This window comes from Rhinolophus sinicus, linkage group LG03, assembly GCF_036562045.2.
Source record: "Rhinolophus sinicus isolate RSC01 linkage group LG03, ASM3656204v1, whole genome shotgun sequence".
Classification (NCBI taxonomy): Eukaryota; Metazoa; Chordata; class Mammalia; order Chiroptera; family Rhinolophidae; genus Rhinolophus; species Rhinolophus sinicus.
Genome location: NC_133753.1, coordinates 1,765,601 through 2,007,818, shown reverse-complemented (window position 1 = coordinate 2,007,818; position 242,218 = coordinate 1,765,601). Strand labels below are relative to the sequence as shown.

General features: G+C 50.9%; 6 protein-coding genes, 1 long non-coding RNA gene, 1 other non-coding gene and 1 pseudogene across 67 annotated transcripts; 6 read left to right on the top strand and 3 right to left on the bottom strand.

Moving 5' to 3' along the window:
- Positions 1-17,640: 17,640 nt before the first annotated feature.
- BAG5 (BAG cochaperone 5) lies at positions 17,641-23,568 on the bottom strand. 2 transcript variants are annotated; one of them, XM_074326864.1, is made up of 2 exons: positions 23,237-23,568; positions 17,641-21,779 (listed from the first exon to the last, which is right to left on the bottom strand). In XM_074326864.1, exon 2 carries the CDS (start codon positions 21,749-21,751, stop codon positions 20,408-20,410), a length of 1,344 nt encoding a protein of 447 aa, XP_074182965.1. In that variant the 5' UTR covers positions 21,752-21,779; positions 23,237-23,568; the 3' UTR covers positions 17,641-20,407. The 2 variants fall into 2 exon arrangements, with proteins under 2 accessions (XP_074182965.1, XP_019602804.2); XM_019747245.2 differs by lacking the exon at positions 23,237-23,568 and adding an exon at positions 22,732-23,022.
- On the top strand, positions 23,556-42,272 carry COA8 (cytochrome c oxidase assembly factor 8). Of its 6 annotated transcripts, none has more exons than XR_012494491.1 (6): positions 23,556-23,723; positions 31,815-32,012; positions 33,425-33,488; positions 36,043-36,133; positions 38,814-39,040; positions 39,832-42,272. XR_012494491.1 is itself a non-coding variant. In XM_074326870.1 (5 exons), exons 1-5 carry the CDS (start codon positions 23,601-23,603, stop codon positions 38,923-38,925), a joined length of 585 nt encoding a protein of 194 aa, XP_074182971.1. In that variant the 5' UTR covers positions 23,556-23,600; the 3' UTR covers positions 38,926-39,296. The 6 variants fall into 6 exon arrangements, 3 of the variants coding, with proteins under 3 accessions (XP_074182971.1, XP_074182970.1, XP_019602805.2); XR_012494493.1 differs by lacking the exon at positions 39,832-42,272 and adding an exon at positions 33,995-34,068 and having other exon boundaries at positions 23,557-23,723; positions 38,849-39,296; XR_012494492.1 differs by having other exon boundaries at positions 23,558-23,723; positions 38,849-39,040.
- Positions 42,273-47,557: 5,285 nt separating this feature from the next.
- On the top strand, positions 47,558-49,589 carry LOC141570491 (uncharacterized). The gene is made up of 3 exons (XR_012494494.1): positions 47,558-47,885; positions 49,142-49,303; positions 49,422-49,589. It is a non-coding gene; the product is annotated as an uncharacterized LOC141570491 (long non-coding RNA).
- A 5,087-nt stretch (positions 49,590-54,676) lies between these two features.
- KLC1 (kinesin light chain 1) lies at positions 54,677-110,908 on the top strand. 50 transcript variants are annotated; one of them, XM_074326817.1, is made up of 18 exons: positions 54,764-54,890; positions 65,026-65,214; positions 72,156-72,254; positions 72,660-72,921; positions 75,072-75,302; positions 77,829-77,907; positions 78,352-78,577; positions 82,957-83,044; positions 83,640-83,741; positions 85,734-85,907; positions 86,044-86,143; positions 88,723-88,772; positions 88,862-88,929; positions 90,149-90,284; positions 93,135-93,296; positions 99,505-99,635; positions 110,120-110,239; positions 110,452-110,908. In XM_074326817.1, the coding sequence occupies exons 4-18, from the start codon at positions 72,661-72,663 to the stop codon at positions 110,510-110,512; spliced, it is 1,989 nt and encodes a 662-aa protein (XP_074182918.1). In that variant the 5' UTR covers positions 54,764-54,890; positions 65,026-65,214; positions 72,156-72,254; position 72,660; the 3' UTR covers positions 110,513-110,908. The 50 variants fall into 50 exon arrangements, 49 of the variants coding, with proteins under 49 accessions (XP_074182945.1, XP_019602736.1, XP_074182953.1 ...); XM_074326818.1 differs by lacking the exon at positions 54,764-54,890 and adding an exon at positions 55,302-55,557; XR_012494490.1 differs by lacking the exons at positions 54,764-54,890; positions 65,026-65,214 and adding exons at positions 55,303-55,557; positions 103,370-103,436.
- On the bottom strand, positions 107,465-120,296 carry XRCC3 (X-ray repair cross complementing 3). 4 transcript variants are annotated; one of them, XM_019747179.2, is made up of 10 exons: positions 120,205-120,296; positions 119,517-119,698; positions 119,001-119,116; positions 118,570-118,737; positions 116,690-116,827; positions 116,166-116,378; positions 111,608-111,762; positions 109,328-109,540; positions 109,186-109,232; positions 107,465-109,109 (listed from the first exon to the last, which is right to left on the bottom strand). In XM_019747179.2, exons 4-10 carry the CDS (start codon positions 118,622-118,624, stop codon positions 108,884-108,886), a joined length of 1,047 nt encoding a protein of 348 aa, XP_019602738.2. In that variant the 5' UTR covers positions 118,625-118,737; positions 119,001-119,116; positions 119,517-119,698; positions 120,205-120,296; the 3' UTR covers positions 107,465-108,883. The 4 variants fall into 4 exon arrangements, with proteins under 4 accessions (XP_019602738.2, XP_074182966.1, XP_019602737.2 ...); XM_074326865.1 differs by having other exon boundaries at positions 120,174-120,218; XM_019747178.2 differs by lacking the exon at positions 120,205-120,296 and adding an exon at positions 119,884-120,114.
- A 243-nt stretch (positions 120,297-120,539) lies between these two features.
- ZFYVE21 (zinc finger FYVE-type containing 21) lies at positions 120,540-132,504 on the top strand. Of its 2 annotated transcripts, XM_074326867.1 has the most exons (8): positions 120,540-120,739; positions 128,826-128,876; positions 129,106-129,274; positions 129,355-129,430; positions 129,515-129,606; positions 130,110-130,163; positions 131,736-131,878; positions 131,963-132,504. In XM_074326867.1, the coding sequence occupies exons 1-8, from the start codon at positions 120,602-120,604 to the stop codon at positions 131,996-131,998; spliced, it is 759 nt and encodes a 252-aa protein (XP_074182968.1). In that variant the 5' UTR covers positions 120,540-120,601; the 3' UTR covers positions 131,999-132,504. The 2 variants fall into 2 exon arrangements, with proteins under 2 accessions (XP_074182968.1, XP_074182969.1); XM_074326868.1 differs by lacking the exon at positions 130,110-130,163 and having other exon boundaries at positions 120,541-120,739.
- A 71-nt stretch (positions 132,505-132,575) lies between these two features.
- Positions 132,576-207,257, bottom strand: PPP1R13B (protein phosphatase 1 regulatory subunit 13B). Its single transcript, XM_074326816.1, has 17 exons — positions 206,975-207,257; positions 177,848-177,995; positions 174,260-174,379; positions 169,511-169,587; positions 150,991-151,092; positions 148,337-148,511; positions 147,359-147,555; positions 145,401-145,541; positions 143,017-143,197; positions 139,945-140,114; positions 139,058-139,559; positions 137,089-137,861; positions 136,410-136,547; positions 136,190-136,323; positions 135,585-135,751; positions 134,349-134,548; positions 132,576-133,758 (listed from the first exon to the last, which is right to left on the bottom strand). Exons 1-17 carry the CDS (start codon positions 206,981-206,983, stop codon positions 133,717-133,719), a joined length of 3,276 nt encoding a protein of 1,091 aa, XP_074182917.1. The 5' UTR covers positions 206,984-207,257; the 3' UTR covers positions 132,576-133,716.
- Positions 161,821-162,596, top strand: LOC109455590 (dCTP pyrophosphatase 1; annotated as a pseudogene).
- Positions 176,638-176,744, top strand: LOC141570978 (U6 spliceosomal RNA). The gene has a single exon (XR_012495403.1). It is a non-coding gene; the product is annotated as a U6 spliceosomal RNA (small nuclear RNA).
- Positions 207,258-242,218: the final 34,961 nt, after the last annotated feature.

The following is a 242,218-nucleotide window of genomic DNA, read 5'->3' as shown; positions in this document are numbered from 1 at the left end:
CTGTGCCCTCCCCCACAACCCCACCTGCCCTCATATTCACACTGCAGGGCCTTGATGCCTCATGCTCCCTGAAGGGCCCAAAACTCAAGAACCCTTGAGACCTGCCATCCCTGCTTGAGGCCACCCCCCAGGTTTTGTGGGTCCTTGGAGGGATGCCAACGAGGTGGGCCTATGGGAGGACCCCTGGGTGGCCTCTCCTCCATGTCCTCCTGTGCAGCCTCCTGGCAAGACCTGTGTCCCCTCAGAGTCCCTCAGGGTCCTGACCTCTGACCAAATGCCCCGCCTGGGGGTGGGAGGAGGGACGAGAGCCTTGCCCTGGCCTTGGGGAAACGCCGGTGGGGTGTCTGATACTCACATGCTGGGCCCAGACCATGGCCTGCGCTTGGGTCTGTGTGAGCTGGAGGGCAGTGGCAGAGCCCAGCCCAGGATAGATGACCAGGGTGGGGGGCCCCCAGGTTAGAGGCCAGGGACCAGGATTGCTGTCCCTGATGACAGTGCACCTGGCACAGAGCTGCTCTGGCGTTTGGGCGGCCCCGTAGGCCCTGGGCATCCACCCCACCCCACGTGGCCATCCAGGCCCAGGTCAGCTCTGGGCCAGCAGTGACTTCCTGTGCATCTTTCAAGGCCCGTCTCACATGTGTCTTCTCCATGCCTCCCCCAGCGCCCGGCAGGAGCGTCCTGCTCTATGTCCTCTGCTCCCCCACGTGATCACCCCTCAGAGCTGTCCCCAGCCTGCGAGCCCCTGCAGGCAGAAAAGCAGGAGCCCAGCGGTGCCCCAATTCTGCAGATGGGGAGCCTGATGCTCAGGGAGGCAGGGTCAGGGCCCAGGGTGAGTGAATGACCAATCCCCTGGTCAGTGATGGTCACCTCCTTGAGTCAGCAGCCTGGGGCTGGTCACAGGGCAAGGATTCACCCGGAAACCCCCATCCGAGCCCCAGACACTCACCTCTGGCACTCAGTTTTCCCTTGGAAATTCCTGCACCCTGCCCGGCTGCCCCGCCGCACCCCTGCTGAACAAGATGGGGCACCTCCAAGCCCTCCGTGGCCCCCACTCCCGCATCAGCCCCAGAAGGCCTAGAGACCAACTGCCTCAGACCCTGGCTCCCCAGCTCCGAGGGCCCCAGGCAGGATCCCACCCGAGGGCCAGACTGAGAGGCTCCCCAGGAAGTGCCCCAGGGGCCTTGCCCTCCTTGTGAGCTGCTTCTGGCCTCACTGTGATCGACTTGCCGGTCTGTCCTCCCAGTGCCACCTGCACACCTGACTCCAGGCTGAGGGTGGGCGGGCTGCAAGGGGCCCAGGCCCAGAAGACCCTGCCTCTCCTACCCATCCCATCCCACTGCACAGGTGGGGGGACAGGCCCAGAGGAGATGTGACTCCGGGCCCCAGGCCTCTTGCCTGTGCCCACCCAATGAGACCCCACATCACATACTCTGCCATCCTGCGTGGGCCCTAGGCTGTGAGCACAGAGGCCACAGGGGAGAGATTTCCCCTGTAGCCGGAGCAGGTGCAGGACAGGTGACAACCATGCAGGACCTGGAAGGGTTACAGGAAATTGGAGGATGAACAGGAGGCCTTCACAGGCAGAATGGACAGGACCGGGCAGGAGACTCTCCAGCAGTCCCTGTAACCATCCTCCTAGACTGACAACCGCCTGCCCTGTTTGCACAGGCCGGTCACCCAAGCCCGTCCCCCACTCTGCCCAGGCTCTGTGAGACTCACATGCCAGCCTGGGGATGTCCCTGCCTCCTGGCGGGGCCTGGGTGGAGAGGGTCCCAGGCTGCCCTTGCTCCCAATTCCCCCAGGTGGGAGCATGCAGGTGGGGGCTGGTTGTGCCCTGTCACCCAGCACGTGAGCTGAGCAGCCGCTGTGAGAGCCGCACACTTCTGGTGCCGAGGACCCAGGTGTTCTGGACAGCCTGCCCTGCTCTGGAGGGGCTCCCGGGAACCGGCACAGAGTGCAGGGGAGACACACATGGTGGGAGCAAAGCCAGGAAAAGGGGCTGGACCGTGTGCTGGGAGGAGAGGTGGGGCGTCAGGAATGCCTCGCCAGGAGGTGGCCCCTGCCATCACAGAAAGACAAGGAGTTTGGACTTGATCCTGCAGGTAGCCCACCCTTGACAGATGCCACTCTGCCCTCGGGGGTCACATCCTCTGGCACTGTGGTGAGAAGCCACTTCCCTCCCTCCTACAGAGAGAAGTATGAGCACAGTGCCTACAGGAGCGGGGAGGGGGCCTGCCTGAGATTATCGCGTCAACGTTTGCACAGTCGGTGGTCACAGAATGTCTCTGATTATTATTTGTGCTGCCACCGCCTCCAGGAAGCCCCCCATTCTCTCAGAATCAAAGGCCAGAATTTTGGGGCCACTTCTGGGTCCATCTGAGAATGTCCTTTGTGCTTTGAGGTACTTGAATAGCTTTTTGTTACAGGGGCCCTTGAATTGTTTATCAGGAAATCAGGAGAGAGGATTTGACATTGAAACTTTTCTGACAAATACAGGTCATCCAGTCACTGCTTGTAGTTAGTTGTGTGGTAAAACTGAAAATTATGAGAACCTTTGGCTGGGCATGGACAGATGGCACTTCAGTTAACCGCCACAACTTTCGAGGCAGGTGTATTAGTTAGTTGTCACCACAGACATACTGCATAACAAATTCCCCCCCTGCCCCCCCCAAAAAAAAACAACTCAGGCTTAAAGAAACAGTCAGGTCCTCTCAGATCTGTGGCTTGGCTGCTCTCAGCCAGGCTCATTCACACGTGGGGGCTGAGCTGACTGAAGGTCCCCTTCCTTCAGGACGTGGACTGGTCTGCACACGCTCTTCTCATGTCCACGGCTCACAAGCATCAAGGGCAAGCCCAGTCGGGGGTTACTTTTCAAGCCTATGGTCCCATGGCCTAACCTCGAGAGAGACCCTGCAGGTTTAAGGGAGGAGCTGTGGCCGCAGGCACAAGGGCAGGACCCAGTGGGGCCTTTCCTGCCCTAGTGGGTGCCTTGCACAGTAGGTCCTCAGTGAGCAGGGAAGGGACTGCAGGACCCTGCCAGCCCGGCCATCCTCCCTGTGCAGTGTCTCTGTCCCAGCTGAGGGCATTTCAAAGTCAGACTGCCTGCGAAGCACAGCATCGGCGGGAGGGAATTACTCAGCTCCCACCAGGCTGAGAATAGCTCGGAATTGGGTCACGCTAACCGAGAGTTCCGGTCACAGCCTCCAGCCTTTGATGATAATCAGCTTTCTCCCCGACATCTGTCCCTTTAAAGAGGGGCCAGGCCAAGTGTGGGCACATTTTTGGAAGATGGGGACAGGGAAGGGAGTCTGTTAATGGTTGGCCCTCCTTCCCTCCCACTTCCTTTGCTCTCCGCACTCCATTTACACTCCTGCCCCCACCCACAGGCACCTCCATCCTGACTGCCCACCCTGCAGCTGCCCCCACTCCCCAGGACCCATCAGCCCCCATGCATGGGCCAGGGGGTATGACACAGCCCCAGGCACAGTTGGACTCAGCTGCCATCACAGAAAGACAAGGAGTTTGGACTTGATCCTGAGGTAGCCCACCCTTGACAGATGCCACTCTGCCCTCGGGGGTCACGTCCTCTGGCACTGTGGTGCTACCTACCCCAGCCCTCCTGCCCGCCCCTGCTGACCTTGCACTTGACCTTCTGAGTGGGGTGGCTCCTATGCAATGGCCCAAAGTCCCCTCTAACTCCCTCTTGGGCTCTTCTTCCTTTGATGGCTGATAAAAGTGGGGAGCGGGCCCCCCACCTCTCCCAGGATTCTGGGCACGCATGTCTCTGGCCCCTCAGGCCTGAAGTCCTCTCCTCAGCCGCCCCTCCCCTCCCCACTCGGATCACACAGGGAAAGCGGCCGCTTCGCCCCCCCACCCCGCACTCCCCCTCCTACAAAGCCTCTGTGTGCGCCAGCCCCCAGCACTTGGCACTGGCAGACCCTCTCAGTCCCCACCCTCGGGTCCTTCCCTGGGCTCCCAGACCCTCCTTCCAGCCAGCCCAGCACCGCCAACCAGCTGCCCCAGGGATGGACAGACAAACCACTGTGTCCTGGGACACGATGTAGAGCCAGGGCCCTCACTGTCTGAGCTCAAACACGGCGTCTGGGGAAGAAGAGGTGCTTGGGTGGACTTTTCTCAACAGGATCGAAAGCTCAGCACCCCCTCCACTTCCTGTCTCCATAGCAATGTCGGAGTGTATCCTCCCAGTGTGAATTCTACCAAGCTGCCCTTCCCCCAGAGGTAGAAGTGTCCTCTCGCAGCCTGGCCTTCGGTCCTCTCTGCTGGCCACCTGGTGGCAAAGGCTGAAGCACCCAGAGGTGACTCCGGCAGAGAGAGGCAGAGCTCCTGGGCTGGTGCACCGCCGAGCCTCACGACTTCCTGTCCGGTCAGCCGGGCGTCTGGTGCCTGCAGTCACGGAGCTGCTCACCTGGAGGCTTTCCGCCCAGGGGCACTGAGCCGTACTCAGACTTGGTCCCTGGGCCACAGCACCTGCACGTCCAGGGCTCTTGTAGGGACAGAATCTCCATCTCCCCGACCCCTCGTCTGAAGGTGCGCTGTACGCGGCTTCCCCACGTGACAAACACTGATGTCTGAGAAGCACCAGTTTGGCTTCGTGTTGGTCCCTTTTTGCCCCTAGAAAGCTCACAGCTAGATTTGCCGCCCGCCTGGCAAGAATGTGCAGGGCATCCCCATGGCCGTCTCATTTCCCGTCTGCTTCTTCCTGGTGTCTTACCATCCTCCCAGGGGGGCCTGAGAGGACCGAGATGGGTGACGTCACAGGTCCTCGGAGCCCACAGAATGTAGTCACCTAGGTACTCAGTGGAAATGCAGATTCCCGGCCCCACCCCAGACCTGCTGAATCAGGAACCCTGGGGGTGGGGGCCCAGCCGTCACTGCCAGGGGCTCTGGAGTCGTTCAAACTGTTCTTCTTTCCTTTTCCTCGAAACAAAACACAACTTTATTAACACAGGCAGCTCGGTCGCAGCTCTATGGAAGCTTCCGGCGTGGTCTACCTCGCTCTTTTCGAGGCTGCGCCGTCGTCCTTTAGCACTTAATTCCACCTCAGTTGGGTTGGAATGGTTGCGTCAGGTCCCCAGGTCCTTCTCTCCAGGTTACTGTGTCTCCAGGGGACTCCACCTGGCAGAGGCCGGGGTCGGAGCAGCAGAGGACCCTGAGTGAGTGGTATGTTGGGGTTTGCTAATGATGCTGCGAAGTGATGGGGGGGGTCTGCCTCAAAATCCCTGGGGGGGATGGAGGTGAGACCCTGGGAGTGGCTGCTTTGTGTGAGCCCCCTGTACTTCCTCGACATTTTCCAGAATAAAAACTTGTTAGTTTAATTTTTTTTAAAGGAAAAATGCCCCAGGCTGTTTTAACCACTTGTTCTAGGCTCTGGGACGGGAAGAAGTCCCTACCCTTTGGGTGCCCCATAATTGTTCCCTGCCTCTTCTCCCAGGGCCACCAGGCTCCCCTCAAGTCGGGGCCGGGTCACCCTCTGGTTCTCCAGCATTGGGAGGACAGCACGTTCTGGGGTGGCCAGGCAGCCAGCAGGTCACGTGCTGTGGTTCAGGTGGGAGAGAGAGAAGGCCGGTCCTCGCCAGCGCAACAGGAAGCCATCCATTCTCAGCTCCTCTCAGGGTGGATCCATGGCCACAGACCCAGGAGCTGTCATTAAAGATGGGCCTCTAGGACGGCCCCTAGCATCCCAGGGCAGGAGAGGAGCAGGGAGCTGTGGGGCTGCAGGGCCCCCTTCCTCCAGCCCCAGAGGAGGCGTTGTCCCTGGTTTCTGGGAGGCAGCGCCTCTTCTGGCCTCCCCAACTCCAGACAACCATCTTGTCTTCTCCTTCCAGGTCCTCCCCACACCCGTCCCCTCTGCCCCATGCCCCACTGCCACCCACAGACCTGAACTCATCCAGTGCCCCCAGAAAATAGCTTAGAAATCCATCTTTTTTTAAAATTGGGAAATATGGGGAACAGTGTGTTTTTCCAGGACCCATCAGCTCCATGTCAAGTCATTTTTTTTTTCAATCTAGTTGTGGAGGGCGCAGCTCAGCTCCAAGTCAAGTCATTTTATTATTATTATTTTTAATCTAGCTGTAGAGGGCGCAGCTCACTGGCCCGTGTGGGAATCAAACCAGCGACCTTGGTGGCTCAGGTGGTTGGAGCGCAGAGCTGGTGTTATGAGCTGGTGTAATGAGCTCTGCGCTCCAACCACCTGAGCCACCGGGCCGGCCAGAAATCTACCTCATTGCAATAGACTTACTTATGATGGACGACACCCATTTAACTGCCTGGCACCAGGAGTCCTGGACCAATGCATATGCAATGGGTGCCCCACTCTGCCCTTTTTCAGTCTTTCCCTCTCGACCCCAGTGGGCCACTTGTCTGCTTTTGGTCACTATCGTTGCCTTAGTTTGCCAAGAAAGTGACTGTACATGGGTGGGAAGCAGGGAAGGAGGTGGTCTGAAAGGAGGCCGTGTGGATTCAGACAGCACCCACAGGCTGGCATTCTCAGTCACTCAGGCTGCGGCGCTCGCAGGACGCTGCAGCTTCCCAGCCGCTGGACACGGCTGATGAGGCTGACCTGTGGAGGCGCAGGCACTGCCCAGGAATGCGGGGCAGCCGTGCAGGGCAGTGGGCGACACAGGCTTGTTGCTTAGCTACCGGCACAATGGACATTCCAGGCACCAGGCAACGGGAAGGAGACGCTTCTCATGGAGAGGGGAGGATGGGACCCAGGCCACCCCATCCCCCAACTCTGCTGCCCCCCACCCGTAGAACACAAGGCGCACTGGTGGCTTGGACCCTAGGGGTCCAGTACAGGCTCCTCCCTTGCATCTGTCCCACGCCTGCCCTGGTGTCCTCTGAGACCTGGGCCCACCTGCTAGGCATCCAGTCAGAGGGTGGTCAGAGAGAGGCTCCTGCAACTGTGGCTGACCCACACTTCCTGAGCAAGCTTCCTGGCGGGTCCCCCAGGTCCAAGGGCAGGGCTCTCACAGGGGCCTGGGCAGAGCTTGGAGGTTAGCTGGGGGAGGTTTGTTGCCTGGCCCCAGGCTCAGCCACCAGGCTCAGCTCCCCTCCCCCCACCTGGAGCCTAGACTGGCCAGGGTTGGCTCTGCCTGCAGCTCCGCCCTGCAGGGCTCCGGGCCCCTGCCGTCCCTTGTCCAGCCTGGCCTCTGTTTGTCTGGGACAAGATGAAGGGTTTTGTTCTGTTCTCTTCAGGCCCCACTTCCTCCCTCCGTGGAGAGACTGCTAAGGAGCTCTGGGCTGAGTGCCGCCAGCTGGTGGGAGGAGGGGCTCGGCGGGTGGCCCTTTCCATCCCACAGCCGGTCACTGAGCTCCTAGATCTGGTCAGCAGGCTTTGCCCTCCCAGGGCCCCATGCAGCGCCTTCAGCCCTGGCCAGGCCTCCTCCACTGGGGCGTCCAAAGCCCCCAGCACCCCCACAACCCTGAGAGACCCACATTGCACCCACCCAGGCCTGTGTGATGTCACTGTGGTGCCCAGGGACCTGCTAAACTCCATGCTCCTTGTGTGCCAGGAACGTGACCAAATTTCCTTGGTGCTCTGTCAATACACTCAGTACAGCAGTGGAGTCCCCAGGCCATGCGGCCACCCTTTCACGTTGGGATTCCCAGTGGTTTTCACAGCTTTGGTGGCTCTGCCCCCCACTGGGCTGGCTCCCTGGCCACTGCAGTCTGTAGGGAGGTGATGGGTCATGATCATCTTCACTGCACAGTGGGGGAAGCAGGAAGGGAGAAGAGGTGCGGGTTTCTCAGCACATCGCCCCGACTGGGTGGCTTTGGGCAAAGGACTTGCCCTCTCTGAGCCTCAGCCCCTCACCCCACCACACACGGACATGCACACATGGACACACATGCACACGTGTGTGCACACATACACAGACATGTGCACACACATGTATGCAGTGCACACGTGTGCACATACACACAGACGAATGTACAGATGCACGTGCCGGGTGTCCTGGAATCCAGGGAGACACTGGTTTCAGCACCGAGATGAAACACCTACCCCCCCCCAGAGCCCCTCCCCATGACTTAGCTCACCCTCCCCTGCCTGTAGCCGCCCCACCAAGCTTGCCTGCCTGTCTTGCGGACCCAGACAGACAGCTGGACACAGACCCCCCCCCCCCACGGAACTGGCCTGAGACCCGCATAGCAGCCCTGGGCCCAGCATGGCATCTGGAGTGGGGTCTGCCCCTCCCCAGGTTCTGTCACTCATCAGGAGCAAAGCCAGGGGAGGGGCTGCTCCTGTCCCCTCCCCCACTCTTCCCCCTTCCCAGGAGGAAGGCCAGGCCTAGCTAAGGCCAAGCTGGAGCCCCTGGGGTCTCTCCTAGGCTGAGATCTGAGGACAAAGAGGCAGCTGCCAGGAGGGGGGGTGGGCCTCGGCCTTTGTGTGCACCCAGCAGCGAAGGGTGACCTCATCACCGGCCAGAGAAGGGCCCTTTCTTCCCAAAGGCGGCCGCTGGGAATCGGCCTGGGGACAAAGCCTCTGCCAGACGGGGCACCAGCAAGTGGCCTGCCCCCCTTACGGCATAAATTAAGGGGGGCTGAGGTGGGGGAAGGAGGGCGGCTGCAGCTGGTGTCTGGGGGGCACATACATGTGAGTGTGCACGTGCACCATCAACCCCAACCCCCATCCAAATACGGGTGCAGGGGGCTGCTCCCCTCCAAGTGTCAGTTATTCACCCTACTCCTTCATTCATTCCACAGATGGCCCTGGGGGTGCAGAAGAACATCTGGTGGATGAAGGGGTGACCCGACAGCTGGGTGATGGCTGGGGGCTCCCAGTCTGGAGGGGAATGGGGACAGAGGGGTCACAGCAGCCTGTAGGCCTCAGGGCGGGGGCAGAGCGGGACACACTCAGCCTGAGCTTGCTCTCCGACACCCATAGTCTGTCCCTGTGGGGAAACTGTGACCCAGCAGGAGCCTGGGCCTGAGGTCACACAGCAGGCTGGCTGGCTCCCCAGGTGAGGTCAGGAAAACATTTGTTTTTCGAAGCATGGTGTCGGGTGACATCCACCCCTGTGGGGCCAAGGGCTTCCTGTCCCCAGGGCCTAGGTGCTCCACAAAGCGTCCTCACAGCCTTGCTGGCCAGCAGCCCGCCCTCCTCCTGGAGCTGCATGAGACCCTGATGGTTGAGGTATCACAGGGTGGCCAATGGCAGCAGGGCCATGTGGATGTCACAGGTCACCCAGAATCCCTCAGGCTGCCCCATATATGCTCTGTTCTCCTCCGGTGGCTTGCTCAGCCTCCCTGGGCACTAGAGACACTTGTTCCATCCCCGAAGCTCTGAGCACACCAGGGCTCCAGGCTAGGCAGGCTTCCTGCAGGAGGAGGCAATGGGTATACAGCAGGACCTGAAAGTCAGGCTGAGTGCAGAAAGCAGTCACAGGTGAGCCGATGCTGTCAGCAGAGCTTAGTGTCAGGCCCAGAGGTCTCTTTCCTCCTTACCTGCCCTCCCTCCTTACCTGTCCTGGCCACCTGGATGACAGAGGCTGAAAGGGTGTCAGCAAGTGAAGGGCATTGGCCTGCCTGCCGTGAGCCTGTTCCATCGGGCGTGTGCGGGTGGCTACAGCTCTGTCCTGTGTCCGCGCCACCCACTCCCACTTGGCGGCCTTGGCCTGAGGCCTTTGCTTGGGGGTGTAGGGACTTCCAGGGCTTGCAGTCACCCCAGCAGCCCAACATTTCCAGGCTGGACAACTCCAAGCCCTTTTACAACCACTGGGTCCACAGCCCACCAGGAGACGGGGAGGGAACTTACATGGCTGAGCACCCACCTACTGGGTGCCGGACATTTCTACACTCCCCACCCCCATTTATGGAAGAGGAAACAGTTTCCATGTGCTTGGCCTAGCATCCATGGTTAAGGGGGAGACCAGGTGGAGGCCCAAGGCTTCCAGGGCCCTGAGCCCCAAAGGCTGGGCACGCGGCCCCCCAGGAGCCCTGAAGGCCCTGCCCCCCCCAAGCAGAGAGCGAGGGGGTGGGGTGTAAGTAGGCCAGTGCTTTGTGCACTGTTGCCATGGCACCACCATCGCTGCTGCGCAGGCTTCCTTCTGGGCCCAGTTCCCAGGACACCTTGAGCCAGACTCCAGGCATCCCTCCCCAGCCCTGCCCAGCCCCCAGTCCTCCTCTACCTTCGGCCCCTTGCCCACCTGCAGGCTAGTAGGGGCCTCGGCAGAGTGTGTGTTCCACACTGTCACACATGCACACATGCACAGCACACGAGGTGCTCCGTGAGGCTGCAGGAGCCACATTCAAGTCCCCAAGGGCGTCACACTCACCCGCAGGCAGGGTAGAGGAGGCTGCAGTACAGAGCTTCTGCTCCGAGACCCACTGGGCTCCCAGAGGCTGTGAAGCCCAGAGCCAGGCCTGGAGGCCCTGGCAAGGGACCCACCGCACTTCATCTGCTTGCTGATGGAGGGGGGAGGGGTGGGGACTGTTGGCCTAGGACTTAGGGGTCACGCTGGCTGAAACTGGCAGACATGAGCCTTGAGTTCAGCCCGCCTCCCCTGGGAGGCGGTGGGAACTGCGGGGCTCCTTTCCACACAGTGTCTGCCCCCCCCCCCCCCCCCCGCTCTGTGTGCACCTCACTGAACTCAACACCATGACGAAGCAGTGTCACTGCCCACTTCACAGACAGTGGCCCAGACACCTGGCCAAGGCCTCAGCATCTCTGGTGTCTGGAGGAGTGCAGAGGGGCTGGCCCTGGGGCCCTGGGGCCCAGTCTGACTCCCTCATTTGACGGCAAAGGGTGGAGTCTGGGTATCTGGGAGGGAGCAGACCCCAGGATCCCTGAACAGGGACCCACCGCAGGTGGGCGGGGAGAGGGGTTGAGTGTGATGGGTTCTCTGGGGAGGGGCCAACTGGGAGGGGCTGGGGCCGTTCTTGGAAGGCGAATCCCCAGGCACCCTTTGGGGGTCACAGCTGGGCCCCTTGATCCATGCCTCAGCCTCTCTGTCTGAAAACACAGGGCTAGCCAGGGGTCCCCAAGCCCACCCTGTACAGGAGCTGGCTTCTGAGGAGCAGGAGGGGCGTGGGGAAAAGGTGGGCCACAGTAGCTGGGACCCCTATGAGTGCCACTTTTGGGGGAAGCTGTTGTGTGCTAGAATCCCAAGGCCTCTGGGAAAGGCCCTGAGCTCTTAGCAGCATGGCCCTTCAGTACAAACGCCTGAGCCCATGCCCAGATGTGCGAGGCTTACAGGCAGGCCCTACTAGGCAGTTTACCTCTGAGCCCCCAGCACTCCCAGCTCAGCACCCAGGCAGCTCACAGCCTCTCTGTGGCATGAAGTTGTGTGGGGCACGCTTAGAGGGTGCCCGTAGGGCTGAGCTCAGGGCAGGGGGAGAGTGGTGGTGAGAGCCCCCCCCAAACTTCCTTGGGCAGGGGCACAGTAGAGGGGGAGGGAGCTTCATGGAGGGGCAGGTGGGTTGGCTGGCACTGGGGTGTGCTGGGGATCCTGAGAGAAAGGGCAAGGCAGGAGGCTATGGCCTTGCTCCTGAGATTGAAGTGACAGTGGCACCAAGGCTTGCCTTGGGCAGAGGCTGTTGCCACCAAGAGGCCAGAATGGAGGCCAGGAGTTTCCCCCCCCATCCCCGCAAGCTGTGCCCTGGGGCACCCTGCCAAGCGAACGAGGCTGGTGGAGCCTATGCCATCGCCCCTCACAGCCTGTCCTGCTTGGCTGCTGTGGGCAGCATGGAGTCAGCCTCCAGAGACTGGCCTTACATGGTATCAGCTGCATTGTTACCTGGGCTGTGCTGGTTGCTGCCGACCCCACAGGGCAGTGTGGGGACCCCGTGGCCCTGGGAGGCTGATGGACAGGGCCTCAAAGGGCGCCTTGAGCCCCAGGAACACCGGGGGAGGCCCAGCCCTCCCTTCCCACTGCCCACAGCAGCCTTTCCTGGCCCCGGGGGGCCCAGACCCCGGCCCTGGCTCGCCCGCATGCTGTAGGTCTTCCAGCACCTTCCTTCCCTCCAGCTTCCACAGACTTTCTCAGTCCTCCTGGCCTAGACTCCCAAACACAGGAACCCCAGTGGGGCCCGGAGGCAGAGGAGGGGATGGGCATTGCCCAGCTCCAGAGGGTCTGTCCAAGGCCAGAGAATCACAGAGCGCATGGGCCCACCGTGGCATTTGCAGTAACTGCCGTTGGGCTTACATGTAAAGGCTGAGGTCTAATTACGCAGGAAGGAGGGAGGGACCAGCCTGCATGGAGACGAGGCCGACAGCAGGGACAGCCCTCTGCCTGCCAGGCTGCCCAGCCTCCACCCTGATGGTCTGGGGCCACGTGGGATGTTGGTGGGTCAGCGGGCCAGGGCCTGAGAAGGTCCCACTAGATCCCCAGCTCCGAAGGGGAGATCCACAAGCTGTGAGATGCACAGGGCTCCATGGGGACCCTAGATTGTGGTGCGCGGTGGCGGCGTGATGGGTCACGGAGCCCAGCACGAGCCCCACTCACCGCTCAGGGGCAGAAGCCGCAGCCAGGTGGCGCCGCGGCCACCTGTCCACCATCTCGAAGGCAGGTGCGCCCGGCAGTGGCCCAAACGCGACAGCTGCGCGGCGGGCCGCCCCCGCCCCTTCCGGCCGCTCCCTCCGCCTGGGAGGTCCTGGACTCCGCGAAGTTGGACCGCGGGCGCCCCCGGGCGGTCGCACAGAAACATAAAACATGCGGGCGGGGCTCAGAGGGGAGGTCCGCCCCGCACTTCGGAGACTTCAAGGTCAGGAAGGTGCTGCGGTGCAGGCGGGTCTGTGCGGAGGACAGGGTGTTGGGGCGGGTCCGTCTGGGGTCCTCTTTCTCCATCCGGCCTCGCCGCCCGCCCCCGCCCAATGCAGTGGGGTCAGACAAGCCTCTTGGGATCTTACCTGGAAGGACGCCCTGGGATCCCCTCCTAAGCCTGTCAGGGGACAAGCCTAGCACCTCAAAGGACATCCATGGCCAAAGTCACCAGGCCAGGCTTGGTGGAGCTGTTGTGGTCTGGTCCTGGAGGGGGTCCCCCCCAGTAGTGCCCAGTCCCAGAGAGCTGCCTGTACCTGGCTCTCTGTTTTGGGAGCCTCTGGTCTAGGATGCAATTCTGCGTCCCCAGGTACCCAGGGCTTCCCCGACAACCAGCAATTCCCCATGGGATCCAGGCCTGCAGCTTCACCTGACTTCCCACCTGACGCCACCAGAGGCTACTGTACCGCAGTGCCTTTGCACTTGGCTGTTGGTCTGCCTGCACACTTGTCCCCAGACCACATGGCCCCTAACCACAGCGCCCTTCACCACAGGGGCACGCTACTAGCCATGTTGGTCCTAGGACACCTGCCCTTCCTTTGAGCTGCTGGTTGGGGGTGAGGGCAGGCAAATGAAACCTGGGCCTCCCAGAGAAAGTACGGCATATGGAGCCAGGAGCTGAGGGCCACTGAGCGTGCCCTGGGCCTGCCAAGTCAGCCTTTGGGGTGGGCAGCATGGTGAGTTCAGCAGACAGTGTGGGCAGACGGGCAGACGGTGCTGAGACAAGACCTCAGGCCCAAGAGCCAGCGGCCAGACGCCTCGCTGCCCTGGACCCATGGGACATGGCTGGCCTCCATGCCCCTTTCATACCAGCTCCTTTTGTTATTCAGCTAGATCCAGGGGGTTCTGTCACTTGCATTGTTATGTGACCCTGTCCCTATGGCTAGTCCCTCCTGCTCAGAAGTCCCCCATCCCTGGTGCCTTCCTCAGTGCTCCCCAAATCCTCTCCCCTGGATCCCACACTCTGCCTGCTTCTCTTGCCCCACCCTCCCTCCTGGCTCCCCTGCCCTAGCCCCATTGCTCCCAGTTCAGCCCCCACTGCTGCCACCAGGGTGAAATTCAACAAAGCCCCTAATCCTAAAAGACCCAAATGTGCCCATGGCCCTGCCATCCAGCCCCTGACACCCCTGCTCCTGAGCGGGTTCTTCCTGGCACCGGGCCCTGGGCATGCGGGGCACATGCACACCTCTCTCCTGGCGTACCACTCACCATGCCGAGGCTGTGGTTCACCAGCCACGCCTGCCTTTTTCCTGGGACACAGGACGCATCTGGGGACACATGCCAACCCCTCATGACCCAAGGACAGGAGTTCATGGAGGTTTGTGAATGAACACAGGAGGCCTCCCTGACCTTGGAGGCGATCCCATCCCCCTCGGCTGCCTGTCTGCCAACTCCCATGGTGCTGTCTTCGTTCACTCATTCATTCATTCACTCATTCATTCATTCACAATATCTATTGGTTGAGCCAGGTGCTGTTCTAGGTGCTGAGGGTACAGCCAGGACGCAGTTTCATGTCCTCAGGGTCTGGATGGAGACAAGAATGAATGGCTGCATGTTGCGGGATCTGGCTGTGCTCCCCTGTAGGTGGCAGGGCAGCCCTCTGGCTTCATCTGGCTCAGTCTGAAGCCAGCGGTGTCTGCTGGCCACTCAGGTCAGCCTGGACAGGCTAAGGACCCATGACAGCAGCACAGGAGCCAGTCCCTTTGTGCAGGGAGGGCCATCAGGTGGCAGCAGGTCAGCCTGTGACTGGACAAGTCAGTTCCATTCTCTGCCCTCCTTGGGGGACCAGAGTGACCTGAGATGGCGATAGAGGGGCCTATGCTGGGACCTCGGGGACCTGGCTGGACCTCTACCCTCATTTCCACCCTGTGAGCAGTACACCCCATGGGGGCTCCCATGTGGGGGCTGCCTGTGTCCCTCAGCTTATCACCCAGCTGGGCGCTTAGCCAAGGGTGGTTGGTCAGAGGCGGTGGCAACATGCCAGCCCAGCACGTGGGCCTTGGTACGGCGCTTTGATCCACCCATGGGGATGAGGTGGCAGAAGGTGAGTTCCCGACAGTGATGCAGGTTCCTGGCTGCAGGTGCAGTAGGACCAAGGCTCTCTGCATCCTGGTGAGCACAGGCAGCTGATCTGAAACACTGTATGAGGCTGTGCAAAGATCTGAGGTTTCCATTCATCTCGGCAGTAAATGGTCTTGCAGTTATTCTGTATCAGGAGCTGGGGACACGTTTCTAAAGAAGAGTTCATCCAAAGGGTATCTGCTTCCCATTATCGCCAGGCCCGAGGCCACTGTGATGAAGATGAAGAGACGGTGCTCTCTCCAAGGGCACCGCAGCCTGGCCTGGAAGCGGCAGATAAGCCAGTCAGCCCAGAGTCACCAGGAGGAAGGCGGCAGGTACGGAGGCCGCGGCCACTGTCTCGGGGACAGCGGGAAGGCTTCCGGGTGAAGGCACCAGAGCCCACAGTCTAAGCCCAGCTGGGCTGCCCCTTCCACCAGTGCTCAGGACCACTCAGCCCCACCCCGAGACTCCTAAGGGACAAGGTGGGACCATCCCGGCAGAGAGGACCAGTAACAACAGGGAAGGAAGCAACCAAGTAACCTGCTCGAGAGTTGAAAGGGTTCCTACACAAATCAGAGAAGCCATTCCCTGTGACGATGGCTTGACAAGAAAGACACAAGAAAGACACAGTTCGTGTTTCTTAGCCTGGGGGTTGGGGGCCTGGGGACTCAGGAAGGTCTGAGTCCTGAGGGGAGAGACCAATCTCATCAACATAACTTATTATTTCTTACCCAAGGGAAGAGAAGCTGGAAGGGTACATTTCCCAGTTAAAACTCCCAACTGAAAGACATGGGGACAGGAAGATGCTGGGTAAGGCAGTGTTTCTTACATTTCTGATTAAAAGGTTTCCTGCTGTTTGGAGCTCTTGGTGGTATTAAGTCCTTGAGTCCTCGGACCCCGTGACAGAAGACACTGAAGCTGACCCCGTCTGGAAGCGGCTGAGCTGACATTTCCGTGCAAGCAGTGGGGTTCCCGCCTGAGCTCTGGACCTCCTGCCAGTGACTGGTCCTACATGGGGAGCTTCTAGAATCCTAGAGGCCTGGCAGCCACACTGCGCCCCCAAGGGTGGCCCCGCCTGTGGAGAGCTCCACTGTGGGCGAGTGTGGGGACAGAGCCCCAGAGAGTAGTTTACAGGCTCTCGGCCTCACGTGGAGGGGTGCTGGCTCGGGTGGTGGATGGCCGTCGGCTGTGGCTGATTGGCCGTCGGCTGTGGCTGGTTAGCCGATTGGCCGCCGGTATAACTGCTGTGGCTACGAAGGATTGCCGAGGATTGCCGAGGAGCCGAGCAGAACCGAGGAGAGCCGAGGAGAGCGGAAGAGGAGAGTCGAGAGAGTGGAGGAGAGTCGTCGGTCGGTTGGCGGAAAGGTGGATGGCAGGTCACGCGTCCGGTGGGCCCAGCCTCCAGTGAGACCGTGGTGGTATGACTCCCCTACCTATGGCTCCGTGGGTGTTCCTTTTCGGCCTCACCATATCCTGCGTTCTTATGTGGGGAGCGGGAGCAGAGACCCCGCAGGCCGCCCCGCACGACAAATGGCGGAGCGAGCAGGGTCTCCCGCACGACAGCGAGGCTGGAAGGTCCAGTTAGCCCAGCCACCTCAGGCAGTTCCTTGGGCAGGTGACCACCCGCGTAGGTGATCACCAAAGTGGCATTAAACACACGTCAGATGCTTCGCACAGGGCAGCACATACACGGCTTCCATGGATGACAGCTTGAAGAGTGAAGCGTTGCAAGTACAGCAGCAGCAGCTGTAAGACCAGCAGACATACCACTAGCCTGGGTAACCCCAGCCCCGTCCTCAGGGCCCGGATCTGGGCCTAGCCTGCACTCCAGCTGGCACTTCCACATTCCAGAAGCAGAAGCCAAGCCTGTCAGGCCACTGTCCCTTAGTCCCTGCATGGCACTGCTGCCCAGCCCTCTGGGGTGTCTGTCCCTTTCTAACCAGCCTTCCAGCCCCGAGCCCCTCCTTGGCCTGTGGTCCCCACTGGCCTTGGCACCCGCCCTGCTCTCATGACGTCAGGTTGGGGCAGCGGGTTCGTGTCCCTTGGAGCCTCGCCCAGGCTGTTTTCTTAGGGGAGACACATGTGATGGGTGCTCTTAGCACAGCACTACAGCACTACGTGCACTTAGGTGCTTGGTTACATTGTTTTTACTGCCCGTAAGTGATCCAAGTTCGTCTGTGGAAAGGATTCCTTTTAACCTGTCCAACTTGCTTTTCAGTTCTGGGCCTATGTACGTGCCTGGCTCAGGAGGCTGCTTCTACCTCTCTATTTGATCACCTAGAAGACAGCAGCAGGCAGGAGAGGCCACAGAAAAGTCGACGCAGGAAAAGGCTAGGAAAAAAACCACTGACTGCTGTGGTGATGGGTTTTCAAAAGACAGAGGCAAATGCCCACAGTGAAGGTGACCCGTCCTCAAGGGCAGGGAGCGCTGGGGGTGGAGCATTGCAGAAACTCTGGAAAGACTCAGGCATACTCATCTCCTCATGGAGAGTGGGGGCACCTTCCTGGAGAGGCAGGGCCTGAGGCCACATCCTGCGGGGTGGCGGCAGCCCTTCTCTGGCCCCCACATTCCTGGGTTGTTTAAATAGGAAGTTAACCCTTCACGGAAGACTAGCCCCTGGCCTGTGCTGTGTTGCCACCTCCTTAGACAACTGCCACCAACTGGAGCTATGGAGCCCACCCTCAGTGTGTGTGGCCAATGTGTAATGTCATTCCTTAGCCAAGTCGTCAGGTAGTCAAGGTGAAAACCTAAGAAAAGAGCTCACACCTCAAGATTCACACCCTCCACTGCAAAGACAAGCTAAGGCTTTTTTCTTTTTTATTTCATTCATAATTAAGGGTCAACTACTATGTATATCTCAAAATCATACTGAATATTTAAGATATACTATTACAAGAATCATACAGTAAATAAATAGGCAGGAACCAACACACTGGAATGCCACACCTGTATTATACATCAAAATCAACGGCCAGTATTTCTCCTGTTCTTCTCCTAAGTACCAGATGAGTTAAAAGCTGAAAACCTTTGCTTAGAAAAATTATGTACAGGATAAGCTCAGACCCTGAAAAACCAGATACAAATTGGCAAAATAAAACAAACGAGAAAAACTGGTTCAACTTCTCAAATATACTACATCATATCAAATACACCAAGCCATTTAAGGAAAAGAAAGCATTGAACTGTACTTAGTGGACATACTGATTCCATGTATTTTCGTGATTCCTTCATTACAGGTTGACTTCAGTCTGTCTGGATGCAGTGTGTCTGAAGCGGTGCTGACTGCAGGTAAAGAAAACAAACGTTCCCAGCAGTTTTTGCGCGAACATGGACCACACCGTTTAATGCAGACCCAAGGCCAGACATTCTTAGGGGTAGCTTTTGCTTCCATTACAGATTCTCTTCATGTCAGATCATAAAAATACAATACGATGTGCTGAGCCTCATCTAAACATTACACGCGGCAGCCCACATTAACACAGACCGCCCTGGACGAGGGACAAGAAGAGCTAAATCCAGTGTCACTGGGGCTCATTTCAGATTAAGCAGCTACAAGAGCTGGAACAGCCTGAACACAGGAAACACCGTCTCACCAGGCAGTCAAGGTTGATTTGATGGTTTTGATGTCAGAATAACCCAAGTGAGCAATCCAAAATGACCATGGCCACGTTCAGCATCCTGTATATACACACGCTGCTCAAAGCTCTGGAACATGAAATGAACACAGCCTTAGAGCTGTTTTCAAAGAACAATGGATACTTTGAAAGGAAATGCTGAGGGTTAACTTTCAGACCTGAAATTCACAATGAAGCACAGGCATCTGAGGTGCACGGAGTAAAGCCTGGACTTCGGGTGCTGGAACCAGACACCACCTGCATTTAGTCTTTGATTTTCTGAGGACCCCAAAGTTATGCTACAGAATAGCAATCCTGAAGTAAAACTTGCACTGACCCCTCAGTTGCCAGGAGCTGGGTGTGCGTTGGGAGGGACTCGCTGCCCTTTGACCCTACTATTCAATGTACGTTTCTAGTAGGGAGGCCGTATCACAGGCTTCTCATTACTGGGCAATACTGAGACAAAGGGAAACTTGTCTAGGGTTACACTTTTACCATCTTGTGTGTATTTAGGGCTATTCCTTTATCTATCTTTTTTCTAGCTGTTTACATAAAGTTACCAAATGAGTATCTCAGAAAGATGGTAATAGATTACTATAGAGTTCAAGAGATGTGCTGGACCATTACTTGTGAAAGGTGACTAGAGAAAGAGCAGTCTGGTAGTTGTAATGCTGGGACCAACTCATTGTCAAGGCATGTCACAACTCTAATTTTTGTTCACATTAACAGGCAACCGTAAAATTGGGTCCTCAGAAAGTATACAGAAATATGGATACCCTTTCGCAGAAAAAACCCCGTGCCCCGACAGACCCTACTGGCTCTGGCACTAGGGAAACACCCCGGGCTAGTGACGTCAGCAGGGGAACACAGCTGGTGCTCACAGCAGCTTTTACTACTTGGTCCCCTTGTGCCAAGTTCAAGATGCCAGTAGCCGATGGCTGACTTCCTCAGACAAGCTGTAAAGATTTGGTCCCGCGGGGAGGGCTGTGACCGTTCCCGCTCCCATGCATTGTCCAGTGGCACTGAATATGTTTACCACGTCTGCCCAGTGTGCAGCCCCGCCAGGCTCATCAGCCTTACACTCACACGTCTGCTTGGTTTTGCATCTCCTCACATTGACAACTGAGCTCCAGGTCCCACGATCCTCCCACAGGTCTGGGTTGTTTCCCTTTTTTTTCCCTAAAGGTCCATTAACTTCATTTAATGCTCCCATCTTCCTAAGCAAAACTGCAAGTTCAGATTTTACAAAACAACCTGGAGGCATTAGCTGGTGTTTTATCCCTTTTCCAACAGTCTCACAGGTTTCTTTGCTATCAATTTTCATAATTTTCTTACATCACAAAAGTAAGATTCCTCTCTCTCAATGCAGAGTATGGGGGGGGGGGGAATACATTGTTTTTCAAACAAAAAGTTTATGAAAGAACAGACCATCCAAAAGGAGAAAACCCAACCCCACCTATAAATTGGGTGGGACCGATCAGGCTTCACAAAGGACAAAGTCCTCCTGCTTTATTCAGCATAATAAAACAGTACTGCTCTGCGCTTGGGCTCTCCTCCAACTTAACCAACACCGTTCCCTTCTCATGATTGTTCTACTAGTATGCAAGGCTGTCTAGTGCTAGATTCTGAAATATCTGCATTTTAATGCTTGTACAACCCAGTTAAAAATTACAAAAGCTGCCCTTATTCCATTTTGATTTTTAAAAAACCACACAACATACAGATAACGATCCAATGGAAAAGTTAATGTGCTGTAATGATATTTGTTTTGCGATATCAAAAGCAGCAGAGATACCGAATATAATTTGCTTAAATCATAAATACTGAGATTGAAATATGCACGTATAAATCACAGGGAGGCTCAGAGAACGGAAAGCTCTGTAAATACATGGACGTGTGTGTGACGTGCGGGACAGCAAGTGCGGCGGGAGCCCCGGAGCCCCTTGGCCTCAGTACTCCCACTCGTCGGACTTGAGGTCCAGGTAGCTGAGGATGTTCTGCGCCAGCCGCACCGCCTGCCTCCTGGCGGCCTTGCACTTCTCCTCCCCCTGCGGGTCCACTGCGTCCAGGGCCAGCAGCTGCTTGGTGAGCAGCTCTTCCAGCCGGATGTAGTTCTTATCAGCTCGGTTTCCGTCAAATGAGAGGACGTCCTCCTGGATCTCGGACAAGTGTCCCAGGACGGCCCAGACGGCTTTGTGTGACGGGTGCTCCTCACACACGATCAGCTTTCTTTTCTCCAGGGCTTCCTTCAGGTCAATGTAAGTGATGAGGGTCTGTACTTCAATCACGGCTCTCCTCCTGGCTTCCCGGATGCAGGGGTTCTTTTCAAGACTCACCTCGTCCAGCTGTCCAATCAAACCCTGCAATTCTGTTTTGGCGCTCAGGTACAGTTCAGAAGGATTCTGGGCTTGAAGGAGTTCGGTTTTTATTTCTCTCATTCTCTGGAGGACCTTTTCTATTTTTAAAATGGAATGATTCTGTCCTAGGTCAAACGCGTGGGTCCTGTCAGCTTCCTCTTCTAAATCCAAATACTTCAGTAATTTGTTGATGTCTTCCACAACCTCCCTTCGGTAATTCCGGATCTCGGGATGCCCGCACACGTCTAACGCGTCCAGGTCGGCGGTCAGCCCCGAGAGCACACATGATAAGTGCCTGCACGTCTCATTGCTGGTCACGCCCATGAGCAATGTGATGAGGGTGCCCCTGGCCTTGTTCACCTCACACATCACGGAGTTAATCTTAGCTACGGAAGGATGCACGTCCTCGGACAGCGGCAGGGACGGCTGCCTTTTCATGCAGTCCTCGACAATCTCTTGCACGGCACAGATTTTGGTTAAAGTGTGATACCGTGCTTTCCGCAGGGAGATCTTGCCTCCCGTTTTCACGTGCGTCAGCCTCAGAATGATATCCTGGATGCCTTCTTCACACTCAACAGGCACGCAGTTGCCGCCACTGTAAAATGGCACGATCTTCTCCTTCACCAGCGACTGGGCTTCTGTGAAAATGCTCTGGATCTCCAGCCGGTGCGGGTGGTTGGCGTTCTGTTCCAGCTCCTTGAGCAGACGCTCGGTCTCCTGGGCGGCCCTCTTCCTGGCCTGCTGAATATCTCCTTTCCCTTCCGTGTCTACAGAGTCGATTTCAAAAAGCTGTTTCGTTAGCATCCTCTCCAGGTTCTTGTAATTCTTGTCATCTGACAGACCACTGAAGCCAATGACTTGCTGTTCTATACTCTTCACTTCCTTCTGGATTTCCTGAAGCCTGCGAATGGAAGGATGTTGGTTTCCCATATCCATACTTTGGTTGTGTTCCGTTTCACAAGCACTAAGAGAGGACAAGAATGGTAACATTACACCACAGTCTGCAGGATGGTAACCGTATATTAATTTATTCTCAAATTCTCATTTTGAAAAGATATATTCAAGAAGAAGGGCTTGTCATTACTACAGTCCACTGAAGTCATACTCAAGTACAGAAAGAAGTGACTAATCAACTCCCGCTCCTGAAAATAACCTAAACACCACAGTGATTAAGAACAGACGGGGGTGATTGCAGCGTCCAGTGAGTGGAAGCTATGGGCCCAGGGAATGTCAAGTTTCTTCAACTGTAAAAGGGAGCAGGTGTACCTTCACACGCATGGCACGAAGTTGGAAAGGGCATAAGTAGCTCTTAACACCAAAAGCCGGTTTGCTGGCACCAGCAGGGCCCCTCTATGTAACAACATGAGCCAGCAGCTCTTCTAGCCTCCAAAGATTAACGGTACTCTCTGAGCACCCCACCTTGCCCAAGAGCTCCTCTCCACAGACCCTAAGTGAAACACACCACCTGGGGTTCTCAAGACACCCCGGAAGTCCTCACTTCTACATTTCTCTCCAGCCTTTATGCACCTGTACAAAGCTACCTTGTTTCTCCGCCCACCTTTTTAGTACCTCACAAGTCTTCCCTGCAGAGGCATAAAATTCCACAGGGAAGGAAAGGGGACTGGGGTTCCGCTGACAGCTTGGGCTTTGGGGGCCTAGTACCTCCCTAGACCCTTTTATGCTCCCCACCCCCCGCCAAGTACACCCCACAAAATGTGACAACTATGAATAACTCATTCACTAGTTTCCCATTAGGAAACTTAATGCATTTTTTTTCATATTCTTGGATTTCTATGAAACAGATGGAATCAACCCCTTGTGGGTGTCCGAGCCAGGAACACGCCTCTGGAGGGAACGAACTGCAGGCGGCCTCACGTTTTCCCTCCCCTGCTCGCCTTTGCCTCCCATCACTTTACCCAGAAGAGGTCTAAGCTGATTCGGTCTTGGCTTCCCGTAGGTGAGGTGGCGAGGTGGAAGGTCAGCCCTTCACGGGGTGCGGTACCGGAGCTGGGCCCCAAGCTGCATCTCTCTCACCCCTCCCGGCTAGGTCTGAACACGGCAGCCGGTGAAGGGGCCGACGGTGGCGGCGGCAGCTACTGGCCACAGCGGCCGCTGCGGGCGTCTCTCCCGGCCCCCAACGCGCCCGCCGGCCCTGACCTCACAATGGCCCGCGGGGGGAGGGGGCGGCCGCGCTCGGCCGGGCCGGGGTAGCCGGAGGGAGGAGGGGGAACCCAGGATGGGGGGGGAGACCGACCCGCCCGGAGGCCCGGCCCCGCCTGGCCCGCGTCGGACCCGGGGGCCGGAGCAGCGCCGGGTCCCGCGCGGCCAGCGTGGGCACGGGGCGCCGGGGCCGGGGTCCGCGCGATGGCGGCGGCCGTACGCCCCCGCGGCGGGAGGAGGCCCGCGCCGCGCCGCGCTCACCTGTGCCGCCCGCGCCATCGCGCGCCCGCCGCCGACGCCGCGCGACTCCGCGGCTCCCGAGGTCGCCGGCTCCGCAGCCCCGCCCCGGGCCGACCGGCCGCCGCCCTGGAAAAATGTCCCAGGCGTCCGCGCCGCCCCCGACCCGCGTCCAGCCCGCCGCTGGCCGCCGTGCGCAGCAGCTGGGATGCCGCGGCCAAGGAGCGAGCGCCGGCACCCGCCGCGCCGTCCTGCCGCCCGTCCCACGCGAGGGGAGCGCACGGTCGGCCCGTCGCTCCCCGGCCGCTGGCTTTGCGACCGGCCGTAAGGCAGCCCCGTGCGCCGTCGCGACTCTGCCGTGCGCCGCGGGAGCGCGGGGACGTGGGCCATGGCGCCCGGGCGGACCGTGCGGGGGACGCTCGTCCCTCCTCTCTGCCGCGCCGTCACTGGCCGCGGCCGTCAGCTCGCCCCCGAGCGCGGCGCTGAGTGCGGGGAGGCGGCGCCCAGCCGGGTGAGCGGGGTCCCGGAGAGGCCGGGCCGAGAGGGGTCCGCAAGGGCGCAGTGCGGGCCGCGTCCTTCAGACGCCTGCGCCCCGCACACCTGCGTCAGCTGGGCTCCCCGGGAGCAGGGCCCGCGCCCGCGCGGCCTGACGGACAGGCGGTGGGGCGTGGGGACGCGCTCCTGGCCGTGGGGACGCGCTCCTGGCCGTGGGGACGCGCTCCTGGCCGTGGAGCCCCCCGAGTGTCCTGTCTCGACCGCCTGGGTCTCATGCGACTGGGGAGCTGCCGCCGCGCCGGGCGCTGCGGACAGAATTGGTGCTAACACAGCAGAGTCAGCTAGTAGCACCTTGTTTCTTCCCGAGGATAATTAATTCCTCCGTTTAAAGAGCTCTTGCTGTGCTCAGCCTGTATTTTTCTGTTTGTTTTTGTCTGTGTTTTGGCTTCGTTAAGGTTATTAGTGCTTTTCTTCAAGCGATGGCAAAGTTTGTCACCGTATTTTGTAGAACTTCAGGATGAATGCACTTCTTGGGAAACGGTGTGTGCGTATGTGCGTGTTACTGGCTAAAGAGCCACAAAGATTTAGTGTTAAAGGACACAATGATTTAGCAGCAAAGAGTGGCAAGCAGTCTTTATAAGTGGTACCTTTTTGGGGAAGGATGTTTTGTTTAAGTGCGTCGTAGGCCTTTATTCCAACTGTGACATGAAAATGTGTGTGTGGAATGGGCTGCTGATAAAGTACTTAAACAGAGCATGCAAATACTAACACTAGATTTGCTAACAGGCTAAAGAGGGAGGCTGGAAAGCCTGGGTTAAACAATAAAGAAGGATAAAAAAGCAGCCAATGAAGAATTCCAAAATGCACCTGCCTGTACACTTTCATTTCTTTTGGTCTGTTGTTATGAACATTGGTTTACAAATGTGGCTTTGAAGTTCTGTCTGACTTAGTTTAGACAAGAAGTTTCCAGGGCACCTGGTCCCCCCAATGCTGGGCCTTCAGCTCAGTTCCCTGGTACAGTCGTGGCAGCTCCCACCTATATTCCTAGAGCATAGAAACCTATCCACACCTCAGCCTTTGGGCAGAAAGATACTGAACAGCTATGTGAAAATGCTCTGGGAGGGCAAATGACTTCAGTCTTACCGTGCGTGGGTCTGGTGGTGAAGAAGAGCCTTCTGTGGTCCCCGGGCGAGGAAGCCAGTGCCGCACACCTGTTGCCCTGCCTGCCGCACCTGTGGAGGTGATGATTGTGATGCTGCGAAGAGTGGAGCCAGACCTTGCCCAGTTTTCTAGCATTGTGACTTGTGTTGTTTTTTCAGGATGTGTGCCCCATTATTCTAGATACTACATGGATGTAAAAGGACAGCTCTTACCTCAGGGCACTCTGTGTTTACTCTGTGTGGGGCCCCATCTTTGTACTTCCTGAGCCAGGGCTTGTTCTCCAGGTAATTACATTCCTGCAGCACAGAGAGATGATTGTCTTTCCAACTCTGATCTTAAATATTAGCTCTTCTTAAAAGGGACAGGTTGTAAACCTTTTGTTTTCTCTTATCGAAACAGATATATTTTAATCCTGGATGTCTAGTTCATTCATCCTGTATATTTTTCATTAATTCTTTGCCCTCCACCTGAGGGAGACCTGCTTTCAGGACCTACACAGTTTATTCCCTTCTCTGATCACTGGGCACCAATTTTTAATAGAAAAATATTATAGAACATAGAATTAGGGACCACTTTCCTTCCAAACCCAACTTAAAAACTCAGCACTGAAGTTCAGTGTTCTCTTGCTACTTCTTACCTGCTTATTCCGTAATTATGTGGTTTACATCATTGGTTTTCAAACGTGTCTGCACATTTTGAATCATCTGGAAGACTTTTAAAAACCCGGGGGCCCAGCCCTGGGATTCTGATGTGATTGCGCTGGAATGCTGCCTGGGCGCCAGGATATTTATTTATTTATTTTCTTGGTTTGTCTTTTTTTTTTTTCCCCTCCTAGGTTTATTGAGGTGTAACATCAGGAGGTTAAGGGCGAATCTAGTAAGTTAGAGAACCGCTGATTACATTATACGCATTACTATTTGCTTGTCCTGAATTTCACTAACATTTATGATAATAGTTAACATTTATTGAGCACTTACACACACTGTTCTAAGTGCTGTTCACATGTTCACTTATTTGATCCTCTGAATTCTATGAAGTCCGTGCCTTTATTGTCCCCATTTTATAGAGGAGAAAACTTAGGCACAGGAAGATTGAATGATTTTCTCAAGCGCATAATGCTTGTATATAAGGAATATACATGTTACAGGCACTACATCCAGAGGGTAATGAATTAAAATTTTTCTTTTAGTAATTCTTGAATCAAAGAAACAGGCCCTCAGCATGGATAGGTAGTATTTACAAATAACAAATAATGGAGCTACTGATCTCATATTTTGCGTACATTTTTATTTAGGAGAATGCTCTTCAAACCCCCAACTGTAGAGTCAAACTAAACATAATAAGGAGGAAGTTGAAACTCAAGATAAATGAGAAGCTGGTAAGAGGACTAGTCATAGGATTGAGAGGTAACATGGATGTTCCTAGTGTTTAAAAGGCTTGCTTACAATAAGTAAGAAATTAAAGCTGGGGCAGAAGGACTTTAAAAGCCGTTTTTAACTCCATTATCAATTATAAAGATGAGGACATCAGAACCCAGAGAGGTAAAGTGACTTAGTTGGTGTTACGCAGCAGATTGAGGCCTGATGCGGAAGTTTCCCCAGTGCTCTAATGTCACCAAATGCCTTTTCTTCATCTAGTAAAATGAGTACGTGTTTTCCCTTTATTCTGTTACTGGGGAGAATTACATTAACTTATCGTTACTTATGGTAAATTTAAAACGTACAAAGATAGAACATAGAATAGTATAAAGAATTGCTGTGTATCTAACAGCCGGCTTCTACAGTTACCTACTCATGGCTGTGTATTTCACCTTTACTCTCATCCCGTTTCTCTTCCCAGATAACTTTCTGGCAAATATCAGACATTGTATTCCATCTGTAAATATTTCAGTAGGTATCTTAGAAAGGTAAGGACTTTAAAAAGGTATGTAAACATAATACCATTGTCATACCTAAAATATTATAATTTCTTAATTCCAACAACTGTCCAATGTTTAGATTGCTTCCATTGTCTTAGAAAGGTCATCAACGTTTTCTTTTACAGTTTGTTTTATCAGGATCCAAAGAAGGTCTACACATTATTTCTCTTTTAATCTGTATGTTTTGACTCCATTCTCTTCCTTTTTTTTTAAAGCAGTTTATTTGGGGTCGGGGGAATGGATGTGCCCTTTAGAAATTCCCACTGTCTGGATTTTACTGATTGTATTCCCAAGGTGTAATTTAACATGTTCCCTGGCCTGTGTGTTTCCTGCACATTGACAACTGCATTCTAGACAGAGCCTTGAACACACTCGTATTTAACTTTTTTTTAAATTTTTATTGGGGAACAGTGTGTTTCTCCAGGGCCCATCAGCTCCAAGTCATTGTCCTTCAATCTAGTTGTGGGGGGCGCAGCTCAGCTCCAAGTCTAGTCGCCGTTTTCAATCTTTAGTTGCAGGGGGCACAGCCCACCATCCCATGCGGGAATTGAACCAGCAACTTTGTTGAGAGCTCGCGCTCTAACCAACTGAGCCGTCTGGCTGCCCCATCATATTTGACTTTTTTGAGACAGCTGCCTCCTTGGTGGTGTGTTCCTCCATGGGGACTGATTTTCTGATGTTGAACCAACCTTGCACTCCTGGTATAAAGCCAGCTTGGTTCTGATGAATGGGAGGCTGGGGACCCCAGCCCTCCAGGAGGTAAAGGCTTTCGGTTCTCATCTCAGAGGAGTCAGGACTGTAGGCCTGGAGACACCAGCACAAACACTAAATCTCTCCAACTTTTGTTTCTCTCATCATTGCCTGTCAGTTTCCCCAGCAGCTGGCAGTAAGAAACCTTAACTCAGAGAAGAGCTTTGTGTTATGTACAGGCACTTCTGGGAAGGGGGGGCGCTGGGGAAAGGTCTCCTGCTACAAATCCTGGCTTGTAGAAGGAGAGGCCCCCGGGAGGAGTGTGCTGGGCAAGCTCAGGAGCCTGTGGGAAAGCAGAAGGGATGGGAGCCAGGCTGGGCCGCAGAGCTGGACTCAGTGTGGGGCTGCCCTGTCTGGCAGTTTGCAGTTAACGAGAAGAAAGGGGGTTAGCTCCCACCAGACACAGTAATGAAAGCTCAGTCGGACGAGTAGGAACAGGCATGGTCCTCGCATGAACAGGGGAGAACTGTCAGGCTGCTTGCCCACGGCCTGTTGGGTTCTAGCATGTCTTCCCGCCTGCAAGTCTGCCTGCCCCGGACGCCTCCCCGCCACCCCCTGTCTAAGCATTAGCTGTGTCTGCTCTAAGAAACATACCTGTCGGTGATTATTCGCATCTCAAAGGGACTCTTCCTTTTGCAGAAGGACTTTTCCCTCCCGCAAGTCCCTTCTCCTCCCTTTTTAGCATGGCATTTCTTGGGTGAACAGTGACAGTGCACGTTTATAGTGAGTGCGGAGGAGCTGTGTCTGCCGCCGCTGAGAGAAGGTCTCTGCCATTTTAATGGGAACTGAGGGTGATGGGTGGGGTTGGTTTACAGAACTCACCCGGAAAGCGGTTTATGTCAGCAGGAACTAAGACGTGGAAAAGAGCCGAGCCCCCGGCGCCTCTCTGAGCTTGCTTTGTGATGTGTGGGTAGCTCGAAAAAGCCATGAATTGTTGGTCTGGCTCCTGTTCTGGTAGGGAACCTGTCAGAAGAGAAAACGGGCACGGCTCCAGAACGTGGTCACGGGTAAACGTGCATATTGAGGATGGAACCTGCCCTTGTCCCTTGCTGCTGGCAGAGCTGGCACCTGGAAGGGCTGTTCTGCTGGGAGGAGGGACGGAGCCTTATCTTGTTCGGAAGGTCCGCAGCGGCTCTGCACCCACTGGCTTCTTTGTGTGACGCACCTTCAGTTTCAAAGAATATCTAAATATCACAGATGCAGAGGCTGTGGGGAGAAGTCCAGAAATATTTGCAGGAAAGAAGGATTCTTAAAAGTGCTTTTGTTAACAAGCAAACAAACAGGAAGATGTGGTGATCGGATATTATTCTTAGAATAGAAGGACGGATAAAATGTTAAAGGTCTGTGGATTACGGTCCTGCCTTTACTTCCGAAAAAGGATTCTTACGTCAGTCTAGTTAGAAATCAGTAGATTTCATGAGTAGCAGTTTCAGGTCTTAAGTAGCAGACGGGATGTCTACCTGTCTGCCAGCGGGGCCCTATCATTTTCACGCAGGAAGGAAGACTTCAATCCCTTTTGTGCAAGTTGCTGGCCTCTCATCTGGAACTTTCCACTTTGGCTGTGCCTCTTCCAGCCCAACTTGACTTCCCAATGACACTGAGAGGCACTTTAGAAGTACAGACAAAAGTAAAGATGATTCAATACAAAGGTGTTTGGGGCCGGCCCGGTGGCTCAGGCGGTTGGAGCTCCATGCTCCTAACTCCGAAGGCTGCCGGTTCGATTCCCACATGGGCCAGTGGGCTCTCAACCACAAGGTTGCCAGTTCAACTCCTCGAGTCCCACAAGGGATGGAGGGCAGCGCCCTGTGCAACTAAAAATTGAACACGGCACCTTGAGCTGAGCTCCCGCAGAGCTCCCGGATGGCTCAGTTACAAGGTTGCTGGTTTGGTTCCCGCAAGGGATGGTGGGCTGCGCCCTCCACAACTAAGACTGAAAGGACAACAACTTGAGGCTGAACGGCACCCTCCACAACTAAGATTGAAAGGACAACAACTTGACTTGGAAAAAAGTCCTGGAAGTACACACTGTTCCCCAATAAAGTCCTGTTCCCCTTCAAAAAACAACAACAAAGGTGTTTGATTCTGCAAGAATGAAATAGTCATACTGAACTAGTCAGCGGGGTGCAGTAGTCCAGAGGGGTGTGAACTGTGTCATCTGCAACCTGCAGCAGCGGAGGCCATGCAGGTGACAGCTGTGTCTAGACTTCTCCCCCTCTCCCTGCCGTCCGTTTCTGCAGTCGGTCAGCCTGGCTCCCCACTTCCCCTGCAGCTCTGACCTGCCCACCTGCCCCAATGCCTCCCTGTTCTCCCACCACGTGGAAGGAAGGCATGGTTCTGAGAAACCTGTCATGGGCTAGCAGTTACGTAAAGACACTTGAGGGCAGTGACTTCTGCTGGCCCAGAACTCCTGAACTTTCTGATGATACTTCATCAAGAATTGCCGTATCTCGTTCAACTTTGGTGGGTGTCTCCACCAAACGTTCATATAAACCCAGCTTTTTGAAGGTGAAGTGGATTTTAATTGACTATCGAGCTGTACTTCATTTGTAGTAAAATGAATCCACCCATGTTACGTGTACTTCTAATGAATTTTGACAAATGTATAAATCTTTGCAGTCCCTGCCCCAGTAAGATCGAGGCTGTCACTCCAGCCCCCTCACCCCGGCAACTGTTGACCTGGTTATTTTCTCCAGCAGTGGAATCACGTGGTCTGTCCTGTTGGTCCCTGGCTCTCTGCTCTGTGTGTTGTTTTGCGTTCCATCGTGTGGCATGGCATGAATCAGTGGCCCACCCTGTCTGGTCCTGGGCAGTGTTGTACTTGTTCTGGGAGGGAGGGCTCGTGGGAGGAACTCCCGTTCTTGGAGGTGGAGGTCACGTTCAGTAGAGCTTGCTTTTTAAAAAATAAGTATAAGAGACTTGAACTGTATTTTTCCTCCGTGAGTTTTGGTGACATCGATACTTTAAAAGGCAAATGGAAACCTGGTCTTTTGATTACTCAATTGATCTTCTAAATTTAATATCAGGTTTATTGAAGTCCAATTTACATTCAGTAAAATTCACTCCTGACAAACTTGCCCACACCACAGTTCAAGACAGAGCGCATTTTCATCACCCCAGAGAATTCCTTTGTAGCCCGCCCAGCACCTGCCTTTCCCACCGGGTCTTACAAACAGCCATGCATACGCTTGAGTGTGGCTTTTTGATTACCATGATGCATTTGCGGTCCATCCGTGTTATCTGTAGTCCCTATGGCTGAGTAGTATCAGTGTGGATGCACCATACTTTGGTTTTCCAGTCACCGGTGGGAGAACATTTGGGCTGTTTCCAGACTTCGGTGGTATAAAAACAAAGCCACTTTAAACAGTTACATGCAGGTTTTTGTGTGAACATACATATTGGTTCGTCTTGGCTAAGTAACCTATAAAATGTTTCATTTTGTAATGACTGCCAACCTTTTTTCCAAAGTGGCTGTAGCATTCTGCATTTCCATGGGCCATGTATAAGAGCTCGATTGTTTCACGTCCTTGACAGCACTTGGTATTGTCAGATATTTCTGTTTTGTGTTTTCAGCCATATGAGTAGGTGTGTGGTGGTATCTCACTGTGGTTTTGATTTGCATTTCCCAAATGACTAATGATGTTGAGCATGTATTTATGTGCTTATTTGCATCTGTATATCTTTGGAGAAACTTTTATTTAGATATTTTGCCCATTTTTCAATTGGATTGTCTGTTTTCTTATCGAGCTTTGAGAAATCTATATAGTCTGGAAACACGTCCTTCTCCAGATTTGCATGTAGTTTCTCCCAGGCTACGACTGTCTTTTCACTTTCTTAATAGTGTCTGTGGGAGATCAGATGGTTTTAATTTTGGTGAACTCACATTCATCTATTTTCTGTTTTATGGATTGTGTTTTTGGTTTTGTATTAAAGAAATATTTGCCTAACCTAAGGTCGTACAATTTTCTACTGTATTTTAGAAATTTTATAGTTTTAGATTCAGGTCTTTGATCCATTTTGAGTTAATTTTTGTACATGGTGCAAAATAGGGATTCTTGTTTTGCATTAGGGTGTCGAATTGCCCCAGCAGCAGCGTTGAATGTGTTAGGTAGCCTGGTAATGTCAATAGTGTTTATTACAGTTCTTTTGACCTGGACGTTGCTGGCACAGAGTCTTCCAAAGAGGGTGCTAACGAGGAGGGCCTCTCATAAATCTGGACTGTTCATTTTTAACACTGGAGATTCGTTTAGTTGTATGTTAACCCCATGCGTTTTGTTGAAGGTCTCAAGATTCTGCCCTCCACGGAAATCTTGCCACGACTGGATAGGACCCCCAGATAAATACTCAAACCTTCGACCTGTTCACTTTTACATCCCTGAAGACGAATCACCATCAGAGCAAAAGCTGAGAGAATTAAGACAAGAAACACAAGAATGGAACCAGCAGTTCTGGGCAAACCAGAACTTGACTTTTCGTAAGGTAACTTTCTGTTCCGATCCGAATGAGGAATGATACCGTTGGCCACCTGGGGGTGCTTAGCCTTAGCATTTGCTTTGCCTTTCAGTTACAGCAGGTTTTGTTCAGTGTCTTTTCCTTGTAACACTGATGAGTGAGATGCCGCAGGAACTTAACTCTTATTTCTGTCAATTAGCTGATGGTAACGTTGGTTTAGTTATGTATACATCCTTTCACCAAAGTCCAAGAACCTATGGACAACTTCCTGTGTTTGGTGGTATCTCATCCATCCCTCCCCTCCCCATACATGTGCATGTATGCGGTGTGACAATTAAGTTTGCAAACTTGTTGCAACGATGTTGCTAACCTTTTTTGTTATCAGAGGGATTATTCATTATGAATTTTTACCAACTGGACAAACAGGTAACCAAGTTTACTATTTGGAAGTGCTGAAAAGGCTGCGTGAAAAAGTTAGATGAAAATGGCCTGAATTTTTTGCCAACAATTCATGGCTCTTGCGTCACGAGAAAACACCAGCTCACAGCACTGTCTGTGCGGGAGTTTTTAGCCAGTAAACAAATAACTGTATTGGCACACCCTCCCTACTCACCTGATCTGGCCCCCAGTGCCTTCTTTCTTTACCTGAAGATAAAGGAAATATTGAAAGGAAGACATTTTGATGACATTCAGGACATCAAGGGTAATACAACGACAGCTTTGATGGCCATTCCAGAAAAAGTTCCAAAACTGCTTTGAAGGGTGGACTAGGCGCTGGCGTCGGTGCACAGCTTCCCAAGGGGAGAACTTCAAAGGTGACCGTAGTGATATTCAGCAGTGAGGGATGGAGCACTTTTTCTAGGATGAGTTCGCGAACTTCTTTGTCCAACCTCCTATGTACTATGTGTATAACTTTAAAATTGATCATTCATAGAATCACAAATCTTGAGACTTTCCTGGAAGTGAAGGGCATATAGAGCCAGAGCCAGAGCTGTGTGTTGTATGTGTATAGAAGAGTGTGTGTTTGTGGAAATGGGGCTCTCTGTGACGTGTTGTCATTCTTTCCGAGGGTTTAGAATTCTTAACAGCACACTCATAAATAAATTATATGAGAAAGAAGTATAAATATTCTAATCGAGAAGAAAAGCATTTACGTTCTGTGTTCATCCATTTGCGCAGGCTAAGTCAAATGGAGTGTATTTATCTTATTCTGGGCATTTATAAACAAACAGTGCCTCCCAAAGTTTAGTACCCATCTCTTTTCAAATCCTATTTCAAGCATGAAACTTTTAACTGAATTCAAATGGTTTGAAACAGGCTTTGAGAGGGCCCTTCTCAGGAAGCCCACACCCAGACTTCCGCAGAGCAGTGAGAGCTGTGGCCTAATCAGGCAGGAACGGGAGGGCGGAGAGACTTGTCTGATAGGTATCTTCTTTCAGGAAAAAGAGGAATTTATTCATTCAAGACTACAAGCGAAAGGCCTGGGACTAAGAGCTGAGACAGGTTAGTTCATTTGTTCTTTTTCTGCTAACATGTTTTTGTTTGAGTAACTAGCTACATGAGGCCATAAAAAGAAAGGATGTTGCCACAGGTGCTCTGAGGGCGCGCTCATCACGGCCCCTTTGCCACAGGTGCTCTGAGGGCGCGCTCATCACGGTCCCTTTGCCACAGGTGCTCTGAGGGTGTGCTTAATGGCACATCATCTGCCTTCCCCCTGCTCCCTCCTCTCTTTTGGGTGAAGTGAGGCTTCGGTGTTTCTAGTCATTCTGATTGACGACCTCCCTTGACCTTTGGACTTGTGTCCCAGGGTCCCATGGCTCCTGCCACCGCTCTCCCACACCAGCTCCTCTGGCTGTTTTCCTGACCTCAGTTCATGGCTCCCATGAGCCTGGGGCATCACCCTTAGGGGCTCTCTCCCACCGTCATGTCTCCTGCATGAAACACCGCTCAGCTGTGCTGCCCTTTAAACATGGCGTTAGTTCAGCCCTGTTCATTCTTGTCTGTTACAGTAACTTCCTAATTGGTTCTTTGGTCTCCAGCCTGTAAATCGGGTCAGCTAGCTCTTTCTGTACAGGGCTACATGGTAAGTACTTTAGTCCTTGTGGGTCCTCAGGGTCCCTGTTTGACCAGCTCAGCTCTGCTGTTGTGGTGTGAAAGCAGCCACAGAAAATAGGAATGTCTGGGAGGGGATGTGTCCCGATAAAGCGCTATTTGCAGTGCAGGTGGCGGCCTGCTTGGGCCTCAGGCGTAGTCTGTCAGCCCCTCTGTGAGTCTGTCCATTTATGCTGCTCCGCCAAACCCAAATCTGACAGTTGCCACCGGCTTACGTTTTAGCCCACCCCCTCCCAACGCTCTGTTATAGGGTGACAGCTGCGCCCCCTCCCTGCCCAGCTCCCCTCTTTCATGTCTTGGTCCCCATGCCGTCCACTAGATATGCCAGAGACGCCGCACTGTGTTCCCTTCCCTCTGCCTTCCGTGCTGGCCTTTCTCCTGGACAAAATACCCGTAATCGTTTTCTCTCAGTGTCGCTGTGTGCCTCAGTAACATTCCGTACTGTTTGTGAAATGATGTCTGCGGTCAGAACACTGTTCAGACGGAAAATCCGAAGCCAGGTCTGCATTGGGCTAACGCACAGGCGTGGAGTCACAGCTCACAAGTTCATGTCCTGCTGGGTGCTGGGTGCTGTGATTAGTCCGTCTCCCATGCCATCTGTTTTATTTCCCACAGTGACCAATGGCACAAAGACATTTACAGATGAGGGCAAGTCATTTCAGCAAAACTGCCCAGTGAGTGGAGGGGCCTAGCTTCTGACCGGGAGAGTTGGGTTCCAAGGGCCTTTAAGTTAGCTGGCGCTTCTGAAACTCCCGCCGGCGGCCAGCACTGTGTAAGGAGTTAGAGTGGTCTGCCTGGATGTCTTTACTCACTCAGGAGGCTCGGGCAGCGTGGGAGGGAGGCCACGCTCTGGGTGCTTCCGCCTTATGCCCAGCGTCGGCCTGGGGGCGTGGGGGGAAGACCCAAAGCTGGACCAGGAGCTGCCGATGGCACGGCCTGTCCTTATGATAACTCTGGGGCTTCTGCTCTTCTGCCGGCAGTGTTAGCAAGTGGGCGCTTCTGTGCCAGGCCGCGTGCCAGCCACCGCGCTGGCTAGACCTCACATCGTCTCAGAGCGGCTTGTGAGGTGCGCTGCTGTGCCCCACGTTCTCGACAGGAGAGAAGCCGCAGCACCGTCCAAGTGGAGCCGCTTAGCGCTGTGCTGGGAGGACACCTTGCCCTTCAGTTCCTCACGCTGTGCTGAGGCTGGAGATGGGGGCCAGGAAGCTTACTGGGGTGCACACAGCCCCCCGCATGACTGCCCCAAACCCTGCGCGCTGCCCAGAGGCGCTGATACTCTCGTGGCCTGAAGCCGGGGCTTCCTTCCTCGGTGCCCTCACCTCGCTCTAGCCCCCCCTCCCGCCCTCTGATCGGCCACATCTGCTGCCTCCTGGCCTGTGACGACTTTATCCCCTTTCTCTGCCCTGAGGGATCCTGTTCACCCTTCCACACCTTCCCTGGGGTTCCCTCCTCGGGGCAGCTAGTTGTCCCTTTCTTGTCCCACTTGACGTCCATTCATTCATTCATCTGAGGTATTTACAAACATCTGCCACACACCTGCAGCGGCGGTGCCCCAGGCGACAGGCCAGGGGCCGTGAGGAGCTGGCACTCTGATGTGGGGCGGGAGTGTGGCTAGCAGACGGGTCAGAACCAGGAACATGGCGCATCTTCCCCTTGTAGGTTTTCTTTCCTTTCTTTCAACTACGTTTTGTAGTTTTCAGTGTACAAGTCTTCCACTTCCTCTCTTCTTTATTCCTAAGTCTTTTATTCTCTTTGATGTTATTATACATGGAATTTTTTTTTAAATTTCATTTTCAGATTGTTTATTGCTGGTGTATAGAAATACAGTTGACGTGTATATTGATCCTGTATCCTGCAGACTCGCTAAACTTGTTTCTTAGCTCAATAGTTGTTTGTGAATTCCTTTCCCTTAAGTATTAATGTTTAAGTTGAAATTTATTTTCAGGCCAAAAAGCAACATTGAACGCAGAAGAAATGGCTGACTTTTACAAGGAATTTTTAAGTAAAAATTTTCAGAAGCACATGCATTATAACAGGTAGGTGTTTTCTTTTCACCTCAAAATTTGAATATCACATCCTTATTGGGTAGGATTATTTTCTTACCTGAATTTAATGACATCCGTGTTCACATGAAAGGTAGAGGTTGCTGTAAACTTAGTATTTGCACTTTTCAATAAGATTGGCAGCCTCAAGTTATTTGTGTGGCAGCCCCAGAGCAGGTGGCACCCATAATGCTTGGACAGTGGGTTCCAGAGAGCACCTCCCACTGAACTGGGCTCCTTGGAGAATTGTGGTTGGGGAGGAACAGCACAGGATGAGCTGACGTCGCGTGTCTGAGAGCAGGGAGGCTCGGCGGCCAGCAGTGTCCTGTGAAGGCAGCCTGGGAGCCAGTGGAGGGTTCCGTGGGCCAGGGACTAAGTCATGTCCGCCACACAAAGAAAATGACCGCAGTGGACGAAAATGCATGAGGTACATGAATGTCTTTGCCATCATAACGATCCTGACAGGCTTGTCGTCACCTCTGGTTTGCTGGGCAGCCACTCGTTATTCTGAGAATTGGCAAATGAAGGAGACTCCAAAGAGTGCCCTCCTGCCCTGCCTCCGCTGTCCTGACTGCACTTCTGGGTGCCCACGTGAAGGGGCGCTGGTCGCTGTAGATGACAGCCAGTGCAGGCCTGAGGGAGTGGGAGGACGTCCCTTCCCTATGAGCCATGGGTCTTGGCAGGAAAGCTGAAGGGGACCTTACGGTGGATGCACCAGGCCGGCCGCAGCTGACCGGCCTGTGTCTTCACACCGCACAAGGTGGGGCGGCTGCCATTGGGCCTGACGTGGAGGCGGAAGCGCGGAGCAGCGCCTGGGAGGCGCTCTCACCACACAGTAGGACTGTGTGTGGTCAGCACCGCCAATCTAACGACAGTTTACAGGGAAAGGGCAAAGGGTGCGTGTGGGCGGCGAGGGGTCCATGGGAGCCCATGTTTAAAATGATGGCCTGAGGATACAATCCCGAATGTTGGAAAGTCTGTAGAACAAGTGATCCAGTTTCAACAAGGAACTGGAATTTTTAAAAAATATATATACGGGAAACTATTACAGATGAAGAGAGACCTTCTTGCAATGTGTAGACCTTGTTTGGATCCTGATTCAGACAAACCACCTGTACAAAGGCATTTTTGACAGAGGAAACGGAAAAGTGACTGTAGATTAGGTTGTCTTGGTAAGTTATTCATTGTATCAGATGCAATGATGGTGTTTTTTAAAAAAAGTTTGAACGATCCTGGTATGTATCTCCAGGTGAAATGATAGAATGTGATATTTGAGATTTGCTTTTCCATGTGACAGTGATGATGTCGGACCCAGCAGGTGAGGCAGGAGCTAGAGCTTGGTGGCAATGGCCGAGGCTGGATGGACCCCAGAGGGTAACAGAATGCTGGTGCTGCCATGTGTCACTCTGAGTTAGTGGGCTGTTGAGTCAAGCCAGTGTTAATCATATTTTTGTGGACCTTTGGTTTCTGGTGGGGTCATGGCATTGGCACCCACCATGTGTCATGCTGGGTACGCTGTGTGGCACTCAGAGGCAGTGAACCAGCCTCACCCACCCAAGCTCAGGCAGGAGTGGGGCCTCAGCGCCCCTCTGTGCCCCTCACCCCATCCTGTCCTGCTTTCCCTCTGGAAACAGGAAAAGCTTAGTTTGCCTTTTCCCTTCCACTTTGTCACATCCAGTTGTCTGGGTGGAGTGGAATCGGTCTTCTCCTTAACAGAAGAACCTTAATCTGGATGGGATACTTTCATTTTTTTTCTGGAGGCCTTTCTTATTTGTTCAGGGCACTGCTTCCTATTTATAGCATCACTTAAGTGGATAGAAATGTAAAGATCATTCTCATTTGGAAAGGGGTTTCTGTCTAGCCTTGCAAAGGCTCCAGAAAACGAGCATTTTTACCTCTGGCTGTTGCTTCTTTCAAGCCCTCGGTCATTCTCCTTCCTTCTGTACTGAGAGCCAGTAAAGCTCGGATAGAAGTTCCATGTTCATGTATTAGCTCATTTGCTGAAAAGCACTGCACTTGGATCTCAGCTTCCAAGGGCTTAGCACTGAGAGTCTGGCGTGTGTGTTCCGCGGTGGAACTTGACAAGCTTTGCCCGGTCAGCTGCTGGGTGAATTTGCAAGTTTCAGCATGTTCTGTAAGTCACTCAGGCCAGCAAGCCTGTGACTGAACTCCATCCCAGTGCTTGTATAAGAAGCTGTGGCATTCTCTCTCTAGAGACACAAATAGATCATCTAGAAAAAGAAGGCGTGGAGCTTTATGATGTCAGCCCTTGTGAGGAATTAGCTTCTCAGGGTGGAGTATTTTTGTCGCATGCTTCTTGTGCAGATAAGGTGCCAGCACCAAACAACCAGCATGCTCCCGCCCCCATCACTCAACAGTTGTGCCTCCACACTGGACTGCAGGGACGCCCCAGGCTGAGGGCTCTTTTGAAGTCTTCTAGCAAAAACCAAAGGAGGGTTGTGGTAGCCTCCAGGAGTGGGAAGAGGGTCTCGGGTGCACCGGGCCTTCCTCTCTGCCTGGTGAAAAGCCAGGTGGAGGCCAGGAGGGCTTTTCTGGACAGTTTAGCTTTACTGAGGGCAGAGGAAGGAGGAGACAGGGAGGAGGTGGGGGAGGAATCAGGGACCTGCCACTCACCTCCAAGCCCTGGCTGCCAGTTGCCCGTTACTGTTACCAGCAGAGTGTTCCATGTGCTGATCCGTTCCTCCGTAGAGACTGGTACAAGCGTAATTTTGCCATCACCTTCTTCATGGGAAAAGTGGCCCTGGAGAGGATGTGGAGCAAGCTGAGACTGAAACAGAAGAAGACCAGCGATTAGAACCCGCCCTGACCCACCCGCCGTTAACCAAGCTTCCATGAGAAGGGCTGGTCTAGGAATGCATTTTCTGAGGGATCTAAAAACCTGTAAGTGACCTGAGCCCCTCGCCTTTATGGGGGTCCCCTGGCTTATGTCATTGCAGGGTGGGCTGGGAGAACGTGGATCCTGGTGCACCGTGGGCCACGTGGCTCTGCCCTACTGGGTGCCAAGCTGGCTCTTGGTCACGGAAGTAATGTTAAATAAAACCCAACCACCATGTGCCGGTTGTTTTGTTTTTGAGTGATACCAATTTGCAAATGACCAATATAAAAATATTAATAAAACTTCACCTGAAAAATTTGACTCCATGGGTGAGAATGATTTGGAAGCTGCCTGCAGTGTTACCAGGACCTCACGTGACCACTGAGCGTGAATTAGCTGAGGCCTGATGAAATGCAGCTGCCCTGGGGCCGCTCGCACATACAGGTGTGAAGCAAGTGTGGCTCCTGTCAGAGACCGCAGGTGACAGCAGAGGCACCTGCATTTGCTGCAGCAAGGTAGAGCCTCAGTTTCCAAAGTTTCCCCGAACAGCTTTCTATTGGGTCATGTCCCTCTGTTTAAATTCTTTTAAAATCAGCATTAGTTGAAGTAGAATCCGTGGTTATGAAATGCTGAGGCCCTTCGTACTGCATGCTGGAGCTGTGTGCATGGGGGGGTCAGCCCGCACGAGGGACACCTCCCTTAGCGGCCAGGCCACGTCAGTAGCGTGTCCTGTGAAGATAGACCAGATATGTGGAACTCACCAAAAGCCACGGACAAACAGTTCTTGTTCCAAAATGAGGCAATAGAGTTGTAAGACTGGGTTTTTTCTGTGGCTTCTAAATGGCTCCCACTGAAGATGATCAAGGAGAAATTCCAGAAACCAGAGGCAGCACTTCACCCCCACTGAGGCTGTTAGGAGCCGTGCGATGAGAGGGTGAGCACGAGAACCTCCAGTTGTGCCCAGGGGCCGCACTCTGCCCAGTGCCATCTTTCCCAGAGAACAGTGCCCTGGGTCAGGCACGCTCCGTGGTCTGTTAGCCCAGGTTCTGTTAACAAAGGTCCCCAGAGAGGAGTCCATGCATCAAAGAGTGTGGAACATGGTTTCACGGAAATACCACTGTATCATCCACTTCACTGCTGCTGCTAGATACAGGTTCTCAGCCTGCCACCAGCATGTGTGACTCTGCGTCCGCAGAGAAATGAGGAAGAAGTGGTAACCGGCTGGGGTGACCCAGACAGGGCCCTGGGTTCCGCGTGGGCAAGCCCAGGAGACATGAACTGTTTCCGAGCTTTTAACTCCTGCTCTCAGCCCATGGAATTCACCGACTGCCTTTGAGGTCATCTAAAGATCGTCTTCTCACTGGACAATGTGAGGTTGGAATAAACAGCAAGTTCCAGTGGTATCAACTCTAATTCTTTTTGCACTTCAATTCGTAAGAGAATGTGATGGTGACTTTCCATAGTAACAGCAAAAGACAAGTGGATTGTCTTTTGAAAGGAAAGTTGTTTTTCAGGAAAGCAGATTTTACTGTGGGTGGTAAAGATGTGTGTGCGTGTGCTCACTGCATCATGACAAACTGTTCAAGCTACGTTACGTTACATGTGACATGTCACTACTTGTGCGGGCAGAGGGAGAACATGAAAAGCGCGTGTTTTGTGACCTCTGACTACTGAGCAACCACGCAGGGTGTGCTATGAAGAAGGGGCCTTTCCACAAGCAAGGGCATCCTGAATCACACTGGACATGTTGGGATTATGTTATCCCAGGTTGGTGGCCCAGCGTTTGGATGGCTAGTTTACCAAATCCCTGAGCAGATGGATTCTGCCTTCAACTGGTGGCTTGGGACCCACAACCAGTATTTACAGCATACAAGAGATTTTACCAACCATAGCCCTTCCTGGCAGCTTTCCGAATTTTCCTGCTGAGATCCTCGGCTCCTAGAGGCAAGCCTTGGGATTTCAAGGAACAGAAACTTACTCAAATGAGTTCTGGTCAAGGGTGGGAGGCAGGTAACAATCAGAAGCTAGAGATCTTCAGAAGCAGACAGCCCAGGCCCCCTGCAGCAGGAAAGCCTGAGAGCCCGGGACCATGGCTTTCCGTCGGCCAGCTGCCTCCTTCCAACAGTGTGCTGGGCCTTGGGCAGGTCCCTTGTCTCGGAGCACAGTGACCGAGGTGACGTGTGCCATACAGTCTTGAGGCTCTTATCCCCACCAGAGCCCCTCAGCTCTGAGGCTACAGAGACGCTATCTCCAAGGATGCTTTTTAAAGGGTGACTTTCAAAGCACATATGTTCTATATTCAGACAAAGGAAAGCGTTAAGTGGTTCTTTGACTCATAAGATAAAAATTGTAAAAAAAAAAAATAGTGAAGCTTCCTTTGACGATTGTCTCTAGAAGGAGCAGTGCCCCACAGTGAGCGTCCTGGGCCCAGAGGGATGTCGGAGTAGCTGTGTCCTGCCCTCTCAGTGACGGGAGGGTGGCCGAGGCCCCGGGCTGCAGCACCTGTGAGGTCCAGGGTCCAGAGTCCCAAATGGTTCTATGTTGTCTTGGCTTCACATCAATTACGGAATTAGACCCCGGGGATTTGCAGAGGAGTTTTAGCAACTCAGGACCTAAGTGTAGTCGAAATCTCAGTAACCTGTATGTCATCCTTTTGGAGTCACAATTTCATGCCAGAAAGTTTCACTGACTCATGGTGTTGACTGTTGCAGGTTCTTAGATGCTCTCTGTGAATTACCGAGAAATGACAGTGCTATTTTCCTCTTTCTTGGATCCTTCAACATTTACAATGAAATGATTGTAGCAAGTGTTCCTTTAAGTCACAAATAAATGCAAATAAATTGTAAGCAAGATTATTTTGACCCTAACATTTGTAGCCCAGTTAAGAATGTATTAGGTTGTTTAGGGGGCAGCGGTTAGCTCAGTTGGTTAGAGCAGTTGGTTAGAGAGCGGTGCTCCTAGCAACAAGGTTGCTGGTGGATCCCCACATGGGCCACTGTGAGCTGCGCCCTCCACAACTAGATTGAAAACAATGACTTGACTTGGAGCTGATGGGTCCTGGGAAAACACACTTAAAATTTTTAAAAATTTTTAAAAAAGAATGTATTAGGTTGTTTTAAGATGACTCTGTCACAGCCATATTCAACTAAAGTATTTTCGTGGACTTTGAAATAATTACATAAGAAAGGTTACTCAGTGACGTATTTTATACTGCTTTTCCCAGAAAACATCTGTGATAAAATTTAATGCTCCTGTTTTCCGAATTAAAAAGTAAAATAAAATTGAGTCTCTTTCCCCCTCTGTGTGTTGGGTGCTGTTTATGGACATTGGTTTTTCAATTGATCATATTGACTCAAAAAAGGAGAACCCAGGGGTGGCCATCAGACGTGCCGTGAGGACTCATCACTGACAACGCATCTGATCGCAACATCTGTCCTTGTTTCATTTTAATCCTGATGCTCCATTGGAGAAGCCTGCCTCTGGGAGGCACTGAGGCGTCTTCAGAGCATAACTGCACTGGAGCAGCGTTCCAAGTCACCTATGTCAGGCCTCACCTTGCGGTTGTAATGACACACACCTGGCAGAGCTCCGGAGGGGTTTGACATGAGGGGCGGGGTTCCACGTGACGGGTAGGGACGGTGTCTGGCGCTTCACAGGCTCCGCCCGCGCAAATGCTGAAATTTACAGTGACTCGTAATGCCCTTCACAGGGCTGGTTCCTGAGTGCCACAGGCCTCTGCAGGGAAAGGTGACCCGAAGCCGGTCCTGTCGGGAGGGAGCAGAGAGCCCCCAGCACCGGCCAGGAGGGGGAGGAGGACATGCCTTGGGCGTCTTCCTGTCCCATCGCTCTCGACACACGGGACCTTCAGGAATGGTCTGTGCAGTCCCAGAGGTCTCTCCTGTTACCCCTCCCTGAATATCTACACTCGCACTGGCTCTGGGCCTGCAGCGTCACACCCAGCTCTTCAAACAAACAAAATTGCATCTCCAATTGCAAAGAGGCCTTGCTCTGGCATCGGGCTGCTTTGGCTGTGGCCTTGTGAGTTTTAATCCTCTGTCCCTCCAAGGCCACAGCTGCCACTGGCCCTCCTGGCCAGCCCTTGCGGCTGTTCCCACTCCGAGGGCAGCGGTTGTCTGTGCCAGAGGCCTAACAGCGGAGGAGGGCCCCACACACAGCCCTCCTCGGGCTCTGCAAATTCTCAGACTACTTTCCACAGCCAATTAATGGGGAGCCCCAGAACTCCGGGGAAGTGTGTGGTACAGTTTTGTGTTTGATGGTTTTTTCTGTTTTTAAAACCACACGGAGCCATATGCTGACATTTTGATAGGGCCTCAGGTGAGAAGATTGGAACAGTGCAGCAGGAGCAGGCTGCACGGGCACAGCCTTCCTTACGGAGAGTCAGTTTCCCAGGAGAGGCTGGGGTTTGGGTGTCCTCAGCGCTTTTTCCTCCCCTGCGAGACGCGTCTATTAGAGGTTGCTGAGTCCCGTTAGGCTCCCCTTCAGACTCCATCACACCAGCATCGTGTTTTATTTCACAGTAATTGCCTTTTAGCACCTTACATGCCTTCTGAATGTGTGCTCTAGCACTTTCGTTTCTTCCCAGGGTTTGCGTCATTGTGCCAGGTGCGTTTCATAACCATCAGCCGGTCGTCCTTTGGCCTGTGCAGCAGGGAGCTCATTGGAGCAGCATCTGCCTGGGGGGGCCCTTCCCGTGGGGCCCTGGGCTTGTGCTTCCTCCCACTGGCCAGCTGTGAGCTGCGTGCCCCTGAAGGGAGTGGGAGAGTGGGAGAGTTCAAATGGCACCATTCATGCACCCTGCTCTCCGCTGGGCGCGGGGCTGCATGTGGATGGTTTATTGTTGCTTATGTCCTTAAGTGTCAATTGCAGACGTGTTTCCACTTTACATGGGCGGCAGTAATATCTAAGTGCTGGTTAATAAAAGGAATTTCTTGCTAGTACCACAGATAAAAGAAATAGTACCGTGAACCCGATAGCCAAATTGTAAAACGGAATCTCAGGCGGGGATGTACAAACACAGTGCTCCTTGGGCACTGCCCCCCTTGGCTTCCCTCTGCTTCTGTGGAAGGCGTCTCCCACGCTGCGTACCTGTCCTGACGTCTCTGGGGCCTCAGGTGCAGCCAGAAACCTGCCACGCCACAAGAGGGGCCTCCAGCAAGAGGCCCAAAGAACTAGGAGCTGTCCAGGAGCCACCACTGAACAGGGGACTCGCCCTTCTGACCGGAGCTCTGCCATCTCCATGGCACGGCCCTCCCAGCCTGCGGAAGGGGAGGTAGCCTGGAGGGGCAGCCAAGGGTTTACAGGCCAGGCCCCGAGGTGGCCCCGTCACTCAGCTTTCATGGGGGCAAACCTGTGCCTGAGCATGGGGGAGGCAGCTCAGCCAGGGCTGCTGGCAGAGCTCTGTCCCTTGTGAAGGAAGAAGGGACATTCGGTGCTGGTGACAGCTGGACGTGCCTGCCACACTGCTGGGAAGCCCTTCTCCTGGTGTCCCTCTTAGGAGGCCTGACCTTCGTGTAGGACCACCTCCCTTAGAGTGGACAAGCCTCATTTAGGAGACACGATGAGGCCCAGAGGCCAAATGGACACAAGACTGTGTGTGTGTGTGTGTGTGACTGAAAGTATGTGTATTTTCAGTCACACACACACACATTTCTACGTGTGCAGTTCAGTGGCATTAAGTTCACTCACGCTGTTGTGTAACCATCACCACCATCATCTCCTCAAACAGAACCTCTGACCCCACTAAACACTAAGTCCCCCATTCTCCTTCCCAGCCCCTGGCACCGCCATCCTACTTCCTGTTTCTGAATTTGCTCCCGAGAGCTCGTATAAGTGGACTCGCATGGTTTTGGTGCTTTCTGACTGGCTGAGCCTCCTGAGCACGATGCCCTCACGTCCCTCCGTGCTGTGGCATGTGAAGGCGGGTTTGTTTGCACACGGACACTGGGCCCCAGGCTCAGCTCTGGCAGCTGATAAGCCCTGAGCCTCTCGCACCACTGCAGACTGGGAGTAATGAGCCCTCGCAGCAGACGGCACATGGTGGCGTTCGGTTTGGGGTCCTGTGACGGAGGACAGCAGGTCCTTGCTCATTCGTTCATTCAACAAATACTCGCAAGCACCCAGTGCATGCCAGGCCCTGTTCTAGGCACTGGGAATGGAGCCGTGAGTGAGGTGGACGCCAGCCCCCAGGGCCCTGTGCCCACATTGGGGGGCGGGGAGTGGGCAGCCTTGCTGGGCGGTGTCCCTGCTCAGACATTCTGCTCACCTCACCGGTCTCCCAGAAAAGTCATTTCTTTCCTTTCATGCCTTTGAAAATGACTTGATCGATGTTCCAAAGTGTCCAGGCTGTTTCAAGCTGCATTTGTAGCTACTCTGCTATTGATTTGCGGTGCTGTGTCTTCACTTTGTCCTGAGTCAGTCGTTGGGTGGAAAAGTACAGAAGGAGCTGCTGGAGGAGGGGATGAGGAGGATGGACAGGTCAGTAGGTGTCCAGGGCTGGATTCTCCCCAGGTGCTCAGGGCTGTAAGTTCCTGGGCCCATCCCTCCCTCCCCCACCCCAGCGCACACTCATACCCGAAGACCAGTTTGCCATCAAAGCAGATCTCAGGGTGGAAGGTGGAAGGATTAACACAAAGGTAGAGCCACAGGTAGAGAGGCCCTTGGGAAGAGCTGTCTGTTTGCTCCTTTATGTCTGTGCCTTCCTTGTCACCCCCCACCATCACCGCTGGGCAAAGGTGCAGACAGCGGGCGCCAACTTGTGAAAGGTGGTCCATCTGCTCGGAAACCCAGTTTGGGGCTAAGAGAGGGCAACGTCCTGGCCTTGGGGCGGGACCTCAGCCTTGGCCTGGCGGGGCATCCACCCTGGCAGGGACACCTGCACAGACCCAGTTCCTCACTGTACCCCATGGGGGCCTTCCCTCCAGATGAAAGCGGGACCCCATCAGCACAGAGGCCTGATGCTTCTGGGTACAAACCAGAATCTGACCACCTGGTCATGAAGATACGAGGCCCAGCGGTCACCGGGGCCGTGACTGCCCAGCCCAGGGGACGTGGCCTGTGCGTGGGCAGAGCTGAGTGTCTTCATCCTTTGCCCCGGTGCCTCCCGGGCTGTCGGGTACAGGGTAGGCCTCGGGTAAATGTGCTGTGGGGGCACAGCTGTGGCCCCTGCACCGTTTTACCAAATAATAATAGGGAGCATGATTCTCAGAGTTTTATTACGGGTATTCGTGGCATCCTCAGAACAGCCCTGGAGGGGTCCTGCGGGCGCTCAGCGGGTCCTCACAGGGCAGGACAGCCAGGCCACTCCCTGCAGCTGCAGTTTGGAACCAGGGCTCTGCTCTGATTGGGCCAGCCAGCTGTGGACCCGCCCCCTGGCCTATCAGGTGCCAGCAGGGAGCCCAAATGCTCCGGATTCCCCGGTTGGAGATGTCATTCAGTCCACAAAATGCAGCAAGGCTTACCCCACTTTAGTCACTGCTAAAGTACTAAGGGTCATCGGTGAATACAACGGGCAGAAATCCCTCTAGAGTGGGCAGACAACGTATACAGTAAAGAACTTATGTAAAATGTCACCAGAGGCTCGGTGCTGTGGAAAAAGAGCAAGTGGGCTAGGAAGTGTGGGGGTGAGCAGACGGCAAGGAGCCGGATCCGGACCTGGACATGAGTGACTAAGGCCGTGGGGCCGCAGTGTGCCTGGCAGGACAGCCAGCCAGTGTGGTGGGGTGGTGGGAGCCAGGGAGGAGGAGGGAGGGAGGGGATGGGCCAGGGCCACGGCCAGGGCCTGGCAGCCTAGGCACAGAGGCTGGCTTTTCCTTGAGTATGTGGGGAGCCAGTGAGGGCTCTGAGCAAGGGAGGGCTGTGGCTGGACGGGTCACTCAGCCAGGGGGCCTGCTGGCCAGCAGGAGCAGGTCAGGAAGGTGGTGAGAAGTGGCCTGTCCAGTATGGGCCCTCGCCACGTGTGGCTATTTACATTTCATTTAACTCAGTGAAATTTAAAACTCAGTTTTCCAATCGCACTAGCCACCTTTCAAATGCTCAGTAGCCACACAAGGCTAGTGACTCCATATTGGACACCACAGGTGTAGACTATTTCCATTGTCCCAGAAGCTTCTGTTAGACAGTGCTGGCCTAGGGGCTGCCATAGGCGTGGTCTTCCTTCCGTGGTCCCGGGAGGTGTGCGTGGGGGCTGGGCAGCAGGTGGGGCAGGATGGGGCTGGGAGGCAAGGAGGGCATTCGAGGGGCTGTGTCCCTGGAAGACAGGAATGTAAATTCTCTCGTAATTTGTTACATAGATTGCGTGTGGGAATAATCCTTTGGATGTATTGCATTCAGTAAAACATTAAACAACTTTAAAAAGGAAAGAAATCCTGACACATGCTATAGCGTGGATGAACCTGAGGACACTACAGAAAGTCAAATACGGCAGACACAGAATGACAAATACTGTGTGATCCCTCTTGTCCAAAGTCCCTAGAGGAGCCACAGTCACAGAGACGCAGGAGAATGGTGGTTGCCGGGGGCGGTGGGGGGAGGGGTCTGTCACGGGGATAGAATTCCAGTTTGGAATGTCATCGGAGTTCTGTGCTGCTGGCTGTGTGACAGTGTGAATGTACTTAATGTTCCTGAACTGTACGCTTCCAGTGGTTAAAAGGGTTAATTTTATGTTATGTGTTTTTTTCCACAGTTTAAAAAATAATTTCTGATAAAATTTGCCGAAGAAACAATATATATATGTATGTATTATTAAAATTAATTTCACCTGCTGCTTTTTATTTTTTTACTGTGGCTACTGCACAGTTTTAGATGCCATTGTGGCTCATGTGACTTTCTGTCAGGCAGGGCTGCTGCAGCGGACACAGGCCCCAGTGGTCTCTGGTCCAGAGGGAGAGACGGGTGAGTGTGAGCGGCGCAGAGAACCCTGCACGGGGCCTCACTAGGCAGGAGAAGGTGGGAGCAGGTGAGGCAGCCCCTGGCCCCTGCCACCTGTCCCCAGAATAGCATCTTCCAGGACAAGCTGGGGAAAGTTGGCTTGTTTCTCCCTCGCCTTCACAGACCCGGAGAACAGAGCTGTGGTTTGTCTCTATATAACCTTGGTGCTTCATTTGCCTGTAAAACAGGGCATCAGAAATCTGTTTCCTGAAGACAGGTGGACCAGCTGGCTCTGTGAAGGGCTGACTGTAGTGCTGGCCCCCTAAGCCATGTCCACATCCTAACCCCTCACACCTGGGATTGTGACCGTATTTGGAGATGGCCTTTGCCGATGCAATTATGTTCAGTCTGTCAGGATGAGTGGCTTGGGTGAGGGTAGGTGCAGAGACACATGAAGGGAAGGCCCTGGGAAGGGGGACACCATGATGGGAGTTAGACATCTTCAAGCTGGGGACCCGTGGAGCCCCAGAAGCTGGAGAGGGGCCTGGAACCGGTTCTCCCTCAGCCTCCGGAGGAAACGAGCCCTGCCCAAACCTTGTTGTCTGACTTCTGTGAGAGAATAAATTTCTGTTTTTTAAGACCCCCCCAGTTTGTGGTGCGCTGTTCCAGTGGCCCACACGCTGAAGGGTTCCAGGCTTAGAGCTAATGAGGAGGAAACAGGAGGAACAAAGGGTATTTAAGAAAGAGAGTGGATTGATGTGTGGTCCTGGAAAAGGAGAAGATTTATGTCTGATGGATCAGCAGCTTCTAGAATGAATCAATAACTGAACATTTCCAGAGGCTCTGCTAAAAGCCTCTTCTTGAATCTAATCTCCAGAGCTGAGAACGTGGGTAAAAGCTTTAAGTATTATTTACTGCAGCAGCGAAGTGGGCACTCAAGTGGGGCCCAGTGGCTGGATCTGAGTTGAAGCCTTGCAGTTTTCCCTCTTGTAGCCTCAGTTTATCCATCTGTAAAGTGGGACAGTGGTCCCTGCCCCAGCTGGTGCTTATGGGAAATGGGTGTGAGGTGCTTTGTGCTAACACGTGGGACAAGGGTTGCCTGTGGTCACCGAGTTTCTGTGCAGACGGGATTACAGGTGCTGAAAGTAGGTAGAGGCTAAGGGCACAGCTTAGGTGGAGCTCCCCAGGCTAGCCGAGGTGGGCTCACCCGGGTATCCTGAAGGTTGGGGTTTTCCATTCTGGCTCTTTTTGACGACATTTCCATTTGTGCATTGCCTTAGTCAGGTCTGCCTCCTTCTCCATTCCAACCTTCGGAGCTGAGCAGAACCTGGCACATTTGAGAGCTCATCCCAGAGTACCGAACGTGTACAGGGCTGAGGGCCCTTCCTGCAGGCAGGCAGCCAGCTCTGCCTGGTCACGGGCCTGGCCTTTCCCCTGCACAGGTGACAGACACAGAGGCTGCCCCATCCGCTGGGGGTCTGCTGCCCCTGGGGGGACCCTATAAGCCCACCTTCGGAGGGACTCCTGCTAACAAGTCCTCCTTTTCCTGGGCATTTCTAGAGTCGTGTGGTCCCGGCTGGGCCAACACAGAGGCAATTTTGGCGGAAGGAGAGAGTGACCCTCTTGTCCCAAACATGAACGTGAATCCACCAGCTCATACGGAGATGAAGAAATCTGAGAGAGAAAACAAGCGTGAACAGTGTCCAAAACTGCACTTGACGCAGACAGGTGTGTCTGGCAGCTGGGGACTGGGGGAGGAAAGAGGAAGCCAGTTCAGAGGTGGGATGTGGGGCCCCGGCTGGTTTGGGTGAGCCACCCCAGCTTTGGTGTGGAAGTCCCTCCCACCTCCACCCCCGGGGGTGATGCCCAAGGGAACAGGGCCAGGTGAGCTCAGAGGCACCCTGTAGAGAGGTCGGGGGCTGCCCCCACCTCCATTCCCATCCCCCATCATGCCGTGCATGTTCCCAGGGTGCCCCCCCACTGTCAGCTAAGCCAAGCTTCCAGAGGCCTTCTCCTGGCCAGGGCGGGATCTAAGTGGGCTTGTGACCTGGGAGGTAGAAGCCCAGTGAAGCCAGGGAGTTTACTGACGGTGGGAGGTGGGAGGTGAGAGGCTCTTTCTTCTAGACAATGAGGTACAAAGATGTGATATCTGGAACCAAGCAGGCATTTCTGCTCCTACCGGTGTTTCCCCAAAAATAAGATCGGGTCTTAATTTTTGCTCCAAAAGATGCATTAGGGCTTATGTTCAGGGGATGTCATCCTGAAAAATCATGCTAGGGCTTATTTTCCAGTTAGGTCTTATTTTCAGAGAAACACGGTACACAGGGAGCCAGGCTGAGGTCTGAGCACACCAGCCAGAGGCAGAGGTAAGAAGGCCCCAGGACATGGAGCCCCCACCATGGCAGGATCCAGGAGTTTTCGGGTACTGCAGGCAGAACTAGGAGGGGTAGGCGGATGAAGACCAGAATTCCTTCCGGACCTGTGAAATCCAGCAGCTGGGTGTCCACGGTTTCCTCCCTCATTCATTCACTCATTCATTCCGTTTAGCCTCTGTTGACTGAGAACCACCATATTCAAGAACCTGAGTTAGGTCTGGGGTCTGTGGGGCGGAGGAGGGGCAGAAGGTACCACAGGAATTAAGGGGGGCGGTCTGTGCCCCCAAAGACTTGTAGCACTTGTGACAGGAGTCTGGCCTGACTGGATGGGGCCGACAGCCTTGGAGAGAGCGGGAGGAGGCCGGAGGAGGTCACGCTCTGTGGAGGGAGCACCTGGGGGCATGAGGTCAGGCGTCAGACAGGCTCCTGTCCATAGAGGGGCTTGCAGCCGGGGGCCAGGAGCAACCTGTGCTGACATGGGACAGACCTGGCACCTGCGTGGCTATTTTTTTTTTTTTTTTTTAAGATTTTATTGGGGAAGGGGAACAGGACTTTATTGGGGAACAGTGTGTACTTCCAGGCCTTTTTTCCAAGTCAAGTTGTTGTCCTTTCAATCTTAGTTGTGGAGGGTGTCATTCAGCTTCAAGTTGTTGTCCTTTCAGTCTTAGTTGTAGAGGGTGCAGCTCAGCTCCAGGTCCAGTTGCCATTTTCTAGTTGCAGGGGCACAGCCCACCATCCCTTGTGGGAGTTGAACCGGCAACCTTGTGGTTGAGAGCCCGCGCTCCAACCAACTGAGCCATCCGGGAGCTCAGCGGCAGCTCAGCTCAAGGTGCCATGTTCAATTTTAGTTGCAGGGGGCGCTGCCCACCATCCCTTGCGGGACTCGAGGAATTGAACTGGCAACCTTGTTGTTGAGAGCCCACTGGCCCATGTGGGAATCGAACCGGCAGCTTTCGGAGTTAGGAGCACAGAGCTCTAAACGCCTGAGCCACCGGGCCAGCCCATGCCTGGCTATTTTTGTGTAAAAACCGGAAGAAGCTCTCCATCTGCTGTTATTAGGTACCCCATATCTTGTCCTTGAGCAAGTCCACCCCCTTCTGGGATTGGCTGGCTCAGGTGAGAAGTAGGGGTGGCCAATGTGCTGTGACCTCAGCGCCCAGCATGCTGCAGGGGTGTCAGTTACACAAGGGGAAGTGTTTGTCAGGACTCATCTATGGTAGCCTAACTGTGCATTTCACATTGTGTACATTTTCCCTAGAAACAAATACTCAACTCCATTAGTGATATGCATGCTAAAAGTGTTTAGGGGTGAAGTGTACTGATGTTTGCAAGTTACTCTGAAATGCATCCCAAAAAAAAGAAAAGAAAGGAAAAGAAAAGAGAAGAGAAGAGAAGAGAAGAGAAGAGAAGAGAAGAGAAGAGAAGAGAAGAGAAAAGAAAAAGATGGATTCGTGGATAGAAAAAGGGATGGAGAAATGGAGAGACAAGTGATAAAGCAAATAGGGCAAAATGTTCATTGCAGAGTCTCCGGTGGGTACATGGGTGTTCACTGTACAACTTTTTTCTGTATGTTTGAATGTTTTCATAATAAAACATTGGGGGGAGGAAATCTCCAATGCAGAAGACCAGATTTCCCTGGCATGTCCCTGAGACCTGGCCCCCAGGTCCCATTGTTTATCTCCATCATAGTGTTCATCAAGCCACACTGACATGGTTTCAGTCATGGATGCTGTAACCCCGCCAGCGTCCCCCCCCCCCCCCCAGCTCCTGGCACACCCTGTTTAGATAACTGCAGGAACAGGTCCGGTCTCTGTGCCACATATTGTGGGAAGTCCAGCACTTTTTCTAACACATGCCATGGTTCCTTGCAAGGACGTGAAGTAAGAAATATTCTCCCGGGCACTGGGTGTAGTACCATCCTGAGCAGCTGGCTCTGGTCCAGGGCCACATTTGGAGCTCAACAAACCGTGTTAAATGTACAAAACACACACACAGCCAGATGGATCTTTTTACAGCAGAGACTGAAGTCCCTCCCTGCCTGCCCTTGAGCACACTCCTCATCTGGAGACATCCTGGGTCCACAGATGGCTCTGTGACCTGGGCTGGACCCTTCAAGATGGCTTCCTTCAGGCCTGGTGCCCGCAGGGGACACTGGAAGTTGGGGCCTTCTTACATGGCAGCTCAGGGGTCCCAGAAGCACAAAAGGAAAGCTTCCAGGCCCTCTTACAGCTGAAGCCTGGAACTGGGCAGCCTGCCCCAGCTGTGTCTGGAGATCAGGCTGGCCCAGTGGGCCTGTGGGCGGGGCTACGCAGGAATGCATGGGACTCTGGCCAGTCCTGCTGGAGCCCAGCTTTGCCAAGCAGGACCCAGGCCTCAATTCCCTGCAACTAGAAATGTGTGAGAGAGACAGGGAGGGCTGGGCTTCTCCCTGGAGCTCCCCCACTTCCTCATCCCCCCTCTTCCACCTCAGAGGGGTGCTGTTTCCCCTTTGTCTGAGGGAGCAGTCAGTGGAGCTTAATGATGGCAGCTCACTATGTACATCTAATAAATGCCATTTTCAGAATTGAAGCAAGATAGCAAACGTCATGACTTGTGGTGCAGAGCGAGGCAGGAGGAGCCCAGATTGGCCCTAAAGCCCGGCTCCTCTCTGGGCCCAGAGCAGCGGCCACTCATTGGTGAGCCTTGGCAGGCCGGTCAGTGCCCAGGCTGGGGGAGGGGGAGGGTCTGGGAGGGGCAAGCGTTCTGCAGGGACCAGACCTAGCTTCTCTCCTCCCTTCCTCCCCCCCTTCCTTTTCCCCTCCCCCCCTTCTTCAGGAACTCATGACTGGGGCCACCCACTGGACTGCACCCCCCCCCATGCAAGGGAAATTCCAGCACCCTTGTCTCCCACACAGCTGCCCCTGATGCATCCACGGACATTGACAGTAGAACGGTGACTGCTTTAAACAAGCGACAGCATCCCTCCACTCGCCACTTGAGACAAACGAGACTGGTTTGTTCCGTCCCTGTCGGGCACTGCACTTTTCCTCCTGCACTTCCTACCCAGGTCCCTCCCACCTGCCTGTGAGTGTCCCTCTTCCATGAGTCCCCTGATCCCTGAGGGACGACAGCTTCCCCCTCAGCACCTGACCCAGGCTCCATTTTGATACCTAAAGCTGAGTTGATCCCTCTCTGGGACTCAGGGAGCAGCCTGGCACTTGCAGGGCCTCAGGGCAGCATCGGTGAAATGGGGATAGTGGTGCCGCTGTTGGAGCTGCTGTGAGTATCAGAGGACTGAAAGTGACTGAGGACACACAGAGCGGCGTGGGCGTGGGCGTGGGCGGGCGGCTGGAGTGGGCGTTTGCTAGACTCAGTGTGAGACCCTGGGGATGGGGGCATGGCAGCGTTTCCAGGTCCTGGAGGGGCAAAAGAGGATGGATGAATTGGCCTTTCTTTCCCCCAATTCTCCAGACTCACCCCTGTCTGGGGAGTTGTGTCTGGAGTGCTGTCTGTCCCCTGGCTCTTCCTGGTAGTCTCCTTCTTATTGTTTAGGTCTCAGCTGACTTGCCTGCCTCAGAGTTCACCCCTGTCCACCTGGCCTCATCTGTCACTTCATCTTACCTTCATTCTCTGCATGGCACTGCAGGAGCAGGAATCTCACTAGCCCATTCACCAACGAATCTTGGCTCTTAGCGTGGGGACCACTGCAGCTCAACAAATAAATACTTGTTGAGAGGATAAGAGAGCCAGATAAAGCCTAAATAGAGTGGCAGCAATGGAGACAGACAGCGTGGGCTAAAGCATTATTAGCGAGGTAGACTCTTGGCCACCCATTGGTGCAAAAGTACAACTGTGGTTAAAAAGGTTAAAAAAAAAAAAAATTGCAAAACCCGCAATTACTTTTGCACCAACTTAATAGCTTGGGGACAGTTGCTAAGCCCAGAGCCACAGAGGCAGAAAGGAGCCTCGTGCAGCCTGCTCCTCTTCCCCAGAGCACTTTGGTGACAGCTGGTGTGCCCAGCCCCCAGGTAGTTGGGAGCAGGTGACATCCAAACGGGTGTGGCGGAATCACTAAGGGAGTGTGGCGGTGCTGACTCTGATTCACTGCCTCTCCCTGGGCCCAGTAACGCTGTGTCACCGCAGAGCTCCCCTTTTTCGCAGACCTTTGCATTTTTAAATGAAAGCAAAGTCACTGGACCTCCCGGTGCAAATCCAGCAACGCTTACTTCCCGGTCACTGCGTAATGGCAGGGTTAAACCTGCTGCTGGTGCGGGGCGATAACATCTGAAGAGGAAGTCGGGGGTGGGGGGCTGGCCCAGGAGCCCCTCTGGTTAATAATGCCGTGGGGCCCCGCACGTAAGACCCCGGCAGGCACCTGGAGGAGGGGGCTCTCCCACGCGGGGCAGCCACAGCAAGCCGAGCCCGCCCCTGAAGCAGCGCGTCCCGCGGGCTGGCTGCTGAGTCAGGCCTGCGGAGCTGGCGGCAGCAGGACGAGGCCCGGGGCGCTCTCTGACCTGGAAGCACTGCCCTTCAGGCCGGGCAGGAGGTCGTGGCGCTGCGGCCGGGGGTGTGCGCTGGCGACGGCTGCTGTCGGGAGGGACAGCAGTGGGTGGCATCTCTGCTGGGCCAGGCACCGGCGGTCAAGCGCCGTCCCTTCCCCTCCTACCCGCCCGAGGTGCAGTTCATGTCGTCGCGCTGAGGGGAGGGCCTGGGAAGTCCCCCGAGCTCTGATTCTGGGGGCCCAGGCTCTTGGAGGAGGGAGGAGGGCCCCTGGGCTTGCCTAGCCCCTCAGGACCCTTCCTTAAGAGGAAGCCCTCCCGGCGCTCTGGAGAGACGCCAAGGGGCACAGGACGCGTGAAGGCGGGGCTCGGCACACAGTGCACGTTATTCCTGATCGGTGGGCGCGGGGGTGGCCGCGCACGGGCGGCAGCGCCGGCCTGTGCTGCCGCCGCAGTGCTGCCCCTTCAAGGCGAGGCCACCACCGCCCGGCGCCTCGCCCCCTCTGCTCGCCCCGCGGCGGCGGCGGGGCGAGTGACGTCACGGCGGCGCGCGGCATTGTGGGGCGGGGCGCGAGCTGGGGGAGGGCCGCCGAGACGCCATTTTCGGCGGCGGGGCCAGAGCCGGCGGGGCGTGGGGCGGCTGCTGCGCGAGGAAGCCGAGGGGACAGCGCGCGCGGGCGGCCGAGGATGCTGCGGGGCGGCAGCGCCGGCGCCCCTCGCTCGTGACCGCGGCGCCGCGCCTGAGGCGGCCGAGGCGGCGCACCCCGCGCTCTCCCGGTCCGCGCACGCGCCCGCGGCCTCCGGTGCTGACAGCGCGAGCGCGCGGCCCGCGGAAGCAGCACGGTGAGTGCGGCGGCCCCCGGGCCTCAGCGTGTCCCCTCGGCCCGCTTTCCGCCCGGCCCCCGCCCCGTGCATTCCTTTCCATTGCCGTCCCCAGCCGCGTTCCCGCCAGGCCGGGGTCCGCTTCGCCCCATCCCTCTGAGGTCCCGCATCCCCGCCCCGGCATCCCCGCCCCGGCCCCGCTGCGGGCGTGCTGGCCGCTCCGGGAACAGCTGCGGCTCCGGAGCCGCGCGGGGGGCTGTGGCCGCCCCCGGGGACGCGGCGCCGCGGAGGGGGGCGCTGGGAGGGGCGCCCGCCGGGCTTCGCTTTGTCCGAATCCTCCCTCTTCCTTCCGGCCGCCGCCCTCTCCCGCGGCGCCGCCCTGGGCTGACGCGCCTGTCAGGCTGGCGGGCGGCGCGCGACCGGCGGGTGGGACGCGTGCGGGGTCCCCGGAGGCGGCGGGACCGCTGCTCCTCCACGAGGCCCCTCGTTCACAGGCCGGACGCGGAGCGGTTCGTCCGCAGTGCGCGCCGGGCCCGCGTGGCGCCCGCTGAACCTGCCGTCGCCCGGCCCTGGAACGGTGGTCGGGGGTCAGGTTCCGTGCGCCTCTTTCCTTCAGAACGTTAAAGTAAAGCATTGGAAACGCAAAGTACCGCCGGGTGGGCTGCGTGGCTTTGTAACCCGAACTTTGTAGATCCGGGTAGTTTTGTTAGAAATTTTGTATTGTTGCTTGTTGCTGTTTTGTTACTGAAACAACACATTAAGACTATATATTAAGCGTTTCATAAGGGGTACTTGCAAAAGTGATTTTTAAAAAGTGTGTGAACAACAGAAAATTTGAGATAAAGCATTTAAAATGTTATGTAAAAGGGCAGTTGGTTCTTTGACTCTGCGCTGATCCAAGGCTGTTCTGTTTAGCCATTGACCATAATCATTCACCTCAATGACGAAGCCATCGATCAGAGTCATTACCTCAAAATGCATTGTAATAGTTGAGTGAAACACCCGTCAGGAAAGTGCAATGACATCCTCAAGTCTCGTCATCTGATTACAGGGTGGGTTTACCCATCTCAGGGACTGGCGCAAGGTGGGAGGGGGAAAACTGATTCATGGTTTGTGTCCTAAGTATCTGAGAATGCGATGGTACTAAACTTTACAGATTTCAGATTGTGGGGAGCTGGCACGTGTGGGAGGGCGGGTGCTCTGCCGGGTAAGAGTGCAGCCTCGTGTTGCCGTGGGCCTGGCGCCCTTTGCTGTGTGTCCCCAGGGCCGTGCAAGACCCAGGCTGGGGGCCTCACCTGGCCGGCAGTGCCTTCCCAAAGCACCGTGGACCCGGTCAAGGTAGAAGGATCAGCCTGGGAGTCAGGACAGGATTGTCTCCAGCAGAGGAGCAAGGAAATGCCCCTGGGGGTGGGGAGGGGCACATAGTATCGTCACTGTTTCACAGTAAATAAAACCTTGCCCACGGTTACTTAAAAATTATACGTTCTTAAGCGTGTTTCATATGTTAATGGGTAAGTCAATATGTAGCTTTTCATGTGGGGCTATAAACTATCTCAAAACAGTTGTGTACAAAGAATACCAGAAATAGAAAAGTAAAAGGTTGAATAAAATGCAGGATTTGTATAATCGGAAAACACGCGGATTATGGTAAGAAAGCAGAACTGTATGTAATAAAGAATTGTTAACATCGTAAATGAAAGTACAGGAAAGTTTTAAATGTCAGATGGTTAGCATATTAAGATTGTGAAAACATGGTCTTAAACATGGTCTGTAGCGACCCAACCAAATGGCAGGTGATGTGCTAATTAGTAGCTGGTGATACGGAGATAAAAGACAGTTGCTGTCCTTTAGGAGCTCACAGCCGGGAGGGACACCGGAAATGGAGGAATGCCGCAGGCTAGGTTAACTGTTGCCGAGCGCCCTGAGGACAGATTCCGAATGTGAGATGGGAAGAAAAGTACAAATTGGCCAAATGACGGGGGGCGGGGGTGGGGGTGGGGTGGAAGTAGTGGCTCCGGAGGACGCAAGCCCTGAGGTGGTGCTGCGTGGGGGGACCTGCTGGGAGGGGGAACAATGGGAAGAGGAGGTCAGGAAAGGCTGGGAGAGTTTGCCTAGGGGGTCCCTCCATCCTGCTTGGAGGAAGGCGGATAGGGGATTCTAGTAAGGAGTGCGGTGGCATTTCGGAAAGAGCCCGGGTGGTGCGGCAGGTGCTTTGAACTGAGATGAGACCAGCTAGGAAAGCATTAACCCCAAGTGAGGACGGAGCACTTCTGAGTTAGGGTAGTGACAGTAGGAGCGGAACAGATGGATTAGTGCCCTTGATTTGGGACTGGGTAGATGGGAAGGGTGGGGCTGCAGGGGGGAAGAGTGATGGGTAGCGTTGGCAGCCAGAGCAAACTGCTGCACTCTAAGTGGGGTCATGCCACCCTGCTGAAGTTTTTGCCAGTGTCCTAGCAGCACCCCCGCCCGTCTCTCCCTCATCTCCCTGCTCATCGCGTCTGCTCCTCAGGTTATGGGTGTGTCCACGCTTCCCCACGTGGTCCTTAGCCCTTCTCATGACCTATTACATACATAATTTTCTTTTGTTGTTTTCTTATTTAGTTTATTGTCTGTCTCCTCCACTTAACCTCCATAATCTCCACGAGGGTGGGGTGTTTACCGATCGTATTCATTGTCAGTGCTTGGCATGAAAGCACTTAATAAATGTGTATTGAAGGAATGCATCTGGAGTGACTTCCTTGTCTCTAATATGGGTGACTCTCTGGCTGGTGACACCCACCAAGGTGGGGAGCGTGGGAGGAGGAGGAGGGCACTCGAGCTTGGTTTTGGGTTGGTTGAATCGATCCAAAACGTGCAGGTGGGCAGCTGGAGGGTCAGATCAGGCACTCAAGACCAAGACTTTGGCTTGCAGGCAAAGATTCGAGAGCCCTCATCGTACTGTCATTGGCTAGCCAGTCCCGTGGTCCGTCACCCTCTCCTCAAGGGCTTCTGACTGGTAGAGACAACGAATGAGCCCTGGGAAATGAGGGAAGAGGAGTCGGTCAGTATCAAAGTGGCTAAGAGGTTAAGGAAGAGTTGGACAGAATAATGTATTGGATTTGGCTTCCAGGAGGTTATTCACGCCCTACATTTTTTTTGAGACCATTACTTCTTAAGGCAGGAAGGGCTGATTCAGAGACGACCTGCGTTCTTTCTCCAGTGCATCCTGTGTCATTCTGTCCTGTCGCCTCCTGGTTCCTACACTGTTAGATCAAAAATTAGGTTTAGGATTTTATTTTTAACTAATTTTTGGAGGCAGATGAAAGCAGTTTGGATCTGTGCTTTTGAATATACCTGGTATGTTGTCTGTACTGAAGTAAAGTATCAATAGGACAAGCATGTTAAGCTGAGTGATGTGCATATGTAAAGTAGAAGTTATTTCCTTGGTTCTGAGTCAGAATTGTGGAGTAAGCAAAGCTGGTTGCTGCACGCATCCCACAATACTCCTTTCTTTGCTTTGCTTTTTTATTTATGTATGTATGTATGTATTTTAAAGGAGGGCGCAGCTCACAGTGGCCCATGAGGGGATTGAACCAGCAACCTTGGTGTTACTAGCACCACGCTCTAACCAACGGAGCTAACCCGCCATCCTCCTTGGTTCCAAAATACCCTAGTTACTTCAGTTTTACGCTTGGATAGTTCCCTGACTTTGGTGATGTAATGTGGAAATGTATGTCCCAGCCTCTGAAGTTTGCTATCCTGCCTAATAAAACTGATAAGAGTGAAGTTAGCGCCATACCAGACAAAACTGGTGCTGTGGTCACCTCCATTCTCCTGTGCAGGAAGTGGCTGGTTAGAGAGAGGTGGGCGGCAGTGAGGTCCGGCTTCTCGCGCAGGTCCTTTGGCCTGTGCAGTTCAAGCTTTGGGCCACCTTGCTGTCATGGAGCGCGGTCAGCTAGCTGGGCCCAGCCTCCCAGTTGCCTTCACCTGGAAACCCTCGCCCCAGTTTGTTTCAGAAGCTCAGGCCGTGTGGCGCGGCCGCTGTGTGCTGACTTCTTGGGGTCACGTCTCCTGTGCCGTGTCTTGGCCACGTGGCGGCGTGGTGCTTGGTCTTCACAGAGCCGGCCTGGGATAGGTGGGCATCAGCATCCACTCTTCATTCTGACGGTGCAGACGGGCGGTGGGTTTCTCTTAAGCCCACTGTTGCTGCCTGTTTCAAGAGGATTTCTTTATTGACCAAATGGGAAAAATATGTTTAAATAATTTCTGTTCTTTTTAAATTGTGGTAAAACCCAAAATTTACTATCCTAACCATTTTTAACTGTACAGATGAGTAGTGTGAAGTATATTCACATTGTTGTGCAACAGAGCTCTGGAACTTTTTCATCTTACAAAACCCCAACTTAATACCCGTTAAATAACAAGTTCCCCTTCCCCCGCCCCTGGCATCCACCTTTCTGCCCTCTGTCTCTGTGAATTTGACCACTTTAGATACTTCGTGTAAGTGGGTTCACACTTGTCTTTTTGTGACTGGCTAATTTCATCAGCATAGTGTCCTCAAGGTTCATCTGTAATCCATTATTTTTAACTAAAATATCGTTTGTTCTAAAGCTGTCTTAGTGTAATATTTATATTAGTTTTCTATTTACTGTATAACAAATTACAAATATAGTGGTTTAAAACAATAATACTTATCTCATAGTGTCTGGGTGGGGGTCTGGGCACAGCTCCTCTGGATCCTCATGCATTCAGGGCTGGTGTGGCTCTGAGTGTGTGTGGCTGTGTGTGGCTGTGAGTGTGTGGCTGTGAGTGTGTGTGGCTGTGAGTGCGTGTGGCTGTGAGCAGAATTCAGGTGGCAGAGTTCAGTTCTTGTGGCCGTAGGCCTGCTGTCCTGGTTTCCTTGCGGGCTAGCTGTCAGGTGGGGGCTCTCTTCGTCCCTAAGGGTGGCCTGCATTCCTTGCCATGTGGCCTCCTCCATTTTCAAAGCCCGCTGTGGAGAACCTCCCGCAGCCTGAGTTCATCTCACACTCTGAGTCTCTGACCTCGAGACCCAGATTTGCAGGGTTCATGTGATTATGTCAGGCCCACCAGAATGATCTCCCTATTTTAAGTTTAGCTGATTTGGAACCTTTATTACTTCTGCAAAATCCCTTTACTACCCAGATTAGTGCTTGATTGAGTAACTGGGAGAAGGTGTGGGTACACCAGGAATCTTGGGGGGTCGTCTTAATCTTACTGTGTTCTCAAAACAAAACCGTTCATAACCATCTTTCAGTTATCGTTGGAGTAACAATTTCTGAATACATACAGCATTAAATGTTAGGAAATTCTCCTTTAAGAAAATTGAGATATAATTTACATAGTGAAATACGAAGATTTTTAAATGTACTGTCCATTCAATTTTGATGAACGTATATCAAAATAGAGCCTAGAAAGTTCCCTCACGCCCTTTGCCATCACAAGTCATCCCCCCTGAAGCAACACTGCTCTGACTTCTATAGCCATAGGTTAGTTCTACTTATTATAGAATTTCATATGTGAGGTGACACAATATATATTTTTTGCCTCCAGCTTCTTTCACTCCACATAACATTTCTGAGAGTCACCCGTGTTGTCCCAGGTGTCAGCGGTTTGTTCCTTTGATTCCTGAGTAGGGTCCTGTTGTGCAGCCATTCCAGTTTAGTCTTGCCTCTCTAGATGCACAGCTGGGCGCTCTCATTCTTGTGCAAGACTGTGGACATACATTTTCGTTTCTTTTGCTCATAGATACTTAGGAGTAGAATCGCTCATAGGGTAGATGTGTGATTAACTTCCTCAGGACGTGCCACTTTTCCGAAGTGGTGGTACATTTCACAGCCCCACAACGGTGAGCAAGTGCCCGGGGGTCTCCTGTTCCCTCCTGCTGGCAGAAAGGGAAACAGCCTTGTCAGACGGGGACTAAGAGAACACACGGTAATGTGGGACTCCGCTGCAAGAGAATATAAATACACAGTGACAAATTACAAATTTAGGGGGTTTTTCCCTAGGAAGTTTATTTTATTCAATTCAATGGGGTGACATTGGTTAATAAGATTATATAAGTTTCAAGTGTACAATTCTATAATACAACGTCTGTACATTGCATTGTGTGTCAAGGCTCCTTTTGTCACCATATATTGGACCCGCTTTATCCTCTTCTACTAACCCCACCCAATAATTTTAAATTTTGATGAAGTCCAGTTGATCGGCATTTTTTCTTTTATGGTTCCTGCTTTCTGTTCTCGTCTCTGTTTGTTTTTAAATAATTAAAAATGTATGAATTGAAAATAAAAGACCTGTATGCCCTTTTGGAAAAACTCGTGATACAGACAGGTATACTGAGAGTTGCCCCTTTTCCCATTTCCTCTCCCCTCCGCCCCACTCGGGTTCAAGCCGTTGTTTCTCAGTCTAGCTGTGTAGGACACAGCCCCCTGGCCCATGCTGGTGCTATGAGCCTTGCGCCCCTCCACCCCCCACTGAGGCGGCCGGTTGCCGGTCGTTGGTCGGCCGCTCACAGCAGCTCATGGCAGCTCTCGCCGGCTGCCGGCCGCTCATGACGGTCATCGGCCGCTCACAACCGCTCCAGGTAGCCCAGGGCAGCACACAGCAGCTTACTGCAGCCCAGCTCCAGGGAGAGCCGTTGCTCACAATCTTAGCTGTAGAGGGCGCAGCTCACTGGCCCCTGTGGGAATCGAACCGGTGAACTCGGCGTTAGGAGCACGGCGCTCCAACCGCCTGAGCCACCGGGATGGCCCCCATTTCCTCTTGAGAGAACTGATTTTTAAAAATGGCTTCTTTAATTGCCTTTTTTTAGTTAGGGAAGAATATTATTCCATATAAGTGCCGCTGATTAGCACTTAAACACATGAACTTAGTCTTATGGGTTATGTTAATCTGCTGACATTTTTCATTTGGAAATAAAAATGCTCTTTCTACCACAGAATGAATACTCTCTGTATTTATATTCTCTCGCATCGGATTCCCGTGTTACCCTGTATGCATTCTCTTAGTCACCGTCTGACGAAACTGTTTTCCCTTTCTGCTCGCCCAACCCAAGACTTCTGATAGGGACACGACACCGCTTGTTCCTCCTTGTTTTAGGAAAAAGCATGTTCTCCTATGGTTCCAAGTAGTGCGCTTCTGTCCCTGGAGTGTCTCCTGTTTAAAATCTGCTTCTGAAGAAATGGGCTGTTGGTCTCATGGCAAATAAATGACTCAGTGCTGTGCCTGGCCCCGGGGGAGCCCTGTGCAGCCGTGGGGTCCAGCCTCCTTGTAAACCTTCCCTCACGTGTATCCTGGGTCACTGGCAGGCGCAGTGCACACCTCACAGCAGGTGGTGTGGTTAGTTACTGTAGACCCAGATGACCTACTGGACAGAACGCCACTCGACCACCTGAGCAGGGCTGGGGGCGTGGGGGGGAAGAACCCAGGGTCCTGACTGCCTTCATTTCTTACCTCTGTTAGGGCGCCACCTCCCGTAGAATCGCTCGGGAGGTTTTAGGCTGCAAACGGAGGGTTTGAAATAGAGAGGCTATAATTATGGAGTCTTTGATTTTAGCATACTCACTTTACAGATTTTTGTGATTTTTCGGCCAGCACTATTCATTCGTTCTAGTTCATTCTTGTGATTCAAGTTTAGAAGAGGAGATGAAAAGATTAGATTAGATTAGATTAGATTAGATTAGACTGGAGGAAGATTAGATGAGTAGAGTTACAAAGGTAGAAAATGAGTCAGTAACAATTCCATTCTCTGAGGGCTCTTTTTGGCGAGCTCTGCTTGTCTCTCAGCTGCCAGTTCACAGCCCAGAGGGAGGAACTGATGGGGCCTCCCGTGAGTAGAATAGAGTGATTCTTAGTTGGGAAAGGCTAGGCAATGGGTAGCTGGATCAAATACATTTAGTATTATACCACGGTGTTATGTTAAGAAAGTAAAATAAGTCACTATTGTAATACAGACTACAAAGGGACATGGTGTTTGTGTTTCTATCCAAAGATGTCATGGTTTGAAAAAGACTGAGACCCTCCAGGAGACCTTTTTGGATTTTGCTTAAATACGAACCTTTGTTATGTAAGCTGGGGAGAGTGACACCCCTTCTCCCCACTGCCTACCCTCTCCTGCGCCCCCAGAACAAAACCAAGACATCTGAAAATTCAAGAATTACTGTTTTGTTTTCACTTCTCTTCAAGCAAGTTGTAGTCCCCTTTGACTCTTCACTATATAGTTTTTGTTCTGAAATTTCAGAAGCAAAAAATACGACATTTTTACTTTTACTATTATCATTGGTTACTTTGCTTTTTACTCACAATCGGTCATGTATTATATATTCGGAAATTTCTAAGTACATTGAAGAGGGCTTGAGGTTTTTATTTAATAAAAGGAGACCCTGGGATAAGACTGAGAAATGAAGCTTTCTGTGTCTTCTTGACAAAGCTTGAACTAGATTAGGGCCCAAAGTGGGGTTTTGTATTTTGTTTTCTTTGATTTGTATCATTTAATTTAAAAAATCTGGATATATTTTAATGAGATATGATTCACATATGAAGAAATTCAAAGGGTTGTACAGCTGTCTAGTTTGAGGACATTTTCATCATCCTCAAAAAATCCTGTTCCCATTAGCAGTCACTTCCCACCCCTCTCCCTCCAGCCCATGGCAACCACTAATCTACTCTGTTTCTCTGGACATTTCATATAAGTGGAATTACGCACTATGTGGCCTTTTTTTGTCTGGCTTCCTTTAGGTATCAAATTATCCATGTTGTAGCATGTATCAGTGTTTTGTTCCTTTTGTATCCAAGTAACATTCCTTTCTGTAGCAGTACTCTTTTTTGTTTATCCAGTCGTCAGCTGATGGACGTTTGGGTGGTTGCCACATTTTGGCTGTTAGGTAATGCCAAAATGTTGGTGTACAAGTTTTTACATTTGTCCACTATTTTATTTTTTGGAGCATTTGTTTGCAAGTTGTCATGTAAACATGCTTTCATTGTTCTTGGTTATATAGCCAGGAGAGGAATTGATGGGTCATTCATGTAATTTTTAAAGTTTTGACAGTTGTCTGTCTCATTTAATCCACAACACACCCTGCAATTAATCTTGAGTTCCCAGATACTGAATGTCTTAGTCCATTTGAGTTGGTATAACAAAATACTAGAAGCTGGGTGGTTTATAAAACAAATGGATTCTCACAGCTCTGGAGGCCGGAAGGCCAACATCATGGTCAGCTGGCTGATTCATTGTCTGGTGAGGGCCTGCTTTTGGTTTCCCAGGCAGCTGTCTTCTCGCTGTGTCCTCACACGGCCCAAGGGGCGAGGGAAGTCTTTGGGGTCTCTATCTATTAAAAGAGCACTACTCCCATTTCTGAGGCCTCCACTCATGACCTGAGCGCCTCCCAAAGGCCCCCTTCCTCCCGACACCACCCACTTGGGCATCAGGTTTCGTTCAGACCATAGACTGAATATTTATTTCCCTGAATAAACTTGGCTTGTTTTCCACAGACTCATTGGAGGCTCTCTGCTTCTCCACACCCTCGCCGTCAGGCCCCTCAATGCCCAGTGCGCGTGGCCTACAATCATATGTAGAGGTGGCTTGGGTCTAGCTGGCTGCCAGAGTTTCCCACTGGTTCGGCTTGGATGTCTCTTAGAAAAACATCTCAAGTGTCGTATTTTGCTATCACTCCTTGCCAGGTAAAGCCCTCTGTCCTCTTCCCTCCGTCTCCCTCTTCCTTTTCTGTGCTTCCTTTGCTGTGTCTATAGGAACATCATTTTCCAGCAAGAACTGTCAATAACTCATTGCTTTCTTGGCTGTCTTCCCTCTGTGCTGCGTCCAGACCTGTTGCTTTTAATATCACATTCCTTTTTTTTTTTTTTTTTAAATCGAGATACAGGTCATATAACATAAAACTTAACATTTGAAAGTGTACAATTCAGTGATTTTTAAAAAAGTTATTCTCTATGTTGGGCAACCACCACCACTGATCTAATTCCACACAGTCCTTTGAGTGCTTTTTTTTTTTTCCCCCCAAGTCAAGTTGTTGTCCTTTCAATCTTAGTTGTGGAGGGCGCAGCTCAGCTCCAGGTCCCGTTGCCGTTGCCGTTGCTAGTTGCAGGGGGCGCAGCCCACCATCCCTTGCGGGAGTTGAACCGGCAACCTTGTGGTTGAGAGGACACGCTCCAACCAACTGAGCCATCCGGGGGCTCAGCGGCAGCTCAGCTCAAGGTGCCATGTTCAATCCTAGTTGCAGGGGGCATAGCCCACCATCCCTTGTGGGACTCGAGGAGTTGAACCGGCAACCTTGTGGTTGAGAGCCCACTGGCCCATGTGGGAATCGAACCGGCAGCCTTCGGAGTTAGGAGCATGGAGCTCTAACCGCCTGAGCCACCAGGCCGGCCCCCAAGTGCTGCTTTTTTTTTTTTTTAACTTTCTTTACCACCATGAACTTTTCCCTCCCTGCTGGCAGAATTTCCTATGACAAAGCCAGGGGAGGCCAGGTGACCAAGATCATGCTCCTTTCTTCTGGCCTTTGCTCTTTGTTAATTTTTGAGGCGGGGGGGGGGGGGAGGGAGGTTGTGGTAAAATTGGGCAGACTACTGACAGTTGTATTGCCTGCTGGTTAGTAGAATGTGTGTGTGTGAGATCTTGTCTGTGGTCCTCAGGGAGTGCACGGAATGATGGGCGGTGGACGTGGGGAACGAGATGCCGTGGCGTGACAGAATTCAGTCTGTGTGACCTCGGGCAGTCTTGATGAGTGCCTTTAGAATCCAGCCAGTTCTGCTTTAATTTTTGTGTCTTATAAAATATTCAGTGTATTCAGCATTTCTATTCTGGTCTCGGTGTTAGGTTGGTCTATTTTTATTGTAGCAAAAGGGTCAAATCCTTTCTGTATTTGAGGGTTTAAGAAGTTCTTTGCCTACCACGCCAGACAGCCCCGTTAGGTGTTATTTGGTTTACTTATTGGTGAACTCTCAGAAGCACAGCGCGTGTGCACATGTGCGTGTAGTGTGGCTGTAGAATCACAGGTGCACCAGAGCAGAGTGGGGAGAGCGTGGGTTCTCTTCCTGTTCTGGGTAGTGGGAGCCCAGGTCCCTTCAACTGTCGGTCTCCTCTGCTGTGAGTGGGAATTACAGTGAGGGTTGACTGAACTACTAACTTAAAGACTGTGTTTTGTTCTTATAAAACGACATGCATACAAAAATTCTCCTGAAATGAAAAGGCTAGACAGATCTGAATTCTTAATATACGTATTACATGTATGCTTTTTTGGTTCTGTATTTATCAAAGTTATATATGTACTTTTGTACTCTTTGTGTGTAGGTTAAAAATAATGCCTTTATTTTGGATAGTTTAGATTTACAGAAAAGTTGTGAAAATAGTAGAGGTCGTGCATAGCTGCTCTCAGCTTTCCCTGATGTTAGCATCTCACACGTTTGTGACCGCTGAGGCACCAGCGCTGGGACATAATTATTAACCAGACCCCACATTTTATTTGGAACTCACGAGGTTTTCCCTAAAATCCTTGCTCAGTCCCAGGACCCCTTGCAGGACCCCTGTCACATTGCATTTAGCCATCACTTTTCCTGCTGTGACAGTTTCTTAGACTTTTCTGGTTTTTGGTGATCTTGACAGTTTTGAGAAGTACTGGTCAGTATTTTGTGGAATAACTTTCAGTTTGGGTGTGTCTGATGTTTTTCTCCTGGTTAGACTGGGGTTATGGGTTTCGGAAGGAAGACGACCGGGCCCGATTTTGGTTTCTAAAACCATTCTGCCATCAAACAGACCGGGCTCCTGGGATTAATGTTGCTTCTAGGGTTGCGCGGCGAGGTCACAGGATGAGCCTGAGCATCCTTAGTACCAGAAAGTAAGGAAGCGGCCCAGAAGTAAAGGGATGGGAGCGTGGCACAGGGACACAGGCGCCAACTGGAAGAGCTCCACGGGCCGAGGCTGGAACAATTGGAGCAACGAAGTAAATTACGTGGTATTTTTAGCAATTAGTATTATTTAGGTATAACCTAAAGTAGAATGCGAATACCCACAGTCCACATTGATACAAATGATTAAATAAATAAATGAGGGAAGAGGCAGGCAGAGAAGAGACAGTTCTCCCCGAGGAAGAATTCTGGAGAGCTTGCTCACACTCCCTCTTCAGGAGTCTCTCCTCCCACCTGCCCTGCTGAGTGTGGCTGAGTGTGGCTGTCGCTTCCTGAGGGTGGAGTGTGGGGAGGGATGGTGGGAAGGGGCGTGGACGTCCTCTTACACCGGGGACACCTGCACACACTGCCTTGGCCAGGTGACCAAGACTGACGCCGTCAGTCGAAAGTCAGGTTGGGGACACGAACGCTTGCCGTGATGTCGCGAGAACAGTGCACACGGTTTTGAAGAGTCAGTTTCTTAGTTTCGTAAGATTGAGTTTTTGCCACTCACTTGCTTCCCTTTCCCTTCATCTCAGAAGTAACTGTTTTCAGTTCTTTTCAGTGGAATTAGGTTTTTCCGTAATTACCACCATTTGTAAATAACATGCTAATGTTGCTCGCAAGTTTGGACCGACCTCTTTCTTGCTTCTCCTGCCACTGTGGAGGTGCGCCGTTTCATCGCCACCACTCCGTGTGGGATTTGTATTTTAATTTTGGGTGGATGGCACCTTACCATTGATGTCTTCTCCCCCCCCCTTCTTCGGCCTCCCTACCCCCCACTCCAGGTCAAGCCGTTGTTTCTCAGTCTAGTTGTGTAGGACACAGCCCCCTGGCCCATGCTGGTGTTATGAGCCTTGTGCTCCCCCCTGGTTCAGGCAGTTGCTCGTTGGTCGGCCGCTCACACTGGCTGCCAGCCACTCACGCTGGTCACTGGCCACTCATGGTGGCCCACAGCAGCCCACAGCAGCCGGGGGCAGCTCATGCCAACCTCTGGCTGCTCACGGCAGCCCAGCTCTAGGGAGAGCCGTTGCTCACAATCTTAGCTGTAGAGGGCGCAGCTCACTGGCCCATGTGGGAGTCGAACCGGAGACCTCAGTGTTAGGAGCATGGCGCTCCAACCACCTGAGCCACCGAGCCAGCCCCTCCGTTGAGGTCTTTATGACTGTACACATGCCATAGCCGAGTCATCTAATAAACCACGGTTACTTTTCCTGTTCAACCTTTTGTTTTCTTACACGTTAATAATTATCTGGTTTTTATTTCCTTTTTTAGTTAGTGCTAATTCCAGCGTGGTTTGTAGCACTTGCCCTGGGATTGGTGCTGTCTTGCTCCCCGTCCCTGGCAGTGGAATCCCCGACCCCACCTGTGTCGTCTCTCTCCCTGTATCCAAGTTTTTCTCTTTCTTAACTCCTCCCTTTATTTTGGTTGAACACTTCTTCCAGTAGCCCTAGAAAGGGTGCACAGAAGGTAAAATTTTTTGAGATCTTGTATGTCTGAGAATGTCATTTTTCTGTTTTCACTGTTGATTGAGAGTTTGGCTGTCTATAGAATTCTAAATTGGAAACACTTTTCCTTCAGAGTTTTGAAGGTGTTGGTTTAATTGCCTTTTGCTTCCAGTGTTGCTCTTGAGAAGCTTGAAGCCAGCCTGATTGTTTTGCTTTTTTCTACATGACCTTCCCTTTTCCCGGGAGCATGTAAGATACCACAATATTTTTATTTTCTTAAAAATTTTTTGTGTGGTTGTTAGTCCAACTCCTGTGCCTAGGACAGTGTCTGGCATAGAGTTGGGGCTCCATAAATACTGACTCAGTGAGTGAATATTGCTGCCTTTGGGCTGGGGGTGGGGTGTCTCACCTTCCCTTTTGGAGGCGAAGGCCTGCCTGCCAGTGCCAGGCCAGGTCTAGCCTCTCTCTGTGTTGCCCGACTCAGTGCTTCTTGAAGCTCTCTGCCATGTTTCAGAGGACATAGCAGCCGTCCTGCTCAGTTTAAAGCATCAGCCTAACGTTCAGAATTGTCCACTCCCAAGTTTGTCAGTTTCCATCTGCCCCAGCAGCAGTTAATTGTTGTAACTTTGGAGATTTCTCTTTCAATCACTGGTGTGTTAGAGTAAGTAAATCTCACTCCTGTCACAAAGAACACTCTCCCGTGCTCATAACAGCTGGGAGAGAGGTCTGCTACCCAGTGAGACCCCAGGTTACCCCACCCGCCCCAGGCTCTGCCCTGGTCTCTGGATTCAGAATCCATGCTTGCACCGCACCTGCCATCTCACTTGTCAAGGGAGCCCCCCACCCCCAGCTTCAGGACTCTCATTAATTTTCCTTTAAGAATAAGTTTAAAAAAATACCCTGCCTTAAGTGGCTCTTGTATTTTTGTGTGCGCATAAGTGATATTTGTTACTTTTGTCTATGGTTAAAGCCTTTGCACGTGTGTGAGCCTGCGGTGCGCTGTCACCAGTGTCGTTACGTATTCCTGAAGGAATTAGAACTGGGGTCCTTTAAGTGTATTTCTTATAGCTAATTGAGGCATCCCCTGAAAAGTGATTGTCTTTTTCATTTTGCTTTTTCCCCTGCGTATAAGTCCTCTCTTTCATGATTTTTCTACTGCTATTAAAACCCTCTGCCGCTCTCCCCTTTTTTCTCTTTTACATGAACCGAGCTGCCCTCTCTTCCCTTCTTTTCAGCCACCACTCAACACATAGAGGGTGTGATCCTGACCGTTGTTGTAACTGGACAGGATTTACTCTTCTTAGACAAACTTTTCCTGTTCATACCCCAGGAGCTTTTATATTCCAGGGGTGGTTTGAGGAATGAAGTTGTTGTCATGTCTTACTAGGTCTAGAGACTTCCCTTTCCACCCCCCTGGGTTGATGTTGTTGGAAAAGACTCTACGACGTTGCTGGAAGGGTTAGGCTTTCCCAGGCGAGGCCGTGCACCTTACGCTAGCAGAGCGCGGGAGGTCAGAGCAGTGCGTCTTTGATGCCTTGTTCCGGGGCCCTGGCACTGAAGCCTCTTCCATTTTCTCACCACTGCCCCGGCCCTACTCACCCTCACCCCAGACTCTTGCCTTCAGAACGCAGGTATCCTGGGGCCTCACTCCCCTCTAATTCTCTAGTCTAGTCTCTCGTGCTGGTTCACAATGACCCACAGCCTGATCCAGCTGCTCACAAGCAGTGGGCACTTTCCACCTTGTTGCTCCCACGCTGGCAGTGCCCTCCGCACTGGCTTGGAGAAGGTGTGCTCACTTGATGAGACCGGCCTCCCATCCAGTGGAAGTGTCCGCCGCCCCTGTGCCTTCAGATCTTGGTACACGTGGTGGCTTGGCTTGCTTTCTCCTACCAGCCTACGTGCCCCGAGGCGGAGGCCCCGGTCAGTCTGGGTATTCCAGGGCTTTCTCAGAGTGCACTTTAGTAACATGCTGTCTGTCTAGTTTGGGAAAGAAAAGAATAAAGGTGCATCATTTGGAAATAATGCACAAATACTTCACTGTCAGAGGGGGAGAAGAGGCCTTCATGTTTAGTTTCCCCCTTTCGCTAGGGACCCCTGCTCTGGCGGTCCCTCGCGTCAACTTGCAGGAACCGTAAGCCGAGCTCAGATCAGATCAGCACCTTAGTATTGGCTCCGCTCACTGGACACGGTCCTCCCGTCAGCAAACGTTCGCGTAGCGTGGACTGTGTGAGAGTCTGAGGATGAGAGGGCACGCTTCCCAGGGGCTGGCAGTGGGCGCAGAGCCGCCAGCTCAGTACGACAGCGCCAGGAAGGGCCGCTTTTCAGGAGAGCTTGTGTTCAGGGAGGTGTAAGGTAGTGGAGCTGCTCTGAAGGCAATGACGTTGACGTACGAGTGTAATCTGACTTTGTCCGCGTCACTCCTGAATGGGCTTTCTTTTTTCTTTTTTTTAAACTTTTATTTATTTAAAGGTTTTCCAGGACCCATCAGCTCCAAGTCAAGTAGTTGTTTCAATCTAGTTGTGGAGGGTGCAGCTCATAATGGCCCATGTGGGGATCGAACCGCCAACCTTGTTGCTAAGAGCAATAGGCTCTAACCAACTGAGCTAACCGGCCTCCCCCCTGAACAGGCTTTCTTTTCTTTTTTTAAAATAAATTTTATTGGGGAACATTGTTTCTCCAGGGCCCATCAGCTCCAAGTCATTGCCCTTCAATTTATTTGTGGAGGACGCAGCTCAGCTGCAAGTCCAGTGGCCGTTTTCAATCTTTAGTTGCAGGGGGCGCAGCCCACCATCCCATGTGGGAATTGAACCGGGACCTTGTTGAGAGCTCCCGCTCTAACCAACTGAGCCATCCGGCCGCCCCTCCGGAAACTCAGTGGCAGCTCGTTGTCTTCAATCTAGTTGTGGAGGGTGCAGCTCACTGGCCCATGTGGGGAACACTGTTGGTCAGAGCCCACACTCAAGCCAGCTGAGCCGTCCAGCCGCCCTGAACGGGCTTTCTTGATGGTCACAGTTCGTAGCCTTTTTTTCCCAATTTAATTATGGGATTTAAAGACACACAGAAGTGGAGGGATAGTGAAAAGAACTACTGCTTATTGTCAGCAGCCACCGCCATTTGTCTGGTGCTGTTTTATATGCCCCCAGCCCTTTCCATTTCCTTTCTCGCTGTAGTATTCTGACGTCAGTTCCAGACGCTGTGGTTTCCTCCTCTGCTCTCTCGGCTGGTCTGACCCAGTGGGTCCTCCTGCTCATGTCACTCTCTTCCGTGTTTCAGACGGATCTAGTCCTCCTCCCGCCACTCTGACTGTTCCTGTGTTCCTTTGCTGGTTTTCTTTCTCCTTCCAGCTGTGACCACGTCTCAAGGCTTTGTCTGGTAAATATGTTACCAAGAATTTATTGTCCCTTCTGCAGTTAGTTCATTCAGGGAAAAAAAAAGCTTGCAAACATTCAGAGAAAATTTAGTTCACTGAGGCTATGTATTTTGGAAATGCCATTTGGGTGTTTTGCTACTTTTAATCTTTGGCATTAATTCAATTGCTGTCATTTCTTCCATAAAAAAAAATTCAAACATAAGCCAGAAAAGTAATTAAATTGGTCTGCAAAGGAAAAACAGAAACAGTACAAAATATAGTATTCCAAGGTAATAAAAATTACACATATTTATTATTCACCTATAAAAATGTTAATTTAAAAGTATTCACATGTGTATTTTATTAAAGATGTAATGTAAATTAAACCCGTAATGGGATGTCTAATTTTTTTTCTTTTTCCGTTCTAGAATGTATGACAACATGTCCACAATGGTATACATAAAGGAAGACAAACTGGAGAAGCTTACGCAGGATGAAATTATTTCTAAGACAAAGCAAGTGATTCAGGGGCTGGAAGCTCTGAAGAATGAGCACAATTCCATTTTACAAAGTTTACTGGAGACACTGAAGTGTTTGAAGAAAGATGATGAAAGTAATCTGGTGGAGGAGAAATCAAACATGATCCGAAAGTCCCTGGAAATGTTGGAGCTTGGCCTGAGTGAGGCACAGGTAGAAGTGGCCGTGTTTCAGACATGCCTATGAACTTGGCAGGATGGGGCAATGGAGACTTCGTGTGAAATATGCAGCTTAACTAAACTAGAGGGAAGCTATTTATGGAATAACAGATCAACCTAGATGTGTGTTATAGAAATGATGGTTGATTTGGGCATGTCTAAATTTAAAAAAGCAGAGCCCACATAGGGTAACCCTGTGTGTCCTTAGGATTTGATTGGCCTGCACACATCAACAAACAAAGCCAGTGGCTTAAACATCATAGACGCGTGCGAAACAAACACCAAGGGAGGCCGCCCCTTGTAGACAGGGCTATAGCTGCAGTCATCAGGACGCTCAGGCCCCCTCCTCCTGCTGCTCTCCTCCCAGGCAGCCTCTCCTGGACTGAGCCAGAGCTCCAGCTGCGACCACAGGGCCCCGTTCTTGATGGGGAAGGGCAGGAAGGGCAGTGCCTCCTCCCTTTACTTCCTCCAGCTTGGGTACAATACTGCTTAAATTCCTTGGCCCGAACTTGGTTCCATGTTCACACCCAGTGTGAGGGAGAGTGGGCACGTCATCTTGCCCACTTGAAATGCCAGGTTGGTTTAAGCCTAAGCAGGAAGGGAGCGTGGGTGGTGGCTGACAGCTAGTGGCCCCCGCAGTACCCCAAGACAAGATTGCCGGTGTGTTTGACCAAACTGCGTTTCTGTCGTGCTAGATGGAGAGATGAGACCCCTGGAAATGCCCAGGTGTCCCCTCCCTGCAGCTTTTGGCTCAGCCAACAGATTGTAGGTCAGTCAGTGCACTACACATGGCTCTTCCTCTCTCAGCTCTGTTTTTGTGGGGGGTGAAGAAAGCAGAAGTGCAGCTGCTGAGGTCCCAGTTTCTGCTTTCACGGAGGAAATCACGCTGTGCAAAGTGACTGCCTGTCCCTGGTTCTAGAATTCCTCATCCTCCCATGTTATCGCCTCCAGTTAAAGGACTAACTTCATGTAGTTATTGTGAATCTATTGCTTTCCAAGTTATGTTGTTGAAAAGCGGTATGAACCTGAGCATCCTTTTTAGTTGGGCAGATGTTAGTGTTAAGAAAAGAACGCCCGCCTGCTCGTGCTTCGGGTTCTAAACCTCGGAGGGTGGTAAAGACAGAGAGGCACGGGCGCGGCTGAAGGGAGTGGGCTGGAGCCAGCTCCCCATTCTCCCTGACATTTCCCTGAGCAGGCAGAGCCCCGGGGGGCCCCCGGCAGGTATGACACGCACCTGTGCCGATGGAGGTCTGCCTGCCCCTTCCGCACCCACTCTCACAGGGTGAGCTGCACTCGACACACATGAATGCGTGTGCACGCGCCCTCACGTTGGAGACGGGCTCGGAGAAACTGCCGGAGCTGTCCAGATACAAAGTGCAGAAAACAGAGCTTTATCAGAAGAGTAGCTGCGTGTCTGTTAGTGCATTTGAGATGCGCAAACAGAAAAGAACAAGTATATTTTCTATAGATGTTCTGAGCACGTGCCATTTTTTATTACCTTCAAGTGTACAGAACAACATAGTGATTAGCCATTTACACCCTGACAGCGTGATCACCCCCCGTCTACTACCCCTCTGACACCGTACATACGTATGTGTGTATTTATATACAGACAGACACACACACAGACACACAGACACACACACACCTATATATGTCTCCATCTGACACCCTACAGTCTTTACACCATTACTGATTATATTCCCCACACTGTATTTCACATCCCCATGACTATTTTGTGACTAATTTGTACTTTCTAATCCCCTCACCTTCTCCCCCACACCCGTAACCCGCCTCCCATCTAGCAACCATCAGCTTGTTCTCTGTGTCTATGAGTCTGTTTTGTTTATTTGTTTGTTCTGTTCTTTAGATTCCACACATAAGTGAGGTCCCATTGCACCTGTCGTCCTCAGTCTGATTTATTTCACTCGGCACAGTGCCCTCCAGTTCTACCCTTGTTGTCCCACAACACACTCCTCCTTATCATGGCCGCCCGGACCTGTGCCTGAGGGGCGGAAGTAGCAATAAGTGGCAGATTGCCTTCTGTGCTCTGGAGACCGTGTCTGCAGGTGTGAGCTACAAGCACAGCACGCTTGCACATTGTCGGACAGAATGCTGCCGTGCTAAACTCTCCTGTCTGTCTAGGTCATGATGGCTTTATCCAACCACCTGAACGCCGTTGAGTCAGAGAAGCAGAAGCTGCGTGCGCAGGTCCGTCGTCTGTGCCAGGAGAACCAGTGGCTGCGGGACGAACTGGCCAACACGCAGCAGAAGCTACAGAAGAGCGAGCAGTCTGTGGCTCAGCTGGAGGAAGAAAAGAAACATCTGGAATTCATGAACCAGTTGAAAAAATATGACGATGACATTTCTCCATCCGTAAGTGGCTCTGTCAGAATGCGGCACTGACAGTTACACGGACAGTCGGGAGGTTGTTTCAGTAAAGCTGTCAGTGTTTTCCTGTCGCCTCTAGCGACTGCATTTAACAAGGTCAAGGATTGTAGTCTTGGGACTGAGGCCCTGGGCGTCATCCATTTTCTCTCTGTCGTATTCTTTTCATATGTGTGTTTTAGAACAATGGTCAGAAAATGTGAAAATACTTTGTACATGTAAGGTACAGGGCAGAGAGGTGGAGGTCTGAACGTCCTGACCCAGTGCAGTCTGGCTTCCATGCCCATTGGGCTGCTGGCACTCTCCTTCAGGTCAGCAGTGACCTATCCAGTCACCGTAATCCAGACGCAGGGCTCACTGGAGCTTCTGGTGCTGTGGGCCTTGACTTTGCCTCTGAAACCCTTCCCTGCACCCAGGACCCCGGCTGGGTCTCCTGCTCCTTATTCGTGCCTCCTTCTTGGCCTGTCTCGTCAGCTAATCTTGTGCCTAGAATGTTAGAGTTCCCTAAGGATCTCAGGTTTTCCCTTTTTCTGTTGGCTTTTTTTGGATGTTTATCCCAGTCTTGATTATTTTCATTCACCATTTATTTCTGATTCAGTTAACTTTAAAAAAAGCCCTTTTCATTTTAGGTTCACAGAGAAGTAGAAAAGATAGTAAAGAGAATTCCCATATACCCTCTACCCAGTTTCCCTAAGGTTCCACATCACATTCTGAACGAATGTTTTTTAGATGCCTGCGTGTGCTGGGCATGTCCACTGCATGACCTGTGTTCCAGTGAGTTCCACATTGCGTCTCCATCCTAAGACTGTTGGAACCGTCTTGTGCATTGCACTGGAAGACCTGCGCTACCCCATGTTGTCGTCGGCCGGGGCTGCCATAACTAAAACTGAATATTGCCTGGCTTAAACAGCAGACCCTTCTCAGTGCTGGAGGCACTGAGTGCAGAAACCACCACACGGTTGGTTTCTGGTGAGGACTCTTCCTGGCTTGCAGAAGGCCACCTTCTCGCTGGGTCCTCACATGGTGTGGTGGGGCAGGGGGAGAGCACACTCTGGTGTCTCTTCTTATTGGGGCACTAATCCCACCATGAGGGCCTCAGCCTCGTGACCTCATCGAAACCTAAATCTCTCCAAATACCCAGTCTTTACCACCACACTGGGGGTTAGGGAATTCAATGTAAGATTTTGGGGGGACACAGTCCATAGCACCCTGTTTTATTAGGCTTACTATTTCTCCCTTGCATCTCTAGGTCAGGCGGAACTAAATGTGTTGATTTAAAAGACACACTGCTGTAGGCTACTGTGGGAATAAGAATGAGTGGAGCTGTGGTGCCAGCCTGTGGTTCACCAGAATCCTGTAACGTTGGGCAGTGGAGCTGGCTTCACAGCTCAGACTTTTCAGACTTTTATTTTGAAAAGCTGTCTAGTGTGGAGAAGCGATGCAGTGAGTAGCTGTGCCTCCCCTTTCGGGGTGTACATGAGTGATTGTTCCTCCGAACGTGGTCCTCACGCCTCCTGCCACATTCCCCTGCTGTTGCTGGGGGCATCAGCATGAGGACACTCCCATGGAGCCCAGGGCTAGGGTCAAGTTCAGGAAATGTTACACAGGCACAATACTTCATCTGCCTTGCAGTCCGCATTCTGCTTTTGCTAATTGTCTCAGCAGCGTCCTTCTAGTCTTTTATTCACTCCAGTTCATGATGCAGTTCAGTATCACGTGTTGCACGTGGTTGTCATGTCTATTTAGTCGTCTTTCCTCTGGGAGAGGTCGTTTCCAGTGAGAGTCTGTCTGTCATGACATTGTCTTTAGAGGGGTACAGTCAGCACTCGTAGTCCTTCCTCAGTTGGGTCTGTGATGATTCTTCTCAAGTGTAGTGGCTCCTGCATCCCAGACAGGCCATTATAAGGGGACGGGCGTGTGTGCTTCTCAGGTGATCCCTTCCATGGCTGAGCGGCTGTGTCCCCAGGGGTGCTGTTTCTCACCTGGTCAGCTGTCTTCTGTTTCCCCATTGCGAGGTCACTGTTTGGACCCTGCACTAACCACCGGGCTGTGGAGACATGAGTCCCACCTTGTACAGCTGGGAGTTTCCCGAGTGCTCTGAGTCCTGAGTGGAGGTGGTGGGCGGGAGGCGTGAATCCAGGCTGCAACGTGCACAGATGTGCCATTTTCAGGTTTTTACGTACCTGGTTTTCAAATAAAATTGGTTCAAGTAAGGGTTTCCCTATTCTGTTTGAACTTCCTTAGAAGAGAAGAGGAATCTAAATCATAGAGCTGCCATCCTGGTCTGTTTCGCCAGCCCTGGCCTGCACTTAGTGTTTTGAGTTGTAGTCAAGCAGTGTTTTTAGTGCTCTTTACTAAATTGATGGATAAGCCAAGTTGTGGATAATCTTATATTTGATCTGAAAAACAGACCATCTTTTCTAAGACGTAATAACATGAAATTTATATCAAAGGTTTATAGTACAGGGTTTATGGTACTCGTAAGACTGAGATTGTCCCGGGTCGGTCTTACAGGAGGACAAAGACACTGATTCCACCAAAGAACCTCTGGATGACCTTTTCCCGAATGATGACGACGACCCCGGGCAAGGAAGTAAGTGGGGAGCAGCGGTTAGATGTCAGCATACCCCGTGATTCTGGGCATCCGTGCATGCGGCCTGCCTCGCAGAAGCACATACGTGCCCACGTGTGCTTTGTGTTGCCCAGAGAGTTTCAGATCGTTTCCTCATTAGGATGTAGTAGTAGTTAGACCAGCCCCTTGGAAGCAGCCGTGCACACACAGCCCAGCTGCCGTCTGAGGGTTTGTAAACTGAAAAAGGCAGAATTCGTCTTCTTGGTGCTGAGAGCAGTGTCGCTGCACCGCCGGGCCCATCGTGCCCCCGCCAGTTCCTGAGCCTACCCAGCTCGCCTGGGGAGTGTGGGTGGGTTTCCGGGGATGGGCGCCCCTCCGGCCTGGACCAAAGCCAGAGGAGGACACTGTGTTACCGGGTGGGTCTGGGTGGTCTCTTGGCACCTCTGAAGCGACGTGTCTCTGTAGTCCAGCAGCAGCATAGCAGTGCAGCGGCCGCCGCCCAGCAGGGCGGCTACGAGATCCCCGCGCGGCTGCGCACCCTGCACAACCTGGTCATCCAGTACGCCTCGCAGGGCCGCTACGAGGTGGCCGTGCCCCTCTGCAAGCAGGCGCTGGAGGACCTGGAGAAGACTTCCGGCCACGACCACCCCGACGTGGCCACCATGCTGAACATCCTGGCACTGGTCTACAGGTGAGTACTTTCACTGTGTCCACCTCCGGAACTTGCCCTTAACGTCCATTTCTATTTACCTGTATGAGCTGCTTTTCTGACCTTATCATTCACTTCTCTCCAAATAGCCAGCGGTTAAATGAAACACATTCAGCAAGCTCTATGGCGCGGGGGTCACCCCATGGCACAGATGCTCCTGGAGCCACCCAGTTCAGCCTTTTTAGAACAGCCCACATGTGCCCTGCTCTCTGGTTAAACTAAACTCTTGATTTCTTCCCACAAGACCCTGTGCCCAGTTATGCCGGCCAGTGTCCTCCCCACCTTTCTAGGGCCTTCCTTGTGAGCGCCCTCCCCTGTCGGAATCCAGGCTCCGCTCACCGTGTCCCCCGGTCCTGTGACACTTGTGTGCCACGCTTGGCAGGGGGGTCATTAGAGTTCTGTTCTCTCCTCTCCCAGGTAGTGAGTCCTGGGTGTCGAGAGCCAGGCTGTCTTCCGTGCCCACCTCTGGAATCCCTCTGCGTGTTTCCTAATGTAGAAGCCTTGGTAAACACGGTGACTGGAAGCAAATAGTTTGCCCTGTGGCTTTGGGGCCCTGTGTCCGCTCGAGTCTTCTTGCTGAACTAACCTGAAATAGAGCAGATCCCATGAGCCGGGCCCGAGGAGGGAGAAATTACTGCCACAGCAGGATAGGCTTCCTGTGGCCGTTCCAGTTGTGTGGGTTTCAGTTACCTGCTTCATTTCTCCTCATTGGTTTGGTTGTTTCAATTCAGCAAACATTTTTGAGACCCAAGCATATGAAAGACTTTGGGCTGGTTCCAGAAGGCCTTAAGGATGAAGACGAAATTCTTGTTCTGAAGGAGGAGCTGGGTCACTGAACTGGAAGTCAGGAGAATTCAGTTTGTATATGCTAAGTGGCCACTAGACACCCGCTGTTGTCTAGAGCGCTTAACTGTCTGAGCCTCAGTTTCCCCCGATGGAAAATGGAGATAGTTAGAATGCTCGCTCAGAGGCCAAGGGGATGTGACACCTGCTACTGACTGGCAGACGTGACATGTTCAGAGACCAGTGTCTCAGTCTGTTTCTAAAGGAACTTAAAATTCTGCTCAGAAAACAGACTGTTATTAGGTTGGTGCACAATTAATTGCAGTTTAAAAGGTTAAAAATAATTGCAAAAACCGCAGTTACTTGTGCACCAACCTAATACAGTCATATGTAATTTCCGAAGCAGGAGACTGCGGTGTTAATAAAATAACACCGAAGTGTGTTCGTGGACAGAAAGGTTCCTTCCCGTGGAGAGGATTGGGAAAGGGCTAACGGAAGCTGGGAGCGCTTTCTGGGCCCTCGAAGGCTGGGTAGGACTTTAGCAAGTGCAGATGGGTGTGTCCGCGGCACACCTGAACCGTTTGGCAATGCTCGTTGGTACCTGAAGAGTGGTAGTAAGAGGTGGCACTGGCAGGGGCTGGGCCTGGCCAGGGAGGCCCCGAGGGCTGGCTGAAGTGTGCCTGTGGGGAACAGCAGGCCCTGAGCTGTGTCTTAGAAGAGTCATTTTTGGGGGGGTGGGGTGCACAGGACAGAATGTGGGCGGAGCCTGGTGGTAGGGGGGCTCGTGTAGGATCTTGGGGGTGTGGAGATGGGAACCTGAGTAAGGAAAGGGGCAGTGTGCAAGTGAACAGGAGAAACGGCTCAATGAAGAGAAATGGAATAATACAGCCAGCCAGCCACAGAGATGTGATTCCTTTAAAAACACACAAAAAAAGTCATTTCCCATAACAACACTTCCACAACTCTGCGCTTGTCAGCAGGACAGTCTTTTTCATGACTGCATAGTACTCTGTTTCATGGATATTCCTGAATTTTTGAGACAATTTCCTATTGATGGACATTTCGGTTTGCAGATTTTTACTGTTAAACTGTAGGAATTCCTTAGTTACAGGGATTTGCATGTAAAATCTGGGTAGATTGTGCTAAAATTCATTCCAAAGAGGTTTTTTCCACGAATGTATATGCCTACTAACAACCTGAGAATTTCTGGCCAACACTCGATATTATTATAATTAAATAAAATAGAAAATGCACGTAGAACATAACTGGCTTTTTGCTACTGTCATACGTGAACATGTGGTCACAAATGCAGCACTGCGCTGGGTCCTGGGAAGCCCGTGGTCTCACTCGAACACTGTAGCGTGAGATTCCTCATGTCAGTAAAATGAAAAAAAAAGAGCTACATGCATGCTCACATTTATAGTCAATATTGCGTCTTGTAGCTGTACTGTAATTCGTTATGTCATCATTCCTGTATTAAGGGACATTAATACTACACTGATGAGCATCTTTGTAAGTCTTGCTCAGGATTTTGGATTTTTTTTAGGACCAGTTCCTAAAATATTTTACATCTTATCAGCTGCTTATCAACAAACCCTGGAGGGTGGAGCCAGCCCCAGCTTCCGCTCCGTTACCCACCTGGGCAGCCTTGGCCCTCTCCTGCGCCCTATCGATAGGGACCTGCAGCCTCCTGTTTGAATTTGTACTTTGGTTATACATTTGTAGTTGTTTGTGTCCTTCTCTGAGTGTTGTTATCTTGCCCACTTTCTGTTAGGATTTGAATGCTTACCATGGTTTACTTGTGTTTTCATTTTGAGTTCAAATTTCCTGGTGGGCTTGTTAAATGAGTGCTGGCCCATCCCCAGCATTTGACCTAGCAGGTCGGGGCTGGGGCTGGATTCTGACAGGGTCCAGGTGAAGCTGATTGCTGTTGGTTGGGGCCACACATGAGTGAATAGCTCTTTTTTTTTTTTTTTTTTTTTTTTTATAGATTTTATTGGGGAAGGGGAACAGGACTTTATTGAGGAACAGTGTGTACTTCCAGGCCTTTTTTCCAAGTCAAGTTGTTGTCCTTTCAATCTTAGTTGTGGAGGGTGCTGTTTAGCTTCAAGTTGTTGTCCTTTCAGTCTCAGTTGTGGAGGGTGCAGCTCAGCTCCAGGTCCAGTTGCCGTTTTCTAGATGCAGGGGCCACAGCCCACCATCCCTTGCAGGAGTCGAACTGACAACCTTGTGGTTGAGAGGACACATTCCAACCAACTGAGCCATCTGGGAGCTCAGTGGCAGCTCAGCTCAAGGTGCTGTGTTCAATCTTAGTTGCAGGGGGCGCGGCCCACCATCCCTTGCAGGAGTCGAGGAATTGAACTGGCAACCTTGTGGTTGAGAGGATGCGCTCCAACCACTGAGCCATCCGGGAGGCAGCTCAGCTCAAGCTGCCGTGTTCAATCTTAGTTGCAGGGGGCGGAGCCCACCATCCCTTGCGGGACTTGAGGAGTTGAACCGGCAACCTTGTGGTTGAGAGCCCACTGGCCCATGTGGAAATCGAACCAGCAGCCTTCAGAGTTAGGAGCATGGAGCTCTAACCGCCTGAGCCACCAGGCCGGCCCTGAGTGACTAGCTCTTGGTGTGACCCTGCCACTGGCTAATTAATAGTCCCTGACATTTTATGACACATCACAGTTTATGAGGGTGATCAGTGTACCTCATCTCATTATTTAGCTGCCACCACACTTCTAGGCAGTTGGCTACTAGTTTTTGAAACTATTTCATACTTGCTGACTTGCACAAAATCTTTGAGCCAGTTTCTAATGTATGATCTGATGATTGAAGAATAAAAAGGTATATTTGGCCAGAATTGATGTGCTTCAGTGATCTGGGAAGTCCTACGAGCACTTTCCATGTTCTGCAGGGCAGTCTGGCTTCTGCAGGGCAAAGCCTTGCTGGACAACTGTTTTTACTCAGTTGAGAAATACGTGTACTAAGTCTTGCCAATAAAATCACTTGTTTGCCGTCACATTGTCAGTTGGCACCCTTAAGCCCAGGGGGCTGGGACGGGTGGTGTTTCTATCTCACCACAGCAAGGGGGCAAATTGTGTACCAGATTAAGACACTGCGTTGTATTGTGTTTTTATTTAGCCAGCTTTGTTCAATACACATGTAGCATATCATTAGCTTATTATGGCAACTCTGTGAGTTAGATAATATATTTTTTTAATGGGCCAACTGGGACTGCAAAAGGCCACCTAATGTCCCAGAGCCACCATGCAGCCACTAACTGGCAAAGCGCGGCTCTGACACTGGATTCAGTTCATGTTACCCCACATGAAGCTCCGTCTGCTGCTCTGGGCTGTGCAGGACCCCCTGTGGTGTGGACAGCATCAGCCGCTGGTCCAGGTGGGGGCTGGGCTCAGCTTGTCACCTTGCCAGGCAGTCTCTCCCACACGAGGCTGTTTTTAGCTGTTTTAATAGCTGGCTTATTTTTTAATTGGTTGAAGCTTAACTTTGTTTCTGTAGTTCCAAAATTACATTGTGAAAAGATGTAAGCTGCATTTGAAACACTTAATGTATGCTTTTCATTTTAGAGACCAGAACAAATACAAAGATGCAGCTAATCTTCTGAATGATGCGTTGGCCATCCGCGAAAAGACCTTGGGCAAAGATCATCCCGCGGTTCGTGTATCTGCTTCTTTCATTCTTTCTATATTTTATATTTTATTTTCCCTGATTTGCTTTTTTACCCAACTCATTTTAATGTTAAACTCAACAGGGAAGGTTTAAGAGCTGCCTTTCCACTAGATGGCACAGGTAGGGGCCTTCCTACTTTACCCCAGTGATCAGCCCTGCTGATTACGGCCAGCGCACCGTAACCTGGCCGTGGCCACCACCTCAGAAGGATTGAGTGCTATATTTTTGGATCCTAAATCAAATCGCATGCACGTCTACAAATTTTTTTCTAAAGGATTTATATTGTCTTTTTATTAAAATCTGGTCAGATTTGCATACAGATCTGTTTGGTTGGCTTTGTGGCTTCCAATGAAATTACAAAACAAAATCAAGACCAAGGAATGCGATTCTCCACTGTTCATCTAAACTGCCTGCTTAGGCTCAAATCAAAACAACAAAAGAATCAAGACTGTGCTGCTGTTGACTTGTTACTTTGTATCATCTGCGTTCCCATGAATGGCTCTGTTGCTTGTGGCGAAATCCATGTTCCATATACTACGGTGTCACTCACCATTCTTTGTGGTTCCCTCTGTGTTGGTAGGTGGCAGCGACCCTGAACAACCTCGCAGTGCTTTACGGCAAGAGAGGGAAGTACAGAGAAGCGGAGCCGCTGTGTAAGAGAGCTCTGGAGATCAGAGAGAAGGTGCTCCTTCCCTGTTTCAGTCTCGTTTGACCACTGTGATATGTCATGACTGACCATTTACTGAAAATAGCTCCTTCCGTAAGGTGGACGGCCACACTGGCCCGTGCGGGTCGGGGGATTCAGAGGGTGGTGTCAGCGTCTGCGTGCCCCCCAGTCTGAAGTGGCCTAGACATGACTCTATCGAAGGAGGAATTTCTGAGGGTGGAGGCTCATTTGACAACAGGGCATGTACCTGCCAATAAGAAGAACATTAACATTTAAAAGTAAAGTCACCAAATATGCTTATACAGCTTTCAAAAATGAAAGCATTATTTTCAGAACTAAAGATGAATTCAGAGCTGTAGAGTGAGTCAGTGTCCTGGCTGTTTAATACCAGCTGCTACAGTTTGTTTAGTTTTGAGCCACATGGCAAGGAATTGGGAAAGGGAAAATGAAAAGGGGCTCATTATCAAATTATGCAGGTAGAATTTTGTCATGCTGCTACTGTGTTTCCCCGAAAATAAGACCTAGCTGGACCATCAGCTCTAATGCGTCTTTTGGAGCAAAAATTAATATAAGACCCGGTCTTATCTAACATAATATAAGACCGGATCTTATCTAACAGACTGGGTCTTACCTAACATAATATAACGTAAGACAGGGTCTTATGTTAATTTTTGCCCCCAAAGACGCATTACAGCTGATGGTCTGGCTAGGTCTTATTTTCGGGGAAACAGTATCTGCATATTTATGAAATAAAATGGTCAGGTTTTGTGGGAGTGAGGTTAAAACCGGGGAACACAGAAGTATGGAGTGAGGGGTTACAAACTACAGTGGTCTGCCAGACCCACTCATGTATGTGCTCGTGCGTTCACTCCTGTACAAACGTTCATTGAAGACTCGGGGACCCTGCTTGGTTAGAGTTGGTGATTTACAGATCAGAGATGCCGCCCCTTCCTTGGAGCAAGACTAGTAGATTTGGGGGCACAGGGTGCGTTGGTTTCCAGGATGGAGCTCGGGGAGAGTTGAGATCGGGGTGCCTCCAAATCCAGGGCTGGTGTTTGAACGAGTCTTAGGTCACTGAGTTCAGCATTTCCCAGGCAGGGAGAGAAGAAATGCCGGAAGGGATCGGGGTGCCACATGCCTCCTTGGGGACCATCTGGGTAAAGGCACAGAGTTGAGAGAACGAGTTGCATGTTCAAAGTACCGAGGAAATATTTTAGTATTTATTCATCCATTTGCGATGCATTGGTGAAGACAAAGAATTTGTACTCTTGGGGCTTACATTTCATTGGGTGAGCATTGGGCAGTAAAAGACTAAACAGATAAACAAGACAGTTTCCAGCAGTCGTGTTTGCCAAGAAAGGAAAGAACCAGGTGATGTGTTGGTGAGTTACCTGGGTGGCTGTGCTGAGGTCCTCCTTAAGCTGGAGAGAGGGAAGTCCCCTCTGAGGGGCCTGAAGAGCAACCTGAAGGATAAGTAGTTGGGAGCGGGGCAGGGAGAGCATCGGGCATCTGGGGCAGTGAGTCGAAGGAGCCGCACAGCTGGAGTTTGAAATGTGAGGGGAAGTGGCTTGGGGCGATCGAGGAGGGCCTGAACGTGCGGTGTGCGGGCGGGGGTGGAGGCTTGGGGACCTCCTCTGGAGGCTTGGACGCACAGGAACCAGTCTAGTGCAGCAGCTCCGGTCAGAAAAGGCTCTGGAGCACCTAGCACAGCCTCTATAAAGCCAGTTTCCTCCTCTTCAGGGTGTGTGTCATCATGGGACCTACCATGTAGGATTACTGTAAGAATTGAAGTTAAAGCATGTCCAGGAAATGAGCACACCTCCCTCCCCCCCACAGGAAGAGTTCACTAAGTTCCAGTTATTACTATTACATGACATGCAGAGCCCATAAGGGTTAGAGGCCTGGAAGTGACGCCCCGTCATATTTATGCCGAGTAAGGTCCCTCACAAAGTGGCTAAGATAGAAACAAAGCCAATGAGTCTGTCTGACACCACTTTCTGTTCTCAGGTTCTGGGGAAGGACCACCCCGATGTCGCCAAGCAGTTAAATAACCTGGCCTTGCTGTGCCAGAACCAGGGCAAGTACGAGGAAGTGGAGTATTATTATCAGAGAGCCCTCGACATCTACCAGACAAAACTGGGGCCTGACGACCCCAACGTGGCCAAAACGAAGAATAACCTGGTATGTTGACAGGGACAGCTCTGCACGCAGCACCCAATGCTGTCTCTGAAATCGCACTGTCGTAATCCAACCTGTAGGTAAGAATGCGCGCTTCGTGTGCTTCTGCAGAATCCCGAGTGTTTACTTTTATTTCCAGGCATCCTGCTACCTGAAGCAAGGGAAGTTCAAGCAGGCAGAAACGCTGTACAAAGAGATTCTTACTCGTGCGCACGAAAGGGAGTTTGGTTCTGTAGATGGTAAGAAATCTACTCCTGTTTTTAAGCAGATACAATTGTAGGATGCCTTAAGCGTGCTTCCCAGCTTGAAATTGGCAATACCCAAGTCATCAAGTATTTCCAAGACAGAATTTACGAATTTTAGAAACGATTTTCCAAATGGCGCTTAGAGGAGAGGGTGTGGCACAGCCCGAGCACTCATTGGCTCATTCATTCATTTATCTTGCAGTGAACACAGGGACCCCTGCATGCTTGCCTGGCATTACTGATCACTCAGTGGGGTCTGCACCCCTGGGGAGGGGTGGGGGCCGCCTGCCTCACAGCTTTTCACGCTGCCCTTTCCAGAGTCCATGCTTGCTTCAGGCACAAGCTAGATGCACCAACTCTAGAAAACCTCCCTGGAGTCATCAGTGCTTTCTAGAATGTTCTGTAATCCAGAGGTCCTCAAAGTGCCAGCAGGGACCAAAGCATCGGCACCACCTGGGACCTGTCAGAAATGGAAATTCTTGACCCATCCCAGGCCTGCCAGGTTATTTGACTGTCTTGAAGACAGGGCATGCCTCCTTTCTATTCTTTCTGGCGTTATAAGTGCTTAATACACAGTTTGGGAGTGAACATTTTATAGGATATAAGTTGCTCAGTAAAGCAGTAATTGTGTGTTACATAAGGCATTTATTTGTTCCTCCACTAGGTATTGCATGTGGTGTTCAGAATGAGGACAATTGTTCTACACGTAAGAATGTGTAGGGAAAGAGAGGTTTTGGTTAATTTCTTCTTTTATAGAGTTTCTAGAAACCACATTTGAAAAATCTTTAGAAAGTGCATTTGTTTTTTTCCCGCTGTTAATAAGTAGAGCAGTAAATCTCTTTCACTGTCACAGTACAGCTATGCCTCAGATTCATCGTTCTGAAAATGGATTGTGTTTGCAGTTGTGGGCAGGCCAGGGTCACCGCTGGCATCCCTGGGGTTACAAGGTTTCCTCCTCATCTGACTGCAGGGGCTGGCCTTGTGATCCCAGGCCATCTCCTCGTGCTGCTTTTCACAGATTGTGTTCTCGGCAGCACTTGTTTCTTTGTGATGTGCTCGCTTCTTTCTACTAAAAATGGTAGCATGAAGTCCAGTTAATTGGGTCCTAGTTAAAAGCAGTTTTCCTATACTTGGATTCATGCTCCATACAAATGTTAAAAGAGGGACAGAGGCATTTTTCCTGCAGGCAAGATGCCGGTGTGTCCTGTACACTCAGCCCAGCGCACAATCTTCAGTTTCACAGGCCTCTCTTGCTCAGGGCGTGTGCTCTGGAATCTGACCTGGTTTGTTGTCAGGAAATGAAGCAACACAATGGTCGGTAGAGGCAGCTAAAAGCTACACTAAGTAATAGTGTTCGTCAGTTAAATACTGTTCACCCCTTTAAACCCAGTGTTTATGATGGACATTAAGGCCTGAAGGACTGCTGTGTACTCACTTTATGTTTACTATATTTCAAACACATTTAATGGCAAGGAAGGGCCCTGCAGACCGTCTGTGCTCAGTGCTCTGAAGTGCGGTGGGCCGGAGGCCGACCGACATCTCTGGTGAGGAGGAGGCAGGGTTGACACGCCCTCTGCTCCTGAAAAAACAAAAGAAAAAACCCAGTATTTACCACTAGTTTCACTGTTCTGTGACATGATGGTAGTCATAATAGTTTCAGATTAGCAGCTTAAACGTGTATCTTATTTAGTGTTCCCAGCAGTCCTGTGAATTGGGTCAAACACTCCCCCCCATTTTAGGAGTGAGGATGCCGCGCGCTCAGTGACTTACCGAGGTTTGATGGTTGCCGAGTGGCTGGCCTGGGTGGGAGCGCAGGTCTCTTCCTCCAGAGCCGAGAGGCGCTCCCCGCGGGGCAGCTCCAGGGGACGGGAATGTCACCCGTACTTTCCTCACCCACACACGTCCTTAGCGTTTGGAGTGGCTTGCCTTCTTTCGGTGCCTATCTAGGTATGGAACAAACCGTACTTGACATAGATGCCGCTTGTTTAACTTTATATTTGTAGCTTGAGCATTTTTTCATGTCATAAAAATATTTTCATAAACTTCACTTTTAAGGCTGCTCATCCTCCGTGGTATGGGTGCGTTAGTTCTCTAGGAACTTTGCATGAGTGGTATGTGTTAATGTTCTCAAAAGTTAAGGAGACCTTAAAGGACCTGTATCTTTTCTCCCAGCATTTTACTTTTTGTTAGACTTTCGTTTAATCTAGGTTGCTCAAATTTTCAAACTCCCAAGTGTTCTGTGCAGATTCTAGCGTTAAAAACATTTCGTGATAGGGACCCACCCCAGCATTGGTCCAGTTTTGTTGACAGTTGCCCTCGGTCTGGGCGCTTTTGTTTCCACATCTTCCACCCACAGTGCTCACGTGACGGCCACCTCTTGCTTGTCTCTTGTGGTCTGGTTCTGTCCTCATAGGCTTTCTCCTTCTTGTTGACGTCACCTGTCCGAGTTGTAAGACGTAATATCTAAGGAGGATCGTAGGAAAAACAGCAAAACCTTGTCATCACTGACAATTGACAGCTGCTCGCGGGGCTCTATCATGCTTCAGTTTAGTGTGTTATGTTTTCTTCCCTAGACGAAAATAAACCCATCTGGATGCATGCTGAAGAAAGAGAAGAGTGCAAAGTAAGAGGGCTGTGTTGGGGGAGGTTTTCTAGATTGGATATGTTGCTTTCAAGATAATTATTCATTTGAAATTATTTGTCATAATCTAGGGAAAGCAAAAGGATGGGACATCTTTTGGAGAGTATGGCGGCTGGTACAAAGCCTGCAAAGTTGATAGGTATGTCTCTTTAACTGAAAAAACAAGACAGCTGTGGAGGTGCTCGTGCTTTAAAGGGTGACTTGCAAATGACCATTGAATGTGCACCTTCCCTTAAGGTGGAATGGTTCCACAGTCCCGTATTTCTCCCCAAACCCAATAAAAACCCTGTAAGTTTATGAGATAATTGACATATTCAAAAGCTACTGTGAGAGGGGCTAAAGTGTGGGTTCTGTCTGTTCACAGTACTCGATCCACGGCCAACCACCAAGCTGCAGGAGAAGGTTGCTAAGTAGGGACATGGCTTTTCAGGTGGCCGTGGGTGCACCCACCGAGACAGGTCAGCAGACTGCAGAGGCCAGCCCTTTGCAAGCCTGTGTCCAGACGTTGCGGGCAGACGCTGAAGCACCCCCCTTTTTGTCAGTGCCCTTGGGGCCTGAGTGTCTGCAGAGGGCAGTGTGAGCACCCCCACGCCGGCCCTGGGAGCCAGGCTGCTGCTGCCTCCGTTCCCCCTCCTGACTGGAAGGCCTTTTCTGCTCTGTCCTGTCCTAACGCTGACTTGTCCTTTAAGGCTCAGTTTACCGACACCTATTTCAGGAAAACTCTGAACCCCTAATCTGGGTTCCTCATAGCACTTAGTGTATGTTAAGTATATGCTTTATTTCTCCCACTACTGTGTAATGATCTCAAAGACATGGAGTAGAGCCTGTCACTAGTAGGGAAATAGTCTCGTGAAGTGCAGTCTGAGTGAACTAGGTTTATTTCTAGTTTTTGGAAGACGCTGTGTCGAGAATGCAGAAACGCACCCCCCCCCCCCCCCGTCTGCCTTGTCCTCCATCACGGTCAGGCTTCCTTCTGCTGCTGGCATTTGGGTTTGCTTGTTCTCGCCTCTGCTTGTGGAGACGGTGAATTAGCAACCAAAAACGCCGCGTCCTCCAGGAAGGCATGTGATCACTAGACAGACCCACCACACACGGGTCTGTGACAGCAGCCGCTGCCGGGAAAGGACCGGGCTCAGCACCATGTCTAGCCCTGCAGAGGTGTCTGCAGGCCGCATCGGTCCACATGCACGGCCCCACACAGTTGGTGGGCAGGGCGCAGGAGACAGAAGAGCTTTTATAATTTTGCATTTGAAAAGAGCACCTAGAAGTTTAAAAAAGGTTTGTAACCAAACCTCTGCTCCTGGTGCTTTAGATTATGTGCTGTTGATAGTGGCTTCTGTGAAACTTACATTTAACAGTTCTGTGTATTATATGCTTTCTTGTAGTCCAACGGTCACAACTACTTTAAAAAACCTTGGGGCACTTTACAGACGTCAGGGCAAATTTGAAGCTGCAGAAACACTGGAAGAAGCAGCAATGAGGTCACGCAAACAGGTTAGAAACCTTCTGTTTTTAACTTATCTGTTAGAACTTTGACTTTAATGATTCTCTTTTTATGTGACTTATTGAACTCTTGATTTAGAAATAGAAAATCTTTTAGTTTGTACAAATAAGATTATATTGTTTAAAAGATTGTAAATATGACACCAAAAGCACAGGCAGCAAAAGAGAACCTCGATCAATTAGATTAAACAAAATTAGAAACAGTTGTGCGTTCAAGGCCACTATCAAGAAAGTGAAAAGACACCCACAGAATAGGTGACAATATTTGCAGCTCACATATCTGATAAGGACCTAGATCCAGAAGGTGTAAAGACGAAAGGACCACCTAATTAAAACATGAGCAAAGGACCTGAGTAGACATTTCTCTGAAGATAATACACAGATGCCAGCAAGCACGTGAAAAATGCTCAGCATCCTTAGTCGTTGGGGCTGCAGAGCAAAAGTGCGGCGGGGCCTCTTCACACCCGCTAGGATGGCGGGAGTGAAAAACAAAAAGGAAATCACAGGCGTTGGCGAGGCTGTGGGGAAATTGAACCCTTGGGCCCTGCTGGTGGCGATGTAAAATGGTGTGGCCACTGTGGACAATAGATTGCCAGTTCGTCAGAGAGATAAACAGTTACTCTATGACCCAGCAGTCCGCTCCTAGGTATGTGCCCAAAAGAGCTGAACACAGGTTCTCAAAACAAACAGCTGATTTTGTTATTCACGGTAGTTCTGTTGTCTCAAGTCACTGGGAGCATCAATTAGCGGAAAATACAGTTAGGTTCCTGTGAGCCTCTGGTCACGTTTTCATCCACTCATCGATGCATGACCTGTTTTATGTGTGTTTCTGCGTAAAGACACCTTATTCACAATGGATTGTTGGTTCATGAACCCCGAATTCACGGCCAGTAGGACCGTGTGTACCTCATGCCTGAAGGCAGTCTCACACAGTGTTTGCTCCGGGAGGCACATCCCAGCCTTCACGCATGGGCCATTTTAAACAGTAAAATCTCCAGAAAAAGGACAAAAATGCGAAACACGTGGCACGAAGGAATTTAGATTGGGAGAAGGACACTTGTTTATAGTCTGAGAGAAACCAAGAAAGCAGAGTGTTACCTTGTTGGATCTCAGCAGGGACGTGCACATCGCGGAGTGGGACGTTGGCCGCTCTGCGCGTCTGAGTGACCGGAAGCCCTGCGAATGTTCATTGGGCTCACACGTCACCCGGCACGGAGGTGAATGCAGAAGCACGGATGCAGCAGGCCTGGACACGGCAGCCATGTGCACAGCGATCTACACGCAGAGACAGGCCACGCCACGTGCCCACTGCGTGGGCGGCTGAACCAAATGGGGTATCTGTACTGGGGGTCTTGGCAGGACAAAGTTACGGACCCGTTTTCCTTCATCGACTGAGATGTTTTAGTTATGCTGAAACAAAATTTGTAAATAAAATACAGGAAAAAGGCTTCATTCTTGCCCTTAAATTACCAGTTTTCAGAGCAAGGAATTAATTATTTCTGTATATATATAAAGATGGCAGTTTTGTTTTTTATTTTTAGGGCTGAAGGGACAGGTGTGGGTTTTTCTTCCCTTGAATGGGATATAGGTAGGCTCTTATCTGGTTGTTGGTTTATGGCCCCTTCTTGTTTGGGATTAAAATTACTCATATATACCTTAGAATTTGTTTCTTTCAAAAGTCTGTGCAGAGCAATGAGAGAAGACCTGGCAGAGGCATTGTCGGTGCTGCTCTCCCAGTCGTGCCTGGGGCAGCCCCTTCCCAAGCCCTGGCGTCCTCCCATGCAGGGGTTGTGACTGCAGGGCTGCTGTTCCCACTCTGTGGCTGCTGCGTGGGGGTGGGGGGGGGCGCTGGGACCCAAGCTGCGCATTCTAGCTCTGGACCTGTTTTCATCAGGAGTGGTGTCAGCCGTACAGCTTTGTTCTGTCAAGAGCCCACTGATGTTTATCGGAGGAGCAGAGGCCAGAGGCGGCCTGCAGGAGTGTAAAGGAAGGCCTGCTACTGCTTTCCTGAGGACGGTGCCCTCGTGCTGGGCCAGGGGAAAGTCCCAGGAGCACGTGGTCTGGGGTTTGTGTCTCCGGAGGGATGGTGAACGTCAGCAAAGGTGCCACATCCGCCTGAGCCGGTTGGGTTGAAATCCCATAAAACATGTGGCACCTTTGTCATCATATCGGACTGAAATACACGTGGAGGAGTCACTGCTGGCTTTTATCTTGTTATGTGTTAACCCAAATATATATGACGTCATCTTTGAGAAAATATGAGAGTGCTTGCTTCCCAAAAGCGACGTTTGTTCTTAAAATGCCTCCTGTAAATTAGTGGCTAGTTCTTAAACTGTTCTACCGAGAGTAAAGTGATGTGTTACTTACTTTGGAGGCATGAAACACCAGGGGGTTAGTGTTAAAGTGTTAAAAACTGAGCGTTTTCCCAGCATCTCGTCATGAAACTTTCCAGACAGAAAATTTGAGACGAATTTGACATGCCCGCCACCTGGATTGTCACGAACATTTGTCACATGTTTGTGTATCTCGCCCGCCTGCCTGCCCGCCCATCCCGTTTCTGAAGCATTTCAGATGTGAGTGCAGCATGTACTTCCTTCTGGCTACGTGCTTGTGTAAGCCACCACTGGACTCAGTCTTCCTTGATGGTTTTCCAGTTTGAGGTGGAATGGGCGCATAGTGAAACACACAAGTCTGAAGTGGTCCTTCCTGAGAACCACTGTCCCTTTTTTCCTCCAGTGTTTAAGGACTGTTTACTTTTGTCCTGGGGACGTTTAGCTGTCTGGCAATCCCTAGTGAGACCTAGGTGCTAATGGCTGAACCTGTTCCCTGCCTGACTCACAGGGTCTCGACACTGTTCACAAACAGAGGGTGGCTGAGGTGCTGAATGACCCCGAGAGCTCGGACAGGCGCCGGAGCCGGGAGAGCCTCAACACAGACGTGGTCAAGTACGAGAGCGGCCCTGACGGGGGCGAGGAAGTGAGTATGAGCGTGGAGTGGAACGGGGTGAGTACAGCCCACGGCGTTGCCAGTGCTGCAGGCGGCTGCCTGCCCCCCACCTCCCTGCCCCCCACCCCCAGCGGTGCTGCTGGCAGTCTCCCTGTCTGAGCTAGACCTGCTGCTTCTCTCCAGTCATGTACGCATGAAGCTTTGTGTTCTCACCTCCTGCTAATACTCAGTCTGATTTGTTTAAGTGGTAATTTTCTTCTTCTCGGGAATCCATGAAAGCTGTTCAGCTCAACTTTGAGCACTTCAATGCTGATTGAGTGTCCTGGTTATTCAGAGCATAATCCATAATGGTTGTATTTTAACAGCAAACTTAGTGTGGCGATAAGTGACTCGCTTTTTTCACCTCCCATTCCAGGGCTAACTGCAGGGCTCCTGATCTCACTGAGCAGGCTGCTGTCGGTTTTGTTAGAATTCATTTAAAGGCCTTAAGGGAAGTGCTTTTCCAGACAGAACTTGTCTTTAGAGAGCAGGCCAAGAGCAAGACCGCTGGGGTGGCTGCTCTCCATGTCCCACCTCGGTCCTGAATGTCACGTTCCCACTCGGGTCCGTGCTTCATTGCACTTCACAGTCACGTGGCAGAGGCTTCTGGACCCGGCACATGTGCCCGTGAGACACGTCAGCGCTTGGCCAGGCCGCACCCCTGGGTCTCACTAGTCTGCTTCTGTGGCAGCTCACCACTGCTGCTTGCCCAGTGGCTGCCAGAATGGGTGGCCTGTGGACATTTTCTTTCTAGTCACTATTTGTAACGTGGACAGTTTTTTTGTACATTGAGCTGGTACCTGAAATTTTGCTTGAATGCACGATTTGCTCTGATGCATCCACGTGTATTATTGGGTTTTTTTTGAAGCCTCAGTAGTGCAGTTTTAGTTGTAATTGTGCAGATGTTTTGCCAGATCGTTTTGGTCTTTTTTTATAGTCTATCTTTTTGAACTTGTGTATTCTTTGGGATTTTCTATAGCTGTTACAATCTGGTAAGGATTAGCATTCTTAATAGACATTTATGCAAGATGTTGGTGGCCAGGATTTCAGGGAGAACGTCTTTTTGACCGTGTTTGTCTGGCAGCTTCCTTGCTTTGGGTTTTCCTGTGCCAAGACAACCAATCAGCATGTGCTTGGACCATTCACCTCCCTGGGCAGCGACCCAGAGGTGAAACAATGAGGGCAGCCCCTCCCCCACCCCACCCCCAAATCCAGCCTGCACTCTGCTCTGTGCTTCCGTGGCGCTGCCGTCCCGCATGCTCTGTGTGGAGGCCAAGGCCCTTCTGGCGTCTAGACACCAGCGTGCAGATTTTGATACTCTTGAATGAAGTTGTGCAGGAATTTTCTCTTAAGACAGTATTTCTAGGTCAATCTTTCTCTGAAATCACATAACAAAATTATTGACAACTCAGAGTTCTGTTACTGTCTAAAGACAGACCCATGGATGAGGGGAGCTGCTCTCATCCCACCGTGGGGCGTTGGTGGGCAGCGTCCTGCCCGGCCCGTGGGCTGGCGTTACAGATGCGGGGGGGCAGTCCCTCCTGGGAGTGCGAGCTGGTCCCCCTTTCAGCTCTCATTGCCTTCTTCACTTGGATCGTGCTGTCACTTAGCTCACACACTGGGCTCTGGGCACCTTTTTACGTGACTTAGACACGTGTGGCTCTGCGTCTTTGACAGACTGTCCCAGGGCACACAGAAGGGCCATGGGGCCGATTGACTGGAGAGGGCTAGATCCCAGGGCCTCCGTGCAGCGGTCCCCAAACTCGCTTTGAGTTACGGAAGGAGCCCTGTCCCCAAGTGGAGGGGTAGCATGAAGTCCCGGTTAGTCTGGGAGAAGTACCGCAGGCCCCTGCTGACACTCAGCCACTGTCACCTCCACAGGGAGGCCTGGGCTTTCACACGGTTTCCGCAGGCTCCAAGTCTCAGAAGGTAATGCTGAGGCTGTCCCCAAATTGGACATGAGTTTTCTTTTTAAAGCCTACTTTTATTATTTAAAAAGGAGCATTAAGGGCGGTATGCGCATGTAGGTGTGTTTAAATTGTCTTCATTGAGGTATAGTTATGTGCAACCCAAGGAGCCACCTTCAGGGTCCCGTTTGCTTTAGACGTTAACACCCTGCAGTGCCACTTCAGCCTTGGTCCAAGCGGGAGACGAGGATCCCACGCTGTCTCTGTGTGTGCTCACCCCTGAGGTTTAGAAGCCAATGGTTGCCAGTGGCTGCCACCGGCAACCATTGGTCTGTGTACACCGAGACCCTGCAGAAGTGAACTGGAAGATCCGTGGATGGCAGAGCTCACGCTGCCACTGTCACTTCACATTTCAGGTGGGGGTTTCCAGAGGTAGTGTCGTTCTTACTGCTTCACTTTGTTATTCTAAGAACTTGGTACACATTTATAATGAGAAAATGCCATTTCGATTTTTTTTCATATTGGGGTTCTGCATTGGATTTTAATTTTTTAAAAAAGATTCTCGTGCTCTTTAAAAAGTTTGAAAACTCCTAGCACGGGGAGTAGCATTGTGTGACTGTTTTGGGCAGGTGGCAGGGAGCGGGCATGACAGCTCCATTCAGTTACCACCCTTTACATGGCCACGAGGCGGGGTTCCTCATGTTCAGAAATAACAGTTACAACAAAGGGCATTGTCGTCAAAGATAAGATCACACACTAGGTTATAATAATCGCTCCAGTAGGTCCTGAAAGGCCAGCTCAGCGCAGAACTGAATTACATGCTATTAAAATAGAAGAAAAGGAAGGTTCCTGGACACGAGCAGAGCCTTCCCATGAGTGATTAGATTCTTCCCACGGGAGATGATTTGTTTAGGGAAGTACAGTTCTGTTCTCTTAAGGATGTGCCATCCGTGAGGATGGTGACTGAAGTATGTGAAAATGTCACTTCCTCATACTTACTTTCGTATGAAGTGCAGATCTAAAAGTCACTGTCAAGACACATCTGAGTTAGTTCTCTTTTGTATCCTGCTTCTAAAAACGCAGAGGTTGTGTGCAAATGCCTTTCTAGATAAAATTGGATTCCCCTTACCCTCGTCCATGTGGCTTCAGGTTACCTGGGAGGCCCACGTGTGTGAGGCGCTGGACCCCAGGTCCACCCCGGGCCATGTGGGAGCCTGCAGGCTATGCTGCTATTACGTGCTGTGTTTGCAGCCATGCACCGGGGCAGTGGGAAACAGCACCTCTGTCACAGTCCCGGAGAGCGTGCTTTCCGTTTTCTGGAAGGCTGCCTGTCTCTCCTGGGTCCGTCAGGAGTAGCCCACTCCCGCCTGCCATTCTTTGCACACTGCTCCATGCTGTGTTCCTAAAAGCTTTTCATACCCTAAACTCTTGTCCAGGATTACTGGGGAATGCATATACTGTTCATTAGAAATAGGTTAATTTTTATTAAAAAGTATGTTTGGAAGAGAACTAGAATATACTAAAAAAATAAAAAACCCAAATCACCAGAAATCCAAGACAGTAATTACTGCTGCACATTTCTTAACGTATACACTTCACTATTCATTTCTGTTAGAAACTCACTTTTTGACGTCAATGCTCTTTCATGGCAATATGAAGAAGGAGACCCTTTGTGACACTGTTAGGATGCGGTAAAACCTCCCAGCACTCAAGCCATGCGAATAGAAATCCACGTGGGTTCCGGAGGGTTTGGGGCTGTTCTTACCCCTGGTTCTCACAGGTGGGACTCTAGGTGGTGAGTGCAGGCGTGAGCAGACCTCCCCTGCCCCCAGGCACCGGGCACCGCTCAGAGCCCAGGGTCAGCTTGCTGCGGGCCCACAGGGAGGAGGGGGTGTTTGACATGAGGTCCTTTAGAATCGGAGTAAATGACTCTCCCACACTCTGCTGTGTGTCTAGGACACGAGTGTCTGGGGCCCGGGTAGTATAAATCGCCCTACTGCAGTGTCGCACTGAACTATGAAATGAACGGCAGGAGTGATATTGTTTACTGAACTACGTTAACATTTTAACATCCTTTTTCTGAAGAGAAGCAACAACTTATGTGTCTTGTCCTCCCAACATTCGTGGGGAGTTGGTAACAAGTTTTATTTTTCCATTTTAAAGATGAGAAAAATGAAGCTCGGGCTGGTTAAATGACTTGCTCAGCGTCCCATGGTGAGTCAGAACTGGCCGGGGCTCAGGTCCCTGCCTCTGGGGCTTCGGTGCAAGACTGTCGGGTCTCCAGTCCCCAAGGACCCACGATGCATTTCTGCCTGTGGAAATCCATTTTGTATAACTCATTTTATTTTGGATTATCAATTGCATGTTTAGAATGTGTTATAGAGGCTATTAAAGTCAGTGGTTTCTTCAAAGTTCCTAAAATGTCAAAAATGTTAAGTGTTTTTAAGAGGAAGTCCTGCCTGATTTCAGAGAGAACTTTCTAGTTTAGGGCTATGAGAGGATTTCTGACAAAGTCAAACGTATTGGAATGAGCTCTTCCTGGGTGTAGCCTGTCTTGGTCATTACTGATGTTTTATTTGTGGAGTCTCCTTTACGTACCGTGACTCGGGAGATTTCTAGCACAGTGCTCATCCATGCTCTGAAAATGTTGCGTTTTATTTTGATGATGGTTAGGAGTGCCTAGACTGGCTGGTGTAAAAGATAACCTAGGCCCAGGACCTGTTGTCTACTGGCCGCCAGAGCAGGCAGCGGGCAACCCCAGTACGAAAGTGATTCAACGTGCTCTGAGCTTGTGACCTAGAAATACTGTAAACCGTGCCATGCTAGCTGGTAGGAAAGCGGCTCTTTCCTCACGTTTCACCTGGGCTTTCTCTCTCCGTTTCTGTCTAACAGGCCTAGCTGCCTTGTGGCTCTCACACTGTCTCCTGCATGACGGGCGGCACGTCCTCCAGCTCCCCTCCTCTCCGTGCTCACTGCTGTGTTTAGCGATCCCCTAGGAGTCTTGTCAGAGCTACACCTCTCTGTGACCGGCCGTTCCTTTCGGTGCTGCTGTCCTTTTTGAGGGGTTCCTCATCTCTGTATACTTGTAGCTTTGCCAGATATGTACTTAGTAATATAAATTGTATTAATAAAAACCACTTACTGTGTAATACATGAACTTAAAAGTTAAGAGCGATTAGCTGTTCACTTTGATAAAAGGTAGTTCAGAGTTTCCCACAGGTGTTGTTGCCATGGCATGACGGTGCCCGTTGACACTCCTAGGCTGTAAGCGTAGGGCATGAGCCACTCCCGCGTTGTACCCAGAGGCCTGGTGAGGCCGCCCCGGGCCCGGCGCTCCCCCTAGCGTCACACTCCAGTAGCATTTGCTCTCTAGTCTGTGTGTAGAATTTTGGCAATTCTGCTTTTCTCTACTAATCTCTAAGTGTTGAGTGATTTGTGTACTTGTGTCTTTCTAACTTCTAATAAACTCACTCCAACTGACCTGTGTCTCAGTATCTGTCTGCTTAGAGCCTCTCACTCTTTCCACTGAAGACAGCATCACGCAGCTTCTAGAAGGAATGGGGGCGACTGTTAATCTTACGAAATGATTCATTCTGAGAATAAAAGTTGCTATGCACACATTTTTTTCGCTGTGTGTTTTTGATTTTCATACTGCCAAATGTTTCATTTATTAATGTCTGAATCAATTATGATGAAAGCTGGGCACTTTTACTTTGTAAAAGGTGTCTGAGGGTTTTTAGTTACTTTATAGAAGGAGCATTTTACTTACTTTTCCATTCATATTTATAGTCAACGCTTAATAAAACTGTTCATTAAAATTTACTGAAAAAACAGTATGTCTATTACATTTAGATGAAATTGTTAAAAAGAAGTTACCTCTGTCAGATCTAAATGTTTTGGGTTCCATACCTGTTATGTGGACCAGACACTCTCATGTTTATTAAAAGTGGAATTTAATTTTGGTGATAGTCCTCGAAGCTGCCTTAATTTTCTTGAGATTTGTGTGTGTGTGTTATCTTTTGTTTCAAAACAGCAGCATAATTAATTTCCCCAAGGGGACGTTATTTTTGTTTCATTTTTTGCATGTTCACAGGTTTTCATGATCATTAGGTTATCTTTGATGGAATTTAAAATGCATAGGTTTCTATTTAAAGTATACTTACATACATGGCAAATCGGTAATGTCTGTGGGAATCGCGTTACCAGCAGTCACAGAAGAGCGACCCGGCCACCATGTGATTGGCGCTGTCCTGCTTTGCGTTGTGGGGGCTGGGAGGGAGGACCACCTGCAGCTTCACATTTGTTCACGTTTTTTTCAGGATGGCACTGGATCTTTAAAACGCAGTGGTTCCTTTAGCAAACTCCGGGCCTCAATTAGACGCAGCAGTGAGAAGCTGGTTAGGAAGCTGAAGGGTGGAAGTTCCCGAGAGAGTGAGCCAAAGCACCCTGGGTAATTATCTCCTGCCCGCCGCCCGCCCACCGCGCAGTGTCTAACAGGCATTTCTTCTCCAGCACAGCGTCTCACCCAGACCGCAGGACACGTTCCAGCTCCTCTCCATGTTTTAGCAATGAAAAGCTTTAGTAGTTTCAGCCTGAATTTTTTCCAGGATAGGTTGAGAATAATTGTGCAACTTCCTGTTCAGAGGCTAGAAGGGCTGATGCCTTTAAAAGAAATTTATAGAATTATTTGATTTTGTTACAGGTTCAAAGAAAGCCTTAGCAATGAATAGTAGGGCTTTAATATTAAAACATTGAGCATATTCACTTGTTTATTCTAGATATGCTTTATTTTTCAAAATAGCATTAGGTTTAAATTAGTTTTAATTTTTTTAAATCAAAAGCTAGCTACGACTATGTTACATTTCATACAGGTATTAATACAGGATGGAAAATGGTTTTAAATAGGAGGATCACAATTCAAGATTTATTATAAGGAGTTTCTTTAGGAGATTTAAAAAATGTTAGGTTTTCTATGGTTTTTAAAAAAGGTTTCAGTCATGTGTTTTGAACAGTAACATTTAAGTTGTTAAAGGAAATTGGTTCTAAGATATTCTTTATTCTTACAAGGTATGTTGGAAGGAGGGTTCTTTGTACTCCTGGTAGAGCATTAGCAATGCCCTGGTTACTGGGTTATTTCTGGTGTGAATGCCTCTTGTTTCAGGATGTATTTCTCACAGAAGCACTGTTGTGTCAGCTGTTCTGTGAAACTCGTTAACTTTCAAAATGGCACCTGCTTTTTAAAGATTGATTCTTAGTAAAGTCTTATTTCTAATGTGATTCTACTTTAAGTTCCGTGGGTAAGAATTCTAACAGCTTAGGACTGAGACCAAGTTCCTTGGGATAACATACTGGAAATACGAAATTCCATGCCTTTGCTGTTTTAAGGTATGTCCAGTCTCATTCCTGTCATTGTTAGTTAGGGTCTAACTGCTGAGAGGCCCGTACCCCAATCCCGCCCCTCAGCGGGGGAGAAAGCCCCGCACAGTGAGGGCAGAGGCCCGGGGGCCCTCAGCTCGGTGCCCCCGGCAGCTCTCTGCTTGTGGTTGAACCGGTCTCTTGATGGCTTTTGAGGCAAGAGGAGCGATTTGGGTTTTGTGAGTGGCTATCCCCTGGTTCTCGGAAGTGTTAACAAGCCCTTTTCTGTGGAGGAGTTTTGTGAGCTCCATGACATTTGCTGAGAAAACCACCTGGAAGACCCTGTGTGGGAAGCCAGCCAGGGCCCTGAGTGCGCGGGGCTTCGCCGCTGCCCGCTGCTGCCCGAGTGCCTGTGGTGACACGTGAATGTGGAGTTGGGGAAGCAAGTTCTAAATTTGTGGCATAAAGTGCTCTTGTTTTAAACTATTTATGAATTTCCAAAACTAACACGATAGGCTACTTATTATCTGCCTCTCTGAATTCTGAAGGAGGAGACATTTTTCCTTATAGTGTCATGAGGATCTGAACAGATTGTCATGCGATCACTTAGTTCCCACTCCTGTGACGGCTCCAAGGAGTGAGGTGGCTTTGCCTCGCAGGGCTCCCCACAGGCCATCATTTAGTTCCTCCAGTGCAGTCGCACTGGTTACATGAGGTTCTAGATGTTTTGAAGCTTTTTAAATGCAAAGTCCAGTTCTGGCAGTAGGTCCTGTGACATGGACCTTTCTTCCCACGTGACCACTCAGAATTTTTCTCGTTTCTGCCGTGTCTTTCCTTCTGTCTTCACCATGATGTAACAGTATGTGAGCCCCGATATGGTAAAGACGCACAGTGTTGATAACACTTTGCCAGCCTGGCCTGATGTGAAATAAAATGGATCATACACTTGCATATACTCATGTTTCATATACCGTCTTATTTGAGATGATATCTTAATGAACTTTCTGAAAAACTAAGTGACTTTGGACAGTTCATCCCATAAAATACGTAAAATGGAATAATCTTTCCAGGTAAGATTGACAATTTGTATCAATTGGACCAGGGTTCTCAAATGTGAGCATGCATTAGCATTTCCTGGAGGGTTTGTAAAACCCAGGCTGCTAGGCTGCACCCTTGAGTTTCTGATACAGTGGCTCCCCCTCCCCCAATTCGCCTTTCTAGCAAGTTCCCAGTAGTCATAGTGCTGCTGGTCCGGGACCGGTTGTGAGAATCACTTACTAGGCATTTCTGGAGCAGTGTTTGCAGCTCCCAGTGGGGTGGGGCACAGCCAGAGAGTTACTGGGCCCCTTCAGGTGACTCACTGTGCCACTTCTGGTGAATTACTGGCTACTTCCGGTTTTGACAACCATAGGCTCAGGTGAAGAGTGTGGATGCCATTGGGAAGAGTCAGGGAGTCAACTTGTTCTTTCTTTTGTTTTATGAGGAAAAAGTTGTGTAGCTTTCTTAGAAAAAGTTCATTGGCCAATTAAGTAATAGAATAATTAAATCTTCCAGAATAGAATTTACTTGTGAATTGGTTTGATTTTATCCTTTGTTCTTGAGTAGTTCTAAGCAGCAAAACATTTCTTCAGAACTTGGGCAGCACTGGTGTGGGACTCATGGAGATGTTCTCGTTTTGTCCTGATTGGGACATTTTGGGAGTGTTACTCGGGACAAACACACCAAGGTCTTTGTTTTGGTGTAGTTTATTCAGTGAGAACTTAGTGTCTGGCGTTGGCCAGGCTATTCTCGTGGTCCTGGCGGTCACGTGGGCCGTGCCCTGGGCCTCGGTCCCTGGGCCTGTGTCTGTCTGTCTGCACTAACCTTCATACCTGTGCTTGGGCCTCACAGCAATGCCTTCACCTCGGAGTAGATCAGTGTTCACTGTTTATGTCATAGGTAGTTCAAATTCAGAATAACAGGTCCTGTCGGAAACACTTAGAAATAACCCCTGATAGTGGTTATTTTAGCTTTAAAAGCTAAGGTGACTTTCTGTTTCAGGACATCTGTGGTGGTGGTAAGCAATTACAGTAATTTTACAATTGTTTTACAATTGTCCATAATTTAAGTTCAGGTTACAGGTAATTCATAGGATGTTTCATCACGTATTTTAAAGGGGTTCATGGGAGAAAAAATTAAACATATGTATAAATCACTATATTTCTTTAAATGTAAAGTGAAATTTGTTTTAAGTTTTGATTTCTAAGCAGAGAAGTAATAGCTTCAGAGTTTTACTAATGAAGAATGTTTTTCCCTACTTTCAATATTAAAAAATACGTAAAATACACTTATTCATGTGATCTCAACAGTGAACATCAAGCATATCTCTCTTTAACATGGTCACTTAGGGTGATGAGTGTTACACGGGACGTTGAGGTCCCCTTCCTGACACTTGTCCGATGAGGCGCTGTGGATTCACTTGCTCAAGTCAGCGGGGTTGCGTTGGCAGAGCCTCTTGGCTCCTACGAGCCAGGTTTTAAAAAGTGGAAATACAGCGGCACTAGGAGTTTGCATATGGTGCTTTAAGAAAACCATTTTTACTGAGAAAGACACACAGAAACTGTGCTTTTCTCTATTGGGCGTTAAATACAGTTGTACACGGGATGTCCATGCTCAGAATTGGGTGGGGACATCCCAGTGCCAGTGAGACGAAGGCCCAAGTCCATCAGGGCCGGTCCCAGAGTCCCCTGGTGGTAACAGGCCTTTGCGGGCGGCTTTGCTGTGTTTCCTGCTCCTGGCTGACCAGTGTGCTGATCGTTTGTCCTTGCATGTCCACTGTCCCGGCTGCAGCATGAAGCGTGCCAGTTCTCTGAATGTCCTTAACGTGGGTGGCAAGGCAGCGGAAGACCATTTCCAAGTAAGGAGCCCTGCCCCCCTAATGCCCTCGACCGCCTGGGCCAGGCCAGGCGGGCTACACCCCTGCCATTTTAGCGGGGCCTTGCCAACACTAGCATGTTCTGGTTCTTAGATGACAGGCATCATGGTGACACTTCGTATGCTGCACTCACTTGACTGAATTGTGGGGACAGTCACGCTCTGAATGTTCTCAGTGTGTTCATCGATGAGCTATACAGTTTGACCTAGTTAAAAATGAAGTGTTCTGATAAAGTATCAACACTTGGCCAGTTCTGATTTGTATTGTTAATTTGTATGATTTGGCCTTTAACAAGTTTATGACTAACTTACTGGCTAGTCAAGCTGTTGTTCAATGTTTTCAAGCCATTCAGAACTTTACTGACACAAGTCACTGACTCGTTGTCACTGGGACACCGCAGCCTTGATCATGCTGTCAGCTGTGCGAGTCTCGCATGGACAGGTCACCTTAACACTGGTGGGCCTGTTCAACATCAAAAAGTGCCTGCTTATTTTCCGTTTCTTTTAAATGTCTCGTGTGTCCGTGGGGTACGGCTGGGCCCTGTTCCTCAAGTGCGCCGAGCAGACCAGGCAGCCTGAACTCACACAAAAGAGAACTTTTTGTGCCTTAGCAGTTACCACTCGTCTGCTTGGGACCAGACTTCCTGGTCACCTCACCTGTTGAGCCAGCAGCTTTCCCAGTCCAGCCGACACACTGACGTTCACCAACAGTAACTGGCCTGGCAGATACGCTGACCCCGCATCACCCCAGCACCCGCGGGGGTGGCTGTTCCCCGGGTGCTTCTCACCAGGCCTTTGGTGAGAAGCTGCAAGGCGTTGACAGGAGGCTGTTTTAAGCGCTCCTGGTCATGACAGGAAAAGAAGGTGCTTTGTTTAAAGGGCCTGCAAGGACCTGTCTTCTCATTCCCCTTTCCTGGGGTTTGCTCCTGCCCATTTGAGCGCCAGGACTCACTCTGTGCTGCCTTAGAGCCGTGCAGCTTTATTGTTAGAGCTGAGACCACTTGAAGTGGGGGTCATTCAAAGTACTGGTGAAGTATAATTTTTCCATTTGTTTTTTTCATGCAGGAACGAGATAATTGTCTAGCAGACTCCAGAGCTCTGAGTGCCAGCCACACTGACCTGGCCCCCTGCGGGCCGAGGCCGAGCTAGATAAACCCGAGGCCCTCACGGCTCGCCAGGCCCCTCCGCTCGCTTCCTTTTCTAGCTAGTGGCCTCCACCACCCACAGGAGGTTCGCCCCGAGTTCTGTTTCCTAGTGGCTGAGAGCGGCCGAAGCACAACCGTGAGACCCGGCAGGCGCGGTGGCCCCAGGGTCTCCAGGGCAGACGTGACCTGGCAGCTGGCCTCAGCACGCTCGGAACCGGCCGCTGGTCACGGACACATGTACTTTTTGCCACGACACCAGATCTGTTTTAAATTTTAGTATTTGTAATACAATACTTAATAAGCTGTAAATTAAGAATCTGGAACCTTAAGCTACATCCCTTGAGAGCAGTATCTCATGAGCCGCGGCAGTGGTTGGCACCTGGAATTTAGAGGAAAAAAGTGATGAGAAATAGGACAAGGGAATAAGTTGCCGGTGGCCTCCACTCCCTCTGCACACTGCTCCTGGGTCCCACTCCAGACCCGTCCTGCTGGACACTTCCGGGCGCCCACGGCCACCCCTGGAGCCTGTTATCTCCTGGCCCTGTAGGTAGAGGTGCATGTTTTCATTGAAAAGCATTTGTTGTGGAGTTAGGTAACAGGGTGGATTGTTATGGGAACATTTTCAAATCAACCCTGAGGCATTATCCCTGAAGGGGGCATAGGCCTCACCTGTAGGGTCAGAAGACACTAAACAAGACAGGACAGTAGTTCCAGACAACTGTTCCAGGGCACGTCCTTCCACACTGATGAGCTGAAGAGGCATCTTTTAGATTCGGTGGGAAAAACTGAGCGGCCTTGGGAAATGCTGTTAGGCTCTATGTTTATTTTGATGCAGCGATGCACGTGGTATCAGCAAAGGCCCTAGTATTTGTTTATTTCTAGTGACCTTTCCCTCGTGCTCAGCCCTGGGCTGGGGAAACTGCTCAAGGGGCTCCCTGGTGCCTGACGGGTGTTCACGGTATGGGGGCGGGGGATTCTGGGGGATTCTGCTGGGACTCACTGCTGGTTCTCTGGGGGTTTCCACTGTGGGGGCCCTCTGGGTGACTCGCTACAGATTTACTGGGGGGCTCATTCCAGGGGTGCCCTGGTTCTACGTACCCTTCAGCCTGAGCGTGGACTTGGGGCTGGAGGCAGCAGCCCTGGGGTTTTGTCCCAGCAAGGCTGGACTTCAAATTCTCTTTAAGTTTCCTGTAATTTAAATATTACCTCGTGGCACAGGCTGCTTGTTGGTGAAAATGCACTTTTGCCCCCAGATGTCACTCTAGCCCGGGGTTGTGCCCGTGGGCTGGCCGGCCCCTGCAGCCTGGCCCCTCCGGCTGGGCTCTGTTTGGGCTCCCAATGCACTTAGGTTTTGCAGGTTCTCATACATGAGCACTTGTTTTCTAAATGCTCTCTGGACGTGTTTAAACAATCCGATGGGTTGTGCAAAACCACAGAAAAAAGAGCAGAGCCATGCGTAGACACTGGCTCTTTGAGACTCACACTTCGGGTTCACACGTGGCGTTGCCCCAGTGCAGTGTGTCAATCAGGAGAGGGACCGGAGCTGTCTGCTTCCTCCTCGCAGTCCCCAGCCACAGAACTGACACCGTACATTTAAAACCCACTCAGTGCCCCCAGTGACAGTTCCCTCTGGAGCGCCAAGGCCACTTAGGAAGAATAAACATGGGCTCAGAACAGAATTTAATTCTAAGCTCCGAGTTGCTGGAAGCAGACCATCTTTGCAGGGGCCTTTTTCCAACCTGAGCTGGCTTGCAGCCCATTGGCCATTTCCCTCTGAGGGTCGTCGTGGCTTTGCAGGTTGTGCAGAAAATGGGTAAGTGGCGAGGGGGCCTCCTGAGACCAGGTGCAGCACCGTTCATGCCTGGGGGAGCCACCAGGGTCTGCGATTCCTGATTTGTGAACTTGTCGCACAGTAGGGAAGAACCAGGTTGTAACCCACTTCCAGTCTGGCAGCCTGAATTCTTTCTCAAGGAGAGCAGCAGTGGGCTCAGCCACCCTTCAATGTCTTCTCCCGGTGAGGGGAGCCTAAGAGTGCTAGCCCTCGCTTCCACATAGTTGAGTCCCCCAGAGGGGACAGACAGGAAGTGGCTACAGCTGTGTGTCTGCTGGGCCCACTTCCATGAGTGTCTCAATGGAGTCTGAGGGCAGAGGTCCTGGAGGAGCAGGCCTTCTGACCCCTCTCCGGGCCTCCCCAAGGCAGAGAGGGATGGGAGGGGGCGGTTTCTGTCGCTTGTGCTTTGTTTACAATATTGGAGCAATTCAGTTATATTCTGGAATTTTAAAAAATCCTGTCTGTTGGGTCAGAAAGCTGCTAGGAATGTCATGTAATTAGAAATTCAGTGTTGGTAGTACAATCAAATATTGCTAAGGATAGTTTATAATAGTACAGGTCTCATTGTCAGCCTTACAGGCAGTTCCACACGAGGCTAACTTCTAATGTTTCTACTTTTGAGCAGTGCACTGTACGATCAGATTTGAGTACTGTAAAGCGGCACACGGTAGCGCCCACCAAAGGCGAGCTCAGGTCAGCAAAGCGAGTCTGGCTGGGCAGACATCATCATCCACGTCACTGGGCTGATAACAGCGTTTTGAATTCATTCCCCAACATTACTGGGGAGCACCAGTGGTTTCTACAGTGTAGAACAAATGCTCAGTGGGGGTAGGGGTGAGGGTTTCTGAGATGGGGGGTGCATAGTGACAGGTGCAGGCTCCTTAGGGACTGTCGGTGTTCAGATCTGTCCGGTGGGTGGGCACCCCAGGACCTGTGCATTCTGTCAGCTGACGGGCAGGTGTGCGGCGTGGCTTATGGTCCATTCTGCCTTAGACCTATAGTTCTTTCGTCGTCATTCATGTGACTTCACTAGGAAACCATTGGAATTGTTTATATTTAATGACAAAAATAAAGTGTTTTATTTTCTCGTGTGAAGTGCCTGCACTTCTGCAAAGGCTCTTTGTAAAACCCCAGTCCTGAAAGGACTTGCCTAGTTCACCAACTATTCTTTTTCAAGGGTCACAGACTACTTTGAAAATGTGAGGAAAGTTATAAATGGGTCATCCCGCTCTAGAAAAATGTCCAAACAGAAGTGTCAGTCTAGTTACAGGGACTTAGAGCCCCTCTCCCAGTGCTGGCACCGGCCCAGGGGTTGTGGTGTGTGCCACGGAGCTGTAGGATGGCCAAGTCACTCAACTCGTCTGTGCCTCAGTTTCCCTGAGCAAGGACAGCAACAGGAACCATCTCCCCGGATTCATGACTTAGGACAGTGCCTGGCCCAGAGCAAATTGCCACTGAAAGGGTGCAGGGGCCACAGCTGTGCCCCCACAGCACATTTACCCAAGGCCTATGCTGTGCCCGGCAGCCTGGGAGGCACCCCCACTCAGCTCTGCCCACGCACAGGCCACATCCTCTGGGCTGGGCAGTCACGGCCCCAGTGACCGCTGGACCTCGTGTCTTCACGACCCAGTGGTCAGATTCTGGTTTGTACCCAGATACAGCAGGCCCCTGTGCTGACGGGGGTCCCGCTTTCATCTGGAGGGAAGGCCCCCACGGGCCGCAGTGAGGAGCTGGGTCTGTGCAGGTGTCCCTGCCAGGGTGGATGCCCCACCAGGCCAGGGCTGAGGTCCTGCCCTGAGGCCAGGCTTGGGGAGGCACCGAGGACCTGCTGGGACGCTGCCCTCTCTTAGCCCCAAACTGGTTTTCCGAGCAGATGGGCCACCTTTCACAAGCTGGTGCCCGCTGTCTGCACCTTTGCCCAGCGGTGGCAGGTGGCAGAGGCACGCAAAAGTAACCCTTCCTGTGGCCGACACCCCAACAAGGGGGTGAGGCCAGTGAGGGACTCACGTGACCATGGCCCCAGACAGTGGGGAAGGGCACAGCCTGCAGGAAGGGCAGCAGCCCATCGGGGGCATGGTGGAGACCCCGTTGGGCAGAGCCCCAGGTGCCAGAGAAACTGTTGGCCCCTATCCTGGTGGGAGCTGATGTGGACAGGAGGCAGAAGGCTGCTCCTTATGGGGCCAGGGCTTCCAGGAGACCACTGTAGACACCTCGCAGGGACCAGTGCAGCCGTGGGGGACAAGTGCTCTGCTCTAAAAGCTGGGTGCCAGGACCCAGTGGCGAGGAAGGCGGGTCCTCTATGCTCACTATCTTCCCGCGATGAGAATGTAGAGCTGACACCCTCGAGGAGATCGTAACCCAGCAATGGCTGAGCCGAATGCCTCGGTCGCCTGCACCGTGGAGTTAGCCGGAGAAGCTTTCTCAGGACCTGGCTGTAGTCCTGCCACTGTTGCATCAGCAGGACTGGGTCCCAGGTGTCCCTTGCACGCCCTCGGCAGTGACTGTGTAGGAACAGGATGAGGGGGGCAGGTGAGGGGCGAAGACCACGCTCAGGGTGCGGGTGGGGTGGCTCTGCATGGCGATGGCGTCCTCAGGGCGGTGCCGGTCAGCCATCAGCCTCATGAACAGCTGGTTGGACCAGGCGATTCCAAGGGCCGGAGACAGCCGCTCCTCCCGGGCCCTGAGGCAGGAAACAGGCTGGTCACTCAGAACTGTGGCCACGCCACCCCCAACCCCCTTCCCAGGGGCCTGCTCACCCTGGTGGCCCAGGCACCGCGCCCTGCTCCTCCACAGCCTCTGTCACCTGGAAGGGCCAGACCAGGGTCAGCTGCGGGGGCTGCCGCCCACTCCCCAAGTGTCTTCCCCGGAATCAGCATGGGGGGTGGGGAGGGTGCCTACCTGGTTGACGCACAGCACAGGGCTCTGGTAGGTGGCACTCAGCTGGCGCAGTGCAGCCCCCAGCGCCTGTAGACGCCGGGCCCTGGGCGCCGAGGCTGGCGTGTCAGACTCACAGCGAAATGGGGCTGCCACCGAGTCGATGACCAGCAGGCGGGCCATTCCCCGGGACAGCAGCACTGGCACTTTCTTGCTCACACACGCCAGTAGGGTGTCCTGGGGGCCGAGGGAGGTGGCCGTCACTGCCCATGCAACCTGCATCCCCCTCTGCCTTTGGGGCCATCACAGTGACCTGGCCTCTCTCTTTCCATGGCCTCACGCCTGGGTGACCACCTGGACCTGGCCACGCGGCCAGGCCAAGGCCAGCCTGTCACTGCCATGGTAACTGGGATGGCACCCTTGTCAGGCAGAGGCAGGAAGCAGGTAGCAGGGCTGGGGGCCAGGGGTGGGGGGTGCAGGTGTCCTGCACCTAGTGTTGCCCTGAACCTGGAGGCCCCTGGGCTGTGTCCTGGCCGAATACCGAGCAGTGGACAGCAGGCGGGGACCGGGGGTGGGGTTGCAGGTGGCTCCTGAGCCAGCCCTGCGCATCCTCAGGCCCTGAGCCCTGTGTCCCAAACAGCCCTGGCTGGGCTCTGGGACGGCAGGCGCCCTCAGGCCTGCCCCTGGGACTGCTGGCCTGGGCTCTCAGGCCTGGTGCCGGGTGGCCAAACGCTGGCCATCCCACCAAAACCATTAAGAGCTGTCAAGCGGGTCCTCGTTCTGAAGTGAAAGTGAGTTCTGTGCTTCAATCTCCAGGTTGTCCCCAGTGGAGCCTCTCTTTGTGGAAAACGACAGCAGCAGTAGTGGCCTAGAAGACGCTAACATGAATGTGAGTCCTGCACCCCTTCCCGGCACAGCAACACCAGGGCACCGGGAGTGGGGGCGGGGGGGGGACAGGCGTTGGCCATGCCTGCATGCTTCATGGCCAGGACTCCAAGAGGGGCCTCGTCTGGAGACCCCGCCCTCAGAAGCCCCCTAGCAGGGCCCTGGCCTCCGTGGAGGCAGCAAGCCGACCGCCGTCTCGGCAGACACCAGGCGAGAGGGCTCCCACCCCCACCCCCACCCCCACCCCCACCCCCACCCCGGAGCTGGTTCCAGAACAAGACTGAGAAATGCCTGGCCCTGACCCACCGCTTTCTCTTGCAGTGAAGCTGAGCCGGCCTGGAAGCCCCAGGACGACGCTGCTCATGGAGGCCAGAGCCCGCCCTGTGACAGCCAGAGCACAGTCACTGAGGCTGGAGGGCCCTGGGCTGCGGCCTGCAGCACTAATCTCCCGCGTCCCCGCGTCCCCATGCCCTGGAACTCTGTCACACTAACAACCACACTGCTCAGCAGGACGTAGTGCTCACAAAGCCACGGCCAGCTCGGCCCCTAAGGGTGGCAGGGCAGGTACAGCCACTGCCCCGGGAAACCCGAGGCCACGTGTGTCCTGAACCTACATGGGAAAGGCCTCTAGCTGCCACCCCACGTGCCGTTTATTCCGGGGCTGTGTGTGATAATGTATTTTATTGTAAATTTTTTAAATATTAAAGTTTATACGCCTTATTCTTCACTGGAAGTTCTTTTTAGAACAATTCTTAAGCCCGGGGAGCCAGGTCGCTGGAGAGAGCCTGCCTGAACTTATTTTTGCCGCACTGGCTTCTGCTCAACTTCCCACCTTTACTTCTGAGTCCCTTCCATTCATCGCTCATCCCTCCACCAAACCGTGATCTAAGTTAAGAATCTGACCGGGTCTCCGCTTCCCCTGCCTGCCTGGCCTGCCCAGTTCCCCAGCAGCCCCAGCCCCTGGGGACAGAACACATGACTTGGTCACTTCCAGATGTGGTGTCACCCCAGCGATGAACCAGGCAGTGGTGAGCGATCTGAGGGAGCTTGTCCAGGCTGGTGCCCGGTAGGCCCTGGCCAGGTGGGGGGGCCCCTTGTGCCCCAATAAGGGGCTTCCCTGTCCAGAGGCAGAAGTAAAACCCAACACAGAGTCCTCCTGTCAGGACGGCGGGTCCTGTTCTTGTCGCCTCATGGTGGCCAGGTGGGCAGGAGGTGCTTACCCCAATTTCCAGGGGACTGAAGGGCTCACCCATGTCAGGTGCCCGCCCTTCCCCACTCCTCACGGGTACGGTCCAGGACGCCCAGTTCAACCTGAACTTCAGGTAACGAACCATGTTTATCTGATGCACGTCCATCACAGCGTCACTGGCACTGGTGACTGACCGGGATCACGTGGGGCCCCACCTACTGCACACTCACCACGTCGGCTGCGTGCTCGATGAAGACGTGGTTTCCAAACTTGATCTTCTGGACCACCTCCCCCGGGACATCCGTCCGCAGGCTCTGCTGCTGGGCGATGAGCTGCTGCAGACGCTTGCTGGGGAAGGCATCCTCGGTGCAGATGTACACGGCCCCTGGGGAGCGAGGTGCCGGTGAGCACGGGGAAACCGGCCTACGGCCGCCACACAGCCCTGCACCTCTGCCCTCCAGGGGCTTCCCTTCGGGTCCAGGAGGGAGGCAGGCGGGTGCTGGTCTCCTACCCACAGGCACCTCACTGACAGGACGTCACCCCGTGAGTCTGCCCCCAGGCCGTCTTGAGTGGCAGTGAGTGGATTATCGGGGCCCACGGGCTTTTGGATGCAGGGAGATGCCCTAAAAGCTCCACTGGGCACATGTTTTCTGGATCCACTTTCAGGGCTCCTGCTATGATCCCGGCTCCATGGTGAGAACTCTGTCTTTGCTGCGATTGGAACAGCAAGTAAACAGGTAACGGGCAACACGCCACAAGGAGCCTGAACACCAGGCCAGCACACCGCCTGGGGTCCTGCAGCCAACGACCAGCGACCACCCTAAATAAGCCCAAATGTTACGGCAACTGATTGTCAACAAAGGTCCCAGGACAATCCAATGGGGAAAGGAGTCTTTAACACGTGGTACTGGGACCACTAAATAAGCACGTGCAACAAAACGAAGTTAGGCCCTTACCTCACACCATACACAGAAACTAAACCAAATGGGTCAAATGTGAGAGCACAGACTGTAAAACTCAGAAGACAACATGGGTAACTCTTCATGACCTGGGGTTAGGCAATGGATTCTTAGATACGACACAAAAGGCACAAGTAAGAAAAATGGATAAACTGGACTTCATCAAACAAAAATTTTGTGCTTCAAAAGACACCATCAAGAAAATGAAAACAACCTATGGAAAGAAAATGCTGCCAATCACCTATCTGACAAGATTCTAGTATCCTTATTATATAAAGAACCCTTACAACTCAACCACAAAAAGACAACCCCAATCTTAAAATGGGCAAAAGATCTGAATAGACATTTCTCCAAAGAAGATACACAGATGACCAACAGGCTCATGAAAAGATGCCACTGTCATTAGTCATTAGGGGACAGCAAATCAAAGCCACAGCGAGACCACGTCACACCCACTAGGACGGCTGTCATCAAAAAGACAGGTGTTGGCGAGGACGTGGAGAAACTGGAACCCTGTTGGTGGGAATGTAAAGTGGTGCAGCTGCTGCTTAAAACAGCCTGGCAAGTCCTCAGAAAGTTAAACATGCAGTGACCATGTGACCCAGCAGCCCCACTCCGGAGCGCCCAGCCAGGGGAAAGGAGCCCAACGTCCCCGGAAGCCGGGCACACCCACGCTCACAGCAGCACTGCTCACAAAAGCCAAAAGAGGCAGACAACCCAAAGTCCAGTGGACACACAGCAGGGTGTCACTCAGCCCTGAGGGAACGAGGCACTGACAGGTACCCACATGGATGAGCCAGGCCCATGACATGGTGCAGAGTGAAAGGAGCCAGACACAGAGGCCACACGTCTGATTCCATTCCTGAGAAATGTCCAAAACAGGCTAGTCCACACTGAGAGGTGTGGTGAGAACTGGGAATGACATGACAGGGAACAGGGTCTCTGGAATTAAATAGTGGTGATGGGTGCACAACTTGCTGAATGCACTAAACCACCCGGAATTCCACACATTAAGAGCAAATTTTATGTATGTGAATTATGTCCCAATTATAAAAGAAAAACCAGGCCGGTGAGCTGGCTGGACACTGGCTGTGCCCCACCAGGGTTCCAGGCCCACAGCTGACCTTCCCAGCCATCACTGCGCCACGCATGGCACAGGCCTGGGCAGATGGACACACATGGTGCACACACCGTGTGTGCACTGTTTGTGAGGGCATGCGTAACTTTTAATTTTGTTCCCACAGAATTTCAAACATAGAATTTCAAACAAGATAGCAAAGGCATCCCAGTCTGACTCTGTGAGTAGCAAGTCCACCTCCTTAGCCTTCCTCGGCACGTTCCAGATCATTCCTGGGGGCAGTGCCGAACCCGTCAGGAGGCCCACGTCAGTCCCTGGGCAGCTGGGAGTGACCACGTCCTCCACGGTCCAGGAGAGAGGGCAACTGCATGTGCGTGGGTCCCCAAGCTCCTTTGCCCATCTGGGCATGTTTTGTTGGGAGAGCTGTCCCCACCCACCAGAGCGGCCAAAGTGGCTTCACCAAGCTGGCGGGGAGGTGGCCTGTAAGGAGACCCCAGCCGAGGGCAGCAGGCTGGGCAGACAGGGGCTCCACGTTTTCTTAAACACAGGATTTGTAATAACTCCAGACCTCTTTGCCATTCTTTTCAAAATCAGGGCTTTCAGGTTTGATTTGGGGAAACGTGGTTTAATGTGGTCACAGTAGCCGTGGGGCCTCCCCTCTTCATGGAGACGTCCTGCCAGGCTGTCTCCTTTTCCCCTCTGCCACTGGGATGCTCATGTGTCCGTCTCCTTTCCTGACACCTGCCTCTCCGGAAATGGGTACTGGTCAGCCTGACACTGACCTCCGCACCTGCCAGCAGTGGCCCATCCTGCTGGTTCTTCTTCCTGCCTCCGATCCATGTCCCCAGAAACTCACTGTCACCTGGGAGCTCAGCTCCTTAGCTTCAAGTCCACCGGCTCCCAGTGCTGGGGTCCTTGCCCATGTCTGGCGGACCTGGGAGGCTCCATGGAGACCGGTGCAGCTGGGAGCATGGGCCTCAGACCCCTAGTGGATTCCAGTCCCCTGCAGGGGTCACGAGTAATCCACCCAAGATCATGTGACTGTCACCAAGAGAAGAGACCCTGGATGGTACAGTGGCAGAGGAGGGGGTGAGAGACCTCCCTGCCCAGACCAGCAGTGGATGAGGCGGCCTCCTTGTGGCAGGACCATGTCAGGCTGGGGGTTGAGAGCGTGGGCAGTCAGGGTATGTGGCGGGCCTGTCGTGTCCTGGAATGAGGGACACAGGAGGGACCCTGGGGAGGGTCCAGGCCATGTGAGCTGGCCTGGTCCCAAGCAGGAGCAGCAACCACGGGAGTCGGAAAGCACCCACTGTGTGCTAGGCACACACTGAGTACAGACACAGTCCCGGGCTTGGACCCAGCGTGAACAGATGCCAACAGGTAACTGGCAGGAGAAAACGGGTCCCCGGGGACCCCACTGGGCTGAAACATCAGGAGTCATTGTGGAGGAAGGTGACCAGGCTCAGGAGAGACTCAGGATTGCGACCTGACGGCTGAGCCTGAGCTCTGCCCACCTGCCCCCCGACCCCTGCTCCACCCAGCCCACCTGGCACAGCCCCCAGCCCACCCAGCTGCCTGAGAAGGCAGACGGGCAGGACCTCAGCCTGAGTCGCAGCCAAGAGCCGATGTGCCCACAGACTGGCGCCAAGGGCACTGGGGAGCGAGGTGGCCCCCACCCGTTCTGAGCACTCGAGTCTCGTCTCACGGCAGCTCTTATGCGGGTGAAGTGACGACCTCCACTCTCAAGGTCAAGGCCATCTACTTGGGCACCAGACAGTCTGACAGTGCTGCAGAGGGCGCCTCCTCGGCCACATGCTTCCCAGAGATGCAGGGACAGGGGATGACGCAACAACACCTGCCTCTGGCATGAGCACCCCCACACTTGGTCAGGAGACCCCTGCACTGAACCCACATGGCCAGTGTGGCTGTCAGGCTCGGTCCCTGCTCTGCAGAGCTAACTGCGATCAAAGGGGAACAGGTGGGATTCCCAACCCTGTCGGGATCCCAGCTGTGACAGGGACTTGCTGAGGTTCAGCGACAGATGGCAACAGGGTGAGGAGGGGGCCTGGCCTCAGAAGGTGGGTCCAGATCTGCCCCTGGCTCTGTCCCCAACCCCTGCAGGTGCCAGCTCTGGCTCCAGGGCCCCGTCTGGGAAGTGAGGTAACAGATGGGCTCAAAGGTGCGGCAGTGGCAAAGTGCTGCCATCCCGAGTCGCATGCAACTCAGAAGCCACTCAGGAGTCACACGGTGCACTGCTGACTTATCAGAGCCGGGAGGTCCCAGGAAACACGTTCACTCTAATATTCTCACATTCTATAAAAACAACTTGAATTTCTGACGCTTGGGCACCCAAATAGGCAGCCTTGAAAACCCCCTGTAATGCCAGGCCCAGCGGGTCTCATGTCACACACACCAGCTGGCACCACTGCCCTCGGACCTCACCTGCCCAACAGTTAGAAGTGAAGAGCTGTCGCCCTGCACACCTGGCTCTGGGCCAAACGGCTTGCAAGCTGGTGCTGTGTGAACGCATGTCAGCCCCACAGCCCCAGGGACCACCTCCAGGTCCGCGTGGGGGCAGGGGCTGGCCAGCAGGGCGCGGCTCCTAGAGGTCCCCCCACTCCCGAAGGAACCCCTAAGCGGTGTGAAGGAGGGGACGTGAACTGTAGGAACCGACCGTTGGTCCCAACCCTGATGGAACACGGCCAAGAACAGAGCTGACCCCTGCCCGCCGCCAATCCGGCAGCTACTCACCGGCCTCCAGGCCTCCGTGCTGCCGTGGGAACTGCACCGCCAGGCAGAGCTGCAGCGCCAGCTGGGTCTTCCCGGCCGAGCTGCGTCCCGCCAGCTCGGTGATGCCGTCGAGGGGCAGGCCGCCGCGGAGGAGCCCGTCCAGCACCGGGCAGCCCAGGCTCAGGCGCTGGTGCTGCGCGGGGAAGCTGTCCTCCAGCCGGTGCAGGTCGAGGGCTGGGGAGGGCGGGGCGTCAGGCAGGTGGGCAGGGCCCGAGGGCGAGGAGGGGACCGTGGCCCCCGCTAGCTACAGGGAGCCTGGGCTCCGCCTGATTGCCAACTCCCCCTGCTTCCTGCGCCCCTCGGCCTCGTCCTTCCCAGAACCCACCCACGGAGCGAGGGCCCCCAGCACGGCCCCATCCCCGTGCGGCCACCACGCCCGGGCTCCTCCTCGGTGCCGGCTGTGCACACGGCCCTCAGCTCCTGGCAGGGACGAGGGCTCCAGCCACGCCCGGCGGCGCTGGCAGAGCAGACCTGTCGTTGCCCACCTGTGAACACACTGCGGCCCCGCAAGTGTGAGGAGGCTGTGCTCAGCAAGCACTGCACATCAGGGCTGGGGAGGCCGGTCAGTCTCTGCAAGTCCGGTCCAGAAAAATGCAAAACCTCCTTTATGGATTTCAGTTTGGCTGAAATTATACAAATAAATTACAGCACAAGGTCAGACTACAGTAACGCCAGGCAACACAACAGTGACAAGAGGTGCGTTGTCTTCCAATTCTGGGGACCCGGTGGGCAGGGCTGGATCCATCTGCTCCCTGACCCCTGGGTATTGTGTGATGATGACCACAGGACAAGGAGGGAACGGGCCTCGGGGAGGCCCACCCCTGCGCTGCAACCGAGGAACCAGGTGGGCAGACGGCCTCTCCTAGGTGGCTACGCAGTCCCACGCCAGGAGACATCTGTCAGGAAGCCTGCACACGATGCACTAGAGGCTGAGCTAGAGGCTGAGCCGGGGTGGGGGTGAGTGGGGAAACACACACGAGGGAGGGGGTGCAGCAAGGACACCCATTGCCCCAGCCGGTGGCGGGCACGGCGGGGTGGCCAGCAGGGCTAACAGAGAAAAGAACGTGTGAGTGTGACAGCGTCATGGGCACCGCCTGGGGCGGGGGGGGCGGGAACGGAGGATCACACAGTTAATACATCCAGAGGACCTGGTAATTTGGGAGGAGAGTCGATAAATCAAGTTTGGGTTTGGGTAAAGAACATTACTTTCAAACTAGTAGAAAGAATAAAATGTCTGCTAAAACTATATCCAGCCAGGCCAGAAGGCAAAAAAGAGAAAACAACACACAAATAAAACAGTACAAATAGCTTAACATAAATGGAGAGTTAAACCCAAATTTATCAGGAATTACCTTAAATACATATGCCCTGAATGTTCCAGTTAAAACACAAATGTGGTCAGACTGGATGAAAGGAAAATCAAAACTACTGACATACTCTTTGAAAAAAGCAACTGCTAAGGAAGGGCGGACGAGCAGGGCTGAGACTCTGCCCCGTGCAAGACATTGCCACACGCTGTGGCACCAACCCCCAGGTGGATCAACCAGCATCCTAATATGGAAGCACGCCTGACACATGCCCTGGAGACAGAAGATGAAGGGCCCAGGACGTCAGCCGCACAGGGAGCTGGGGATGGACATGCTAGGAAACAGAATGGGTGAGCTGTCCCATCCTTTGAGCATTTAGAAAAGAGCCACTGTTTGACAAACTGACTGGAGGATTTGGGAAAAATCAGTGAGAAGGACCCAGAGAACACAGCATGTGAAAAAGGAGGCAACTACTAACTGGGGTGGGGGGGAAACAAAGGTGGTACAAGAAAAAAAACAGTCATAACCCCTTCTGGTTCTGAGATGGCCATTAGGTCCCCACTCACAACCCTGACATCTGGCGTGACCCAAACTGTGTTCCAACTGTGGGGGTAGAGGTGGAGGAAGTAGGGGTACATGTGGGGTGCAAGCAGCCAACCCTCACCCCGTATAGAAATCTGAGTAACTGGTGATACCCACACACTAAACACAGCAACGTAAGCACATTCTCTAGAAACCCAGATATAATTACAAAAAATTGCTAAAGGACTCACAAATGGCGAGCAGTTACGGTTCACTTTTAGATGATATGCACATGTTAATTGGATGAAAATAAAATTAACTTTAAAATAGTCCTTTCAGTTAAACACACACACAACTAAACAGCCCGCACACGGTCCAGCATCAGTGCACCAATCAAGACCGACTGTCTCGGGGAAGAGGGAGCAAAGTAGGGACCGAGACAGGGACAGGCGATCTCAGTGACTTGTTTTACTTAAAGTATATACACCTACACAGGTACACACCTATTGCATATAAGTAAGTACCAAGAAATATACCTTTCTTAATTGCAGCAATAATTCTGGGATTCAGGTCCAGTTGATCCAAATCCATTTCTTCAGCGTGCTGACCACAAAGATGAGGAACTTCCCAGGGATACAAATTCTGATGCACTTGCTGTCACCTCAGCGAGTGTAGCAGTGACAGTGGCCTGGTTCACCGGCAGCCTAGAGGTTGGAGGACAGATGTCAAGTACCAGGAGTGTCACTGAGTTAAGTGTGAGACAGCACTCCTGTTGAGCGGTCCTTTGGTAACTCAGAAATCGTGGACTCAATCCACACACTGATGCACTCGAAGGCTCCCCCCCCCCCCGCCCCCACCTACTGCAGTCTGGTTGCCAGAGCACATGGCTGTCCCGTTTCGTGCCCTGCAGAGAGCGCCAGAAGTGAACAGGAGGTCCAGCCCGAGTCCTGGCCCTGCCCTGACCCACCTGTCCTGGGTGAGGATGCTGTATAAGTTGGAGATCCACGTGCGCTGGGCTCACTCAGATGAAGTGTCCCTTGCATTCGCCAGTTTAATTTCCCTTAAATGTGTCTCCATGGGAATCTGGAAAGAGTGGAAAAAATGAGTTTGGAATCTTGCAGGATGCTGAGGGGGTCGGAACCTCGGTGATCACCAAGCTGTCTCAATGGAGAACAACACAGCCTGTGTCCAGCGAGGCCTTGCCCTCAGCCAGCCATGTGGGTGGCCTCCTCCAGGGGCCTGAGCACTAAATGCAGTGGGGGACTGGAGCCCAACCTGCTGGCTGCTGCAAACTCAGCCCAGGGTCTCCCAGGAGCTTTCCTGCAAGCCACTCGGTAATCCCCTCACGGCCTCCCAAAACAGCAGGACATGCGAGGACCAAGACCAGCAGCCACTTGGGCCAAACCCAGGGTGACTGTCCACCACAAGTCCCAGTGCTCTGCTGACTCGCAAGTCCCAGTCTTGGCTGAGGGGAGGTACACACCTGAGGGCTGTTCCTTGCGATGTCGAGAATACTATATGGACTTGGACAATATGAGGCTATTTTGAAGCTTCAAGAACCAGGTGTCCTGCACCCTCACACTCGCAGGGTCTGGTCTGGCACTGGCGAGGGTCGTGATGACAAGAGCCTACAGTGCCGATTGGTCCCGACAGCTTGGGAGGCAGCTGCTGGGCAGGAGAGAACTGGTCACTCACCACCCTTGACCCCGCCCTGTCTCCACCTCTAAAACGGGTCCTGGTTCACCTCTCACCCCACCGCCCCTTAACTACTGCCATAGACCAAACTGGCCCTGAAGCTGGGTGGCCTCTAATCCCTGCGGGGTGACAGCCCCGAGGATCGAGCTTCTCACCCCGCTCACGAGTCCGGGCTGCACTGGCCCCAGGTTCCTTCCCACTGCCAGGGCCCCGCTAGGACCTCTGCCCCAGCTGTCCCTCTGCCCGCCGGCCCGCGGGTGATGATCGCGGTTCAGGGCCTCCGGGGCCCGGGGCATCGGTGACCCGCGGCGCCGCCTTCCCCCATCGGGCCCCCGCAGGGGGACCCCACTTGCCCTCTCCCGGCTTCCACTGTGCCCAAGGCCACTCTGGTGTCCAACCCTCCCCCAGCCCCCACCCTCCGCTCCCCACATCCCCTTGCCCCTACCCCGACCCCTCCGAACTGCCACCTCTCCCACCTCGCGCTTGCTTCACTATTCACGCCGTCCCGCCCCTCAAACCTCCTCTTCCAATGAGTGCTAGGCGCCCCGAGCCGGATAGGCCAATCAGAGAGGAAGTAGTGGCTACGTCGCAGACGAACTGGCCAATCCAAAGTCTCACTCGCTCCTAGAGGGGCGGAGCGTGCCCGGGCCCGCCCTCACTGACGATTGGTGATTGCCCTCCGGTTGGCAGGGGTGGTGCCCTTGCACAGATTGGAGAGCGCAGCAACGGGGCGGGGCCCTGGCGCCGATTGGCTCGCGCTCCTGGCTGGGCTTGGCGATTGGGTGCGGGCGCTGTCAGCCGCATGAACGGGGCGGGGCTTTTGGCGGGGCGAGGGCCCGTGTGAGGGCGGCGGGCGATCGCTGAGGCGCCGTAATGTCCTCCGAGGTGGCCGCACGGAGCGATGCCAAGAAGCTGGTGCGCTCGCCCAGCGGCCTGCGCATGGTGCCCGAGCACCGGGCCTTCGGCAGCCCGTTCGGCCTGGAGGAGCCGCAGTGGGTCCCGGACAAAGAGGTAAGTCGCGGCCGCCCGCCAGCCCTGCGTCCGCGCCCCAGGACCCCGTCCGCGCCCCGGGACCCCGTCCGCGCCCCGGGACCCGCGCCCCAGCCCTTGCTCGGAATCGTCGTCCGCGCCCCACGACCCCGTCCGCGCCCCGGGCTCGCCCCGTCTCTCGCGCCCCTCCCCAGCCCGACCCACCCTCCGCTCTTCGCGGGCCGGCTTTGGCCCCTGCTGCCCCCCGGGTCCCCGCACGGCCTCCCTCGCGCACCTCTGCCCCGCGCCCCGGGGCCCTGCTGCCCGCGCTCGGCCCCTCCCGGGGCCTTGGGCGCGCTGCCTTCTGCCTGGGTCCCTTTCTGGGGCTCCGGGTGTCCCTCACCTCCCCGCCTCTAAGTTCTGTGCCGCTCGCACGGACCTCGCTTCCTGATGTGCCCCGGGCTTTGCCCGCTGGGAGGCCACTTGTGAACTCCACGACCTCGGGGGCAGCGGCGCCTCGTACTTGTTTACCCTGCGGACCCCTCTGCGGGTGCTGCGGGCGTGTGGACGTGGTGGCGGGTGGCGCGGAGTCGGGTCGGAGTCGGAGCCTCCAGGTGGAGGGAGCGCAGCGGCGCGTCCCGCTCGGGGCTGCACCTGCTCGCGGCGGCGGGGCGGCTGAGGCTTCGAGAAGTTGGGAGGGGGAGGCCTGAGCTGCCCTGTTGGCGGGGTGGGCGCGGCGCCCTCTGAAGGCCCTTTGTGTCCTGCCGGGGAGCTGGGACTCCATCCCTAAGTCAGTAAGTGTCAGCGCGGAGCCAGGCAGGGGGGTTCATGCGCTCCTGTAAATCGGGGGTGTCTGGAAGACACCCAAGTGCCGGGGTTTTCTGAAATTAAATGAGTTGGGGTAACATTGGTTAATAACATGATACAAATTTCATGTGTACAACTGCATAGTACGACTGTCTGTACCCGGCCGTGTGCTCACCGCGGGGCGTCTGGTCTCCTTCCCTCTCCATGTATTGGCCCCCTTTCCCCTCTTCGTCCTCCCCCACCCCCCTTTCCCTCTGCTAAACACCATTCTGTTGTCTGTGTCTATGAGCTTGTGTGTTTGTTTTGTTTGTTCCTTGTTTCATATCCCACGTTAGTGTGAACCCATCAAAGTGCTGTGATTTTTTTTTTTTTTAAGTTCTTTAACTTACAACCCCGTTAGTATTGGATGGACTGCTTTCCCTTTCCGGAGAATCACTGTTACAGGTGGCAGGTTTTCAGCGGAGGAATGAAATCAGGTGTTTTTAATGAAGTGGGCGGAGAAGTGCCTGCAGGTGGAGGCAGGGCAACCGGGAGGACGACACAGCTGCCCAGCTCTGCCCCTGGTCGCCTTCTGATGCCAGCCCTGTCCCTGGCCCTCTGGCTGTAGATGGCAGCTGCTTCTGAGTTGAGAGAGGCCAGCACACAGGGAGGGTTGGAGTCGCCCTGGACACGAGGCAGTCGTTGGGGTGTGGGTGGTCACTGAGCCACGGCCTCCCTGGGTTTCTTCTCCCCGTTTACGCCTTTTTTTTTAAAAGATTTTATTGGGGAAGGGGAACAGGACTTTATTGGGGAACAGTGTGTACTTCCAGGCCTTTTTTCCAAGTCAAGTTGTTGTCCTTTCAGCCTTAGTTGTGGAGGGCGCAGCTCAGCCCCAGGTCCAGTTGCCGTTTTCCAGTTGCAGGGGGCACAGCCCACCATCCCTTGCGGGAGTCGAACCCGGCAACCTTGTGGTTGAGAGGATGCGCCCCAACCAACTGAGCCACCGGGAGCTCAGTGGCAGCTCAGCTCAAGGTGCCGTGTTCAATCTTAGTTGCAGGGGGCGGAGCCCTCCATCCCTTGCGGGACTCGAGGAGTTGAACTGGCCCATGTGGGAATCGAACCAGCAGCCTTCGGAGTTAGGAGCACGGAGCTCTAACCGCCTGAGCAACCGGGCCGGCCCTCGCTTTTTTTCTACCTTTCTGCCCTTGGCACTTGTACTCTGAACTCACAGGATGTAACTTTCCTCACATCCCCTCCCTAGTTAGTGCTATTAAAAGTAATCAAAGGGAAAAAAGGCAAGAGCGTGACTCTTGTTCTCATAAATGAATATGTCACCAAGTTCCCTTAACTGTTGCAGTGAGGGAGACCGGCAGATGTTATCGGGTCAAGGAGAAGTCAAGAGAGCTCAAAATGACAGGGGAGGAGGCCGGTGAATGACTGTGAAGATAGAGGCCAATTGGTCTCTTCCATCATGGGAAAGGGGGCCCCAGGACCTTGGAGGGGGGGAACGGGACAGACTGCATATCTATAGGTATCTGCAGTTGACCCGGAAGTCACCTGGAGGGCATCACCCACAGGCCAGGCCAGGCCAGTGAGTCACAGCATTTTTCCATTATTACCCGCCCCCCTAGGAGCCTCTTTAGACATTTTTTCTCCATATGATTCCCCCATGAAATTTTCACAGCCAGGTGTGCTGCGCAGCTGCGTGGGCCTGCACGTGTGTGTGTGTGTGTGTGTGTGTGTGAGCACGTGTGGTCTGGACGGTGAAGTGCAGCCCCCCTGCAGTTCGTCGGTTCTGACTGCTTTTCAGTTAAGCTCACTCCCTCTGCCATTCCCTCGCTCAGCCCTTTGGGTGTTTCCTAAAAGAATTTTCATGTTTTCCCGCATAGTTGCCTTTCTTGGCGGGCCTTGGGAGTGGAATTCAGCGCTGAGGTGTGTCCCAAGCCCAGGCTGTCTTGAGAACTCTTGTGAGATTCTGATAAAGTTGGGTTGCAATGCTTGAATCTGTGGCACACCCTCCACGGAAGTCTCATTCCAGTGTTGGCAGGGTGTCCCTCCAGAACCCCCGCCCCACCTGTTAGAACTGTGGATAACTGGGATCTGAGCAGCCAAGGAAAGCCCTAGAAGCCCAGTGAGCTTGGAGGAGGGGAGACCTAGTGAGGGTGGACGACTTCTGCTCTGGGTTTGAGGAAGTATATTTTAAAACATATTGGGGCATGGTCCTAGAGTCCAGAAATAACCAGAGTGTTCTGGAGGAAAAGAAACTTGGAATGGAACAGTTCGGGCTGGAGATCAGAATCCAGTCTGGCCAGCTCGCGGGGAGGGTGTGGCCCCGAGCGCTTGGCAGTGCCCGACTGGACACTATTAGCTGCCCTCTGCCGTTCAGTGTTCCCGGGACGTGAGGATCAGTGTGTGTGGGGAGGTGACTCCAGCATGGACAGACCCACTGGGAGAAACAGGTTTATTTGTGGTGCTTGGGAACAGGCGGGGCGAATTGGGTAGAACATGGCAGGAGGGTGACATGGCGTCCTGAGCTTCCGCCCACTGTCCCCCCACTTCTTCGCGTGCAGATTAGTGTCAGTCATTTCAGCACACGGTCCTCCATTTGTCCTCTGGCTCTGTGTTCCACTGGGTCAGTCTGAGCCCAGCCCATTCCATGTCTAGTGAGTATTTACGAGGGCCTGACCCTGTGCTGGTTATTAGCCCACGGGGACACCACTTAGTGTTGGAAAATTGGGGGGGCAGTATGTGTATGCATCTAGCTTTCAGCTTCTCAGAGGGGTTCCCACCCCAGAAATAACTGAGGATCGCTTCTCTAGTGTGAACCCCAAGGGTTATGCGGTCTCTGCCCCCAAGAGCTTGTGGGGCAGGGAGGCAGGTGGGATGTGGGAACTCCATGGGAGCCTGGGAGTGACCTCGAGGTCTGGACAGACTGCCCTCAAAGTGACGAAGGCAAAGGAGAGTGGGCTGGGGGCTGTGCCCTAAGGACGAGGCACAAGCAACCAAACACTGAGTCTTATCCTTGCAGTCCATGCAGGTTTGCACCCCACTCTTCTGCCCCCCCCAACACGGGGTATAACCAGGGACGACAGTGCAGTGCTGTCACTGTGACGCTGGGACACTGTAAGTGCAGAGCTGGGGAGAAGACAGCACAGGTGTGTCACATAAAAAGCAAGTCGGGATGTAGGTGAGGATTTCGTTCCACAAGGTCAGTGCACAGGGCTGGGTGGGTGCACTGCTCAGGAGGGAGGGGGCCGCGACCTGAGATTTGCAAGCCTCCACAGTCAGGTAGGAAGGGCTCTCCTGGGATGGGGGACCGGGGCTTGAAGAGGATGGGCTGGGGGATGAGCAGATAGAGATGGAAATAGGGGTACAGGCAGGGGGGGTGCAGGCCTTGTGACCTGACAGCAGATCGGGGTATACCCCGCAGGTCAGCCTGTCTCAGGCTGAGGGGGGTGTCATAGTTTAGGGGCTCCTGGGAAGGAGGGAAGCTTAACTGAAGTGATAAGTCAGGTTAGTGGGCGTTTTGTTCTGAGTGACGAGTGGGGACAAACAGGCCAGAGAATGAGGAGAACGGGAAGGGGCTCCGTGCGCAGCCCCGGTCGGGCGGAACGGGCGTCTGTCTTATCCAGGTCGCATGGGGGTTCTTTGCAGAACACCTTCCCAGAACACTAACGGTGGGGGGTTCAGCGGTGAGGGGCCCCGTGGCCAGTCTGCTGGCCAGGAGCTGCTGCTGGGAGAAATGGGGACTGCAGGCTGCGACAAGCGGTTCCCAGGCCTGCACACCCGTCCTGTCTGTCTGACAGGCCTGTACGTCGTCGTCGAAGTGACCGCGCACAAGTTCGTGTGGTCCGGCAATGCTGCAGCGACCCCCCCGCCCGCCCCCGCCCCCGCAGGAGCAGCCGGGGCCTCCGTCACCCCCTCCTCCGTTGCTCAACCTGTCTGCTCCTGGATTGCTGGGACCCGGGTGTCCAGCGTCCCAGTGGGCCCCTCATTAATTGATGAGTTAAGTCTGTGACATGGGTTCACTTCATATTTGTAGGAGTTAAAGGTTTTACTCTTTAAAAAAGGTTAGCTTTCAATACAGATGTGTCAATACACGTGTTTTAAATTTTATTTTTAAGTCTTATTTTTGAGAAACCTAAGAGTTGGTCTAGTGTGAGAGCTTGGGGCCACCCACCCAGTTGGGAGGGCGTGACTGTCCTTTGTCACACTCCAGTCTCAAAGGGAGGGTAGGCATGTGTCCTAAAACTTTACTCTTTTTATAGTAACTTTTTTTTCTGAACATTCCTGTAAACTCCCCAAACCCTGCGTTTTTGGACTATTTTACCTTTGAGGGAGAGACGTTGTCAGCTGTCCTTTGGGGACGGTAGCGGTTCTGAAGAGTTGCCCTGGGCACCTTTGGGGGCAGCGGGTCAGCAGAGACATGAGGCCTCCCAACAGCTCTGTGCCCGGGGCCCCTTCTGGTCTGAAGGCTTTGACCAGGTCTGGTGCCCTGGCCCTTCCTGGGGTCTTTTCCTGATCGTGGCTCTGGTTACAATACCTGCCTGGGCCTGGTCCCAGCCCCATTGAGGGGACCAGCAGGGAGCTGGCCGCAGCCAGGGGAGGGTGCTGGGTTCTGGAGCGCCTGTAGCCACCCAGGAACCCTCGGATGCCGTCCCCCGGAAGCCGGCTTCCTCCCTCCTGTCCGTGCCGTGCCCCGCGGGTGAGTGTCTGCTGTGCAGCCTGCGTGAGCTGGCTGGGGCCCTAGAACACGGGTCCCCACCTGTACCTTCGCCCAGGCCCTTTGGTGGGTCAGTCCCACAGGTCACACTCCTCCCTGGTGACTCGACCTGGCCCGCACTAGCGGTGAGGGCAAGGCTGGCATCTCAGCTACCTGTCCCTGCGTATGGTGGAAAGAGCTGGGTCACACCTGGTCTCTGGACTCTGGTACATTCTGTCTCCCCAGAGAGCAGTTCCTGGGAGCCTCGGGTCCCAGGGGGCTGGGCTTTGTTCCCTGCGCTGTGGCTCAGACAATGTCAGGTCCTTGGTGGTAGTTTTACTCTTACGTCTTCACCCATGGCTTTATTTCCTTACTCAGTTCTCTCTTCATAAATTGCTCTGTTGACAACTTGAAAACATTTTCTCGGGGCAGCCGTTAGCTCAGTTGGTTAGCGCACAGTGCTCTTAACAATAAGGTTGCTGGTTCGATCCCTGCATGGGCCACTGTGAGTTGTGTCCTCCACAACTAGATTGAAACAAGTACTTGACTTGGAGCTGATGGGTCCTGGAAAAACACACTTAAATAAATAAAAGTTAAAAAAAAAACAAAACCCAAAAACTTTTTCTCAACAGAAAATTACTTTGTTTAAAAGTCTGTCAGTTTTCTTTCTTTCTTTTCTTTTCTTTTCTTTTTTTTTTTAAGATTATTGGGGAAGGGGAACAGGACTTTATTGGGGAACAATGTGTACTTCCAGGACTTTTCCAAATCAAGTTGTTGTCCTTTCAATCTTAGTTGTGGAGGGCGCAGCTCAGCTCCAGGTCTGGTTGTTTGTTGCAGGGGGCACAGCCCACCATCCCTTGCGGGAGTCAAGGAGTCGAACTGGCAACCTTGTGGTTGAGAGCCCACTGGCCCATGTGGGATTCGAACCGGCAGCCTTCGGAGTTCGGAGCACAGAGCTCTAACCGCCTGAGCCACTGGGCCGGCCTATTTTCTGAATAATCTTAATTAGTTAGAGAAATAAAAAACTTCTATTTTTAATGGAGCACATTTTAAATTCTATGTGGTCTTACATTTAGAAATTGATCTTAGAGTTTCTAAACACAGGAGCCTTTGAGTAACTCAGGGCCCCGTCCCGGCCGTGCTGCCTGGGGAGGCCTCGGGGAGCTGTCACTTGCCCTGGGACCTGGTCGGTCTTGTGCGGCTTTCCTGCCTGTCCAGACTCACTGGTTACAGCCCCATGGAGCTTTCTCCACTGGATTCTGTGGCTGGCGGACATCTGGGGTCATGGGAGACTGTGGCCCTGTGCACACACCCGGAGCCTTCCAGAACTGACAGAAGCGGGAGGCAGTGGAAGGGCTGGGCGGAAGCGGCCGCAGCGCAGTGAGCACCAGCCCGTGCCTGAAGCTGGCAGGGACTGGAGATGGTTCTGGAAGGCCAGGGTGGGCCAGGCTCATGTCCAATTCCAGAAAGCAGTTTAAGAGCAAAGAAGAAACAAGAAAACGTTAGTCACGGGATCTTGAAAAGCTCAGACACCGCACCCAGTGCTGGCCGGCCATGTAGAGCTGGGTGGGGCTGGGGTGCCCCTCCCGCTGCAGGGTGAGGTCTGGAAAGGCCCAGCCTGGACCCCTGTGCTTCCACAGCAAAGGGCACACTGGCTGAGGCTCCCAGCCTCCTTCCCGGAACACGTGTGGGCCCTGGGCGCCGATCGTGAACTTTCACAGAGCGGCTCCCTTGCCTGCCTCGGAGGCCGGGCCCCAGGGCAGTGCAGGGCAGGAGCAAGTTCCAGCCTGCGAAGGGAAGGCCCCGGGGACAGGCCGGTTGGCCGGGGCCGCCTGACCGGCCTGTACTGCTGACCCTTGGGGTCACATGGCCTGGTCTGTCTCGTGAACCCTGGTCCCTGCTGGGGCAGGCGCGCGGCGTCGCTGTCACGGTGCCAGTGGGGTGAAGTTGCATTTGTGTCCGGGCGCTGCTGGGACAGACCATCGTCTGATGGTGGATCTGAACCAGCTCTTAAGTCAGGGTCTGAGCTTGGAGGAAGGCTGGTTTGGGGGTAATGTGGCTGTCTCGAGTCCCTGGACCTCGGCATCTGGAGCAGGGCTGCACTGCTGTCCCCACTCTGAGGGCGGCAGCCTTCCGACCACCCGCGTGTGTGCGGCTTCTCCTGCCAGCACGGCCAGCGCCGCCGCCAGAGCCCCGGTGAGTCCCGCACCGGACAGCAACTGGCGACAGCGCTGCTGCAGCCTCTGCTCCAGGCCTCAGTGGCCACGCAGAATGGTGCTCGGCTCCCGCAGCCCAGCCACTCCCTCTGCTTCCTTCCTGCAGTGGACCAGCAGTGCCGCTTCATGCCGCTGACCCTTGGCTCCAGTCACAGGCCAGGGAGTCCCTCACGTGACTGGTTTGAGCGTGGTGACGCAGGCACAAACCACCGCCCACTCCCTACCCCGGCATGACCCGGGCCACTGGGCACCCAGTGTTGTCCCATCAGTGCCCTTGGGCAGCCCCCACACCGTGGCCTGCTGGGCACAGCCACCCGAGCTGCTGTGGGGGGGGAGGCTGGCTTTCCCACACACCTCAGCCCAGCCTCGGCCACTTAGCCAGTGACAGAGCTGGGCTCTGATGCTTGGTCGCCTTCTCTCTTAGTGCCCAAGATGTATGCAGTGTGACACCAAGTTTGATTTTCTGACCAGAAAGGTGAGCCGAGGCCATCGGGCAGAAGGGACCACACAGACATCTTCCCCCAGGGCGTTCCCTGGAGGCAAGGCCCAAACACCTGTCCGTCCCCGTGGGTGGGCTGCCTAAGCGCGCAGGAGACGCTCCACCCGTGTGACCGGGGGACATCCTAGCCGTGGGGTTCCTAGAGCCTGCCGTGGCGGGAGGTGCGTGTGCCCGGCTCCTGCTCACGGCCGGCCCCCGTCCTCAGCACCACTGCCGCAGGTGCGGGAAGTGCTTCTGTGACAAGTGCTGCAGCCAGAAGGTGGCACTGCCGCGCATGTGCTTCGTGGACCCGGTGCGGCAGTGTGGCCCGTGTGCCCTGGTGTCCCACAAGGAGGCCGAGTTCTACGACAAGCAGCTCAGAGTGCTCCTGGGCGGTGAGCCAGGTGTCCCGCGGGGAGGGCGGGCCGAGGACAGGCTGGCCGTGTTCTCACGCTTGTTTTTGTTGTGCCCCAAGGAGCCACCTTCCTTGTAACTTTTGGAAACTCAGAGAAGTCGGAAACAATGGTTTGCCGCCTTTCCAACAACCAGAGGTAAGAGGCAGAGCACTGCGTGGCACTGACGGCTTTGTCACCTCGAGTCCTCGTGTAGTGTGTTTGGACGCCCTTGTTTCCTAGGTACTTGCTCCTGGATGGGGACAGCCGCCACGAGATCGATTTTGCACACATTTCGACCGTGCAGATCCTCACAGAAGGCTTTCCCCCTGGAGGTAAATGCCGCCTGCCCTTGGCTAAGTGCGAGACGTGGTGCCAGCCTAGGGGACTTTTGGGTGACACAGCAGCATTGGGACGGGTACCGAGATGCCTGCCTGTCCTGCTCTGTGAGCTGGTGTTTACCAAGTGGCTTTAGGAACTCGCCAGGTGAATGAGGTGCTTAGCGTGTAAAATGACGGAGGAACGTGGCCTGCACCCAAGACAAAGCTCCACGTGCAGGGCGCGTCCCTCCAGGGACTGGAGTGTGGCGGACGGGCCCTCCCAGGTGCGGCCCAGCGTCTGTGGAAATGAAACTCCTTCCCGTTCCTTGGCGAACTCCCAGAGCATGTGGCCCAGTCGCAGTCTTTCCGGCTGACTGTGCGCTTCAGTAGCGTTGCCCGTGGAAGTGGGTCGGCGCCCGCAGGGTGCTGCAGAACTCATGTGACTTAACCGGCCTGCTTTCTGTTTTCTGATCCGACTTGATTGTTCTTCTCTGCTGCCTGCCTACCTTCCTGTCTAGAGAAAGACATTCACACTTACACCAGCCTCCTGGGGAGCCAGCCTGCCTCTGAAGGTCAGCCATGCCCCTTGCTCTGCCCCCAAGCTGCGCCCCGACTCTGCTTCTTGTCTGGGGTTCCACACCAAGGGCCTCTGTGAAACGCACATTCCCTTCTGTGGTTGATGGAAAGAGAGGGGTGATTGGTCCATGACATGGGCCTCTAAAGCACAAATGAAAACACCCCAGAAGAAATGTATTTAGTGGCTCAGTTCTTCTACCACAAGGGGGAAGCGTCACCCAGTGTGTCAGCTTCTTGTGGGTCTCCGCTGGCCCTGGGCAGGCTGAGTCCGGGGAGCCCTTCCCCCAACACCTTCCTGCCCCTCGCAGTCGCTCACCATGCTCATCAGGAGCCACGGGGGCCTCTTGGGGCGCCGGCTCCCCATGTCTGAGCCCCAGAATGATGGCGAGAGGGCCAGGCCAGTGTTTTGCCACCCCTGCCCCTCTTGGTGGCACCAAGCTGGTTGCCTGTGGCAGGCTGGTAGTTAAAGGCATTCTGGGGGTCAGCCCAGGTGGTCCAAGGCCAGGGAGGAGGTCACCACCCCAGCTGGCCTGGTGACACCTCTCTGGCCTTTCTCCTGCGTAGGGCCCTGGGACTCTGGCACTGTGTGCTCCCCTTGGGGCAGTTTTAGGAGTCTAGTGAGTCGTGCCCAGCCAGGTTTTCTAGAACCTCTATCTGCAGCACTGCTTCCCATGGGGTCGGGGCCCTGAGAGAGCTCCCTGAGGGGCCTGCCCGCTGGCCTGTCGAGGGCCAGCCAGACTGTCACAAAGTGCAAAGCAGCAGAGGAGACAGGGACCCATGGCCATGGCCATGTGCCAATAAAACTACTTACGAAGCAGATGGTGGGCAGAGCATAGGAGGAACTCCTGCTGGAGCCCAGTCGGGACAAGCCATGCTGACACGCAGGTGGGAATGTGACAGGTTAGTTGAGGCGGCCTCTGGGCCCTGGGGGACAGCACTTTACAGTTGCGATCGCCCCCGAGGTTGGCCGGCCTTTCCCAGCCACAGGGTGCTTCCCCTGCTGGCCTGTGAGAGAGTCGGGCCCCCAGTCTCAAAGTAAACTGTGGGTGAAGGTCGCTGCAGCTTGGTCTCCACGGGCCTCCTGACTGTTTCGTGATGGGGAGAGCCATGTCGTGAGCGGTTGGTTCTCAAGGCAGATGTTGGAACAGAGTTATCAGTGGATCCGCTGGTCCTGGCCCAGAGATGGGCAGTGTCCCCGCTGGCTGGTCCCGCACATGCATCTTTGCAGGAGCTCACACACCAGGGTGGGGGCACCTGTCAGGTGCCGGGCCTTGCCTGCTGTCCCCTCAGCTCTGACTCCGGTTCTCAGGGGGGTGGCTATGACGGCCAGGCCTGGCCCTGGTGCAGACAGGTGTGCTTGGGCGGAGTTGCCTGCGTGTTGGGTTTCCTGAGGGCCAGAATCCCCACCTGGACTAGGAGACACAGCAGCATTTCGGCTCAGTGATGTGGTGCGATTTATCTGTCCCGGGCCCTGGAGGGCACCAGGCCAGGTGACTCAGGTCTTTTCCCATCCTGTGACCTTGCTTGGGGTTCCCTTTGAGCCTTCTTACCTGCTCTCCCTCCTCCAGGAGGTAATGCGCGGGCCACGGGCATGTCCCTGCAGTACACAGTGCCCGGGGCGGAGGGTGTGAACCAGCTGAAGCTGACAGCCGGGGAGGACGCACATGCCAGCAGGAGGCAGGCGACTGCATGGCTGGTGGCCATGCACAAGGTATGGCAGCAGGCCTGGCTGGGGTGCCCAACCAGCCCCAGGACCAGGCCTGGTCCTCCGTGTTTCTTTCTGGTCACCTTGCAGGCCGCCAAGCTCCTCTACGAATCTCGGGACCAGTAAGTGCACACGGGCTGGCCCGTCAGCTGCGCCCACGCAGGCAGCTAAGCCCACGGCGCTGGGAAATGCAAGTATTGGGAGAAACACGCGTGTTCGCTTCCCTGGTGCAGTGTGCACACCGTTCATTAACACTCTGGACAGCTTCCTGCTTTAGTTGTGTATTTTCTTATTGATACTTAACTAGGGGTGGGAGAGACAGCTCCACTACTGCTTAACTGGTTTCCGCCTAATCTAGATCATGCTTTTACGAGGCCGGGTTTACGAGAAGGTTCTGCCCCTCGATGTCCGTTTCAGTAGTTCTTCCACAGAGACGATGTGGGCGGTGCAGCCTCCAGCCGGGTACCACCCCACGGACTCCTGTAACCTGGCACTAATCGGGGCCAAGGAACAAACCTTTGCTGCTTCACTACGGGGGAGGAGCCAGCTTTGTTGTGTACTTTTCACTTTATTAAAATAATTGTACAACAGTTTGTATATAAAGCTTGATTAAAACCTATTTTGAAAATAGAGCCTGCATTTGCCCATCATTGAGCGTTCCTGCCACGGCTCCATTCTGGCTCCAGAACACAGGACTCGCAGCCGCGGTGAGAGACACGTTTATTGTGCATATTTACACGGCAGCACTGGCTGCCCCACCAGGTATCCATTGTTCGTCACCAGCGTGACAATCAATGCTTAAAAGTCATCAGCTACAGCAACGGGCCTGTACACATTTATATGTAAATTATACACCAGACTCGTACATGGAAAATAAAGCCTAAGGGCCTGGATTTTAATGAGAAAAACATTTCCAGTATCATTCTGGGAGTTTTGAATGGTCTAGTCCAAAAATACTTCTGGAATATAAAAGCCTGTCCGTACAAGTACACGTCAGTGAAGGGCCTTACTTGGTTTAAGTCTGGAACTGGGGCAGAGGTTACTACAGCACGGCCAGCCTGGACGGGAGGCCAGGTGTGCCCTCCTGCCCCATAGCTGCCCGTCTGACGTGCAGGAGTCCCCATGTCCACCCCACCCTGACTGACTGACCTCAGCTCCCTGGCCCGTGGCTACAGTGTCCATGCTGAGTGACAATGAGGGGTAAGAACCAACCTGGGCAACAAGAGGCGACGGAGGGGACAGTGCTCCTGGCCGTGGGTCACTTGGCCTTAGGGGCCCTTGTGACTGGCCTGGAAGTCCGGCCCAACACCGTTAGCCTGCAGGTGACCGAGACCAACACCCAGAATAGGAAGTAGGGCCCCCACTCAGGAACACCACTGGACACAAGTGTCCCTACAGGGCTCCTTTGGTAATGAAGGAGCAAGGTGTGCCGAGGAGTAAAGATGGTGGCTTTCTGTGATGTCCAGTGCCAGGGGCAGGGGTACACCTCATAGCTGTAGGCTTCACGGGTGGGCTGAAGGTGACACTGAGAATGGGGTCAGTGAGAGCGTCATTGGCAACCAACCAGGGGTTAATTCTAGGGCTTCTATTGGCAACAGGGCTGGTTGTTTAGAAAGCTGGGCATTTATTTGGATTTACAGTAATTGGCAAAATTCAGTGGTCTTGGAGGCGAAAATGGAGAAAGGGCCTCACCTAGAAACCTCGGGAATTTCACATTGTGGGTGTGGTCTGCTGAAGTGAGCACCATGAAAGCCATTTCTAGCTTCAGCTTCCTGGGGAGACGGCAGGGTCATCTTAGGGGCTCCTCGTCCCTGGCCAGCCTGTGCGGTGCTCCAAAGGGAGGTTCAGGCGAGCGTTCGCTGTCGGGGTTTGATCCGAGGGTACAACTGGGAAGCAGGGAACCAAGTTAGGACAAGGAGACAGCACTGGGCAGGAGTCAGCTCGGCTGTCAGCTTCCTCCTGAGACGCTCCCTAACTCTGTAAGAGCCCGCACCCAGCTATTTCTCATGGCCCTTGGTACCGCCTACAGTGATTGTCACTAACCACCCCCCAGGGCAGGCAGCTCTGGTTCACTGCCGGCAAGCTGCTCAGGCAGTGCCTGCCCGCCCACCAGCCCCGGCCGTGCCGCAGGCCTGATGCACGCACGGACATGACAGGTGGCAACCCGCAGGCTCCACACCTCCCCATGAAAGACATGTCTGGGATGCAGAGTTCTGGTTGGGGCGAGGCTGGGCGTTCACTGAAGTCCCCCATAAGGAAACACTGAGCAGGTCTCGAGCAGACGCCCTGCTGTTCCCGTGCTGTGAGCCTCAGCAAACATGCCCACTGACCGGGGTGCTGAGGTGTGGAGAAGGCAGTGTCCTGCACCTGGACCCCATGCTATGCTGTTGTCACAGCTGATTTTGGGTACATGACCTCAGGAGGAAAGGTGTAGAAGCTGAGTCAGACCCCGGGAGAGCGAGCTCAGAGGACTTACCCCCAGCAAGTTTTTGGGCACGTAGCCCTCCCGGTCCCCAAGACGGGCCCACCACCAGTCGGTCTCACTTTCGTCCTTGCGCCTGAGGATGGTGATGGCGTCTCCTTCGTGGAAGGACAGCTCGTCGCTGTTCTGGGCCTCATAACCCCACAGAGCGTACACCACTCCTTTGTTCATCACACCCAACTTCTCCTGCACCCCTGGGACCAGAGAGCAAATGGTCAGGTCTCCGCGGAGGATGGACTGCAGAGCACGCCCTGCTCCAGGACCCGACCCACGATGCCGAGGGTTGAGAGGCAGAGCCAGGGTCATGCGGCCTGACGGTCCCCAGGCCCGGCTGCTGCCCTCTGCTGAATGCCAGGTCATTTCTATGTCCCAGCCCGAGTGCTACCACTGAAGCTGCGTCCAGAGGCAAACAGGTGTGCTGTTCTGAAAGGCGCTTCTTAGGGGAAATGTCCGGCTCACACCTAAAACAAACTTCCCAATCGGTGACTGAAGAAGTGGCATGGCTGCTCCTGGAGGGCAGTGAAGGAGCTTCTTGCAGCCCAACCAGGGACCGAGCAAGCTCATGGCCAGAAGTCACCTGTGGGGTCCCCGGACAGGCACCTCCCTCCTTCCCACACAGTGGTCACTGCCTCGGCGTCCCCAGCCCCACTGGGCCTCTGTACTGGGAGCTGGGCCTGCTCGAGTTGACAGGTTTGCCCCGGGGGCCAAATGTAGGGCTGGGCCCACAGGTTCTCAAGTCAGGTGTGGGACGCTGACCCGCGACCATTTAACCCTCAGACAGAACAGATATTCTGGCTTTTGAAAAGTGTGACCCTGACTGAAGCAGCCCAATGCAGACCACGTGCTTTACTTGTCAGTAGTCACCACAGGATGGGGAGGGGGTCCAACCATGGCGGGACCCTGGGACAGCCTGGGCCCACACAGGCCTCTTTCCCACCCCACTCGTGTGGGGTGCATCCCAGCAGAAGTATAGGGACAGGCACTGCATGGCCCCCTGTGCCAACTCCCTACCCAGAGGGGCAGCATCTGCATACAGAGAAGGGACTTGCGTTTTTCAGCAACTGGGCACAGAATCCTTCTGATGACATGGGTTTGCAGACGCGGTTTGGGAATGAGCTTAAGAGACAGTGCAACTCCCACGGGACGGGACACACTGGGCTGCGCCTGACGTTGAGCGCGGGGCTCCTCCCTGGCCGAGCAGTGGCCCAGCACACCCCGGGGCCCACGTACCGTACAAGAACTGGGAGCACTGGATGTAGCCCTCCTCCATCTCTTCACACTTGTCTGCGGCCGTTTCAATGTCGCTGATGGTCGAGGCAAAAATGGCAGCGCCGCTCTCCACCAGCTGCTTGCAGAGGTGGACGCTGTTGCAGGAGGCAGCGCAGTGCAGTGGTGTCCTGGGGGGAAAAGGCTGTGCTGTGCTGCTGTCCCTTCAAACGTGTGACTCTTACTACCAAACTGGAGCACAGGTAGCTCTCTGAAAGGGGGGGGGGGGGGCTGACAGATGGCCCAGAAATAGGTGTCCTCGCACAGCAGTGTGGACATGCTTCCCACCACAGACACGCAACCTGAATGGTCACAACGGGGCCGGCTGTGTGTATTTTGCAATGAAAGAAAGCCAGGTGTCCACATAGCAGACAGCTGCCTGAAACTGAGGGCGGGCCACACAACCCGCGCCCGCTGCAGGGAACAGGGAGCAGTCATTGGCACGCTCGCCTGCAATGCCCACAACCAAGCGCAGGGACACCCCACAGACATGCCTTTCACAGCCCTGCCAGGTGGGGTGGGGTGGGGTGCCACGGGGCCCGACCTCGCCCACGCCGCCCAGGCCTCACCAGCCGTCACTGTCCGCGGCGTTCACATTCACCCCAAAGTCCAGCAGGAACCTGACGATGTGGTGGTGGCCGGCGCAGACGGCGTTGTGCAGTGGGGTGATGCCCTCGTCGTTGGGCTTGCTGGGGTCCTCTACCTGGGACAAGGGCGTGCGTGAGCCGCCACGCCGCACTGGTGGCTTGAAGGGCAGGGGAAGGGTGTGGGCCGTGGGGCTCAGCCTACCTCGTAGATGACCCTCTGCACCAGGTCGAACTCCCCCTCCAGGGACGCGTCCAGGAGCAGCGCCAGTGGGTTGAAGCGGACCCGCAGCCCGCGGCCCGTGCGCTCCGAGTTGGGCTTCTTCAGGTTGGTCCGCTTGCTCTGCCGGGAAGAAGTGGCTTTAACTTATGGTGACCTGCCCAGAGCTCGGCCTGGCTGGGAGCAGGGGCCATCCCTCCACATACAGCACCGTGCTCCGGGGACACTGCCTCAGGCTGGCCCTGGCCCATGGGGCACCCATGCAGGGAGCCAGGTGGGTGACAGCCAAGCTTAACTGCTGTCAGCCCTGGAGTTACAGCTCATTCCTACCAACTGCCAGGGGCTCCCAACCCTCTGCTCCACCAACACTGACTTCCACCAAAGGACTGTCTAGAAGGTTCGTCCCCCACACCCCTCCTGTTGCCTGCCCTTCTGTTCCAGAGGCAGCTCCCCCTCGTCAGGGAAACCCGGGGCCTCCCTGCTGGGGCCTCTAGTAAGAGCTGTGCCGCCAAGCCCTGCGGGACCCATCTGTGTGCCGAGCGACTGGCTCAGGGAAGGTGGGGCCGGGTGGGGCCGAGTGTGCACAGCCCCGCTTAGCGCCCAGCTGACACAGGTGGGTCCTCCACCAGGAGGGGGCCGGGCCCTGCTCCAGGACGACACCCACCGTAGAGGCCACCGGCAGGGGCACGATGGGGGGCAGTGATGGGGGGCCTTGCTCTTCCCCTGGAGAGGGGGCGTCGGCTCCAGGGCTGGGGACCTGCTCTGTGGATGGGGCTGCGGCCACGTTGTTGTTATCGTCCTCGGCAGGCTCAGCTGTTTGGTGCGTGGTCCGGGGGCTGGTGAGCGCCTCTGGCTCAGGGGAGGGGAGCTGGTTGTCATTGGCGTCTGAGGCAGGGGCAGGCTCGGCAGGGAGCGGGGCTGTAGGCTGGGCGGGGCTGGCCTCCCCCAGGTTCCCGTTGGCATTGGTATTCCCGTTGTCTAGGTCGGCCAGGGTGCCCGTGAAGTCCTGCGAGGGGCTGGGCTGGGAGAAGGGGGTGCCCTCCATGCCGCCGGCCAGGGTGTTGAAGCGCTGGTACAGCAGCTTCTGGATGTTGGGCCCGCCGGGGCCCTCGGGCTCCGTGATGGAGCTGCGCTTCTTCAGCGGCCGCGGCGCGTTGGCCAGCTTTCTGCGCAGGGCCTCCAGGTCCGCGTCGCTCTGGTAGCGCAGCGGCGAGTGCACAATAGGCGTGAGCTTGGTGGGGCTGAGCGGCCGTGGCAGGCTCTCCATGGGGCCCGAGCCGCCCTCCCCCGGCGGGGCGGGGAGGTCCTGCTCGGGCTCTTTCTCGGCACTTTCTGAAGGTGGCTGGGGCTGCGATGTGCTTGTGGCCAGCGACCCGTGAAGAAACGGTAAGGGTGACGGGGATGTTGAACCGGAAGGGAGAACGGGTTTGCCGTACACTGGAGGAGACACAGGGACAGAGGGCGTGAGCATCCTGCGGGTCCTGGGAACCTGTCATCCTGTCACCAAGCACCTCTGCTGACACTAGGTGGGGCCTGGTAGGTGAACCCGAATGTAAACCCCATGGAGCCCTGTTTCCAGGGCCCCACTGACTCCTGCTGGAAGGTGGAGGGTCTAACTTACTGCTTTGGACAGTTGGGATGCCAGAATTGGGGCTTTTTCAAATGAGGGGGGAAAAAAAGGCAGTGGACTTGATCTCCCCAAAAAAGTGGTTCTGGTTTTCTGGCCAAGAAGGACGTCACCTCCGGACATGCATCTGACCTTCGGACTTAGTCCAATGGCAGAGAGCACAGGCCGCCTCAGGCAGGGTTTGCCTGGGGGCCCAGGAGCTCCAGAGAAGGGTGGCCATCTCTCCAGGCACGGGCCAGAGCCCTGCCCACAGCTAAGCACAGTGCCTCCACCTGGGAGGTCCCTGGGCATGGGGGGGCTGGCACCCCCAGCACCCCCTGGACAAGAGTCTGGAAGCTGCGGCCCACGCCCAAGAACGTCTGAGGACACAAGCCCAGACCCAGCGTGTAGGACCCTACCATCCGGTCAGAACCACCGCTGACCTCGGTAGGGTGGAACTAGGTCCAAATCTCTCCCCAGCCTTCCTCGCACACCTTGGCCTCCAGAACTCACTTCCCCTCCCCCAATTCACTGAGGGCTCTTCTGCAGGCAACTCCCAAAGCCGCAGACACCCCTTCGCATCACTGCCCCAGGGTTCCAGCTCAGCTACTGCCAAGAAGTGGGGATCAGCTCCAAGCAGAGCCCTCCTCCTGCCACGAGGCGGGCGGTCAGGGCCAGGCAGAGCCCCTACACCAGCTCCCTGCAGAGATCCTGCACAAGTTATCATGAAGCAGGAGAAAAAGAGGACACCCTGAAATCTCACCCTTCGGGGAGCTGGATTTCCTGAGTAACGCAGGGAGGTGAGTGCTCACACAGGAAGCCAGAGAACTGGGAGCCACCTGCAAAACTGCTGTGTGCATTTCATCTTTGATCCCATCGCTCATGGACACCTAAGGCCACACTTACGTAAGAATTAAGTTCAATTTTAAATGGATGTGGTCCAAATAATAAGGCTATGGACTGGCATTTTCCTAAGTGAAAGTATGACTTCCTGACTGCAAGGGAAGGAGAGTACAAACCACTGTACCTGCTTTTACCGACTTATTTAAGGTGCTGTGCCCCACTGGCTGGTAGTTCTTAGGCGGTGTGGCTTGCTGCAGGTACACGGAGTATATGGAACTTGAATTCACGGTCTGGGGTCCTTTCCTGGGGGACTGGGGCCTTGACCCTTTATCAGCCAGAAAGGGCCTGATGGCCACAGTCAATGGGGGTTCAGGTTTGCCATCACCAGCTGGAAACGCAGGTGACCCTGCTGGCGGGTACGTTGGGCTTGGTGGCACAGAAATCCTCTGCTGGATCTGCTGCGAGGAGCCCGGCTGGTGGGTGCTGCCCGCGGCAGGCAGCGGGGCAGGTTTCTGCCGACTGGGCAGGCCTGCGCTGGGCCTGGGCAAGCTGCCTTCCTTCCTCCTCTCCAGGGAGTTTGTGGTCCCTGGGCCCACAGGCACAGGACTGGGGTATGCCCCGTAGCTCTGAGGCAGTGGCTTGCCGACACCAGGGGTCGGGGCTGGCCCTTTACCCATCTCGATGCCCTGAAGTTAAATGTTAAGAAAAACAAAGTCATCCTTTGCAAAGTGAAGCATATGTCCATCCACAGTCACAAGAATACAAAGTCGGACTTAGAAAAATGGGCTTTTAAATGGGCTTGTGACCCAGGGCAAGGGGAGAGGGTTGGGGTGGGGGGTCAAACGCAGTGGGGCTTGTCATCTGTCTGCAACAGAGCACCCCTAACCAAAAGACCCTGCACACTGCTCGGTGCTTAGGGCCCACGAACTCCTTCAGACTGTGTATAATTTGGACACTAACACGAGTAATTTGCCTCATGACACCTCCTGCCCCTTAGATGAAAACGAGGGCTGAACAGTAACTGGTTAGGAGCTTGTTTGTGTGTTACAGTGATAATGACAGACGGCCTACCAGCTTCTCTGTGGCTCCCAGAGCTGACAGGGGCACAGGCTGGATAGAGACAGTCCCCTGCTTGAGCGGCCCCTCCACGCTCGAGCCCTTCCGGTCCACACTGGCAGTCTGCGTCGGTTTCCCTGAAGAGCTAGAATTCTGTTTTAATGTTGGCCAGTTTCCATCATTGGCTTGAAAAGAACACACAATGTAAGTAAAATTTTTCTTGAAATGAGTTGCACTAACATAAGAGTACCTACCCCCTGTCAGAAGCGAAAATCACTGTCTGGACCGTCACACTGACGGAGCCGCACGGGCCAGGTCCTTGCCGACCAGCCCTCGTCACATGCTGGCGGGCGCACCACAGCACGCAGGGCAGCCTCTGCCTGCAAGGTGCTCGTGTGTGTGGAGCCCAGCGATGACCAGCCCGGGCGAGGGGCCAGAGGGCCAGAAACATTCTCGGCCCCATTTAAATACTGGTCAAAGCCATCACCATCAACACTAGTGAATAAAATAAGCACTGGCACTTACTACTCCAGCACTATTCATAAATACATTCACCTACAGTAAAAAAGGCTCATCTTTGACTTCACACAGGTCTGACCTGCTCTGCTTCCATACTTCCAGTGTGAAAAGAAAACTTCAGCTTTAATCTGTTAGCAGTCTCTACCCTCTCCAGTGCTGCCCCATCACAGCAGGCTGTACCCGCTGATTGGAGCAGCAGGCTGTCACTCTGTGGCACTGATCAGAAAGCCAGTCAACCCGTGTTTTCAGGAAGACACTGAGAGATGATTTTACAGAGCCTTTTCCAAACTGAAAAAAGGGTGCAAGCACTTCTGGCACCCCAGGCCCTCCCCCCTCGGGGGACGGGGTCCAGCTCTGACCAGGCTCGTTTTGCGCCACAGCAGGCACAGGCTGGACGGAAGCCGTCAGCCTCGTGGGACAGTGTGGCCCCTTCTGTCGAGATCTGCACGTGCTGGCCCCTAGCTCGGCAGGTGGGTGACTGAGGAGCAGCCGGGAAATCCCTGTCCCTTGCCACAGCAGCGCGGGAGCCAGGATTGCGACTCGCAGACAGGAGGAGAGCGCTCACACTGCCCTGGGCACAGGCAGAGCAGGCGGCACGGGCAGAGCCTCGGAGCGGAGCGCCTGGCAGCCACACCTGGGCTGCTCCAAAGCCAAGGCCATGCTCTGCAGCAGATCAGCTATGCTGCTAAGTTACTCCATCGCAGGCCCCAGCCGGTGCCAGCCGAACTGCTGGAACAGCCCTGCTGGTATTCCAAGGCCCCGGGCCAAACGTCACCTTGCTCCCCGTGGCCTGTCCACCCCTTCTAGGCCACAAGTGGGTGTGCTCACCTGTCCCCTTGCTTACATCTGAGACTGGGAGGCAGGGGCCAGAAATGACAGGTTCACCCAGAGGCACCGAGGTGAAAACTCAAAGCCCAATGCAGATGGCCGGCCGCCGGGGCGGACTTCCCATGACCTCTCCCGGGGTCACCGGGAATGTGGCCGTCCAGCAGCTTCTGACCTCTCACGGCCACGGGAGGTTTTATGGAAATCAGCCACGAAAGGACTAACAAGGGACTAGGAATTTCCTTTGTTCGGGATGAGGCAAGAGGTGTAGGAGGACCATTTAGTTTATGAAGGGACAATCAACTTCAAGTACGAAGGGATTCTTGTACTGCAGATAAATAAAGAGCCTCGTAATGAACTCAGACAATCACCTCCATTTGGTAAAAAGAAAAACCACGACCTTTGTGGTGTCAGCACTGGCCAGACCCTCCCTGAGTATCACCAGTGTGTGGCCCGGCCCAAACACCACTCCTGTCTGCTGGAGGGAGGGACACAGTATGTCCCTGCAGCATCTTTTTCAAGTCCAGATGTGATAAGCAGACCTTTCTCAGTTTGGAAAGCCCAGCCTCTGTTGCTCTAGCAGTGTAAGGCGGCACAGCTTCCCCAGCCTACCAGCTCATACGGTCTGCGCAGTGCTGGGGCAGCTGCGGCCAGGCCCAACAGCCGGGGTCTGACACTGCCCACGAGCTGGTCACTCTGGCTTTACCACAGCCATCTGTGTGACATGAAACCAGAACAGCCAACAGTAGCGGCCCTACCAAGCTATTTGACCGCAGTTGCACATCTGGGCTGACATTCTGCCCCCAGAGTGGGCGTGACCCAGATATCCTGTGTTGTCGCCTCACTCCACAGCAGGAAGACCATGGCTAGTGCTGGCCTCCTGAGGGCACCTTCTCTGGGCCCTCCCTGTTAGGCTGTCTTCTCCTTGCAAGCCCCGTGAGGCAGGGGCCTGCACACCCAGAGAAGCATTTAAAATGAAGGCAGCACAGAAGTGGCTGGCTGTGCTAATATCTGCTCTTGGAAACAGACACACAAGTACTCCACGCACAGAGTGGTTCAAACTACAGATAACAGCTTATCAGAGAAAGCTACACCTGGAGTGTCACGCCGGCCAGACACAGCCTGTGCTGAGACCTGGTCGAGACCTGAGGGCTGGCGACGCCCTCTCCTGCCTGGGTCAGGACAAGCCGTGAGCCCCACAGCAGGAGCAGCAGAGGTGTTGCTACTCAGAAGTGCCAGGCAAGAGAACATGAGGCCAACAAACAGAAGACTGCATGGTCCTGGAAAAGTCCTCTAAATACAGGCCTGACAGGACCACACAATCCTGCTGTCACAGACAAAGGCATGCTATGACACTCAGACCCGTACTTTGGTCCAGTGTCACAGGGAGACGTGTCCGCCCCATCACACAGGAAGTCAGCATGGAGAAGCCCAGGTTTTTTAGTGCACCAGCTGGAAATGGTGCCTCCCTCCAGGAAGGGGGGCACTCTCCATGGAGACCCTGCCAGCCCTGGGCTGACAAGCCCTGAAGAGAGCGACGCACAGCCCAGTGCTGGGGGCCCGAGGCCCGTCACACCACACGGTCACTGGGCCAAGGGCCTCTGGATGATGAAGACCACACTGAGTGGGGAAAGGAGAGTAGCCACATCCTCCATTTCTGGGATCGGCACTGTGGTGGCACACGGCTCCCAAATGCTGTCCCCACGGTCCCCCATCCCCACTCCCTTACTGTCCCCCACTCACCGGGTTTGGATCTCCCATGGGCAGCACCTGAAGCAATAGTGAGAGACTGGGGCTTTACGGGGTCCCCCGGGGCTGCATAGCTGCCGGCACTGGGGACCTGGATGTACGGCCCCACGGCAGCAACCCTGCCAGGCGTGCTCAGGGGCGACTGCGGTGAAGACGCACCATTCACGCGGCTCAGCTGCAAAACAGGAAGAAAGGAGCGTCATGATTCTCCTAGGTCAAAGGCCAGCATGGGCCTCGTGTGACGGCCTGCTCAGACTCCAGGCAGAGCCTCACCCCGGAAAATGGGCGTCTAGGAAGGCGGGGCTTCAGGGAAGGGCCTCGCCCGCAGTCCTGAGCCATCCTCTCTGAGAATATCCATCATTTGGGAGCTACAGACACAGCACAACTGCTTCTTTGGACACCCCCACCTACGCACCCCTCCCTGGGGGACACGCCCTCCCCATGGGCGGGCAGAGGCACTGGTCACGACCTGGGCTCTGCCCCATACTGGCTGGACTGCCTCAGGCAAGTGACCACCTCTAGGGACCTCTGTGCCTGGGTCACGAGGTCAGGATAGGGCTGCTGTAAGGACTGATGGAGACATGCAGGGTCCAGTGACAGGGTGGCACCAGGCGGGGCTCTCCCCAGGTCCCTGAATGCAGTCCTACTGTTCTCAGCAAGGACACCAAGCCTCCGTCACTAACTGCTCACACAGCACGGCCCAACAACAACAAACAACTTGTTAATGTGTCCACGTGGCTAGAGAATGGCACCAGCTATTTGGACAAATACATGTACACAATGCTGTGGGGATAGGTTTTAGATATGACTAACATTTAAACCAACAGGCTCTGAGTAAAGCAGCGTGCCCTCCACAGTTGGGGTGGGCCGCATGCAATCCGTCAAAGGCCTTAAGAGAAAAAGACTGAGGTCTTCTGAGGAGAGGGGATTCTGCCTTCGGACACCAGCTGCAACGTCAATTCCCTGGGACTTCAGGCTGCAGGCCTGCCCCACAGAGTGTGGATGTGCCAGCCTCCCCGACGTGGGAGCCCGTTCTCTAAAATCAATCAACCAACCAATCAGCCAGTCAATCAACGATCACTCTCTCTTTCTCTACACACACACACACACACACACACACACGTATAAATAAGAGACTTCCCACCTGAGATAGTCACACAGGTACAATTCTCTTCTAAGCCCTCGCAGCCAGGCAAAGCCCCGGAAGGCCACAGCTCACCTCCTGAGAACCACCTTCAGAGCAGCAGGACTGACAAGGACACTTGTCAGACCCCGAGAGCACCAATTATTGAGTGTGAATAAGGGGACTTTGGGGACACTGTCCCAGCGAGCTCAGCTGCCTGCCCCAGTCTCCACGCCCGAGGGCAGAGTGCCAATCAGCTGTGACTCGGGCACAACTTCCCTCAAGCCCTGAGCACCTCTACTGGTCACGTTCAGCCACAGACGAGGCACAGCAGTCTTTTACTAGCTAGCCTCTCACGAGCTCTCAGCCACACATGTGCTCATGGAAGCACCAAGAGTAACAGCAAGACCTGGGGACACCTGCCCAACAGGGCTGGGCAAAGTGGCCATGGGATGTGGGGTATTGTACACAAGTTACCAAAGAAATTAGGTAATGACCTGGAGAAATACCCATGTTGCAATTCTTTTTAAAAAAAAGACAAGGTTCAGAACAGTATGGATGATACAATTCCTACAATTCCTTATTCAATTAAAAGTTAAATACCTTCTATCTGTATTGAGCAAAAGACTGGGACCACTAACCACCATCATCCATCAAGAATGAGAAGAGGGTGGAGGGACTTTCACATTTTCCTTTAAATATTTCTGTACTGTTTTAACCTTTTTCAGTGAGTATCTGCTACCTTTGAAAGTTAAAATACCAGTTAAAGATTTTTTAAAGGCACTAACAGAAACTTGCTTGAGAGTTTAAAAAGCCCTTCCACCTGGGTCATCTCTAAGAACCTTCACAATTATCCCTGGGGCAGGCAGGACACGTCAGTTGACAGCAAGGACACAGGGCTGCCAAGTTCAAGGCCTTCGCCCATGTGGCACAGCTGGAAATGCAGAGTGGGGCCCAGCCTCGCACTGCGAGTCCAGAGCCATAGTTCCCCAGAGGGGAAGGGACAGCCCTGTCCGCACGGCACATGGAGGGCAGGGCACAGCCCATGGCTGCCCACAGGGGTGGTTTGGATTCCATGCTCCAGGACCTACTGCCTCTTTGAGAAAGAGAACTTCGTTCTTCTGCTGCTTTGTATGGTTTATGGCCAATTGATGTTTTATCAGCTGTGGCGCATGCGGAGAACAAAATGCCATTATCGTGAACATGTGCGATTTTTAGTAGTGCATCTCACAGAAATACTTCCTTTCCCACGTGCCTGGATTTTCTTGCCATACAGACGCTCACGCAGCTCGCTGATGCGCTTGTCCATCATGGCCACCTCCATGTTGCGTTTATTTAAAAGTTCCTTCTGCTGCTGGAGTTTTGAATTCTGTTCCTGGTTAAGCTGGTTCCGAATCTGCAAAATAGAAAACACAATTTTTATGTCTGCAATAATTAAACGGTCACATTCTCACTGGCAGAGATATTAAAAAAAAAGAGAAAGTAACTAAGTTCTTGTTGCAGCTACACATATGCACTGTCGACTGTGTGCTAAATAGTCACAGCGCAGATGAAGCCAGAGAAGGTTACTCAGAGGACACAAAAGAGCCACTCCCTGCAAACAGGCGTCCTCTACAGAGCATCCAGAGAATTGGCACCAATAGTGACGACGGGGCCCAGGGCTGTCATTGTCAGGAATGGCGCTTCAGTGACACCTGTCCCAAACACATCTTCTGGGACCTAAGGAGAGGTGTCTGCTCCCCACCACGCCCCACACTGTCCACTGAATGAGGCGCCTCACTGGAGGCAGCAAGAAATTCACAGAGGATGGCCTTGAGCGCTGCACAGAATGTCCGTATATCACATTAGTGGGCTCCAACCAGCACTTTAACAAAATGAAATAAACAATAGAAAACAACAGTGCATGGCACGTGGGGTGAGTTCCGTCCTGTCTCAGGTACACACGGTACCAGGGCACACACACTGCATGTGTGCACTAGGCAGGAGGGGACGAACTTTTAACCTAGACTGTAGCAAAAAACAAATATAAATTAAATATAGTACATTCCTCAGACCTCCCCCAAAAAACCCTTTAAAATCACCCACTTTTAACAATTGTTTAAAGTGTAAAAAAGTCATAAATTCTCATTTTATTTCTGTGCATTTATATGAGAAAACTTAATAGCAACAACAGTGATTTTACTCTGTAATTAAATGTTCTCATTTCATAAAATGATATGTTTTCTACCAAGCTCTAATAAAATTGCAAAGCTTGAAAAATCATCTGCTGGGTGACAACTTCTGAGAAATGGAAATCCGGAGGACTGTTACGGAGCGGACGTTTGTGTCCTCCCACAATTCCTATGGTGAATCCCTTACCCTCAATGTGATAGTATTTGGAGGTAGGGCCTTTGGGGGGTCATCAGGCTGGATGAGGTCAAGAGGGTGGGACCTCAGGAAGGGGTTAGTGCCCTTATAAGAAGAGGAAGAGAGACCAGAGCTGTGAGGACACAGCATGACGGTGGCCATCTACGAGCCAGGAAGCAGCCCTGCCTCCCAAACCGGATCTGCCAGCACCCTGCTCGCAGACTCCCCGCCTCCAGTGCTGCACGGCACAAATGTCTGTTGTCTAAGCCCTGGTCTATGGTAATGTTACAGCAGCTCATGCTGACTAACAACGAAGGTTTAACAACAGGCATCGATCTCATGAAAACAGTTTACAGACACCTTAAACATCATCTACAACTTAATTCTTTATCAGTTCATTATATCACCAAGTAAATTCTGTGCTGAATTTCTGTACTGAAAACAGGCAAGTGAGAGAAGCAGGTCACAAAGAACTACACACTGCATGACCCTGTACATATCAAATGCCCAAGCCAGGCAAATCCACAGACAGAAAGGAGAGTTCTGGTTGCTTAGCGCTGGGCAGGAACGGTTCTGAGGTGTGGGATCTCTTTCAAGGTGATGAAAGTGTTCTAAACTTGACTATGGGGGGACGCAGAACTCTAAAGATACTAGAAACCATGAAATCATACTTTATGGGTGAATGGTATACTATGTGAACTATCTCAAAGCTATCTTAAAAATTCTTTTGTACTGAATACGTTTTGTGCCTACTATTCAATTAGAATCCATTAACTCGCTTCCAGCTCCTGAGGCTTCCAGTCTCTGGAGCAGAAAGCCCGGAAGATGTTTCAGTATATACCCATTCCCCTGACCCAGGCACGTTACCTGTAGCTCCTGGTACAGTCTTTTTAACTCCACTGCTGCCGGCCCCGTTAGCTTGCCATTGTAAGACTGGAACCCGTTCAGTTTCCCTTTCTTTAAGTCTTCCAATTGCTGACTGAGCTGGTCAACTCTTAAAATTGCAGTCTGTACTTCCTGCTTCTTCTCCTGGAACATGGCACTGAACCTTTCTATTTCAGCAGCTATAATTTCCCACCAAGAAACAGAACAATCAGTTAGTTGATATTCTTTTTTAACAATAGTTTATTTTCGTTTGGGATGTCTTCCTCATTTCTATACTTTTAACTCAACTCTAGCATCATCTAGTGCCCGACCTTGGAGAGAAGACTGTACTATGATGTGTATAATCCAAAGCACGTCTCAACAAGCCTTTGGGACACATGATGTGACTGCTCAGATGGCACACAATTGTATTTTCACTCATTATTGAATATTCTTTAATCAGTCAGGCCACTTGGGAATGTCAGTGCACCAAAAGACCCAAGGCTCTGTAAGGGCAGGGTCCCCCAGATCTGTTACCACCGTAACACAAAGCAGGCACTAGCTGAATTGACTAGGGAAATCACCAAGATACACTCACAAAAATAAAAACTGAGCATCATCTGTATGGTTCCTCTGATACTCAGATAAAACATGAGCAGTATCATGACCCTCACATGACCCCAGTCTAATGACCCTCACAATGATGTGAGCCATGGAGCACCCCAGTCCCAAAGTAAATGTCACACAGGGTCGTCCTACTGCATCACTGGGGCTGCAAGAGATCTTCTAAGATCACCGAACCCAACCCCCCATCCTGTCAGACCAGGCGAACAGAGCAAGGCTCCAGTGCCCTTTCTCCAGCCAGCTCTGATCACACAATTACACAGTTCTGCTGGCTTGTGGCTGAGCGTGTCGGAGGCTGGACTCGGTTCACGTTATCCAGCCTGGTGTGTGTGGACGCGCGGAGCTGCGAGCACGTACACAGGTTGCCGTTCATTATTTTGCTGTAGTCCACTTGCCCTCTGGTGGCGCGGATCTTCTTCAGCTTATTTTCCTGGGCTTCCACGCGTTCCTTCAGCTTCTGAAGCTTTTCATTTTCAGAAATAGCCTGCTGCTGACGGCGCTCCTGTTGCTTTAGAAAATGTAAACGCTGTTCCTAACAAAAGGGAAACAGCTAACTGAAAATTGGAACTACAACCACTTTTATACACTAAAAAAGTCTGAGTGCATTCCTCAGTACCACGTATCTTAATGAATATGAAATTATTAGGGGTAAGCAGGTGCGAGAGGGAAAGAGCGTGGGGATTTGTCGAAGTGGATTTTCCTGTGCACACCGAGCTAGACCATTCAACAGTGTACGTGCTCCCACAGAAATCCTTGCAGCAGGAGACCATCAGCCTGCCTTCCCGTCACCAGCCCTCAATCTCATCTCATCCTGCCTGGGAGCCCTGCCTTAGCTTCCTGCTGTCAGTCCCAGATTTCCGGCTGCTGCAAAGCGGCTCCAGAGGGCCCTTATTTAAGCTCCTAAAGGAAACGAGCACTGGCCAGCGGAGGATTTTACACTGAAAAGGGATAAGGTGGTCAGTAAGGTGATAAACCTCTGACTTGCTAAGTGACATCCAACAGTACAAGGAAGTGTCTGTTTTCTTTAGGATCAGCTTCTTTAAAACTAGGGGCCGGGGCCGGCCCGGTGGCTCAGGCAGTTAGACCTCTGTGCTCCTAACTCCGAAGGTTGCACCTTGAGCTGAGCTGCTGCTGAGCTCCCGGATGGCTCAGTTGGTTGGAGCACGTCCTCTCAACCACAAGGTTGCCGGTTCAACTCCATCCAAGGGATGGTGGGCTGTGCCCCCCACAACTAGCAATGGCAACTGGACCTGGAGCTGAGCTGCGCCCTCCACAACTAAGATTGAAAGGACAACAACTTGACTTGGAAAAAAGTCCTGGAAGTACACACTGTTCCCCAATAAAGTCCTGTTCCCCTTCCCCAATAAAATCTTAAAAAACAAAACAAAAAACTAATGAAACATTTACAGTCAGATAAGAACAGGACAATCTTAAAGTAAAAATATGTGCAATATTCTTTAATAGTTTTTTCCCTATTAATATGAAAACATACCTTAAGGATAACAGTCAACATTAAATATTCATGGTCCCACATGTATGCATAAAATATACCTGAATAGGAGAGGTTTAAGTGTGATTATGCAGGCATTATACACTACATTCTAAGGGAGGGAAATACATAAAAATCAGCATTAACCTGTGATTCACACTGCTGAAACTATCTAAGAATTTTTTTAAATAGTAATACTCTTGGATCAATACTTGGAAAGGAAAATAAAAGCAGAATTAGAATTTTTTTTAAAGAAAATTTTATAATTACATAATACTATGTACATTTCATCTTAGAAATCTTATTAATGAGATAAAATACTTTCCAATTTATTTAATTTTTAATTGTTTTTTAGTCTTATAAATCCAATAAACTTTATAAGATAACTTTAAAAAAGTCCAAATTAAACTATTATTTACATAAAAGTAGATACTGCCATGAATTACACATTTTCAATAAATGAAAAAAGTTGTATTGGACATTTGGTTACAAAAAAACCTACAGATTTCACTTATATGTGCAATCTAACAAAATAAATGAACAAACAACAGAAACAAACTCATAGCTATAGAGAACTAACTGATGGTTGTCAGATGGGAGGAGGATTGGGAGACTGGGTGAAAAAGGGGTACAAACTGGCACTTACAAAATAGTCATGGGGATGCAGGGTACAGCATAGGGAATATAGTCAATAATGTGGTAATAACTATGTATAGTGCCAAGTGAGTACTAGACTTAACGGGGTGATCACTCTGTAAATTACATAACTGTTTAATCGTGTTGTACACCTGAGACTAATATAACATTGTCAACTGTAATTGAAAAATTAAAAATAAAATAAAAAAGAATCTCTACAGAGAAAGCAGTATGAACCTCAGCAGTTATGTTTACATGTTCTCTTGATAGCAGGTTCAGAACATTTAAGATCATTACAATATGAATCATTTCCAGCGGGCATGGCATATAGGTCTGGTTTTTCATTTTCAGTCCACAACTAAATCATTATTTAGAAAAAATTTAAATCCTCCTGTCAAGAGTTTCAACAGCAAATGTATAACTCAGCGTATGTACTGAGCAGTAACTGTCCCCTTACTGTCATTAGCCAAACCAGCTCCCTGTGGAGTGGCATACAGGGAAGCCCTGATGTCCAAGTGTCACTGTCTTCTAGGCATGTGACCAGCATCTTCCTCAGGGATCACTGGCTCCCTCTGGAACACTAATGCCAACTATACCAGCTGAGAACACACAAAGGAAAGAGGAGACAAGGATGACGGAAAGCATCCTCTCTCCCTGCAGCGGGGAAGGCCGACCACTTCCTGGTGTGGGAGTTTGTGTGCAGGGCAAGGGTCACATGCTCTTCCCACTGTCAGGAAGCTAAGCCTGCATTTGTTATTTCAGAGGAGACAACAGACACCGCTCAGCACTTCTGTGCCGAGCTCCTAGGAATGGACCAGCCAGTCCATCTACAACTACGGCTGGCGAACACACTGAGCGCGGCCCCACCTCTGCTTTATAACCTTACCTTGGCAACCAACATTTGCTGCTGGTTTTCAATCTGCTGTTGTTGCCTTGCTGCCATATCTTGGAGCTCTGAGAGGGTCAGTTCAACACGCGGACTGCCACCCTGCGGAGAACAGAACACACTCAGGCTGGGATATGTGAGCGCCTGCATCACCGCTTTTCTCTCGTGTCAGAACGCGCACACACCACTATTTTAAATAGGTTCCCTAGAAACTAGGAGTACCCAAATTAGTTTATTCTCGCCTAAGAGCTTTCCTAACTGTTGGCTGCTTTGATTAAATATAAATAACAGTTTTTCTAATATGCCAGATACTACAAATAAGAGGCCCAACTTGAAGCAGACTTTTGCAAATGTGTATTGAGGTGACATTCCACTTTTTGCACTGGCTATTTAACAGGTGTATCTGAGTAAACGGGATGTCAAATGTTTAAGGATACACAACTTAAAAACATAAATGTGCAGGTGATATCTAAGGACAAATGTTATCTCACTGCCACCTGGTCTCGAGAAGCTAAACTATGTAAGATTATAAAATACAAATACCTTGTTACAAATACCGTGTATGTGGACTGCACCGAGGACTAACCCGTTATGCAGAGAATTACATATAGGACGTGAATACAAAAGGTAAAACCTCGAGGAGTGGCAACTGATGGAATTTGAAAGCATGGCCCGATCTCTGTTAAGGATAATAAACAATAAAATCGGCGTTTTACTGTGCTTACCATGTGCTTTATGCTTCTGAACTAAGTACTTTCCATTTAGGCACTCATTTAAGCCTCGTAATAACACTATCACAGAGGTACTGTTATAGTCCCATTCTACAGGCAAGAAAATGGCAGAGAAGTTCAGGTAACCTGCCGCAGGTGAGACAGCTCACGGGGGCAGAGCAGGACGCAAGTCCTCGTCCCGGAACGTTCCATACAGCACACATTACCGAGCACACGCCACTCGCATATACCACTGTGCTAGACGTGGTATATGTACCGTACCATGTAATCTTCGTGGCAAGTCTGTGTGGTAGGCACCTGAGCCCCACACCGGGTGAGGAATGGTGGGGAAACGTGACGGGACACGCTGAGGGCACACAGCTCACTAAAGGAGCAGGGCTCTGATTTGGCCAAGCCTGTCCTCCTCCAGCCTCTTCCATTCTAACCATGAGGCTCACGGTCCCACCTCGGAGCTCTACTTTCTACTTCTAGGCCCATTTGCACTCTCAGAAGCCCTTCACTTTCCACCCCCGCTTATGCTCAGTGGTTCCAACCGCTGTTCCTCTGACTCCAGCCTCCCCCAAAGTTTATGGTGTTCAAGTACATTCTTGATTCTTGGAAAATGGAATCAGGAATTGTTCAGCAGTCTTCACTGGAACCCCAATTCTGTTTATCTAGGATCCTGAGGAAGCAATATGGTCCAAGCTCCTTTTCTTTTTCTTTTCCCCCCTCTTCCGCCTTCCCTCCACCCCCCACTCCGGTTCAAGCCGTTGTTTCTCAGTCTAGTTGTGTAGGACACAGCTCCCTGGCCCATCCCATGCTGGTATTATGAGCCTTGTGCTCCTCCAGGCGGAGGCAGTCGGTCGCCAGTCATCGGTCGGCTGCTCACAGCACCTCATGGCAGCTCTCACCGGTTACTGGCCACTCACACTGGCCACCGGCTGTTCATGGCAGCACATCGTAGCCCACGGCAGCACATAGCTGCCCACGGCAACTCACGCCGGCTGTCGGCCACTCACACTGGCCGTTCACAGCAGCACACGGTAGCCCAAAGCAAGGAGAGCCGTTGCTCACAGTCCTAGCTGTAGAGGGTGCAGCTCACTGGCCCACGTGGGAATCAAACTGGCAACCTCAGCGTTAGGCACACGGAGCTCCAACCACCTGAGCCACCGGGCTGGCTGCAAGTCCCTTTTCAAAACTAGACATTGTAAATGGCCAAGTCACAGAAACTTCCATTTGAAAAGAACTTTGTTTATTCTACCAAAAAATACCTGGCAGAACCATTAAATGGCCCACATCTGTTTTAATGCTAATAAAGGGGTGCTAATTTCCACCTAGTGAGATTTTCCAGTCATAACAAAAGGTTATTTTTTGAAACTTTCAGAATTTTTACTCCTTATACATATTTTTTCTAGAGAAAAATGATGTCCATTCAACTAATCTTTCAATTAACATTAATTTTACAACTTAAAAGAAAAAACAAAAATGATCTCTTTGGTCTCCTCTGCCCACTAATGGCTTAGAATAACAACGTGAAGAGGATAGAAAGAAAATATAACAGTTCAGTATTCTGATAGTTACACCTGTGAACAAGACAGAGCGCTTTGTATGTGTTGTGTTGTGTGTGTATTTCTAACTGCAAAACTAAGATATACTATGTTGTCATAAGTAATTCAGGTATTTATATTATTTACTAATATGAGGTGTGATCAAACAATACTGTGAATACTGCTGTGAAGTGCCATCCAACGGAAAGGCAGGGCTCTTCAATATGGGTAGCAGCAGTCAAACCTTAGTAACAGTGTGTGACAAGTTTCAACTTGTTCGGTGCAGTCAGTCGGGTGTGAGCTACGGTGGTGAGAAGGTGTGTTGTAAGTGTGCCATGAATCATCCTCCAGCATGACAATGCTCCGTGTCACACATCGCTTCTCGTACGGCAATTTGTCAAATAAAAACATTACGGTGTGTCCTCATCCACCTTATTCACCGGATCTGGCACCGTGTGACTTCTGGCTCTTCCCCAAAGTCAGAATGACCATGAAAGGTAAACGTTTTGAATTGATTCAGGACATGGAGGCAGCCACTACAGCACAACTAAAGACACTCATGAAAGAGGACTTCCAGAACTGCTTCAGAGTGTGGCAAGAACGATGGGATAAGTGTGTTTGAAGCGAGGGGCAGTATTTTGAGGAGGATTCATGGCAATGTGTCTTTTACTGTAATAAAATTTTGTATTTAAACATTCACCGTATTGTTTGATCACACCGTGTACATAGTAATTTAATAAAATTTTATTGAGGTATATCTGACACAGAAAACTGTATAAATCATAGTGCACAGCTCAAGAAATTATTTCAAAGTAAACATGCCTGTATAGTTTAATTGTATTAATGGGTTATAAAAACGCAAGCTACCATAAACTAGTAAGTCAACAAATATGCAACATCTTACACTTTAGATAGTCCCTTAATTGTTCAATGTGAACATTTAGCCAAAAGAAGCACTTTTTTCAGTGTTTAAGAAAACAAAAACCTTCGATGCAAATTTGATCCTTTTATGATGGGCCTATTGCAATGCATTCTCTTTATGTAAACTAACCCCCATACGAACAATCTTAGATTCTCCATATGAACTCAATTTATTCAAACAAACCTATGACCTAATTCCTTGCTAATGTCTTTTCATTACATCTAATGAGAAGAAGTCAAACCCTGTCTCCTTGGGCACATCGAGGTCCCTCATTGTGGTACAGCTGCCTGATGAGCTCAACTGTAGGTCACAGAGAGGACTAGCCACTTCTAGGACCAGGACAATCAGTGGAGGAGCTCTCAGCGACAGTGGGCAGGCCTCTGCAAACACCAGCCCAGAGAAAAGGAAACGCTTCACCTGCCTTCAACCACTCTGCTCCAACACCCTCCCCGCCGGGCTCGGGGTCCCTCCCTCTGGGTTTGGGGTCCCTTCCACACCAACGGCTACCTGAAGTCTGGATTCCAGGCCAGGTACTGACGCTCCTAATGCATGCAGTTCACTCTCCAGCCTGTCCCTCACATCACCCATTTTCCACAACAAACATGGCCCACCCAACTCCAGGTCTAACTCGCCACCCCACCCCCAAGAGCAGAGAAAAACAAACCTCTCCTTTCTGCTTCATAATCATTTATCTGGTCACATTATCCCCTTCCATCCCCAAACGTCCACAAATCTACTTGTAGAACAATAAGAGACTATTTCTATACCTTATAAACTTTTCGATACTTTCCTCACAGGAAACTCATCCCAGGGACCCTCTAGCTAATGAGAGACTTCCAGTCCATCCGGCTCCCACAGCACCTGGCCCAGTGCCTGGGAACAGCCCCCCGTCAGTGACCAATCATCAGTGATGGTTTGTTGACTGGATCTGTAAGTGACTCAGTACTTCCTCCCCCTTCGCCATAACCCAAGCACCCTCCGATGTGCACAGATAGCAGCCTTCTGTTCACCCTGTCTCCCTATGAGGAGCCTGCGTCCTCCGCACCATTGTAACTGCCTCTCCAGCTCTTTCCAGACACCTCATTAACCCACATTTCCTCTGGCCCCCATCACGCCCCTCCTGACCATGCCCCTAACTCCTGCGGCTCCTCTGTTTGCTGACAGTGATTGTGACGGACTTGGGAACTGCCATTTCTGAGTGGTGTGCATGTCCAGCACCACGACACCGTGACCGTGATAATCTGTTTACCCTCGATGAGCTGGATGGACTCCTAGACACTGCAGGCAATAAAATGCAGTTCCTCCCTGTTCTCAATGAGCCTGTTCTGAAAAATGAGACAAGGATCTATCTCACTGATAGGTCACCCAGCAAACTCAGCTGTGAGGAACTGACCCTGAGCTCGCTTTTTCTTTATCCTTACACTGTCACTGGGAAATAAGAACTGCATTTCCCAATGTTGCAGTGAGGTCATGGAATGCCACCATGCACTCTTGCAAAAGCGTGCTGTTCAGCCTAGCACACAGCCTAGAAAGCCTGGGAGAAGCTTGGCAAAGCAGGACGTTTCACAACACCACACTCAGATACCCTGGGTCCAATCCTATGGCAACTGAGGATGTGAAATAAAGAGATGTCTCTTAAAACCTCCCACCCCAAAACAATGAACCGAAATGAGAAGTGAAACCCTCTGTATATTATTGTTACTGACTTTATAGAAATTTCAGATACAATTATTATTACACAACACTCACAGTAGACAAATACATAACACAGTTTTCTAACTTTTGTGGGCATTTAATTTAAAATTAGCAACTTAAAAATACTGATAAGCATGTAAGTTCTGACAATTAAGTTCACAAACTTGTTGCAACGATGTTGCTAACTTTTGATGTCAGAGGGGTTATTCATTATGAATTTGTACCAACTGGACAGTTAACCAAGTTTACTATTTGGAAGTGCTGAAAAGGCTGTGTGAAAAAGTTAGATGACCTGAACTTTTCGCCAACAATTCATGGCTCTTGCATCACGGCAATGCACCAGCTTACACGGCACTGTCTCCTTTTAGCCAAGAAACAAATAACTGTATTGGAACACCCTCCCTACTCACCTGGTCAGGCCCCCAATGACTTCTTTCTTTACCCAAAGAAAAAGGAAATATTGAAAGGAAAACATTTTGATGACATTCAGGACATCAAGGGTAATACGACGACAGCTCTGATGGCCATTCCAGAAAAAGTTCCAAAATTCCTTTGAAGGGTGGACTAGGTGCTGGCATCAATGCATACCGTGTTTCCCTGAAAATAAGACCTAGCTGGACCATCAGCTGTAGTGTGTCTTTTGGAGCAAAAATTAACATAAGACCTGGTATTCTGTTATATTATATATTACATTATATATATTCTATTATATAAAACCTGGTCTTATATTAAAATAAGACCGGGTCTCATATTAATTTTTCCTCCAAAAGACACATTAGAGCTGATGATCTGGCTAGGTCTTATTTTCAGGGTAACGTGGTAGCTTCCCAAGGAGAGCACTTCGAAGGTGACCATAGTGATATTCACCAATGAGGTATGTAGCACTTTTTCTAGGGTGAGTTCGTGAACTTAATTGTCCAACCTTGTATATTCTAGTCCACTTCAGATAAAAAAATTTCAAAAACACCCATACTGTCAATAAGTTAAGACGAAATGACAACAGTGCAATCAATGTTTACTTTTCAGACCAACTGTACTGATGCTTTTACAAACGATAAAATGGAGCCATTCGCAGGATACTGCGGGATGAGTTTTGAGAGCCGCATATGGCAGTGTAGCCACCACCCCAGAAAGTGTCCTACTGGGCTTCTCTGTGGCCCTATCCATGCCCCTGTCGCAAAGCCAGTGCCCCGTGCTGGGTGGTGGTTCAGGACGGCCCAGCTTGGTGAGCCCCAGAATTTCACAGCGATGGGATCCCACAGTGTGTTCTTCTTTGTGTCTGGCTTCCTTCCCTGGCCACGTTTTACAGACTCATAGTGTTGTTCCTTCCCTGCTCAGCAGTGCCCAGTCTCGTGGACAGACCATTTTGTTTCTCCATTCATCTGCTGATGGGCATTTGGGCTGTTCCACTTTTTGGCTATGAGGAATGGAATAAAGCCATCTTAATACTCCGGTACCAGGATTTATGTCGACAAGTGCTGGGGTTCTTCTTGGGTGATTAATGTCAGGAAGTAGAACAGGTGGGTTGTACAGTAGGTGTGTCTAGAAACTGCCAAACTGTTTATCAAAGTGAACTGTCAATTCACACTCCCACCAGCAACATCCTTGCCAACACTTGATGTTGTCAATGTTTAAATTTTAATTATCATTTTTATTCTTTTTTAAATTATCCTCTTTTTAAATAAAATGTTAACCTCTTGCCAAAGAAAGGATTCCATATAAACGGTATTTTGATAAGTAATGAGAAAAGTAAGCATAAAAATGTCCATAATTAAGCCATCAACCCCAAATATACTATGATTAGATTTCCAATCAATAAGATGGCCCACAATTTGCCGAAAGTTAGATATGAAAAGGAGGCTTAGTTCCCATATTAATGTATCATTTGTACTAATTATGTGTATGAGTCATGAGTCATAAAGCTATCAAAATTATGTTTGAAAAACAGGTTATAAGAGCTAGATTTTTTACAATACGAAGAGACAACTATAACTCACTTGATAATTAGGGTTGAAAGCTTTAGATAACAAGCCAGTTGATAACATGGCTTTAATCAAATATATTTTTGTCTCCTCGGGTAATGTTTTAAATACAATTTTGAAACTGTTGTTGCAGTAATTCCATTATTAAAAACATAATAAAGTTTCTCAAAACAAACTATTATAGACAATTATGCAATATACGCGTCTCCCATCCCATCACAAGCTACTAATAATATGCTTTTGTAGATTTTTAGTAAGACTTGGTTTTACACCTAACGTACTATTGAAACATTCTGCCAATATGTATCTAATGTATGTTTCCAGTACATGCCCAAACTAGCAAAGACTGCAATTTTATCTATGAAAGCAAAAAAAGGTGATCACATTGTACACTATCTGTTAATGGCTCTTCACTATCATGGTCCTTGAAAAATTACAGCAGTTTCCAATTTTTTTCTTTGGTATGAGGGCTCATCCAAAAACACACTAAATAAATGCTCTATAAGAAGTGATACTTTGACAGTACAGTTTCAGGGAAATCAACAGTCACCAATTTACTGAACGCAGAGAACAGGATATGGCACAACTCCGATCTGGACAGGACACGTGGATGCGGCCAATGGCGCTCTGAGCACACACGTCAAGGGACGGGGAGGAGGCCGCCTTACACAGCCTCTGGCCCACTGTGCACGTGGCCTGTTCTGTGGCGCTCTCTCATTTAGCTTGGTTACCCTAAGGAAGTTTTCCTGTCCTGTAACTTTATTTTGAAGTTCAGTCTGAGTGCAATCTCCCTAAAAGTTGAGAGACTGGCGAATGATGCAGAAGGAAGAATCTACATCTTGAAGTCATCCCAAAGGACAATCACCTTGCACCCCCTCCCTCCCTCCAAGCACATGACCGTGAAGCTGCTTTTCCTCCCTTGGCAAGTACGACAAACTCATGACATGACGTCATTTTCCAGCCATATTTCTGTTATTACTTAAATATTAAACTTATATAACAATTAAGTCTTCATTGTTCAATTCGTTTTTACATTTGTGAAAATGACTTGGAAATCAAGTCGACCTTTATCTATCCCACAGGATATGTACGCGTATTAGTTCTCTATTGCTGAGTAACAGATCACACCTACACTCGGTAGCTTGAAACAACAGTAAACATTCGTGAAGGCTCACAGCCGGTGAAAGATTCAGGAGCAGCTTGGCTGGGCAGCTGGTTCCAGCTTGAGACATCTCCTGAGGGTGAGTCAGATGTCAGCCAGGGCCGGAGTCGTCCTAAGTCCTGATTGGGGGCGGAGGGTCTGATTCCAATCCGGCTCACTCACATGGCACCAAGTGGTGCCGGCAGCTTGGGGGCTCAGTTCCTCCCCAAGGGGGCCCTTCCCCGAGCTGCCTGCTTGAGCAGGGCATGATGGCTGGCCTCCCACAGAGCTCACAATCCAACAGAGAGCCAGGGGGAAGCTATCTTTTGTGAACCAGCCTCGAAGTCACATGGTGTCACTGTGCGCACCTTCTTTGTTAGGAACAAGTCACTAAGTCTGGGAGAGGAGGGGAACTAGCTCCACTTTGGAAGGGAGGCGTGTTAAAGAATCCGCAGGCATATTTTAAAACCACCACATTCATTTGCTGTAAAATCTCATGGAGACTCTAGATACTTGTGTTGTTCTAGTATTCATGACTTACAGGAGTTTGGTTGTTATTCCCAACAGCACCGTCACAATCCAAAGAACCAAGAGAATGTTTATGAGCATATGTTTAAGAGAGCTAGATTATGTGCAATCAACAGAGGTTTTAACTATAAATGCTGTTTGTTTCCCTAACATCTGTTCCTTGGGGATCAGTCAATAGAGAAGACTAGTGGATTTGGTCAGCAGTTAAACATCTAGTGGCTAACGGGTCACCTCAGATGTCAGCTCTAATCCTGATATGCTGATTTTAATACTCAACCAAGTAACTCCATCTTTGGTTATAACAGACGAGAACAGTACCGTAATATTATTCAGGAAAAGAACGATTTCCCTGTGCCTTCACGTTTCAATGAGATGACATGGCACAGTCCAACAGTTCGTCCTCCTCGTTTCTTTTTGCACTCAGCTTCGACGGAGAACACCCCTTACCGATCGGGGAGCCTAGCCATCCACTCCTGGTCTCTCTCCAAAGGCGCTCTAGATCCAGTTCCCACGGCCATGGTCGCATTTTTATTTGTATACCCTGCCTGCCGCACTTCAGCTTCTGCATGTCTAAACCCAAACTCCCCCTTCCTTCCAAACCTGGCTTCGTCCCTCAATCCCTTACTTCTGCAGTAATGGCGCCTCATACGTCGCACAGAGGTGCGTGCCTCTCCGTGCCAGAGCCAACACGTGCCCACCTTCACCTTTTCGCTCAGATTCTTCCTTCTGTCTACAATGCCCTTCTTCCACTTTCTAAACTCTACCTTCCCATCAGATCTAGTGGCAATGCTATCTGCTTCCTGAAGTTTTCCCTGATCCTCTAAGGAATCTCTCACACAATTGTTCTGACACTCAGGATCTGACATCACTTCCAAAGATGGGAGAGACCTCAGTGTTTGTTACTGAAGTCTGAATTCTAGAGATTCAACAAGTCATGAGCACTTGCTACAGTACGTCAGACATTTATACATACCTGCGCTTACAGTGAATCTTAGCTGACGCTTACAAAAACCCTCTGAGGAAAAGAAGCTGATTTTACAGCTGAGAGAGCTGAGCCTCTGGGCAGCTGGTTGACCAGCTCTCCCCTGCTCACATGGGTCAGAAGCAGTGTCAGAATCTTAACCGGACTCCTGACAGCAGCAAACCAGATTCTTTCCATCACCCAGGAGGTACCGCCCTCCCAGCGTTTTCTTATTGGGCTGTGACATGGGCACATATTATTGCTCCTCATCAAAAGCCGTTTATTGTCTCAAAGGGGAAACCTACCACCAGATACCATTTGTTGATTTATTATTAGTTTGAACTATATGAAAGTGCTGTTTTTGTAGATCAAAAATGGTCAAACATCAACAATTTCAGGTGCGTTAATCTAACAGGCAATGATTAACCTCTCTCCCCACCTTGAAAAACGTAGAACTAAGATAATTTGGTTCTAACATGTAATAATGAAGACATAAAATAAACAGAAGAATGAGAACTCTAGGTAACTCTTTATTTTTGGAAGATTATGAGAAATGACAAAACAGACCATGTCACCTGCCCAGCGTCACTGAGGGCTTCCTGGAGGAGGACAGGAGAGCTGAGAGGCCTGCCTAGCACTGCTTCTGTTATCCCAGAGGAGGTCTACGTAAGCCAACTCCATCTTTGACTTTCCTGGAACAATTTCCTATAGGCAGACACACATGAAATAAAATGGACTAATTTTAAAGGCTTAGGTCTGATCATTTTTCTTGAGATGATTTTAAAGGAATTTGTTTCCTAGGTAATAACTGTTCACATACAAAATAAAATGTTTCAGATTTCTTTAAAGAGCATTCTGTTAGCTAATAATAATTTATCTTGTTTATGCTGTCATCTCAAGTGACATTTCTTTTCAATTGTAGTCTGCAGATAACGGGATGCCTTTTGAGCTTATGCGTGTATCTCCATAACCTTGAACATTTCACTTTCAAATATTTCCTTTGAAAATAAGCTTCTGAGACTCAAGTACATAGTTGTGACTCTACTGTGAAGTATAGCAAGCAATGACCTCACACAGGCTAGCCACCCCCACCTCATGCACCCCACCCTCAGGACACAGAATTCTCACACACTAGCACCAGAGGGATCTTCCCCAAACAGCTGAGCTTATCTTTCTCTTACTTAACATCCTGTGAGGTGAGCCCAGGCTCTTAGCACCATCCTCCCTCCCCAATCCCCGCCCCCCCAACGCCCAGCTCTGCTCCCTCCACAGCACGGCCTCTCCCCCCTTCCTGTCCCCACACTGTGGCTCCACTGTCACCAACACGTGTACAGCTCTCTTCCACCAGACTATTTTACGACACTTTTCACAGCGTGCCGTGATTTAGTTGTTTACCCAACTAGCTCTAAAATACCCTTTCTTTTTCTGTGGAATTTGAGAGAGACTTTTCAAGCAACCGCCACCAAACACCTTGCTTTTATAATGTCTTTGGTTGTCTCAAATAAAAATAAACTGGACAGAACTGCTTTAAAAAGAATAGAGGAGCAGAATACAGGGTCTCCAGTACAATCTGGGGTGCAGCGTGGTGGGCGACATGTCCCAGGGGGGCAGGGAGAAGCCCGGAGACACAGAGGGAAAAGACTGTGGTGCTACCGGCCCCTTCAGCTTCAGCCCGGAGCCCATCCTCGAGGACATCTGCCGTCTCCACGCTGAGTTTGCTGCTGAAAGAGACTGGGACCAGTTCCACCAGCCTGGGAACCTCCTCCTGGCCTTGGTGGAGGTGGTGGGGGAGAGCTCTTTCAGTGGAAGCCCGATGAAGAGCTTGGCCCCCAAGCCTGGCCCCCCAAGGAATGGGCAGCCCTTCAAGGGGAGCCCAATGACGTCCTCACCTACCTGGTAGCATGAGCAGCCCGAGGCCGTGTGGACCCGCCCCGGGCAGTGCTCTCCAAGTGGACACCAACCCGGACGCTACTCAGCAATCTGTCCCAGGGCTCTGCCCGCAAGCACACAGATCTGCCCCAGGGGGCCACCAGTACAGACCAGGCTGTGGGGACTGCAGCTCTGGCCCATGAGTCCACAGGCCAGGCCTCAACCTAGAAACGTGGGCCCAAGACCTACAACTCAGCACGGCAATACAGGTCAGCGGCTTGGAGGCCCCACTTCCTGAGGTCTGAGGCTCGAGAACCTCCAGAAGACAGCCTCCTGGGATTTTTCTCACTCAATAAAAGTTTTGTTTGGCAAAAAGAAAAAAAAAAAAGAATAAAGGGAGAACTTTCTAAACCTGGGTAGTTACCCAAGTGGGTTTGTTTTTTAAGTAATTCTTTAAATTGTACATGTTTTATATATTCTTCTGTATGTATATTTCACAGGAAAGAAAGAATTAGAGCAAACAGCCAGTTTCCTATTTTGTAATTTAATCACCATGAGATATTTAAAATAACTAGTTTTTTAAAGTGTAACTGGATTCTCAAGTACAATATCATTTCAAAAATGACCAACATCTCTAAAACAAAACTCTGACAAAATAATTAGGATAACATATATCCATGCTCACATAATATTCTAGAACATTAACTCATTCCTCTTTTTTCCTACCTCTTCAAAGTTATAAATTTTCAGGTTTAGAGAGTATCTCTACTTGCCTATTTAGCAAACAAAAGAGTAGGTGATAATGCTATCAAGAGATATTACAAACATGTAGGTTTATTTATTTATTTATTTATTTATTTATTTTTCCCATGTAGGTTTATTTTTATTACATAAAATACTCAGTAAAATCGAGTTTCTCTAATATCTCATTGTATTCTGGAGCTGGACAATTTCATCCCAACAACTGCTAAGTCTCACAGAGCACTATGGCTGAGAGGCCATTGGCTATCTGAAATGTACACCGGCTCCCACCTCGCAGTAACACCACAGCAGGCTGCTTAATCCTATAAACGTGAATTACTCTTATGATTCAAATCCACCCTTATCAACCCAGTTCAGTTCAACACACAGTTATACCCAAGGCAAGTGGCCCGGAATGACGACGGCTAGAAAGATCAGCAGGAAACAGCCTATCAGAGAACACAGGTAACAGTAAGAAAAAAGCAACTACAGGCCACTTGAGAACTACAAGCAAAACACTATGGGAACTGCTCTGTTTTCAACAGTGTGGCCCGTGTGACACACTGAACAACATTCCTGACATCAACACCTAGGTGATAAAACATAAAAACCTATTTTTAAAAGCATCACTGAGCTAACACACAGAAAGGAAGCCACAGGGGCCAAAATAAAGAGACAGCAAAAGCTCTAGGTATTGAGGGCATACCAAGTTGGCTTGCCCATTTGAAGCTTTGCCCTCTGGAGCTGAAGCCTGGCATTAAGAGAGAAAGATGAGGACCAACCAGGGTGGAGAGCCCAACAGGAGATGCCCACATCTGTTCAGGACCCCAACGAGCTATAACCTGAGTGTGGAATGAATGAGAAACACACCCCCACCCACAGAAGGGGCAGCAGGTCAGTCCATCACGGTCTGAGTGAAGAGGGGACAACTGCCCTCAAATCTGTACCCACTATACAGCCCTCATGCAAGCTTTGTGACCCACAAAGGGGACCAGAGTGAGCCTAGCTGCATGCCCAGTTCCTGACCAAAGCACGTGCAAACCTCTCAGGAAATCCTACCTTTATCCAGGCCTCAAAAATGCTTACAGGTAAAGTTCCAAGAAAATGAGCAGTTCATTATCAAAAATCAAAGCACACATGATCAAACCACCATAACTAAAAGCTAGCAGAAGCAACCTATGCAGATACTGAAATTATTAGTTACAGAATATAAAATAACTGTTTAGTGTGTTTAAAGAAATATAAGAAGCTTAAAATATAATTAGTAACCAAAAAAAGGTGGAAAAAAACTTCTAGAATTGAAAATTTTAATGAACTTAAAAACTACTTTATTGAGGTATGATCAACATGTCATAAACTGCACGCATCTAAAGTGTACAATTTTGACAAATGTATACACCATGAAACCTCACTGCAATCAAGAAAATGAACAAACCCATTACTCCCCAAATACGCTGTGCTCTTCTGTAACCCCTTCCTCTCACCCCCCCTTGCTCCCTCCTAAGTCCCAGGTCGACAGACAAACACTGATCTACTTCCTGTCACTAGAGATCAGTTTATGTTTTCTAGAATTTTATATAAATAGAAGCATACAAGATCTGACAACTAAGTTCGCGAACCTGTTATAATGATGTTGCTAACCTTTTTTGATATCAGAGGGATTATTCATTATGAATTTATACCAACTGGACAGTTAACCAAATTTACTTTTTGGAAGTGCTGAAAAGCCTGCATGAAAAAGTTAGACGGAAACAACCTGAACTTTTCACCAACAATTCACAGCTCTTGCATCACGACAATGCACCAGCACACACAGCACTGTCTGTGAGGGAGCTTTTAGCCAGTAAACAAATGACTGTATTGGAACACCCTCCCTACTCACCTGATCTGGCCCCCAATGACTTCTTTTGTTACCCGAAGATAAAGGAAATATTGAAAGGAAGACATTTTGATGACCTTCAGGACATCAAGGGTAATACAACGACAGCTCTGATGGCCATTCCAGAAAAAGAGTTCCAACATTGCTTTGAAGGGTGACTAGGCGCTGGCATCAGTGCATAGCTTCCCAAGGGGAGGACTTCGACGGTGACCGTAGTGATATTCAGCAATGAGGCATGGAGCACTTCTTCTAGGATGAGTTCGCAAATTTAATTGTCTGACCTCATATGTACTAAACAGCCAAATAAACACAGCTGAAGACAGAATTCATGAACTGAAAGATATATCTTAATAAACTGTCCAAAACAGTACAAAGAGACAAAGAAAGGGAAAATAAAAAAAAGAAATTATATTCGATCTCCCAATATGTGGTGATGGAAGGAGAACTGACTCTGGGTGGTGAACACACAAGGGGATTTATAGATGATGTAATACAGAATTGTGCACCTGAAATCTATGTAATTTTACTAACAATTGTCACCCCAATAAATTTAATAATAAAAAAAAAGAAATTAAGAGACAAGGAGAATAAAAGGAAAGATTGAGTTTTATCAGAGTTCAAGAAAAATAAAAAAGAATGAGGAAGAATACTTGTAGAGATGATAGAGAATTTTCCAGAATTGTTGACAGATGCCAATCCTCAGAATCAGTAAATTCACAATTTCCAACAGGAGAAATGAAACGAAATCCACATCCAGTTCTGATCAAAATCGGATTATTTCATCATGCTTTCATTAACTACCATATCTCCACTACATGACAGTAAAGGGATTTTCAACATCAAATAATCGAAAACGGTGACACAAGACTCACGGGAGTGGGGACAACAGAAACATCTGGAAGCTGGAAAGAGCATGGGTGTGAGGTAGCCACCCTAGTAGAGCTGAGACAAACTGGAAGCCAGAAACAGTAAGATTGGATAAACAACCCGGTTCCGACACAGAATCTTCAGAAGACTGGGAACGGACCCCACCACGTACCTCTGGGAAGGGAAAGGCCATGCAGAGCCCCTAACTAGGCAGACTGAGGGAAAGAGGCTTAGAAGCCTTGGGATCCCTAGATCTCCTCCCCAACTCTGTGTCCTCGTGATGGCAGAAGTCTAGAGGTTTGTTCTCGAGACACCTGAAATGTTATCTGGCCGGGGAGACGATAAGCACAGCTGAGTCCTGAGTACCATATGGAAAACAGGGGGACTGCGTGACCGTGTTAATAATAAATGCTTTCAGAAATAACTCTCACATTTACAGTCAACTGTTTGGACAACATGTTTGGACAAAGGTGCCAAGACAATTCACTGGGGGAACAACAGTCTTTTCACTAAATGGTGCTGGGATAACTGGATAGTTACACGCAAAAGAATGAATTTAAACAGAAACAGACTCATAGACACAGAGAACAAACTGATGGTTGCCAGATGGGAGTGGGGCTGGGGGGGAGGTGAGAAAGGTGAATGGATCAGGAAGTGCACCTTGGTCATCACAAAACAGTCACGGGGTGTGAAGTACAGTGTGGGGAATATAGTCAGTGATGTTGTAAAGACCTCGTAGGGTGTCAGATGCACTGCACTTATGGGGGGAATCGCTTCATAGATGAGATCAACGCCTGACCACTGCGCTGTACACCTGAAACTAACATAAAATAATACTGAATGTCAACTATAATTAAATATATATACATAGTCACGGCATGTGAAGTACAGCATAGGGAATACAGTCGATGGTATTAGAATAGCGATGTAGGGTGTCAGAGGGGTAGTAGCCTGGGGGGTGATCAGGCTGTGAGGGGTGTAGTCTAATCAGTATGCTGTTCTGTACACCTGCAAGTAATAAAAAAAATGAACTTGGACCAAACTTCACACCATACGCTAAATTTAACTCAAAATGGATCATAGACCAAAATGTAAGAGCTAAATCAATAAAGCTCTTAGAAGAAAGCATCGGGGCAGGATGAACGGACCTCGGCAACGTGTGGGGCGCGCAGGGACAAAGCCAAAGTGCCTCAGCTTTTGGCCTGGCTGCCTGAGAACACAGGATGCAGAACCGAAAGGGTGCGGTGCACAGCCATTCATTCACACAGCGGGCCCGCGACGCTGGCCCGGGCACTCAGAACTTCAGAGGGTCCCCTCCATCACCAAACTAGTCCGGTGGCTCCCTGCACCTACACTGTGAGTGTAAGTGCTCCGGCTGTGCTAAGCTCCCGCTTTCCTCCCGGGTGTGGCTGCTCCCAGGCAAGCGGCACCCGGAGCTTCCCTGGAAGACGGTTCACGTCGGTCGCAGTCCGTTGCCGGAGAGTGAAGCGTGTCCTGTGCGGCGCCACGGGAGAGGGCCCTGGAGCCTGTGCCTCGTTGGCCCTGGACTCTGCCATGTGCCTTCAGCCTTTGCTGACCTTGCCCTGCGCCCCGAGGACAACTGTACCCTGAGTCCTGTGAGTCCTCCTAGCAAATCAGTGACACTGGGGGCAGTCTGGGGACCGACACAGGCATGTACAACAATGAGAATAAACCAACTTGCCTTGAAAATAGCACAAAGTCAAACCGGATCTTCAAAATCCTATTGGACAAGTAAGTTCTGGATACTTCTGACAAGTGTTCACGGCCTAGGGATGCCCAAACCCGACAGGGCAAGAGAGTCGTGTGGGGAGTTTCCAGGTCCCACCCCACATGTTCTGAAGCAAAAGTCCTGCCTCCAGTCTGGGCCTTTCCCATGAAGACTTTCTGATGCAGATACACCTGGCAGAGCCCACAGAGGCTCGAGAGTTGGAGCGGACAAGCACATCAGGCGGCAGGAGTGAGAAGAGAACTCGAGGAATGATCGTTAGGAAGTGGCGGGTAAGGAAGGAAAATCCACAGTCCTACATTAGCAGGGCTTCTCCCGATGGCATAGGATGAGGGCACTGGAACCAAAGTGGAGAAAATATAATCTAATTACCCCTCAGCTCTGCAGTGGCTGTAATGCAGGGTCTCTGGTCCTGCTCTCGGTGGGTGGACACAATATGGTGAGGCCAAAAAGGAACAACAAAGCCAGAGATAGGGGAGTCCTACCACTATATTCTCACTGGCGGCTGGTCGAGACACAAAAGCAAACATCCGCCAGTACCCCAACAACGGGTCTTCCTGCACCACAGTTTCGCTGGCGGCCGGGCAAGACGCAGGAAGTAGGATCCACACGATCTGCAATCCACTATCTGCTTGCTAACCACACTTATTAGCCGCAATCCGCCATCCGCTTCTCTGCCAACCAACCAAGCCCCTAGTGTAGCCACAGCAGTTATATCAGTGGCTAATGGCTAACCGGTTACAGCTGATGGCCATCTGATCACAGCTGATGACCATCTACTACCCGAGCCAGCACCTTTCCACGTGAGGCCGACAGCCTGGACACTGCTCTCTGGGACTCTGTCCCCACAGTGGTGACCTGTGAAACTTAAAATAAACACTGCTCGATTTTCACTTTCTAACCCATCCACAAAGTATGAAAGGCTCGATTACAGTTAGATAACAGCAAAACATACTATTAACCTCGACAACAAGTACAACTGAAAATGCTGGCAGGTGGGTGGGAAGGGGAGGTGGAGAAAGGGCTGAGGCGAATACGCTCGTCTTACAGGGAGGGAGACAGAGATGCGACTCAAAGCTGACAGTACAACGAGAGAGAGATTTAAGTGTATCGTTTACAGTCATGACGGTAGCCAATAAAAGAACTAAAACAGCAATTCAGTAATCGTAAGTTGGGAAGCAGAGCAGCAGAGTAACTTGCTCAAAGTTAGCTGGTTAGAAAGTTCTGAAGCCAGTGCCTGAATACGGGGCCTAGACATCAGACCGTGTCCTTACCAGTATTTGGCTGCTCCAAGCACTGTGCTAGGAAGTCACCTGCCCAAAATTACCTACTTCGTCAGTGGCAGAGCCAGAAAAAGAAACTAATTCTCTAGCCTTAAAATTACTTGGAAAAGGTTCTTACAAAAATTTCCAGGAAAGAGCATGGTGACACTGTCCCGACGTGCTCACTTTTACTGCACACCAACGTTTCTTAGAAAGACCCCTCGGCTTAGACACACTTCCTCACCTATAGTCAATGTCGGCCTACTCTCCAGCTCTACATCACGTGACAAAGGAAGCCCCCTCTCCTGGAGACAACTGTGAAGACTCAACCCACCAGCCATTCTGCCTTTTCAACCTGAAGGAAGGTCTAGAGCCATTGTCACATGCACAGAGGTGGCAGCTGCTAATCCAGGATGTGCCATGAGCAGCGACATGGGAAGGGCAGGGAGGGCCTGCTCTGCCCAGACCACACAGCGCAGGGGCCAGGGTGCGGAATGGTGAGACCACTCAGTGCTTGCCTCTTTACAGATTCATACAAAGTTTTAAAATACTCAACAGAAATGATCATTGCTTCCCAAAAAATAATTATTTAAGAATAAATTATATCCCAAACTCATTAGCACATATAAAAAGCAATTTAAAAAATTAATGTAAGTCACTGTTGCTTACCCCATTTTCAGTACGTTTTTCTCCAGGTACACTTATCACATTTCTCGGAGTTCTTTGCTCTTGGGTCTGACGGCCACCTAAATAAATGAAAGGACCGTGAGGGATATAAATGATAAATGTCTAATTATTACATTGTTTTGTGCACCTGAAACTAATTTACTAAAAGACATACTAGAAAAACAATATTTTCCCATTTCTTTATTTATTCGAATATTATTTAACACAAGTATAAAAAAACAGTTGAACTCAAGACTTAATACAGTTGAAAAAATGTTTTACAATTAATCTGTATATACAAAGTTATTTAAATGAAATTTTTTCTTCTAACATTCTATTTCAGAATCATAAAGCTGACTTTCTAACACTTAAAAATGGTCAAGAAGGGGCCAGCCCGGTGGCTCAGGCAGTTAGAGCTCCATGCTCCTAACTCCAAAGGCTGCCGGTTCGATTCGCACATGGGCCAGTGGGCTCTCAATCACAAGGTTGCCAGTTCAATTCCTCGAGTCCCGCAAGGGATGGTGGGCTCCACCCCCTGCAACTAAGATTGAACACGGCAGCTTGAGCTGAGCTGCCTCCGGGATGGCTCAGTTGGTTGGAGCGCGAGCTCTCAACCACAAGGTTGCCAGTTCGATTCCTCGACTCCCACAAGGGATGGTGGGCAGCGCCCCCTGCAACTAAAATTGAATGCCACACCTTGAGCAGAGCTGCTGCTGAGCTCCTAGATGCCTCAGTTGGGTGGTGTCCTCTCAACCACAAGGTTGCCAGTTTCGACTCCCGCAAGGGATGGTGGGCTGTGCCCCCGGCAACTAGACTTGGAGCTGAGCTGCACCCTCCACAACTAAGACTGAAAGGACAACTTGAAGCTGAATGACACCCTCCACAACTAAGACTGAAAGGACAACAACTTGACTTGGAAAAACATCCTGGAAGTACACACTGTTCCCCAATAAAGTCCTGTTCCCCTTCCCCAATAAAATCTTTAAGAAAAAAAAAAAAATCAGACCAAAAAAAAGGTCAAGAAGGTAAATTTTCTGTTATGATTGTTTTACCACATTAAATTTTTATTAAAATATTTTAAAGGCTTTTATACTTTAGAAGAGACTAAAATAGAACTTAATATCCATAATAAAAAAATGCACAAACCTGATCTTCACAAGTAGCATTAAAAGTTGAGATGGACACTATTTCAATTTGGGCAGTCTTATGAATTTTCCTTTGTTCCGTAAAAATTAAAACCTTTTTTAAAAAAGCCCTTCAAATTTAAACTAGAACAATTCTATGTCATGTTTTTTAAACAAAGTAGAGTGATGCACAATGTCGGTACATCTGAAATCACACACACACACACACACAGTCCTGAGGTGTTGAATGCCTGCTTGTCTTCCCAGGTTTACTTGATGCTATTTGGAGAGTTCTCACCCCCCGAGCTTGCTTTAGTACCGAGAATACACGATTTCAAAGGATCATGAACCTAATGTTAAAAAGACAGAAAAACATTTTTGTCTATTTCTTCCCTATTACTTTGAAAACTTGGAAGAAGAATTACATTATGAAAGTATGGCTTCACCTTAAACCATGCATTTCCTCCCAGAGAGTGACATCACCTCCAAGGGGGCAAAGACTGGCTCTTGGGGGTGAAATAATCTTCCTCTTTTATGTATAAAGCAAAGCTATCTAATATATAAACAGATACACAGTATATCCGATGGGGAAGATAGCGGATAAATAAGAAAATAATGTCCAAAAGGGTCCTTGGTGGGTGACAATGAACAGAGCCTAAATAAATGCAGGTGACATGGCAACTGAACAGTCATTGCACACGATCGAGACCAGTAATAGCAATGGGTAACGAATGCCTGGTCCTCAGCCATGTGGGAAGCAGAGGAAACGTCAGTCTTGGAGCCCCACTTCCGGCTGCTTAGTGTATAAGGTGGGGGAGAAGTTCAGTGAACAAAAAAAAAATAGGGACCAAAGTGGCCATGTGAGCTGTTCTGTCCACCACCTGTTCTTGAGCTCTGAGACAGAATGCACATAAGCACAGGGCAGGAAAAGGGCCGAGGGTAGGACATTACTGTGGGGCGGATGGGCTACTGAGTCAGGGCAGGAGAGAGAATGAATATGCAAGAAAGATGTGGTACAAGAGAGAAAGAAGGGGCGATGAGGTTGAAGAGATGGGTAGGGTCTTGTCACACATGCCATCGAAGCTAAGCATTAAATAGGGACGCAGGACTCTGCTGCAAGTTCTGAAAGGTGATGGAATTGTGTGGTGAACTTGCTTCTTCCAATGCTACCTAATCCTCCGCAGCAGCTGGGGCAGGGGAGAAGATGATCTCTCATCACCACACGCCCCTGTCCACTGCCTCCAAACTGCACTCATTCTTCAGGGCTCACTCCAGCGCCATCCCCCCAGCACGCCCCTCTGAATGCTCCATGCTGAGGGCTGGTTCCTTAATTCCCATAGCTCACCACCCGCTCTCCCCACTTGTCTTGTGTACTTGCCATGTCGATGCAACTAGATTGAGCAGCACCATGTGCGACCATGAAGGTCAACTGGAAGGTCAGTGTTGTCACACCTTCCTTATCACTCTGGACAGTTCTCTTAAGTATCCCTAAGACTTCTCAATTTTATAAAGTGAGACTAAAGGAAGACCCTCCCCCCAGCTCACCAGCCCAGGCCATTAAGGGTTATGTACACATATCAGGTTGATAACAGTAAAAAGTATAGCTAGGTAAGGGAGGGTATACCTATTTGGATAGCTCAGGTAGGCAGCTAATACAAATTCTCAGGACTAGAACAGCTCTTGGACCGCCCGCTAGTCGAATCCTTCACAGCAGGATTTTGCACAGAGGCAGGGCCCTTGGCTAAGGTGCAGGTGGATGAAGTGCTGGACCAGGAGCTTGGCCTCCTGATTCCAGACGACCGGCAGCCGATGGACTAACTCCAGAAGCAATAGTGCATACAGCACTGTAACAGGACGGACGGCTAGGGAAAATGATTCTAAAGTAGATCGTAACTCGTCCCAGGGGCAAAATATCCTTTAATTAAAATACAAACAAAGGGCGATAATTTACAATAAAGAAATCCTATATTTACAGAAGGATATACTTCCATTATTTATTTTTTTAATACTACAAATAATCCGCAATCCTGTTAAATAACAAGTTACGGGTCTCTTAACTGCACAGTGTATATGCTTTCAGAAAAAAAGATTCCCTTATTTTCTTTAAATTTTGATTAAAAAAGAGGTAGCATATCCCCATGGTTCAAAATGCAAAGGAACAAGCAGGCACGTAACAATTTTCCCTCCCCCCAGGCCAGCAACGTTACCAGTTTCTTATGTGTCCTCCCAAAGCTATTTCACACGTGCACAAGCCAATGTGGACGCAGTTTCTCCGTTGTCTGACACACAGAAGGTAAAACGTGTGTCCAGGTGATGGCGGGGGTCAGGGCACTATTTGGATGTACCAGGATTTCTTTAGTCCGACGCCCTTGGGAGGCATTTCAGTTGTTCCTACCAGCAATGCTCCGCAAGTGATACCGTGTAAGCCATTCGGGATGTGTGCAGGCACAGCTTTAGGATAAGTTCTCGGAGTGAGATTTGGGGTGAAAGGTTTTGTGCTTGTGTAAGCATAACGGATAGGACCAAATTGCCCTCTACCAAAGCTGCCAACTGACACTCCCACGACAAGTGGAAGAGTGCCTGTTGCTCAGCTCCCTTGCCAACACCGTGGTATTATAATACATGCTGTAACCCTTGCGTGACACGTGGACTAGAACAGCTCAGTGCTGTCCCTGCGTTTCTTAACAGGAGCAAGGCTAAACAGCTTTTCGTGTATTCTGGGCCGCAGGTATTTCCTTTTCTGTGAACTGCATGTTTGGTGTGCATTTTGCTGCTGCTTTTTTTTTTTTTTTTGCTTATTGGTTTTTAGGATCTCTTTATATATAAAATAAATTAGCCCTCCTTTGCAATATGAGCTATAAATATGACTTCCCAGTTTATAATTTGTCTTTTGATTTTGCTTAGAGTGGTTATTGCCACCTAGTTTTTTTTTTGTGTGTGTGTGTTTTCAATTGGATAACAACGTGCTTTTTCCAGGACACATCAGCTTCAAGTCGTTGTCCTTCAATCTAGTTGTGGAGGGCGCAGCTCAGCTCCAAGTCCAGTCGCCGTTTTAAATCTTTAGTTGCAGGGGGCACAGCCCACCGTCCCATGCGGGAATTGACCAGACAACCTTGTTGTTAAGAGCTCGCACTCTAACCCACTGAGCCATCTGGTCGCCCCAGTTTTTTGTTTTTTAATAATTCAGTTTGTCTCTTCCATTATGGTTTAGTGTTAACATTTAGAAAGGTCTTGTTCATCATAAAAAAATGCCATATTTCCCAGAATGTTTCCAATCCTTTCATGGTTTTATTTATTCTTAAAATCTAGGTATTTGATCTGTGTGGTATTTATCAAAAACAATTCTTTTAGACAGCAGATCCTCGCAGGTGTCTGAGCGCATTATTGGACTGACTTTGGGTCCTGAGAAGGAAGAAAGAGCTGGGTGCCTAAAAGGCATGAAATAACTGTACACTGAAAGAGATCAAGGAAACCTGACCAGGTCAAGGAAACGTGCAATAATACAATTCTCCCTCTCACCACCTGTGAGTGAAGGGGAAAAACAGCGTGAATAACTTATGTTAATATTTACTATTTAAAAACAATTTATGGCAAAAATTAACAAATGAGGAAAAAAGCACTTATCTACCTTGTTCAATGCTCTCGGCTGGGGACTCCTCATGTCGAAGGAAAAATTTCACTTCTTCCCTCCGTGGACCCCACTTCTGAAGATGCTCATACATCATATGATCGAAGGGTATGGGACGCTCTAGAAAAACACACACCAAATCTTATTTATCTCAGATCAAAATAATTCCTACCTAAACTAAAAAATGAATAAAAATAAATATAAATAAATGTACACATATATTAGAATTCAAGAATATTACAAGCACTAAATTTTAACTTTAACGAAATAAAAGCAGGAGTGTGAAGAACGGGAAATAATTTAAGTAACCGATAAACACAAGAGCAGTCTTACAACATTAAATAGGCAACATTGAAAAAAATGCTCTTTACTATATTTACCATGAAGCAGTATGCCTCCCACTCTTCAAATAAACATATCAACAAATTGGCCGGACTTTGTTATTCGTTAAAATGCTACAGGTGGTAATCAGATGTACAAAGGATGGACACACACTTGCTGGCAATTCAGGGAGCCCACACAGGCACTTGTACACCAATGTTCATAGCAACACTACTCACAAGAGCCCAAAAGTGGAAGCAACCCAAATGTCTACCGACTTATGAATGGATAAATAAAATGTGGTGTAACAGACTATGGACATTATTCAGCCAAAAAACAAAAAAAGAATTAATTACTGACATACATGCTATAACATGGACGAACCTCGAAAACATTATCCTAAGTGAAAGAAGCCAGGCAGAAGATGCCACATATTGTACGATCGCATTTATGTGAGGTGCCTAGACTATGAAATACACAGAGCCAGAAGGGAATACAGTGGCTGCCCGGGCTGAGGGGAGGAAGGCGGGGGAAGTACAGAGTTTGGTGACGGTTGCACAGCACCGTGGATGTCCTAATAAACCAATGAACTGCATACTTTAAAATGGTGATTTTTATGTTATGTGAATTTTATCTCAATTCAAAGGGGAAAAAGGAAATCTTGTGATATTCCCACTACTGCTTGTGCTTGAAAGTGAGGAAGGATATCAGCAGGTCCCAAGGCTTACGGAAAACCACCTGGGGAGTGGCAGGACAAAACTGTACAGTATTTTCCCCCTTTTAACACATGTGTATGGCTGGGGAGAGACTCTTCTGCTCAGTCTAAGAACTTGACTTTGAATCAAGAGAATGAACTTTAAGAGCTGTAGTCCTATCATACATTCATGGTGAGATTCAAGGTGCCCTAGAGTTCTAGAAAAGTTCCAGATTTCTATAAAAAAGAAAATCCTACCGTTCACCAAACTGTGACAGAGTGTGCTGCCGCCCTTTCACCTTCCCAACTGTGTAGGCAAACTGTGCCTTACTCAACAAATGTGAGGGCCTGGACAGAAACAGTTTCATCTCAGCTGAAAAGGAAATCTGTGTGTGCTTAGCTCAAGCTCAACTCAGAACTGAGTATTACAGCAAAAAACAAGCACAAAGTGAGCATTAAATTTTTAGTTTTGAAAGTAACACTTATTATATATACAGGCCTATAAAGATTTTTAAAAACACGTGTTTATAATTTTAGAATTGTGAGGTCTATACTGAAGTCTAATTGTGTCCCTCAGTTTTGCATAAAACTGTGTCTTAAGCTCTATCCTTATTAACATTGCTTTGACTTGTGGTGTTAATAGCTTTAGTTTTAATCACTTTAATAATCAACATTATCAATAAAATTCATGTTTTACAGTTTTTTACATTAATTAAAATGAATTCATAACCTTTACTTAAATCTACCAAATCTGAGCATAACTTTATAAAAATTAAGTCCAATTTTGCCTTAAGCCACTTGTTTAACAGAAATTTATTGTTTCCTTTTATGAACTAAAAAAATTTTAAAGACAAGATTAATTTCGGCTGGCCCAGTGGCTCAGGCGGTTGGAGCGCCGTGCTCCTAACGCCTAGATCGCCGATTCGATTCCCACATGGGACAGTGAGCTGCGCCCTCTACAGCAAAGATTGTGAAAAACGGCTTGACTTGGAGCTTGGCAGCCACGGGCAGCCGGAGGATGGCGTGAGCTGCTGTGGGCTGCTGTGAGTGGACAGCAGCCATCCAGAGCTGCTCTGAGCATCCGACCTACGACTGGAGACCAACTGCCTCAGCGTGAGGGGGTGCAAAAAAGGTGAAGGGATTAAGAAGTACAAATTGCCAGTTATAAAATTAGTCACAGGGATATAAGGTACCGCACAGGGAATATAGTCAATAATATCGTAATAACTATGCGTGGTGCCAGGTGGGTACTAGGCTTATCTTGGCAATCACTTTGTAAGGCATATAAATGTCTAATCACTGTTATACATCTAAAACTAATATAATATTGTATGTCAACTACGATTAACATAAATTAAAAAGAGTGCTTGCTTCGGCAGCACATACACTAAAATTGGAACAATACAGAGAAGATTGGCATGGCCCCTGTGCAAAGATAACACATTAATTCATGAAGCGTTCCTTACTTTTATGGCAAATTTGAAAGCTGCTAAGAGAGCAGATCTTAAAAGTTTACATCACAAGAAAAAAAAATTCTATAACTGTGTATGATGATGAATGTTAACTATGGTTAATTAGACTTACGGTGACCATTTCGTATACAAATATTGAATCATTACGTTGTATACCTGAAACTAATATGATGTCGTTTGTCAACTATACCTCAGTTAAAAGATGTAAAACAAAAGAGATTACACTGATTATCCCTAAGTGCCCTTTAAACACTTACACTTGGACGCTCAGCTCATTATCACCTCAAACTCAAAATGTGCCAGTTGGTCATTCCCTTACTTTCCAACAAAGACCCATCCCTGACTGCCACACAGTTCCCTCTTCCCGCAGGCTGAATACAGGGTAACCCCCCACCCCCCGGCCCCCACCGATGCTGCAGGCCTGTGAGCTGGTCTAGTCTCTACCCTGCTGCCTGCTCTCTCTCAATACCACAGTCATATTCTTCTCTTGTCCAGCCTTCACATTGCTCGCCCTGCTCAGTGTACCCTATTCTATCTCAATTCAAGCCCTACTTTAGAGTCCAAATTATTCTACGCATTTTCTGTATTCAATAATCATACTACCTACGCTGCCCAGCTAGCTGACAAAGTCCTTAAATGTAAGCGCCAGTATTTACTCTTCTCACTTTAATAAACAAATATTTATGAAGGGTCTACCATTTAAAGGGTTTTGTACACAGGGAAACACATACTGTTTCTGCCTTCATGAAGTTATCACAAGAAAAAGAGTAGACGGACACCTCAACGTGTAACAAACCAAACCCCAGAAGGTCTCCGTGGACAGAACTCTATTTGGTTAGTAGTAGTATCAAAAAGACTCCACAGAGCTGGACCTACTGTCACTGCTTCTTTCAGATGGCTGTAGGAAGGATCAAATCACATAACATGCTTTTTTACAAAAAGCACCTGTAAAACCCTATCCCCATGTAACATAATACTCTTTTTATTTTAATCACTCAATTCCTTATTACCACTGATAACTAAGAACCGGAAACAATATTTTGCATTTGATGAACATTAAATTTTATGTACTTAGTAATCTTTGTAGAGCCTGATACATACCATTTCCCCTCCACACTTCAGCTAAATGGCAACTGCCTTCTCCAGGTTCCTTGCAAAACTCCACAACATCTCGACATGTTGTTTCTGGTGTTATAGGAACTTCTGTTAAAATCTGCTCATTGTTGCTCAAGAACACGGTTAATATCATCTGTAAGAGAAAAGATTAAAGCTACAACTTAGAGTCATCACAAAGAGATTCATCAGTAAATTGAAAGTGACCCCCCACCTCCCTACCGCCACTCCACCCACCTCCACCCCCATCCCCGCTCCTGCCAAAATGCCTACAGGATTAGTTTTGGGAAACTAATAAACTGATTACAAAATTCATGTAGAAAAATCAAAATGTAAAAAAATAAAAATTCCAAAAGAGAAAAGTATTAGAAGGGAGCCAGCGTTACCAGATATCATAAGGCCTCAAAACAATATGGCACTAGTACATAAATAGATCAATGGGACACAGAATCCAGAAACAGAAAATGGTAAACGATGAAGGTAAATCAGAATCGAGGAGGGAAGAGACTGTACAATGAGTGATGTCTGAGCAATTAAAATACCTATCTGGGGAAAAATGGATTGACTGCACATCATACACTAGCAGAAGTTTCTAACAGATCAAATATTTAAATATAAGTCATAAAAGTTCTAGAATAAAACTGGGAAAGTTCATTTTATAACCCTGGTGTACAGAAGCTTTCCCTAACTGACTCAAAAACCAGACACCACTTTAAAAATTGGTATATTCAAGAAATATAAGAATCTTTTACAAAGCAAAAAAGACAAACTGGGGAAAAATATTTGCAATTCATAGTACAAAAAAAGGCTAATCTCAATATATAAAGGGCTCCTAATATTGTAATAAAAAGACCAAAATTCCAATATATTTTTTAAACTTTTCTGAGAAAATATATCACAGTAAAAGAAATGCAAATGGCCCTTAAATATAAAAATACATTATAATGTATTTGAGAAAAATAAAAATATTTTAGCATTTTTTTGTCTTTAAAAATCCTAACACTTTGATCTAAGATCTGAAGAGATCATAGGGATTTAAAATATATATATATATTGCTCCTAAAGTACAATTTAAACCAGATTTTCTTTCATCAGACAGTATTATAAAGTATTTCTGGTTTTCTTTTCTTTTTTTTTAAGTATTTCTGTTTAATCTTTGATCAAATCAACAAAATCTGCATTTGCCCCAAATTCTCCTCTCAAAACCTCATCTGTCAACTAAATATTTTAGTTCATTGTTAAAATACTTTTTTCTTAGAAGTGCCCTAAATTCCTAAGTTGTGAGATCTTTATATTTTATGAACTGGTCAATTTTGGTCAATCTTAAGTAACCAAAATTGGTAATAGTTATGAACTGGTTTCCTAACCACCATCTCCCCTCACCAACCTACCGTTCAGCATTGCCAGTTCATTTTCTAAACGTAAATCAAGTGAGGTTATTCCCCTGCTTAAAATATCCAGGAGCTCTGTGCTGCGAGACAGCAGCCCTTTCCCAAAACATTTTTTTCTGGAATATAAACGTGAAAACAGGAGTCTAACAGTATTGTTCACGTGAATCTCTAACTTTTCCCCCCAGAGACTCTCATAGGGCTTGACGTCCACAGAATACCCTCTGAGAAAGCCTCGACTACAGGATAAACTGCCAACTCGATTCCTCACAAGCCTTCTGCACATGGATCAATGGGACAGACTGTGAAAGAAACCCAGAGACACTAGCCTTCCAGCCCTAGGGCCTCCCTGCACCAACAACCTTCACCTTGCTCCCTCAGCTCCAATCACGTTCTCTCAGGCTGCTGTCCCTCGGCCTGGGCACTCTTCCCATGGCCTGTAAACTCCTACTCACCCTTCAAAACTCAGCTTATATGCTCCCTACCACCTTTGCAAAGCCTCCCTTCACCATCTCCTCTCACAGGGAGGATACACGATCCATCCAGGAAGTCCTCACAAGTATCTTTATTACATCACAGCATTAACATGTCTCCCTCCCCTCACTAGACTGCTCAATGCTCCTCCGAGCACCTCGCTTTTCAATCCCCCATTTCCCACTGCCGCCCCACATCTGACGCATGGGAGGCACCCTACAATCTGGCAGGCTCCATGAACCACACAGAAATGTAAAACCTCCACCATACCATAGAGCTGAGAGAACACGGCACATAATCTAAGCAAGACACAGCCAGTCTGTTAATAAACAAGCATTTTTCCTTCAGTTCTTGGATATTATAAACACATTTCTACTTTATAAGAAATTAAAGTTTTTTTTGCTCACTAACCCATAAGAGGAATTTATTTTAAAATGGGGGGCTTTTGAATACTGAAATAAATGGCCTGGAACCAATAGAATGTAGACTAAAGTAGGAAATTCCTAGATCCAGTAAAGACAAGCTCAGAACTGAAAGGGTCTTAATGCTAGAACAGTGTCACCAGAACAACTGGAATGTATTTTTATTTTGTTTACATACTTTATTTTATACTTCTCTTGGTAAACATTTTCTCGTGTGATTTCATAGCCTAGCTTTTCAAGATCTAATATGTTTTCCTAAACATTGCTTTATACAGAGGGTGCCCAAAAAATATATATACAATTTAAGAAAGGAAAAAGCCGTATTAAAATTACGCTGATGGTAAACACTTCGAGCACCTCTTGTAACTGCAGAAGTCAAATGTGACTTGTATTCATCTTTCATTATCGATATACATCGAGTATTACAATTTTAATACAGTTTTTTTCCTTTCTTAAAAGGTATATACATTTTTTGGCACCCTCTGTATATCAGAATTTCAAATTAGTGAAACTATTTTAAGGCTTTCACGTCAGGGCTGTCCCCACAGTTCACTAACAGCCGGTGAGAATAGCGCCCTGCCTCTCACCTTCCATCTCTGCTGTTCCTCACCCCTGACCCCGTCTACCACAGCGTGCCATGGTTTGTTCTCAACACTACAAGCTGGGGAACGAATGCTTACAGAAACATTTGCTTCTGGAAGACGGGACTCTGGCCAGAACCAGTGTCTTGCAGGCCCACTCCCCGCCACGGCCACAGAGCAGCCCTGTGACTCTTGGAAAGGCATGGCTTGTGCTTACTTGCTCTGAAAAGCAGAGTCCTTATGAACTTGCTGTCAGAATGAACGACGGCATGACACTATTTGGGGGCACTTTTTGAATTACCATGACTTCTCAGCTCATGAATAAGTTCAACATGATAGGGGAGGGGGAGGAGAGACAGGCTGGCAGAGTTGTGAGTATGAACATTGATTTTTAAAAGCTAAAAACGTCCAGAAAACTTACACAAAGGTCACTAAACATTACTTCACTTTTTAATTCTATTTTATGGTTTTTAGTAAACTTTATCTTTCCTCATCTTAGCAAAATTTCCCCCATCTCTATTATTCAATCAAAGCCAATTTCATTATAGTCATGACAGATATAAAAGCTTTCAAGAGAAATTAAGCTGGCATTACCCATACTTCCCTAAAGCATCACTAAAATTAAAGATGAAAAGGCATGTGACTGCTACTGTTATTCCAGAGAGACTTCCTTAGCTTAAAAAAAAGAATCTCCAACACAAGTATGATATAGCATTGATTCTAGAAGCATTTTGTTTTGTTTATTTTATAACATCTTTGAAATCGGAATATATCTTACAATGATAGTATGTCACAGTCTGATGAGTAGTGCCATTTTCCTCTTTTTTAATAGGATGTATAAAACAGAGATGAAACCCAATAGGGTTAAGGATTAAGCGAACTAAAGAAACAACTAAAGGAAAAAAGAAGTTAACGTTTAGCCTTCCTAAAAAATTAATATGTTGAACATCCAAGACTTGGTTATGCACAGTAGAAAAACACAAAGGTCTACACCGTGTGCTGTAACAAGCACGTGAGGACGGGGCCCTCGTGTGCCTTTCCTCCAGCTGCTCTGTCTGCGCCACCCCATCTCCATCGCCCCCAAATGCCCCCTCCCTTCAGAAGTATAGCCTGCCCCTACTGTCTACCCATCATGACCCAGTCCCAGACACAGCTTCCTCTTCTGCTCCCCTGTTAACAGGCTGTGGCTATTTTTAGTCCAACATTCTTATGCTAAATTATCAGTGGTTTTCATGATTACATCCTCCACTGGAACAGTATTTGCAACTCACAGGTGGGAGCTGTGACCCATTATTACCTGGTCTTAAAATCATCTAACTGTGTTGCAAGCTGCACATATTTTTATTTGAAAAAAAAAGTCTGACAACGTCAGAACGCCCATCGGTCCCAGAGGACAAACCATGCGTCTGTCGCTAGTTCAGCACAGAGCATCATGCTGGACACACTCGTGCATGGCGCTCAGGAGACGCAGACGGAGGAGGGCCAGCAGGCAGGCGCCTGCACAGCCACGGCAGCCACTGAAGAGGCCACCTCATCCGTACCTTCAAGACTGTGTGCGGAGGAAAGAAAAGCCATTGGGATCAATCACTCATCCAAGTAATCTGCCATGTTTACAGATTTGGTATATACGTAAAGCATGTTCATGGTCCAAGGAGATGAAAACAAAGCACAGATTAGGGATGTATAAGCATTACAAACTAGGAACTATGTATGTATAAGCATTACAAACTAACACTGTGTGCAATGTTACGTGTCAATTACATCGCAATAAAGCTGGGGAAAAACCACCCAGAACAACAAAAAAAGGAACGATGCTACAGTCCAAAAGACAATAACAAGTGTTGATGGATGCAGAAAAACAAACTCTCATACACCGGTAGGAAAAATATTAAATGCTGTAGCCATTTTGAAAAACATTCAGCAGTTTCTTAAAAAGTTAAACACAGATTTACCATATAACCCAGCAATTCCACTCCCAGTAGGTACCTACCCAAAAGAATAAAAATATATTTCATCACAAAGCCTCATATGCAAATGTTCCTAGCAGCATTACTCATAGCAGCCACAAAGTGGAAACAACCCAATGTCCACCAACCGATGAATGGATAAAATGTGGCATATATTCAATGGAATATTATTCAGCCATAAAAAGGAACAAAGCACTAACACAGGCTACAACATGAATGGACCCTGAAAACGTTATGCTAGGTGAAAGAGGCCAGACACAAAAGACCACAGATTATATGATTCTATTTATAGAACATGTCCCTAATAGGCAAATCCAGAGAGACAGAAACTAGACGAAATAGGGAGTGACTGCAAATGGGCACAAAATGTCTTTTTTGGGGTGATAGAAACGTCCTAAAATTAGATTGTGGTGATGGTTGCACAAGTCTGTAAATTTACTAAAGATCACTGAATCGTTCACCCAAAATGGGTCCGTTTTATGGTATATAAATTATATCTCAATGAGGCTGTTTTTAAAAAGTAAGAACCATCAACTTCCAGAAAAGGAAATGAGAAACTCTACTTGACGCGGCACAAAGAAGCCTAGAGTGAGACACTCACGTTCTGTCCTGGCTCTGCCGCTGATTTTGCTGTGACGGCCTGGGGAAGCTGCCCCCAAGTCGTCTCTGGGTCTCAGCTTCTCATCAAAGCTCAGTAGGTAAGAGACAGGATGCCCTTTGGCGCGGTATCTCTTAGATGCTCTAGCCCTGACCACTCAGCTAAAGCACTGGAGCCCGCCATTCACCAACCCTACCTACTTCCACTTCCCAGGGGAAAAGGAGCTCAGGGATAACAAAAAATAATGGAGTTCAAACAAGATCATAAAAGCGATACCCAAGTTTAGCAACTTGTAAAACATACTTGGTAGCTTATGAGCACATAATAGCCACAGAAAGGATCTGCTGGGGTGGGGCTTGGGGGACATCAGAAGACCCTTTCAGCTTCCCAGTGGGCCGCCTGCCCCAACAGGAGAACCAACGCTCAGCTCTCTTCTGGCCCTAACATGCTGCAACACTGTTCACCAATTTAGAATCTCAGCAATGTCGGGGCTGTAAGGAAAACCGGGTCTAAGACATCGCCTTGAATGCCTCATCCCACTTCCCTGAATCCGCCTCTGTCAAAGGCACAAAGGCACACACCGGAACCCCTGCCACTCACAGAGCAAGGAGCACAAATCAGACAGACTTGGGAGGTACCCTGGACTCCTTTCTCTTTCCTACTCCACAAACAACGCATTAGCAATCCTAGCAACCCGAATTTCAAAGTATACCCAGAATCTGAGCGCTCGTTTCCACTGCTACTGCCTTGGCCCCCCGCCTCTCACGAGGCAGCAGCAAGGGCAACATCATGGGTCTGTTTCCACTCCTGCCCTTCAGGTACATCACTTTACTCAAATCCCTCCAGTGGTTTCCTACCCCTCTCGGAATAAATTCTGAAGTCCTAAGTACTGTATCAAGGTCCCACATCACACAAACACACCACTCTGATCACACTGCTTCTCATACCTCCCGCACAGCCCTGCTCCAGTCACACTGGCATTTTCACTATTCTCCCAACAGAGCAAGCCAACTCCTGCCTCAGGGCCTTTGCACGCGCTGTTCTCTACCTAGACCACTCTTTCCTCAGCTACTAACATGCCTATATTACTCTCTGATTTCAGGCCTCTGCTCACATGTCACCTTATCTGGGAAGCTTTCCCTAACCAGTCAAAAACAGCAATATTCTATCACTCTCTATCCCCTCCCTCTGCTTTGTATTTTTCTTCCTAGCACTTACCACCACACCATTTGTTATAGATTTATTTGTTTATCTTGTCTCCTCCCACTAGAACAGAGGCTCCTCATGAGCAAGAATTTTAGTTAGTTCACTGCTGTATCACTACTACCTAGAGTAGTGCCCAGGACACAGTAGGCACTCATAAACTCCCCCAATTATGTATGAAGTTTCTTTTTACAATAGGTTAAGACATAAAGGGTAGGTGCCTGCCTTCTCATCTTCAAGGTCTCATTTACAGAAAAAGATGGCTAATATTTCATCCCTCTAATCACTGAATTAGTGCACATCGGAAAGAAGAAAAAAATCTTTTTAAAAATGCTAGTGACAGATCAGGAGCCCATACACATACATCTATGTGATGGACAATTGTCAGATTCCACTCAAACCTAGACCCGCACGGACATGCCTTGTGAAAGCCTCCCTCTCCACAAGGTGGCACTGCAAGGCACTGGGTTTGCTCCCCCTTCCACAAATTCTGGGGGAAGTAATTAACTCTAACAAAAATAGAGGAATAGTTTTGTAAGATCATGTTAAGTTCAATTCCCATAATTGGAATCTGTATTATTTTGGCAAAGAAATAGAACTGGTCTTTGGAGAGCAATAAATTTTTCCTAAATAAATGAGACATGTGAGACCGCAGGAGAAACACTTACAGTGTCTCGTACGTGAGAGCAGACACCCACTCAAACTAAAAAGTCCTTAAGTTAGATCCTCAATAACCATATCAATTCTGGTTAGTTCAAGTCACTGTTTTTATCTGCTTTAATGATTTACCATTTAAAACCACATTCCATCAGGCAAAAACTCCCTCTTACCTAGCTGAATTTGGGAAATGTGGTTATATGTTATTCCTGGAAATACAAAATACACACCTGGGCTCCCTTCCACCTTACTGTGTTTAAAAGCACATGCATTTGACAAAACCTGCCTAAAACCTGGAAAGAATGCAAAATTCAGCAAGCATTCCAGGCCTGCATGTGTGATTACTACCGGGTGCGGAGGCGACACAGTTGATGAAGTTCCATCCACTCACCCAAACTTAAAGAATCCCCGAGAATAGAAAAAGGGCAGTGTCAACTCTGACACTCTGTCATCAAAGCTGGGAATCAGCTCCCACAATGACGGCTGCTTTCATGACGCTGTCTATGTGAACACGAGGAAGCAGAACGAACACTGTGGACTTTCACACCACGGGCTGTGACCTACTAGTGGGCTGTACAATCAGTTAGGGCGTCAGGACTACTTTGTTTTTTAATGGAACAGAATAGAATAATATAAAACAGTGTTAACAGAACAAAAAGCAAGCCCCAGATTGGGAGAAAACATTTGAAAAAGACGTATCTGGTACAAGACTTGTATCCTTAATATACATAGAACTCTTAAAACTCAACAATAAGAAAACAAAGGACCCAATCAAAAAATGGACAGAAGATCTAAACAGACAACTCATCAATGACACATAGATGGCAAATAAGCACAGGAAAAGACACTCAAGGTCACATGTCATTAGGGAACTGAAAATTAAAACAACAATGAGATACCACTACACACCTATCAGAATGGCCAAAATCAGGAATGCTGACACCACCACGGCTGGTCAGACGTGGGGCAGCAGGAACTCGCTGGTGGGACGGAAACACGGAGCAGCCACTGGAAGGCAGCCTGGCGGTTTCTTATAAAACTAAACATGCTCTAACCAGAGGATCCAGCAATTGAGATCCTTGGTATTTACCCAAATGAATTAAAAACTTACATCCACACAAAAACCTAAACGCGAATGTTTATAGCAGCTTTATTCATAACAGCTAAAATTTGGAAGCTACCATGATGTCCTTTAGTAGGTGATGGATAAGCAAACTGCAGTCCATCCAGGCAATGAAGTATTATTCAGTGATTAAAAGAAATGAGCTATCAAGTCACAGACAGACATGGAGGAAACGTAAATGCATATTGCTAAGTGAAAGAAACCAGTTTGAAAAGGCTACACACTATATGATTCCAACTCTATGACATTCTGGAAAAGAAAAAAACTATGGAGACATAAAAAGATCAGGGGTCCATTTGTGACAACATGGATGGATCTTGAGATTATTATGCTAAGTGAAAAAAAATAAGTCAGGCAGAAAAAGTCAAGAACCATCTGACTTCACTCGTATGTGGGATATGAAACTGAAGGCAGGGGCTGGCCTGGTGGCTCAGGTGGTGGGAGCTCCGTGCTCCTAACTCCAAGGGCTGCCGGTTTGATTCCCACATGGGCCAGTGGGCTCTCAACCACAAGGTTGCCAGTTCGGTTCCTCGAGTCCCGCAGGGGATGGTGGGAAGAGCCCCCTGCAACTGAGATTGAGCACGGCACCTTGAGCTGAGCTGCCACTGAGCTCCCGGATGGCTCGGTTGGTTGGGGCGCGTCCTCTCAGCCGGTTCGATTCCCACAGGGGATGGTGGGCTGCGCCCCCTGCAACTAGCAACGGCAACTGGACCTGGAGCTGAGCTGCGCCCTCCACAACTAAGATTGAAAGAACAACTTGATTTGGAAAAAAGGCTTGGAAGTACACACTGTTCCCCAATAAAGTCCTGTATCCCTTCCCCAATAAAGTCTTTTAAAAAAATAAAAATAAAAATAAAGTCTATTAATTTAAAATAGAAAATAATGGTACACACGTAAGGGTAAGTGCTGTCTCCGGCAATTCTGACTATATATATGCATATGTAGACATATGTGTGTGAATGGCTGGGTCGCCTTGTAAAAGGTGTTTCTTAGTGTAGGTCATGGTTCAAGAAGTTTGAAAGACACTGCTCGCAGGGCCTCATGAAACCCACCAGGATTAAATGAAAAATCACTGCACTGGGGTAAAAAGCAGTCCTGTCACGGCTTATCAGCGCTTATTATTAGGTGCTGTGATATGCCCTCACACATTCTCAATTCTCACACCAACTGTGAAACAGATACCACCCCTAATTTTACAGATTAGGGAAAGGAGGCTTGGGGAAGGTGAAGGCTTGTTCAAAGTCACTGAGCTAATAAATACCAGAGCAGGATTCAGCCCCGGTCTGACTCCAAAGCTATGACCCAGACCACTACTTTAAACGGCTTCAAAATAAAAAACGAAAGACAGCAGAAGTTTTAAGAAGAACCCTCCTACTTACAACATACTCATTATTTACTAACCTCTCAATTAACAAAGTTTTATCTAGTTTTTATAGTTGAAACTATCTGTGATGCAAAGTTAATCATTATACAAGGGAATCAGAACAAAAAATAATGCATTTTTAAATGAATCAACTATAAAGATGATCTCACTAAAACCATATAGATGTTCTAATTAAATTTTCTTGACCTTTCAAAATTTAAATTAGGTGTAGCAACAATTTTCAGAATAAGGCTTCCTCTATCTACGTTTTTCTTTGTAAATTTCAAGAAAATATATTCCTATACGTATTTTAAAAAAACATATCTATCTACTCCTAGGAACATCCCCAAGAGAATTATAAAAACATGTCTACACAAAAATTTGAACACAAATATTTATAGCAACATTATTCATAATAGCTAAAAAGTGGAAACAGCCCAAACAGACAAGTGGATAAACTGTGCTATATCTACACAATGAAATATTACCTTGGTCATAAAAAGGAATGAAATGAATGTCACAATATGGATGAACTTTAGAAACATTATGCCAAATGAAAGAAGCCAGGTACAAAAGGTCGCATACTGTGTGATTCCATTTACATGAGACGTCCAGAACAGGCAAATCCATAGAGACAGAAAGTAGATTAGAGGTTGCCAGGGGCTGTGAATTATACTTCACTCAAGCTGTTCTTAAAAAAATAAAAAAAAGGGCAGCCCTGTAGCTCAGGCGGTTGGAGCTCTGTGCTCCTAACAGTGAAGGCCACCAGTTCGATTCCCACATGGGCCAGTGACTTGCGCCCTCTACAGCTAAGATTGTGAATAACAGCTCTCCCTGGAGCTGGGCTGCCGGGAACAGCCGGAGATCAGTGTGAGCTGCCACTGGCTGCTGTGTGCTGCCGTGAGTGGCCGGTGGCAGCACTAGCCGGCAGCTGCGAGTGACTGGCCGGCAGCTGGCATGTGGCCATCAGTCGGCATGAGTGGCCAGCCGGCAGCTGACGAGAAATGCTGTGAGCTGCTGTGAGCAGCCACCAATGACTGGCGACCGACTGCCTGAGCTGGGGGAGCACAGGCTCATAACACAAGCATGGGCCAGGGAGCTGCGCCCTACACAACTGGACTGAGAAACAACGGCTTAAAAAATGGGGGGCAGGGGAGGGCAAAAAAAAATCTAGCTATGCCAACCATTCAAATTATACAATCAGTAAAATATTTTCCCAATGGAAACAACTTTAAATAAACATTATATCATTTCCTTGTATATATTTTTCTTCTTTCAAGTAGTAAACATTTATAGTTGCACAAATCCTGTCTTATCATGTCTGTTAATACCAAAAGTTGAATACTAATCTTTTTGTCAGTAGGAAACAAAAGTTTAAAACAACATAATTTGATAATTAGCAAATTATGTCTCTGAAGAGCACTTGAATATAATCATGTGTATAGATACACCACAGTAAATTCTATTTGCCTGATACAAAATCAGAATAAAATGTACAAAGGAAAGTTAGGTCCAATAGCACTCCAATCTTTTTACAGATGACTGTCCATTTTCTCTTTCAGATTTGAGCCAGCTTTTGAAAACCAGGACACTACTTTGAATTTGCTTATAATGCTCTGAGTTACTATTCTCAAAATGTCTCTCATCTTTAGAAAACTATGTAAAACTGAAGTGTGGAAAACAGAAGTCCCAGTGCCTGGCGATTATCTACGCCACTTACAAAGGGAAATGCTGAAACAGATGTCCCTGAGGCCTTGTGGAATCTAAATCAGGCACTAATGACCTGGCCCGTGATAAGGCGTCCTAAGGAAGCGAGACAGACCACCGTTGTTACAGCAGAGTGAGACGGTGGATGAAGTTTCACCTAATTAGGTGAGTTCCATGGAAGAACAAGTCCAGTGCTAGCACTGTTCAATAACAACTGTAGCCAGGATCTAAAAATCACTATGTAAAGGAAAACATTCATTTACTAATCTCCATATAAAACCTGTTATTTATTTTTTTTAAAAAAGGCTTACCTAAGCTTCATTATCAACTTTAAAAAGTGAAACCTCAAAGTTTTTAAATAAGTTTTCACAATAAATGCCTGTTCACATTTTATGCTTAGGAAAATTGCTTGTTAGAGGTAAAGTATGTACAGAGCTACAAATTTTTCTCTTTCCCCCCCAAATTCTGCTAATATTGACACATTTTAAATGCTTAAAATCAGAATGAAGTTTATAACAAGATACTTACCATCAAAGGACTTTTACAACTTATTAATTATAGAAATAGCTATTATGGCAGTGCTTACTCACTGTGTTGGCGGACGGGCTTCTGTTTGCCCATGTTACATCAAGGACCTCTCCCAACAGGCCTATGGAGCAGGTGCTAGGATGATCCCGCCACTGCAGACAGACCGAAGGATTGCCCAAGGTCACATGACTACAAAGTGCCGGTGTTTCTGAGTCTAAAGCTTAGGTTTCTCCTCCAATAGCTCAGGAGTCAAACACTGCTCAAGTTCACGAGCACTTAAAACAAAACCACACAGCTACTCGAGTTCCTCACCCTGATGAAACCATAAGAGACAATCTTTATCCAAAAGTTAACAGATAGGAACATAAAATCACACTATTTTTTAATAATGGGAGAACCCACTTTTTTTTATTTTTTTATTTTTATTAAATTTATTGGGGTGACAATTGTTAGTAAAATTACATAGATTTCAGGTGTACAATTCTGTATTACATCATCTATAAATCCCATTGTGTGTTCATCACCCAGAGTCAGTTCTCCTTCCATCACCATATATTCGATCCCCCTGAGAACCCACTTTATACATATAACGTACATGACCTTTGAAGAGTAAACACTGTAAGTATGAATATAAAAGAGTGAATTAGTACATTCATTATAAAACCCACAGATAAATGTACTCAATAGTCTAGACCACCTCCGGGAGAAAAAGGTGCAGACGAAAATTGAAACCTGTCCACTCTCCTGAACTCCCCTCTTTTGCGCCTTGACCTGGGTCCTGAGGTTTGGGTCTGCTCAGATACCAGAGAGCCTTTATAAAAACCTGTGTGCAATTTGCAAAATGGCAACACCATGCCTTCTGAAGAGAGAATTATGTATTCCATCACTTAGTAAAACACGAGGCTGCGTATGAGTTGTTATTTTATACAAGTGTAATTTTTACCTTTCTCCTATACCTCTTCTTACTACCTCTTCTACAACCACCTCTATTATGGAGAATGACTGAATTTCTGAATGTTAATATTGTCAAGAACTTATACACTTTCAGAAAGGGAAAAGAATGAACATTTTCTCAGCATCTACTAGACAGTCACACACCAACTGATTCAGTCTTCATGGCAAACTGAGACCCATACTAGGATGGCTTTCAGATGACAACGGTCTCCCCTCCTATTTGGGACTCACAGTTGGCCGGTTCTCAGGCACCATCCTTCCTTTAGATGCCCACCCCTCTTGCTATTGCTGACTCAACTCAGGAAGATACTTGACAAAAATATTCTTCAGTCCACAAGCATTTGCCAAGTGCCTACTATGTGCCAGGCACTGGTGATTCAGCACTGACAAAGCAGACAGGGTTTCCAGCCAGGTGGAGTCTGATTACAGTCTGGGGAAAGAAAGTAAGCAGGCAGAACACATGGTATGCTGGCTGGCGGTGTATACGATGGCGAAAAACTGCAGGCAAAGGACGGCGGGGATGGGACAATGCGAATGTTCAACAAGGCGATTAGAAAAGTCCTCGCTGAAGGAGGAAGAGCCCTGACGAGGCTGGTGTGAGGATGCAGGGCACAGTGAGACTCCTGGAGGTGACGCAGAGAAGCTGGGCAGACTGTGAAGGAGGCGCTGCCGCATCGCTGACGGAGCAGGTGTGGACGCACGAGAACGGCTGTGCCACACAGCAGGTCTGCCACGCTTGCTGCTAAGGTCCCCAGAGCTGTCCCAATTGCTGCTCCACCTGAAGATTTAGTCGTTCAGCTTTCCCTTCGTGTCCTTCCAACAAATCCCCTCTTTTCTAAGATGTTAGAAAGTAAAAGCTGGTTTCCACCACTGGCAACCAAAATGAACTCAGGCACTAAAACCATCATCATTTTACAAATGAGGACCCTGAGGCATCGGGGAAGGTCCAGCCCTGGGCCGGGGCACCGCAGTTACTGATGTGGACGCCAGTCCGCACGGCTGCAAAGCTGGGCTTGTTCCATCACCCCCCACTTCCTCCCAGGTCTTGACTACTCCTCTGCCTGCAAACGGCAGAGCCTACAACTACCACCAAAACAAAAGGGGGCGGGCGTAGGGAGAAAAGGTCAGCAGCACAGATCCAGTCCTGGAGGTAGGCGTGAGAAGCAGGGACATCCTGTCAGGGAGACCCCCGGCCTTGCCTCCATTCCATAGGGTCAAGAGCCCCCCAGCAAGCCTGTTCAGCAAACACAGGGCAGTCCCAGCTCTGCACCGAGTTGAAAGCTCTGGCTGTTTCCATCCAGAAGAGGAGGGAAAATGGGGCTCAGGCTGGCAGGTCATCTTCCTTTACTCTTACCGTCCTCCTACAGTGCCACATGTTTTCTTTCCCCTCTGGTCTCAAAAATACTTAGTGTATTATTGTCGGCTTGGCACTCAGGATGTTCTCACAAGGATCCATATTTTAACACAAAAATAAAATACGCTGTTTCCCCGAAAATGAGACCTAGCCATTAGCTCTACTGCGCCTTCTGGAGCAAAAATTAATATTAGGCCCGGTCTCATTTCACTATAAGACCCAGTCTCATAAAACTAGGTATAATATAATATGATATAATATAATACCAGATCTTATATTAAATTTTTTTTTTGCTCCAAAAGACGCATTAGAGCTGATTGTCCGGCTAGGTCTTATTTTCGGGAAACACGGTATTGTGTTCCCTAAGTTAACATTCGTACTACTTGCATTAAAAGCACACATTTTAGGGGCCAACCCGGTGGCTCAGGCGGTTAGAGCTCCGTGCTCCCAACTCCCAAGGCTGCTGGTTCGATTCCCACATGGGCCAGTGGGCTCTCAACCACAAGGTTGTCAGTTCGATTCCTCGAGTCCCGCAAGGGATGGTGGGCTGCGCCCCCTACAACTAACATCGGCAACTGGACCTGGAGCTGAGCTGCGCCCTCCACAACTAAGATTGAAAGGACAACAACTTGACTTGGAAAAAAGTCCTGGAAGTACACACTGTTCCCCAATAAAGTCCTATTCCCCTTCCCCAATAAAATCTTAAAAAAGAAAAAAAAAGCACATATTTTAAGCTGCAAATCTAAGAGCACATCATAAAGGTGACTTGATTTTTTTTTTCCCCAATAGTCACTAAAGTTATGTGGGGGAAAAGAAAAGATAAAAAATATTTTTTGGTAATTTGAGTTATTTTAGAATAAATTTAAGCTTCTTAAAACTTAGAGTAGATTAAGCGTCTTAATCCTTTTGTAAACATTCAATTCAATTAAAAGGGATATGCTGAGAGTTTCAAATTAAGGCTATCATAAAGACCAGTCATTAAACCTCAGAGCCAGAGGAACCTAATCTAACCACCACTCTTTCCCCATTTTACAGATGAGGAAGCAGAAGCCCAGAGAAGGAAATAATTTGTCAAGGTTAATAAATCTTATTAGTAACAAAACCAAGGCTGAAATCAGGTCTCTTGATTCTCAGCCCTGCAGGCTGCGTCCCTCTCAGCAGTTTATTTAGTGACATTGTTTACTTAATATTAAATGAGAAGGTCTGTAAAATGTCTAGCAAGAAGCCTGACATACACTATTCTCTCAAATTTAATTTCCTCTCTTATTTAAATACCGGACTATAATTTGTGCATTGAAAAAGTTAGGGAAAAACCCCAGGACTTTTAAAATTATAGAAATGAACTGAAATTTAGTCACAAAAGAGAATAATGAAACAAAATTGACACAGGAACACATAATCAAGTGCAAATTATGAACAGAAGTTGATCACAAAATGGAACTATAATATGCTTTGAAAATATTCTAAGAGGGCTCCATAAATATCAATGGGACCCTGGAAAATGTAAACTAAGTGACACAATTCTGTTCATAACAAATAAGTCCAAGGCATTCAACAGGGATGCAGTAAGTGAGGTGACCACATAATGAAGAATAAACATGGCGACTTTGACTGAAAAAAGGAGCTAATGACAGACGGCCAGGACAACAGGCAAATGTCAAAACTTCCCTTGCATACCTGCATGTATGGCACCCAATCTAAATCACGGCTATGGAAAACTACATTGTCTCACACACAATAAAACACTCTCCAGAGAGGAATACCACAAAGCAACAGATAGTTTAAAGTCAGGTCTAAAGAGAAAACAAAAACCCACAGAACAGATCTCTCTTTTTTTCATGAAGATTCACCAACTATCTACTTAAACAGCAGGTGAAAGGTAAGCTTTATAAGAGGACCCATCAATCCTACCGCCAAAAATTCTTTGCCAATCCTTCATCTGACAGGAACAAGGAAAAGAAGGATTTATGACACGCACGTGAGGAGGTCGGAGCCCCACGCCACTGCGCAGCCGCAGGCTGCAGGAGCAGGTCACGAGAGGCCCGACGCCTTGCTCAAGGCCCAGTGTAAACCCAGGAATGCTCCAGAAGCCCACGACACCACATGCCCAGAAGGCCCAGGTCTCCTTTACGACAGGCATCACAAGTTGGCAGGCTGCCTCTCTCCAGGTGAGGCGGACAATGTTCTGAGTCTCCAAACAGAATGGCGGAGGGGATGGAGAGGGTTCATGTGTGCTGGGTACACGTGACCCAGCTGTAGGTCTTGTCTCTTTGACCCAAAGCAGCAGAAGTTCATGGGCCACAAGGACTCCGAGCCCCAGATCTGGGCCCCACCAGACAACCGAGTTGCTACCCACACCTGAGCAATCCTCTGGCCTTGGAATTCACACCTCAGAACCCAACTCCAACCTGCACGGGCTCTGCAGCCTACGCGTCTTCCTCCCCTCAGCTGCTATGTCCAGCAGACATGGTGGTGGTGCCCATGTACTGACCTCTCCGCACCAGACCTCGTGCTGAGCGTCCTCCACGCATCAGTCCTGCCAGAAATCCTGGGAAGAGGGTTTTGACTATTTAAAACAATTATCTTTATTATTTTCAGGTGGCAAATTAACAGACATTTTTTAAAAGAGTCTAACAATGGAGGAAATGAAAAACAGGCAGTCCCCGTAAAAATCCATACTTTAAACAGCTGGTATCTATCCTTTCGGACCTTTTTCTACACCACAAAATTCTTCACTTCTTTTTACAGTGAGACCACATTAGGTAGAATGTTGTTTTTCCAGCCAACACTGTATTTCGGGCATTTTTCCATGAGAACACACAGTTGTATTCATTCTTTCGTAGCCTATACATTATTTTCCTGTATGGCCACACCGTAATTATTTTATTTTACAGATGAGGAGACAGGCTCCAACAGGTTCTGTAACTTGTCTCAGGTCACACAGCTAGTAGGTGGCAGGGCCAGGCCTGGAACCAGGCCTACCTGATTCCAAAGCCTGCGTCCTCGAACACTCTGTCCCACAACGTACCAGTCTGCATGTTTCCATCAACTAGGCTAGGATCCCCTTGAGGACAGCCAAAGTGTCTGTCTGTGCCCAATGCCGAGCCCTGTGCTGGCACATCATAGAAGCCAACAAGTACTGTGGTGCACATACCTGCTGAATGTCACCTTTCTGGGACTACGTTTCTCTTCCCTACTATGCCACTCACATTTTTCACAATGCCCTGCATGCTGTGGGGGCACAAACCTATCTGTTGTAACGATAGATCCAACACCCTGCATAGAGCTGCCTCTCACTTTGCCTGGGTCGCTTGGCTTCTCTCAGTCTCAGAATTCACGTGCAACTCAAGCTCAGAGCCCACCTGCTTCTCCAGAAGCTTCCCTAACAGGTCTTTCGCATGGAGGCCCCTCTATTCCGCCCTAACACATCATAAGAAGTTAGCACTAGAAAGGATCTTAGCAGTGATTTGTCTGGCCGCCTCCTCACTCTGTGGTAACAGAGATTGTAACCCATGGTTTTATGACAAACTAATAAGGCTTCAACCCACAAGAAATTGAAAATCTCATAACAAAAGTATAAGGCACTTAAACGTAGCGTATGCGAGGTACTACTTGGGGAGGGGGTGGGATATGAAGTCGGTCAGATTTTACAAAGATCTAAATGTCTGTTTGAGCCTCCAAAAACCTGAGAACCTCAAGTGTATAGTCCTGTCTCGCCTGACTCCACAGTAGTGCAGAATTTTGATCTCAGTAATCTCTAGCACCAGTCATCTCTGAATATTATCCAATACCTCAAACTTCTAGAAACGGGTTCTTCCATTGTATCGTTAACCATAAAACTTCAGATCTAGACTTTACTAAATTTTCACATAACAAAAACAGCTGGCAACACAAACAGCAAAGTTCATTTTTCCATTAAATTTAGTCATGGAACCCAGTAGCTACTTTGACTTGACTACCAAAGCGCGAGCAGCTACTATTACCACTGTACAAATATCCCCTTTTCCCTCCCAGTTACCCCATATCAGCCTTAGTATCTAATTACTAGCAACTCTCCAAAAGGACTCCTGTCAGAAACCAATTGGACCATAGGATACTCTCTGTTAACAATGATATTTGAGGATGTTTCCAATGCTAGAGACAAACAACCATGTAAGAGTATAAAGTGGACTCAGGCTTATTTGTTTTATGGCGAGACACTGCTGTATAACAGGCACAAGAAGCCAAAACCCAGAGTGTAAAAGCAAAGTGTTACCTTGTACACAACACAAACTGGACACATTTGCAGGATCACTCATTCATTCATTTAGGAAAATTTTAGGGAGCCCAACCTGGCCCTGGGCCCCAGGCTCGGGGCACAGCCAGTCAACAAGACAGGCCCCATCTCCATCCTTACTACACCTGGAGCTGAGACAGAGAAGAGACACCAGGAACTAGAGTGGGAAACTGAGAGTGTCATGAGATGCCACAGAAGGGCTGCCTGATCCGGAGGCTGGTGTCAGGAAGCAACGTGCAGGCTGAGACGGAAGGAGTCAGCCACGGAGGGCAGTGGAGACTGTCTGGGAGCCAGGGGGTAGGCAGATTCTTTCATATTTTCCTAATTTTAATTATAATCCTAGATCCTTGAATTATTAATTACACTATTTCTCTGGTGGTTAAGTAGCCTCAATGTTGCAGCAAACAAGAAAATTAATTACCTAATGTCATGAATTAGAAAGTATCCTCACAAAATCAGTTTAACATTTTTTTGTTTACCTGTGAAAACCTGTTAAATGTGTATCTGAAATTAAGCAGTCTCCAAAGCAAGAATGTCTTTAAAATGTAGTACTGAATCGAAATCATTTAACATTTTGGAATAAATATTTGGGGGATAACAGCACACATCGATAGTGCTTATGATATGCCAGGAACTGTTCTAGGTTCTTTTCATATACGATATGGCCCCTGGCCACACATGGCTCCAACTGAGCTAACTGGCCACCCAAAATTAATTTCTTTTTATGCAGCTACTAGAACTTTGAAAATTGCACTGTGGCTCACATTGTTTCTATTGGACAGAGCTCACCTAAAATGTATCCAGCTGCTGTCTACATTACTGGTATTACTGACTCTTTTCTTGAGGACTCATTCCATCAGGAGGAACCTGAACTACCACCCTGTGAGTAATGTACACTCGTGAGATCTCCAGTGTTGACTGAGGCAGGATGCCCACCCTCAGACCTCAGACCACAACCTCAGGTTGTGCGGAAAGCTGTGCCTTTCTATGGTTTCCAGCAGTCTGTGCACCCACAGCTACACCTCTCTAGCCACCTCGATGGAGCGTCTAAAGATTTAGAAGCGAGGTAAATCAGAACTGTGCAACATGTCAAGAATGAAGGTTAAGTGAGGCCTGACGAGGGTTCTCCATTGACGGTGGCCTCAACGCCAGATTCCCTGACAACATTTGGACCACTCAGAGATCTTTTCTGCCTCAACTATCTGTCTTATCCTAACACTCTTCTCATGGACTCCAGACACCAAGCATCAACGGTAACTTAAATTGGAGCATTCGCAACTCCGCTAAATTCCTGCAACAGTAGTTTGTTTGAGAAGATGAAAAAGTTGCGGAGATGGTAGTGGTGATGGTTGCTGAGCAATGTGAGTGTACAGAACTGTACACCTATGGGCGGCCGGTTAGCTCCGTTGGTTAGAGCGTGGTGCTCTTAACAACAAGGTTGTTGGTTCAATCCCCACATGGGCCACTGTGAGTTGCACCCTCCACAACTAAATTGAAACAATTACTTGACTTGGAGCTGATGGGTCCTGGAAAAATATACTTAAATAAAAAGTTAAAAAAAATTTTACCTACAAACAGGTAAATTTTATTTTCTCATATTTTACCACAATTAAAAAAACAACCTTCAACAGTTTCATATCTGTTTCAGGATCAAGTTCAAATTCTTATGCAGGGCATAGATGGCCCTCAGAATCCAACCTCCCGGTACCTTTCTAACCTCCCTCCTGCTTCATCTGCTCGGGCACTTCCCCCTCCACACCACGGGGGGAATCAGATGTCAGTGCCCTGCGCATGTCAAGCCCTCCCTCTACCTAAGAGCCCTTCCCAATCACCTCCACCCCCTCTTCTTCATCCTTCTAAACTGCACTCCAGTGCCATCACCTCTGCAAATTCCCGACATCCCACGGTTGAGAAGACGCCTCTCGCCACTGTGCCACACCATACTTTGTCACTTGTGGGGTTCCTTATTTTTCAGAAAGGCATTTTGTTCCCATGACTGTTCCCACTGTGCGCTCCCTGAGAGCAGGGACTGCCCAGCGCTCACAGACCCAGCACTAAGTGATGCACCTTACACGCTTAGGGGCTGTTCAGTAACCAAATGATGCCTCCCAGAGGCCTGCAACGTCCTCAGCACGGGGACGCTGCCTGGGGAAGGCAACCAAGCCCTGCTCCCATGGACCTTCCACACATAAATGCCAGGTGGACATAAGTACTAGGACGAGAAATAACGCGCGTGAGGGTGGGGCATTTTGTACAAGGTGCCCTGGAAGGTGCCATCTAGGTAAAAGCCAGAAAGAAGTGGGTGAGCTTTTCAGCTCGGATACAACAGTGAGTGATTCTATCACTGATAAACCACTTATTCTAGTTCTGAACTGTGGTCTGCATAACAGAGGGTACTCAAACGAGAAGGTAAACTTGAACCATTCCCTCTCTGTCCTACCAACTTGAGAGCTTTGCCATCACCCCCGAGTCCTCTCAGCCTGCAGGACAGAGCATCCGTACCTCAGGGGGACCAAGTGCACTCACGAGCCTTTTCCAACTGAATCCCATCTGCCTGAAGCCTTACGGCTGCCGGACAAAACTTAAGAAGAGCAGACACTTATTGACTGCTTATTCCATATCTTAACAGAATGTTCTAAGCACTTGACAGTCCTCACAACAGCGTTTTGAAATATACTGTTATTAAACCCATTTTAAAGAGGAAAATAAGGCACAAAGTGGTTAAATAATTTGTCCAAGGTCACAGAGTTAGTAAGTGGCAAAGCTAGAATCTGAAACCAGTCTTGGCTCCAGAGTCTGAGCTGATAACCACTATGCTATATCATTTCACATTTGTATTTCCTATCATAAAATACCTTTGTTCCTACTGTAGGGGTGTTTTTTCCTGTTAATCCTAAAATTGTCAAATTTTATTTCATCTTTCTTCACATTTAACTAAACCTCACTTCTCATTTCTAGTTCTACCACAAAAATCTGTCTATACCTTGATCATTTGTGAGGTTAACCATTATTTACTGATAGTATTTTCAAGACTGCTATTAGATAGAAATATAAACATGCAATAGAGTAAAAAGCAAAACAAACTATCAATGCAGAAACACAGATTACACTGCTATAAAGGTGTGCATATAAAGTCCGCCCGGTGCTGGGAACAGACATGGGGGAGGGAGGCCCTGGCCAGCCCCTGCCCAGGGAAGCTTGGTCTAGTGGGAGCTCGGGTGGGGCTGACAGGCCAACTCACAACACAAAAGATGACGTGTGTGGTGTGCCACAGATTCCCAGGCAGCAATCTAAAACGCCAAAAACACATTAAAAACCACTTAATATAGGACAAATTATTTTTTTTTGACGTGTTTATTTTACCCTAAGATTTCATAGTAATGTCTTTCTGGATACAGCAGGTATCTCAAGCTCAACAGAGATAAAATAAACTCATTCTTCCCTAGAGCCCTCTAAATCTATTCCTTCTTAAGTGTTCTCTCTTAGTGAAAGGAAAAACAAGCCTGGCTGCTGAAGCAATAAACTTGTTATCCTCAGCTCCAGCCACTGCACTTCCTTCCTCTCTCTCAATCATAAACACCTTACACATGGGTACACACACTCACATGTACACACACATGCGAGCCATCACACTTGCTCATGCGTGCGCACACACACACATTATCACTCACACTCACACTCACTCCATCAGATCTATGTGAGCTCCTACTGACTGGATCTTTCTCTTCTTCAGGTCAAGTCCCGCTGGCACCAACTGGTCTCCTAATTGCTCTTCCTGTTTCCTTTTCTGTTTCCCTCACTCCACAGTCTATTCTCCCGTGGTGCCAGAATTCTCTTTCACACAAATTCGACTGTATCACTCCACATTTTAAAAATGTTTGGTGGGGGTGGCCGGTTGGCTCAGTGGTTGGAGGGCAGTGCTCATGACACCAAGGTCACCGGTTCGATTCCCACATGGGCCAGTGAGAAACAACAGCTTGAGCTTGGAGCTGAGTCGCTGGTGGGCGGCCAGCTTGCTCAGTAGTTAGTGTGCCATGTTCATAACACCCAGGTTGCCGGTTCAATTCCCACATGCACCAGTGAGCTTCGTCCTCCACAACAAGATTGAAAACAACGAATTGACTTGGAGCTGAGCTGCGCCCCCCACAACTAGATTAAAAAGGAATGACTTAACATGGAGCTAATGGGTCCTAGAAAAACACACTGTTTCCCCCACTATTCCCCAATTAAAAAAAAAAAAAAAGTTTGGTGGTTTCCTTTTTTGTTTTTGTTTTTTTTGTTTGGTGGTTTCTAATCATCCACAGGATCATATGTGAACCCTGTTACAGCACACACACACCTCTTCAAAATGGGGTCCAACACTACTTTCAATATCATATCTTCATTCAACTAACTATCATTGAACACCAACTACGTAGCCAGTCAGTGGCAAATAAAGAGACAGCTCCTGCCCTCACGAAAATTACAGTCAGGACAAGAAACAGACATTAATCAGTCACACAAACAAATGTTTAAGACTGCAACTATGCCAAGTGCTGCAAAGACACACCAGGCAAAACATTCTAAAATGAGAGCGTGGTGATGGCAAACAACCTTGTAAATACATTAAAACCTGCTGATCTGTGGACATTAAAAGGTGAATTTTATGGTACGTGAATTCTATTTTGTAAGAAAACCCACCAGGTTGAATGCCTCTATAGGTGGATTTGGCTAAGGCAAAGATCATGGAAGCTTTCCAGAGCAAGTGAAACTTATTACAAATATCTAATATTTATTGAGCATTTCCTGCACAGCAGGCATCTTTCACCGTAATAATCTATCTGATCCTCCTAACAACCCTATAAGGTTACTATTATTATCCTCCGCTTAAAGCCAAGGAACTGAGGAGTCAAGTAACTTTACCCCAGGTCAGAGAGCCAATAAATGGTGATGCCAGAATCCACACACAAGCCTGCTGACACCAGGGCCCACACTCTTATCTGCTGCCGTGAAGTCACCTAGGCAATGCCTGCTACTCAGAACTACTTACGATACAATGAGTAAAGCACTGTGTTTCACCCTTCCAGTGGACATCTCTCTCAGCGTCCTTGTCTTTACTGTAGCCTATAAGGCCCTGCGAGATCCTACACCCCCACCCCCACCGCCCCCTTTCTGACTGCATCTCCACTCTCCCCCTCACATCCTGTCTGCTCCAGCCATACGGGCCTCCTGGTGTTTCCCCAGTGTGCTGGGCATGTTCCTACCACAGGGCCTTCGCATCTATTTGCTGAGCTATGATGATTATAATCATAACATATGTCATAATTCGTGATTAGGCCAAAACTTCAGTTCACATGTATTCTAGACACACTAGCAAGATCCTGTACTGAACTGTACACTTAATATTTCGAACGTCATTTATTAATTTAAATCAAAACTACCTCATTTTTCCAGTCTTTTATTGTTCTGCATGATGTCACATGCAAAGATTTTTATCTTACAAAATCCAGTAACAGCAGGTTTTGCTTACCAATTAATATAAACAACAGTCATACAGCTATCTTTGCAGAGAAATAAAACAAAGCAATCAAGCCAAGAAAGTGTCATACTAGAACCTGATCCTCCGTTCAGCCTAGAACGATAGTTTGTGAAGTAACTATAGCAACCGCACTTCAAGGCACCAATCCCACCAAACTTTCACTGAGAAACTACTGACCATCTGTGCAAACACACACACAACGCATGCTGACAGCCAGTTATATAACGTCAATAAAATAACTTGGTGATATTTTAAGTTCCTATCATGCTAAAAGTCCTAAGTGACTCTTAAGCATATACACTTGCATAGACTGTTCACAGTAGGAGGCTGAGAAAGGAACCATACATTTAACACATTTACATTTAAAATAGAGTTGGCCTTCAAGATGATGAAAACTATCACATTTTATGAAAACGAATTCACCTTGGGATTCTTTTAAATACTAAGCTCCACTGGAGCCCAGCATGGGGGGGGGGGGGCGTAAAATTTAGTCAAGCTCAATTTATTAGCCCCTTTAGCAAAATGCCTTGACTACAGCAAACTCCCCTACGTGACTGGCACAGAGGCCTGGTGCAAAGGCTTTGAGTCAGACAGTGTGTTTTCAAACCTTGTTTTACCACTTGCTAGCCGGGGACCTTAGTCCAGTGTCCTTACCTTGCGAGCCTCCGTTCTCCCTAAGAATGGAGACACCACCACAGAACCTGGGACACTGCCTTCTCACCTAATGACAAACACCATTCACCGACTGCTATTCCTAAATTACATTGTAGAAAGTCAAAAAGCTGCAAAACTTTATGGCTGTATTTAATACTGTAGCCTTTAGAAGAATTATCCATATAGACTATTTTTAAGTTCAATAAAACTGTAATAATAAAAGCTTTTATATACAGATCTTTGTATGATCAAGACTTTGTTTTTCCCTTCATGATTTTTTTGGGCAGGCTAAAGGCTAGAAATAGTTTTATTATTTAAAATGGTAACATTATGCTTGTAATTTTAGTTTTTAAAAAACTAGTTTTTTGTTTTTGTTTTAAAAACGTCTCCATTCTTCAGTGTTTTGTTTACTGAATTAGGCTATAAATTCAAGCCTATCAAGTGACTTAATTATTAACAATAATAGTGAACATCTTCTGAGCTCTTCCTATCTGCTCGATCATACAGATACTTGGGCAGTGAACCAGCTCACCAAAAGGCCGCCGAAGCGAAGAGTGGCAGGTTCCTCAACCTCTGATGTAGCCAATAGGAGTATTATTGACCTTCACGAAAGCATCTGCTACGTAGCAAGTTCAGGACCAGCCATAACCACTTGATAATCACCAGGACCAACTCATTTTACAACAGGAAACTGAGGCCCAAAGAGATTAAGTCCAAAGGTCACAGTTACTAACAAGAGAGGACTAGAATCTAAGTCTCCCTACTTTCAGTTTGTTGTTTATCAATTACATTACAGCTGACGGCTTAAAAAGAGAAAGACCTATTCCAATACCTCAAAACGTTTCTACATTGTTGGGGAGAAAGTGAGTATCTGAAGTAAATGTTTGTTTATTGAGAGCTAAATATTAAGCACAAATTAATGTAACCCACAGCCTATAGTGCATATGCTGAAAGGGCTCCCAGGACTGAAACAAATGGAATCAGCTAGTCACGTTGTGCGGTGTCTACTGCAGGTAAGGAGTCCCACTGCTAACACCACCAAAACACTACCACCAGGCTCCGTTTCTTGCAAGTAAAACACATACCAGAGCCATACAACTTCCTTTACTCAAGTTAACATTCCTCTGAAGAGGAAAAAGTGTCCTTAGTGCCATTCCCCAGATATATTTCACCTCTGCATGAAGTATTTTACCAGCTGCAAAATGTTCACTCTTTCACAAACAATGATGCTGACAGTTTTCATCCTTTCCATGCTGAGTCTGGCTATTTTTATTAAAATTCTTATTTCTATGAAAGTTGGTTAGGGATAGCCTAAATGCGTTTAGGCCCAGATCTTAGGGACAAGCCAACAAATCATCTTTAAAGTATAGCCCATTTGTTTCTTGGGAAAACGTTTTTAAAATGTCACGCATTGACAAAAAGGTGAATGACTACAGATGCTAGCATTCAACATTATTGCAATGAGGGAATTTTCCAAAATATAACTTTGTTTAAAAGAAGACAATCATGGAACTTTATGTTACAGGCAAACTGAAGACTTCTACAAAGACTTTATTGTGTCAGATGAGAACATGGCCAGATTCTTTCCCATTTATTCCCAACAGCTGAGAGATTGGGTGGTGCAGTAAACCACCTGATCAATTGAAAGTTACCATAGACACTACACACTGACTACCAATTCTCAAATAAATTAAAATATACTCCAAACCTGTGTTCCCCAATATGGTAGCCACTAACCACGTGTGGTTACTGAGCAATTGAGATGTGCTAGTCTGAACTGAGATGTGCTATAAAATGTAAAACTTCACCAGATTCACAATGGATTCACACCAGATTTCAATGATTTAGTAGAAAAAACATAAAATATATTAAATTTTTCATATTGAGTACATGTTGAAATGATAGGATTTTTTGACATGTTAAGTTAATAAAAGATATTATTAAAATACCACCTTTTTAATGTAGTTATTAGAAAATTTAAAATCGGGTTTATGCAGCTCACATTACACTCCTATCGGAAGTGCTGCTCACTACAAACTATGCAAAATATGAGCCAATCTCGCTTTGATGATTGATCATGATAATGAACACCAAACATACAATAAAGGAAGAAAATCTTATTTATAGCTTGGATATGTAGTTTAGGATGGTATCAAGTAAGAATTGCATGCATGTTCTTAAAACTTCGATTAAATTTATAGCCAACCTTGACTGTTAATAGAGATAGGATTCAATGCTACAAATAGTATTTTTACGGATCAAGAAGGAAATACAAAAGTAAAGGCCACAAAGAGGGACTAAGAGAAATAACATATTTCCAGAAGGCATTTTAAAACAAAAGCAGTGTGTTTTAAATAGTTACTAGTTTATAGTTAATAGTAAATAATTCAAATAGTTAATGTTTTTTTTAAAATCAGTATTTGATTATTTTGAGTATTATGAAATTTCCCAGATCCAGCTAAGCCAACTTCTTTAAAAAGGAACCTGGTAAGGTAGTGACTAGAAACTCTAACCATGAGGAATAGAGGTAAAATGTCTGAACGTACCATATGAAAAATATAAGCCAAGTTTCTTAACAGGGTATTTAAAATTAAACATTATACAATGATGAAATTAGTCAAAATTCTATTGCCATCCTTCAATATTACAATACTATGTAGTATAATACATCAATCAACTCTTACAGGTTTAACTCAAACTGCTTTCAAAATTCCAAAACACCATAATGCCTTTTCCAAATCCAGCCAGTGAGAATAAGGGAGGGAACAGTTTCCAAATGCCTTAACTTGCGAGGTTAAAATTAGAAACTGACAATTCAGAGCCATCTCAACAATAATAAATATTTGCATGGCATTCTGTTTGACAGGCACTTTGGACACATTCTTTTTGATCCTAGGGACGGTCCTCGAGCATCGGTATGTTTTCATCCCTACTTTAGAGGTAATTCCAGGCTCAAAGGCCTTGACTTGTTCAAGGTCACATAGCTAAAAAGTAGGAGAACCAGTACTTGACTGAACCTTCTGATGCTCATCCAATTCTCTTTCCATTACCAGACAATCGTTCATTTAAAACCAAATGTTTAGAAACTCAACAAGCCCTAATGCCAAAGAAGGATTTAAGGATCAGCTAGGTCAAACCTTAAGACTCTGCAAACACGATGTACTGGAATCGGTTCAAAAAGGGGCGAAGAGATTATCAAGAGACAGGAAATGACTTGAAAGATCCGGGGGGAAAATCTAATCTAAACGTCCTTGAGTGCAGCACAGCAGAAAAACAGTGTTCGAGTAGAAAACACAGAGAAACAGCACTTTCCTTCTGAAGTGTAATTCTCAATGTAGAAATTGTACGTTAAAAGAATGCTTTTGTTACTGTACTATAAACGCGTTTGAGAATTTTACTTAGCATAGAGGCAATCAGAAAACCAATACATCCAACTGGCTGCCACCAGTCCCACATTTTTCCCTGTAAGTCATGACATTTACCTCCCAAAAAGCCAGAGCAGAAAAATTATAATTCGGCACCACTGCGATGCAGCCTGCAGGGCAGGGTCCGGCGAGAGCACGGCAAGTCTAACGACCGGCGTCGCCTTTCGGGTAGGACGCCTCCTTGAGGGCAGGACAAAGGCGGCACCACCACAAACGAGCCTCACTCACCCTTCAGAGCGCACTGACAACCAGACTCACTAAAGCAAAACGCACGAACGTCAAAGACACAATAAAAGGGAATTCCTAGCATGGCTCTGCAAATCCATTCCCCAGGTGAGCTCCTGAACACAACAGGGTTTCGGAATCAGGGCAGCACTACGGAAAAGGGTGGGTTTCGAGCGTGGGAACACCACACCACACGGGGGTGGCCGCACTGCCGACTCCGAGAACGCGAACCCAGCAAATTCCAGGCGCGGGTCACAGCAGCGCGGCGAGACCCCGAAACTGGGCGAGCGCCAAGCGACACCCCTGCCTCCCCGTCCACCGCCCGCCAGGACGGATGGAAAAATGACGGGCTCCAATTTCATCTCCTGCTTCCCCTCCCGGGCGTCCCAGCCGGGGAGGCTCGGCAGGAAGGGCCGTGGCTGAGGGGCGCCGGCCGGGGTCCCGGTGGCGCAGGGCGGCCCGCCCGGACCCCGCCCCCGCCCCCGCCCCCACTGCCGACCCCGGGATCCCGACCCCCGCCCGCGCTGACAGCCCGGTGCGCCCCCACCTGCCCTCCCGGGGGGCGCCGGGGCCCGGCGCGCCCGCCAGGCCACTTCCTTCCCCGCCCGGCCTCGCGCGAGCCCCGGGGGCGGGGAGCCGCAGGAGGAAAGAGGCTTGGCCCGCGGCCTGCGGAGGAAGCCGCCGCCGCCCGCACCCACCGGCATCATCGCGGCGCGGGTCCGCGACGCCCTCAGCCGCCTGACAGGACGCTCGGCGCCGCGCCGCGCCCGCCGCTCTGGCCGTCCTCACAGGCCGCGCGCCGCCGCCGTGCTCTCGGGCCCTCAGCGGCGAGGCGGCGGCTGCGGCAAGCTGCGGAGCCTAGCCGGCCCTGTCGCGGCCGCCGGTGCGCTGCGTCGCTGTCCCGGGACCTGCCGCCACCGCCTCCGCCCGACCGCCTCGCGTCGCCCGCCCGCGGGTTCTCTCCACAGCCCCTGCAGGCCCCGCCCCCAGCGCGTCGCCCCGCACCGGGCCATCCACCCCCTCCGATTGGCTCGGCGGGGCCGTGGGCGGGGCCGTGGGCGGGGTTTCACGACCCCACCGCCCAACCCCACTCTCGGCTGCGGCCAGGTGCGAGCGCGCCCGTGCGCGTCCGCGCTCCCGCGTGGGGGAGGGGCGGTAGCGCTGCGGGCGCCCAGCCGCTGCCCCGCCCCACGTGTCGGCCTGTGGGCCCTTGGCCGCGCGGGACCAAGAACACAGATTTTCAGAGGCCTCGGACATAGCGAAACGGAGGCCCAAAGAAGGAAGGGTCAGGCCGGGGCCCTGCAGCGAGTCACATCAGGGTCGGGACTCGAACCTCCGGCTCCCGGAGGCCGGCTTGGGGCGGGGCGCATACCACAGCGACGGCGCGCGCCCGCGTCTGACCGCTGCCTGACCCCTGCGCTCCGCGCCTCACAGCGCTGCAGAGGAGGGGCTGCGTACGTATGAGGGGCGTGGGTGAGCCCCGAAACATCCGTGTGACCAGGCTCCGCATTGCTCAGGGTGAACCCCCAAGTGGGCCTGGCGCTTTCCGTCCCTTGGGCCCCTGATTGTCCCCCACCCCGCGTCTTCTGCGGCTGCATCGGTGCTCTGCTCCCTGGGCCAGCGGGCGCTCCAGGGCACGTCTCAGCTCTCCTGCCTTGGTCCTCCACACAGGCAGTACTCCTGGCCTAGAACGCCTGTGCCCACCTGTGCCCGCGTCCTTCAATGCTGAACGTCCGAGGACAGGGCCCAGTCCTCATCTCTAGGCTCCAGGACTCTCCTTACAGCCTTCTCTCCAGTGACACCATCACCTCTGGCCTGAGCGCCTGAGTGACAGAGACCTGGACAGGACCACCCATGTGTGCAGAGCCCAGGGTAGGGCACGGAGCAGACCCTAGGAAAAGCTACCAGGCAGGCGGGTATCCTTCCTATGCCCTCCACACTGTGCCAATCACTTGAACGCTGACAGAGGTGAGACTGTGACTGATGTACTCCACAGGCACTACTGAAATGTCCACGAGGGCCCGGAACGTGGAGGTCTGTTTATGGCCCCAAACACCAAAGGCCATAAAACACCTTGGGAAGGGCCCAGCTCTTTGAAGAAGGCAGCAAGTGGTGGTCAGGGTCTGTCTGTAGCCTGTCTGCTCCTCTAAGACACTCCAGGCTGCTGGGTGGAGCTGGAGAGCAAAGAGAGAGGCCAGGGAGACACCACTGTCCCCATCATGGGGACCGACCCTGCTCTTCAGAGACCACTGTCTGTGAGCCGGTGTGTGTTTGAGAGTGTAGACTTTTTCAGTTAGACACTGCCTCCACCGAACCCTCACTGTATGACCTCAGACAAGCTACAGCTCTCTGTATCTCTATTTGCCTATCTCTATAATGGCAGAGTACAGAAATAATAATGCCTGGCTCATAGGATTTGGGGAGGTTCAGACACGATGTACGAAAAGCTCCTAGCGCAGTCTGTGGCACCTGGTAGCTGCTCCATACATAGCAGTTGTCAGTAGTTATGCGATCATGAGCAGCAGGCTTAATGTACAAATGTCCCTGGGAGAGGGACCACCCAGGGATTCTTAAACTTATACACACTGGGCATCACTGGCTCATGACACATCTCTTCTGGGAGCCAGGTTGGGACAGGAGAGGAAGCTCTAGGTAATGGGAGGTCCTAGGCAGGAAGTGAGAGAGCCAGGTTCTAATTCCAGTTCTGCTTGACCCCGTGTGGCTGGCCCTAGGGACTTGCACCCCTTCTCTGAGACTCTGTTTCCCCACCTATAAATGGAGCAGGGTTAGATTCCATGACCTCCGAGGGCCTTTCAGCTCTGACATGCTAATATTCATGAGTCCTGAAGCGGTGGGTGCTGGCCCACTAAGCCAGGCAAGAACAGGCTTTGCCAGGGCACTGCAGAGAAGTGCCACCTGGGATGAGGTGGTCAAAATGAGCCCAATCCCTTGAAAAGGGGAGTCTTAGCCATTGGGGCCTACTTTTGCCTGCAGGACCTGTGGGCACAGACAGCGGCAGCTGCCCCACCCTCACACGAAGGGCCCCTCTGTCCTCCAGGCAGGCATCCATCTGAGGCCAGCCTGGTCAGTGGCTCGCCATGGAGGCTCTCCACCTGGTCCTCTTCCTCTCCATCCTCCTGCAAACGCCAAGCATCAGGCCATATCACCTGGCATCTAGACCAAGGGCATTCATAATTGACCTCCCTGCTCTAACCTCATCCATGCCCAAACCATCCCACACACAGACATAATTAGGTTACACATACACATCTCCGCCCTTCAAAGCGCTTCTGTCTTCTATCACCCAGACTGAAATTCACAAGCGGCCTTGCAGGAGTCACCGCTGATGGTGGGATACTGACTTTAGGTGATGGAAAAAGATGTCCAGGTTGTTCAGAGACGCACACTCTCGTATGTAAGGGGCCTGGAATTTGCTTTAAAAAGCTCAGCAAAAGGGAGAGAGAGCGAGATGGGAGGGATCAATGAAGAACACGCGGCCAGTTCCTGGTAATTGTTGAACATGGGTGATCGGTATATGAGGTGCATTGTGTTTTTCTCTCTACTTTGTATGTTTGAACTATTTTATATTAAAAATGATGAAATGCCCTTTAAAGGAAATAAAAAGGCTATCTGGGAAGAAAATCAGTATAGATTCGTATTTGCATAAAGGAATTATTGAAGGATCCACAGAATACTAATAAAACAATGACTGTAGGTGGGAATGGGTAGATAAGGGACAGAAATCAGAGTATGACTTTCCACTATTACTTTTGAAAAATAAACTTTATTTTTAGGACATTTTAGATTTACAGAAAGCTTGCAAAGATGATAAACTAATATGGGGATATTACTCCCACATCCTACCCTGTTTCCCCTTACAGTAGTGTTGTATATTTATTACAACTAATGAACCAATATTGAATCATTGTTATAAACTAAAGCCCACATTTTATTCAGATTTCCATAGTTTTACCCAATGTCCTTTGTCCCAGAGGCCAATCTAGGTCACCACACTGCATTGAGTCATCATGTCTCCTTAGGCTCCTCTGGGCTGTGAGAGTTTCCCAGACTTTGTTTTTTATGACCTTGCCAATTTTGAAGAGGACTGGTTAGGTGTTTGCTAGAATGTCCCTACTTGAGATTTATCTGATGTTTTTCTCATGATTAGACTGAAGTTAATAGGTTTCTGTTTTTGTTTTGGAAGACCACAGAGATAAAATGCCAGTTTCATCACATCATATGAAGAGCACACACTATCAACTTGATGTATCATCGTGGATGTTGACCTTGATCATCTGGCCGTTATTACTTTCTATGTTTGATTTTTGAACCAGGTGAATATATTAGTATTTAAAATGAACATTTTTAAAACTTAAGACCTGTATTAGTTTATTAGGGCTGCCATAACAAAAAAGAGCACAGACTGGGCAGCTTAAACAACAGACATTTATTTCTCCCAGTTCTGGAGTCTGGAAGTCCAGATCAAGGTACGGGCTAGATTGGGTTCTTCTAAGCCTTCTCTCCTTGGCTTGTGGATGGCAACCCTCTTGCTGGCTCTTCACATGGTCTTTTCTCTGTGTGCACACACGTCCCTGTGTCTCTCTCTTTTTATGAGGACTCCAATCATATTGGATTAGAGCACAGACATATGACCTCTGTTTAACCTTAAATACCTCTTTAGAGCCCTATTTTCAAATACAGTCACATTCAGAGGTATAGTAGGGGTTAGGACTTCAGCATATGACTCTTGGGGTGGGGCACAATTCTGTCCAGGACAAGACCCTTCAGAGCACGGCCCCAATCTACCTTGCCATGCTAATCTCCCATGCCCCCAGCACCGCACACCTAGATCTTATACCCCATGTATCGCAAACCCTGGCCATTCCCTCCTCCAAGTCCTTTTTCACCCTCCTCCGTACGTCTCAAAGTGCTTTGTCAATTTTCTCAACAAGTGCTACCCTGTTCTTGTCACAATTCAGATCCTTCCTCTCTTTCAAGGTTTTTCCAGATACCCCCAGGAGAACTCATCCCAACTGCCTTCTCCCACACTGCTGAGTCCTGGGTCACTCGCCACAACCTGTCACCTTAGACCTTGCAACACACCTGTCTCCCCCAGGGGCCAGCAAGCCTGCTCAGTTAACAAGTGTTGACTGGGTTTCTCCTGTGTTCCTGGCACTAGTCCAGGCCTTAGGGACACAACCTCAGGCACGACAGGTCCCTGTCCTCACGGAGCTTATCCTCCAGTCAGGGGAAAAGATGATAAACAAGAACAAAAACAATGACTTTCAAACAGTGGTAAATGCACTCAAAATACAATAAAGCCAGATAATGTGACAGAGACAACTGCTCTTGCCAGGAGGTGACATTTGAGTTGGGACCTGAATATGGCGGAGGAGGCAGCCTTGGGGGTGGGGGCGTCCAGGTGGGGAGTGTGTGGAGGAGGTAGAACAGGCGACGGGATGAGCTTACAGCAGCTCTGGGGCAGTGCTGGGGGCTCATGGGTGAGCAGGGGAGTGGAAGGAAGTGAGGTCAGGTTTGGGTTTGTGGGCACGATGAGTCTGGACTTCATACTGGTGATATTCCAGGGGAGTAAAGAGAGCTGATTTATGTTTTCCAGTGCCCAGTGGAATGTGGCAAGAATGGAGGAGGGTGGCCCCTCAGGAGGTTGAAGGTGGAGGTGATGTATGTGGGGAAGGGGTCCCATTTGGGATGTGCTTTGAAGGGTGGGACTTGGGGAGGAGAGAAAGGGAAGACCGGGAATGGCCCGCAGGCTTCTGGCCAGGGCTGGGGGACTGGGGTGCGGCCCAGGCTGCCTGGCATCCAGAGCCCCCTGTGTGCCTAGTAAGCAGGCGCAGGTAGGTCCAGTGCCCATGTCCCGATTTACCAGGCCTCCCTGGGGAGGGACAGCTTTCAGGACCCCCTACCCTGTCCATCAGGGGCCAGGACCCATCCCTGCCATCCATCCCCCACTCCTGCCAGATATTGGGGTCTCTGACCCCATCAGAGGCCGCAGCTCTTCCTGCCTCACCCCAACCAGAGCCGTCCTCACCTCATCAATTAGCCTCCCTACCGGAAGAAGGGTGTTTCTAAAGCAGAAATCAGACCTGCCACTCCAGTGGGACCCCTCATTGGCTCCCCACAGCCTTGAGTGCTTAGCGGATACTTAAACCCCTGGGGCTCGGACGTCCTGCTCCCCAGTCTCAGGCCTCCCTTCCCCTGCCAGACAGTGCCCCCACCTCCAGCCGCCCCAGGCCAACTCCTCCCCTCCCACTCCGCCCGCAGGCAGCCCTCAACCCCGCGTTCCCGGTGACCCCATCTCCCCCCAGTGTTGGGGTGGTGACAGTGCGGACGGAGGATCATGTTCTGCCCCCGCAGTTCTCGGGAAACCTGTTTTCACAAGTGTTGGCTGCGGACCAGTCGCGGTTCCATTCATTCCACTGGGGCATTAAGTAGCATTTTTGTCATCAAGGTTGGAAAGAGGAACTTGTCGCGAACACAACCAGCGATCTGTCTGTTCTGCGCGTTTTGTTGGTCCTGGAGGCACCCGGTCGCCCGCGCCCCGCACGGAGTCGGCGCCTAAACCTCCACCGCCGCCTCCTCGGAGGAAACGCAGCGAAAACCCAGCGACCGCCGCCCTGGCGCAGAACAACCGTTCCTGTCCGGCTGTCACATGCCAGGAGTGGGGACCTCAGGGCGGGGTCCAGGGAGCCGACCAGGCTGCTCTCATTCCCGCAGAGGCCTGTTGCACCGCAGGTGCGGGCAGGGTCACCGCCCTAGGGGTGGGGCCTGTGGGAGAGGAGTCCGCGTGCCAAGAACGCAGCAAGTGCCCGGCTCGTCGCTGCGGGGACCCCAGAGTGGTCTCGGCACTTGCCCAGGCCCCTGCTCGGTGTCCGGGGCTCGAACCCAGCCCGACCCATGTGCCCGCCAGCGGCGGCGGTTTCAGGCGCGCTCCTCCCTGCCCCGCGGTCAACTCCGCATTCCAAGCCCACGCTCCGCCTCAGTGGGTGGTCTCCTGCGGCGGTGTTTCCTCGCGGGGAGAGGGTCTGCCAGACACACTACTCTCGTCTGAGGCCTGAATCGCTTTCTCCCCTCTTCCTGGGATCTGTCTGGGGGCCTCTAGGAAGGAGACACGACTGCGCTGCGCCAGAACGCTCCTGGGTTCATTCATTGATTCATTCATTTCCGACCTTTACTGTGACCTCTGTGCCAGACTTGAAGCTGTGAGGTCGCAGTCCCTGCCCGCAGTGAGCTCGTTGGCGGTGGTGCCTTAACGCGTTTTAGTCTCCGGTCTTTCCTTCTTTTCACGCATCCTACCCCAGGAATCCCCTTCCCCCATTCTCTATAGTGGGTTTTCCCCAACGTCCTTTCCACTAGTTGCTTCACCTCCCGCCAAGCCTCTGTGCAGGGTCCCTAATCAACCTTTCCTCTCCCCCCACCGCGCCGCCCTGCTCTCCAACTCTTCAGGTGCTTCCACTTTCCACCATTATTCATGATGCTGTCACATCAGTCAGGGTCCTGTGGGAAAACAGATGGCTTCCGCAAATTGGGGAAATTCCAGGACAGTTATTTACAAAGGGGACTGCTTACAGAAGCCGGGGTTCGGGAACCAAAGAGAGAGCACAGAACTCCAGGACCAGCACAGGTGGGACAGTTACCACCCCCAGGGCTGGAGGGAGGTGGGAGGGCAGGTCACCAGCAAATGATACGAAGAGTCACCAAGAGGAGGCCTGACCCCGAGAGCAATGACATTTGGCCAAGTGACACAGACTGTCCAAGGCCACCCCCTGGAAGGAGGAGCCGGATCCATTTTCTGACCTCCCACCAGGGCACTTCACTGGGTTTGGATGCGTTCCCAGGAAATGGGCCTCCCCAGAGAGCCAAGATTCAAACCCAGTTCTTCTGACTCTAAATCCTGCACTCTGTACACACCTTGCTTCATTTTATGAGCTTAGAATTCATTTTCAATAACTAATTGAATATTTTATAAGAAGAAGTTAACAAAATGTGCTTTCACATAGGACTTAGGAAGTTGGACTGTGGAGCTAGACAACCTGCTACTCAGTTCTGCCTGTGTAATTTTGGGCAAGTTACCCAACCTTTCTTGCCTCAGTTTGCTCTTCTGTGTAATGGGGATATCTACAGTGCCTACTTCAAAGATCTTTGTCTGGATTACATAAAATGATGGGTGAGGCACACAGTGAATACCACACAGCCATTTGCTGTTATCCTGTATTGGGTGAGACACTGCTGCCAGGCCACGAGGGTCCCTGTCTCCAGAGCCACTGTGCTCCACTGATCTGTAGCCTTGGGTGCCCAGGCATGCCAGCCTGACCTTGAAACACCGCCAGCGGCTGAATCACAGCGTCTCCTCCCACTGGCTCACCCGCCTCAGACACCCCCACACAGACAAGAACTCAAGCGGTAACAGGGGATCTGTCCTTTTGCCAACACCAAAGAAGGCAGCTGGCGGCGGGCTTGGCCCTCTTGGTACTTGGAGATAGTGTGACTACTACCATGTGTACTGGGGTGCCTGAGACGATTCTGGACACATGTCGAAAACTCCTCCAATGTGAACCAGGCGGACAATGGACATGCCTCCTAGTGACTGTGAAGGGGACTTGCCAACCCCTAAGCCTGCCTGGTTGAGCAGGGAGGGTGGTTCAGCTGAGGGAGGTGTGAAGGGCACGGCAAGGCTGTACGGAGCCTTGCTGGAGAACACTGGTCTTGAAAGATGTGTCTGGCAGGGCCAGAAGCGAATGCACACACAACACACACACGCGTCCACACACGCACAGACACACTGGTATAGGTGACAGCACAGCACTTGCTTCTTGTCACTAATGGTCTCTATATATAGCATAGTGATTGGAGTCAGAATTCAAGTTCCATTTCAAAAACCCAAACAGACAAAAATAGTTCTGTACAGACAATACACACCTAACTTTATGTTTAAAATTCTTATTTTTATCATAACAATTCATGGTCTTGATTTTTCATCGAGTATGACTCGTTTATAGTATGCAAAGGCTTCTGATGACAAACAGCAGGCCCAGGCCCGTCTCAGAATCACATGCCCCAGGGCCAGACTCTTTCCATTTTTACGCATGTGTGTTATCTCCATATTTATAAACATTATGCTCATCCTGTTATGTCTTGATTTTTCAATTCTCGATATTATTGACTAACTACTATGACAGATGAGGCTTTAGCAGTCTTACTCCCTATAACGCAGGGTCGCAGCTCCCGCTCCCGGCAGGTGAACACAGGATCTCGTGAGGCAGAAAAGCAGCACCAATGGAGCCATAGATAGGGGCATCGCACCACTATATTCTGGATGGTGGCTGCTCAAGACACAAAAGCAAACATCCAACAATACCCCAATGAGGGGTCTTCTTGCACCCCAGTCTCGCTGGCAGCCGGGCGAGACACAGGAAGTAGAATCAACATGGTCCACAATGTAATCCACTTGCTAACCGCACTTGCTAGCTACAATCCGCGCTTGCTAGCTTAGCCACAGCAGTTATGTCAGTGGCCAATGGCTAACAGGTTACAGCTGATGGCCAACTAGTCACAGCTGATGGCCATCTACTACCTGCGCCAGCACCTTTCCACATGAGGTCGAGAGCCTGGAAACTGCCCTCCTGGCTCTGTCCCCACACTCCCTTACACATCTTTTCCCTTTTCACCGCACAGTTACATCATACTTCTCTGATTTAAACAATTTCCAGGATTCCATTATTGTGCCCATGTGAATGCTCTTTACTGCTGAGTTGTGTACAGACCATGTTTGCTACAACAGGTGTTTTATTAATGCAAATTAGCTCACAGGTGATTGGTAGCAGGGGAGTGACGTCAATACAACCCGGAAGTCAAGTTGTTCATGCACAATGTTCTCCAGCGTGTTAATGTTTTGAAGCTATCAGGACAAGCATTCCAAAGAGGCCCTTAGCAATCAATATGTGAAGGCCTTAAGAAAATAGGTAAGCTCAAAAATCTCCCAGAGGGGGCCGGCCCGGTGGCTCAGGTGCTTAGAGCTCTATGCTTCTAACTCCGAAGGCTGCCGGTTCAATTCCCACATGGGCCAGTGGGCTCTCAACCACAAGGTTGCCGGTTCAACTCCTCAAGTCCCGCAAGGGATGGTGGGCTCCGCCTCCTGCAACTAAGATTGAACATGGCACCTTGAGCTGAGCTGCCTCCCAGATGGCTCAGTTGGTTGGAGCGTGGGTTCTCAACCACAAGGTTGCAGGTTCGACTCCCGCAAGGGAAGGTGGGCTGTGCCTCCTGCAACTAGCAATGGCAACTGGACCTGGAGCTTAGCTGCGCCCTCCACAACTAAGACTGAAAGGACAACAACTTGACTTAGAAAAGAGGCCTGGAAGTACACACTGTTCCCCAATAAAGTCCTGTTTCTCCCCCTCCAAAAAAAATTCTTCCAGAGAAGCCTTCTGCCAGTGCAGAAATAGTGTGGTGTAGGACCACTCCCCTCCCCTCCAGTTTAATCTGTTTGGGAAAGCCAAACAAATGAGCTGGTGAGGAAGCTGCAAAGACAGTCCCTCGGATTAAAACATTTTGTTTGTTTTTTGATTGATAAAGAAATCTTCCTCTAGATTGTATTTTCCTTACTGATGAATCTGGTCTCTTAGAGGTGAACGTCTTCAAGGGTCAACATCTCCAAGGCAGATGCAGAAGCCTGGAGGCTAAGGCCGCAAAGCAGGGACCAGCTATGATTTTAGGTGCTAATGCCAGAGGAGAAATGACTGTGTTAGTACTTTTATTAGCATCATTGTTGTTTTAATTAGGGCTCTGCTTACAAAGTTCCAAGATGCAAAACACAAACCTAATGAAGGACTTACATCCAGAATATATAAGGAACTCCCATAACTCAGTAAGACAAACAACCCAATAAAAAATGAGCAAAAGATTTGAAGACACATTTCAGGAGAGATATGGATGACATGTAAGCATGTGAAAGGATCATCATTAGTCATCGTCAGTGAGATAGCATCACACACCTGCTTAAAGACTAAAATGAATAAGACCGACGATATCACGTGTTGGCAAGGAGGTGGTACACCTGGAACTCTCATACACTGCTGGTAGGAATGCCAAGTGGTTCAGCCCCTTTGGAGTACAGTTTGGTCCTTTTTTAAATGAAATGTGGTGTGTGTGTGTGTGTGTGTGTGTGTGCGTGCGTGCGTGCGTGCGTGCGTGTGTGTATAAAATGAGAAGCAGTCCTGCTTCTACTCGTTTACTCATGAGAAATGAAAATGTAAGTTCAGGGCCGGCCCGGTAGCTCAGGCGGTTGGAGCGCCATGCTCCTAACACCGAAGGCTGCAGGTTCAACCCACATGGGACAGTGAGCTGCACCCTCTACAGCTAAGATTGTGAACAACAGCTCTCCCTGGAGCTGGGCTGCTGTGAGCAGCCAGAGGTTGGCATGAGCTGCCGTGTGCTTCTGTGTGCTGCTATAGGCTACCGTGTGCTGCCATGAGTAGCCGGCAGCCGGCGTGAGCAGCCAGCAGCCGGTAAGAGCTGCTGTAAGCTGCTATGAGCAGCCCACCGATGACTGGTGACTGACTGACTCAGCTGGGGGGAGCTCAAGGCTCATAATACCGGCATGGGCCAGGGAACTGTGTCCTACACAACTAGACTGAGAAACAACGGCTTGAACTGGGAGGGTGGGGGGAGAGGCGGAAGAAAGGGGGAGAAAAAAAAAGAAAATATAAGTTCACACAAAGACCTGTATGTGAATGTTCATGGCAGCTTTAGTTGTGATAACCCCAAACTGAAAATAACACAACCTCCATTCAAATGATGAATATTGTACCACTCTGCAATGGAATATGACTTCAGCAATAAAAGGGAACAGACTAATGGATTACACAGCAAAATGGTTACATCTAAAAGCAGCATAAGGTTAAGTGAAAGGAGTCAGACAAAAAAGACTACACAGTGCATGATTCCATTCTTATGTCATTATGCAATGTTGTAGGGACAGAAATATCGTGGCGACAGATATAGTAGTTGCTGGAAGATGAAGGGGAACTAACTGCAGTGGGGTAGGAGGGAACTTTTTGACATGATGGAAATATTCTGTCTTGATAGTAGTGGTGATTACTTGACTTCTTACATTTTTCAAAACTCATCAAATTATACACTTCAAGAGGAAAAAGTTTACTGTATGTAAATTATACCTCGATAAACCCAATGTCTTAAAAATGTTCCATAGGTTTTGAGTAGTTTATGTCTAACCCTCTTTTCTCTGTAAGCCCCATTATTTTTAGTGAATGGATTTATAGAAGGCAAGATTTTAAAGGAATATATATATTTAATTATAGCAAAAAAGTATCTGTTATGATTACACTTTCCTCTATAATTTTTTGTTCTTTGAGGAGTTAATATAACACATTGCAGTCTGGGTGGGTTGCTCTCCAGTCTGGTGCAGAGCTGTTGTCCTGGGAAGTCTCCTCACCGCATCTCCTGTATGGAATATCTGTTTGCTAGATCCTTTATCTTCTGCTTTCTTGAGTTTGCCTCCTCTTCATGGCAAAGCACGTCTTCCAGTAGCTTCTTGACATAGGGAATATGGGAGGTACATTTTTTAAGATCTTGCATTCTGAAAGTGTCTTTATTCTGTTCTCACAATTGACTGATAGTTTGGCTGGGTATAGAACTCTGGGTTGGAAATCATCTATTGGAATGTTGAAGACATTCATTCCATTGTCATCTTGCTTCCAGTGCTGCTGTGGAAGCCATTCTGCTACCTCATCCTTTAGGATAATCTGCTTTAAGATGATCTGTTTTTTTCTCTTTGTAAGCTTTTACAGTTTTTCCTTTATCCCTGTTGATTTGAAATTTTAAGGTAAAGTACACTGGTGTAGATTTTTATCTATTAATTGTGCTGGTAACTTGATGGGCTTTTCTTTATTAGGATAGCTAGATCCTTTAGTTCTCAAAGTTTTTCTTAAAATTTTCTTTGATAACTTCATTTCTCCTGTTTTCTCTCTCTCTCTTTTTTTTTTTTTCCCCTTTGTGAAGTTCCTGACATTCAGATGTTGGGCCTCCTGGTTTAATCTTTTAATTTTCTTTTTTCTCCTTGTTTCTCTGTCTTTCTTTTGTGGGGGAGAGTTCTTCAACTTGATGAAATGATGATCTCAAGATGATCTTATCTAGTTTCATGGCTTTAAATGCTGTTTACACACTCATGACTCCCAAATTTACTTCTCCCCTGAAATTCATATTCCATTATCTAACTGCTTTGTCAGCATCTCTCTTTGCATATCTAATAGACATCTTGGCTTAAGATGTTCAAAACTGAACCTCTGGTTTCTAACTCCCTGTGTAGGCTGAATAGCAGCTCCTCAAACGATAACTACATCCTAATTCTCAGAACCTGTGGGTGTTACCTTACGTGGCAGAAAGGATTTGCATGTATGATTGAGTAAGGCTCTTGAGATGGGGAGATGATCCTGGATCATTCACGTGGGTTCTACATGCAATCACAAGGGTCCTTATAAAAGGGAGGCAACAGAAACAGGTGGTTACAGTGATGCAAGGAAGGGGTCCTGACGCCTGCAGCTGGTCTCCAGAAGCTAGAAAAGACAAGGACACAGATTCTCCAGAAGGAATGAGCCTTGCTGACTCCTTAGGCCAGTGAGACTGATTTCAAGTTTTTGACCTCTAGAACCATAAAAGAATAAATGTGGGTTGTTTTAGACCACCAAGTTTGCAGTAATTTGTTATAGCAACAATCGGAAACTGATATACCCACCTTCATGTCTCCCACAGTCTTCCTCATATCAGTTGAAGGCACCCCATCTTTCTAATCCCTCAGGTCAAAACCTCAGAGTTGTCTTTAAGTCCTGTCTGTCTCATACCCCATATCCAAGGTATTAGGTTGGTGCAAAAGTAGTCGCAGTTTTGGACCATGAATTTTAAATCATTGTAAGTAGGCTACATCTTTCAGCTCTACCCTTCAAATCATCTCCCAAATCTTACCAGGTCTTGCCGCCTCCACTGCGACTGCCCCAGGCCAAGATGGCGCCACCCCTTACTTACTTGGATCACTACAACAGCCTCCATACTGGTTTCCTTGCTTCTGTTTTTGCTGCCCGCTTCCCACCCACCAACCACCACCCTCCCTTGAGTCCATTCTCAGCCTAGCACCCATCGTGATCCTTCAAAAATAAATAATTTCACTCCCCTCTCCAAACTCTCACTGGTTCTCCATCTCACGCAGCAAAAGCCAAAGTCCCTTCACAGCCTACAGGGCCAACACAAATGCCACCTCCTGTCCCCTCTCTCACCTTATCCCCAGCAACTCTCCACCTTGCCTTCTCCAATCAAGCCACATGGCCACCTTGCTCAGTTATGCCAACCACATGTCTGCCTCTGAGCCTTTGCCTGGGAAGTCCTTCCCTCAAATCCCACATAACTAGGGCCAGCAAAATGCAAATGTGGGACTCCTCATCCAAGGAGCAGAAAGAAAAGTGTCATTAAATGTACTACAACGTAGGTGGCTGGTTAGCTCAGCTGGTTAGAGTGTGATGCTCATAACACCAGGGTTGCCAGTTCGATCCCTGCATGGGCCTGTGAGCTGCGCCCTCCACAACTAGATTGAAACAACTACTTGAGGGCCGGCCCGGTGGCTCAGGCAGTTAGAGCTCCATGATCCTAACTCTGAAGGCTGCCGGTTCGATTCCCACATGGGCCAGTGGGCTCTCAACCACAAGGTTGCCAGTTCAACTCCCGCAAGGGATGGTGGGCTGTGCCCCCTGCAACTAGCAACGGTAACTTGACCTGGAGCTGAGCTGCACCCTCTACAACTAAGACTGAAAGGACAACAACTTGACTTGGAAAAAAAAGTCCTGGCAGTACACACTGTTCCCCCAATAAAGTCCTGTTCCCCTTCCCCAATAAAATCTTAAAAAAAAATAAAATAAATAAACAACTACTTGACTTGGAGCTGATGGGTCCTGGAAAAGCACACTTAAAATAAATAAAAGTTTAAAAAAATAAAAAGCACTACAATGTAAAATGTTCTCCTTTTTTCCGCAGACTCTCTCTCTTGATTTGTCATGGTGTTTACCATTTGCTATTTAATGCTGTGCTGGCTGGGACACAGGCATGGTTGCCGTGAAGACCCTGACAGGTGCCCAGGGACCAACATGTGGTGCACACCCAAACCACAGGCTCCTCAGTAACTCCTACTAACAGGACAGGAAAGCAATCTCCCCTTCCCCTGGGCGACCTCCAGGGGTTACAACCTCTAGCAAAGCACTGGCTCCCTGGGTTGGAGTTGGGTGAGAGGCTCACTTCCACTAACCTCTATGTCCCACCCTGAGATGCCATGGGCTGTGTGTGACTGTCCCTGATCCTCCCAGGGCCCCACTGGGGGCAGAGGGTGGCAACAGTTGCTGGGCTAGTGTGTGTCTGTGGCTCTGATGGGGTCCCAGGCCCCAGCCAACAAGGGAGTGGGCAGCTGACAGGCAGGGAGCTAATGGGAAGCGAGACCCTGCACCGTGAGCCAGGTCCCAATCCCCAGTGCACACTCCAGTGTCCCACTGGACTCCACTTACAACACACAAATTCAAAGATGAAATTGTTGAGCCAGCCCAGTGGCGCTGGTGGTTGGAGTGCCGTGCTTCTAACGCCGAGATCGCTGGTTCGATTCCCACATGGGCCAGTGAGCTGTGCCCTCTACAGCTAAGATTGTGAACAACAGCTCTCCCTGGAGCTGGGCTGCTGTGAACAGCTGGAGGTTTCTGTGAGCTGCCGTGAGCTGCCATGAGCTGCCGTGGGCTGCTGTGTGCTGCCATGAATGGCTGGCAGCCAGCGTGAGTGGCTGGCAGCCAGTGTGAGCTGCTATTTGCTGCCACGGGCTACTGTGTGCTGCCATGAGTGGCCAGTGGCCAGTGTGAGTGGCTGGCAGCTGGCGAGAGCTACCGTGAGCTGCTGTGAGCAGCAGACGGACGACTGGCAACCGACCGCCTCAGCTGGGGGGAGCGCAAGGCTCATAACACCAGCATGGGCCAGGGGGCTGTGTCCTACACAACTAGACTGAGAAACAATGGCTTGAACTGGAGTTTCGGGGGGGTAGGTAGAAGGAAGGGGGGGAAGGTAAAATTATTAAGAATCTCAAGGCTGGCAGGAGTGGGCGGGGCCTGAGTGAAGGGCCCATGAAGCCAGCCCTGCACGCGCCCCCCCCCTTCCCTTCAGTGAGGTCTGTGCTCCCCATGGTCCCATCAGTGAGGCCACCCGCCCCTCCCCCACACCAGGCACGCCCTTTGTCCTTTGCCCTTTTCCTGCTTTAATGTTCTCCGGAGCACCCAGATGGCATTCTACATACTGTTTTACGTCTGCCTCTTGCCCCTGGAACAGACGCTCCCTGAGGGAGAAATCTGCCCAGGACCCAGCACGTTATAGGTGCTTTCTAAGCACACTGAATGAACACACCAGTGAGGGAATGAGTAATTGACTGAAGGAGCCAGTGGCTCTCTTCCCAGCAGCCTCTCTGCAGCTTCCTCACCCTCGTGCTGCGTGTCACCTGCAAACCGTGCGTTTAGCCCGAACGGCCAGTCTCCTTTCTAGGCACTTACCAGCTTGGTAAATCTGTGACCCTAGAAGGAAGGAACTACAATAGTCACTCCTGCTTTTTAGGTGAGGGAACAGTCAGAGGTTGAGCAGCGTGCCTGAGGCCACACAGCTGCTAAGTGTCCGGGCAGGGACTGGACCCTGAGAGGGTGGCTCTGACAGTTCCTGCGCCCCTGGCTGGGTGGTTGTCCGGATGTGAGATGGTGGGTAGGGAGCACCGTCCCTGGCAAGCAGGCTGCTGGAGTCCTTGTTATTCATGTCATTTGTGTGATTAGGCCCTGGGATGAGCTGAGCTACATGCCAAGTGCTTTGGAGGTTGTAATGGAAACTCTCTGCTCCTTCCAGGGGCTTCCAGAGCCTCGGCCTCAAGCTGGGTAGCGGCTGCAGAAGGACTCACCAGGCACCCCAGCAATTGGCACAGGCCCTGGGATAGAGACAGTGCAATGCAGGTGACCTTCTCCCCTGATGGTGACAGGCCACACCTAGCAGGGAAGGGCTCCAGCCCTTCAGGTCTCAATGGCCAGATTCACACTGCAGGGCTCAGAGGAGGTGCCCGGTAGGAGACAGAAGGAGAGGGGCTGAAGGAGAGGTGAGGGGCTCCAATGATGGAGGGACACGGGAGGGGCTCAAGGTAAGCCTGCGTTCCAGAATCCTGCCTTTTGGAAGCCTTCCTGGCACCTCCAGCTGCCCCGTCACCTCCCCAAAGGTTGAGTGGACTTGTCAGGTGACATATTGTTTTGTGACATGTTCCCTGCGGTGAGCTCCCGAGGGTGTCTTTACACACATGAACTTAACCTCACCGCAGTCCCTAGTAAGTGAGCACTGCTGTCGTCCCATTTGACAGATGAGCAAACTGAGGCCCAGAGAGGATGGATAACCTCACACAGGCTGCACTGGGCCTGGTGCCCCTGCAGCCTCAGCTCAGTTCCAGGTGCACCCACACCTGCGGGCACACGTGACTGTCTGCAGTTCCACCATCAAAGCGCCCTTGCCTGGGGCCCAGCGCAATGGAGCACCAGCAGTGCCAGGTGGGAGGTGGGGCAGTAGACACAGTCACGCCTGGGCCTGCAGGTACTGGCACAGGGCCTGCTGGCCCGGAAAACAATCCACCTGGTGGGTTGTCAGACTCAGATTTCGAGTCTCCTCAGAGGCTATGCATCTCCTCCACCAGCCAGCTGGGCAGGGAGGATGTAGAGCTGACTCCCCCAAGGTTGTGTGTGTGTGGACGCACGCGTATGTTTGGGCCCCCAGTCCCCAACCCCTGCCCTCCCTGCCCCATGCCTTCCTGGCCGGAGGCCACTAGCTGGGCAGCAATGTTGTCCCAGGAGGCTGGCCTTGAAGGCAAACAAAAGTGGGGCCTCCCTGGTGCCCCTTCAGAAGTGAACTCTCAGGGGTGGGGGGTGGGAGATGAGGGTAAGGGGGATCAAATATATGGTGATGGAGAAAGAACTGACTCTGGGTGGTGAACACAATGGGATTTATAGATGGTGTAATACAGAATTGTACACCTGAAATCTATGTAATTTTACTAGCAATTTCACCCCAATAAATTAAAAAAAAAAAGTGAATTCTCAGGGGTCCCAGGTGCTACAGGAGCCCCTTGTCCGCTCCCTAGTGCCCCTGGCACCTCCATTCTAGCTCCTCAGCCTGTCTGGCCTCCCTGTCCTCCCCTTGCCATTCTCTTGCCCACCTCCCTACCCCAAGCCTTTGTCCTGCTGTCACCTGATCCCAAGATGCCCTTTCTTCCGTCTTCACAAGCTAGAATTCAAGTGGGCTTTCAAGGCTCAGCTTAGACACTGCTTCCTCTGTATATCTGTCCCTGGGTCACCCACCTCTCACCTTGTCTACCTCGGACACTGGGCTAAGTAAGTACTCCACAGCTTTATCTCAGGGACTCCTTACAGCCAGACACAGCCTCGGAGAGCTCAGCCCCACTTCCTGCTCTAAAATTCTGGGCAGGCCAAAGGGAAGAGTGTGAGCTGGGCCCTGGCTCCTCTCTCCTGAGAGGTCACCCTGGGTACGCTTCACTCCAGGGCTCTCTTGGATGGGCTGCCCAGGGCTGCAGGGAGGTGTCCTCAGTACCCTACCCACACTGAGTCCACAGGGCTACCCTCCCACCCCACTTTGGCTCAAGGCCACCCTACATGGCTACGCACTGACAGTCAGGGACTTGCACCACTCTGACCCTCAGTCTTCTCATCTGTGAGTTGCAGATAATGAGATTTACTTTAAGGCCCAGGTGTGTGCTGCCCAAAAGCAAACCAAGTTGCAGTGAGTCAGGCCTTTGTAATTCAATAGGCTTCACACCTACTAGTAGGTAGTTACAGGTAGCTGTTGCTAATAACTTATCTGTGCTAATTTATCCTTTTGTCATCCAGGCCTGGGGGCAAGAGCCGGTGCTGGGTGCTGGTGCTGGGGGAGAGGGAAGGGAGGCAACCCCAAGCTGTGCCCCATCTCAGCCTTCAAGGGCTAACTGATGTCACCCCCCTGACTTCCACCTCTCCTTCTTCTCTGTCCCCACTGTCGCATGCACCACCTTCCCAGTACATGTCTGTGCCTCCACTGTGTCTGCACCCCTCTGTGACCCCATCTCTCAACAAGGGCCTGGCACCCAGAAGTGCACAGGGTGGGGAGGAGGGTGAGGAAGACTCCGGGAAATCGTCCATCCTCTCATTTTACAGATGGGAAAGCTGAGGCCCAGGGCAGGTCAGGGGCTGGCCCAAGGACACACAGTGAAGTGGGGCAGCACGGGGAGGCTAAAAGCCAAGCGAGGGACCTTAAACCAGGTCTTCGGTTTGATCTCAGGTGGGGATCTGGGTTCCGGAAGGCTCCAGGAGCTGCAGTTACAGGCCAGTGTGCAGGGTGTCCTGGGGACACGGTCACACCTGCCCGACTGGAGCTCGGCGTCTGGGTGTGCACAGCAGCCTGGCTGGCTTGGGTGTGGGCTGGGGAGAGCACATTCCAAAAAGAGCTTTTAGGAAACTGAGCAGCACCTGCCCAGCTGGGTCTCAGGGAAAGGGTGGGGGCCCAAAGACCCACTGTGGCATGAGCCATCCCCAAGCATCCTGGGGCGAATGCTAGAGGCCTTGGCTGCCCCAGCCCCAGCCCTACTGATGCAGCCCCTCAGTCCCTGCTCAGCCCAACCCCCACTGTCCTTCTCCACAGACAGCAGTGTCACTCACTGGGCTACGCTTTTCCCGCAGCAGTCTGACGAAACCCAGATCAGACCAGGCCACCTTGGAACCCTTCTGACTCCCAGTGGCCTGCAGGATGAAGTCCGACCCCTGTTCATGGCGTTCAAGGCCCTTTGTCTCTGCCTCCAATCTCTGAACTGCCCTTAAGAGGGGAGAAAGGGGGTGTTCCCCAGGCAGGAGGCGGTGCAGAGCTTTGTCCAGATGTGGGTCTGCCAGCTTCACTGAGCTGCTGAGCCCGGTGCCACTTTCCTGGCCTTGGGTGTGCAGTGTGAGGGCACCTGTGAGTGCAGTGGGTGTGAAATGCTGTGTCCCGTGACCACGTTGGGCCACTGTGGGATGTTCCCAAGAGCTTTTGCTGCTGAGGCCACATCCTGGGACCAGTTTTTCCTCCAACCGTCTCTTAGCATCCAGAGCTCCCAGGGCTCTACCTCCCAACTACCCCAGGCCTTGGCCTCAGAGAACTGGGCAGGAAGCATCTGGCCTTGGTCAGAAGGGTACACGGGGCACAGAACTGGGCCTCTGATGCCCCACAGATGGAGTCCCAGGTGTGGCCTAACTCCCCACCCCAAGACTGCTGGAGACACATGACTGCATTTCTTCTCCTGCCCCCACCCCAGCTCCAGCCCAGCCCCAGGGGCAAAGCCAGAGTTGAAGCCCGAGGAGCTTGACCAGGTCAGTCCCTGCTCTGTAGCTCAGAGGCAGAAGCCACTCACAGTCCGTCCAACCTAAGGGCCCCCCACCACTGATACCCTTGTCCTCAACCCTTGGCCCCTGTCCACCAGACGCTGTGTGGGCCCCTCAGGGCTGCAGCCTTGTTCTGGCCCATCCCCTGGTCACCCTCTGCCAGCTAGACCAAGCCTGTTGCGGGCTCTGCCCAGTTTAGAGGTGGCCCCGGTCTCTGGACACTGGCCGCTCAGGTGGAATCACCCATCAATGGAACGATAATCCCCAGGGGTGTGCAGGTCAGCAGGTAGACACTGTGACGGTGGTGGCTGATGTTCTGGCCCTGGGTCTGGGGACAGTGCTTCCTGCTCCAAGAAGGGGATCCAGGTGGAGGGCCCTGAGCAGCCTACCTGCCCAGGTAAAGCCGGCTACGGTGATGGAGCACTCTGCCAGGAAGAGCCTCCTCCTGGGGAGAGGGAGCCTAACTGGGGCTGCCAGGTGGGCAGGCCCGAGCCCTCTTCATTCCTGTCACCTCTCCTATTGTCCTGATGGTCACACCCTGGCACCAGGCTCAGACAAGGGCCAGCCTTTAGGAATCTCCCCTTCCCCCTCCTCCGCCAGGGTTTGTGACTGTCCCAGGCAGAGAGAACACACAGTGGGGCAGGGGGATCCAGTGCTACACTGTACCTGCCAAGGCCCCTGTGCCAGGAAGAGAGCACACAGGATAGGGACCACATGCCCCGGGGCAAGGAGGGGCAGGTGGGCGCGTATCCACCGCGGAGGCTCCTTGGGATCTTCCGGGCACGGAGGGGGGGGGGGAGGGTCTCACAGGGTGTGTGGCCTCGACGGCGGGGGCGGGGCCAGCTTTGGTAGCCGGGCGGGCCCTCTCTGCACCCCACACTTCCTTCCCGTGGTGGGGGCTTTTTGCCCCGCTACGCGGCAGGGTCCTGCGGGGATGCCCTCCCCGCCAGCCCAAGTCAGCCCCTGCTCCTCAGATCCAGTTCTATGGACGTGGCAACAATGACCATGCGGACAATAGGGGCGCTTTGTCTCTCCCTGCGGCACCTTCCGGTTTTCACAGGCCCCCGCCCTGGGAGGGCTGCAGCAGACATCTCCAGGCTTCCACCTCCACCCAGACCTTCTTACCCGCTCCTGACCACCCTGGCTCAGCCTTCCTCGCCTGCCCATCCCCCCAGTCCCTCCTCAAAACTTCCCTTCCCTGAAGGGGATGCAGTTTAACTCCTCCCTCCAGAGTCATACTCCACCACTCCCAGCCACCCCCGCCCAGACGCAGCAGTATGAGCCCCCAAGGCCAGGCAGCCTAGAGTTCAGGCAGAGGTGCCATTGCTGAGGGACGTCTGTAGGTCACTTCCACAATGGCCACCAGCAACATGGCCCAACTCGGCCACAAGGACCTTCTCCTACAAGGACCTTCTCCTACAAGACCCAGCGTCGCGGTGTCTATTCCCTCAGACTCAGTGGTGTCTCTTCCCTCAGAGGCAGCGGTGTGACTGGCCCCCGAGGGGCCAGGATGCTGAGAAGGGGGCCATTCCTTCTCCCTGCAGGGTGGGGCCTACAGGAGCAGGGCCATCTCCCATTCATTGTGTCCCCACCCCACAGCTGAGAGGTCCTGGTTTCTTTTTTAAGGGGAAGGGAGGTTTCTGGAACCACAGCCCGGTCAGCGGTCAGCGCAGTGTCTCCACTGGGCAGAACCCTCAGGCACTTTCCTCACGATGGGTTTGGGGTCTGCCCACAGCGGAAAGATGAAGCTAGAGTGGGCTCACTGCCCTGTCCAGCGAGGCCCGGCGTGTAGTATTGAGCTTCCAGAAAGTAACGAGCACAGACACTGTTTTGTGAGCCCCTACTGTGTGCTACACTCTAATTCATAGGCCCTGGGGCCGGACTTTGGCCCACAGCTCCACCCCCAGAGCCTGGAACTGCTGGGTCTGACTTCCGGTTGCTGAGTAAACTCTTGTCAAATGACCCCCAAGAACATTTCATGGCACTTATTTTTCTTATTTTTCATTTTCCTGCTTATACAGGTGCACAATGGAGGCTCAGTAAAGCCACTGCCCGAGGTTGAAACCCCGCTGGAGAAGCAGGCGGGACCCAGGTTGTTGGGGCTCCAGAGCCCCAGCTTGTCACTTCATGTATGGTCCTAGTGTTGGAGGGTGTCTGCCAGGGTCCCTGAAAACAGAGTGTCCGCTGAGAGAGGCTGGGGACGGCTGTAGAATCACTGCTGCTGAGGGCACCATTGTACGGGTTCTGACCCAGCCCCAAGATGGTCAGATCCGGCCCTGTTTCTCCAGCTTTCTGCTGCCCTGGCTCCCAGGTTCTTTATTCAAGTGTCTGCCTTGCTGGCTCCCCAAGCACAAAGTCCGCCCTGATGCTCTGGAGGGTGGCTTCTGCCCTAGCACTTCTCACCTCATGTGGTCACTGCTGACTTACAGGTCAGTCTAGTCCTTGCACTGGGCACTCTCTGAGGGCAGGTCCCAAGGGGCTGACTCCCAGGAGGCATCAGCAAATGAAGGAAGGAAGGAAAGGAGGGAGGGAGGAATAGAGGGAGGAAGGATGGGAGGAAGGGAAGATGGATGGATGAGTGGGTGGGTGGCACGTTCCTAACAGAGGCTAGGAGATCCCTTTTATGTCCTTGCACACTCGAGTGCCCCAGGCCTCCTGGCCGGAAGGGACCTTAGAGGCTGCCCACTACAGCTGAGGGGGTGGGTGAAGTGCAGCCTGCAGAAGACAAGGCTCAGGGAACAGGAGAGAGGCCTTTGGGGGTTTGGAGGGCTTTCCCCCGGGAGAAGGCAAGGACACCCCCTTCCGACCCTGTGTCAGGGCTGGACCAAGGACTAGTGGCAGAAGTGGGAGGGAGGCAGATGGCGTGCTGAGGCGAAGCCAACTGCTGGTGCACATACCTGACTTGCTCTGTCCCTGGAAAATGGTAAATGGAACCCGATTTTCCTAACTTACATCTTCAGTTCTGAAATGGACGGTGACCCCAAACCTGTGTAATGAACACAGTGTCTTCCTGATGCAAGCAGCATACTCATGGTCACAAATCAATCGACACGAGGTGCTACTGATGCAAAGCCACACTGAGCCCAGCCACCTCCCCGCCCCAGAGTCCCCCAGGGTCTCCCAGGGTCGGCCTTCTACCTCACCCTGCTTACTTCTGCTTGCAGTTGCCCCCACAGCTCTGCAATGACATGTCTATCTCCAGTCTCTGACTCACCGAATTTCAGACACTATGGACTCCTTAATATGAAAGATGGAGATCTAAATAAATTACGTTACCCTCCTACCTTTATAGTTATGTAATTACTGTTGTTTATTCTACTGCTTTTTGGGTGACTTTAAATAACATTCTTCCTCCTACATGTCCCAGCAATTCCACTGCTAGGAATTCAACTAAGAAGGTGGAAACACATCTCCACACAAAAACCTGTACACGGATGTTTTTTAGCAGCATTATTCACACTAGCCTAAAGGTGGAACCACCCAAATGTCCACCAGTGGATGAATGGATGAACAAATGAAATATTATTAGCCATAAAAAATGAAATACTGACACATGCTACCCCACTGGACACATGATGCACAGTGAAAGAAGCCAGATACACAAAACCCACATTTTTTATGATTCCATTTATATGAAACGTCCAGAACAGGCAAATCCATAGAGACAGAAAGTAGATTAGTGGTTGCCAGGGGCTGTGAGGTGGGAGAAATGGGAAATGACTGCTGGTGGGTATAGGGTTTCTTTTAGGGATGATGAAAATGATGGAATTAGATGGTGATGATTGTACAACCTTGTGAATATACTAAAACCACCAACTGTACACTCTAGAAGGTACATTTTATGGTATGTGAATTATATATCAAACAGCTGTTACATAAATATACACTTTACGCTGACTCCTGGCCCCCTCCCCCCCAGAAGACAAGATCACTGGTTCCTCCTTTCCACTCCCCCATGCTTCCTCAGTCAGCCCCAAACTCTGAACCTAATCACTGTCCAACCCCAACCAGCAGACACACCAATGGAGAGTAGGAAGCTGTGGTCAGAGCACCTTGCAAAAAGGAACAGAATCCTATTGTGATCATAACTGCGATAAGAAACAATGGCTGCTAATCAAACATTCACCCTGTGCCATGTGTCATCTCATTAAGCCTCAGGATGACCTTGAGGTCAGTTTCCACATCCCCATTTTACAGATGAGGAAACTGAGGCCTAGAGACATCATGTGACAGCTGAAGATTGGAGCCTAGGTCTTGCAGAATGTAAATCCAAAACTCTTGACCATCTGGGAGAGAACAGCTCACGTTTGCTTTCTGTCGCCAAATAGGGGTTTTTCTGTCGCCAAATAGGTCTTACATTGGTGCTCACTTACACCCCCTTGTGCAATGCAAGACCTTTCCTGAGGATGTCCCCTGATGCAGAGAAGGGCAGTAGTGGCAGCCCCCCCAACCCACCCCCACACACACCCCACACACCCCTGCCTGTTACCGGGAGGCTCTGATCTCCCCGGGGGGCCTTCATCCTGATCTCAGGTGTGTACAACTTTCGCCATGACCTTGACCTGCTACATGACAGACAATGGGAAGCCAGTTTGCCACCATCCGGGTGCCAGATTAGACAAAACTTAGCTCTCCCTAGGTGGAGAAACGCTTCCCCTCCGCCGCTGGGCAGGCACTGGTTCCTGCTGGGCGGAGTCTGTTGCCGGGACTGCCTGGAACCTCTCCCTGCGCTCTGCCCCTCAGGCGGCCGACTTCAGAGGCTTAATCATTAACTAGCACGTTTGGCTTTTGGTTGCAGCTTGGAATTTGGGAGCTGTGCCCAGGATCAATGATCTCTGACACATTATTTTGTGTAAAATCGCTTTTAGCTGCCATTAGCTGATAAAGCTGGAATAAAGAGGGGCCCATTAAGTAGGACTGGCCTCTTGGCTTGCTGGGGGGGGGGGGCGCCCTGGGAGGTAACTGAGGGACCTGCCTTTGGGGGGCTGTGAAATAGCTTGGAGAGAATTTGCCTTAAATGTGGCGTGGCTCTGCGTGGCTCTGCCGGTGCGTGCGCGGTGCTTATACCCCTCTGTGCGACTCCCCCACATGTGGCTTTGGGGGTTGGCAGAGGGCCCAGAAGTGTGCCTACTCTGGGCAGATTTACCAGAGGTGGGAGGAAAATTCATGTCCACTTTGGCCCATTTGTTCTAGGGTCCCCGAGTGAGAAGTCACTGGGATAACTGGCGCCCCCATCCTCCTGACCCAGGCCAGGGGGTTTGGGGAATCCAGGCAGCAAAACCTGCCTCTCATCACTCCTGGGGGGAGCAGGCTAATGGGGGTGTGGAAGTGAGCTCCCCACCCCATGTGTGTTCCAACCCGTGTGCCCAGTCAGCTCTGCCCCATGCGCTGGCTGGAAGTCACCAATAGGTGCCAAAGCCCATGCCTACTCTCTCTCCTCCTTCCCCTGGTCCCTGAAATGGCAGTCCTACCACCCACCTGGACCCACCTGGACCTGCATGACAAGGACGGTCAATAAGAAGCTCAGACTGAGAAGGGCCAGAGCCCAGGGTGGCCACCGCCACTGTCTGTTTGTCCCCAAATAGCCCTGGCCTCCCCGTGTGGCTCCTCTCTACGACCCTGTCCTTGGCTGCATCTCCCCACTGTCCTGTGAGGCTTTGGGGCCTTCCTACCTGCCAGCCCCCAGCTCCAGATGGCCGGACACTCCCAGAGGCCCCAGCCAGCCATGTGGGGGGCTTGCCCTGGCGCCACCGGAAGGGCTGACAGAGCTGCAGGATCGGCACACCCCTGTTTGGGGCCTTCCTGGAATCCAGGAAATAAAGGAGGACTGGGGCAGGAGCCCCCAGGGACCTGGCAGCACCCGTCCCTGAGTCTTGCTGCAGGACTCCCAGCCCTGTTCTTGGCCCTGCCAGGGAAGCCCACCCAGGGGAGGCTGGGCAGAACCAGGAACAACCCTCCAAGCCCCTTTGGCGCCCATCCTGCTTTGCACCCCTGCAGCCCTCTGTCTGCCTCACCGTGGCTCTGGTCCTGTCTGCTCTCTGGCCAGGCTTTCAGGATTAGACTCGTTTACTAGTCTCTCTTCCTTTTAGGATCAGATCTTAAAGAACTTGACCCACAGAAAGGCTGCTCAGATCTCTGGAGACAGGACAAGCTCTTCAGTCAGTGGCTTTGCTGGAAGCTGGTTGTTCCTCAGTGGCTTTACCTCACCAACACCCCTCCCAGGCCGTGAGAGTGCTAAGTGTAAACAACGACTGGAAACCTTTGGAAGAAAGTAGAGGTGTGTGCCCACCACTCCAGGAGGCAGGGTTCTCACTCAGGGGTGGGGCATGCCCCCCTGCTCCCTGGCCTGCCATCCTGTGAAAACACAGCTCTGGCAACAAGGCCCACAGTGTCCCCCGCACTGGGCTCCACGCAGGGCAGAGGTGCTTCTCCCCAAACAAACAGGCATAGGAAGGAGCCAGTGCTTTACAGAGATTTGGGGCGCTGCCTCCCATTCATGGCCCTGCCCAGGCCGAGCTCGGACTGAATGCTCTGTGTGTGTGTGTGTCAGATGGCAACAGTGGGCCCTGGGGCAGAAGGGGCCAGCAGGGAGGCCGCAGGCCTGGGTGGGGTCCCTTGAGCCCTGCTAACACCCATGTGTGACCCTGCGAGGACCGGGGTTGGGGGTCCTGGCCTGGCCTCAGGTGCTCCCCACTGGGCTGGGGGACAGACCTGGCCACAGCCCACTCTGGTTGAGTGTCAAGTGGGACAAACTGGGCAGGGAGGCTGCCTGTGAGCGGCAGGCCTGGCAGAGGGACCTGGTCCACCCTTCCTTGCATACCTGACGCTTCTTGGACGCAGCCAGCCCTAGAATGGTTGTCTCAAGAGACCAGCCCGGAAGCTACTGCTTATAAGCTGCTTTGACCAAAGCGACGTCTCAAGAGGTGATGCATACTGACCTGCAAGCAACATGATGCCTGAGCCTCAGTCTCCTCATCTGTTGAATGGGGATGAGCATCACGGCACTGCCTCAGGGTGACCGTGAAGAGGGCATGACACAATCCTGGCGGCTGGCTGGCAGTCAGCGTCTGGACGGTGCTGGGTGTACAGAAGAGGGGCGAGGGTCTCTGCGACATTGGGAAGGCTTCCCAGCCTGTCTGCTCTGGATGAGCTGGGCTGACGTTGTGCACAAGGGTACCCCGATGGGGATCACTGGATGTCTGGAAACTTCGAGACCAAGAAAGCCTGTGTGTTCAGAGGCTGAGCACAGGAGGACCTGGACAACCCAGCTGCAGGCTGAGAGGTGGCCTGTCCCCGCCTGTCTGTTGAGGCCTCTGGACAGTGTAGGCCAGGTGGCTGGGGGTGGGAGGGCTAGGATAACATTTCCATTCAAGACCCCAAGTTGCCCTGGGGGACTCAGCAAGTGCCAACACTGAGGGTTCAGAAAACATTAGTTGGAGAATTTGTCCCTGCCTCTTGCGATTCTCCTGACCCTTCTCTTGTCCCCGTCACCTTGACAATGCTGAGGTTCGTCCTTGCAGTTGAGTTTCTTTACAGAAGAGGAAAACCAGGCTCAGAAAGGAAAGGGCTTCCCTAGAGTCCCACCATTGGTCCAAACCTGTTTAATCACCAGAAACTTGAGGGGACCAAAGAAGGCCATCCATGGCCAGTAAGGATGGCCACCCCCTGTACCGCATCCCAAATTCCTTTGGTTGAAGAGTCCCACCCCACCCCAACTATGAGGGTGGCCTGGTGGAGGCCTCACTTTGGAGGTCCCTCCAGCAAACTAGAGGGTGCTCGGGAGTGTCCTTGACACTTCCCATGGCTAAGGTCAGTGCTGGCAACACTGACCTTGAAAACGGTCCCGGTCACAGTGGTCTCTGCTGGGCTGCTCTGAGGGCAGCAGATCCAAAGCTGGTGGGTGAGGTCTGCCCCTGTCTGCAGCCCAGGTTTCCTGCTGTTAGTACCCATCTGTGCTGTCCACCTTTGAGAGTGCAGAGGGCAAACAAAGGACAGTGTCCAGCGCTGAAGTGAGAAAGTCTAACAGAGTCCCTACAGGGATAGACCCCCACTGCGGGGCTCTCAGCCACTGACTGAAGCTGACCAATCAGAATCTGCCTTCTGGAAATCTGACTCCATATTGGCCCACATTTCACAACTGCGTTAGCATAAAGATGAATATATTCATATTATGCATTGAGACATTTTGTTCTTTCTGATTCTAGAAGAAATAAAAACGTTTTTGGGGGCCCAGGCACAGAGTCCGCTGTGCCCATGGAGACAGTGGCCTGCTGGAAGAGGCCCCCAATCTCAGCACTCCAGGCTCACTGGTCAAGCGTCTCCATCAACCCGGGAGAAGTTTCACTCCTTCCGGTCAGCCTCCTTTTGCCTGAGTTTCCCGGAACTGGTTTCTTAGTGCTGGTGGCAGAAAAACTAAGGGCCTTCCTGCCATGGCCATGACCCCGAGCAAGGCTGAGGTCATCACTGCTACAGCCCCATGTCACAGGCGAGGATGTGACACCTGGAGAGTTAGCCACCTTGCCCAGGGCCCAGACCCAGGATCCAGAGCCCGGTTTGGAGAATTCGCGATCAAGTTCTTTTGAAAGAAGGGTGAGCAGCTTCACCCCAGGTCCTCCTGTCCACTCTCTCCTTCCTCCCCTGTTCTTCCTACATTTGCTGTTAGGCTGGGTTCACAGTAGGAAGGGCCTGGAGAATGAGAGGAAGGGGTGAGAGGAGGGCAGTGGGCAGGACAGACCAGGCAAGGGGGCAGTGGCTCCCTCAGACCCCTCTGTGGGCACAAAGCCAGCTCTTCCAGTATCCCTGGCTCCTGCCACCGCCCTCTGTGTTCCTGGCAAACAGGTGTCCCCATGGCTACCTGCAGGAGGAGGGCCCTTTGGGGCTGTGTGTGACCACACATTTCATAGCAGACACAGGCCCCTGCTCGCTCAGGGCACAGGGCACTACCTGGCTGCCTCCTGCTTGTCAGAGAAACTCCAGGCCCCGTGGAGCCACACCAGTCTCTCCCTAGAACAGGAAAAGCAGCAGGAAGTGTGGATGTAAAAATAGACACTTCAGCCAGTCCAGGCAGGCCTGGAGTCGTCCGGCCTCACGTCTTCTGTCGTCCGAAAGCGGGGCTTGGGCACGCCCAGCACCAGGCGGGGTGCCTGCTGGGCTCCCTCCCTCACGCTTCCTGGGTAACTTCTGGGCCCCCAGCAACAGGATAGACCCAGATGGGACCCCTTCAGGGGTGGACACTGTGGCTGGGGCACTGTGATTCGGGAGGTGGCCTTCCCGGCCCCGAGAGGCAGAACCAGGCTGCGAGGTCCCTCCAGCCTGGGAACCAGCACACAGGGAAGAAGCCAGGTCCCCTGCAGCCGTCCCAACCAGGAGAGCTTGGGCGTGTTGCTGTGCACCTGAGCCCCCGCCTGTGACAACAGCCTCCTTTAGGGCTGTTGTGAGGCTGGGGTGAGCACGCACAGCACCCATGGGTGTGTGAGTCTCCCTGCCCCTGTCTGGCTGGGATCTGGTACCTCCTTCAGCTCTGCCCACCTCCTGGCCCAGGCAGGCCATGCCTCCCAAGCTGCCTCTGACCTCTGACCTTCCCCAGGCAGGTTCGATCCATAGACAGCTACCGGCTATGCCCACCCCCGGACCATCCTCAACAGCCACGTCCCCTCACACTCTTGGGGAGGGACCTAGACTCTCCTCCATCCGCCTGGGGCTTGGGGCTAAAGCCTGGTGCTGGGTCAGCACTGGGCCAGCCTGGGGTGCAGTGCAGAGGCCTGTCCCCCATTCCCTCACTGGGCAGTCACGGTCCCTGGAGGCTGTTTCCTGTGAGCCATGTGAAAATCCCAGGTCCTGCCCTGACTCCTTGAGACAATGGGGAGATGGAGCCACGTAAACTGCAAAGTGCTGAGGGTGGGGCGGGCTGCTGCTCCCAGCAGGCAGCTGGGGCCCCTCTTGAGGCAGCAGCAGAAACACCTGCAGCCATTATGGGCTGGCCCCGCCACGGCTCCCTCCTGCCCTTGGGTCCCCACAGAGCCGGTCATCGTCCAGCTGAGGGAATGCCAGGTGCAATGCGATGATGGCCTGAGTGCAGGTGAATCACAGGAACAGGAGGAAATGCGTCATGACCAGAACTGTCCCTGAGAGGCTGAGAGAGCGAGAGTGACATCACAGCTGGAGTGACCTCACCCTCAGGGGCTAGGCAGGACGTCCCTCTGCCTGCCCTCCGGGCACCAGCTCTTCCCCAGGCCAGCAGCGGGCCCTGCACTGATGGACCAGAGGCCACGTGCAGTCCAGGCTGTGGGACCCGGAGCTGCAGGGCAGGATGCAGCGCCATGCCCGAGCCCCCTCCAGGGAGGCCTGCTCCAGGGAGGTTATGTGTGTGGGTTCTGGGGGTTTGGAGCGACTGAGAGGTACACCATAAAACCTAAATTTAGGGCTATCACAGCGTTTGTCTGGTATTTGAAAGTTTTACCCAAAGCCACACACAATGGAGGTGGCTCTGGCCTCTGAGGTCCTTTGGGAAAGCCACTTTGCAGACCTAAGCTCCCAGGGTGGGGACAGCAAGCCAGGCTCCTAGGACACAGCAAGGCAAGGTGCGTGGGGCCCCAGAACTGAGCAGGGCAGAGGAGTGAGCAGGCAGCCCTGGAGGGCTGGGGCTGGCTAGTGCAGGGCGGTGGCTGAGCCCTCAGACTGAGTGCCCCCTTCAAACCTGTGCCCCACTGTGTCACTGCCCTCGCCCTGCGAGCTTCTCTGTGTTTCTGGGGGAACTGAGGCTGCCATGGCCTTCTGTCCGGGACGGGGTCAAGAGTACAGCTCACCTCCCCCTGCCCTGCAGGGCAGCGCTGGAAGCAGGTCTGTCCGCCTTCCTGGCAGGACGCATCCTCCGCCCAGCCCGGGCCTGGGGCAAAGGGGCAGAGGTGCTCAGGCCGCGGAGGTGCTGGCACAGCTGCCAATTAGAGGGTGGTGAGTGGGTGCTTAGTATTCCTGTCACTCCTCCAGCCTGCCACCCTGGTGGTGACACTGGTGCCCATCGTTGGGCGGTCAGGCTGCCAGCGTGGGCCATCTGGACACCGACTGGCCCTGAGGTCCCTCCCCCCTCACGGATGCCCGCCCCAGGCAGGGCTAGGGGATTATTACTCTACTGTTTTCAAAATGCCCTGTTGTTTTCTGATTGCCAAAGCGATACACACTCAGATAAAGACCTTTAAGCAGGGTTGGGCAGCTCAGCTCAGGAATGGGGAGTTGACACACCCCATCGCATCAGCAGCAGGCGACAAAAGGATTTACTCAACATCCCTGGGGACGCACGAGGGCAGGGCTGCTGGCTGGCAGACGGGTCTGCACCCCGGCCCCTCCTACCTAAAGTTGACCAGAAATCTGGGTATCTCCTGCACAACTGTGGTGGGGCAGGGGCAGGGGTGGGGGCTGAGAGCCGGTGTCGGACAGTCCCCCGGCCTCTGGTGTCCTGTCCACAGCGCTGCTGCTAACCCTGCTTCTCCAGCTGCTTCCTGCTGTGGGGTCTGGGCTGGGGGTGGGACAAGGCCTGGCTGCTCTGATAACCTGGTGCTTCCTGGGTTAGGGACTGCTGCTAAGAACTGGTGGGTGGGGGTGACCCCCTTCCTCCACGTGGAGGTAACTGAAGGCCTTTTCTGGACATGAATGAGACTCCCTTGGGGCACTGGTGGCTGGTGGGGTCCTCAGAGGAACTCCATGCTGTGACAGGTTCTGCGGTCCTGATTTTAGGCCTGAGCCTGGGGCCCCCACCATCCTGTCCTGAGGAACTCAGATCACCTAAGTTCATTCTTATGCAGTCTCACCATCAGCTGCTCATGTGACATTACAACCCCCTTTTACAGACAAGGAAACTGAGGCTGGGGGCAAAGTTCAGTGTTCAAAGTCACACATGACTACTAAGTGGCTGAGTCTGATTTGAATCTGGTGTCATCTGATTGCAGAAGCCCTCATTCTCACCAGTTTATCTCACCAACTGGCAGGCCACAGGCTCAGGCAGGTGGGGCAGTGGCTGCGAGGTCAGAGGTGACCAGAGTGTTGGCAGCCTGACCCAGGACTGCAACTGTCCCTTCTGGTACTGCTTTGGGGTGAGTGGCACAGCGTGGTGCTGAGAGCTGGAATTCTGGCCCCAGACTCCCGGGTCTGAATCTTGGTTCCACTGAACACAAGCTGTGTGCCCTTAGACAGCTTACTTACCCTCCCTGAGCCTCATTTCCTCATCTGGAAAGTGGGGCTGATGACCGTCCAGCCTATGAGTTGCTGTCAGGATGACCTGAGGTGACGTGGTGCCTGGGTCTGTGGATGCCAGCCATCATCCTAGAGGCAGGTGGGGTAGGAGAAGAGCACGCACCTTTGAGTAAGGCCTTCGCCTGGCTCACAGAAGCCACGGCTTCCTGGCCAGGGTCCTGGGGAAGTACTGAGCTTGGTGCTTGGCCCAGAGCCTGGCCCATAGCAGCAGCTCACTGGGTGTGATGGGAGGGTCCTATTGCCTGCCCCAAAGCCATGGTCATCTGCCCCCAGACACATCAGAGTGACTCTCAGCGGCCTGAGTGAGTGTCCACCACGACTCCAGGGTGCGTCTGGCACTGAGTGGGCACAGCCCCTGAAGGCTGGGTTCTTGCACTTCCTTTCCCAGTTCCTGCACTTCCTTTCCTGCTGAGGCCTCAGCCAGGACCCACTTCCGGGTCCGAGGCCCTGGCCTGGGCAGGGGAGCCCCACCGTCCATCAGGGGACATCTCTGGTCCCGGGCTCCCTTGCCCGTTGCCTGAACCCCTCTTAGGCTGCTGCCTCCCTCCCCTGTCCCCTCATAGGGCCAGTCCCAGCCCTCCTCCCGTCAGCTCCCCACCCACACTTGGTTCTCCAGGCCATGACTCTACAGACAGGATGCTGCTGCCATCAGGGAGCCGTGGCCCCCAGAGCTCAGTGCTCCCCAGGAAGCTGGGGTGACCTCTGGAGAGGCCAGCCTTGGCACCTGGTTTGCCTGGCACTCTCCTGGGGACAGCCTGGTACCAGGCCTGACACACACATCATCTCTTCCAGGCCTTGGGGTGATCCTCCCAGTGAAGGTGGCCAGATCTGGGGACTCCCGGAGCCCCCGGGTGAGCTGGGCTTGTGTCTGGATACTGCACCCGAGTCTGGCTCAAGAGCAGGTCTTCTGTGTTTGGCAAACGTACCCCAGAAATGGCATGGATTGTGGGAGCACTTGGTCACTTAGAGACACCTGGGGTTTGTGCCAGGAGGAGAAACTGGGACAGTGTATCAGAGGGGCTGGGTGCCGAGAAGGGGGAGACGTGTGGAACTGCGCTGGGCGCTGTAGTCAACACAGGGTGCCGAGAGGGGCAGTTGGGAGAGTCTCAAGCTCGAGCACCTAATGGGCATTGCAGGTGCGGACAGAGTCCTCCAAGTTATCCGTTTTCTGCTACTTCCTGGTGCTGGCTGCAGGTACACTGGCCTCCTTTAGTTCTGCTGTGTGTTTTGCTATTTGGTTAATTCATTTTGGTCTAACAAATTTTTTCTTTTGAAGAAAACATTCATGGGCGTTTGGCATGAAAAACACTACTGCTGATTTTCCGGCATCTCCAAACATTTAGGAGACTCTTATTGAAGCCGGGCTGGGTGTGAAGTCCCCCTTCTAGTCCAGCCTATTGCAACGTCCTGCCTGCCTCTGACCCAGAGTCCAGCCTGAAGCCCGCATGGAGGAGGCAGCAGCCTGCACTTGTTGAGTGAATAAATGACCTGGACGGAAGAATGTTCCTCAAATGGAGGTGCCGAGAGGGTAAGAGGAGCAAGGGCAGGAGGGTGGGGACTCCTTAGGCTCATGGGGTGTAACTCTCTACACCCTTGCAAGGAAGGTGCAACTTAAAGTTCTATTTATTTGAAATCGTACAGTAATTCTTGAACACAATCTCATAGAAATGAAAACATCACTACTAAAATCCAGGTCCATCTTGAGCCCCACTCCTGGTGTGTTCGCCGTTTTGTTTCGGTGTGCACTTTGGTGCGTGTCGTGGGTTTACTTAGATGAAGCATGGGCATATATAAACACACACTCTGAGTTTTGTGCCTTTGTGTGGGTGTTTTGCGTACAAATGGCGTCGCTGTGTGTGTGTCTTCCTGTAAATTGCTTTTCCCCGTAAGCAAACTAAACTTGGAGACCTTGCCTGGTCAGGATGTAGAGTATCTACCTCACAACCCGCGACTGACCTGGGGGACCTGAGGCTGCAGTGGACACATGGGTGGCCCTGACAGGAGCCATCATGCCCATTTTATGGATAAGGAAGTTGAGGCTCAGAGAGGTTGCGTGACTCGCCCAGGGTTCCCACGCACCTGTGTGAGGGTCAGGGTCTGGTGGGGACTGGGGGCAGGAGTGACCAGTGAGTGTGGAGCACAAAGAATGAGTGGCAGGTGAGGGGGACCAAAGCCAGATAGTAGAGGGAGGAAATCGGGGCTCCTGGGATCTCGGTGATTATTCTATAATTTGGGCATGATGCTGAGGAATGACACAGGCACTGTCCACCACATGGTCTCCCTCTTCCAGTCCCCCGACTGCCCTGAGCCTCTGTGGCCTGGGTGCTCTGGGCTGGGGGATGACTGACTGGGACACGGCCTGAGCCGTCTTCCATGCCAGGTGGGCCCAGATGCTGCCTGCCTCCCAGATGGGGGAACGACAGTTCTCACCCTGACACCAGCTCTGCGTGGCCTCTTCTGGACACGCAGCCCCTAGGACTTGGGTCAGGGTGAGACACATGCTAGAAAGGCCAGGCCACCTGGGAAGGCTGAGGGTGTGACCTGCAGTGCATCCCAGAAGGCCCAGCGGCCACAGTGTTAATTAGGGCAGTTTCCCGAGGAGGAGGAAGAACACGGGAAGTGGCCTCCAGCCTCCTCAAACGCTGTTTCCTCCTGACTCATGCGGGCCTGCCTGTGGGCTGGCGGGAAGTCACCCAACCACCCAAGCTTAGGGGCAACTGCCTGGTTGTGTGCCTTGCCCCACTCTCCCCAGATGGGCCCATCTCAGCTGAGGCATCTCCTGGGCTTTGGCTCAGAGACCAGCTCAGCCCTCGGGTGGGGGTGTAGGGGGTGAGGCGAGGGTGTGTGCTCACAGCACTCGCACAGCATTCTTGGCTTGGTCGCCCAGGGCTGTGCCCCACCTGACCACCTTGTGCCCGTCTCCTTGGAGGCCACCGGCTTATTCACAAGGCCACTTGTGCCCAGCAGCTCTGCTTCCCCCTTCTGTCACAAAGGGTCCCAGGGAGGACTGCCCTACCCTGCAGGGCCTTGGGCTCCGTCTGCAGGCCCCGTGTACCCTAGGCTGTCCTGCTCTGCTGGCCGTGCAGCCTGGACACGCTACCCCTGCTCTTCCAGGCTTCGTGAGCTGTGCAGTGGAAACCCTCACATCTGCCGCACACACGTTACCTGTGGTCAGCAGCCATGGGGCATGCTGACAGGGGGCGGCTGCACTGGGGTGCAGTGGCG

What these genes read in the sequence shown, in the direction of transcription:
- BAG5 (XM_074326864.1), bottom strand. Translation starts at nt 21,751, where the DNA reads ATGGATATGGGAAACCAACATCCTTCCATTCGCAGGCTTCAGGAAATC.
- COA8 (XM_074326869.1), top strand. Translation starts at nt 23,601, where the DNA reads ATGGCGCCCGGGCGGACCGTGCGGGGGACGCTCGTCCCTCCTCTCTGC. An exon ending in AGAACTTGACTTTTCGTAAG is followed by an intron (nt 32,013 to 33,424) that starts GTAACTTTCTGT and finishes ATCTTCTTTCAG; the next exon opens with GAAAAAGAGGAATTTATTCA. An exon ending in AAGCACATGCATTATAACAG is followed by an intron (nt 36,134 to 38,813) that starts GTAGGTGTTTTC and finishes TACTGTTACCAG; the next exon opens with CAGAGTGTTCCATGTGCTGA.
- KLC1 (XM_074326817.1), top strand. Translation starts at nt 72,661, where the DNA reads ATGTATGACAACATGTCCACAATGGTATACATAAAGGAAGACAAACTG. An exon ending in TGAGCGTGGAGTGGAACGGG is followed by an intron (nt 93,297 to 99,504) that starts GTGAGTACAGCC and finishes CGTTTTTTTCAG; the next exon opens with GATGGCACTGGATCTTTAAA. An exon ending in AGTGAGCCAAAGCACCCTGG is followed by an intron (nt 99,636 to 110,119) that starts GTAATTATCTCC and finishes TTCAATCTCCAG; the next exon opens with GTTGTCCCCAGTGGAGCCTC.
- XRCC3 (XM_019747179.2), bottom strand. Translation starts at nt 118,624, where the DNA reads ATGGATTTGGATCAACTGGACCTGAATCCCAGAATTATTGCTGCAATT. An exon ending in GGGCCGCAGTGTGTTCACAG is followed by an intron (nt 116,379 to 116,689) that starts GTGGGCAACGAC and finishes CGCCCTCCCCAG; the next exon opens with CCCTCGACCTGCACCGGCTG. An exon ending in TCGAGCACGCAGCCGACGTG is followed by an intron (nt 109,541 to 111,607) that starts GTGAGTGTGCAG and finishes CTCGGCCCCCAG; the next exon opens with GACACCCTACTGGCGTGTGT.
- ZFYVE21 (XM_074326867.1), top strand. Translation starts at nt 120,602, where the DNA reads ATGTCCTCCGAGGTGGCCGCACGGAGCGATGCCAAGAAGCTGGTGCGC. An exon ending in GAGCCAGCCTGCCTCTGAAG is followed by an intron (nt 130,164 to 131,735) that starts GTCAGCCATGCC and finishes TCCCTCCTCCAG; the next exon opens with GAGGTAATGCGCGGGCCACG. An exon ending in GGCTGGTGGCCATGCACAAG is followed by an intron (nt 131,879 to 131,962) that starts GTATGGCAGCAG and finishes GTCACCTTGCAG; the next exon opens with GCCGCCAAGCTCCTCTACGA.
- PPP1R13B (XM_074326816.1), bottom strand. An exon ending in AAAAACGTACTGAAAATGGG is followed by an intron (nt 151,093 to 169,510) that starts GTAAGCAACAGT and finishes TGTTCTCCGCAG; the next exon opens with GGTGGCAGTCCGCGTGTTGA. An exon ending in GTGCTCCCAGTTCTTGTACG is followed by an intron (nt 134,549 to 135,584) that starts GTACGTGGGCCC and finishes CTCTGGTCCCAG; the next exon opens with GGGTGCAGGAGAAGTTGGGT.